Source organism: Tachypleus tridentatus, chromosome 1 (genome assembly GCF_004210375.1).
Source record: "Tachypleus tridentatus isolate NWPU-2018 chromosome 1, ASM421037v1, whole genome shotgun sequence".
Taxonomy (NCBI): Eukaryota; Metazoa; Arthropoda; class Merostomata; order Xiphosura; family Limulidae; genus Tachypleus; species Tachypleus tridentatus.
In genome coordinates this window covers 47,780,981-48,018,583 of record NC_134825.1, presented here as the reverse complement: position 1 = coordinate 48,018,583, position 237,603 = coordinate 47,780,981, and the positions used below count along the sequence as shown (strand labels likewise).

The following is a 237,603-nucleotide window of genomic DNA, read 5'->3' as shown; positions in this document are numbered from 1 at the left end:
AATAAGGTAATTTGTGTTTCACCCACACACACTGTCAGCCAGAGTGATGATGACGCAGTATACAGTATACAATGTCTGTGGTGTGCTCTTGCACGTGTGTGCCACCTCTTCCTTCTACATTCAAGTCACACAAGACAGAATTTTGTCTTCCCAGAAGGTACTCTGGACACTATAAGTGACAAGAGAAATAAACGAGATGTGAAGAAATTCTTTAAAAAAATCACTGCCTTCTTAAATAAATATATGTATGTACATGTATAGTAGGAAAAATGTAATAAAACGAGACAAGCAGGGTCTAATATTCAAAGTTATAGCTGTTGTATTTTTGAGCGTATAATGTATTACGGGGTGTGGGGAATCCGGTTCAGGTATCTAAAGAATACCTGCAGTGAGATGAATAGATTACTCTTTAAATAATTCATAAGGTGTTCTGTTAAACCTATGTCTCAAGTAAGTGAGCGTGGACTATATAAGCCAAGTACTGGCTCCAGTCACTACGAGTGCTATACCCACACAGACAGACCGCCACTACTACTGCGTGTGGTCTATTTACTAAGCTATGCCGTCGCCTGTAGGCATCAGAAGATCATCCGAGATCCTGTTGTTTTCTGCTCGAATTCTGGCAGGTCATGAATTAATAAAATATTCTATGACAGCCGATTTCTATGTAACTCAGGAGTCTATTACATACCGGAGCAAAAGTAAACTGGTTTTACGTCTCTAGTGTTTTAAGTAATTCAAAAAACTTCCTACAAAACAGAAATACAAGATGTCTATAATGTAAAAATCCATCATTAAAAACAACAACAACTGCAAACAGTGAGTATCTATGGGAATGAAATACTAGAACAAACATGGTGCTGAAACTTCCAAACAAATCTTGCCATTGAAATAAAAGATAAAGCACGTAATTGTTTTTTATATCGGAAACAGATATAACTCAAGATATCAATAAAATAAATATATATTTTAATTTAAGTTTCTGTTTAAAGTTTGTTAATTTTTATTACTGCAAGTAACAAATTCGAAATAAAACAACAAATAGTAGGATTTTTTTAAACATTCACAATTTTACATATGAAAATGTAGTGCATAGGCCTGCTATACGGATTCTAATCTCCAACCTCCGAAAGTAAGGAAGCTACATAATTATATAGCTTGCGCTTTGTTTTTTTTTTTTAATGAATTTTGCACAAACATATGCGAAGACTATTAATGCTAGCTGTTCCTAATTTAGCAATGTGAGCTAGAGGGAAGACACCTAATCATCACTACATTTATCAACGAATAGTAGATTGAACATAATATTATAACGCCCTCACAGCTGAAAGGACAAGCATCTTTGATGTGACGGGGATTCGAACTCGCGACCCTTAGATTAAGAGTCGAGCGCCCCTAACCACCTGGTTATGCCAGACAACTTGTAGAAGGTTTGATACTTTGATATTTCAATTCTAACAACACCTTATGTGATACCTGGATTGAAAAACAGGTAGGATATCCTAAGATTCAGACATAGACATCATAATTTAAAAAGAAATTATTACATATGACGCAACCAGTCAACAGTTCTCGTCCCTTACGTGGTTACTCGTAATCGAATAGCAGAATTAGCTGTTACTTTTATAACACTCAATAGCTAAAAGTGTGAAACGTGTTCAACAGTATTTTTAGTTTGAAATTTGGACCTTCTTATCTATAGCCTGTCAATAAGTCGGCCACATCCAAGCTAATCTAAAGATAAAGTTTGTCTTCTTGTTTGTTAAAAGAGAAAACAGAACATTACAAATATTTTTCTTGTTGTTTATTGATTACGAAACTTTCTGATATCGATTGTTGAAATGTAATTTCAGATGGATTTCTTGTTTTTTGTTTGTTAGCAGAACCTTACGTTGATTATAAAAATACTTTTGAATGTTGGTGTGCAGGAAGCAACTAAAGAAGTGTTTTTAGTATATTTTAAAACTATCGAATAGAGATTGTTAAGATGGAAATAGAAGGGGCGTGGTTATGAGTTTCTGTAATTCTTTCTGTGTATCCCTCCTTAGAACTTTTGATAAAGTTTTGCTTATAGAATGGTTAAAATATTGGATTGTCGATTTTTCAAGTGAAACTAAAAAAAAAACATTTATTTTCTTGTTTACAAAAAAGTGGTTTCAAATGTTAGACATTAAAGTGCAAGTGAATATGTTTCTTCCTGGCCAGGGGGTTAAGGCACTCGACTCGTAATCGGTGGGTCGCGGGTTTGAATTCCCGTCACACCAAACATGCTCGCCTTTTCAACCGTGGGGTCATTATAATGTGACGGTCAATTCCACTATTCGTTGGTAAAATAGTAGTCCAACAGTTGGCGGTGGGGTGATGACTAACTTCATTCCCTCTAATCTTACATTGCAAAATTAGGGGCGGCTAGCGCAGATACCCCTCGTGTCTCTTTGCGCGAAACTCAAAAACAAACAAACAATGTTTCTTCCTATGTTAGTCAGCAGGAAAGATAAGATATTTCTAATTTTGGTTATTCAAGACATTTAGAAGAAGTGTCTCTTTCTTTATTAGTTAGTAGAGTGCATTAACATTACGGTTTCCAATGTTAATTGTTGAAGAAAATTATTTTAAAGATGTTTTCCTTGTTTATTAATGGAATGTTTCAGACCGTCTTATTGATATACTGTCATATCCACAAAACTGATCAAAACTAAGTAAACTGACATTTAACAAAACCCCTGATAAATTACTTCACTTAAAAATTGAAATAAAGTGAAGTGGTACTTTTGAATTATAAACTATAAACGAAGATAGGGTGAATTTGGACTTCAACGTGTAGAGATACTTCTTCTGTAATACAATAGGTAAATATTATTAGGCTTTATGAATGCCGTGAAAATGATCAGGTGTTGTTAAATATATTTTCAAATTTTTACTGATTTAAATACTTATGTGAAACATGGAGGTCTGTTTGAGGCTAAATTAATTTCGATTTAAACCGTTTTACACTGACGCGAATATTTATCTGTTACAAAAGTTTAAGATATGAAGTAGAGGTTTTTCGTATTAAAATGCGTCTTTATTTGGTCTTTGAAGTATTATTTCAAGTATGACTTGTTATGTTTTTTTTTTAATCCCATTTAGTATATATCATAGCAGTAAGGAATAAGGTTACATAATGTTGGGTCAGACTTAGCCAAATAGTTATCTTTCCAGGACTGTGAGTCTTGGAGCTTATAATTTATGTCGCGATGCTGCTAAAATGCGCTCCGGTCAAATTTCACTATTAGGTTAGACAACAGTTGTCTAGTAGTTTGCGTTGGTTCTGCTGACTTTCCTTCGTATTATCATTTGAAATTTATAGACCGCTAAAAGGTAACAACAACAAAGCATTATGTCTCTATATTTGCACAACAATATATGCAATATTTTTAAACAACAAAGACACAAAATACGATACACATCATTAAACAAATAATGTTCAGAATGTTCTATACTCATTTCAATGGGCAAGGCACAGAAAAGTATTCAAATAAGCTTTATGCTACCTAACGTCAAATATGACAAAGTACAACCACTTTTATGGCAGCAAGTACAATGGAGCATTACCATAAAGTGAATACTAAAATACTGTCAGTTATACTTAGATTCTTTCTCTCACTTTTTTACTTTAAACAGGATATTACTTTACTAGCTTTGACTTTCCTGCGACTTGATGTGCTCTAAATGACTTAGATAAACAGTATACATCAATTAGGTAAACAGTATACATCAATTAGGTAAACAGTATACATTAATTAGGTAAACAGTATACATTACTTAGGTAAACAGTATATATTATTTAGGTAAACAGTATATATTTCAACTAAGGTTTTGAACGTTGTAACCAGTCTGGCTTCATGATGTTAGGATTGATTAAAAGATTTTATCAACATCACGCTAAACAGACAAAGAAAAGAACAAATTACAGTTGAATTGTCACAAAGCATTCTTAATGAAAATCATAATAGGATAGTTAAGAGTATGAAGTTTAAACATTAAAAATCATTAGACACACTAAATCGCTGGCTCTATTTAGCTATTTACTGAGAGAACTTATCTGTATGTGTCAATTCGGCAATTTTGTTCAAAAACAACAAGTTACAGGTAGTCTTGAAAAGATGAGAATTGATTGTGTTAGACATTCACGGAAAGTTTCAAAATAGCTATTCAACTTATGAACTAAAGGGAAGGCAACTAGTGACCAGCATCCACTGCCAAGTCTTGGACTACTATAATAGGAACCTGGGATTTGGTCACCGCTCCTAAAATACCCTCAAAGTACGAAGTACGTTTTAAGGCAATAGGATTCGAATTAATGGGCTGTCAGATTTACAGTTTGTTACATCAGCCACTGAATCACGCCTGGCCAAAAGTAGAGGGCAAATGCTTTTTATAACCAAAGGAAAATTTTGGACATAATATAATTGATTACATTCCATACTAAGTCTGTGATACATAACTGATGTTATTACCATTGAATCGTATGATATATTGGAAATTTGTTGTTTATTCTTAGGATCTATAATTACATGTATCTTGGGGCCCATTGACTTGGATCACCTCGTATCATGAGGGTTCCGTAAATGTTCATTGTCTGTTATCCCTTATGGATATTGTAGTTAACCAGAGAAGCTGTTGACTATATTTTTAAACCGAGTCCTTGTATCGTGAAGGCTCTATAAGCGTAAAGTCAGAATAGACTGTAATTACAGTACAATTTTCAAGTCTTATCGTAATAAGCAACAAATTGCCAATTAATAGCATAATTTTGTCTACATCAGTTTATTATTTACTTTGCCTTGCTAAACATTTCAACGTACCGCTGATTATTAATGAAAACACCAATTATTGACATAGCTCATGAAACATGTACACACACATACATATATATATATATATATATATATATATATGATGCAATAACGTAGTCAGAATAACTTGGTCACTCACACCTGGGAAGTATCAGATGTTATTTAAAGATTTACTATTGGCGAAGAAGACAAAAAATCCTGTCCAATGTACTCCAATCTCCTCTACACTTATCATCATATAAAAATACAAGTTTAAGTAAAAGCAGATAGATTTTTAAAAAGAAGAATATATAACAAATATTTATACGTTGCTAAATAGACAAAATACAGAAGTATACGTAAATGACCTTTTCTTCGACCATCAATGGTAATTTATTGGATGGTTCTTGTTATGGACTATTACTCAGTAACACTATATTTATTGTAAAAGATGTCTGCGGAATACATTGAAAAAAAACATTTTCATTCTCTTCTTTCCAAAATTCATAAACAGTACTCGGACGAACACTTTTGAGTGCTCATTTGGAAAAGCTAAAGGCACAGAGATCTATAGAAATGTCTGCAAATCGTATAAATTCCTGTGTAAATGTATGGTAGAGATCTGGTACGCTCACTTGGACTTGTGTCTGGTTGTTTTGTGTTGATGGAGCCATTACTTACTGGCATTTAATCCATAAACGCCTGGAACAAAGTTTGTGTGTGTATTGAATTGGAGGTAAAATCACGTGACAACTATAAAGGTTCAGAAATAGTTTTATCAAAATATTTAAAACAGTAGTGAGAGTTTAGACCTAATTTGACATAATGAGGATAAGAATCGATAGAAAACAGAGTAAAACACGAATGAAACTAATGTTTAAAAGTTCTAGATCAACTCACATGATGTTCTCTTTCTTTTTAACCTTAATTTAACCATTTTTATATTTATATCCAGCCACCAATTTTTATCTCTTTATAGAAATTGTTATTTTATTCTAAAAAACTATATTCAACTGGGAATTTTTAAATATATGGAAATTTACAAGAGACCAAAGTGGGCGTTGACTTTTCTGTTCCAACACCCATGCAATGGTATTTTTTCAAGATATAATGATGTCATAACGTTGTACTTGAGGATTCATGCTTCACTTTGTAATACTTCATGGCTTTCCAGATGGCTTTATGTATTGCTGTTCTTAAACTGAATCAACTGATCGGAGGGAAGACGGTCAACCAGAAATGGTTAAAATAATTAATCCTTTCTGTGATTAAAAGTAACAGCTGTTAATGGTATGCTAACAGAACTAAAAAACAAATTCTAGGTTTAAGTTTTACCAAATGAATGAGACTGAAAATCTTGGAATTATGGGTTGAATGCGTACAGTATAAAAATATGTACAAACACACAAGCCAAGTTAGGGGTGAAGACCACACAGTAACCTATCGAAAACGTGTACTGTCTACATTGCTGGAACAGATAGTAATACTAATAAAAGAAGAAAGATATAGTAATACATCTAACAAGATTACGTGTCAAATTAACCTTACACAGACTGGTGAGAAGATAACCTGTATAGAATACGCTGTAGTGAGACTGGTGAGGCGTAGTTGGGAAGTAACATACACAGAACACGCAGGCGGGACGTAGTACGAAGGTAATTTACCTCATAGTGTGTACCATCATTCTATGTCAATACCTTCGACATGCAACTTGAAACACTAAACAAATAAGTTGTACAGTCTGATGGGTTTCTCCATTTTCACTGTAGTATCAGCAAAAAGTAATAAAAAATTAACATTATTATACAAATATAATCTATGTAAGTGCAGATCTAAGCAGGTACAATCTATGTAAGTACAGATATACACAGGTATAATCTATATAAGTACAGATATACACAGGTATAATTTATATATCTAAAAACTGCTGGTATGAGTAGAGAAAGCACTATGTAGAGGAGCGAACAACGTTTCGATCTTTTTCGGTTCTCGTTGTTCGCTCCTCTACATAGTGCTTTCTCTATCCATACTAGCCGTTTTTAAATATATAATTTTCTCTACAAATGGGTTTTCTCGTCATCACAGGTACAATTTATGTAAGTACAGATATACACAGGTAAAATCTATGTAAGTGCATATGTTCAGCTTATGTAAGTGTGGGTATGCACTGTTACAATCTATGTAAGTGCAGGTATAAACGGTTAAAATCCATTTATGTGTGTGTATACACAATACATGACTGATGGTATATGCAGTTGCAACCTATATAAGCTCCGTCAGATACACACAGTTCCAACATATCTAAGTGTTGATAGATACAGTTACAATTTATGTAAGTCCGTGTCTGTTAGGTTCATCAAATCGGTATCGCAGGTCGTAAGAAACATTGAGGGCACGTCAATTAGGACTGGTTATTCACTGATTCATCTCCCGAAGATGAGAAACTATCTATTTTTAATTACTTTAAAGTCAAACATAAAGCACTAAATCATATGATTTTAAATATCACCCAAATAATTTATGTTCATATTTATCAAACTCGTCAATGTATATCTATACAAATATGACAGTGATAAGAGTTCTATAAGTTACCTGCATATGGCAATAGGTCGAATTATCTGCTATATGTTATAGAAAACCGTTGAAGATTTCTAACATGCAGCATAATGCTTTAATTATATGTAATGAAAACATAATAAATAACCCCATCATGAGATCAAAGATGATTTGAAGATAAACTGGAATATTATCAAAAATATTTCAAAAGTTTCGTACGATATAAAAGTGCTTATAGTAAAATTTTCTAAAATAACTTCCTTGCATGAATATCTTATGCAGACAATATAATGACTACGGTTATTAGAAATATGTTGTAAAAATAAGCGTCTTGCTTAAAATATTTATGTGAAAGAATTACAATCGCTAGCGTTTGATGGAACTGTTTATTTGAATTTGGCATATTTTAAGTTCCAATAGAATGCTCTATACAAATTATATTATCCGATAAACACGTTGGTTTCTCTAACTGGCCCCTTACGTATCAAATCACTGCCACTACCTTCAAATGTCGTTAGATCACTTGTTTTTACGAAAAAAAAAATGTTTTTTTTTTTCATTTAATTTCTCTCATACACTTTTGTATGAAGCAAGCGCACATATTAATAGTAGTAACCTGAAAGTAAGAACTATTAACGGGAGGAACTCACTTCATGCAGCCGCTTTGATTCAGTTACTTTTGTTTTCTCGAACAAAACAAACATCTAGTGTAAAATATAAGTTAACGAGCATCAATGTTGAGTCTGATAAAGAATTAAAAATATCAAATTCGGTAGAATAGTCCATCATAAATCTATTATAGTTAGTACTTGCTGGAAGTAAATGTAGTTTCTATGTTTGAACAGCAAAACACAAGTGGCTCAGACTCTTTACTGATGGTTAAGTACAAGCTAAATGTCACTAAACAAACGTACGAACACAAATATAGAGGTTTAAATAACTGTTACTAAACTGTAACTACGTATATAAACATTGTTTTGTAGACACAGTGAACTACGGATATCAACAAACTTTACAACTTAATAAAAATGAGACACAGGTTTACTTAACACGTCATCAGAAATATAAGGACACACAATTATCACAGATATAACTGCACCAAATCATCACAGTTATAATGACACCGGATTATTGCAGACATAGAGACATGGAATACCACAGACATTATGACAACAGATTATCACGATACAAGGACACGAAATCAATGCAGATGTAATAATACTAAATTATCTAAGGTATAATGGCAATTATTATACAGACGTGAAGACACCGGCTTATCACATCATATTATTACAGATATAACTGCATCGGATATCATAGGTGTAATAACTCCAGATTATCATAAATACAATGGCACCGGATTATCACAGTTATAATGACACGTATTATATTATAACGAAACTAATTATCACAGATATAATGACACCGTATTATAAGAGAAGTAATAAAAAGGATTTTCACAGATATATTTTCGCCAGATCATTACAGATATAAAGGCACCAAATCATCATAGATATAATGACAACGGATTACAATAGATATAATGGCACTAGATTGTAACAGGTGTAACGACAACGGATTACCACAGATATAATGACGCCAGATTAAAACATATAATAGCAACGTATTACCCCAGATATAATGACACCAGATTAAAACATATAATGGCAACGTATTACCAAAGATATAATGATATCAAGCTATCTCATATATTTTGTTTGTTTGCTTGTTTTGAATTTAAGCACAAAACTACACAATGAGATATCTATTGTGTGCCTACCAAGGTTATCGAAACTCGATTTCTAGGGTCGTAAATCCGCAGACATTTCGCCGTGCCATTGGAGGATGTCACAGATTATTATAGATATAATTAACCAGAATGTATCATGATTGTTATGGCTCAGAACAACCACAAACATAAGGACACAGAAACTTCTACAAAGATTTTACTAAAGAAAAAAGAGAAGTAATATGATAATGGATCCTATTTGTTCTAGGTACAAGTAAAAACCACTAAAACCCTGTAAACCCACAATCTGAAATATAATTCTTTTTCTATATTTCTCTTTTCCAAACGATTGGAAAATCATTTCTTTACACCGTAGTAAGTAGTTAAAATAATAAAAGATTTCATAAATAATACATTAAACAAAACAATATTTATTGAACACAATAGAATGAGTTTGTCAAGTTTTCTCTATCAATCCCTGAGCGCTTGATATTCCTGATAGAATGAAATAAAAAAAAAGATTACTTTTCTGGCTTGTACAGCATCAAAACTGTTTTTCTTCTATCTTAGTTTTAAGTTATAAATTCATATTTTGTTTATAAAACAAACTAATATTATCGCCCACTACAGGCTGGCTTACTTAAATACACCCACTTTACGCCCCATATAGAATTTCATCTTTAAGTTCATGAATATCTTCCAAACTTAAATGTCAAAGAACCTCATATATGCAAATTAGTTATAATAATCGACTTTTCCTGTTCGAAAAACTTTACTTTCACGAAAAAAGAAAGAAACACATTCCTGAGGGAAAAAGAGAAAAAAAGAACTTTTAAAAAGTGGAAATCAGATACGTCTAATTTAAAAATATATATATTTTCCTATTTTAAGAGACCAATACGAAATAGTTACTCTCAGATGCATCCCTTAAGCAAAATGTGTTATTGCAGCGATTTAAATGACGTATTAGCCGCTAAATAAAACAGAACCTGAATCAACCAATGAGAGAGAAAGATGGTATTCATTCAAACACTCAAATATAAAGCACTGCAATATTAGAATAAAAGGTAATTCGATTCAAGTTATTTTAACCTAATTAAATTTAATAGAAAGCATAACATTTGTAATCAATATTTAATGTTGAGATACTAGGACTTGGTCAAGTCCATATGCTGGACTGATAAAGAATCGTTATGCATTTTCACACATACAAATACGAGAAAAAACCAGAACTCATGCGCATATGTTCAAATATTTCCAGTTTATTCATGAACTTACATTTAATTCAAAGACATATTTAGATTTATTTATAAGTATTACTTTTATTGAAATAATGTAACTTAAGTATAGTTATAAATGTTATTACACATATCATTAGTCTGTTGCTAGATGTTTACTTTATTAATATTCATTATATTTAGTCCATTTATGGATATTTAATTTCGTCTAAAGGCATAAAACAAGTAGAGCTTCCATTCAGTGGAGGCCCGGCATGGTCAGGTTGTTAAGGCGCTCAACTTGTAATCTGAGGGTCGCGAGTTCGAATTCCCGTCACACCAAACATGCTCGCCTTTTCAACCGTGGGGTAATTACAATGTGACGGTCAATCCCACAATTCGTCAGTGAAAGAGTAGCCCAAGAGTTGGGGGTGGGTGGTGATGACTCGCTGCCTTCCCTCTAGACTTACACTGCTAAATTGGGGACGGCTAGCGCAGATAGCCCTCGTGTAGCTTTGCGCGAAATTCAAAACAAACCAAATTCCCCAGCGGTACATCTGAAGGTTTATAACACAAATAATTGAATTTCGATCCCTTCGAACTGGCCGCGATCAAAGCATAGATAGCCCATTGTGTAGCTTTGCGGTTAACAACAAACAAAGAAATACTAAGTACTGATCGAGTTTAATGTTTTCTTTCCAGTACGACAAGTCATAAATATTTATTTCAGTTCAATGGCATAACCACAGTCTATTCATCCTCTACAGTTAACTTCAACAGCAAGCTTTACTTAGGACGTAGGTGTTAAAGGTAATTTAATGTAAACAATGTTATCCAAAATGTTAAAGTTAAAGAGTAGAACGTTAGTCAATTCATAAACGCGTGGTTAATTTTGAACATTTAATTAAACAATATCTAGTCAGCTTCTTCAAAGAAAATCTCTATATATACTTCAGTTATATATTTAAAAATACATAACACTGACTGTGTAACAACGAGCCTTAACAATGTTACCCTTATCTGCAGAAACTTGACATTATACTGTGGATATTATTTCTCCAGTTTCTTTTTTTTTTTCTTTTAAGTACCCTTTACTTGAACAATACCAAATGTCACATATAACTCTTATTTAATAATTTAGATTCAAAAACATTCACTTTTCTAATGTTTTGTTATTGGTTTCATTGTCACTAATGTTTTTGATAACAATTCAAATCTTGTGATAAATGATGTATTATATAATGTTATTACCTAGCAACTTACAATTTTTAGTACGTAAAGCAACCGTTATAAAAACTGCCACAATATTCCAAGAAATATTCAGTATCATCTAATTATCATAAAACGTTTACAGCTTTAATTAAATTTCGTGTTAAAATCACTATTTATTTATTTATAGGTCTCCAAAACTTATCGTTTAACAGCTTTTAATTGTTGTCTTAATTGTGAGTATATAGCTATAAAAATTAAAAATATATATATATATATACATATATATAGGTTTCTAAAATATGGTTATTTTATAGTACAGGATATAATTATTTTATATATAAGAACATGTTTTATATCGAAATAAGGATGGACTGTCGATTCAAGGGTCCATTTTTTAATAATTTTTTAAAAGAATTAAATATATTTTATATTGATTCACAAAATTTTAGTTATTGGAAATTACATTTATCATTAGTTCCGAACATTTGAGCTCTACTCAAATAAGTGGTTGAGTCTAACAACGCAAAATGTATATTTTTTCTTTATGTTTATTGGCCTTACGATTTTGGTCAGTAGTATATTTATTATGTATATGGAACATATTTGATATGTTTTGGATAATATGATCATCCTATATTGTAATGTGTTTGTACTACTTATGTTTAACATGTTTATCTATATGTGTGTGTGTGTGTGTGTGTGAGGAGTACAGATTAATTTCTTATCATAGTTAAGTATACGCACATGCTCTACATAGATAGGGTAGTTATAAAGAAGATCTCATGGTTAAAATCACTAAAGCTTAAAAAATATTTATCCTAAAAGAATAAAATTTCACTACATATACACTGATGATCATATCCTACTCGATTTTCTCGCAAACTGATATTATTTTTATTTCAACACTACTTGATTGGTGATCTGAAGAAGGTGTGTGTCAGTATGCTTGATGCTGTAACTTTTAATGATTACTGTCCCAGAGCACGTGTAGAGATAAGTTTGGTATGATAGGTGTAATTGACTAGAATACTACTGAGCATTTCCTGTGACTGCTTTTCAAACACTCTGTACCAAGTCCAAACTCTTCTGAGTAATTTGTATTATTCTCAGCGTGGCTTGGTCTTTTCTTCTTGGAAGAAGTTTTGTGTAAAGTTCGAGCAAAGCTGCACGAGGGCTATCTGCGCTAGCTGTCCCTAATTTAGCAGTGAAAGACTAGAGGGGAAGGCAGCTAGTCATCACCACCCACCACTAATTCGTGGGCTACTCTTTTAATAACGAATAGTGGCATTGGTCAAAACATTACATTGTCCATAAGGTTGAAAGGAGGATTGTGTTTGGTGTAATGGGGATTCGAACCCGCAACCTTTAGACTGTGAGTCAAGCACTCTAAGTAGGGCCTACTTGAAGGACATAGTATTTCATTTTGACATTGGATTGTTGCCACCAGCCAAATAAAATCTTTCTCAGAAATGCTTTTAAAACAGTTTCAGCGCTGAGGCTCTGTCATTCAATGATATTCTGTATTTATTTTTTATAATACTTGATTTGTTTAATCGACTCATTTCTTTTTTATTTGTGTTCAAAACTGGAAAGTAAACTTATCGAAATACTGAACACTAGAAACTTGTGAAAATTCAGTTATGTGTTTTCTATAAATATGCAGTATACAAAGAAATGCCTAAAAGCATAACACTTTATTTCTCGTTTCATGATTACATTGTTTCTTTCACTCTAAAGTCCCCTCGAGTTTATTGTATCTACTTATCTACAAGAACTGCTTACCCATCGTGAACAGTGTACCAGTTCCTAACCTTTATTTTTTCATTACATTCTGAAAGCAAATTGAAAAACAAACAAACAAATAAATTTTCTCTAGAAAAACAGCTTTTTACATCTCATGCTATTATATCCCTTTCAAGGCAGTGCTGTTGTTTATTTCCTAACGAACTGAACAATCAGACAAATGAAAAGCAAATATGCCTTTTTAAATATCATCCATAAAAACAAGGCTAGATAGGGCTAACTTCAAGTTAGGGATGGTTACTGTTCTAACTAGCAGTAAAGATAATTTATGAGGAGGACTTTCGTGCTTACAGCTTTTAATTTGTTTCGTGTATGCTGTAGACGCGACCCTACAAATCTCTTGGGATCGGTCACGTGCTAACCATATTGCACTGACCACTGAAACTAAGGAGCAATTCGCATTAGGTTTTGCTGACTACATACAAGGAATTATATTTACAGAAACGAGAATATAAGCTGATGCTACCGATTTTCTTCTGTGATATTACAATTTATTTTTTTGATGTAAACGTTATAGGTATAAGGCACTTGATAATAAACGTACTATTTTAACTCCCTCTCGGAAGTAAAAAAAATAGCTAAAGATATTATGAAAGAGATTAGGCTTAAATATTTTGACATTATTAACTTATGTAAAAGTTTATTAAGGCTCGTCAACAAGAAAATTAAATTTCTGAAAGTGCAACAAACTTGTTCGAAATAAGAATGTTTCTTTATTTGCTCGTTTTTTTTAATCAATGTATGTATTCTGGTTTATTGTTTGTTTTGGAATTTCGCACAAAGCTACTCGAGGGCTATCTGTGCTATCCGTCCCTAATTTTGCAGTGTAAGACTAGAGGGAAGGCAGCTAGTCATCACCACCCACCGCCAACTCTTGGGCTACTCTTTTACCAACGAATAGTGGGATTGACCGTCACATTATACGCCCCCACGGCTGGGAGGGCGAGCATGTTTAGCGCGACGCGGGCGCGAACCCGCGACCCTCGGATTACGAGTCGCACGCCTTACGCGCTTGGCCATGCCGGGCCATATTCTGGTTTAAGTTAGTAACTTGGATATTCCGTAAATGGTATAGTGCCTAAAGAATCAGGCATGATATTACTATAAACTTTAAAAAAAATCGATGAGCATCATAAGAGAACATCTATCATATGACACCATTAGTCAACATTTTTCAATATCTGGAGGAAACAGCAATTAAACAGAGAACTAATACTACAGAAGTTGCGATGTATGCGTATAAAAAAGGTAGTCTAAGAATCAAAACAGTGGAAAACAAATGCTACATAATTTGCAATGTTTATATATTAATAACAGAGGTGAAAATCAAGGTATCAGAAGTTAACGATACATGTGTGTTAGAAAAAATAAACAAACAAGCACAAAAACTGAAATCACCGTAGTTGTGCAGGTATAACAGCAAATTAAACATTATGAGTGTTTTTTACACACTTCAAAAAGTAAGATGAAAGTCAGACAGATATATACAGGTATGAGGAATCTACGGATGAACATCAGAGAGATTCCAAAATGTATAACTAAACGCCAAACACATAATTAATAAGCACAAAATATGTGAAGATATGTGTGATAAGTAAGTTGAAAGATGCGTTTTTAAATCAGTATTACAGACGTTTTGGTACTTCATAAACAACAAAGTAAACCGAGGACATGGCAAAATTACCAATATGGTAGTTTGTATATCTACATAAATATAGTACTACTGTCTGTTGTATGTCCAGGATGTGGATGGATCTTCACCAGAATTGCTAAAGAGGTTCATTGTGACCTTGGAATCTACATACCAAGCTAGAGTTCTGCGTTTTGCAATTTTTTTAACGTTTTTGTGTGTTTTTACCACTACATGTCTACAGGAAGGTTTGTTGCTTCCATGCACATATACATGAAAATTTGTTTTGCAGTTTTTATGGGAAATCATGCGTGTTTTTTTTCTTACAACTACATATAACAGAATCAACTTTTCATGTTCTAAAATAACTTTTTATTAATCATAATTTTGCATAGCTTACGTCAAGAAGAAGGGTACTCCATTCAGTAAATAATAAGTTAAATACCAGAAAACTCGTTAAGACACTTATATGCACATGTGTGTAGTTAATATATGATATGAATATCAGCTAAATGTGGAAGAACTTCTAAAAATGTCCATTTAAATATGTTTGAAGATGTAAGTTGATGATCAAATAAACGTTATTCATGTGCAAGTCACCTTGCAATAAAAAAAGTAAGCTACAGAGCGCATTGATTCATGTCTAAGAAAGCTAAGCAAGGCGAAGTTCAGACAGGCACGTGTCAGTGAAACCTAAATGGAAACATACATTCTTTACAGATGTGCAAATGTAACGGGCATGCGGGCTTAGTCGTCAGGTTTGACTTTGTACTCCGTTCAAAGTAACTAATGTGGATTTTGGCTGGTTCTGTCGCAAGCAGATCACACATACCACCAACGTGAGGGGGTTTACGTGAGGAATAAGGAATTCACACAGAGACAAGTAATTAAAAATAAGATAACTTCTTAAGTTATACACTGTTAAACGGTCTACCTATATCGACACTGTCAAGGTTGTTTTGTGATAACATTATTCCTAAATCATTGAGTTATTCATTTTGAAAGTCTTTGTGTTTGTTGATAGGACTTTCTATTATGTTCAATAATATAAGTACAACATTAGTTAAGTTATCAATTCAGTTGCCACGAGAAATTATCTCTCTCATAATCTGTACAACTCTATTAACGATTGTTCTGAGATATCTTTAAGTAATTCCACTTTAGGCATTTTCCAATTTATTACTTCTTAGTACATTTAATATTCTTAACATTTCTCTCTTTATGCATTACATATTATTGAAACTTAAGTGAAACATTGTTAGAATATACCAGAAATAGAATATTTACAGGGAGTCTGTGCCCCAAACGTCTTGTAGATTCTGTATTACTGCCGTTTTTTTCTCTAGTCGGATCAGGTCCTCGGAGCAACTTGATAAGTGTGAGGAAGTCGATGAACTGAGAAAAATCGGAAATTGCCATTAAAGTGAGAAACATGGAATTATGTACATAGAAGTTTAGCAGATTTACTTTCAAAAGCAGCTCTTATAACTCGCTCGGTACAAGTGGGATCTTCCAGCAACAAGTGGACTATTCCGTCAGTTTATAACCAAAATCCATTTCGTCATTGGTCGTTACAGAACGTAATTTTGTCCTTTATCTTATTTCTTTTGCGAAATTATCCAACACATTTAACGTAGGGAATATAGAGACAAACCTTATGACAGGGATCTTTTTACTAGGAATGTTTCGCTCTTGTATTTCATCACCGTTCCATTAACTGATTTTTGTGACATTGACTTGTTTTGTCAAGCGTTTTATTTAATTACTGGAATTTTCTAAGACTACCACGTCTGCGAGCTATGAACTTTTGCCATGAGGTCATGACTGGAATACTATGACCCTCAAGCCTGCATGTTCCTCATCTGATATCTCGGTTCGCTAATTACTGCCCATGCTTTCTTATAGTATTTTTAATCTGCTGATTTATATAAGCGAAATAATGTACTTTTTGAAAATCTTCATATGTTTAATATTTCATATATACTTCAAAAATATGCTTGTGAAACGTAAGTAAAAGATCAGAAAAGTGGCCGAAAAAATATACAGAGGTGAGGTGTGTGTGTCCAAAACCTAAGCACAGCATAAGGTAAATGTTCAGGTTTGTGTCTTAAAAGGCTCTCTGCACATAGCCATCTCTAACTTTGAAATGATAAACATGAGGGAAGGCAATTAGTTAACAACACCCACGATCAACTCTTAGAATACTCTAATCCAACATTAGAGCTTGGCCATTACTTGTACAGCGAGCTCACTGTTTTGAAATATGAATTATGATTTTGCGGTAGTAGGTCACGAAACGTGAAACCTCGGATACCTATTTAGCAGACTCTAACCACTGGACTTTAGCAATCCTATTTCAAACAAAAAAAATTAAAATAAGTGTCAAGCAAAGTATTTGGGGATTTCAAGTGCTAGCAGAAGACTTGATAAACACTAAACATAAATATTCAAATGTATGTCTAAAAAAGAATGCAAACAGAACCTTAGACAAACGACTATCAGACACGCTACAGGTTTGTGCCTAAGAAGAGTAAGTTGGTTTTGGTTTGTTTTAAATTTCTCGCAAAGCTACACAAGGACTATCAGCGCTAGCCGTTCTAAATTTAGTATTGTAAGACTAGAGAGAAGGCAGCTAGTCATCACCACTCACCGCCAACACTTGAGATACTTTTTTAACAGTAACATTACAACGTCTTCACGGCTGAAAGGACCAGCATGTTTGGTGTGACGGGGATTCGAACTCGCGACCCTCGAATTACGAGTCGAGTGTCTTAACTACCTGGTCATGCTGGGCCTGAGTAAGTTGAAGACCAGACAGGAGAATAGTAAACTCTAGAGATGTTTAGACAGATACACCTAAACACCAGTTGTAAATCAGGTGTATTAGAGAACAAAGTGAAGACGGGCTAAACACCAGACAGACTCTACAGATGTTTAGATATGTTTCTAAATAAAATAAGTTAAAAATATAATGATTGTGAATATTTTGAAAGCCATGATGTTAAAAGAACAAACATGTAATAATTTAATACTTTCATCGTTGTTTTCGTTAGCAGAAGGTATTACGTTGTCACTTGATTCGAACGTGACTCACTGGTTAAAATGCCGTAACATGGACATGCGCTTTCGTTACTTATGTTTCATTGCTCCACTAAAATAAAAAACAAACAAAAACAACCTAGCTCTTCATTTGGCGTCCACATATGTTATAAATATGACGGTCAAATCCCATTATTCTGCCTCAGAAAAGTAGCCGAAGAGTTGGTGGTAAGTGCTATTGATTAGATACTTTTTTCACTTATCCTTGAGTTCAAAATTAGTAAAGCTAGCTCAGATAACTTTAAGAGTACTTTTGCCCAAATTTTTTAAAAATAAAAAACATAGTCCTTTAAGAACAGCTTCATATCACGTTGTATAATCTTTACAAATGACGTCATCTATTGTTTTCATAAACTCAGTTCTTGTATAAAAATTCTTATCCTTAAAAGGCAGCTCATTTCCTTAAGCATGTCCTTTGTACAGTTACCTTTAACCAACAATCAAGAATCGGTGGTATATTTTTTAAGGCATTAATTATCCAATTTACTTAAATTTATATATATATATACATATATAATTTTTTTCCCTCGTAAGAAATACCGTCAGAAAAAATTATACAAAGTTTGACACAATATTAAGTCTCGTTCAGTCAGATACCAGTCAATCCTAGTCTCTTGGGGTGTAAATATTTAAGAAATACAGTGGAAAGGATTTCTTTACTTGTTATATATTTCTTATAGTATAGTATTATGTACCTACATCTTTTGCACAGATAGAAAACTGCACCTTCCCTCTAGCCCGGCATGGCCAGGAGATTAAGGCACTCGACTCGTAATCCGAGGGTTGCGAGTTCAAATCTCCGTCACACCAAACATTCTCGTCCTTTCAGCCGTGGTGTGTTATAATGTGACGGTCAATCCCACTCTTCGTTGGTAAAAGAGTAGCCCAAGAGTTGACGTTGGGTGGTGATGACTAGCTACCTTTCCTCTAGTCTTACACTGCAAAATTAGGAACGGCTAGCACAGATAGTCCTCGAGTAGCTCTGCGCGAAATTCAAAATAAACCAAAACCTTTTCTCTAAAAAATAAATCAATCCAAGATTCAGACGGTCCTGAAAAGAGTTTATAAGCCAGACAAATAAAATAATTTGATTAAGAACACTTTATATGATGTTTACTTGCAATCAGAGCCCTGACTAGACTTTTTGTACATGTATTTTTCATTCCTCGAGTTCATTCTAACAACATAAAAACAGCTAATTCAACGTTGGAGGTTGAAATAAAAAACAACAACAACAAAACATTAAACAACTTTCGAACCACTGAGAGAGTTAACGATTTTTTTACATTACTTCCTGGAGAGCGCAACATGATAAACGACACTAATAACTCTTGTGACAAGGTTGGTAGAAAGGTGAAAGCAAATTGATATAAAATGGGCTAGAACAGAACAAAATGGGTGAAAACATTTACCACTGTTACGTTAGGTAGGTTTAAAAAACAAGATTGATAAAAATATCTGTGTTCAACAAGAACGTGTATTTAGAGTTTTGATTCTTCGTTTTTTATGAATTTTTCAGTTAACTGTTTCTGTTTTATATTAATTCAATCATTTTTATGTGTTAAACACTCAGTATAAAGACATTTTCAGTTTTTAGTTTGTACAGAGTAAGTCCTATTATTGTTTCGAAAATTTTATTAGCATGCATTTCTTCCGTTACCTCGGGTTTTGTACTTATATCACTCATTATTTCTTTTTTTAAATATTTTCAACGTATTTGTTTTTACTATTAATAAAAATTATTTTAACGTTAGATTACCTAATTACAGATATGGTAATTATTTCAAGATTCGAGAGAAATACAAAAACGTCTGTAAATGCAGTGGATCTATTGAACCTATACATTTATCTCCCTGCTGTGATAGTGGGGAATAAAAGAACTAGATATAATTATAGAAACAATGAATGAAATGAGTATAAAATGTAAACATTATTGGAGTGCTCCCCCCACTCTACTGTATGATAATTAATTACATCGGTTTGTACTCAGTATTGATAGTTTCCACTGTGTTTTGCTGTCATCCAACCAATCAGCGACTGTCACACCATAATGGCCCAGTATGGCCAGGTGGGTTAAGGCATTCGACTCATCTTCTGAGGGTCGCGAGTTCGAATCGCCGTCACACCAAAAATGCTCACCCTTTTAGCCGTAGTGTTATAATGTGACAGTCATTGGTAAAAGAGTAGCCCAAGATTTGGCGGTGAATGGAGATGACTAGCTGCCTTTCCTCTAGTCTTACACTGCTAAATTAGGGATAGCTAGCGCAGATAGCCCTCGTGTAGCTTTGCGTGAAATTCACAAAAACAAAAAACAAACAAACATAATAATGTTTTCAAAAGTACAGGCAGTCATACTATTCCTGGCAGTAGTGTTGTAATTACGCTTATTGTTCCTAGGACAGAAATGTTATATAGAAACAGCCTATAAAGACTAAAGTGTTTGCTGATGAAGTCTGTTTCATAAGGTGAAATTTCATGTCTGAGTAAAAATTGCATGAAAACTGTGAAGAGGGTGCGTGAAACTAGTACAGTTGATAAAATGAGCAGTCGAGTAAAAACAAAAGTCCAAACTCTTTAAAATTACTTTTAAGTAACCAAAGGTGATACACGCCATTACAGTAAAGGTATTATCAATAACCCATCTGTAAGTAAAACTGGGCAAGCTCAAATCTTATGGGTGAGTAAGGCCTCTGACAATAAAATCGATAAAGGTTTTAATATTAACTTTAATTTCTATAGAACTTACGATTTTCTACTTCCATCACGCTCTTGCTGTATACGTTTTATCTGGAAACTACTGTCATAGAAACACAGATGGTAAAATACTAAACTTAAATAGGAACCAAGCTTATATTAAGTTCAAGAAAGTATAGCTTAATGTTTTCACATTTATAAAAGTTAAATTAAAAACGGGTAAAGTTTATTTTAAGTACAAATAATTCGAAATAAGACACTGATAAGACTATTAAAGTAAACGTTTATTATCACTAGTGCAATTTTGTTAATTCAGTATTATATACATCTTTATGAATGATAATGTTGCAGGGGTTCCATCAAGAACTGCATTTTAAATTTTTTACTAAAGGCAGCAAAATATTTAAAACCAACCTTGTTTTAATGTTACTTCTGGAAGAATAAGATGCAAAGTTACCTTTTGGGAAGTGTGGCCATGCCAAAACCACTGTTTAGAAGAGATTACCAAACCGAAAGGCTGTAATTACCATCAGACTCCGAACAAAGGGATGAGCAAACCTGGATGAAATGCCCTTTACAGATGAATACTAATTCTTGGCAACAAACACTGATAAGAGAATCGTAAAAAGATGGCGGTATTCTGACTACTGATTGGTACAGGAGTATTTTTACCCATTACCTAAACCCCTTACGAACGAGACCTTTGGACAGGGTTCATCTTGAAGCAAGATAGTAATCCCAGGCGCGCATAAAATGTGTTGAAACGATATTCGGAGGGAGGGATAAAAAGTTAATGGAACATTTTCAACCGTTTACAATTGTAAAGCTATATGAGCTTATACTGAAAAATAGAAGTTTTTAAAGCAACCAAACATCTTAACCAAGCTAGTTACATTAAGAAACTTATAGTAGTATAAAAGAAAGACAAACTATTCTGTTTAAAGTAACTACAAAATACAAATGCACTGTACAACTTTCGTGGGTGTTTTTTTTTTTTTGTACTTTCTTTAACTTGTTTGTAATTAAGCACAAATCTTTATATACGTTACCTACACATACCGATAATTACTTCAAATACTTTATGTATATACTTGTGTGTAAGCATTTGTGCATTGTCATTACAAGTTTATAGAATCATGAAATAGTCCAACCGATAAGTAAAATTGCCAACATCACAAGAGTTTTCATGAAGTGGAAGCGGACAATGCTTCGGCTTCTGTGTTGTGGTTTAAATAATCATTCAATCCTATCCTTCGAGTAAAAGCAGCTCATCAAAGCTCAAACCTAGTGGAATAAATTTTACCTAAAATGTCTTTAATGTAGTAAAGTTTTCTTTAAGCAATTAACATATATATGTAATATATACATATGGGAGTACATTTTCTTTCATTTTATAACTAACAGGGCTTTCGCAATCTAATGAGATAATATAAATGTTTTAGGCCTAATGAGATCTAATCATTTATCAAATTTGTTGAATGGAGAAGAAAGACTTAAAAAAACAAAATAAACTTGTTTCAATACGTCCTTTATTTACATTATTAGGATTGTTTTAATTCTTTTCCTTATTACAGTAATGATTTTATTTTTCGTAATTCTTTCCAGCGTTTACCTTGGCTTGTTTTAAAATATTTTGTTAGTTTGTTGCTTTGAAGAATCGAGTTCGAATTTAAAAAAAATAGACCAGGGTAACTGTATTAAAATGTTCCTCAAATTCTTATTAGCTGAGTTCTCGAACTCTTTATTTTTTAATTTATTACTTGAGACACGCTAGTCTGCGTGTCACACAATTATAACATTACTGAAGAATTTGTTTATTAGTTTTTGAATTTCGCACAAAACTACACGAGGGTGCTCTGCGCTAGTCGTCCCTAAATTAGCAGAGGGTTGACAACTAGTCTTCACCACCCACCGTTACTCTTGGGCTAATCTTTGCCGTACGAATAGTAAGACGGATTGTCACTTATAACGCCCCAACGGCTGAAAGGGCGAGCATGTTTGATGTAACGGGAATTCGATTCGGCGACCCTCAGATTGTGAATCGAACGCCCCTAACCACGTGGCTATACTGGGCTGTTAATAAAGGGATGCACCTGGTCATGAGTGATATCACCGTTGCAGCGAATAGCGATTATACTTGTTTAACAGTAATTTTACCCGTGTAGTTGTAGATATTTATTCGCTACAGTAAAAAACTCACTTTTTAGTTTCTCTGCATGACCAGCAGTGAAGACGTGTTTATGTCTATACAACAAGTCGTAAAAAGTTTATATTCGGTTATTTTTAAACGATTTGTTTGTTTATTGTTAAACACAGAGCTACACAATGAGCTGTTTATAATGTGCACATCATGAGGATAAAATCACGATTTTTTAGCGTCGTAAGCTCAGAGACTTAGTGCTGAGTCACTAGAGGCCTTTGATTTATATTCAAGTACTAAGAAGGTTTGTTTTAAGTAATTTACACATGACCAGTAATTAGTAAGTTTCTTAATAGTAGATAAAATCATATTTTATTATTAATAAGCGATTACAAATAAATAAAATATTTTTTGGGTTATACACATGACCAATGGTTAAGAAAATAATTTTAGCTGCAAGTACGTGATCAGTGGAAAAATATACATTTTACTTCTTTATGGATGACCAGAGCTAAAAATCAATTTTTATCTATTAAATAACAAGTAGTACGTAATTTCATTTTAGTTACTTTAAAACACATTTCTAAAGCAGTTTGTTAATTATCTGCAAATTATTTTTTGCATAACCTAGAGACTAACGTTCAGGCGTGCTTATTAAAGGGCGCAAGGTTTGAGCCGCATTATGCCATTAAACACACTCCACAACTTCAGCTGTAATAATTAATTTATTATTCAATTAAGGGAAGTCATGTAGACGGTTGGGGTCGCCGACAAGTCGCCTTCCATTTGGTCAGACCCCCAGTGGCTCAGCGGTATGTCTGCGGATTTACAACGCTAAAATCCTGGTTTCGATACCCGTGGTGGGCAGAGTACAGATAGCCCCTTGTATAGCTTTGTGCTTAATTCAAAACAACAACAACCATTTGGTCAGCAGTTATTAATTATGGCTGACTGCCGGAACATTAGGGACTTCTGGCCTTATCGTGTCGTGATGTTCAGGTTAAACACATTTTAAGTCTTAACGTTTATGGTAACTACCATAAATATATATATATAATGTAACTACTATTAATATATATATAATGTAACTACTTTTAATATATATATAATGTAACTACTTTTAATATATATATAATGTAACTATTATTAATATATATAATGTAACTATTATTAATATATATATAATGTAACTATTATTATATATATATATAATGTAACTACTATTAATATATATATATATAATGTAACTACTATTAATATATATATATATAATGTAACTACTATTATATATATATAATGTAACTACTATTAATATATATATAATGTAACTACTATTAATATATATATAATGTAACTACTATTAATATATATATATATATAATGCAAAAACTTCGTACTGTTTCTATTGCTTTTTCTCCTCCATTTGTCATTCACTTGCCTTTCTCTCTTCTTGAACATGATAATTTTATAGGAAATTAGAGTTGGTATCATGTTGTCACATAAATACAATTAATTTGGGCAATATCTGGAACGAATACACTATTATAGTAATGATAATAGCAGGGGAAATCTTTAACTTGTAGCATGTATTAATTTAACATCAATAAAAACATTTAATGACTGATAATTGTGATGCACTGTTAAAACCCAGTCTGACCCAGATCATATTTGTTTTAATTTTTCAGGCTTTGATAACGTTTTATTTATTTTTTTTTTACTCAGAAGTTCATATTAGAAATAAACACATGAACCCTGTTAAATGAATTTACTGAAACCTTTTTAACTATCATTAGTAAAGGAATTCATTGGCAGATGATTTTACACGGTCATTGGTAAATAAATACACTTCAATTAAATATACAGGACCACTATAAAGCACCGTATTTTTAGGTGTTTATTAATAGTCAGTAATAAACATAGCTTATTTTAGCACATTTCGCATAATACTTGGTAGCAAATAACTGGTTTTCATCTTTTAGTCACTGGTGGGCTTTATTAAATACATTGACATTGGTTGTATACTGGGAGAACAGTTTCTTTGTTAATCTGCACAGTAGCATAAAATTGATCTAAGATAAACCTGATAATATCTCAGATACAAAAGTCACGTTTATAATTACGATTTAAGAAAAGATATATGTGGAACAAACACCTCGAATAATCGCAACAACAACAACAAGAAACAACAAGGACTTCGAATAAGTAAATGTTGACAATAAAAGGTTAAAGGCCACCGAATTTTGTTGACATTGAGAAGGTACGATGTAACAGGGAATACTACAATATAGTGCTATAAAACTAACCACCGCTGGAAGTAATAGAAAAAACAACAGGATATGCATAGAAAACCCATATAAACATTACTATTTTAGTAGTTTTCTTGGCACTAAAATCTTGCCAAAATTATCTCGATATATTGAACTACAGAATAACAAAATGGGTTAACAATTCTTCCCAGAATTATCAGAAATCGTGCCATGCAATGTACCTATAAATATTTTTATGAGTCTTAGGCTGGTGTTGAAGCGTCTAACTAAGGATTAGACAGTGATGGAACTCGTTTCCTCCGCTGTTGCGTTGCTGTCTGTCTTACACTACAGGCTCATTTGCGAAAGGTCACATGGCAATCGATAACTCTCAGTTTTATATACAGAATTTTTATACTCCAACGTACAAAAAATCTCAACAGACAAGCAATAAATATACAGATATATTAGTTCCGTCCCTTCCCACTGAGAACAAGCAGCTACTGACTACCAACATTGAAACGTAAGTAGGTTTTTAGATCCGTTACGGTTGGCAACTAAGAAAGACATTTCAGGCACGCAATGTTAAGATAAAGCAGGAACTTCTGGGGCGTATTAGAAATAATACTAGTGGGCGTTTTATCACTCCTTGTTGTTACGTAATGAATAATAAAGTCCATCATATTTGTGAAGTATATAAGAATCTACGAAATAAAGGTTTAAAGAAATATGTGTATAATGGAAAACGTATTAATAATACAAATAAAATAGACAAAGTTTATGGTCTAATTCTGGAGAGTTAAGTATAAAAATATATAAAAGTAACGACTACTTATAAAAATAAAAGCGCCCCAGCAGCAGAGCGAAATGTCTGCGGACTTAAAACGATATACCCGTGATAGACAAAATACAGATAACCCTTTGTGTAGCTTTGTGGTTCATTCCAAACAAACAGAGACAAAAAAGTAAAGTATAAAAATATTAAACAGGTAAAGTCTTATTGTATAAAAATATATAATATCTTAAGTCTAGTTGTTAACAATCATGCATAAGAATGACATGTAAAGTGTACTGCTTAACTTTATAGACTTCTATAAAAATGCACTACCAATAAAATTATATTTTATACAATCGTATGAAATTATAGAAGAAATAAAAGTTTACATAATTAAGGTTAAGGTGGAGTTTAATAATACACAATTAAGAATAAAATATAGAACGAGTAAAATTTAACTGCATAAACGTAAGCCTAAAAACGTAGTACGTCTAAAACCTAGTTGTACAGAATAGTGTACAAAAATATGCAATGTGTAATGTCTAATGTTAGGCATAATATATAGAACGTCAAAAGCTGAGTTGTTTATCGGTATGCATAAAACTATCGAACGTGTAAGGTCTAATCATATATATAAAACATTAGGATATGCAAAATAATGTTGTATACAACATGGGGTATTTTACGAACGCTTTAAAGGTAGCAATGTAACATAAAACGCACGCGAGAGAACTGACTATAGAGCTCTATCGTTTACCACGACATCATAACAGAAATCGGTACAAAAACTTATTTCGAAGATGTGGTAAATCCAGTTCCTTTATAAATTTTGCCTTTATAACGGATAGTCTATTGAACAAGTTAACTATCAGCATAAAGTATAACTTTATATGCTTATCTTATTTGGAATTAAGCACAAAGCTACACAGTGGGACACATGTGCTCTGCCCACCAGGAGTGTGAGTCCGCAGACATACCGCTGTGCCACTGGGAGGCATAAAGTCATCCAGAAACTCATCTGGTAGACATCAGCTCGTTTATGAAATTTGCCTTTTTAGCCGATAATCCACTGAACTTATCAGTATAAAGTTTGACATGTATATTTTTTTCATGAGGCTTAAACGATATACTTCTCGTGGTTTATTCGCTGAGGAATATTCTAATTTTTCTTGTCATTACAGAAGTAAGAATTCTTATAAGAAAAGTACAAGTAAATATCAACAGTAATTATGTACACAAACAACTAAGTGGAGCAAGTAAGGTTTGTTTTGTTTGTTTGTTTTTGAATTTCGCACAAAGCTACTCGAGGGTTATCTGTGCTAGCCGTCCATAATTTAGCAGTGTAAGACTAGAGGGAAGGCAGCTAGTCATCACCACCCATCGCCAACTGTTGGGCTACTCTTGCACCAACGAATAGTGGGATTGACCGTAACATTATAACGCCCCCACGACTGGGAGGGCGTGCATGTTTGGCGCGATGGGAATGCGAACCCGCGACCCTCAGATTACGAGTCGCACGCCTTAACACGCTTGGCCATGCCGGGCCTAGCAAGTAAGGAAGATAAATTTACTACCACAGGCGCAATGAAACTATAGAAAGAGGAGCTATGTGCTGACACTTCATTTCAGATTCCTGATAACTGGAAAATTAATAACTATAATACAATTTTTGAATTTTTTTTCTGGCTACCTCATGGAAACAGTTGTTATGTTGAATTTTAGTTTTATTTCGAGTTGTGTAATTCTTCCTGTGACAATGTCTGGTAGGAAGGCCTTATAGGCAGACGACACGAAGAATGTTATTTTCGTTACCGGGCCTTGAATTTGAATGGAGAAGAAGTATTTCTTACTCCTACAAGCAGGGTAGTGGAATGTAGTAGGCGCCCCCTGCACGTGTCCTAGTAATAGCAAATATGCTTAAGAGCTAATGTTTTGCATGTTGCGCATGCAACATTAAAAATATTAACATTAACAATTAAAAATAAATAATCTAATTATTGACTTGTACAAAGGTTAAATTATGTTATAATAATTTTAGTACCTCACCACGTTGTTAAAGACCCTGTCGCCACGTCCGATTATGCTCCATCTAATGGACTTGCATCTTGACAGTGTCCCTTTAATAAAGAAAATCCAAAAGCAGTCTTTGCATTTCAAAAATATTGTCATGAATATCATGAGTTTGTTTGTTTTTTAATTTCGCGCAAAGCTACTCGAGGGCTATCTGCGCTAGCCGTCCCTAATTTAGCAGTGAAAGACTAGAGGGAAGGCAACTAGTCATCACTATCAACTGTCAACTCTTGGGTTACTCTTTTACCAACGAATAGTGGGATTGATAGGAAACATTATAACGCCCCCACGGCTGAAAGGGCGAGCATATGTGGTGCGATGGGGATGCGAACCCGCGACTCTCAGATTATAAGCCTTAACCCACCTGGCCATGCCGGGCCCATATCATGAGTCATCAATAGCCAGGAGAAGGGTGTTGTTTGTTATGAGGACAATACAATTAACAATAACTATTGGGTTGTAACTGTTAGTGTCATCAAGAGTAAATATTTAAATATTTTAAAGAAGTTTTTATTTAAAAACACTCCATTCTTCTTTACTAAAAACCTAAATGGTTTTGAAAACCAAGTTATGGAAGAATGAGTTAATTATCTTTTTTATGTTATCGTGAACAATGAAATTAAAAAAGTTTTTAGTATTGTCATAAAAAAAGAGTCGGAAAAATCGGTATTATCGTCAAACCTGTTTCTTTAAATACGTATTGACGTATTCGTTGACGTAAGTAAAGTTAAATGTGTTGACGCACTTAATGTCAGTCATAATAACAAATAAAGTAGATTGAGAGGAAACGAGAAAAAAATTCAACTGAAGTAAAAAGTCTACAATGAGATGAAAATTTTCATTACCGAAAATATACACTTTAGAGTTATCATAGAAGTTAAACAGCGTAAGTAACGGTAACAATTGCTTATGTTTATATGCAAAAACGGCTCGTTTGGGTTGAGAAAATATTTTACATAGAAGAGCGAACAACGTTTCGACCTTCTTCGGTCATCGTCAGGTTCACAGGTTAACACACAATGAGACGGTATACGTTGTTGAGTTGCTACAGTTAGTATACTATAAACCTTGGAAGTTATTTAACTGTGATTAACGCTTATTAATTAGAAATTAATGACACTTAATGATAATTAGAAATTAAGCGTTTCGACCTTCTTCGGTCATCGTCAGGTTCACAGGTAAAATATTTTCTCAACCCAAACGAGCCGTTTTTGCATATAAATTTCTCAACAAGTGGGTTTCTCGACATCACTGAATTGCTTATGTTGCTTCTCACGATAAACGATCTAATGATGTGATTTAATACAGTAAAAAGAAAGATTTGGTGTTTTTATTTACTTTTGCGTAATGAAAGTGTCATTAACATAATGCCATTGAAGAACTTATGCTCCTACACTTATGATACTCACACAACACAAGATATAGAGAAAAACGAGCTCATGATTTGATTTTACGTCTCTTCACAGAAAGATAATTTTGCCTCAATGATACAGAAGTTACTGTGGTTCGCAAAGTAAAGAAGTTTTGACGGATGCACGATGTTATCTAATTTTTAGTCTTTGTTTTACCATGTATAACTAATTGAATTGGTTCGTTCAAAAAACGTATCTTTCATGTTAAACTAAGTGCTTAGTTCCTGGTACATGCTGAATGGGATCAGGTGGAACGTATTCACTTTTGACATCAAATAGATGCATTCGAACACACATTGTAACGATAAATTTACGGTTCTCAATATTCGATCATCGTATTTATGACTTCCAAGTTAACCTTTATTAAGTATTCGAGTTTCTTTGCAAAATTATTTTTGTTTAAGGTGAATAAGTTTATATTTTTACGTATTATAATTTATCTCGGACGAATCCCTAATTTATTATGTTATTCAGTCTGAAACTGAGTTAAATTGTAATTTCAATTCAGAAGTTAATTAATTGATGAGATTATCAAATTTACGATTTTTGCCAATAAGATTGATACATACAGTTTTCTTTCTTAGTACAAATGTATTTTAATATGCAACCAATAATACAATTTATATTAATGGTTACTACAAATAGTTATTAAAAATAATGATTTATATACACAAGTTTTACAAACAGTAATGAGTCTTCTATCTGGTCCGGAACTTCCTGGATATCCTATTAAGAGTTCACGATGAGTGAATTAATTTCGAGTTGATATCAATATAGTATCTCAACGTGTAGCTAGCCAGGTCTTCGCTGATCACACGTTAGTTTTTCACTGCTGAAGTTATATAATGTCTTCTTAAAAATACTAACGTCCGTTGTTAATCTGCTTAAATTAAACGGATTGTAATGTCAGAAATCAATAAACGTTACTAGTCAAACATCTGAAATTTCTAATTAATAAGCGTTAATCACAGTTAAATAACTTCCAAGGTTTATAGTATACTAACTGTAGCAACTCAACAACGTATACCGTCTCATGGTGTGTCACGTTGGTTTATAAGTGTTAAGCAGGATTTCAGAAATTTTAACTAAAACAATAATACTGGTGATCAATAGTATTTACATACATACACACGTAGTACATTACTAATTCTTACACTTGAAAATCTTTTGCAACTTTAGTGAATAAGCGGGAATTTTGCAGTACTTAATAATGATATGGATTTCTAAATATGTATTTAACTGAAATAAACATCGATATTCAAATAAATGTATAAAAGTTACTTTATCAAAATGTTTTTTTTTAGTTATTACGAGCTTAATTATTTCCTGTTCTTCAAATGATCATTTTGGTAATAATTAAGGGATGCTTTTGCTCAAATAAATATTTGTACATTATTTCTTAGAGCAATATTTCTTTCTTAATGGTTTTTTTTTTTTTAGAAACACTTGCGTCATTTTATAACCTTTGGATTATACATTTATCATTACAAACGTAATTTGTATGGCTTACTTCCAGTAAATCAACTTTTTAATTTATTTTATGTTAAAAATTTTAGTTGTATTTTTCGTTAATAGAGAGAGCACGACTGTAACACAGTAAAACAATAAACGCAGCTGTGATTCCTTATGGTTAGGGTGCCAGACTATGTGTTCTTTGTTGTTATTTTATTATTTTTTATTATTATGTTGTCCCTAATTTAGCAGTATAAGACTAGAGGGAATGCAACTCGTCATCACCATCCACCGCCAACTCTTGAGCTACTCTTTGACCTTCGAATAGTGTGATTGACCATGGGGGCACGGCTGAAAGGGCGAGCATGTTTGGTAAAACGTGAATTCGATCCTGCAACCCTCAGATTGTGAGTCGAGCACCCCTAACCACCTGGACCGTGGATCCAAGGTTCCGCAGTTCATGTTCCAGTATCGCCAAAACAAATAGTACTCCATACTTTGGAGCAATAGGTGCATTATAAAAGTGACAGTCAAGTCCCGCTGTTTGGTTAGAGTAGCTCAGGAACTGGCAGTGAATGTTATTGACTAGCTGCTTTCCTTGTCGTCTATCACTTCACAACTGGAGATGACAACGCAGAAAGTTCTCGAACAGCTTTGCAGGAAATCCAGAACATTAGCATCTCATAATGAAGACAACAGAACGAAAAGTTGAGAAAATAAATTTAAAAAATCAAGAATAAAAGTGTTTGTTCTGAAGATAAATCGTATACCTTACTTCTAGGATATGTGAACCTCTTCAGTATGTATTAGATTCAATCAAACCTGAAACACGATTTTGTTATATAGTGCTGTTGTTGCTGTTTTTTTCTGTTTGCTTATTCACCAACAGACTTTTCTAATGTTGTTTCCCATTTCAACGGGTTTTATTACAATGAAACTGTGATGTGCCATACAATATGTAGGAACACTTTTATAAAGTGCTATTTATTTGCATAAAGTAACATAATATCATCCCTTGTATCACATTATATTATTCATGTAAGATTTCACATCTACAAGACGCTGCTGCTGTGTCCATCATAATAGTTTTCATAAATGATCAAAAATTATGCGCTTTTATAAAATCTTGGTTTAATTAGTGGTGCTTATGTTCTTCTAAGTAACATATGTTGTTACACTAGGTGGTTCACACAAGAACACCTACATCATTTCACGGTGTCTCTGGCCTTATCTGAATCTACTCATGTGTTTATCGATCAAGGGGTGTTCAATCACACACAGTTACAATGAATTATTATCGCTTACATGTTATTTTTTTTATTTTTATTATTTAAAGAAAATAGAACTAACCCTTATATACTATAATATTATAACTGCAGATTTTAATTACTGTGATAAGTAAAGTTTGTTGACAATCTTTCAAATGCAAGCATCTCATTGAAGCAGCAAATAAAAATATTTTCTCAACAGATGTCGCTTTCTGAAAAGATTATCTTACTTTATATAAGCAAATGTATTTTAACAAGAAACAATTACGCTGGAGTAAAAGTTAGTGATTACAGACAGTCCACAAATTTTGAATGTAAATAGCCTTGTTAAGTGTGAATTCAAATTTAGAATGGTTATTAACACAATACATATAAATTTTGTCTTCATAAAATTTCTGCTTCATAATGACATCAAAAGGTATCGTGTTACTTCTCACCATAACTGATTACATAAGTTATCTTTTTGTACATCAAGTTTGTTCACTTAACGAAACATACAAAATGTTTTGGACATTCACATAATGAATTATAAATTTAACACAATTTTGCGAGCTTTCATGAAACTATAACTACTTTATTTTAATTTACCAACTTTCTGGTCTTTTTTGTTCGCGTAGCTATTTTAAATTAGGCGATTCGAATATGAACGATATTTGGTATTCGGTGATTTTAACTTTAACAACACGTTATGTGACAGATAGTCTAAACAGACAACTCAAAGACTCCAAGGTTCAGATTGTTTTCGTTTGTTTTCGAATTTCGCGCAAAGCTACACGAGGGCTATCTGCGCTAGCTGTCCATAATTTAGCAGTGTAAGACTAGAGGGAAGCAATTAGTCATCACCACCTATCACCAACTCTTAGTTACTTTTTTACCAAATAATAGTGGGATTGACCTCGGCTAAAAGGGCGAGTATGTTTGGTGTGATGGGGATTCGAACCCGAGTCTCTCAGATTGCGAGTTGAGCACCCTCACGACCTGGCCATGCAGAGCCGTGTAACAAATATTACCCCAGTTGCTTCATTCTACATACCTGTATAATGAATACCTCAGTCAGGTGAGATATGTCAACATTCTCATCAGTTCACCACTTCTTCCTATGCTGGTAGCAGATAGCCTTGATTAAACAGTGGCCTATATCCATAATGGCAAATTTAAGTCATCAATTTTCCATATGTAAGAATGAAGACGTCACTTATAGCTCGTCCAATAAATGACGTTCGATGTAACAAGACAAATTATTACTCTATCTTTACCATAAAGAGACGTTGTAATAAATATGGTGAAAGGAGAAATTATGTGAAATATCAGGAATATGGCCACAACATCTGCTTGGTCGAACAGCACGACCACTTCAAGTAATGTTATGAAAAACGACAGTAAATAATCCTGTAACAACTTACTGATATGCTTATGTGTTGACTAGCTTTTTTGCATGGTAACATTAAGTTACAGATTTACATGCTTGAATATTTCACAGTTACACTACATGTTTTTGTATGTTATTCTGCAATGTATCGCTCATGATACATTGTTGTATTCTGTTTTGTTGCCTTCATATTTCACATGTGCACCTTACAAGATAAGATTCAGGTTTTTAAATCGTGATACCACAATTATTCTCATATGGGGACATCTATATTGGTCACATATGATATATGATGAGTTATTAATCCACTTCCACTTTAATTTTCCTTTCCTTTCCTAAGGAAAGGCTCAACATGACTGTCTTCGTCGGTATTTTGAAAAGTCGATTTAGAGAAGTTCACTTTACTCAAAGTTCATCTTTGTTTTTCGCTTGTATGAAGGGAAATTTAGCTTTAAAATCTTACCCTTTAAACATTCTCGTTCGTTCTGTAGATGAAAGTTGTAATGGTTTACGACACTTTGTCTCTGAAAACTAGGGCTGACAGTGAACAAATAATAACAAGTATAAATAGGAAATAATAAGATACGTGGACCAAAGATGTAACTAAGTACTGGTTTTGTTTATTAACTGCTGAAATATAATTGTAGAAATTTCCTTGTTAAAATGACCAATGAAGAATTCAAGCAAAACAGTTGGCTTTAATTACAAGATAAATGCCTGGCTATTGATCTTTACGTACATTTATAATGAGTTACCTTTCTTGTACTACGTGAAAGGAATAGTTAAATTTACTTAGTCGATGTGAACTGTTCAATCTACATTAACATCAACTGAAAATATCAGTGTTTTATTTGAATTTGTTCTATACCTAAGTTAATTATAGTCAATACGTTTCCATGTCTATTCTAAATAATAATCAGTTTTAATTTTAACACGTAGTTGTATGTACAAGCTGTGTGCATATGTATATACAGAAACGAATACATTTCCTAAATAAAGTGATAATTTACAAATATTTATTGAATTAATAGTTTTAAGCGGTGTTAAGTACGTCGATTTTATATATTAGTCCGGTCACTAGATATATAGTAATAGGATTTAGGGCCAAACACGCTTTTAACATAACTGAAAAATTTACGTTATCTAACACAGAAGCATATATTTTGTGAACTATTATACCAAGTATCGTACTATAATTAAACTACCTTGAATTTTACTCTCTAATCATTTAAATTAAAGCCTAATAACTGTCTTAAACTTACATTTGCTGTTTATGTATTTCTATTGTTAAACCTAGACTTCTTATTTTAATTTCATCTGTTCTGTTGATCTGGCCATGTTCGAAAGCTTTCTGTAATTGTATTAGTGTTTTCTATTGTGTATTAGGGTAAGGTTAATTAAAAATTGAAAATAGGCCTGGCATGGCCAGGTGGTAATCTGAGAATCGCGGGTTCGAATCCCCATAACTCCAAACATACTCGCCCTTTCAATCGTGGGGGTTATAATGTTACGGTCAATCCCACTATTCGTTGGTAAAAGAGTACCCCAAGAGTTGGCGGTGGATGGTGATGACCAGCTGCCTTCCCTCTAGTCTTACTTACACTGCTAAATTAGGGACGGCTAGCCTAGATAGCCATCATGTAGCTTTGCGCGAAATTCAAAACAAACAAACAGAATTGAAAAGTAAAGTCTCATAAATATTCTGTTATAAATATGTCCTGGTTCTCAAACTACTTTAAATAACTACACAAACAACCCATAGAAACAATTTTCCGCGCAACGCACCCACCAACAACCCTTAGGCTATTCTTGTCTGAAAAACAATGAAATTTGACGTTATTCCAATAGCTCATCCCCGGCTTCAAAGCGTGGAGTGAGTTTTCTTTTCTCTAAAAGACCACGAATCACGAATCCTTCTGATTCATAGTCTGAGCATGCGAACCAACTAGCCACGCCCAGTTCCAAAGTAATTGGGCAGTGCGTGATTATATTTTACTCATTTACTTCAGAAAATACATGTTTGTGTGGGTATATTAAATTTTTATTTATTCAAAATTTATTAAAAAATATGCCTTTTGTTTAAAAAATTAAGGAAAAATCAATACAACAAAAAGTAAAAAGCATAGGATAAAATATATTTGAGTTTTCCAACCAAAACAAGGAGAAATACTCGATGTATTTATGCTGCCATCTAGCGATTCGAAATATATTTTTGAAGTTTGAAGATTTAAAACAAAATCAAAGTTAACGCTTGAGCCTTGAGAATAATCATACCATTTAATTATAATAAAGATAATTACAAAGTAACATTACAGAATTATATAATGAAGAACCGGCTATACCATATTTTATTCTAATACTAAAATATTGTTGACGTATTGAACCTTTTTTGATCTTTGTTCAGTTTTATATTGTTCTCTAACAGCTGACATTACATTATACTTATATTCATTTATCATGCCATAAAATATTAAAAGAAAAACCGCAACCTAAATAATACACTAACAGTAATTGCCATTAGAAGGGGCTGCAGATAAAATATGTACTATACTTGTGAAATAGAATTATTCTTCTCCCACACTGTTTTTAATTTGAGGATTTAGACTAGGTGACTGGATTGACTGCCACCATTACAACTTGTCGACAATTGACTTTGTGGATTGCATTCAGAGATAGAAAGTCTCACATTCCAAACAATTTGTTCGCATCCCGGCATGGTAACCATTAGGCCACGCATCGCCCCACTCCTTTAAGTTATCAAACGACACAGGCCCGGCATGGCCAAGTGGTTAAAGCACTAGAGTCGTAATCTGAGGGTTGCGGGTTCGAATCCCCGTCACACTAAACATTCTCGCCCTTTTAGCTGTAGGGGCATTGTAATATGACGGTCAGTCTCACTATTTGCTGGTAAAAGAGTAGCCCAAAACCTGGCGGTAGGTGGTGATTACTAGCTGCCTTCCCGCTAGTCTTACACTACTTAATTACGAATTAGGGACGGCTAGCGCAAATAACTTTCGTGTAGCTTTGTGAAAAATTTAAACCCGCGACTTTCAGATTACGAGTGGAGTACCTTATCCACCTGGCCATGCCGGGCCTTTTAGCACAAGAGAATTCCTTATCTCACAAACCTTATACCAATATATTTTGTGTATCTACATCTACTATAAAAGCAGCCTGAGATACTAAACTATCTAATTAGGGTTAGCTTTTATTTGTTTCAGTTCTCTATGATATCTTTATAACGCGTATTCGCTTTTCATCTATCACGATCCATTTTCCGTGATCAAAGCATTAAAATCTAGACACGCACACAAAATAAATTTTACAAACTTTAAAAAGGCGTGTGTTGTACTGATCTACAAAACCTTCTCCTGAAATTTATCTAAGCAAAATTACTCTATTAAGCCTACAATAGTTCGTGTTGTTGGAAGTGTTATTAAACGTGTAAAATAAATGTTCGTCTTTAAAGATACAAATACAACTTATTGATTTTTCAAGGTTTAAACGCCAAACGTAGAAAGAATATTGAGAAACCAACAAGCCTAAAAATTGTTATAACAACAAGTAAACTGAAAATATTTTTCCCAATATTCCCTCTATTTATCTATCAACATTAGACAATAAATAATTGTTTTCCTCTTGAACATTCCAGTTAATAATAATATGTTCTGATAACTACGAAAATAGATGGTAGTGAATAGGTATTAACTTCGACTAGTTGAAAATGCCGCACATACTGTGGTGAATTACCTGACGTATCATGGATATGTGAGACTGAATAAAAATTGTATCATTTCTGAACTCATGGGTTTAAAGTCTTAGATTTTTTTAATACCCAGGAATTTTATCTTTCCATAACTAATATTAAAGTTCTTTTTGTTTAGGTTTATTTAGTAGTAAGTTTTTAATAAAATGTAGGTTCTATATTTAATAATAAATCATATTATGGCTGATCGAATATCCAAGGTCATAAACATGTCATTTTACAGAAGTGGATGCTACATACTGCAACAGGTCGAATATGTGTAATTTAAGATGTTTAGAACTGTGGCTTTACTGTTAATTATCAAAATTAATTTTCCATTAAATATATAGATTACGGGCCAGGCATGGCCAGGTGAGTTGAGACGTTTGACTCGTAAACCGAGGGTGCAGGTTCAAACATGCTCGTCCTTTCAGTCGTGGGGGCGTTGTAATGTACGAGCAATCCAACTATTCGTTGGTAAAAGAGTAGCCCAAGAGTTGGCGGTGTGTCGTGATGACTAGTTGCTTTCCTTCTAGTCTTACACTGCTAAATTAGGGATGGCTAGCGCAGATAGCTCCCTAGTAGTTTTGCACGAAATTCAAAAAAACAAACAACACAATATAAATTATGTATGTATATTTGTATGGAGTTCTTGGAAGATAACCTGGACACCTGGCATGGTTTAAGATGGTGGACTTGTGTTTTTCTTTATTTTGCTGGAGTCAAGTATCTCCATAGTTAATTTTCTTGCTCTTCGTTTCGTTTCTGAATCTTTCTTTTCTTTAGTAGCCTCAAATTCAACATCCAGACGAGACTAAAAAAGTTAGATGACATAACACATATTTAACAGATAATTTTATTTTGAAAACTACTCACGTGCTTGCTTGCTTTTTTTTTTTTTACTTTTCGTGTTTAATTTATTCTTCGCTTTATGGTGCTAAATTTGCATTTCCTGAACCTTTTGGCTTTTCTGTTGGACATCAGTGTTTTTATACACGCCATCTACTGGCAAAATATTTTTAAAAAGTCACCCCTGACCGAAAATAATAGAAATATAGCAAGTAAATTCCAACTCCATGATCACTGTTTTACTATTTGTTTTGTTTTTATAAGTATGCTAGTGTTCTGTGTAATGAGAATTTACCTCCTGTATTTCTATTACCATCGCGCGCGTCCTAATCCAGTGGTTTACCAATATATATGTAGGCTTACGAGGCTAACACTTTGGTTTCAATACCCTTGATGGGCAAAGCATCGATAGTCCATTGTGTATTTTTGCGCTTGATAACAAGCAAACCAAATTTATTGTTTGCACAAGTTTTAATATTTAACTTCAAATGCTAATAGTTCTAGACTTTTATTCAACAACACTTGAACAAGTAAAACTAAAAATAAAATAGCTAACCCTAATAGGTTTATATTAATCGAAACATTAGTATTGTTTCTATAATTTTTAAGTTGTTACATTAAAATATTCTACAATTTTTTCAACAATTATCATTCTATTACCTTTAAAACAAAAAAAACCTTACTTTTACCATGAAACGAGAATCACGCCTTCTTTCAAGATTGATAATACAATCGTTCAACATTAAACAGAAAAATAATAATTACTCCTTATCAATTACATTAGTTTACAAACAATGCTAGAATATTACTCGATTGCAAAAATAAAATATGATTATCTTGTTACAAAGGTTATGGTCAATAGAACCGTTTGTTTCAGAGCATAGTTACTTAATGAGTTCTTTGTATTATATCAGCGATGAAAAATCGGGTTTAGCTTTGTAAGTTATCGAATAATAAAGCTGACGGGTTAAACCTTCCAACTATCTTAGACTTAGCAAGTAATCAAATTTAAGCTTACTAAATAACTCCAATGCTGTATCAGCAGGGTGTCTAATCACTCATGCACGAATTAAAAAGCAATGGAAGTATTCTTGTGCTGCCTCACTCTCACAATTGTTGTGAAAACTAACATACTGGCGAGTATTTATGATAACTTCTATAGGTACACTATTGTAGGGTTTCATGTTACACTTCCTAAAGTTTAAGCTTATCAAAGCACTTTAGATACCAATAGTCATATGTAACCTGTTAATTATTTGCTCTAAGCATAAAAAAGAAATAAAAATATAAAATGAAATAATGAATGTACTCAAGAGATAACGCTAGTGATATATGTTTTTCTCATTTCTAAGATAAGGTTATTTTTTGCTTAAAGTCAAGAGGTAAGTTTTATTTTACTTACTCCCAAATGGTAGTACCTTATTTTCATTTTATTTTTCATGTTTATCTTTTTCTGATTCTTATTTTAACTTGGGAGAGCAGTCATCTTCCCACAACTGTCTGCGGGCAGTGAAGGATGATTTTGATGTGGGACGTTGCGGCCTTGGGAACCCACATCTCTCTCTCTCCTAATTTCTTATGTGAAACGAGCGACTTGGAGGTTAAGACTGAGAGACGGTATGTCCCCACCGCAATGTGGGCCCTACTTAAGCAGTTACCTCCTAAACCTAAGATATATTTTATAACCCCACGTTGTAGCTTGTATCCTAGGGTTCTTTTCTAAAATATGCGTATTTTATTTCATGTTAATGTGTTTTGTTTATGGCTTGGAAATTTGTTATAATATATTTATAACACTATTAATTTTCTCACACTTTTAATTCTGTTGTGTGTTTTGTGTGTGTGTTTTTTTTACATGGCAGCGCCTGTACATTTACTTTTAACTACTTTGTTGCCAAACTGTGGTAAACATTCATTTGCGTCAGTGTCAAATAGTTTACGAGCTTGACCTTATATAGTTTAAATTCGAACTATTCAAACTCTATTCCTAATAATTTCGTGACATTCAAATTATGGACGAGCTGCATATACTCTTTTATTTTTGTTTTAAATAACTTTTTCTTGAATAAAGTTCGAGATAAGATAACATATAACTTTAACAATCAATCTTACTATTCAGTTAAGAGTGTTTGTTATGAGACAAAACGCTACACAAGGGCTGTCTATGCTATCTAAAAACTCAGTTTTCAACGTTATAAACCTTTAGGCTTATCACTGCCAGAACTAGCCACCAGGTGGCTTGCAGATGCTGCTAACTCGTTGTCTTGCACTTACTGCCCAGTTCTAAACTAAGGATAGTTTTGCCTATGGATAAATGTATACATGGCTTTTAAGGTCAGCTCATTTAGTAAACATGTTATGACAAACCATTAATTATCAGTTAAGAGAACAATTGAATCATATATGAATAAATAAGTGTAACAAAGCACATTAAAATATTATTTAAATAATCAGTTATTATCATGTTTGGTTACACGTAACAACTAGCAACCAGCGAAGTTTTTGTGCTGTTATTGTTTCCTCAGCATTTCACCACACGGCTGTTTTTAAGAGTTGACCTCACTAAAGAAAATAGTTTTGCTAAGACTACTGTTGAGTTCAATAGGACAATTTCTTTAAAACAGCTAAAGAACAAAACGCTGAATAAATAATAATATTTTAGAAAAAACTTTATTAATTACTACCTGTTTCTATTTACACCAAGTGTTTATTTTTCAATGTTCACTAAGCCACTTTAACTTCACTCGTAGACAGCTATCATAGAAGAAGACAGATTGTGTTATTAATTCTGGGCCACCCAGATCAACAATGCATAGTTTAAGTTAAACTTAATTCACAATGATAAATTCTCATAAAAACAGAGCTTATATGAATAATTTATATCTACTTATTACATCAAACTAGATTGTGTTTAACATTTTCTTTCTAAAGAGTCCCATCTCCGTACAGCATGTCAACCGAGAATACAAGCGATGAGAAGACAGAGTCGAGGGCAAAAAATAGAAAATCATAATTAAGTAGACCATGTACCGAACTGATTCTAGTAGTAGAGCCAGTAATCTGTAAGAAAGACACAAGTGTTAACAACTAATTCCAGTAGTGAAGCCAGTGGACTGTAAGGAAGGCACGAGTGTTAACAACTGATTCCTGTAGTGGAGCCAATGGACTGTAAGGAAGACACAAGTGTTAACAACTGATTCCAGTAGTGAAGCCAGTGGACTGTAAGGAAGACATAAGTGTTAACAACTGATTCCAGTAGTGAAGCCAGTGGACTGTAAGGAAGACATAAGTGTTAACAACTGATTCCAGTAGTGAAGCCAGTGGGCTGTAAGGAAAACACAAGTGTTAACAACACTCATAACATTTATAGAAAGATAAATATAAATTACCACATCTCTTCACTCATTTAATCACATCTGTTTCTTTCTCGGATTTTCGATGACGTTTTTACGTCATTCTGACAGCTTCAGAAATGACACGTGCCTCTGACTTCAGTAAAATTTTAATGCACATTTAAAAAGTTAAACCAGCAAACAATTAGAGTAGGAAACAGCACAAAACAAAAGTGTTTGTAACATTGTTTATTGTATAACATTAATTTGTTCCAAGTTAAGCACAAACATGCGCAGTGGGATATCTGAATTCTGCCAACCACGGGTATCGAAACCGTTATAAGTTCGCAGACATACCGCTGTACCAATGAGTGAGTAATAGGAAAGTGTTTGTGTATAGTTAAGCACAAAATTACACAATGGGTTGGTTATCTGTGCTCTGCCCACCACAGGTATCGAAACACGGTTTCTATAAAATTGAAATATGTTGTACTGTTCATTTCTTTAGATTGATTTGTTTACAGCCTCAAAATTAAAACTGGAAAAATTTGATTCGATATCCGCTATTGTCAGGTGTAACCTGTTTTTCTGATTTTTTTTTCAAGTAATGTTCCCGATTAAAATGAATGTGAAATATGTGTTATAAATTAATTTAATTGTACATATTCTTGTTTCCGATTTTAAGAGATGACTGTTTTTAATTCGTTTGTACTGTAAAAATAAACCATGTAAAAACGTTTTCCTACCAGTTCTAGTATTATGGGGATAAACATTATTTTCTTTTTTTTCAGTGTTACAAAATATTCTTTATTCAGATTCCTTTTGTCATTACGCCATCTTCAGTGAAAAATATGTCATTTCGATCGTTATGAAAGAAAATGTACACTTGGTGTTGTCAATATTCACAATTTTTTTTTTTATTTCAGCAAATTCAAATTTTAACAAAGCAAGCACTAGTTATACCGACATAAGAATAAAAGCCAAAAATGAAAATACATTTTATAATGAACCATTTATGTAACGTAATAAACTGCTATTTTATCTCTTAAAAATATCTAAAAACTTAAGATGAAATATGAATAATCTCGTAATATATTCTTGCAAGTTTTAGGATCATGCATTCATGGAAAGGTAATGGTAAGCAACATTCATGTCACAAAGGAAGGGCATATATTTAAATTCACCACTCAATTTACAAGAGATAAGTCCAAAAATCATAATACACTTTTTTGTTAGTTCATGTAGGTATATTATCCTTTTTTGTAAGTAGAAACGAGAATATTTTGGTATTTTTTCTTTGCTACACCCCAAAAATTTCAGAATAAATGTTTTTGATAGTTTTTGGAATTGTTTAATGATTAAGATTATATAAATCGCCATCTGTTGATTAATATGCGTACTAGGCAATATTAAACAATCTGTATCATTGCACAAATATCCTGGGCTGTAACTAACCTATTGTGGATCCCTTGTTACTCGTAAGGGAATAGTAAAATGTTTTGGCGTTAGGCTGAAAGTTCGCACATTGTGGTTTGTGTTAAACCTGACGAAGAAGAAGAAAATCGAGAATTGAACTCGTCCATAATTAGGCATCACTACCGTGCTACTTGTTAACATTGCATGCATGCTATTCATAGTTGTCAAAAAAGCCTCATCACCTAATTAAAGAGACCTAGAAGGTCTTTAATATCATACTATGGCCTTTGAATGGTTGTATATTACAATTTTTCAGTGTATAAAATTGCATAATAAAAAGTTGTTTTAGCAATTTATTCAAACTCCGTGTTTTGAAAAGTTAACTTCATATTTATAAGATAAATGTATAAAGTTGCTAAATATCGAGATATTTTACTCTTTTCACGTATTATTTAACGAATAGTCGCATCTAAAAGAAGAATATCTGAGACTAAAAATTATTACTCCCAGTTGGTCAGGTCATCCACAAATACATCTCATTAAAGAGCCTAAAAGACACTTTAGAGCTTAAGACAATACTCTCTGATAATTATAAAACCTTAGATACACATTAACAAAAGCCATACTGATTCAAAAATGAAAACAAAACCCGACTTATTAGTGTTGTAGAGGTAAATAAGCTGATGTTGTAATTAGGTTTCAAAAGGATATGTCATTGAATACAGTTCACTAATACTAATTAAACAAGCAAGAAAATGCTTTTCAAGAAAGGAAGTAAACGTAGGGATAGCTAATATCAACGTTTTATTAACAAGATAGTAGCGAAGGCACTTGCATCATCCCTATATAATAACACAGGCACATAGTGTAGTAAAATGTTAACAGACAAAAACAGAAGAAATGGTATTGAATAGTGATTAGATAGCTACACATGTTGCTATATCTTGCCGGCGCTATTATGTAGTGATTATGGGAATGTCATCCCTGCCTTTACTTCCTTTTTGAAATGTTTTTTCGCTACTTGTTTTATTTACATTTTTTAATGCAGTGTTTCAACATACATTGGAAGGTTGTATTTATAACAAAGTTCTAAATACACCGAGGTTTCAACCAGAATATTTATTGTTCATTTCGTGACGACAAGAAACCCACTTGAAGTAAAAATGTATTTTCAAGACGGTGGTTGGTATGGGTATTATCACTTCAATTACAATAAAGTACAAAACAACGTTTCGATCTTATATAATCTTCAGGCTAACAAAGAGAGTTTGCAAGTGACCGTTGCCAGGCGCGTCTCAGGGAGGAAAGTGTAAACGGGTACGGGATTGTAGGGGGCGTTGCAGTCAGATGTTAGGTTATTAATTAGCATCGGCATAAAGGTATTTATATTAGTTTTAGTTGTTGTATAAGCAGGGTTTTGATTTTTCATTTGTTTCCCCTACTTAGTATCTGGGTGTTTTCTATGGTTATACTGTGTTTATTTGATTTGCAGTGTTCAAAAACGTGTGAAGGTGTTTCTTTGAATCTGATTTCCATTTTTCTGCTTGTTTCTCCAATATAGAAGTATTGGCAGTTGTTGCATTGTATTTTATAATGTTGGTGTTGTGTTTGTCAGTGTAGTTTTTCATAATATGGACTTTAATTTTGTACCTGATTTTTGAATACATTTGGTGTTTACTGGAATGTTGTGTTACTAGTTTTTTACAAATGTTGGTTATTTTGTCGCTGATGTTGGGAACATATGGTATGCAGCACTGCAAGATTTTGTAGCTTGTTGTATCTTGGAATTTATTGTTGATCTAAATGTGTGCCTGTGGTTTTATCAACGATTTTTGGAGGAAATTTGATGTTGATGAATTGTTTTATTTTGTTGATGTTGTCGTTAGTTTTATCGGGTAAGTATAGTTTTACGGCTGTATTTATATGGTTTCTTAAAATGTTGAGTTTTTGTTTTGTTTCATGTGCCGAGTCCCATGGAATGTATAGTCCAGTATGGATGATTTTCCTCTGGATTTCTGTTTTGAATTGTGTATCGGTTTTTGTGATTCTGAGGTTGAGAAATGCTATTTGGTTAGTTTTTTTTTCCTGTTCACAGGTGAACTTAATGTTGGAATGTATAGAGTTAACGTGGTTGAAAAAAACTAAGTATGTTTAGTAGATGTGAATCCAGCAACTGTATCGTCAACGTATCTCTACCACTATAGTGGTTGGTGTAAGGCTGAATTGATCGCTTGAGATTCATTCTGTGCCATAAAAATGTTGGCTAGAATTGGTGACACAAGGTCGCCCACACTTAGGCCATTTATTTGTACGTAGCTTTGGTGGTAATGAATTATATAAGGGTTACTAGGGATGTGTGTCAATGGGGTGGGATCTTGGATATAAAGTGGTAAATACTATGTAAAAATTACACTGATAGACAACACCAATATTATTTAGAAAATATAATGCAACAACAACCATGACTTCTATATTGAAATAACACAAAAAACACCTTTACACGTTTTTGAACACTGGAAATCGAACACAACATAACTATAGAAAAATCTAGATACTAAATGGAGAAACAAATATGAACAAATGCAAAAATCAAAGGAGCCCTACTTATACAACTAAAACCACTATAAACACCTTTACACCTCTACTAACTAATAACCTAACATCTAATTCCAACGTCCCTACAATCCTGTACCCATTTACACTCTTGTCCTTAAGACATATGCCCAGCAAAGGTCAGTTGCAGACTTTTTGTTAACCTGAAGACGACCTAAGAAGGTCGAAATATTGTTCTGTACTTTATTTTAAATAAATTGCTAATACCCATGCCAGCTGTCATGAGAGTATTGTCTGGTAATTTCCATTTCACCCTGTACTTAAGTTTTTTTACAAGAACACAATATTTCCGAAAAATATTTTTTTTTCTCATTCCGAGTCTAGTAGCCTATTCAACTAGACAAGTGAACTGATTGCTGCCAAAATGTCTCCGAAGTCAACAAATTATTCGTCAAATAACCAGCTGATTCCACTGATAATTCTTAATGGATAACTGCTGGACTTCACCCCATGCCAAATCATCTTTATTGACCAGTGTAAACAAGGAGTTTTTATTAATCTGAGAAAGACAAGAATTATTTGTCGAGGAGAATCTTCCTTAGCCCTCTTCCCTGACTGACGTTACTTATCTTTATGAACTTTGAAACGCTGAATATATTATTGGAACATTAATGTCAGAAACAGTAAAGTTGCAGATGTCTCAGCTTAAACCACCAAATATTTATTCATTAATATTTTTTTTAGTATGAATGAAAAACACAAGTCATGTGTTTTAAAACAGGTACCAGAGCATGTATAACAAGTAGATCCAAACAAAAGTTACAAGGCTTTTTTTGTTTTGTAATCTTCAGACGTTAAAGAAATCAGAAAATTGTATCTTAGAAAATAAAACTATTGTTAAAACTAAGCTACAGTGTGTGTTGCATAAGGGAAATAGACTGTTAAATACCTTGTAGAGAAAGAAATTATTAATTACACTTCACACAAACTATGTTGTACTTAACACAAGTTGTGTTAACTTTGCAAATTTATTTTGCTTAACCAAACATACTTTTTATTGAATGAATGTTAACAAGCCTTTAATAACAGTTTGTTAAACTTTTTTTTAATCAGAACATCTCAACTGTAGAGTATGGTAAAAACTGCTGCAATTTTCAGTGAGTTGAAGTCATTTTTTAAAGGATGGACAAAGAATATTTTTAATTGTGAAATAAATTATATAAATTTTTAACGTGACTTTCTGCCTGTTTTTAAATACACAGATACATAAATATCTATCAAAACTCTGCCTATTGCACGTATCAAGACCTCATATATTTATCGTTAAAGTATTTAGACTTATCACTACGCTACTACAGATTGTTACAAAACTCCCTTTTTCATACTGAAAGTAAAGTCTACTTGTTTTTATACTTAAGAGGAAGATGCATGATAAATTGAGATCACAGCCCATGTAATTGGCCATCCAATTAACAAAACTTAGGAAGACAGATTATTCAAATGAAAAGAAACATTCGAATAATCTGGCTTCCTAATTTGTCTTCCTAAGTGCCAGATTCAGGTTCAACAGCCATTCATCATGACCGTGTAGGAAGCACAAACATGTATACTATCCTACGTTAATTCTGCTTGTAGGTTTGTACATACTTCCAGATATCCCAAAGTCATATAGTTCTGGAGCTAGAACAATTAAAAATAATTTCAGCAATAGGTATAGTTAATTAAATGTACTGTTCTCACTTATAATGCATTGTTGAATCAGCTGCGCACATGTGATATTGTCTACCCTACAACAGCGAAACAGAATGATCTGTACATCAAAATACCAATCACATTTTACTTATTTTCTAACTAAAAGCAATACTTCCTTCAATTATATATTAGTTATGGATAATTAGTCAAAGTACACACACAGAAAATCAGCAGTAGCAAACAAAAAATAAAAATATTAATAATAAAAGTGATCTAAACTGGAAATAATTAAAAATCAAACAAAATTATCATTCCAAATATCTGCATAGTATATAATCCTGAAAAAAAGACTGTTCACAATTATGTTTAATTTTTTTATGAAAGTCAGTTTTTGTTTCAATAAAACAGCTTTATACTTCATTTCATTCATTAAATAATGCATGGGGTTCATTAGATGGCAAAAAATTTAATAACCTGTGATTGTACATATTTATTAATATGATTTTTAAGTAGACCAGAGAACACTTTTGTTTTATACAGCTTCGTAGGTTATTATAAACAGCAAAGTAATAAGATAATTTATCAAGAAGACTTAAAAAACGAGAGTATGGTAACCAGATTTGTAATGCCAAAAATATAATTTTAATGACTGAAATAATGGGACTGGTACTAATTTAAAAATTACAACTATGATGACTGACAGTTTAAGTTAGTTGTTCATGTTTGAAAATTGTCTTAATTACAATGTACAAGTTATTTCAAAACTCCACAAAATGACATTGCATGACAGTAAACAAGTGTAAAAAAAATGAACAGAAAGTAATGCAGAAATACCTTACATTATTATCATTCAAGTTGAAACAATACTTCTTTGAAATAATACCATATGTCTGTAAATACATTTAAATAGTGTTTAGTGGTGGTGAGAAATAAAACACTTTACTCTTTATTACTCATTGGTCTTACTGTTAAAATACAATTCATATATATTACTGCAGTAAACACTGTTAGGTGTCCTGATAATAATGTGTAATATTTTTACAGGTGTTATGATACAATATAAATACTAACATTAACACTATGTGCATGAATGGACATGGAGGGTCAAAGAGCCCATGGCATGAACTTATACAGGGTGATACTTAACATGGCATTATGTATTTGATGTCAGAGTTATCAATTAATCAGTTTACTTTACATTCCTAATTTTACAACAGATCCAAGCAGAGGATAGTAAATATCAAATATAGAGATACAGAAAAACCAGATTTGCATTCCAGAAGTTGTGGCAAATGCAACGTGTGGACTGTAAGATCAACAAAATTAATTTTATTATTCACATGAACATCAACTAGCATTGTATCTGGTTAGAGTCCACGTCAGTCTAACACCAACAAATACAAATACTTTAGTACCACAGATTTATGTAACAGACTTGTACATATTAAAAAGTTGTAATGACTTTAGAATTATAGCCAACACTCCTCCACTAAAAGATCAATCCATTAGACTGATCCTGTGCACCTTTGGTTACGAAATTTCTTTCAAACTTTTTTTTTTTTTAAACAGACGTGCAAAACAAATACATAGTACTTTGTCATCTTTAAGGCAATGGTAAGTGGGAATATACAACTATAAAAGTCATGATCTATCTTTAAATACATAGGTGTATCACAAAAAATTTTTTTTTCCTTGATAGAAAATTATCTTTGGTTTTTATTTCATGAACTAATTATAGTTAAGCTTGATAAAATCATTTGAAAGATGCACAGAAGAAAACAACATATTTATTTGTTATAAAACAACTTTCATACAAACTTTATTTTACAAGCACAATGCAGGTGTATAGTGCCTAAACCACATTTATCTTTTACGTTCTTTCTTCCATAGATAGATGGGTGGAGAGTCTTTAGTGCCATCTTTCACCTTCTTGATTGGCTTATCTTTGGAATTCTGTAGTAATAAGAAAACAATTATACATTAGTACATATCATTGCTCATGTAATATCAAAGTCAAACAACTATTTGTATAATTACTTAGGCTTAAAATGAATATAATACCCCTTTAGTAATTTTAATTAGTTAGATTTATGTAATGAAAATTTGAAAATTGCTTTTATAAGGACACAGCTACTCAAAGAATGAACTTTCTGCAATGTTCCTACTGCACAATTAAAACACCAGATCTTATCATTATGAATCCTCAAACAAATGACAGATCCATCAGATTCAATTGATAAACCCTGTAACATTTTTTGACAGTGATAAAGCACAAATGATTTATTAAAGCTCTATTATGAAATTAAACTTTAATTGTCTCTACTTAGCCAATGAGCTTGTATACTTGAAATAATAAAATAAATACTAAACGTTTGACTGGCACAACTTTCTTTTGCTGGCTGCAAATGATAGCATTATTATTATTATATACACACGCCAATTTATAGCTGCTGAAAATAATTTTGCATTTCTATTAAAAATTTTATTAAGGAATAATAAATAATAAATATTTAGTTAACAAAGTAAATATTTTATCATATTGTCACTCAGCTCAGCTGAGATTCATTAAAAAAACTCTTGAAAAACTAATAGTTTCATTCCAAGTTTATTTATCGATTAAGTAGAGTTTATTACATGTTACAGCTTTCAGATTTTAGAATGAATGGTATTTCAATGTGTGCTTGAGAAAGATTATACCAATGACTGAAACAGTTTCTGTTCTAAAAAGAAATCTTTCTTAACTGTAACATGTTATAAAATATCTGAAAAATTATTCCTAATACCTAAACAAGGTGAAAAAAATAATATAATGGTAGTCCTTCCTCATCTCTGATAATTCATTTGTTATACTTACTTATTAACAATTTTGCTTTTAATTATCTCTTTAATAGTTTACTTTTCCTGACCACTTCACATTTAGATAAATAATATCATAGAATGACAAGAACAATTGCTGTTAAGATATTGTACAGTTGAGAAGTTTACTTGAAACTCAGCATTTTTGTTACTAAAATTTCAATTGTTAAATAAACAATTCTTTTTTTAAATTAGCAGATGAGTCAAACTATCTACTCCACACTTACCACAGAGCTCTATTTGGCAGAGTGTCTGGTAAGTAGCACATACTTTACCGTATACTATTACTTTGTGGCAAGACTTAGTTCTGTGGTACCTCAAAGTTAAACTTCACATATACCTCTAGAATATCAATGATTTATTACATGGGGAAACAGACAAGAAACAGTGAAGAGAAGTTAAACATTTATTGAAATAATGTATACAAAGATATGATTAAACATTAGAAGTTAGTGGAACTATAGTAAATAAGTTAAATAGTCAAACTGTAAAGAATACACAGTGAAAGAATTACAAATATAAGTTGTGAACTTCTCATACTGAAGATGGACCATCTTCCTTAAAATAATGAAACAAGTCTGATGCAAAAGTAACAAAGTAACATTCATAAGGTACACATTCTCTCTGTTACCAACCAATTAAAAAACTTAGCACTAAGATGTCAAAACATCTCTTCTCCATATTAAAGTCACTCAACAAAGAATTGAGTAAGAAACAAAGAAACTATTCTACAAAACAGCAGATAAATTCCTTGACCAGTCAAGCTACAAAAAGTAACACAGCATGATCTCAGCAAGATTATGATTACTTTATATATTGGGTTGAGGAATAATTCGTGAGCATTTTTTCAATTTAAACAAATATATTCATAAATGAAACGCTTTCGCAAAATATTTCATGTCATTTGGTAGATAATTTTTTGCTCTAATAGATGGTGTGTTTGATTTTTATATGTTTTTAATTTTTGCTTTCATTTTCAGCTCATTAAATGGACTGTCAAGTGGACAAAATCGAGCATTTTCAACACCATCTGCTTTTCACATTTAATTTCTTGTAATTTTGCTTAAAACAATGCATACTATATACCTAGGTATTACATGAAATAAAGTATCATAATAAATGTTTTGGGTGTAATGTGTTCATGCATTGAAGTATTGTATAGTCTTGCATGTAATGCTTGAATGAATTTATTTAAAAAAGCTCACGAATTATTCCTCAACCTATATATATATATACTATTGTAAAGTAAATTCTGTATTTGCATAGTACATAAATTTATTTTTATAATTTCATTGGTAGCAGTCAACTTTTCTAAACTTATGTTTTAGTACTAAGCAAGATCCATTAAGGATCTACTTGGATATACTGATTGATGTTGTTTTTAATATTTTCATCTTCTTCTTGGCTTTATAGCAAAATATCATAGTAGAACCAGCTGTAAAATATACCAGCATAAGTGTTTATACTATACCATTAATTTCTTTTTAGTCTCCATCTTTTGGGCAAGAACTGTTAACTCTCTCTCTCGCTGAATACGTTGGTCTAGTTCTTCATATTGTTTTCTCTTCACTTTAGCTATATGCTGAAAGAGGAAACAAAGTTATGTTTTGTTTAACTTGCTGTTGTTAACACAATGTGTTAATCTGTGTTGTCACCACCATAGGTATCAAAACCCAATTTTTAGCACTGTAAACCCAACGACCTTTCCCTGAGCCATTGGGGGAGGAGGAGGACAAAAACACATTAGTAACAAGAGACAAAGTTTAATTAAATTGTGAAAAATTTGAAAAGTTAAAAGTGTTACTATGAATATTTTGTAATTCCACAACAATCTATTTTGTTTTAACACCACTGTAATCAAGATTTAATATTTATATATACCAAAGTAATTATTTTTTTACAGATGTTTTATATTATATGTTAATAGATACAAGTTTACTAATTACTAAAGTTTCAATGTATGTGATATAATTAGTCTAGTGTAAGTCTTGCCTCCTTACAGTTATATTTTTTATATATTCTGTGTGGCAAACAATAAATTTTAGTTTTAAAATATTGAAGTACAAAAGAAATTGTTAATAAAAATATTTATACAGAATTGTTTTACAACAATAAGCTAACTATTCAAAAACAAGAACATCTCACAGCTAAGCTTTCTTCATCAAGTGATAAGACAGTTTTTTTTAAAGTGTCTAGCTTTGGTCGGTTGTAAGTACGATCCAAAAGGGCTGGATGAGTCTTTAGGTGACAAGCCACATCAAATGTCTTAGCTGTAAATTAAAAATAAAAATCTTATTTGTGGAAATGAAGGAAAATCACACTATTTCAATAGTATTTGGGAATGCAATATTTTAACATGAGATATTCACTAAAACTAGTGAAATTAATGTACTTCAATTGGTTTACAAAAATATTATTCATTCTATCATCCTGTTGATCAACTTGGGAAAGGAGGTAAATATTTTTATCTTTCTTCTTAAATACTGACCTCATTTTCAGGTGAAGTTTCTATGCATGCAGTACCAGTTAAAGATATATGAAAGAAGAAAAATTACAAACTTTAATCCCAAACATTTCTGTCAAGAGAACACAACAAAATAGTAATTAAATAAAGAGTTCATAAAATAAGCAAAATACAATAGTAAAAGAGGTCATGAAACCCTAAATCAAATAACATTTCAAATACAACATCTGACAAATAATTATTCCTACAATTAAAAAGAAGATATGTAAGAAATTAAAATTTATTTTACTATTATTTTATTAATTTAAAATATGTTCTTACCTTCTTGTTTGGAATCTAAAAAAAAGTGTGTTTGTTTTGTGGTCTTTCTTCAGAATCAAGCATGTGTAAGGTAGCTTTGAGTCGTTCAATTTTCTGTAAAATATTATGGATATAAATTTTGAGTTTTGTTAATGTTTACGTTTTGACTAATCTACAATGTTAGCCAACTTCTAGTAAATAAAGTCAGCCTTAAAACAAGCTACTTGATTGACTAGCTGCTTAAACTGAACAAACTGACAGTGCAGAACTGAAAATTTGGGAAAATAATTAGTAAACACTCATTCAAACACTAAAATGTTTAATTTACTATATATTTTAATGTAAACCTTAAAATGGAAAATTTTCTTATATTTCCAGTACTTCAGGGTGTGTAGAATAGAGAGAAACTAACATGGTTGCATTTCTGCCTCAATATTATTAGTTATTCAGAAATTTGAATTAGGACAAATGTCAGCTTTTAATCACAGTTGTTGGGTGGAAAGAGCTACAATAAAAGGGCCTAATTGTAACGGTTTCTTCAAGAATTTTCATAATTTCTTATAAAAGGAAAAAACATTCCCAAAAATTACTAACAAATGGCAGAATTAACAGTGAAGTTAACTCAATAACCTGTTTTTTACATCATGAAACATAACATTATTAGACTGTCCAAAAATTATGTACAAAACTAAATTCATGCAGAAATTATCATTCATGAAACAATTTTTATTTTTTAAATTGCTGCTGGATAAGTTAAAATCTTTGTTTGCTTTTGAATTTGTGCAAAGCTACAAAAGTGCTATCTGCGCTAGCCGTCCCTAATTTAACAGTATAAGACTAGAGAGAAAGCAGCTAGTTATCACTGCCTGCCACCAACTCTTGGGCTACTCTTTTACCAATGAATAGTGGGATTGTCCATCACATTATAATGATCCCACAGCATGCTTGGTGTGATGTGGATTCAACCTGCAACCTTCATATTACAAGTTAAGAACCCTAACAGCCTGGCCATGCCAGGCCTAAGTGAAAATGCCTGAACTACTCTTACAAATTTGTCAATAAATCCAGTTAAACAATGTATTCTTAAAGCTTTTATCTGGTACAAAAAATTAAACTGTGATTTGTGCACTATATTCATGTTATTTTCAATGAATGCACATCCAAGTGCAAAGATTTCCTTGTTTGAATTTAAAAATATTAGTATTTTACAACTGATTTACTAAGGGCATATCATGAAGTACCAGTCTTGATAGCAGATTAAGGTTACATTAGTTCAAGGCAACTCACCAACAATGAGTATAGGGGAAAATGCTGCAATGACTTGTTTATTAAGCATCACAATGCTTTATTTACAAAACAAGTTCCACAAACAGATAGAAAACAGACAAAAAACAACAAAATAGTAAATATGTAAGTATCACACATACTTATAAACATGGTAATGTAAAAAATAAAATTACCTACAAGAGTAGTTAATCAAACGATTCAGTTAAGTTCATCAGATTCATGATCAATGATAAAGTAATACATAATTACAATTCTTTGATTTTTTACATTTATCCCCCAAAAAATTTAGAGTGATTGTTTCTTAAAATTCAGTTCCAGAATTTATTATTTTTGATCAAATCTTGGTTTATAGTTGTTGAGATCACTTTAATAATACTGAGTCTGATATTAACTGAAATAAGATTTACAACTGTGTTATCAAATACTATAAAATGTTTTACCAACTAACCCACGCACAACTTAAGAGTTTTGTAAACCAGATATCCAGAAACTCTCAAAGCTTTTATTGTTGAATGATAATAGCCACGTTACCTTACACTCAGTGATTTTTTTACGTGTTGTTTAACATCTAATATCTTAATTAACTGAATGTATTGAAATTTATATTGAAACCCCAGTTGCAAAAAAGTGGCCCAAATATAGGGTAAAAAAAATCAGAGCTGAAAAATGGATTGAAGGCACTAGATATGTAAATGCAATCCAATAATATAATCGAAAATGACTTCTTCTGATTGAAAAAATATACTCGCAAGTAAAATCTGTAAAATACCTTAACAGGAATGTAACAATAGAAAGAAAGGAGACTGTGGTATTTGTAGTTGCTGCTTACTTTTGAATTCATGCTTGAATAAAGCAAATCATACTAACTAAATGTGAGGTAATGATGTTGAAAGTGGAGAAAGAAGAGTTATGAAAAAGTGACCTGAAAGGTCAAAATTGAATTAAGTTAGAAGCAAGGAGTATGATACTGATTCAGAAGAAGATAGAAACACAGACCTCAAACCATTACAGTTATATACAGTTGTATGTTTTTCTGTACTTTGTGGATTTAAAATAAGAAACAAAGATTCTGAATAGTAGGGTCAAGTAGTTTATTTCTACAAATAAATGTCTTCCGTGACATATTTCAAAATTTGGTATGACACTAAAAAGAGTCTTTTTCATGACCTGTGTGATGTCTGAATTTTTTTTATATTAATAATCCAATCCAAATGCCATTATGTCTAAGGCTAAAACTGACAAAAATTCCTTATGTAACACATGCTTACAACTTTAAACTGAAAATTTCAATCATTTATATTAAAGAAAATACACATCTCTAAGAAGTATTCCATTTGAACAAAATTGACATTTTACATGGTTATTAAACACATTAATGTATATTATTTTATACATTTGGGGTACTTCAATAAATTTTACCTGTTGTACTATAAGTAAAAAAAAAACTCTCCTAACTTTCACATACAATAATTTCCTACTGACATCCCAGTGAAACATTTAATAGGACATGTAAGGGGGTTTTTAATAATATAAATTTGGATTTGTGGATGTTTGGAGTAAAAGTTCCAATGCAATAATTAAGCTTCAATTCACATTTTCATATCACTTTTAACAATAAAATAAATAATGATTAAAATAAAGTAATTAACAAAGAACAACAACAAAGTATCATAACAATACTTTAGTCTCTGCACTTCTTTTAATGGTGATGTAGTTTAAATCTTGAGTCTGCATGAGCTTTAGCTGTTCTTCTGTGAATTCAATTGGCTTTTCCTTTTCATAGTGAACTCCATCCTAAATAAACCAGAAGTGTGATGAAGACTTTTTAAAGTATACATGTAAACACACAAGTATAAATACAACTGTTTGCAGAAATTAACTGTGAAGAAATAAGTAAATAAATAAAATCTTTTTTCTTTGTAGTATTTAATTGGCTCTATCAATTTTAGAATTTGAACATATGGTTGTAATCCTCTAACTATAATACAGGGTAGTCCAAAATTATCCTTCATGTTTTAAAATTTAACCCTATCACGACTGGTTATGGGTCAAAGGCCAGTCACGCTTGTTGACTTGCATTGAAAATTTTATTAACTACTATTTTATGAATTTGTCAACCAGTCTGGTGTCATGCTGTACATTAAAATTGAAATTTTAGTATCATGTATTATTTTATTTTTTAATTTAAAAGTAATGAAAAACAAGTTTAAGAACTTGTTTGTAAATAGTAGACCTATATAATGTATAATAATTGAAATGTGACTATTTTACAAAATACTAGTCCACTAAAACACAACCAAGATAGATCACTTTGTAAATGTTAGTTTTATATTTGTGGATGCAGTAACCAGTGCACATGCAAGTTCTGTAATATTAACCAGGCACATCTGGAAGGTCAATATAACAAATATATATAAATGTATAATACTACTACAAGACTTAAGTTGTTTAGACTAAATGTATAATGTTACAAAATTTAAGCTGTTTAGACTGTAAACAGTTTTATTTTTTGTTATAATAAGTAGTTATTCTAGAATGAAACAAAATATATTTCCTTATTTTTTTATGGTGGTTAGAAGGTTGGTAAAATTGACAGACCCCACATAATTAGAATAGAAAAAATAACAGAAAATACAAAGTTTTGCTAAAAAAACAAAAAAGTTTGAAACATTTTGTACGTTTGGGTGATTTACATAAATAATTTGAGATTTTTTAGATGAAAAATAATTTTTAATCATAACATGAAAAACATTTTTGCACAGACTATTTTTACAAATAAGTCTTTAGTACAAATACTTCATTAAAAAGATTTTTTTTGGTATAAAAACTTTCAACATTTAGAAAGAGTCTACCAAAGTTTGTACTGTATCAAAGCTACTGTATAAAAACTAAACTCATGTATATTATATATATATTAAGACCTTTATGAAAAGGGTTGAAAATTATCTAAGGAAACATGACCATACAATTTTCAACATCTTGTAACCAAACTCAAACTGTCAGGTCAGTAGACTTCCACATATGCACCATTAGTGGCTCTCAGAACATCTCACTGAAATTCAATTTCAGTCTACATTCACTGCAATGTGTCTACTAGTTACAGAGATGATGATGTCCATTATTCTGATCTTTAGCTCCATGATGTTTGCTATAGGTGTGTGATACACAATATCCTTAACATACCCCCACATTTCTGTCCTGTACTGGCATTTGTAATTACGCTGCACCATAGCCACCGATTTGGTTTCTGCAAGCCAAATGATGCATGAGCCTATTCTTACATGGTTGACATTTTACAGAGTAACATTACTTATTGGAGTGAAAAAGGAACATGCCAATAAAAACTGTTTAAGTTGAGCTACAAAAGGTAGAAAACTGCATGGTCACGTTTCCTTAGTCAATTATTCAATTTTAAAATATGAAAGACAATTTTGGGCTATTGTATATTTAAATTATTAGCTATTTAAAAAAAGTAGTAAGATGAAGATATTAAATATCAAAATGGTCTATAAGGCACACTTGTTTTACTCCAGCCACATCTAATATAATAAATTGAATAAATGAGTAATAGATTATATTCCAAAACAACACACCAGAAGAAATTAGACTGACTTAACCACTACAAATTATCTAATTATTGTACAATGTTTTTAAACACAAGTATTCATCTTCTCTCCACATAAGTATAGATAAGAATTTAGTAAAACTAAATAAGAAGCCATCTGTGAGATTCTTCATGAGCAATTGGACAGCAAGTTCAAAGACCAAACACTTTATTGGGAAGCTGTGGATTAAAAACTTGTTGGTATATATATATTAAGAGTAGTATCAAATAGTATATCTGTGGCTCACTTCAAGTTACAGAAGAAAAAAAAAACTGATGCATAAATAGTTTACAGTAAAATTTCAGAGATTTTACAAAATGGCAAATACACAGGAATTCATCATTTGATAGATGTGGCTATTTATGGAGCCAAAAGTATAACAGAAAACAGTGGGGTAGCTTAAAAATTAAAGAGACGAGAATAGGTCTTATACTTGTGTACTGCATTACTCAGACTCGATCTCACAAAATCACAGGTTGGAGACAAAATTCTATGTCTAGTGACATTTCAGGAAATTATTATTTCAATATCAAAATACTTTCATAATTCACTAAAGAAGATGAGAACTTTGGAAGCTATTCAGAATGTTCTCAGACAGTAAAATAATGATATAAAGATATCCAAATGTTTGTATGGGGTCTCCAAGACAGAATGGTAATCTTCCACCTTCCCTCTCCATACACTAGTAGAAAACAGTTTCATTTCCTTTGTACTTGAAAATGAATCTGCTGTAGCTCGAGGCCTTCTTAAAACAGTTATATAAATTTACATATAAAACATATTTATTGCTATCTAACCTGTTAGGAATACTTTAGAGAGAAAATCCAGAAAATACCATCCCTTCATTAAAACCTAACCTGTTAAGAATAATTTAAGAGAGAAAATCCAGAAAATACCATCCCTTCATTAAAGCATTAAGGTGCACCAATGTTCAATGTTTTCTCAATTTAAGTTATTTGTGCCTGAATATCCAGTATATAATGAAACAGTGGTATTCTGGTTTGAACCTGAAGGACAAAAATTTAAAAGTACTGCAAAAAGTAGTGCTAAAGCAGAAAGTATGCCAACAGTATCTGGTCAGTGTTCCAAACAAGCTGAAGGACAATGTTCTTGATGAAAACCAACAGATTATACTAAAATCATTTTGGTACCATTTTTAACCCCAAGAGGTATCATAAATCAATGGAGGATAACAATTTAACACTATGAGAGGTTTGAGATATCTGAATCAGAGCATTTTGCAAATTTGAAGGGTTTCAGTGAGAAAATTTTGACTTGATCAGTTTAATACACTATTAATTACTAAGTTTAGAGAGGATGCTCATCAGAATGAGAACTGGGATAAGTAAGAAATTTCACAATTTGGATTTTCTTATAAACATACAACACTGGTAAGCTTGCCTTTGCAACCCTTTTGTAATATAGCTTCTCTTTGTAATAAAGTTTTTCATTTTACTACATAAAGTGAGAAATTTTTAATTTGAATTTTGATAAAAGTAGAGTGTGCATAATAAATCAGTTAAACAATGTAACCTTTTATTAAAACATTGTTATATAGCTATGTTAAATTATATGAAAACAAATCAAAGACATGCTAAACATACACATTTCTTTTGAAACATTCGTGTATTTCTCATGACCATTCCTTGATATTGTAACAATTAACCCTTGGAGACAGTTACAAGGACACTCATTTGGTTACAGACTTACTTTTATCTTTATTTTTTTTTTATGATAACATGAAGACTACACTGCACATGAAGCTCTCTTTTGGCACTGTTCATACACTAAAAAATACTATTATAGATTAAAGTTTGTTACTTTTGTCAAACGTGTATTCACTTATATCCCACGTTTCAAGGCAGACTGAGTATCTAATACATGATGAGCTGACACACAAATATTAAAATCTGAGGCTTGAGCAAGTAGCATGGGATGAGGTACAAATATCTTTAAAGAATTATTGCATAATTTCAGGCCATGTAAATTAAGTAAAAAACAAAATTACTGATAGAGAGGAATTTGGTTGCCACACTACATTAAACATATTAAAACCATCATTCAGAACATAATATATTAAAATTCACTCTTTTACCACTTCATGTCTTACCTCTATTTGGGAATTGATCATATGAAAATAAAATTCATCAGGATTCTTATTAAGAGCTTTCTTTCTTAACACTTTTAGGGCATTTTGTTTCTTTTGGTAGTCTCTGTAAGGAAGGCAAGACGAAATAGATAAGACATCATATTAAACTGCCTACAAGATTATATACCAACTCAATAATGTTTTATAAAATTTCAAAACTATGCATTTTGAATCTAACAAGCTAGCAGGAATACTTCAATTTAGCTACTGTTCCAATGAAAGTTTCAGCACTGAAAACATTAATAACGAGAGCAGCTTTCAACAGTGCATGTATGGTAACACAATATGTTATCATTCCAAAGTTTGTTTTTTATTATTTTTTACAAAGCACGTACGAGTATGTAGGGCATCCAAGAAGCTTGGAAAGTTTTTAAAAAACATTATTTGTTGCATGTGCAAATATGTTTAAAAGTTTTTTACAGCATAAAATCACCATAGTTTAATATGAACTCCAAGAGTTACAAGCAAAATCTCCAGTTTTTGCCCAATCTCCTCACTTGTAACCATAACACAAACCATGCTTTTTATGAAACCCATAACAAGTATGTTAATGTAACGTATAGGATAAGTGGAGCCAGCTGACAGATCCATCTGTCCAATCCACTGGCTGTGGAAGGTTTCATCAAGCATGTTGCACACAATAAGGTTTCATCCAGTGTGAAGATGAATAATCCAGCACCACACTGCTGGATAGCACATTAACATCTATCAAAGCAGTAACAACCTTTAAACAGTTGTACAACTAAAATCTTTACAATAATTCATGTCACAATCTCTCTAATAAAAGTTTTTCTTCATGGAGTATATTACTGGAAATACAAAGTTACTTTAGATAAAAAATTGAAAAATTCAAATTAGGTTACAAGTTTGTTTAATACCATTATACATTGCTGTACAAAAGTGTTAGAACAAAATACAAAACAGATTTCAAGCTACTTTCAAAGAATAATGGAAAGTCACAGGTGAAACAAACTTTTATTTATCTTCATAGTTAGTATAACAGAAACTCAGTGGAAGTGCTAGAGCTCAGTAAATAGTTAATATTTTGTGCGTTTCCTTTTGCTTTAATAACTGTTGATAGTTTTTCAGGCACAAAAATAAACCCTGTTCAAAAATGTGTAAGCCCTGTGGAAAGTGCATGTATTTAATTCATGCAATAATTGTATTGTTTTATCATCATCAACTTACGATACAGTAATTTTACACATTAATAGTTTATAACCTGTCAAAATTATAGTTTTTCTATAATGAAATAATATTTCTGATAGGTAGTCACACAAATATCTGTTCTCTTTTAGTGCTGCCCTCTAAACACAAAACATGTTTTACATATGACATAATTATTTAATCTCCTAAATCATCTTCCCTGCAAATAATCATGAGACAACCCTTCACCAATAGGAGTACGATATAATCTCTTGGCATGAGACTCCCTCTATTCTATTTTATCAAACTATCACTGAGTTTTGGCAGAAAATGGAAGCACTAGTTTTCAGTGAAGAAGAGTGGGAAGTACAAGTACATTTTCAGTGTAGGGAAATAACTTTTGATATTGTACTTTATCTCCTTTCACATAAATAACAAGAATTCCACATTGAATAGGCAGAGAGGCTAGTAAGAGTGAATGAAAGAATTATCCTTTAAAAGCTTCCAAAATACACTCCCAAAAGGAAATCTTAAGAATCAAAAATCTGATTTGGAAGACCACACCACTTTCGAAACAAGTATGTTCTTTATCTGTCTTGGAAATATGTCACTAACATCCACACAGGGGTAGAATAAGGATCATACCACCATCAAGTCCAAAACCAAAGCCTCTAGAAACTGAAATCCATTTGGGAGTGGGTTAGAAGATCATACCATTGGCAAGTCAACTACACTCCAAAACCCAATCACCTGGAGGGATAGAAAAAGAGGATCATACCATCTACACCTCAAGTTCATGAGATCAGAGGGAACAAAGAACCTCCCTAATTCATGAATGGAGCACATGATAATATGAAAAATTGATAGATTGATCCAGAACACATCTGGCATGGAAACAATATCTACTTAATATAAACCATCTCCCCCAAATTTGAAATTAACAGGAACCACCCCAAGTGCATTACCATCCTCAAAACATTACACATAGAGGAATAGTGATGGGGAAGAACTGTAATAATCTGTGAAGACCTCCATCGTGACCCACAACACTGATAATGTAACATGAATATAAACAATGAATGCGATATAGACATCTGTAATATATATGTGATGACTTGTAATGATTAATTCCTCTCTAAATTCAAACCCCAGTTTTTAGGAATCAACTTCCATGTGGAAAAGGATGAGGGATCCAAATTCAAAAATGAACTACAATTGTGATGACTCACTGCTATGTTTTTGCTTCACAGCAGAGGCTATCACATTACCTACACCACTGTAACACCAATACCCTACTCTCAACTGATAGTTACATAATTTCTATATTGTGTTACTATATCATTAACCCATTCAGGCAGATGCCTCTGCAATCCACCATATATATATGAAGGGAAATGAATAATGGAAAGTACAAAGAAATGACAACACCCGAGATAGTGCAATGGGTGACAAGAAAATCCTATTATGAAAATTAGACCATTCCAATTTATTCAACAGAAGGTATACCAGAGATGGGTAGCTATCCTCTTCTGCTTTATTCATGTAGTCCACAGGTGAATATGGTTCAGGACAAGCAATCTTATGAAGTAAGTCTATTGCAAGGATAAACTTAAGTAATTTTGTGGAACAACCCATCTCTGAAGTGTGCACTATGTGGCCACAAAATGATAATATGTGCATTGACATGGTAAACAGTGCTGATTTGAAAGGTTAAAGAATACCTAGTCAGGCATTACTAGCCACAGAGCAGGATCCAGAAAGAAAAAAGAGACAATCAGCTAAAAAAATTGGTTGGTTGGTTGGTTGATTTAGTGTTTTATGGCACAAAGCAGCTAGGCTACCTGAGTCAAACATCCGGTAGAAAAGGTAAAATTAAAGTCAATGTAGTAAAATTCATAAAAAAAATGAAGGTAAAACAACAGTTAAGAAAAACACAACAAAACATAAATAGCATAAAACCAATGTTTCCATCTAGTCAACAACGTTGAGAAAAACTACAGTAAGAGAAGTTGTAAAGGACTTTCTGTAGCATAATGGCAATTATCATAACCCTTCAGAAAGACTAACAGGTAAGTACAAAAACCATCGTCAGTCACCTCAAGTTGGCCTTTCCAGTCCTGGTTCTGAGTTATGTGACATTATGGCCATTTTCAAAAAGTCAAGTAATAAAAGTTTTAAAAGACATCTAGCAAAATTTTAATAATAACTTGCCAGGATGACTAACAGGCAGTTTAAACAGCATCATTAGTCACCTGAAGATGGCCTTTCCAGTCCTGGTGTCGAGTTATTTAATTTTATGGCCATTTTCTAATTTCAAATCAAACTAGAAATTTGATTCTTAAAAGGGAACCATATCAAAAAAGGTTTAATGTATAAATTAAAAGACAAAAATGGCATTAAAAAGAATAATGGCCTTTAAAAAACTAAAAACTTTAACAAGGTGGACAGTATCACCATCACCAATAACACTGTAATGCTATGGACAAACCTTGAGACAGAACATGTTTAAAATGGTGCAGTCATTGAGAATCGTAACGACGGCAAGAAAGTAAAAGGTGGCTCATTGTGATCTGTGTGTTACACAGACTACACACTGGTGCATCAGTTCCAGATAAAAGAAAACAAGTTAAAAAACTGACCAATGCATAGTCTTGTTAAAACAACTTCCTCTTTCCAATCCTTATGGAACCAAGAAGGCTATAGTCCAATATAGGGTTTTATTTGGTAAAGCTTGTTGTCACATTGCTCATTCCAAGTCGATTGCCAACTGGCACAGAGCCAAGCCTTGAATGCAGGACCATAGTCCATGTATGGAACAGGCACAGCGGTGATAGTGCCAGAGCAAATAGATTTAGCTGCTGTGTCTGCGAGCTCGTTCCTGGGAATACCAACATGGCCCAATACCCAGAAAAACTGGATAGAAGTATTTGTTAAAGAGAAATGGGCCAGTCGGTTCTGAATATCGGTGAGAACAGGGTGTGAACCAATGAAGCGATTCTAGGGTCACTAGAGAATGAAGCAAGTCGGTATAAATTGTGCAGTTTGAGTACTGCTTAGCTTCTATGTGATACAGAGCAAGAGAAATGGCATGCAGTTCAGCAGTGAACACAGAAGCTGTAGAGGGGGATTCTGCATGCAACCACCAAACCACAACAAACCATGGCAGAGCCCACACAGTCACCTGATTTCAAACCACCTGTATAAATAGGAATGGAAGGATGGTTCAAAAGATGTTCAGCAAATAGCAGACAGTATTTCCAGTCAGGAGTGTCTGCTTTTCTCAGATGACTTAAAGATAAGTCACAGTTGGGGATTGTAAGAAGCCATGGTGGGATGGGTTGGCCAGTGGTTACAGCAATGTTATCCAAGGATAGACCCAATTCATCCTACTTTTATATGCAAAAAACGGCTCGTTTGGGTTGCGAAAATATTTTCCATAGAATAGCGAACAACGTTTCGACCTTCTTCGGTCATCGTCAGGTTCACGATGAACCTGAACATCCTCCGTGTTTTCTCTACCACCACTTGGGTAGCAGATTGACATTCTGTGCTAAAGATATATTGTGTTCTTATTCGATCAAAACTCGACTATGGATCACTGGTCTATGGTGAACCTGACGATGACCGAAGAAGGTTGAAACGTTGTTCGCTCTTCTATATAAAATATTTTCTCAACCCAAACGAGCCGTTTTTGCATATAAATTTCTCAACAAGTGGGTTTCTTGACATCACTGATTATTAATTCATCCTACTGCTCTTGGATACAAAGGCCAAAAGGAGCAATGACAGATTGTCTATTCTGAAAAGTATGGCCCACCGAGGAAGGTAAACACAATCCCAAGTGGGATGCTTTGGTAAGGAATAAAGTTTCGAAGCATATAGTAAACACAGTTGCAAATGGCGTAGGTGCAAAGAAGGTTTATAAGACTATGGGAAGTGTGGAAATCCCCAGTGCAAAGTCCTTGATGATGAAAAGGGTCTAGCATCTTCAAGGCCAATGGCCTGGCAGAGCCATAGACCAGTGATCCATAGTCGAGTTTTGATCGAATAACAACACAATATATCTTTAGCACAGAATGTCAATCTGCTACCCAAGTGGTGGTAGAGAAAACACGGAGGATGTTCAGAGCTCTTGTACATTTGACTCGTAGCTGCTAAATGTGTGGTATAAAGATCTCAATGTCAAAGAACATTGATACAAGATGTTGTTGTTTGAGAAAGGCTTCTCTGATTGACGTTTTAAGTCGAATCAGGTAGTCCATTGTGAAGCGCTGTCGTCGGAACCCACACTGGGTGGGTGAGAGGAAGTTGATTTGAGGAACTAAACAAGACGATCATTAACCATCCTCTCTAAGGTCTTACAGAAACAGACTGTCAAAGCAATTGGATGGTAGTTAGAAGGAATCTTAGGATCTCTTCCCAGGCTAAGAGAAAGGTAGGACAATAGCCTGGTGCCAAGCATCAGGAAAAACATTCTCTTGCCAGATCCAGTTAAAAACAATTAGAAGAATAGCAAGAGAAGCAGGAGGTAGATGGTGCAGCATGTCACAGTGTATATCATCTGGTCCAACTGATGAAGGGCCAGTTTCACCAGTGTAAAGGGATGATTATAGTTATAGAGACAATCAGCTCAAAAGGAAAGAGGTGATCACTCTGCCCAAGTCTTGATGGCTAAGAAGGTGCAGGAAGAAGCAGAAATGCTAGATACCCGGCAAAAGCTTTCACCTAAAATATCAGCTATGCTCCGAATATCAGCCATCAGAGAGTAAGATCGAGAGGGGGACAGAACTGTATTGCCCACTGATCTTTCTTATCTTGTCTCCTTTGACTTTAGAACTGGTAGTAGAAGATATGCTGGTTGTGAACTTAATCCAATATTCATTCTGGCTTTGACATCTTACCCAATGAGCATGTGCACAGGCCAGCCAGAAAGTGATACAGTTTGAGAGTGTGGGATATCATGGAAAGTATCCCAGGCTCGTTTTTGAGCCTTCCGTGCCATGTGGCAGGCAGGATTCCATCACAAACAAGGATATAGTGGAAAATGTGTTGAGGTTTTAGGAATACATTGAGCATCTGCTTGTATAATACAGTCAGTTACTGCTGCCACACAGTTGTCTATTGATGGCAGGATCAAGTTCTGCGACAGTAGTGAAAGTGAGCCAGTCTGCCTGATCCAGTTTCCATTGGGGTATGTGGGTTGGGTTACATTGACCATGGCCTGTCTCTCTCAAAATTATAGGAAAATGATCACTGCCTCATGGAATATTGTCAACTCTCCATGAAAAATGGGAGAATAATGAAGGGGAGCAAACTGAGAGATCAATAGCAGTAAAGGACTGACTAGGTGCGTGAAAATAAGTAGAAGAACCAGTATTGAAAAGAAAAAGGTTGTGATCATAGAGCATATGCTCTACAGAATGACTCCTCCTATCAATAACAGCACTTCCCCTTAGGGGATGATGTCCATTAAAGTCCCCCAGTATTAAAAAGGGAGATGGCAACTGTTCAATGAGAGCTTCAAGGTCTGATTGATGCTATGTCTCTCCAGGTGACAGACAGAGAGAACAAACAGTGATGGTATGACCCAATGAAAAATTGGATGGCTACAGCCTCCAAGGGTGTGTTGAGTGACACCCCTCCATGCACTCGTCCATCACATAGCCTGTCGTTTCTATGGAAAAAAAACTGCCAAAGGTGACTGTATTGGCAGGTTTCTGAAATGTTTCCTGTAAGGAAAGACATACAGGATGATAGGAAGCAATCAGTGTTTTGATGTCATTCAGATTAGGACATAAACCAACAGTTCCATTGTATCAAGGTGGCCATTTTTAATGATGTGTAGGCAAATTGGGTGGAGAACCCTTCTGTTTACGACCATGTCTTTTTTCCTTACTGTCATTATTCGAGGGAGGTCTATCGACCTCCATGGATCCAACCCTGGGTTAATTGGGCAGGTCTTTGTTGTTAGAAGGGGATTCCAGTGACTGAGAACATAAATGAATGATAGTTTTACATCTTGGGGTGGGAAAAGAAGATGTTGTATCCGAGGAAATGCCTGTACCTGGAACCAAAGGATGTGGATCTTGGGGTTTGTTGGAATGTATGTAAGGGACTGAGATGGATGTAGAAGTTGATTCATCAACTTTTTTAACCATGGTAGTCAAAAAGCTTTTCATTTGTTTTGAGAACAATTCTCTTGGAAGCACAGAGAAATCTGTCTGCACTCCCACTGTAGTTGTGGAACAAAGTGCAGCAGCATACATCCGAGATGAAGCAGTGGACAGCAATTTTTGAGCCTCAGAATAAGTAATGTTATGAATCGTTTTCAAATGCTACACCTCTTTTTCTTCCAACCATTTAGGGCAAGAACAAAAGTAGAACAGGTGAGAGCCATTGGAATTGACACAATGTGGGTCCATTTCACACTCATAGACATCATGGTCCTTGCCACCACAACGAGCACATCAGGGAACCATGACATGACTTCTTTGAGTGACCAAACCTCTTACACTGGAAACATCGGAGAGGGTTTGGAATGTACGACTGTATCTTGCAATTAAGATAACCTGCCTTGATGGTGGCAGGTGCAACTCCATCTTTGCAAGCGGAGATATGCCTCACTGCAGAAACTCTTGGAGTGGAGAAACCAGCAAGAATCTTTGACTCAAGGATGTTCTTCAAACCCCTCTCAACAATAACTCCTCATGGTGAATTCATATTAGCATGAGGTGTAATCTCAATAGGTATATCCCCAATTGCCTTTGAATTCAAAAGGAGTTCACTGTGTTGAGTTGTGGATGTTTCCACCAATATGTCAAAAGATCGAAGTTTCTTTACTGACTTTGGAGAGCCAGCAAGTCCCTTCCGTCCCTTCTGAATAAAAAAGGGGGACATTTGCCCCTAAAGGTTTCTCTGAAAGAGAATGTAGAATAAGAAAATGAGGTACAACAGGTGGTACAGATGTTGAAGGTTGCTGCTCAGAAACTTTAAACTGTGGTCGTTTGCCTATGGACTGTTTCTTCACTACTTTATTTAAATTTTTATTTGGAAGATCCATAAGAAAAAAGGAAATTTCAGTGCCCACTGACCCCACCTACCATGAAGTCCTATGAGGGGATGCATTACAATGTCAAGCAAGGACACTGCAGCAATGCCAGGGATTCGTGAGCACTATAACCAAACACCAGCATCAGACACAATGCCCACAACATCTGTTGAGAACTTCCAACACTGGTACTTGGTTGACCCTAGCCCAAGTGGACCAGCCGATTAACCCAAAGCCACCTGTCTACAGAAATTCAAGGCCAAAGTGGTGTGTTAGGGTTGGACCCCTCAACCACCAGGATCCTGTCCTCCCCTTCACGGGTTGCCACGCATGGCAAACACATGGGTGGATGTTTAGATCCTAGAGGAGGTAAACTGAAAGAACAGAACCTTCCTTGGGCAGTCCCCTCACCACTATAGGAATCCACACCGAGGGGCTAAAAAGGAAGTATATATACTTATAGGTAAATAACCTAGTCACAGTCTCATGAAGGAATAAAGGATGACAACAGAAAAATAGGAAACAGCTACCCAAAGCATAGAATGGGAGATGAACATACAAGATATATACCCAGTGTTCAACATACAAAGGACCTCCAATGGACAGCAGAGGAAAAATGCAAGAAAAAAGGAAAGTGCATGATTAGAGTGAATACCCCAAGAAGTAATGATGGGAATGAGGAGACAAAGAATAAAAGGCCAATCAAATCATAATCTAAACTGAATGGGTAAAGGAAGAAAAACAACACATGAAGAAGCAAAGTAAGGAAAGGAAATGTGAAAAATGAGTTTAACTCTCTCTATACAAGCTAGGTCAAGTTGACCGACTATGCGATCTTTTTGTACTAATTTTTGATATGCTGCCTATATCCTTAAGAAATCTGGCAGCCTTTCACATATAGAAAATCTTATTTTTTAATGAGGTTTTTTAAATAAACTAAAAAAAAAAACTTGCTCTTTAATAGAGTAATTATTTTGAATAATCTATGTGCAAAGTGATTTTTATATTAAAAGTAATTTTTTTCATGTCAGTGAAACTATTATTTTCTCTACCTTAACTCATTACAAGATTGGTCAATCAATTTGAGTAACCTTGTAACTAAAAAAAAAAACAAAAAAACCTAAATTACCCTCCTTTTCTTTCAAGAATGGCTTCCAATATGGTGTAAAACTACATTTATCCTAAGTAGCTTTAAACCCACAAGTGTATAGATCTATTTATAATTAAATGTTATTGTTTTATTGCTCTTTTGATAGCCCTTTGAAACATTTCTAAATACTACTTGCATCATAAGTTGTAAATCACTTGAAGAACATGCAGCTCATGAAATACTCTTGAATTACCTTATCCACAAGCTACTATAAACTGCTCATACACATGCCTTGTGAAACATTTTTACTCTATTATTATATTACTTAATCTAACCTTAAATAATCTAAAGAGGTCTCTATTACTATCTTTTAAATACTTTTATAATAATAAATATAGAATAAATATGAAAAACAAGAAGTAAAGCACTTACATGAGCACTTTTTCTTTTGCTATTGACTATTGCTGACATTTATCATACTTTTTACACTAATGGTGGTGTAAAAATACACAATCTCTAACTAAATAACACACCAAAGAATATAGACTAATAACATGTAAAGAACAAAAAATCTTCTTCAACTCTCAAAAGTTTTCTGGCTTTCAAATTCATCCAAACTACTCGTTAACTTTCTCACACGTATGAAAATTGTATACTGGAAATGTGGAAGATTTTAAGAAATGAAAACATCAAAAGAAATATTCCACATGAGACACTTAAATGTAGGATAATAAAATCAATCCAGAACAAAAAGAAACAAAATGAGCCAAAACAGTGCTGATTGATATTTCAATTGAAGGCTATTGTTTCGAAGCCTTCTATTAATAGAACCACACCTCCTGCCTTTGTAGATGAACATCACAGAAGAGAAACAATCCAGAAGTGGGGGAAGGAAGTGGTAAATCCAACATCATGGAGGATATATTGAACTACCAACCCATACAGATAAAGTGAAGTACAAAAATTAAAATGAAAACCCAAAGTAAAGGCTCAGATAACAGAAAACATTTTTGAGTGCATGTAAAGAAGAGGATCAATGATCCTGGTGAAGGGAGCATTTAAAAATGTACAGCCCAAAGAAATTAGAGTGCAAGGCATGTAACAGGAAGAACTTGTCCAACCACCTGAGCTAACTATGGAAGGAGTACAAGAATATGTTTAACAAGAGCTAACCTAAACTAGACATCCATATATGGAAGTCAGGTAAAATGCAAACCACTACACAAAAGATATAGAATCAAAACAAACCAAAGGTCAAGATATGAAACTGGTACCTGATCACATGGTGAAAAAACTGAAGATAAAAACATGTACAGTGGGTATTCTCAGTCCTGTAAAAACAGCCTACCCAAATGTGATTAAAGAGGGCATATTAAAACAGGGGTGATCCAAGAAGTGAGGTGGGACCAATTATTCTGCAGCCCCCAACCAGCATCAAACAAACAAGACAATAGAAGAAAACCCAGAGATCAGGGATAGAAAAACCAGGTGTTGAATATTTAAAATAAATAAAGATAACAGTATCTGAGAATGAAACAAAAAAGTAACTGAATAACTTAAATATGGCATTACAAACACCTTACAGGACTAAGTGTGCAGGAGCTACCACAAAAAAAGTGGATCAGTGGAGAAAAAGAACTGACCAGAAGACTCTTTAGTAGTGAATGGGGAACAAACAGTATTGTCTCTTCCTTGAATATCCAAAAAGTAAAGCCACACATGAAGAGAACAAACTGAAGATGACAAGTGCCACAACATAGAGGGAAAAAGGAGATAACCATAAAGTCTAAATACAAGCAAAACACCAAGGAAAAGAGATGAAATTTAAATATGAAATGTGCAAGTGTTGATAGGGCAAAACAAAGCTAAAGAAAAACAAACAGAAGCAGGTAATCTAAAAATGGGTTCAGCCATTATAGGAGGAAAGTTGACACTACTGGGAGCAGGTAGGGTGGACCCTAGCTCTAAGGTGCCCTTACAAATGAAATTACCCCTTTCACAACAATCGTGGTTTAAAGGCCATGCCATCATGTTTGTTGACTTGCATTCAAAATTTTACTGAAATAGTTTTTATGAATTTATGTCAGCAAGTTTGGAATCAAATTGTAGATTATAATTCAAACTTCAATATTATATGAGTTAATTGCACAATAAAAAAAAAGTTAAATAAGATAATAAAATATTTCTCAGCAAGAGTTGCATGAGATGCTCATTAATTAAATTATTCAAGTAACTTGTACTACATGTCTATCACATAAATCACCAGAAATATCCAAAAAAACTTAATAAGCAATTTCCTTACCAAACCAAAAGCAGGTCTGTTGAAAAACTTTCCAGATGAATATAATGTAAATACAAAATATTAGACAAAAAGAAGCCTATAAAACAAAATTTGACATCAACATAAAGACTTAAAACTTCTTAGGAACAGTGAAGATACTGTCATTCAAAAAGGTGACAAAGGAACTTCGATTGTGAGTTTCACCAACCAGTGTGATTCCTTAATAACAGATATACTGAACGATATGTCCAAGTTTATTCAGTCAAATATTGACCTTAATACAACATACAATAAGAAATTAAGCAGACTACTAAAACTATTACCAAATCAAAAACTAATACTTTTACACTTTATAATTTGTTTGCATTAAACCCAACCAAAAATACCAAAGCTCACTAAAAAAACCAATAACTTTACACCAAAATATTCTTTCTTATAACTCTTTTAAACTTAAATCTTGGTAAATACTTCATCTTGGATGTTGGAACTTTGTTTCCAAAATAAGCCTCAAATTAAAAAAAACAAACTTCACATCTTCTGCAACACTTGCAGAGTTTAGACATTAGCATAATTTTGTCTAGCTTCGATGTTGTAAACCTATTCCCTCAAACCCCTTGTCATAAGGCAATACAAGATACTGGAGAAATTATTTCCCAAGACCCCCAAAAAGAGAATCAACATAAAATAGGAACACCTAATAGAACTGTTACAAAAACCCTCATTTATTTGCTTTCAATACTGATTCCTATCTTCTTCAACTAAATTGACTTACCATGGGAATTTCATTATGCTACTTTGGCCACTCTTTTCCTACATTATAGTCTCTTTCATATATAAGCTAAGATTTTGACTGTTTTGTGGTTTTACACCAAGACGGAAAAATGAAATTTCTTCAATAAATAAACAGCCTGCATAAAGACAAGCAATTCACAGTGGAAAGCAAAAAAAAACTACACACTTTTTTTTTTTTAAATGTTAACATCCTCCTAACCTTCTATGGCTTTACCACTAAAATTCATAAAAATAATGATACAGCAGAAATTACATAAACTACATTTTTAATCACTTAATTCACTAGAAGCTAAGTGGTCTAAAGCCTACTAAACTTATCACACACTTTTATACATTAAACATACACAGAAAACATTGATGAAATTGTTCACTTAACTCAATGATTTACAAATGTACAGCACTTCCCTACTTAAATAGTTACAGAAACTATTAACAAATTTAAACATGGGACATTTAAGAAACTAACTCAAAATAACATTCCACAAAACAAAGGAAACCTAATCACTTGCACTATCCCATATATAAAAAATATTAGCATATCTATCAGAAATTTCAAAAAGACTAGCACATAAATATAACCTTATTGTTTAGATTTGTTTTCACATCTGGTATGAAAATTAATTATCTTAAGAAAATACTATAACAAGCCCATCCTACTAGCAAACATTTAGAAATATAGTATAACATTTTTTCACCCTTGCATGTAAGTGAAACAGAGGATAAATTGAAAATCAGGTTAAAATGAACACTAAACATCCTCTTCCTAACTTTAAACACAGTTTTTCTCAACAGGATATCACAGTGATAGGATGTGAACCTGATGCTAACAAAAAAAAATCAGGTATGCTTTATTAATAAATCAAACTATCCCACAATTAACCACTACCCAGGTATATCTCTATGTATTTGATTGTTATCACATTATTTTATGCAAATTGAAATTCACATAGTTAAATAACAACTATCAATTCTAAAATTTAAATACACAGTTAAATTACTGAATGTTCATTTAAAAACTAACACCTTCTTTACCATTAAAACTTGTGTATTTGAGAATGATTACACTGATTACCAAAATACCATACCTGTTTAAAAAACAAATGTTCCTTACTGTAAGATGTAATAAAATAATACTTAAGTAAACTCAAAACAAAACTACTAATGTAAAATTTAATATTCAATTAAATAACTGCAAATATACACATACTGTATATCAGTTTTATTTTGATACAAGAATTTTAAACTGTAAAATATATTTACCTTGCTCTGGCTTTGTAGTCCTTCTTTTTCTCCAAGATTCCAAGGTGATTACGACTTGTTGGCTGATGAAAGTAAACAAAAAAGATATACTCAAGTGATTATTTCACTAACACATGATACAAGTTTTATTCAGAGTTATATTACACGACTTTATTAAAATCACAGAATTTCCTCATAACCTAAAGCATTTTAATATAATGCCAACAAAACTGTGTGTAACTGATAAAAATATTCATATAATACACAAACAAAGGCACTTTTGGAAATGTTGGTATGCTTTTCACATTAACATAAAAATTAGTAATATGACATTTTATGTTAAACAATTAACAAGAGTACAAACCACTTGCCTGATATACACAGAAGCTACACAGTGATACACGCATGAATATGTAACAAACATTTTTAGTTCATTTTTTCTTTCAGTCATTAAGTAACAATTTATAAAAAAGAAAAACAAATAAAGCATGAGGTAATCTCATCACTTAACTAATAAGTATTATTTGTCATATTATATATATATAAGGTTGAATTACAGAGTTCTTAACATTCTTTAATGCAAATTGTACTTTATTACAACACACTTTTATTCAAATAAATGAAAGAACTACATGTATCTCCAGAATTTTATTTTAGTAGCCCAATATTTTACTTTTACAGCTTCTTCAGGAGCTAATGATATCTTACAAATTGGACTAGATTCAACTAGATTAATGAGCGTGTGGGATATCATTAACTACTGAAAAAGCTGTAAAGGTGAAATATTGAGCTACTAAAGATAAGTTATGGAGATATAGTATTGTTAGGCCAACAATATTATTTGTGTTGACAAGTAATGTATATGTTAATTTGTAGTTTATTTTCACTTTCTCTGTATTTTAATAACTTCAGTGACAAAACAAACATTTTAAGTGAGAAACTTCTTCATAAGTTAATGCTGGAAAGTTTTCAATCAATCAAACAACTACATTATTATTCCAGACAAATGTGGCAATTTAATTACAGATACAGGAGAACGAAAGGAAAAAGATGTTCCCTAATATTCGTCCAAATTATTATTGGTTCTGTAAAAAAAGCAATTTTTGCACCACGAAATGATCTGTTCATGACATAAATGTTCAGTTATTGCAAAAGATTTGCATACAGAAATTCACCTGCAGTTCAACTGTCAGTGTTCCAATTACAGTTGCTGATGTAAATTACCCAACTGAATTCCTAAATACTCTTGAACCACCAGAGATGTCAAGTCACATATTCTGATATTAAAGGTTGGTTCACCAATGTCATTGAGAAATCTTGATCCTCCAAAATTATGTAATGTCACAAGTTCAGTTGTTAAGACTTTACTGTCACATGTTATTGAAGCAACTAATCACACCAAAGATGAAGATGTCTTGATTCCAAAATGTCCTTTGCTACTAAGTGATTATTCTTAATTTAGAAGGTTCCTATTCCCAGTGACAATTTATCTTTCAATGCCAATTAATAAGGCCCAAGGTCAGAGTTTAAAGGTTGCTAGATTATTCCTAAAGCAGTCTTGCTTTCACATTGGCAAGTCACATTATGTTCAAGGGTTGGATATAATCAAAGCTTGTTTAGACTGTTATAAGAAGAAACAATGGTACATGAAAAAGTTGTAGTTTAGATTGTAAAATTTGTATTTTGGAAACCAAAGGTTTAGATAAAAGTTATAATGTTATGAAAATTGAATATTTTGAATAAATGTTCTTAAAAGTAGTTTCACTGTGTTTTTAAATGCCTATTTCATAAAAGTTGGACAATTGTCCAGGGAACATGTAATTCAGCTGGTATTAATATATATATACACACACACACATACAAGTTCTACTCTGTACTATATTATAGTAACAGTACTAAATACTGCTAGTACTACTGACACTGAATGATACAACAGACCACGTACCGTACAGTCAGTAAAGGCAAACTCTTAGTCTTACGTACGTCTATATAATATTCAAAATGGATTCGTACACACGTTATTCAATTCCGTTAAATTACAATGTTGAAGGCTTAATATTAAATTTTCAAATAACATGATAATCTCAAAAAAAAAAATCAGTACCTGGTGCCTTTCCCTGTGCAACTTTTGTCTCGATTTTGCAGCATTTCTAAGACTCGACATCGTAAATTTTCCGTTCTTATTCTTCGCAAATTAAAAGCAGTACCTACAATAGAGTTTAACACCCCCTAGTAACTATTAACGTAAGTTACAAACGTTTTTCTTAAGATATTGATTTTGATTTAAATTCGACATTTTTCCGTGATTATAACTCTAAATATGCTCGGTGATTTTTTTAAAAAATATTACATTGTAGTTTATTCTTTCATAAATTTATCTACTGAAAATTTCCTTTCGTAACATGATTTATTTATTCCTGTATCTCAGAACGTTGATGCACAAACCGGTCCACGGAAAACGTAAAGAATAACATTTTATGTGTTTAGTCAACTAACTTGCTTATTTTATTGTTACGGCATATTTGTTTTCTGTATTTTAAAACGAACAAAACTTACTTTCGAATTTAATAAGTAAACTTTATATTTCTGGTCTCATTCATAATTACAGAAACTCACTATACTTATGTTAAAAATCAGTTTCTAACTTTAACAGAAAAATGATCAGTATTAACAGTCTCCCTATGCGACGTCGATAAGCCTACGGATTTAAAACGTTAAAATTAGGAGTTCAATTCCTGAAGGTAAACACAGTAACTACCCCGATGTGACTTTGCTGTTATAAACCAGCCAAACAACAACAAAATGTTAATAATGGTAATTTTGTGATTACTAATATACGTTAATGACAGGTGATTAACATTTTATTGAACGTATTGTCTTTCTTATTCGTAGTTCTGTTTCATTGAGTACTGAAAATAAAATAAAAGTTAATGTTAAAGCTGAAAGTATCCATTTATTGAAAACTTTTAACTTGAATGTTTGTTTAATGATACTGATATTTAAATCCCGACATTGCGTTTTATTTTTGATAACGAACTTTTTTAGAGTGAGTTCCTGTGGATGAATTTGTTCGGTTATGTCTAGGAACGTTAGCAATTAGGTATAAGTATGTCTTCAACAGAGGCGTTGCTAGGCATTGCCACGTTGGACAGTACCCTGCTTCTATTTGACAGTGACCCAAACCCTCAGTTGGTATCTTGAAAAATCAGACTAGAAGAACTATGATCAATATCACACTGAAACGCCAAAAATTCCCGCGCCTATGGGTCCGAGCTACAAATTTTTAAAATGCCTGGCGACATTTATGATTATCAATTTATCTAGAAACACGATAGTTGTGAAAAGCTTTACTATAGTCTTTCTTACTGAGATTTGGACGTATGAAGATTCCAGTTCGAATAAATATAAATCTGCAACTTTATGGCTAAAATTATGATGCCGTTGTTTTGCACAAAGAACTTAACTTTGTTTGTTGTTGTTGTTTTTTGCTGTCATAGAATTTATTAACGTTTGTTTGTGGAATATTGTTCCAAACGTATGTCGTATATAAAAGATTGTTTAGTATAGAATAGATATTATTAATCAGTTCATTTTTTGAATGAATACTTTACGATTGTTTGGTTTTCATTGCAAGAGAGTTAAAAGCAAGCGATTAATAGAAGTTGTGTTTGTGATTCATTCATACAAAAAATATAATGAGCAAACGATTTAGTAATAAACATATAAATAGTTTGAGATGAGCGATAAAAGCAGATAGAAAGGCAAAGACAATAGCAGAAGAGAGTAAAGTCATGGCCAAGGAAAAATTCGGCTCGAAGTTAACTGCTGTAGAAATGATAAGCTTAATCAATATGTTACAGTTGTAGTAACAGTAGAGAAGTAGATAAGAATAATAATTTATCCTGTCGAACTAACTGAATTAGCTTTAGAGCACTTTGATAAAAGGAACAAAGGATATTTTGGAGAAAAAAGACCAAACGATTAGTGGAAGAGAAGTGTACGACTGCGATAAGTCGGGTCAGATTGCAAGTGAATTATACACAGAATACTAGTGTGATAGAAAGGAAAGAGTTGTTTTGCCTATAAAATAAAATTATAAAGTAATTAAATGGGCGTAAGTGGAATTTTTACAAAAAGAGAAGAACCATATAGTGTTTATGATATCCTTAAGATCACATACGTTAAACTAGTTTCAAATTATATACATATTATTTTGAAAACAAATGAACTTTCGAGAACTTCGCCTTAAAGTTTATAAATTAAACCGTGGAGAGATAGTTTAACATATTATTGGGTTGCTAGAGTCAGTATACTATAAGCCACTGAAGCCATAATTGTAACAAACGCTTAGTAGTATGAAAACTACAGATATTTAACCATAAACATTTTATATTTTGAACATTACAAACCGTTAACCTTCAGTGAATTAACTTCGGACGTTATTATTTCTATGAGGGCATTAGCTATTGTCGTCAGTGAAAACTTACGTGCGCTTCAAGTTAGCTATTCTTTAAGAGAAGTGTAAATGTACCAACTTGGAGTTAATTCGCTCGTCGTGAACTTGGATCGTTGATAAAACATTCAGTTCCAGACCAAAATATTATTGTAAATTTGTAAGATTTTTGTATATAAATTATTATCTGTAATAACCGTTACTATAAATTGTATTGTTTTTGTATATTATATATATTTCTCTTAAGAAAGAAAACTATGTATTAATCTGGATGGAAAATGTCATAAATTTAATAAATATCGACATTTAATTAGCTTCTAAATTAAAATTAAAAATTCCGTCTATTTGAGATTGCAATACGTAATGTACCTAAAATAAACCGGATACTCGTCCGGGATAAATTATAATACGTAACAGATTGAATAGCTTCTTATCAGCAAATTTCGACCAGCTACGTGTTCATCATAAGTTGATTTATAGGAATGGTGCTGGCAAGATATATCACTGACTGTCATCTATTTTGTAAAAAGAAGATATCCTGAAATACTTAACATTACTGTTAGAAAGGTTTTGATTTTCTATCCCAACATCCTCTATAGTTAACAACGCCAGTTTCATGTACCCTTTTCAGAATCTTACATGTAATACATACCGATACATGGAGTCTTGCCGCAATTTTTCGCATTAAGTGTTCTTACCCAGCCAAAACTTCGATTTTTACACTTAGTTCATGTGACATTTCAGTCCTAGGAGTTACAACTGGGATCATTCTCCTAATATCTTTATAGGCCCAATACTAGTGTGATGACACTTCATGATTGGTTGTAGAACAACTAATTACAATACAAAATATCAATATGTAGCTGTACTATCCTGCAGCTCTTATTCACAAAATTAAAACAAACAAACAAACAAAGGGTAATTTTCTTAGTATTTAACCTTCATGCCCATTTTCTCACTATTTATATAATTATTCACAGTATTAGTACATTAATTATATTTTATACTTTAGGTATATCTCTTTGTAATAATGCAGTAGTATACTGGATTATTGTAAACACTCAACGATAAAAAGGGGCACGTGGTTAAGGCGCTCGACTCGTAATCTGAGGGTTGCGAGTTCGAATCCCTGTCACACCAAGCATGCTTGCCCTTTCAGCCGTGGGGGCGTTATAATATGACGGTCAATGCCAATTCATTCGAACGCCTTAACACACCTGGCCATGCCGGGCCAATAATGTGATGTTGAATCCCACTATTCGTTGGTAAAAGAGTAGTCCAAGAGTTGGCGGTGGGTGGTGATGACTAGCTGCGTTCCCTTTAGTTTTACACTGCTGAATTAGGGACGGCTAGTACAGATAGCCCTCGTGTAGCTTTGCGAGAAATTTAAACCAAAATAATTGTTATTTATCTGCTTAAAATAAAAATTACTAAAACACTAGTTTATTATTTTTTTCTAGGTTACACAATAGGCTATCTCTGACATGGCCACCAGGAGTATATAAACCCGGCTTTTAGCAGTGTGAGTCCAGCTAAGCTCTTGGAGGATAGAGATCTTACTCACAGTGACAAAAGTAGGTGGCTTACAGTAAATTGTAGTCTGTATTTTTTATTTGCACTCTTATAAGAAGAGTAGACCCTTGTTGAAGATGTTTATGCTCAGATTAATGAAATATATATACATATATATTTATTAGGAAATAATATTTGTTGACATTTCAATAACTATCATGAATATACATTAAGTTTAGAAGTTTTGATAACTATTTTAGTACGCTTCACAGGAATTGCAGTGGCGCCATTGGCAGAAGAAAGCTAGTTAAAAAAGTGTAGGCTTCATAAGTCATTTCGGCTTGTGGTGTGTGGAGGCAACTCTTAAGGAATGAGAAAATAGCAAATTATACATAATTACTCTCCATGTCGGATTATGTTTTAAATAATTCCTACCTCATTACTAACTTACAAAGGAAAACTAGAACCCACGAACATGACTTCTCATGTATTACGCCAGCAAACGTGGTTTTTGGATGACCGACACAAAACAGGTCGAGCAGAAAGCATGGAACATCTTTACTTGTTAAAGTCGGATTTGTCTTTGTAAAAACACTTGTGAACAAGTAGTTATATTCGATCTTTCCCTTTTTTTTTTTTTTTGGTTCATAAATTCTTTGTTTCAACCGATTAGGCTTAGTGACAACAAAATTAAAGTTTTTCCTTTAGCTTACAAATTTTAAATAAAGAACGTATATTATGAACATTCTTTTAAGGTAAATGTTAATACTTACATCTAAAAGTGGCTCTGTTTGTTTTTTTAATTGTTTGTTTGTTTTGTTTTTAGAATCTCGCACAAAGCTACTCGAGGGCTATCTGTGCTAGCCGTCCCTAATTTAGCAGTGTAAGACTAGAGGGAAGGCAGCTAGTCATCACCACCCACCGCCAACTCTTGGGCTACGCTTTTATCAACGAATAGTGGGATTGACCGTTACATTATAACGCTCCCACGGCTGAAAGGGCGAACATATTTGGCGCGACGGGGTTGCAAACCCACGACCCCCAGATTACGAGTCGAACGCTTTAACCCACCTGGCCATGCCGGGCCAAATGGCTTTATCGACGACAACTCAGACAGCATATATTATTCAGTTATAATCATTAAATAATACAGTTTACTTCCTGAAACAATTGAGTAATGAGTATCTAATGATAACGGAGAAGATTTAAAGTGAAATATACGTTAGACTTTAAAAGTCGTTTAAATGTTTTTTATAATAATATACAAACACATTTTACATTTAAATTTTTCTATAGTTATAGGTCACCTTAATCAAAGGTTGACTCTGATGATGTCATTTTCTTATTTATTACAAGAAAATACACATAAAATATGTTTTATAATTATCATCACTGTTTTTTCTAAGTAGCTGCTTTCTCGTTTTCTGCTATCTCCTGAGGGGGATAGCGGTAAGTCTTCAGATTTACAAGGGTAAAATCAAGAGGTTCGATTCCCTTCGATAATAGATAGCCTGATGTGGTTTTCCTATAATAAACAACAACCATTTTTATTTTTACACAAGTATCCAAAAGCTCTACTAACTCCTAGCTGTCCGTAATTTTGAACTGATATTTTTTATTTATTTGTTTGCAGTTAAGCACAAAGCTTACATAATGGTCCATCTGTCATGTGCTCACCTCAGTATCGAAATCCAGTTCTCAATGATGTGAGCACCTTAGACTTACCACAGAACCACTGGTCGCTTATAAGCTGATAAACTTAAGAGGGTTCTAAAATAATCTCTGGTTATACCTACCAATTTACAGTACTTACCATTAGTATGCAATCGCAAATGCCCTATGGTGTAGGGCTCACACCATAAAACATTTCGAATCCTGACTAAGGTCCTCATCTAATGATTTTAGAGATTTAAATACAAACTATTTCATTCTGTTATTATCACGTGTTCTAAGTTCTGTTAATTAAAATCCTTTGTTCTTTTTCTATGAGTGTAAGAAAGAAGAAAAATCTTAATTCCTAAGTAAGTTGTTAAGCAATTTTGAAAACTGCTGCTTCTTGTAACAAAAATATGTTATCGATGTTTTATGTTTTGCGTCTAAACCGTATAAGTGGTTTCAATGATTTGGAGTTGAACGTGATTAATCATAGGTACGGTAATATTTATAGCAGGATTTTGTTTGTTTGTTTTGAATTTCGACCAAAGCTACATGACGGCTATCTGCACCAGCCGTCCTTAATTTAGCAGTGTAAGACTGGAAAGAAGCTAACTCTTTGGTTACTATTTTACTAACGAATAGTGGGATTGACTGTTTCATTATACTGCCCTTACGGCTGAAAGGGTTAGCATGTTTGGTGTGACAGGGATTCAAGCCCGCGACCCTCAAATTATGAGTCGAGCGCCCTAAACACCTGGCTGTGCCGGGTCCTTATAGTAGGAATAGATAGGATTCACATTACATGCAATATTTACTATTTATTCCTATACACTTTTAACAACCAAGTAGTAAACCTTTAAAAATATTTGAGAGACATCCGTAAGTGATCAACAAACCTCATACAAAATTACAAGTCTCAGAATCAGAGAAAGGAAAAAAAATTAGAAATTTCTGCTACTTCACGCCAATACTACACGTAGTCCCTTTGCTGTTGTTTTAGTTGATGCATTATAACTACGATAAGCCTGTTTGTCACACGGTCGGAAGTAGTTAATTAAATTAATTAAGTAATTTATCATTCCTTAGTATGTGCACACAATCACAACTCACACTACTTTATGCAAATGACACTGCACACAATAGTGTGCATGCCATCACATATTCAGCACACATGCACACTTACAAGCAGAGCCGAAGGAATTGGTAAAGCCAGTCAGGCCACTGACTACTTTTTCATGACATGTGTAGCTACATTTAATGTATTAAAACTTGCTTCTCTAATTCAATACGTTACGTTGTGTGTATGCAGTATTTATTTTTAATATATCTCATAGCATTAATTTTCCAAAACTTTTTTTGGGAAACGTGCCTCTGAACCTCTCCCAGAAATGGCATATCTTGCATGCCATTAATGTGTTTTGCACACATCGTGTGTCATATTGTTTGTCTGTAGTAATAATCCGACCACTCAAAAATTGCTTCCTACGATAATGATACCTAAAGATAATGCACATTACATATACCATTATTTGCACATACCATAATAGTATGGTGCAAACCCACAGTGATGGTTTATCAACAGGATATCGACAGAAGTGAATGAATGATGCATAAGATTATGTCACTTTATATGAACAAAATCCATGAACAAATGTAAATATTTTTTAAAAAAATGCAATTATAGGGATGGGTGCACCAAAAAGCGAGGAAATAAGGTGGAAATGGGCGTAATGTAATAACATTTCGTCTGTACAACCTCACAAGGGGGCGTGCCTAACGGCCGGTCTACACCTACTTCGTTTTTCCGTGTTCCTGATATTGTACAACGTATTGGTATACACAAACGTATGTCTGTGCTCGTTCTAGTTTTATATAGATAGTAACGAATCCATGACGCTAATACATATAAATGTCTCAGGAATTTGTATTTTAATCCACCTATATATATATATATATATATACACACACATACATTTTACACTTGTTTGTATCAGGGCAATATCGTAAAGTAATGCCATCTAGTGATAGTATATTAAGATACATGTAGCTTTCATTGGTCGTTGATAGGAATGGATCACATACAAGATTAATCATACTTAATAGGAACTATTTGCATTTAACAGCACACCTGCGTGTCGTCGCAAATGCAAACCGTGGGTTGTACCAGTATATTTTATTCAGGACGAAACTGCGACTATTGTAACGATTTTTATCATTGGACCAGTTTTTTGTGTTTTTTTTATAAAAGTCATGCAAAATTTATCCCACAATATGGAATGGAAGTATTTTATTACTTCAACCATATTGCACAAGTTCTACTAGTTAGTTTGCTGGCTGGTCTAACCCAAATAACATTAAATATCATTTACTTGTCGAATTTTCTTTCGTATCCACGGAACAAGTTTGTTTCGAATTTTCGCATAAAGATACGCGAGGGCTATTTGCACTAGTCGTCTCTAATTTAGTAGTAGTCTCTAATTAAAGAAATGGCAGCTAATAACCCCCACCCACCGACAACTCTTGAGTTACTTTTTGCCAACGAACAGTGGGATTGATCGTAACATTATAACGCCCCACGGCTGAAAGGGCGAGCATGTTTGGTATAATGGAGATTCAAACCCTCAATCCTCAGATTAGAAGTCGAGCGCCATAACCACCCGTTCATGCTGGTTTTTCCAACAAAACAAAGTCAAATACATAAAGCACGGTCCTGAATTACTGACTGACTAACTAACTCATTTATGTTTTAATATTACAATATCTGTTTTTCTCTAAGTCTAAATAAAATTCAAGACGTCTCATTTAAACCTAGGTACTCGGAAAATTTCTGTGTGTGGCATTTCGTCACTACACCAGGTCGAAAATTCTAGCAGTCAGTACAAAACATTTAAATTAAAACGTAGATGGGGAAGTTCATTGAACAACTCCCATACACAAATAAAACAATAAAATTTTAATCTTAAATTTACATAATTATTAATAATGAGCCATTGTTTACAATTTAGAAAAATAATATTCATAAACAAAATATATCACAATTACTAAAGCATAAATTAATTGCATTATAAATTACAACAAACTTTTTTACAATAACAAAACAAAACAACTTTCCTTTACCCATTCACCTTAGATGGTGTTTCTTTACTGTGGGTTATGGTGCGAAAATGTGAAGAACTCTTGTCCTTCATAATAACTTACTGTCTTGTAACTTAGATATTTCATGTTGATGATGAAGGAAATCAACCTATAGCTGAATATTTAGTAGGCCCGGCATGGCCTAATGAACAATGTACAGATAGTCTACTGTGTAACTTTATACTAAAAATAAATAAACAAACAAAATTTAGAAGTAGTGCAGCACTTACAACTACTATGAGTAATATATAATGTTTTGTATCTTTAAACATATAATTTAATGTGACAAGATGGATATATATTCAGGACACAAGTCTGGAACTACCTTTGACTTATGTGAAACATAGAATAAAAAGCTGTTAGAACAAAGATCGTCTATTTTACTGAATAGCTTAAAATATAAATGTATATCAATTCAGTTTGTGTAAATGGATGTAATGTGTAAAGTTTCCCGTCACGTTGCGTGTTTCAACTTGAAAGTTTTCTCTTTACCTTATTCCGCGAATTGGTTTTTGCATCACTCACAGATGTCCTTTAAAGGTAGCATGGTGGGCGCGAATGATTAAATTCATATTACGACCTGCGATTTGAAATGCGAATTTCTAGGAAGTGCTTCTGACTGAACTCTTCAATTTAATTCTTTTCTCAGCTGCCACGTTTTGCATTGTAAAAGGACTTCGTTATTGCCTTCACGTGATCCATTTATTCCTCGTGCATCTTCTCCACGTGAAGCTCGCGAAGTAACTGTGCACTTGCGGCAGAGTCTACATTTTTTCGGACAAAGTTTGCTGGTGCATAATAAACACTCCGACGTGCTCTCATGCGTTATTACAGTTCGATTGGTACTCTCGACTTCACAAGTGACGGCTGTGGTTGTCAGATAGAAGTGATGTTACCGCTTGCTCACGTTTACAGCGTCTTCTTCTACCGTTGTGGTCACAATAGAAGAATCACCAGCTGCCAGTGCCGTTATTAACAGAGAACGAAAATAAATATTCCGAAGACGAATACATGAAATCCAACAAAATGTGCTCTTACTCCTTTCTCTCTTTCATTTCTATATAATGTTTAAGGAACAAAGAGCAACACAGACAAGTGATAAGTGATTGACATTGACGACAATTTCTAATGTACAATCATTTGTGAGAATGTTTCAGTTACGTTGGTCACCGATAAATAATAAATTTTGGAAAAGTTATTACGTTTAAGATAAGGGGAAAAACAGTTTTGATGCAGTTAAAAGAAATGATTTTTCCTGAAATATTCGTTGTTTTAAAACATCGATTTTTACTTCACATGTCAATCTGTTTAATGATAATTTAAAACCAGACATCTTTTACATTTAAAATAAGGACTGATAAGTTGCTTTGCTAAAAAAAAACAATTAAAACCAGACATCTTTTACATCTAAAATAAGGACTGATAAGTTGGTTTCGCTTTTTGGTTTTGAATTTCGAGCAAAGCTAAATGAAGGCTATCTGGGCTAGCCGTCCCTAATTTAACAGTGTAAGACTAGAGGGAAGGCAGCTAGCCATCACCACCCACCGCCAACTATTTGGCTACTCTTTTACCAACGAATAGTGAGGTTGACAGTCACATCATAACGCACCCACTGCTGAAAGGGCAAGCATGTTTGGTGTGATAAGGAATCAAACACGCGGCCCTCAGATTACAAGTCGAGTGCCTTAACCACCTGGCCATGCCGTGCCCTGATTAGTTGAAAACTTATTACAGTAACACACTTCAAAAAGTACATATAAATATATATATACTTCAATACAAACACATAATTAAAGAAACAACTTTCTTGAGAGTCCTTTACTACTGTCCCCAGTCGCACAGTGGTATGTCTGTGGACTTACACCGTTAGAAACCGGGTTTCGTTACCCCAAGTAGATAGAGCAGTGTGCTTAACTTCAAACAAACGAACACCATTACAGCTTTAACCTCGAGTCGACTTGAAAACGTATAACATGTCGTACTTCAAAATGTTTAAACCTACTTCAATAAAAACACGTAATTTAGTTAACAAAAAACCAAAACCTTTCTGGCAAATCCCTTATTGCTTTAACTTGAGTCTACTTAAAACATATGACATGTCATGACTCGGACTATAGGACACGTTTAAGTACATGCATGACCAGACAGAATCAGCAGTGCCGTTTGGTGCACTTAGGGAAACACACCATCAGCTGTCTTCGTCTAACGTATAAAAGCTCCCTTTCAAAGAGCTGACTTTGGATTTTGTTAGCCCTCTCGGAAGTTGTTTATCATCTACGTGATGGGAAGTTTTGACATAATCGTCCTGGGTCGAGGAACTTCTGGGAAGTGTGTGATTACTTCCGTGATAAGAGGTTCGCTTGCTTTAGAGCATTAATAACTAGAGACATACATATTCAATAGGAAGTACGAACAGAGTCAAGTTTTATTGAACTGTTCGGTCGCGAGCAAAAGAGGAAGTGAAGCTCTTGAAACCGGAATCCACCATTTGAGATAAACGTCTCTTTCATTGTGGCACGTGCTTTCAACTAAATTTGGTATTCATTATTTTATATTCTTATCGTTATGATAATTTGTTTATCCATACGAAAATAACAAACCTGACTTAGTTATGCATCCTATTTTTACTTAAAAACTAAGAATTCTGATAATAACAACTACTAAAAAGATTGTTTATTGTTTTGAATTTCGCGCAAAGCTACTCGAGGGCTATCTGCGCTAGCCGTCCCTAAATTAGCGGTGCAATACTAGAGGGAAGGCAGCTAGTCATCACCACCCACCGCCAACTCTTGGGCTACGCTTTTACTAACGAATAGTAGGATTGACCGTCACATTATAACACCCCCACGGCTGAAAGGGCGAGCATGTTTGGTGCGACCGGGATTCGAACCCGCGACCCTCGGATTACGAGTCGAACGCCTTAACACGCCTGGCTATGCCGGGCTACTGAAAAGATATTAGCTGAGAAAAAATTTATTTTAGGGCATAGCGAAATATATTATCAAATTTATTTTTTGTTGTTGTCAAATAACAAAACTGTTTTAGCTAACTCTTTTGACCTAATTATTCAAATCCACGTGGTAGAAGCAGACTCTTTATTTGAGTATGCGATAAGTAATATTATTAATTTAAGTATTTCTTTTCACAGATTTCAATTAAAGTGATTTTGTACTTAAGGGGATTTCAATTTTTAGATGTTTTATGGTGTACATAATTTACTCTTGAATGTATTTTACTGGTGTTGTGTGTTTGTTTCTCTTGGAGCAAAGAGACAGTGTTTTAGCGGCTGTGTCCACCGTGTGGAACCGAATCCTGAATTCTCGTATTGAAAGGTCACAGACTCACTGCTGTTTCACCGTAGGACTATTTTATTTGATTTAAAGATGCTGTTGTTTTCATTGTAACTGACGAAGTTGATAAAAAATCTTGGAATGATTAACAAAGTTAAGTTTAAGAATTAAAATACTTTAATCGTTCTGCTAACGAACAATTGGGGTTTGTAATTAAAACAATAATAATTGTATTTAGTCTTAATATACTTAATAATACGTAAAGATACTTTGATTCGTCTTTATTCTGTAGTCCATTACACATGATATAAGGTAGTAAAAATAATCGAGAAACAGCTCGTGCGTTCCAAAGGTGCCATGTCACCAACAAGAATGAACAGTTCGGCCTACTCCACTAACCACAAGCATGAGACCGGAAATCGGTTCTCTCGCGCCATCAGTAGCATGAGCTCGTGGGTAATCAGTCGTCTGATAGCCTTGTAGCCGACAGCTCTGCGACATTTGAAATTCTATTCTTACGCATCTGAATTTAATATGGCAGCGAGACGGTGCCAAAGCCTGATGATCATTATTATATTATTTATCTTGCTATCAATCACAGATTCTATGGAAGCCGTTACGTTCGGCTCTGCTGAATTGGAAATGAGGATGGAAGCTGTTCGCTCCATCAAGTTTGAGAAGCTTTCTCTTTCTTATCCGAATTTTTTTTTTTTATACTGCTGAGCTCTGATAGGAACTTGTCGTCATGGCAACAGTATAATATACGAATACCGATACTCGTCGTTTGTGACCATAATTTTCTCCCCTGGACAATAATTTACGGACGAGCTGACCACTCAGTTCTTTGAATGGTCAGTAAAGTTGTCTAAATTAGTAGGAATGAAGCATACCACCTTGCTCAGTTCTTTTGATGTTAACATTTCTATTGCACGTATTTTTCTCTTGCACGCCTTTACCTATCTTTAACTAGGCAGTGAAATAAAGAAGAACTGATTTTGTTTGAAAATAATAAGAAAAACATAAAACTTTTATTGTTGTTTGTAATTAAGCACAAGTCTGTAAGAGAGCTATCTGTGCTCTGCCCACCACGGGTGTCGAAAGCCGGTTTATAGTGTTGGAAGCCCGCAGACATACCACTGTGCTACTGGGGGGGAGCAAAAACTTTTAAAAACAAACAAACTTTACTATGACTCTAACATTTTAGGAGGTTCTATGATAAAAATTGTTTAAATAACACTGAATTCAACCCTGGTGTCTACAAAACTACTGTTGCTTTATATTTCATTTTGTATTCTTTACTGGATATTTTTGTCTAAAATCTAACGAAAAATATACCAGACTGCGCTTCGACCAGTAAAATAAAAATAAAAGTATTTTGAACTAATAAGGTTCAAAACAGTACTTCTTTAAGCCATAAAATTGATAATTAAAAAAAAGATATTTGTTGAATTTTGCGCAGAGCTACTCAAGGGATCTGCAGTAGCTGTTCCTAATATTGAAGTAATAAACCAGAAGGAAAACAATTAGTCACCATTAACCTCCGCAAATTATTGGGCTATCCTTTACTAAGAATATTGGGATTGGTCGAAACACTATAACGCTCTCACGGCTGAAAGGGTGAGCTTATTCGATGGAGAAATTTAATCCCGAAAATCGCAGATTGTGAGTCGATCGTCCAAACCTGCAGGCCATACTAGACCTAATTTAAAATGAAATTTTGCTTTTGATTTAAACAGAGAGGTTGATTTAAGAAAATAAGCTGTGTTGATCAACATTAATAAAAGGTTTTATTTTATAACAAGAAACTGCTTGCAGAAAGACATGTACATAATACTCTTGTGTTGTGTAAATAAAATAGATCATTCAAAAACAATAGTAGAGTTCTGAAACAAAAGGTAGCTCATGCGGATCGATATATTACATTTCGTTTCGATACAGTTGGTAATTCAAGAGAAAATATTGGGATTTATAATCAAAAGCTGAATATTAAATCTTACATGAAAATATAGAGTATAATTAAAGATACAGATTGTTTTAAACTAACAAACGGACAGTTAAAAGTTTTATACAGTGTTGTCCATTAACACATGGTTAATTAAAAACATATCGCATTTTGATTTAAAAAGGTTGATAAAAGCTTTACGTTTTGGCTTATCAAACTGGTGGTTGTAAGTGATAAAGTTATGTATTTTGTCCTAAAGATTGATAATTAAACACAAAATAATGTGTTTTACATTAATAAATGTATAATTCAAGTTTATTGATAACATAAAGAGCGTGTAGAAATTTTAATTTTGAATTATTATTGGAACTAAACTTGATAAAGTAAAGTAAGGAATGAATTTATAGAAACAGGCAAATATATATATATATATATAAATCGGTTAAAAAGTTTGAGTGAATAACTTTAAAAACCGTTTTACTAATATACACCAGTCAAGTTAATTTTAAACATGAAGAATTAAAAAATTATATGAAAATTAAGTGCTTAAAAACCTGACAAACATTTCCACTGAGGAAGACATTGAAGTGTGACGACACACTTAAAGTTCTTTCGTTGTTCAATCATTTGGTTTTCAAGTTACCTTTGTTTTGTGTGTCACTAAACAGATTTAAAAAAACACTTCAGCAATAGCATTATTTTTTTCAGAGTTATTAAAAAGCTTTGGTGTCATTCTGTTAACGTTTCGAAGCCTGCATAGTTTAATATTGTGAAGATTGACATTAACAGAATAAGGGAGAGAAAGATAAGAAAAGTGACCTCTAAAGGACTGGTGTCTAGACTGATTAACTCTGAAGGGATGTACTATATCTACACTAATATGTATATATAATGCATATACCGTAGGTAAATTCATAATTAATATATACAGCGAGATGTAGAGCATTAAAAACAAGTTGAGAAAAGAAAAATAACTGAACAAACTCACAAGTGTACGTAAAGCTTTGAAAGAAAAACATGAACAAACAAATACAATAAACAACAAAGGACAACCAGGTAAGTAAATAAACATAGAGAGAAAGATGAAGATAAATAAACTAATAAGTAACTCTGTCTTTTATGTTTACCTAATTACTCATTCTCTCTCTTTTTTGCACGTTCTTATCCATCTGTCTATCTCTATTTATATTTGATTATATGGAAGAACATATATATATATATATAAAGAGAGATACATTTAAAATAGATTAACATTATGATGGGATACCCAAATAGGTATTGAGAGAGATAATCGGTTAGCTAGTAGGACACATAAACAAATTAATATGTAGCTGTATAAATTAACCTGGTATTCAGAAAATAAGAGAATATTGTATTTTCAATGTAAACAGCACTTTGTGTGACATATAATCTAAATATCCAGATCAGAGACCCCAAGACTGAGACTTAAACACCGGGTAACAAATGCTACAGCTCTTAACTGTTACTATTATAGAGATGCCAACTATTTCAAATGACTGAGCGTAATGATTGTAGACAGAGCCCTTTATCATTTGCGGTTACTAGGCCTGACCAATGTCTCTAAGCTGTAGTTTTGGTTCTAGCACAGTCATATTCTTTTCGCTATATCAGAGTCTGGGAACATTTTTCTGAATAGATGTCTTGCATGATCGGTTACAGCTAAGGGTAAATTATGAGCAATGACGAATTGCGTGAACATCACTTCTGCATTTATGGTTTCATATTCTAAATTCTTACTCATAAATGTCGTTATCTGCATCGTTTTTGTCTTCGCCTCAGCCTTTTGTTGGTGAGATGCCGATTTTGTATGTCTGGAACAATCGTTTATCCCGCCGTGCGCCACAGAAAAATCGATGTGACAAACTGTACAAAACGCATGACTGTCACTGACTTTTGATGCAATAACCGAATATTTTGCACTATACTCTTTCCTAAATTTTTGATTCACAGTTTTAGTCCTTTTAGATTTGCCAGAAACAAGACAATCTGGTGAACGAGGCCTCTTTTTTTCCAACTTGTGAACGATCGCATTGGTGTTTCTAAGCCGCTTAGAAAACGAGAAATAACCATCTACGCGAGCGCTGATTGGCTGACAAGCACTGATGACGTAACTATGGATTCCCCCATGTACTCAGAATGGAGAAGCACTGCACTCAAACTATTGGTAGACGTCGGAAACACATATATTTTTTATTATTTCAAGCACAAACCATTTGTACTATGTCTTTTATTTATTATCAAAATTTATTTGTATCTCCCCAAAATCTTTCTTTTCACCCCTTTCAAGCCCTGGGGGAACAATTTATCACTTTATTGTATAGGCCTATATAATATATAATAATTTGGGAGTTGCAACAAGTCGTAATATTTATGTGTATGAGGGTATAGTCGTAATGTATACACCAAAATCGTAATGGTTGGCATCTCTGCTATTATAGCTATAACGGCCCCGCAGATAGTAGTGGATTATGTTCGAATATCGTAATTGTAGACGTTAAGATTCAAGGACTGACACAAAGAAACTTTGTCACACCCTAGAGAGATAATTTAATTTTCAATGATGTTAAACACAGCAACATTGCAGGGTTTGAATCTGTAATTTTAACATTATAGGCCCTATAAAACAATAGTGATAGATAGGTGCACTTAAGATAGGCAAACCTTTTTACGGAGAAACTGTTTGTTTAAACTGACAAATTAATTAATTGCTTTCACGACCATGTTTATTCCTGTTTCACATAGCCCACAGGGATATCGCTAATTAAACAGTGAGGTACTTTATTTATGTTGTAAGTGGGAAAAAGGAATATTGTTTATCACTTGACCATATTACTAGTATCTCATCAGCAAGCGCTTCTTTACACGTGATCCGTGACGTTTTCTTCACCCTTGTCAGCACAACTTCCTAAACTGAGAGAGTGAACAACAAGTTTGTTGACTAACGTAAGAATAATTAAAATCTTGTCGTTTCTTAATTTTGTAAAAATTACATATGCGGATATTGTGTTAGGTATTTAATACTAAGATAAATTTGTTTGTGCATAAGCGCAAAACTATACTATGGGCCATCTGCACTTTGCCCACCACGAACATCCAATTCAGCTTTTATCGTCCTCAAGCTTAGTGTTGAGACATTGGAGAGAACATTGAAAATGAGCCATGAATAAAATCCATTAATTTTTTAAATCAATTTTATAATTTGAATTCATAAATATATTTCTACCTTTTCTAAATATAAGATTTTTTTTACAAATTACTGTATTTCTACGCAAACGTAATATTTGATAGGTAGGAGATCGTTTTGTCGAATTTTCTTTCACATCTGCGTGTATGATTACCGACTTGTTTCGACACTAGGTGGTGCATAAGTAGTTGTTTTTTTTTAGGGTGGGAGGAATTAGACCTACTCCATTTAGAAGTTCTCAGATATCAGTAGTAAAGTTGTACTTATTAAGAAATCATACACATAATCACAAATGACATTTTTCTTTTATTATGTATGAATAGTTTGATATTTTGACTACTTTTCGAATCAAATACAGATTATAGCTGTTAAGCTTATATATATATGTTTTTCAGCATTCCTTACATTTATGCGTAGCTTAAATAAATATTTCTCCCTTGTTTGGTCAACAGTAAGTGGACATATTTACAACATTAACATTCAACTCGATTCCCCATGCTGGCCAGGCCGCAGGTAACGCATGTCGTAGTTTAGGGCTAAAAATCCTGAAAAAGAAAAACGATTATTTTAATTGTGGAGTTTTTATTCAATTAATCTGTTTTATTTTTTTCAGTAAGGTTCTACTAATTTAGAAAATGTTAAGATAATTAAAAACAAATCTCAAACAAGTTGTTATTATATCTCTTTTATCTCTTTAATAACACATAATTCTGCTTTCATTGAAAACGAGGAAATGAATATTTCTACACTGTTGAAGTTATAAGATAAAAAAAATGAGAGAAAATTGAAGAAAATGATCAATTATATTCATACACGTGTTTTTGTTGTCGTTGGTGTTTTATTAATGCAAAGCTAAACAATTGTCTACCTGCACTCTGTCCACAGTGATTATTCGATAAGTAAGCCATAAGTTTGCGAATTTCAACGCTAAAACTCCAGGTTTGGTTTCAGATTGTGAAAAGAGAAAAACACACACAGATATCCCATTGTGTAATTTTGTGATAAAACAAACAAACCGTTCACCGTGGGGAATTGTCCTGTAATTGCTTGTATTATTAAGTCTGTAGGCTTACCGATGATCCACCGGTTAACGAAGGACTCGTATGTATTCCAACATTTTGGACTGTTACATATTCAAGTTCATTTTGGACATGTATTTTAACGAATGGTTATCTGTTTTATTGACGACAACAACAGTTTAGAATATTATGTATTTTTAAATGTTGATAAGTTCGGTTTTCATAGACAGTAGTCACACTTTAGATAATTGTAACTCTTGAGTTTGAAACTATCTGTTTTACGGATAATTACTGATATATGTTCGATGTGTTGTGGAACGGACGTGGGATTTGTTTGTTTGTTCTGAAATTCTCGAACATCTAATGTAGTACTATGTGTTCCAGTCGTCCCTCTTTTTGAAGTGATAGACTGAGGGAAGGGAGTTAGTCAACACCACCAACTGCCAATTCTTAAAATACATTTTACAAATAATAGTGCGATTTTCACATTATAGCTCTGGGGTTATGTATGCATTATAAAAGTGACAGCCAAATCCCTTTATTGGGCTAAAACAACCTAACAGTTGGTACTGAGTGATGCTAAGTAACTGATTTTTCTCTAGTCTATCAGTTCAAAATTATGAAAGACCAACGTAAACGTCCTACATGTATGTATACGCGAATATCTGAAACAAAGACAATAGATATGACAGATGTAAAGTTTGTTTGTCTGTTGCTTAACCTAAAGCTAAAGTATGCAAAGAACTATCTAGACTTTGTGTACTGCAAGTATCGAAATCCGGTTTTTTTATAAGTTTTCAAGCTAACAAAAGAACTAGTGTAAGGCAGATGTGAAGAAGTACTTGAGAATGTTAAGTACTTTTAGGTTTAAAAATATTATTTGTTTTTATAAATGGTAAAGAATTGTAATTTTTACATAATATCATATTTTATTGAATATAACAATAGTTTTTGATTAAAATATTTACTGCATGAGACTCGCAAAACATACGTGCCGATAAAAATTGAGACTTATTGACGGCCGGGCATGGCCAGGTGGGCTAAGGCGTTCTACTCGTAATCTGAGGGTCACGGGTTCGAATTCCAGTCGCACCAAACATGTAGCCCATTCAGTCATGGGGCGTTATTATGTCACGGTCAATCCCACTGTTCGTTGGTAAAAGAGTAACCCAAGAGCTGGTGGTGAGTGGTGATGAATAGCTGCCTTCCTCCTAGTCTTACACTGTTAAATTAAGGACTGCTAGCGTAGATAGTCCTCGTGTAGCTTTGAGCGAAATTAAAAAAAACAAACTCATTGAGTTGTTTTGGAAAGATAATTTTTTGTAAAATTAACTATCTTAACTGAGAAAATTTTGATTAAATTAATAAACTGCTGTTAGTAGATATATCTTCTGAAAAATCTCATTATTTTGACTTTTTACAAACAAAATAAAGTAAAATGGATTTGTTCCATTATATATTAAATTTATTTCTACTAGATGGCGCGAGTAATAAAGAAACTGGTAAAACTGACGGACTTGCACACCTCTGAAACAAATTTCGTAGCTTGGTGCACGGCTACAAAGTTCAATAACTTAAATAAAATGGTAATTGTGCATATTAATCCTTAGGTTCTGTTACTTGATAATAATGTACATACAATTATCCTTAATTTAATGTTGTTTACTCTGTATTTATTGAGGATTATAGATATTTTATTCATATAAAATAATTTATACAGTATCATGAAAACATAGTTTTTGTTTGTTTGTTTGTTTGTTTTGAGCGCAACGCTACAAAATGAGCTATCTGCGTGGAAGCCCTTAAGCCTACCATGGGGAGGAGGGGAAGGCAATAAATGAAAGGTGACCTGAACATTATTAGTTACTTCATTATTTGACATAATATTTTTGGGATAGCTTTAGTTTCACAATATTTATTTGTTGTCAGAATAATTATAATCAATGCTAACTAACTGTGTTGATATCTATCATTCCTTTTTTATTATTATTTATTAATAAGTATTCTTAAATTCTTTAAAATTATGACATATAATACTTAACTTAGAAAACTCCTATTTCCTTCTTTCTTTTTTGATATTAATATAAAAAGCCCTGATGGCAATGACGAACATCAAGTGCAGTTCGAACAATATTATACAATCATCTCACTGAAAACCCGTAATGGGCCAGTTAAACATAATATTATTTAAAACGTTGTCAGTGTTATTGAATTATTTAAATGTTTCTTTTCCTAAGATTCCAAAATAAATTTAACTTTCCGTTCGTTTTTTATTTTTAATATACCAGTGGGACATTTGAGTAATTAGCATTACAATTGGCCCAGCATGGCTAGGTGATTAGAACTTGCAATCTGAGGGTCGCAGGTTCAAATCCCGTCATACTAAACATGCTCGCCCTTTCAGCCGTGGGAACGTTATAAAGTGACGGTCAATTCAACTATTCACTGGTAAAAGAATAGCTCAAGAGTTGGCGGTGGGTGGTGACAACTAGCTAGCTGCCTTCCTTCCAGTCTTACACTACTAAATTAAGAACGGCTAGCGCAGATAGCCCTCATGTAACTTTGCGCGAAATTCAAAATAAACAAACAAACACTACAAGTATTGTTATTTATTAATTTCACAACAATATTTTAGGGTGAGATTTTAATTATAATTATTCTAAACACTAAAGGAATAAATCCAGTTCTGTGCACTTTTGTAAAAAACAGTGTAATGGCGAACTAACCCCCCATCAAACACAGAACGAACGAACAGACGAATATATTTTTATAGCTCTAAATTCTTGTTGTAACTGAGGTGGTTTTTAAACATGAGAGTGGAAAATATTGTATTTATATCTTAAAAACATCTTTTATCTGGGGGGAGGTGGTCAACGAAAAGTTTACGAAGTTACTAAGCTGATATCTGTAAAATAGAAAACAAGGGTTAATGCAGTATACATACATATGAATTACAACTGTAGTTTTACAACATTTAACATTATTGAATTACATGCCACAGGAACGATACACCCATAAACGTATTTCTACACACATGATTAGATTTGTAAATAATAAGCTTTAAACCAGTAAAAATATATAAACTGTTAGGTAATGCTGAGACATTAATGCATGACTACGTTCACACAACAGGATTAAATGTTGTAACCTATACTTCATTCAATTTTCTCACACATGAATCTGAGGTTATATAATGTAAACAAAATCAAAACCTTTACACTATCGGTAATTTTTCTCAATATAATTCAAAACAGTACAGAAAGCTTTCCAAGACATCAGCTATAATTCTCGTGGAGATACTTTGAATGAGTTGATTCTAGATACACAACTATAGTTTCTACGTTGATTATCAGTTGAGTGAATTGATCTTAGATATCAACCATAGTTTCTTATGTAAGTCATCAGTTGAATGAGTTGATCCTATCTTCCTCCGCTGTTATAGCGTTGATTCAAGAAATTTCACTTAAACATGCACCTATGACATTTTGAACATAAACTGGTGACAACTCCTCGAGGTATTTCTCATCCATTGATTAAGTACTAATGTTGTAAGCCTTTCAGTGATACCAGTTGAAACTTCGTTGATCTCATTCAAGAGTGATACGACTATGCTACTGTTTTCTTTCTATAAAAAGAGGAGAGAACAAAGGGAATTATCAAATATTCAGCTTCAGTAGTGTATGTTACTAAAATGTCTACAGATAGAGCCTTCACAACAGACTATAAGTTGTGATGACCCAAGTTAAAATAAACCTTTATATAAAACTAACGATCTCAACCGCAAATGAGATAATTATATCTATGCGATTAGCTGGTTTTGGCGTGGACACATTAATTCTTTTTTACTTTTCCCCGGCTCTGTGAGTTCTATACTCCCACGTAATCTGTACCTCCTGTACTGAAAACATGCTAATAAGCATTTTATGGAGGGAGAGGTTGGTGTGGGGAAAATTATACTCTTTATTTGAGCTGTTGTTCAAGCTAAGATAGGGTCATTCATTCTTCTGGCCTCTCATTATTTCTGTATAATGAGGTTTTTAACTTTGCAGAGGTTCACGGGTGGAAGAAGTTACGAGTAGATAATGCAGTTTTACTTTCTATAATTATCTAAGCATATATAGACTGACAGATGTTGTACGTGATTTAATTTCTTTACACCGGTAGAAGATTTCACCTAAGGTGAGAGGAAACAGAAAGAAAAAAGATCGGATGTGGTGTTTTACGTGTGATTCCTTATAAATAGTTATTCACGAAAAGTTTTCAAAACGTACAGTATTACTAATTTAACGACAAAGCTGGAAGCACGCAGAAAATATTAACCACAAGTTAATATTAGACTGCTTATTAACAAATACTATTTTTATACTAGTCTTAAAAACGTTTTTTATACTTTCATACCATCTACATTTTCATGTAGTAAGCCAAGTTAACAGAGTTTTTACATTGAGAGCTACATTATGATGTACTATCCATTATATATTTGACTGAATTTCCATAGCTGCTATTTTTCTCCTTGCTTTTGATTATAGTTTCTGTGGAAGTATCAGATATATGTGCATAATTTCAATGAAATTGTTGTTTATACTTATTACAATGTTCGATATTGTTAAATATATGTATGGCGTAAATGCATTTAATATAAACCAACTACTGAAATTTATTTTTCTATTGCTTCCTGCGTTTATATCTTGCCTAAAAAGGAGTTAGAGAAAAAATCTGATAATATATAATTTTCTGGCAGACAGATATGATAGCTTGTTTAAAGCTACATGGTAGGCAGTCACACACTTCTGTGCTTCAGGATTGTGTTCTGGAAATAGATGCGACAACGCATGTACATTCTTAACAAGCATGTGTTTGTCAGCAAACACAATGACTCAGAATTCAATGAGTACAGAAGGTGAAATCTGCAGATGTTACATTTTGAGAAAATCAAACGATTTTCGTGGGTATGATGCCATTTGGGCACGTGAAAATAACACTGGGCGTGTCTTCTGCCATAAAACAAATGCTAATGGATTAGATACGGTTTGAAAGTTGTGGTACATGCGTGGCAGATCTAGCTACGTTTTGTTAAGAATTAAACTGCGGTTACTTGTAGTCCGTTTATCAAGAGTATCACAACCTATAATTAACCAAACACTTTGGAATCTTGAAGTTATATAATTCCCTGTATAATTAAAACATTGCGTGCCGCTTTCTCTTAATAGTTTGAACGTCATCGATCACCAATGAGAAATTAACACTTTTTAAATCCAGTGCTATTGCCACGCGATTGGAAAACACGTGGTCATGTGTAATAACTAAGATAAACATCGTGCTTTACAGAAACATGTATCACAGAGACGATGCAGTAGAAGCTCTAAGATCATTCCAATTGCCTGTAATTAAAAATTTTAAGATAGCTGATGCATGGGTGTCTTTTAAACATCTGACTTGTTATGGCCTTTGGTTTAGTGTTAACACACGCGGTTATATCTCAAGTCACTTTAATTCAGTAGATATTTGTTTCTGGCTTCAACAATTGTGTTTTCGAATCACCACCTGTTAGTGTAACTTATTGTTCCTACGTTAAGAATACTGTTTTAATTACACGTCCGTATAAAAGAGCTTTAATAATAATTTATGCAGTATTAAATATTAATGCATAATAATGTGTTTTTTTTGTAGTTTAATGTTAACGTTTGTGGTATTACGTGAGAGTATAAGTGAGAACTGTTAATATATTGTACAACAATAACTTAAATTATAACATGCCATCTTAGACATGATATTTTAAATCATCAATAATGCTTCATTCTATCATTTGTTACTATGCCGTCGTTGTTTCTCACCGTTAACAGTAATATTATGAAAAGTCAAAAGTAACTATAGCTATTATATTTATTTAAATAATAATATTGCTTGACGGTACTATGCAGCATATAAATTAATATTTCTATACGTAATTATGTTGCTGTTTTTATCTAGTAATAAATGTCGCTGTCTCTACATGTTTAGTTTAAAAATGATATTTAATAGTATTACATTGAGATAGATGTCGAGACAAAAGGTATATATATATTTAAGGTTTATACCTGATGCAGATTTTCCTGTCATACACGCAAAGCGGCAAACGGTAGGTATAATCCAATTTGACTGCTGAGTATTTAGATTTTTACTACATTATAAAGATGGCGTGACAAGTAATAACTCGTGTCTTCTATAAATAGCTGGAAAAATTAAATTTTCTTTTCCATCAGTTAAGTGGTGTAATGAGAGATAAATTTTTATTCAACTTCTCAAGAAGCTCAACTTTTCGTCATTTTTTCCTTCACATAACGTTACTTTATTTTGTAACCTATCTTTTTCTCACTCGTGACGACTTTTGCACCTCTAATAATCTTCAGGGCTTTCTTGAAAAACGAACATATATTTTTCTATAAAAGCTGAAATTATGTAAATACATTCGTATTGTCTATTGTCCACGTAACTGCTTCACAAAGTGTAGATGGATCTTCATCAAAAATTGGCATGGAGTTTAATTTGGTCCATGTTGGGTTGCACACAAATTTTAAGTTTTGTGTTTTGTGTTTTTTTTTTTTTGACGTTTTGTACTCCTAATTCACCTCCTTTTGATGGATGTTTACTAAATTTGGCAAGAAGCTATGTTGGGTTTATTGAGAAATATGTACAAAATTTCAGATTTATATTTTGCGTCTTTCGGTTTTTATGAACGTTTTTGCATATATATATATATATATATATATACACATATATATACTACATATAAGGTTTTGTTTGTTTGTTTGTTTTTTTAATTTCGCGCAAAACTACAAGAAAACTATTTGAGTTAGCTGTTCCTAACTTAGCAGTGTAAGACTAAGGAGAAGGCAGCTAGTCATCAACACCCACCACCACCAGTAGCCACTCTTGGGCTACTCTTTTACCAACGAATTGTGGGATTGACCGTCACATTATAATGCCCCCACGGCTGAAAGGGCTAGCATGTATGGTGTGATGGGGATTCGACCTGTGACCCTCAGATGACAAGTCGAGCGCCTTAACCACCTGGCCATGCCGGGCCTATTTGTAAGGGAAGCAGCTTTTCATGTCCTAAGATAATATTTCATTAATTATGAATTTACGTAACTTTCATCCAGGGGACAAGTACTGCAGTTAGTATTCAATAAAAAAACTTACACTGTACAAGTTAAGTTTCTGATGAAACATCTGTTGTGTTTGAAGGTTTGGAAATTTGATTTATTTGATGTTTTGGTTGTCAAAAAAAGTGTGAAAATGTTTACTGATTTAAAAACTAAATTTCATTTGTTTGTTCACTTTAGAGCAAACCCGCATCAGGCTGTCTGTTGTGTCCCTCGCAGGGAATCGAACACCATGTTTTAGCGTTGTAAGTCCGTAAATTCAGCGTTGTCCTATCGAATTAAACTTGACAAATTTACCGAATTATAACTGTCCAACGAATATATACGCTATTTCTTTTGTAGCTTAAAACAAAAACACTCAAATTTTCTGCACATCTTAATAAACATCAAATATTTTAAAGGGAGAGCTCGATAGGGTACTTAAAAGCTGGCATTAACTTTGATTCTGTAAAAAGTAAGCAGGTTAAACATGCATATTCAAATTTGAAATTTCAACTTTTTTATCTGCATTTTTGAGAGTTAGAGAACATTAAGAACGCGACTGACACGTGTTAATGCTGATTTATTTTTCTGGCGCATTATCATTGAAATAGCTTTAAATACACGTTAGTTTTAATTCGCTGTCGTGTACTTTTTTCAAATTAGATTCAGTCGTAAATTATGTGACAACCAATTTACGAGTTAAGCAGTCTTGAAGCATGTTTGTCAGTTAAAGCCTCGGGTGGTTCGTTGGTAGGATTGATGACTTATAATGCTGAATATCGGGTTTCGATACCCATAATGGGCAATTCAAAAATAGCTCAACGTGTAGATTTACTCTTAAATATAATAATAAAAATAACTGTTTGTTATATATATATATATATGGGGTTGGAGCAACGTTTCAATGGAATAAAAATAAAGCGTCAAATGAAATGAAGCCAGTTTTATCTATAGATATAAGTTTCTAAAACTTCTATAGATAATGCATTATCTAGTATAGCTTGTAAACGATAATAATAGTAAAAAAAAAGTAAAAAACATAGGCTGCTATTCTATGAAACAAGTATTTCTAAACTACTCGTCTCCCCAGTTGCTCAGCGGTAAGTTTGAGGGTTTATAGTGCTAAGTAAAGTGTAGTTTACTGTTTAACAACAACCACCAACAGGGTAAATATCAACAACAGTCTAAACAAACTAACTGAAACAGCACAATACTTCATAAGTATTGTAGAAATAATTGTACAGAAATAACAGACGACAACCAGAACAAAGTGCTTAATAAATTAGTAATAGATAAAGTTTCGTATTCAAGTAGTCTTATAAATCATCTGCTTGTTATTTACATGATAGTTTTACGTTCATATCAGCTTGTTACAAAAAAAAATAACGCATTTTATAAAACCGACTTGTAAACAATTGTTTATGAAAGCATGCTGAGAGAAACAATTATTTAATGATTTGGTGCTAACCCTATTTATAGACTTTGAGTTAAAGACTTGGCACTATTTTTTAAATATATAACCACGATGTTTAATACTCAGCTCTTTATTTTTTGTATTGGAGCACACATTCTCGGGAATTCGTTTATAAACGACAGTAGCGCCCTCTTAAGCCGAAGAGCTTTCAATGAACCCACAAGATAATATTTGTATCAGAAGCTTTAGCACTATTTTCTAGACCTCAAATAAAGTTGCTCGTTAGCGTCTATGTGGGGAAAGTGTAGTTTTGACACTGTTGTTCTCGCTACAAACTGGGGAACTCTAAATACTATCACTTTACATGTTTGATATTATAGTACCTTTAAACATTTATTACTACACTACCTCATAGATATCACTTTAGTATATTATATATAGTGCTTAGGCGAAAAAACAAATAATGTTAACCTAACCCATAATGTAATGCTAGCCAAGCCAACAATGACCTATTAGTCAAATTGACTAACAACACACTGATAGCCTTCCCTTAAAAGTATTTTTAACTTAGTCGACAATGTAACCGCTTACCAACAATATAATAATAAAACAGATGAATAATATTAGAAGATTAGATGTTTTACGAACAGAATTTTTTACCTGTTGTTCCTTTGGAAATAAAAGATATATTAAATAGGTTTAGTTTACCTTCAAGAGTGTACGAAAATAAAAGAGTTGCACTGAGTTTCCAAACAGGTAAGATGTGGATTAATGGCATCAAGATAAAAAAAAAACTCCGTAACTTCCATCTGGTGTACCTATAGTATACATAAGAAATTGGTAATAGTTTTAATCGAATTAAATGAAGAAATAAAAACTTGAACTTTTATATTTGTTATAAGAACCTGTGTAGGAGGTTTTTGAGTGTAGTCAGTGTTTTGTCTTCATGTGTGATGACTGTACTCATACGTAAGGTATGCACTTTTTTCTTAAATGTAGCCCTCATGTAATGTGAATACAATGTTTTAGATATTATAATTTATTTCGGACGAGATTCCGAATTATTATATTACTTATGTTAACGTATTACTATATCAAATAACCGGAAATTTGAATTTAGAACTTAATTAAATGCTAATATGTATTAAATCTAAATTATATTTGCCAACAAGATTACTAAAACAATTTTTAACACAAATATATGTTAATATACAAACAAATAAAAAACTAATAACATTTATAATAACGGTTATTATTAATAGTTATCGCAAGCGATGGTTTATAAATAACAGTTTTACAAACTTTCAAACTATACCGAATCTTATATCCGGTCTAGAACTGAATATTTTATCGACGTTCACAGAAAACAAATTAATTCTTTGTTGATACACCGATACACTTCCTTTGACGTCTGGTTAAGCTTCAAGCACCTGTTAGTTTTGTCCCGCCTGCAAAATCTAATGTCCTCGTAGAAATACTAACGTCCCAAGTAATTCACTGAGTTAAATGATTTGTAATATTGAAAGTCTATAAACGTTCCTCGTCAAATTATATACTTTTTTCCACTAATAAGCCCTAATCACAATTATAGCGTCCGAGGCTTACAACACACTGACCGTAGCTGGCCACTAACAAGCTCCTTCTATCTCTCGGTTAACAGCTGTTTATACGAATCACGCGAGACTTTAGAACGTTCACAAAAGTTCGAAGATGGCGTATTTGTGAAACAAATATTATTGGTTTTTACTCAGAAGAATCTTCTACAAATTTCGAGAACAGGCAAGGCTTGCTCAATACACGTCCAACAATGTACGTCACAGGCAAAAAAGAAAACTATACTGAAACAAGCGTATGTATTAAAATAAACGTATAAAGGTAAATCCATTACAGATGAATTAAGGACCACGTTGTCCTGTGTTTGTTTTGAATATCGCGCAAAGCTACACGAGGGCTATCTGCGCTAACCGTTCCTAATCTAAACGAGAAGGAATGCAGCTAGTCATCGCCACCCACCACTAACTCTTTTATCAGAGAATAGAGGGGATTGATAGTCACATTGCAATGCCCCTACAGATGAAAGGGCGAGCATGTTTGGTGGGTTGAGAATTCGAACCTGCGCCTCAGAGATTACTAGTAGAGCGTTCTTATTACCTGACCATGCCAGACCTTCTTGAGTCTATACTGTTTTAACAGTCCAATATGTAGCGATGCTTAATCGTTTCTTTGTTTTAAGTGTTTCCATAAGTCACGAGAATGCTGCTCTGTTTCACATTTTTTAAACTCCAGTGTTAGCTAACTAGTGTAGTTACTTGTTTTATTAATTTCTACTTCGACATATCAAATGAACTTTAATGTGCAATTTACTACAGCGTTTGTTTAAATTTTGTTCAAGTTTTGGGTGTGTTTCTTTTTTCATTTAACCAGAGTTAATTTTGTTAATACTTACTAGAATTACAAATATTCGTATGATGCAAGGGAATTCAGTTTAAGTGTGAATATGTTCATAGCCAGGGATATTATAACCAGGATCCTATGCAATAAGTGGAGAACTTACCTATTAAATATATTTTTACAGTTTGTTTATTTGGTTTGTTTTGAATTTCGTGCAAAGCTACTCAAGAGCTATCTGCGCTAGCCGTCCCTAATTTAGCAGTGTAAGACTAAAGAGAAGGCAGCTAGTCATCACCACCTACTGCCAATTCTTGAGCTACTCTTTTACCAGCGAATAGTGGGATTGATCGTACATTACAACACTCCCACGGCTGAAAGGGCAACCATGTCTGGTGTGACAGGGATTCGAACCCGCGACCATCAGATTAAGAATCGAGTGCCTTAACCACCTGGCCATGCCGGGCCATATTTTCATGGCTAACCTCATTATCTTATTAGAATAGACATGTAAAGACATATTTGTGTACTCTCAGATACGTCAGCATCTGTTCCGGGATTCTTGCTTCAACTTCCAGTTGAGATTACAGAGTTTAGGACAGTTTCTATGACCGAGATACTCTAGTCATACCCACACGGATAATTGTGAAGTAGACGCTACCAGTGAAAGTGTAACACTTGACACCTTCAGGTCGGGATGTGCTGAAACGACGCGGTGATTCTGTTTCGTGCACTCTGACTTTTAACGTCCAGTTTGAAGACATCCTCAGTCGTGATGTGAGATGTAAGGTATACAAGCAGAAAGGAAGAAGATAATTTAAAGGATTTTAAAATTTCTTGAAAGATACAAAAGATGAAGGCGTATTGGATGAACTGAAATTGGCAACTTACATCCTCTCTTGTCAGGCACTTGTCAATTGAATATGATTCACATTATCTTAATAACTGAAAGAAACAGACTCGTGATGGACAAAAAAGTGAAATCCTATTTTTATCTATCGACTACTGATTTGAAATCCATAATGAGGTGTGTGAGCTAAAGCATTTCCAGTGTAGAAGGATTTCTAGGGTTAATGTAAGGTCAAAATACTTCTGATGCTCTACCAGATATTTTTTACTCAGCAATATATCACTTCTAATGTTAATTTATTGGAAATGCACGTGGATTATTTTGCAAGAGAGTAAATTTCTCTCCATATACATGACACTCTAACGTAGGGCATAAAATTACTGTAAAAGTTTAACTCACTCGAACTAAATTCTCCTCAGAATTCTTTAACAGATACATCAGCACTACTTCTAACTGATAAGTTACCAGAAAAATACACATCATATCTTAGAACTCCAAAGAAATATAAATGATTAGGAAGTGAGCTTTAATAGTTCACTTTTTGCTGAGTAGTGTCACATAGGTGTTGTGAGGACGTATTCTTTATTCTAATGTTCTCAGCGTGAGCTTCGAAGTTATGACTGAATTAGTAATGCAGGACTGAAAGTGTCGATTTCCTTACCTTTTATTGATTTTGTGTATAGAACAACTAAATAGCAGTTTAATAAATGCTGCCAAAACTAGTTAACTTCATCCAGAAAAGTTCACTTCTTGAGTATTTAATGTGTATTTTCCCTTACTGACTGCATACATTCCTGAATGTTCACAGAAATGTAGAAGCGGTTATGAACCTCTAATGCACATTTATTTGTACAAAAAACAAAACGAGAGAAAACTCTCTTACAATAAGGTTATGAAAAAATAAATAATGATTTGTTTCACGTGGAAACTTGGATTGACTTGTTATATGCCAGCATCGTAATAGCCTTTCCTATCTGGTTGGTTTTTATTAAAGCTAATGCTTTGGCTGCTCGATCCATCAAAATGCAAGCTTCATTGATCACATGACAAATGGGTACATGTAAAGAGAATGCATACAAAATGCAGCTGAAACCCTTTAATGAACTCTCGCGGACTGGCCGGAAGAAAAACTTTGTAAAAAAGTGGACAAATATGTAATATTTTTTGGAAGGGCTACCCATGAGGTACAGAGACATGTGGTTACTTCTGGAGGGTAATCAGAATTTTAAATGAAGATTATAAAGTGTTAGAAACTCACTCTCTTCACTAAAATGGATTACATGTTCAAATTAACATTTAATTGGTTTATTCAATATGAAAATTAGACGTAAAATGATTGGAAATTACTCCAGTTTGAAAGAGTGCTGTCGCATAACGTAATTTGTAGAGTATTACTACTGTAATATAAAAGTACATGTTAATCTAATGTTATAACTTCTGAGTTTAAGGAATATAATATTATTCAACATGTTCAGGTTGTTTTGAAATTTGACTTGAAATGCTATTTTTTTATTCTCTGAAGCACAAATTAGCGTTATTAAAATAAACAATACTGATTCTATATTGAGTAGGCCTGGCATAGTTTAATAATTAACATGCCCAGACTTTTGAATTGATTAGTTTCATGGTTTTCATCCATTGGTCATAGAAACATATTCCACATTTTAATGTTATGTTGGCTTTCATTGTCAACTCCAACTATTTCGTCAGATAAGCCAAACAGGTGGTGATGGGTAACAACTAACTCCAAGTTAAGGGTGGTTGTAGAAATATAGCTTTCATGTAAGTTTGCAAGGAAATTCTATGTATAAAAATCAACACAAAAACCATATTGGGTGTTACTGCAAATTCATCGATACATTTAAAATTAAAAAACCTCATTATAGTTTTATTAAAACCAGTACCCGAGCAGAAGGTTTTACAGCAATTCTTTATTTCCACATATTTTTTGTTGTTCTCTTATGTAAGGTATTCAGCTTTCTTGGAAGCAGCGCTTCACGCAATGAAAATAAACAAGCAGTTGAATCCATAGAGTTCGGTGTCTAAATGTCTTCACTGTGTCTCTTTCAATGTATCGTAGGTATGGTAGTTTCTTTGTTATAAGTGTTTACAGTAAGAAACTTTGAACATTGTAAGAAATTTCTCTGGCATAATTTTTTTCAAATATTAGCCACCTCGTGTGTATTTCTTGTTTCATCAATTTCTTCTTCTTCACGTCAACTCCAGTTTAATTTATTTTTTACATGTGCTCTTTCATTTATTTTTACTTGTTATATTAATATGCTGTCTTCGTATTTAAATTTTAATATAAATTGCGTGTTTAATTTCGTCCAAGATTGACGTTTGTTCTTTCAAGTAAATAAAGTTCTGTGTATACTTGTCATGTTCCGAATATTCGATTACTGAAGATTTAGTTGACATATTAAGATATTCAATACTATAAATAAAACAATGTCAAATTCAACTGTGTTGAACAAGTTCACTGTATACTGTGTTCACCTTTATTTCAGCATTAGGAATATTCATTAAATGACAAAGACTACAAAAAACTATGCCTCCTCAAATATGAAGATTTTAATAAATCAGCACATGAAATATTTCTATCTGAATAATTTTCTAAGACTATAAATTATGATATTGTTAAATACACTTACCCAGTTTATTAATTGGAAGAATATAGAATGGTATACAAGTATTTTATTATACGGGGCGCTTTTGAATACTACCCCCCTCCTCAGTGATAAGTCTGTAACACTAAAAACCTGGTTTTGATATCCGTGGTGGGCACAACACAAATAGTCCATTTTGTAGCTTTGGGCTTAGCAACAAACATTCGTAAATTATATAGAAATATTTTTTTATATGAGACGCTATTACTTTGTGAATGCATTTATTTTTGTAAGACGAATATTGTAAGTTCTTATGGATATGCATTCTTTGATCATGTGACACGGAATATTATTAAAATTGCATTAACTTTAGAACATGTTGAACCATTTATGTTAAACATTATCATACAAACAAACCGTTGGTTCAGTTTGGTAAGACACGAGCTAATCCTACTAAGTTTTGTAAAAGCAAGTATTTTGATATACGAGATAACGAATATTTATTTTGTGAATTGTAATTCGTATGCTTCACGCTTGACTCAAACTTTCACTAGAAATTAGTAAAATCTATCAGTACGCGGGGAAGCTGACGCTGCTTAGAATTACAGTTGACAACCAGTTGGGCTTGCTGTGGTGCCAAGCATTTGCTTTCATCCCAATTCCGTAAAGTGTCTATTCGCAGCTTGGAAAGTCACGAACGCCCCAATTGTAAATGACAGTCAAAGGAAGATTTAATGCGCTTCCGTTGATGCGAATAAGGGAAATAGAATGTCTGAAAACTCGCAGTTCAAACACTAAATAACAAAGAACTCTCCTCCCAGCTCGTCTTCGATTCTAAACTTTTCGCTATTTCTCTTTCCCGGATCAAAACAAATTTTATTCAATGCTACCGAAGCCCTAACGTTACATATCCCAGATGTAGAAGAGAGAAAAGAAACGCACTGTTCTGTAAAAGACAACACGAGCTCAGTCACTTAGTCAATGTGTCGAAGAGAACTGACCTTAAAAGAAACGTACGAGCGCATGTGTTTGAGTAAGGAAATTGAGTGTACCTCTAAGCGCGCTTTTTTCGCGCCCTCTTGTCACGCTTCGGTCGTGCGCGCCGCACAAGAAGAATAGTGAACTGTACCTTAATTTGCATGTAATCACAAAGATCCATTCGTTTAATCAACAACTGTCTATCCTCTGGCCTTCACAATGATGCATCAACTAGGTTTCTAGGTAGGAACGTTCCATCACAAGCAGCTCGACATGCGAAATAAACACAAAGGTTTTCAAAGGAATAGAAACTAGATAAACAGTAATCTTCCATGGCGTAAAAGGAGTTCAAAAGTTACATAAAAACGTACACAAATAAAACAAAGTTTAAAACTTTCGAAAGAATTAGAAAGAATAGTGTAAAAATACGAACTCAGAACGAAGATGAGCAGGAAATTCGTTAATGGTGGAAGTACACATAAGCCTGTGTTAATTCATCTATACATTTCTATAAGATTATGTAGAAATACGTTTGTTCATTTACAGTTAGTCTATCTAACCACACATATTCCAGTTTTGAGGTAACAAATCCGAAACACAGTAATAGATAATGGCTGCTTTTGTTGTTTTTTACGCCAAACAGAAGTTGGCAGCTCGCAAACTTAATAATACAATAAACTAAAACTGAGAAAATTTAAGTGCTAAAACTTAGTCTAAACTATTATCAACTTGTTGTTACAAATTATTAAAAAGTAATAGATTATCATCATGACATACTGTTAGAATTAAGCTTTTATAAAACATTTGTAAAATATAATTTTTTCATTTAAGTTTATGATATTCAAGGCTATAGTTTACCGATTTCTTTAAAATTTCATTTTGAGATTGGACGGATTAGCCAAAGTTTTTAATAAATATTAGAGATATTTCTAAGTCGGATTTTTCTCTATACATGGAACGAAACTCCTGAAACGCGCGTGTAGATAACTATTTTTATCCTACTTATTTTTTCACATTAACGAATAATTCCGACAACCATTTAGATACTGATTAGAATTGAATTATAGATGATATAATTCGGCTAAAGGAAACCCTAGATTTAAAAAACAAAACAAAACAAAACACTATTAATATTCAACCCAATTATAATGAAATATAAAACTATGAATTAGCATTTTTGTACTATACAGAGATTTAATACGTTATAGCAAAAATAGTTTGACTTTTAATCTAGTCTTTAAAATAGAAATACATGTGTGAACATATTCAGTGTGACAGCTGCATATCTCGACAGTAGCCTCCAAGCGTAGTTTCCATTGCAAATGACTCCATTGTAAGGGATTTCATGTCAAAAGCACATCAGTACTTCCTGCAGGCTTTCCATACTCCGTATAGTATAGATGACAACAATTTTATCAACTGTTTCAACCGTTCCATAGTACAAAATTATAGACGTTACGTCTCGCGACGTGACCGACCTGTTTTTGTATGGAACAGCACGAATACTCGTTTCATTCTGTAGCTGCTGGAAATACGTGAAGGTTGAACGGATATGTTATGAAAGCAACTTGTGGGCAGATGACTTGTGCGCTTAGAGTACATAGATTGGTTTTTGCTACTAATCTCTGTAACAGGTGAGATCTCACCTGTTACAAAACTCCATACTTTCCTTACCATGAAAGCAGAAACAACTTGTTGCAGGTCTCTTTCTGGAAAACTCTGATATCACAAGTTAATGCACGTTATTTTCTTTTCTAATGCTATTAAGGAAAAAGGATAACCCTGATTTGGAAATCCTCGATCTAAATACATCTTTATGAATACTGTGAATATAAAAAAAGAAATACCTATGCAAAAAGCGATCAATTCTTAATGATATCAAACTGCCTACGTAGCGCTAAAAGAATGTCAAAATGTAGTTGTGATGCATTCTGTTCCATTGCGACTTTATATCAGTTGAGGTTGGCATCTGACTTGCTGATGACAAGTATTCAAAATAGTTTAAACGTAGGATGAGGAAAACACTTGACACCATATGGTTGGTACAGTTAGTACAATTGTTATTATACGGTTGAAAATGTTACGAAAAATAATCGACACCAGTTTATTTATTATCTGCTCAGAATACGATGTCAGAATTAAAAAACAAAAGTATGGTTACTTTTCTCTTACCCTGTATCTAGATGTATGAATCAGAGATAAGCCAGCTACTTTTTGCAACAGAGATCAACATAAGTGAGCCTTTTATTTGTGAAAAAAATGATATATCGTGTCACAAACGCTGTTGTTTGTTGTTACGTGTGTATTTGGGGCATACCTTATGTGTTGTACTTCTATAGATGTATGTACATTTACGTTTATTCATAACTTACTTGTTACTTATATGTTTACGTTTCTTTATGTTTATACATATTTTAATTTACGGTTTCCTTCATTGATTTCACAATATTATATAAATATCTACGTTAATGTAGCCTATTTGATTGCTTCTTGTATATGTTTACATATCATAGATATTAAACACTTCCTTATTACTGCATGCTAGTATTAGTTCAAACACACACGATTTAAAAAATTATAAAATGACACTTGCGTAGCGGTATGCAACTTCTAACATTCAAAAGGTCAAGTAAAACTTTCATTAGCATGTTTCACCATACAACCTTCCAGTCCTGTTTTTCTTATTTAATATACCAGCCACTAGGTGGTTTGAACGGCTTATAACGTTAAAATCTAAGTTTCGATATCTGGGGCGGGAAGAGCATAGATAGCCAGTTGTCTAGTTTTGTACTTAATTACAAAAACAAACTTGTATTCTAAAACAACCAAAAGATCTTCTGACATTTGTGCTGCATCTTCCAATATCATAAATTTAATATTTCAAGTCTGATAAGACATTGGGCCAGTTTTTCCACATTCTTAATGAATATTACTTGCCATAATTAACTTATACCTACAATGGGGGGTCTAATTAGATTTTCATGGGTAAGTAGCTTCTGATGTGATTTATTCAGCGTGTTTTCTAGCTGTCCAAGAATTCTATTAACCGAGGGGGAGTTACACGGTTTGTTGGAAAATCTAATTTTCTTCCTGACAAAAATATTAGGTTTCACATATATTTTCATTAATTTTTATCTTGTGGATTTCGTAGTTTAATATCTTTCCCCATTATACTACATATTTACACCCACACTCCAGTAAGAAAACTATCAACTTTTGGGATGTTTACAAAGTAATATTGTAACCTGACTGAAACTGTTGGATATATATTTACCTGAAATATAGCGTCGACATAAAGGTATGAAACCTCTTTCACTTTTTGTAGCATATTTTATATAACATAAATAACTACTGTAACACATTTTATTGAGAGAAAAATGAAATTTATGTTATATACAATAGGAATGTTAAACATGATTTTAATTAATTATACTTGTCATAGACATTAGTGTTATGTATGTTAAATGTTTTAAATATTGCATGCATTATTTAGTTTCTTAAAGTTTGTTTTCAAGAAGAGAAAGAAAATATAATACTTTAACGATCACTCCATGATCCATTACCGATAACGAGCTTTGCTCAATCCAGGGACCATCAAGCCATCTGGTGTACAGTAAATATACTAATGTTTATCTTGATGCCTTACTTTTGAAAGGCGTTTAATACTGAGAAGCAGGAAGTGAAAAATTAATAAACACACACAACAAACAAAAACAAATTATATGGGTGATCCCTAGTGATATATCTTTGGCAACTCAAATAAATACCACACTTCGGTTGTCAAGAGACTTGTACAGTTTGTGAACCTGTTTCTCTGTTTGTTGTTGTTTTTTTTAGTTTGGTAATGTCAAATTTTTCCTTTACCTGGCAGACCGCACAACTTTCAGTAATTTATCACAATGGTCATTACGTATAGCCCCCCAGTGGCTCAGCGGTATGTCTGCGGACTTACAACGCTACAAACCGGCTTTCGATACCCGTGGTGGGCAGAGCACAGATAGCCCATTGTGTAGCTTTGTCCTTAATTCAAAACACCACCAACAACAACATCGTTACGTATATCTGTAAGAATTACACAACAAATGTATTTTATTAATTATATTTACAGATAATCCAGGATGCAATTATTCCATCTAGGAAGATCTTCGTACCTAGAAAATAAAATAACATTTATACAGCGAGGAAGATCTGTAAGTAAAGTTTATTTGTCATTATATACAGTAGCGTAGACAAACCTTTTAAGCTACCCGGGCGCCATGAGGGCATGCTCACGGTGTACATAGTAATACGGTCTGATCCCTCTGTATATATGAAAAATCCGTCTGCGTTCTGTGGCCAAAGAAATGTATAGCATTCTGGCCTTTCATTGCATGAAGTTACATCAAAATGGCTTTATCTTATAAACAACTAACCACGTTTTTCGTTCAAGCACAGGGAACGTCTAATATTATAAACCATAAGATAAATTTAATTACGCACTAACGCGTGATTCTGTCAGTTCGTTGATTGTGTATCGACCCTCCCTCTTCACACTTCGCACCACTCTTTCTCAAACAAATCAGTTTTATGTTTGTTTCGCTACAGTTCCCTTATAATAGATAAACTGTGATCACTTACTCAGGCAATGAACGCACAGATTTCCTGCCTTCGCTACGTTACTAAATACATATATAAATATGTATTCCATCAATGTTATTGCTGCAGTTTTTATTCTCAGTAGATTTCTTAATAAATTGGTCATTCTATGGTCATGACCAGGAACACCATCAATAAAGACATCTAACCAACAGAGTAACAGCTATTAAACCTAACTGGGTCTTAGACCAAAGTAAGCTAAACTTCGTCATTACCACTGATACTGACACACTGGCTAACACCTATGAGTGTGACAAATGGTATTTGGATGAGTTCCGGGTTTCTGTATCTACGATTTATTGTTCTTTCACCGAACCTCGATCGCTTGGAAATCAAATCACGCTTCGGCCGACTAGTTCAGTGACAGCTGGACCAAACGCGTTTGCGAATCAAAGCTCTCGGAGTCCGTCTAAGAGAAGTCACACGGGTGTGTTACAAACCCCTCAAAAACTTCCTACAAATATTTTTGTCTCTCTTAACGGCTGACCAGGTTTGATGTATTGGTCAACCCCACCTGCTGACGTGTCCTCTAGTATCAAGATCTTATTCTGATACAGGCCTATGTCATTAATGACCTGGAACCAACATCGGACAACAAGTCACAATTGTCTATGTATATCGAATGCAGTATAAATTAGGTTATTGCATGAAGCACATTGGTTCGATTTGTATTAATTAAGATTGTGGTTAAAGTTTCATTTTTAGAAGCACTAAGTTTGAGGAACTTTATCTAAATGTTCAACTACTTTATCTAAATGTTCAACTACTTTATCTAAATATTCAACTACTTTATTTAAATATTTGCTACTTTATTTTCTTGTGCTCGGAGGAGGAGCACGTGAAAACATCGCGTGGACTCTGTGAGGCAGAAAATAAATTCCGCCCTTGGAGCGTGCGCACAACTCCGCCTTCCCGCAGCGTGGCGTCGAACATGTTATACTTTCTCCATAGGGTGTCTCTTTATGATATGGCTAAATTTTACGGACAACGGTCGTATTGTCAGCATACAAGTTTCTAATCAAGACATTTTAGTAGCTTTTTTGTGTGCGACACATTTTATTTCACTTCTGTATACAATACTACCGAATTAACTTGCTAGAAAACAAAATCAGGCATTCAGTAGAGCATTTTAGAAATAATTATCTTTGGTAATAAAATTTACTGTAGTTTTCGAGTTTTTGTGCAACAAGTAAATATTGAAAGAGTAGTAATGGTTTGTGTAGTAACCATCTTCCAGCTTATACGCGCATTTAACTTTTATGCTAATATGTTCGTCTGTTACACTCAAATAGACATACATATATATATAAAGAAATCCACTTACATAACTCAGCGCCGCCATTAATTTAGGTGAAAAATAGCGGTGATTTTATAACTTGTCGTACAATAGATACGATAGCAAAAAGAAGAAGAGAAAAAGAGATACTTTTAAAGAAATATACAAAATGTCGTCTGTTTCTCCATAAACTGAAGATCCAATATTTACATTTCAATAACAGCACGATAGAATTGTTAACGAAGTTTATTTTAGCCTTTCAAATAGTATTCACTCCTTTCGATCCCCCAATGAGTTAAAAACCCCTAACATATTTATTCTTAGTAATTACCTAGAACCTCTGATATATGTAATTTACATGACAGAAGATTTGACACACGTTCAAGCTAGATTTGGATGGATATTGTATTGCAAAGGATGTTGATGTTTTGGTGGTTTAAGTTTTATTTTGTCTTCTATAGCGTGGTATTTGGAAAAGTAGGAATATGAAATGAATAACAATATATTTAAATATTTCTTTCGTTTTCTATAGCACGCTAGGCCTTGTGCAGCAGAAGTTAGCGCGCTAAATCCGCGTTAGTACGCCTGAGTGATTTTGTAAACCTGCTCATCGCCACTGTGTTACACAGCTTCAAATTAATTTTCCCATGTGGGACTCGCATCACCCATACTTAGGTAGTGCCATAATTGCTTCAGAAAGCCTCGAACCCAAAGAGTGCAGCTGCCGCAACATGCATAGGAAAATAGACCAATTTGTATAGATTAGACATACCACAGTTTATTTAACTTGAGAATTTTTTGTGTCAATTACCACAAGCTTGTTACAACGTAGTGCATTCCAAAGATTTCTGTGGCTGGAAAAAAAGTATTCAGAAATAATCGTTTTTCCTTTCATTTACTAGCTTTATTGAGATGAAAAGTAAAACCTCTGCTCTGAGACTAGAGTAATCCCTTCTTGCTCCTGTCAGATAAGAAACTATGAGACAGATCACAGAAATCTGTGCACAAAGAATGTATTAATACACTTCTGAAGGACAAGGTAGCAGATATCAGAAAATCTGTATTGGTTTTGAACTTTTGTTGCCTTGTCACTTAGTGAAAGGTTCCTACATGAGTAAGGCTTAACTGGGACTACTGGTTTTGTGGTAGGATTATAGCCCTACACATAAGTATTACCCTGTCCGAGCTTAACTCACAGAAATATAGATACACATGCACTTCACTCCTTTAAAGTAACCATACCCACCACGAGTGATGAAGCTTTGATTTGAAGATATTTCGAACGAACATGCAAACACTAAGGAAGGAAATAATAATAAGAAAAGAAGAAACTACAAAACTAGGATGGTTGGAAAGACAAGAAACTATAATATAGATAGAGAAATGTTAAGAAAGTAAGAGGAAAACTTGACCTAGAAGTAAAGAAAATTATAAATAGCAATTTAAAAAGAATTAGTGAGACAGAAAAATGTAGCCAAAAGAAACAAACGAATTGTAAAAGAAACACGAAAACAGGATAAAAATAGTTATTACAAAGTTAGGGGAAAGAAAGACGGACATAAGAGATAAAATCTCATTTTTTATACAAACAAAACACAATTATGTAATTATACAAGTGGAGAAATATTCTTTTGCTTGTGTTTTATTGTATTTGAAGATTGTCGTATGCGATTGTTAAAGTGACTTTACAGTTGATAATATTTTCGCTTGTGAGCTACACATTAATTTCATCAGCATATTAGTACGTTACGCGTATTTTAGGTTTCAAACATTTTAGGTTTGTCTGAATGGTATTGTTGTGAAGGCGTTTCGTGGTGTTCTTTGACTATCGGAGCAGTTTGGGATGTCATCAGTTTACTCAGACGGAAAAGGTTTGGCAACAATTTGGGTTTCAATTTAGTCTAAAATAAAACAGAAAACCAAACGATAAGAAAACAGCCGCTCTGTAACGTGGCTGTCATAACTGAAGAATTACACTTCTCGTCTCAAGAGAAGCAGTGAACACCGCTCAAGTTGCATTGGTAATGAATCCAGCCATGGGAGGAGCTTGCTGAATTCGTAATGAGTTCCGATTCGCTGGTGGATCGATATGAGATCTGATGTAGCGTCGCAAACTGATGACTGACACAAATATTCTGTATCGTAGAATGGTTTCTAGTTTTAAACATCTAGTTCAGCAAAACAGTGTGTGTATAATCATTTTCATTCAATGAATGAGTTAAAAATATTAATAAACGTTTCAAAATGGAAAACTACAACACAGAAACATGCCAGCTTTCATAAACATGAATTTTTTTAATCGACACCATATGATGGGTGGTGGTAAATCTTAAAATGGAAAGGAAGTTTCTCTTCCTTGTAAAAGTTGTTTAATTGATAAATATATCATTAAACATAATGTTGAAATCTAAATTAGATTTAACATTCTTAGATTTTTGCCTCCAGAAATAGACACCTGGTTGAAGGCCATGTGACCACTCTTTCAGAAGATAAATACATACAGCAATAATGTTAAATGATAAAAGTCAAAGGACATAACATTTGTTTTAGTAAAAGAAAATTTTCAATTTTTTATATGCAAAATAAGAAAAAATGTCTTACATTAAAACGTTTAAGACAGAAACAGGTTTCAAAACAATATCTCAAACTATAGTGGGGCAACACCCTCATCTCCAAGGATAAGGCTGTGTTTACGATAGAGAACCTTCTAGCTCAAAAAAGCTCTTGCAATGAAGCTGGGGGTATATTCTGGTATCATTAATGGGATAAAAAACAAAGATTTGGAAACGGCGAGTTTCAAAAGCCTAAAATACACAAAAGGCACAGTTGCACTTTGAATTAAACATGTATTAACGGGAAAGTAGGCCAAAGAATTTGGAATCAGGGCAATCCTATTCGCAAATACCTGTTAAGCTTATCAATGCAGCCTCAGTGGTCATTTGTTTTACTTTAATATGGTCTTGGACGACTATGCATAGTAAAGAGATTGTCAATGTTTTAATATGGTCTTGGACGACTATGCATAGTAAAGAGGTTGTCAATGTTTTAATATGGTCTTGGATGGCTATGCATAGTAAAGAGGTTGTCAATGTGTGGATCTAGGGTTAACTTCATTCACCTTTACAGAAGTTTTTACAATAGGAATTACGATATCAGACAATAATGCTTAATACTGGTCATGGACTGTGTTTAACCAAGAACCTTCGATGCAGTTTGAAGGGCAACAAGTGGCGTAAAATATGATTCTTATAAAGTGCATTTAGCTCCAGGTAATTATAAGAAAAGCTTTCCGCTTTTACGTGTAAAATCTGGTTAACTATTCTTATAATTAAAATATGTTTGGAAACTAGTTTAGAAATAAAATTACTGTTAAAAATATAGAGTTGTAAATGAAAACACTGTGAACTGTCAGCTACTACACTGTTATTTAGGGTTTACAGACACTGAATAGTTAATATATTGAGTTAAAATATCCAAAATATAGTTCACCCAGTTTCTGAAAAGGTTATTAGATTGTTGTTTAACTACTTGAAAATATTATTAACTTTTAACTTAAGCTTTTATCATAGCAGTGTTTTTTATAAATCAAACATTTTAGTAATTTTTACTTGAATAGCTGAAGATAATAAGGTAAAATTAACTTATATGTTACTTAATATCAGTTAGTGATTCTACTGGATAACTAAGTTCAGTTCTTAAACTGAATTAAATGGCTTTAAAAAGAAATATTTTCGCTGACATTTTTCATATTTAAATAAGGTATAATGAAGTTTCTTCATCGTAATATTTAAGGATTAAATATCTTAAAGGTTAGTGTTTGATCAAGACGCTTGACAACTATGTTTAATTCCAAAATTAGATTAAACAGTTTAATAATAAACTTTTTATTGAATTTATTTTTCTTGTTTTAATTAGACATAATTGATTTCCTTAATCGTAATATTTAAGGATCAAATACCTTAATGGTTAATTTATGGTCAGGATGCTCGACTCTTAATCTGTGGGTCGCGGGATCGAATCATATCACTGAACATGCTCGCTCTTTCAGTAATGGAGGCGTTGTATGTAACAGTCAATCTTTCTTTTCGTTGGTAGTCTGACAGTTTACGGTGTGTGACATTAACTAACTAACTACCTTTCTCATAATATATCACTTTCCAATTAGAGATGGCTAGCACACATAGCTCTGCAGTAGCTTTGTGCAAATATTCAGCAAACAAACAAGCCCAGTTTAATATTCTTTAGGATGAAAAACTCCCATTCATAAGAATAGTATGGAATTTAAGGTAATACAGGTAATTTTTATTAAAGGAAGATCTTTTTTTAAAGAAAGTTAATTAGATGTTTTCCTTAACTTAACAGGATGTTTATTTCATTTTAACAAAGCCACATCAGACTGTAAATCTGAAGACCTACCGTTGGGTCCAGCATGGCCAGGTGATTAAGTCGTTCAACTCGTAATCCGAGGGTCGCGAGTTCGAATCTCCGTCACACCAAACATACTCGTCCTTTCAGCCGTGGATGCATTATAACGTGACAGTCAATCCAACTATTCGTTGATAAAAGAGTAGCCCAAGAGTTGGCGGTGGGTGGTGATGACTAGCTGCCTTCCCTCTAGTCTTACACTGCTAAATTAGTAACGGTTAGCGCAGATAGTTCTCGTGTAGCTTTGCGCGAAATAAAAAAAACAACAACCCAAAAACCTTCCGTTGTCCCACCAGGGGACGAGACCGCCAGGAATTAAACGGTGATGAAACGGACACAACCAATTGTCTAACAAAAGAAGATAACTCATTGAGACTGTCATAGTCTCAATTATTAAAAAAACAAACTGTTAATAATTATACAATGGAAATCCATTCAGCATTGAAGCTGGTAATGATAAATCAATTAACATTTTGTACACACAAATTAAAATATTTGATTTACCAATTCTTAGAAAATACAAACTTATTTACAGGCGAGACATCAACATTCAGTTCTGGGCTGACAATATCAATGCATAATCATGGAGTGTTATTATTAATGAAGAATAGATTTTATATAACCTACGTGGTGCCCTAAACTTGTGTTTATTTTTATTGTTATTTATATTATCGAAACGTGTCTTTGCACGAACATCTTGTTTATTTCATTTAACTTTTGTCATGATTTTAAAATGGAAACGTAAAACTTTACATATACACTTGTTTTACTAATAAAACGCTATTGTCTACCTTAAGCTGAAATTACACAGAGCACAGTATTTCAGTATACGTAAAGTGTTTGGGTTTTGTGTTATTAGTACGCACGTGAGCCTTACTTACATATGGTGTTGTGTGAAAGCTGCTACTTAACATCGTTAATGTGCTTCATTACCGCTAGGCATCTGTAAACATTTTTTTTTTTTTAAATTAAACATGCACGTTCACTTAAATAACTTCTAAATCTGTACTGTTATTGTATGTTATTTGTAAGTCATTTGTCTATCTATTTACCAGTTTGCGAGATTCTAAATAGCACTTATAAGTTATGTTTTATTGAATTAATATTAAAAAATAGGACTGGTTGTAGATCTTCTCTCAGTCCTTTTAATTGCTATTCAAATAAATATATTTTGACTTCTCCTATACATCTAGTGTGTATTTTAAAACTCTATCCTTTTGTGTGTGATTCCTATTTTAGAGTATCTTTCTAATAAAGAAATCCCCCGCTAATACAGCGGTAAGTCTACGGATTTACAACTCTAAAATTAGGGGTTCGATTTCCCTTGGTGGGCTCAGCAGATAGCACGACGTGGCTTTGCTAAAAGAAAGCACAAACACACACTGATAAAGAAAAGGATAAAACATCTGATACTGGTGGAGATATTCAAATATATTTTTATTTGTTTATTTCCAACATATAACTCCTACGTATCCGCTTTTAAATCTTTTTCAGACACCAGTATCTGAGCTTACTTAATTTTCAAACTAAAACAAATATGCTATTTCTGTGTAAAAGGATAAAACAAGCTCGTTCGGTTGTTGTATTAGACAATATCATTATAAAAATAAAATATCATATATAATATCGGTTTAACGAGTGTTTCATCTGTTTCAATAAGTATTGAGATGTTACATGTCCACCTGAACAGCTAGAGCAAAGCTAACATATGCTCTATCCTAACCAAGTATTCTATTTAACTTCTATTATATGAAACCTATTTTCCCTGTTCTATTTCTTAATCTAAGAATATATTCTCCTCGTTTGTCTCTTAGGTTATGTAAATGATTTTGTATAGTTTATTAACGAGTTTCAAATGACGCTATTCTGCTCATTTCCTTCGTTTTATGCACGCAATTCTAATTTATATATTCCTTATTTTGAAAAAAGTAATTTTATCCTAATAGTTCATCGTCTCTTCTATTCCTCAAAGTTACTAAATTTTCTTTTAATAAGATAACCTGATTGTAATGACACAGTGATAAACTGTGATATACATATAGGTAATTATTCGGTATAACACTTTATTTCTATTCAAGTTTTCTATTATTTAGTGTCTCCCTTTCTTTCGGACCCAAGCGTTATTACCGCTGATTTAATCCCTAAATGGATGGTGTCTACTATCCACCCTATTGGTGGTGTAAAATAAAGGGAGAGAAAAGAACGTGCTTGGAATACTTGGTTTGCCGCGTGTGTCACCTCTGCACACCGAAATCACGAGGAATCGATCATAACGAGTGGTATACTGGCTTATTTTAAGTTCTGTGAGATCCACCGGTGTGTATGATTTATACACACGCTTTGTTATGGATGAACTCACTATACGGAGAGTTTATTGAATTCTATAAAATTACCATTTCGTCCAAAGACACAAATAAAACGTGTTTTACTTGAATATGATGAACGTTTTCTTGTGTAATGGAGATTAAATTATGCAAATAAAGGGTTTGCAGTTTTAAGTATTAAAACTCAATATAAATACTTATAATAATGAATCAGTATTGAAGGAAAAAGTGATGCTGTTTTACAGTCACTGATAGACACTTACATGACTCGGTCACTGGTTGTCATGAGAAACAAACTTAATTCATTCACTGATAGTCATGAGACATAGGAACTTGATCCAGTCACTGGTAGTCACGAGAAATAGAAACTTGACTCAGTCAATGGTAATCACGAGAGACATTTACATGACTCAGTCACTGTTAGACACGAGAGAGAGAAAATTGATTCAATACTAGTAGTCATGAGAGACATTAATGTCACTTATTTTTAACCTACAGAGTAAGAATAACTTTGAAGAATGTGTTCAGTTCAATAACAAGAAGACGCAATAGAATGAAAATAATATAATATAAGATAATTCATTTTTTCGTAGTTAAAACAATACTTGCCATTTCATCAAAATATTATGCTTATTTTTCTGCTATTGAAACTTTTGTTTGTTTTCGAATTTCGAGCAAAGCTACATGAGGGCTATCTGCCTAATTTAGCAGTGTAAGACTAGAGGGAAGGCAGCTAGTCATCACCAACCACCGACAACTCTTGGGCTACTCTTTTACCAACAAATAGTGGGATTAACTGTCACATTATAACGTCACCTAGGCTGAAAAGGCATGAAGGTTTGGCGTGACAAGAATTCAAATCCGCGACCCTCGCATTACTAGTTGAATGCCCTAACCACCTGGTCATGCCGGGCCAGAAACTTTTGTAATCTTTGTTTTTGGACATCATTTTCCTCTAGACTGGTCGCTAATCACAACATTGTGATAAATATATTTAGTGTGTTTTTCGTATCAAAACAAGCATGTATCTGTAAGCTTTCAGGTAATGGTATTAAAACCTGATTTGTTTTCTAAAATCAGGTGTATGTTCCCGAAACTATTTTTCTTTACATATATAAAAGGAAATTAAAAAAACACTAACTATAAACTCATATTTTCTCTTTTAAACACATCTTATATTAAACCATTGTCTGAGCTAACTTTGAAACAGGTATGCGTTTGTGTTTGTTTGTTTTTCTCGAAAGTAATACAATGAGTGAAGCTTTGAGCTGTAATCTTTGGTTTAACAACCAAAAGACAAATGTATTAAAACCATTTAATTAAAACTTCAGGAACCCATTCTCAGCTGATAAGTTGAGAATGTAAACGGACCTCATTCCCCGCAATGCTTCACCAGGTTAATCATAGTATCTTTAACCAACATTATATATGTGCTCATTGTTTTCAACTGACTTCATCATTACCCTCTGGAAAGTTTTGTATACAAATTTCCGTTCGTACAACCATTAAGAAGAAAGTTGGAAACTCCCAATAAAGATAATCTTTGTTGAACAAAATTACTAACACATGCAAAACGCTACGAACATTTACTCTTATTTGATGTACAGACGTGAGTTAACAGGTGAAATTAAAACCCGAAGCGTTACACATACGGATACAGACTGAGCTAAAATTAATATATTTTAGAAAACTTTATTTAGAGATACTTGTTTACATATTTAGAATTTATTTACGTAGTATTTATTGCTAATGTATTTGATGAAATTATTGAAAATGCATTTCCCAATTAATTAATCTCTGAACCTACGTAACAATGTTAATTATCCTAATTTTTGAAGGTATTGAAAGTTACTACTAACATAAATATTTACTGAACAACTGTTGAAATGATGCATGAAAAGCAATCTAACCAACTTATTGTTCATGTTATGGGAGATACACTTACTGTACTCAGCTAACTTGTTGAAGTTATGAAAAATACGTTTCCACCTATGCACGATGTCTATGGAAAGCATAGACTTGTCATAATTTTAACAGTTAAGAAAATAAATGTCATAATACAGTTCCTATATATATGCTGTAATTATGAAGATATGTTTCTCACGTTAATGTCAAAGTTACGGAAGATATAGTTGTATTTCTCAAGTGAACATTTGGATACATAAAACTATTTAAGTCCTAAGTAATTCTTAAAATCGAAATGCAGAAGATCTAATAAATCACAATTAAACGTGTTTTTTTTTTTAGTTTTAGCGGAAAGCTGCACAATGGGCGATATGTGTTTTACCAGCTGCTTGGATCGAGCCTTAAGTTCTAGCGTTCTAAGCCTTAAAGCTTACCGAAGAGCCAGCAGGAACAAACATGGTTCCCCAGAAATATTCTAGTTTATTTAATGTGAAACTTAGGGGTAGAGGTACTTTTTCTCTCATTTTAACTTTATTTATGAAAGATTCACTTAATAAATAATTTATTAAAGTTAAATATACGAAGATGTTGGAACAATATATTCTTACCCGTATACTTTGAAACATAAATTACATAGATAATTATTTACACATTTATTGTGTTTTGTGCCAAAGTATGGCTCGATAGTGAGATTGTTAACTAGTGTATTCATATGAGAGGTGGTAAATTCGGGCTAAAAGTCAGTTGTTATAGTTCGACAGGCTAGAGCTTAGACTACGACAAGATGTATGTGTGTTATGAACAGATAGCTCGTTCAGGGTAGGGGTGGGGAAAGCAAGGGGATAGATATCACATCTCCAGAACCTCATACATATGTATTATATGGTAATAAGGAACCTGCGAATATAGCACGAGCCATGACAATCGCAGGAGGCGGCAGCACGTCCAACAGCAAACGGCACGCCTGCACGCTTCAAGCGAAGCCACACTGATGAACCTATATGCTAGATGTCGAAGAAATCTGGTTTCCTCTTCCCATAACGTGTTAAAATGGTCTTACACGATAAAACAGCAACATAACTATAATTTATGGTTGTCATGACAACAGCAAGAAAACTTGCGAATTAAAGCAGCCTTTTTCACTAACCTTATCCAGCTAACATTGTACAAGAATCGCCTAGTTACAGTTTCCATAGTTTTTGTCAGTGACTTCCAAAACGTCTATCCAGAAATAATGATTAGTAGAGTTAATAAAGCACTGAAGAAGTTTTGAAATCATTCATAATTGCAGTTGCTTGATTTTACGTTAGCAAAAAAGGATCAGAACTTGTGGTTTAATCACTGACTTGACATCAGTTCAATCAGTTGAGCTAATTAACATTTTTTAAAAAAAAGTATATGCCATATAGAAATAACAAGGCGTTTACCTTATTAAAACAACATTTTTGTGTTAAATCAAGACTGTGTATATGTATTCCTCTGTGTTTCGGCACGTTCCTTTACACGACTATAAGCATAATGATAAAATAATTCTTGAAGAAAAGCGAAAGATATACAGATAAATTTATAATTTCGTATTTAGCATTAATTTATTGATTTATATAATTAATACCTTATCTAAAAGATTCCAGTAAATTACATCTTACAGGACACTTAATATATTAGTTTACTTTTTTTACTTATTGAATTACGTTTGCTTATTTTGAATTTCGCGCAAAGCTACACGAGGGCTATCTGCGCTAGCCGTCCCTAATTTAGCAGTGTAAGACTAGAGGGAAGGCAACTAGTCATCATCACTCACCGCTAACTTTTGGATTACTGTTTTACCAACTAATAGTGGGATTGACCATCACATTATAATTCCTTTACGGCTGATAGGGCGAGCATTTTTAGTGCAACGGGGAGTCGAACCCGCGATCCTCAGATTACAACTCGAGCGCCCTAACCACCTGATCATGCCGGGCACTTGAATTACGTCCAAACTTACTTGAGTGATTTCTATGCTAGCTGAACCTAATTTTGAAGCGATAGACTAGAATAAAGGCAGTTAGAGACTTCCATCCACCGCCAACTCTTGGGCTACTCTTTACCAACGGAGACTGACTGTTACTTCATAACGCCTCGCTGTTATAAGGGCGAGTTATTTTATTGAAGGAGCTCGATCCTGAGACCCAGGAAGTGTGACTCGAGCTCTTTAACTACCAAACCTGAACGTTTGAGTAAACAATTATTTTAAAAAACGAAGACCCACTTTATCACTTGAATATTCCTTTTAAGTGCATTTATTTATTATATAAGAAAAACATTTAGATCGGTTATTAACTTTAGATCCCGCAAAGCTAAGATTATATTAACTGAGGATTCCCTTTAAAACTGAACTTTTATTCTTTAAAGATTATTTTAAGTCTAAGCTTCTGCTTAATGACAAAACCTTTAAAACAAACATTAATTGATTTATAAATATTGAATTAATACAATGGTTTCCAATGTAATGTTTTACTAAAGAATTATTTCAAAACTAATACGTAAATTGTAACAGTAAATGAAAACTATCTTAAAAACAAATATTTTATTAATTGATTCTGTTATAATAAAGTTTATATCAACTACTCTTTTTTTTTAAATGAACTCTTATTAATAGAAAATAACAGAATATTTCTTTAACACTGAATTATGTCAAGTGCACATGTAACTTTAATTGAAAATGTCTTAAATTAAGTTTTTATAATTATATATTTTTTGAAATTAAGCTTTAATTGAAGTCGTTATAAACTAAGCTCTAATAATTAGACATTTATTAAAACTGAGTTTTGAGTGTGAGTTAATTTTACACTTTGAACTTATAGTTAAGTATTTCTTTAAAACTAGGCTTTTAATAACGTCATTTTAAAATAAACTCTTACATATAGATATTTCTTTAAAACTAGGCTTTTAATGATGTCGTTTTAAAATAAACTTTTACAGCTAGATATTTCTTTAAAACTAAACTGTGTGTTTGCTTTTGCTCAACTAGTTCCACTTTAGCCGTCTTTGAGGTAGGTTTAAATAATCGTATAGTCTTTAAAACTGTAGTTAATTCTAATACAGTAGGACTATTCAAAATAAATTAGTGTTCTTTATAACTGTATTTAAGTAGACAAACAAGTACAGAATGCACTCAATCAAATGAAACCCTTTAACAATTACACGCAGTTAAAGAAAACGCACTATAGCCGTACTTTGAAATAAATAAAGTTGTGAAATTATATTTAATCAAATGAAAGCCCTCTATGAAAAAAATAAATACTATTTCACTTTACTAAAAACAATAACTGTATTTAGTAAACCACGCTCAAATTTGTAAGAATCATATTGAAAGAAATGAAGTTAGATATAAACAACATCAAATTAAATTAATCTGCGTATGAAGTCATTTCGAAGTACCGTTTACGAAAATGCCGTGAATTAGATTATTTTCCTTAATAAATAATAAGTGAATAATAATAAGTGAATCATTTAACATAATTGCATTTTATAGGATAAATCTCAACTAAAACTGCATTTTACATACAGATTGATCGTAAATTAAAATAAACAACATACACACAGATAAGAAATTAAGCTTTAAATCACACATAATTATCTAGTAACTATAGCTATTAACACCTATTTTTAAAATACTATATTTTATCACAAATAGTTCTAATTGTTTCGGAAATGTTAGGTTTTTACTCATAAAAATTATATGCTTATTAAATGCCTAATATAACATATGCGAAGGTTTTGTACAAAGCTACGGAATATATGCTCAGCCAACCACGGGCATTGAAACCTGAATTTTAGCACCATAAACCTGAAAACATACTGCTGACCAACTGAGAGATTATGTGAGAGCGAGATAGGTATTTGGATAGTTCCGAAGAACCAAATTTTATACAATCTATTGGTAAGCAGGAGAAACATTTCTTCAGTTTCGTGCGAAATCTAATCAGAGTGCGTAGCGCATGAGAAACATTTTACTGGACTGCTATCGTCTTAGTACTGAGATATGCATCGTTACCCACTCAACACTGACCCCGTCATACCAAACTTGCTCGCCCTTTCAGCCGTGGGGGTGTTATAATGTGACGGTCAATCCCACTATTCGTTGGTAAAAGAGTAGCCCAAGAGTTGGCTATGGGTGGTGATGATTAGCTGCCTTCCCTCTAGTCTTACACTGCTAAATTAGGGACGACTAGCGAAGATAGCCCTTGAGTAGCTTTGAGCGAAATTCTAAACAAACAAACTCAACACTGGAACTGCATCTCCAACTTCTGAAGTGAATACCACGATGTTAACCACTGTAACTTTTATAAGATATCAGCATACGAATTGATGTGATCATTGTCCAGTGTTTAAAATATCACAGAGTTTGTTGGAGTATTAGTGAAGTCAATACGAAAACATTATCATATTAGCCGTTGTAACTATAACAGATATCACGGTATTAATCATTTATGTATCGTCAAACTAGTTATATAAGAAAGCGTGACGTTATACATGTAACTGTTGACAAATTCGTTAAGAAACCACAGCCACTTTGATAATGTACAGTTCTGTACGATATCACACATTTTGTTTTTAGTTAATATTGCTTAGAATTGTGATATTGAGAATTTTTCAAGCAAATCATTTAGTGAGACATATTTATAATTCATAATAATGCTTAAAACTTACTTTTAATGGAAGTCATTGTTTCTTCTTTATGATCATTATACTTATAAAAGTACATAAGTATATATTTAAAGATCTTCAGGAAGACCGCGTTAAGGTATCGTGTATAAAGACGTGATAATTAAGGACATTCACTACGCTTGAGGTCAGGTTACACTTAATCATGAACAGCGAGAGCTGAAGATTTTTAGGTAGTTTTAATTCAGGTGATTACATATGAGTATTAGAGCAATGATAGCTGGAAATCATCAGGGCACCTGAGCTAAGGTGTTACATATAAACATTAAGATAAAACAAATATGTTAGTTTAACCTCAAAAACGATATTGATCTGGCATATTGTGGTGATTAAGAAAGTAGTCTGCGGGTTCGAATCATATTCCCGAACATGCTCGATCTTTCAGTAGTGGGATGTTATAATATTACAGTTAATCCCAATGTTCGTTGAGAAAGTGTAACCCAAGAGTTGGCGGTGGTTGGTGTTGAGAAGCTGCCTTCTATCTAGTCTATCGCTTCCAAATTAGGGACGGCTAGCGCAGATAACCATTGAGTACCTTTGTGCGAAACTCAACAAACAAATAAAGACGAGACAAGCACAAACATAACAAACATAATAAACATAACAACTGAAGATTTTCACCATGTACGTGCTCAGATTATACTTGAATTAAAAAAGAAGACCCTGTAACTGAAAGTTTTGAAGTACTGTGTAAGCGTAGAAGTAAAAATTAAGTTTTACCAGGATAATATGTTCAGATATGGTAAAGCAGACAAGACTGTAATCACCCTCATGATGACTTCACTTGAACTATGAAGACACACGTTTCAAAACTAAGAATCTTCAAGACTCTGTGCTCAGCTTTTGTATGACTATAAATATTAAATATGAAGATTTCTTATACCCATTTTCTCATTATTACGTATTTTGAACAAACGTCTGAAAATGAAGGATCGTTACGACTATGTTCAGATAACATATACATGAACATACGTAAAAATTAAAACCCTTCATGAGACTGTATTTAGAGAGTAAATACACGAACATAAGCAATCATGATTATTGTACGTTTTCAGAACATATGGTTTAAACTTTGCTTCTAAACAGTTATCTATTTTGCTTAAAAAATAAACAACCTCTGGAATTACTAAGTTTCATATATTAAGATTTTTCTGCTGTCTTTGATTCTTCCTGTAAAGGTGGCCCCAGAAACGATTTTTATGAAATCGACTTTTCTGCCATTTTAACATTTATAGTATTCGTGTAGGTTGAAAAGGAATTAATAACTAGAGAAACTGACAGGGAAGACCGGACTAACACGTTTTTAACCAGGTGTGCAATATATTTATATCACGACGTAACAGTATTTATACTAGATAGACGAACAAACAGAGAAACAGATAAGTTGACATTTTTGTTTCCGTATTCAATATTGAGCAATATTTGATACTTTAGTCAAGAAAACTTTAAAAAAGAAGACAAGGTTGTCACTTTACAAATAGTATCGTATAGACAATCGACAGGACTGATTAGAAGTATACTGTTCCTGAATAATAATAAATGTTTCCATTAAATAGATACTACTCAAAAGATAGCAGATTAGAAAATGATTAGCAGACTATCTCCGATTTTTGTTACCTGGTATTTCAAACGATTGTTTTAATTAATATTCTATTACATCATACAACACGTCAAATTAGAATGCAATGCAAAATAAAAATAGTTACGTTTCAATGAACATTAATTTTTTTAATTATTTGTTTCCAATATTCAGTACTCACCAAAATACTGATATACTTGCGCATATTTTATTGTGTGTCACTTTCAATTAAAATAAAATTAATGTTTCTTGTTCGTACCTACAAGGTATTTACTGAGCTAAGGAGTTAGGTGGGTAAAAGCGATCATATAATAAGCTGGTGATTTTTATCACAAGAGTTAATGCTAATGAAATGGGTAAATAAACGATATTATGAATGTGATTGTTACTTTCATAAGAGTTTTTATACAAAAAGAAACTCCCAGTGTGTGTATATCTATACGTAAATACACACAGACATACAGATAGATTTTCACCTATATACGTATATATACATTTAGCAACTCCGCGCATTCTTACATATGCAGGAATTGGAAAATAATGTGTATATCTTCCATCTGAATAACTCAGAAGATGGAAGTTATTCAAGCATAAAAGCTGTTTGCGATGGATCTCGTGTTTATGTTATTGTAAATACGTTAAAGCATGTGTGTATGTGTTTTTATATGCTTCCACGCAAATTCTAAGTCCCTGAAGTTCTGTGAACTAGATAGACAGGGATATACAGCTTGAAGGTTTGATAAAATAATCGGATGGCTAGGAGTACAACACTAAAACAAATGGCTAAGGAGATTATTGAGAAGACATAATGCCTGAGAATATTGGGACGAACGAGAAAATAGGCCAACTGCTGGAGGTCGTTTACATAAAGTTCTTTGTTTGGGGATTGGGTCTGCTCCAAGGCTCATTTCCATAAAATCTACAATGCTGATACGGAGAAGGTTTTTGTGTAGGTTTATTAGCTGAGAAAAAGGCAGGTCGTAGTCCTGGTTTTACTTTCAAAGATGAGCAGAAGTTTCTCATTGCCTCAGGGGGAAAAGGATTTTTTTTTTTTAGGTATCAAAACAATCGATTAGGTACAAGAGTTAAAATACGTAAAAGAATAACTATACAATTTTAAGGCGACCAGTAGTGTGTTGAAAGATTCAAGAAACGTTATGACAAACAAACAGAAAAAATAACAACAACATTTGTTAAGTAATAATTATTGTTTTAAGAAATTATGTCATAATTCAATCATAAAAGCTCCTATATAAATAAAACAAAGGACTTGACGGTCATAGCTATGGTGGGCAAAGAATACTGCTATACTTTTTAACCCTAACATAAGTGTCACGTGTTTTAAACCACCAGTATTCTACTGTGATATTTTGTGAATCATTAACATCAGAAGCTATATAGTTTTTTTGTGTTTTTTTGCATTCTAAACGTTACACAATGTAAATATCGAAACAGTTTTATAAAATTATAAGAAACCAATTTTTATTAAGCGGAACTCATATAAAAGGTTAATTTAATATAAGTAAAAAGATGATTAGGAAATGTTTTTTCCTTCCTTAAATGTAAGTATAAATGACAAACCTTAATAGGTTTTATGTTTTCAAAGAATCCTAAAGTATTCTTCGACGAAGTGTCTTTACAGTAAATCAGTTGAGTTGTTTAATAAGAATGAAAACTTTATATTTTTAAAGAAACACTAATAGAAAAATTAAATTTGTTTAAATTTACCTTTTGGCTTTTCTTGAAGAATAAATTATTTTCAGAGAACTAATTACTGCAAGTACACGTTTTTTTTCTAAACTTTCTATATAATACTCGGGATCCGCAAGTAAAAAACAGTAATCAATTTGTTTAGAAAACAATTTATTCTTAAACTTCATTAGTGCCACGTAGTTCACAAGCCCTAAGGCGTTTAAAAACAGTTTTAATTGTCTTTATTCACAGGTTTTCTCTAGGGAAGTAGAAGCAACGTATTCTAAGCAAATCTGTATAAAAATCTTTGACATTTCAAAGTGATAGCCACAAGGGATAAGAAACAAAATGTACTGACTTAATAATATATCTCAACAAAATTAAAATATTTCTTGTAGAATTTTGCCCAATATTTGGGATGGAGAACTTAAGAATTAGGATCTAAAACTAATTTTCAGATACATATGCAATGTCTAAATTTTTCAGGCCTAGCATGACCAAGTGGGTAGGGTACTCGACTATCAATCTCTGGAGGGCGAGTTAGAATCCCCACCATACCAAATATGCTCGCTCTTTCACCCATGGGGTTGTTGCAATATTTTAATAATTGCTTCTAAAACTAGAATCATACCCGTATATTGAAGACTATTTGACCCTTTTTATAGATTTACCAAGGTTCTACATGAATTTTCTTGAGACCATACTAGGCTAGTTTCAAATCACGACCCATTTCATCATTAACCGATCTTTCAGTTCTTAAACACTTTTTAGGCTCACACATTATATTCTTTTGATTTCTATTCTTATCATACAACGTACTTAAACCTTTTTTTTTTAATCAATATGACTTTTAATCTAATATTCTTGATTCTACTAGTGTGAACACAGGTGAAGGCATAAGATATACATTTTAGTAATGTCTAAACAGAACTTTTTGCAAAAAGCTAACAAAGGCTATCTATACGCAGCCTTCTCCAATTTTAATCTAATAGACTGGATGAAAGGCAGCTAGTCAACATACCCTTCTGACGATTCTTGGGCTGACCTTATCTGACAGAATACTAGGATATGATTCTCATGACGTAAAAGTGCAAAGACTATTTTAACTTCGTGGGATGCGAAATATATATTCTTAGGTTCACGATCCGGGCACTCTAACCAGCTATACCCGAATTTTACATTTAGTGTAAGAATACTTTTTAAAGATAAAATACTATCTTCTGATAAACTTTCTTCTAAATAATTAACGCAAACATTTTAAACTATAAGGTATACAGAAATAAAGTACTGAAACAAAATTAAAGTGGCATGTTCAAATGACATATTGGGTTGAGGAATAATTCGTGAGCGTTTTTTCAAGTTAAAAAAATATATGCATAAATGAAACGCTTTTGCAAAATATTTCATGTCATTTGGTAGATAATTTTTTGCTCTAATAGATGGTGTGTTTGATTTTCATATGTATTTAATTTTTGCTTTCATTTTCAGCTCATTAAATGGAATGTCAAGTGGACAAAATCGAGCATTGTCGACACCATCTGCTTTTCGCATTTAATTTCTTGCAATTCCGTTTAAAACAATGCATACAATATACCTAGGTATTACATGAAATAAAGTATCATAATAAATGTTTTGGGTGTAATGTGTTCATGCATTGAAGTATTGTATAGTCTTGCATGTAATGCTTGAATGAAATTATTTAAAAACGCTCACAAATTATTCCTCAACCTAATATTTTAGAGAGAAATTCTCATACCATTTTGTACATTTGTCATCCATTCAGAAGGGTTTATCCCACAGACTGAATGAGAATTTATATCCTTTGCTAATTACATGTGTCGTTTTTGTGGAAATCTAAGCTTTCCTATGAAAAATAGTAAGAATATCTTCATGAAAAAATAATTGAAGTTGTGCTTGGTGAGCATTTGGAAATGAGAGACATTCTGACTCTCATGGAAACTGTTTTGATGGTAGTTGGATTCAAGATGGTAATAAAACTTAAAATCCATCTGATTCCACACGTTGAGTAACTAAGAATAAATCTAAAGCACTTCAGGTGCATTTATTACTAGATGTTAGAGTCAGGATGTTTCTATCCAAACTTTACATCCTTGCTGACTTACTCATTAACATTTACTGAAGCATCTTCTATCACTGCAATAACTCTTCGTATCGAAAACATATCTGTTCATATGTCAATACCTTTCCAGAATAAGATATAGCACACTATTTTACCTTAGCATCCAGTATGAAGGTGAGTGAAAAGTAATGAGTGACGTAAGTTTAGTGACTGACCTAGGACGATGCAGTGATCTGTATGTGTCAGAAATAGTGTTGGTCTGGTCAGAATAAGCTGACTTGAGTGGAATTTGTTACATGCCTGTGATCATATACAGTGATCATAGTATGCTAGGACTGCAAGGACTCTGCCAGTTTGTTGTATTTCAATCACTCATAGCAAGTTTTCTGCTAAAACCAGTAAACAGTTAATAGATATAAGGTAGGAGTGAAAAGAAAGGTTTGATTTCATATTACCGTTGATAACATCTCGTAGAAGATAAATGTTATAGCAGATCTTTACTTAAACACAGGCATTTTAGGGATGGAGTTACTAAAAAAGTTATATACTGGTGTTGCTTGAGGAATAAGTGAACTATTCCTCTGTGGATAATCACTAAGTATGATCTAGATAGAGTCACAAAACAGTAAACTGCACTTAAATATCAAGTAAACAATATCATAATTCTTTCAAATGCTCAACCAGTATTTCATGAAAAATTATAAACGCAGATCTGCACGTTACAAAAAAAAACTGTTTGCTTTATAGAAGCTGAGCAGCATCAGCTTGGACTGTAATATTTTCAAGGGAAAATAGCTATGAAGATAACAGTGGAATTATGTTTCACACAGTTAGTGAAGGGTAAGAAGATGAAATGATCTATATATCTAGTGTTACTTAGCTCATACCATGACCATAGTCGTATACAAATACATGCGACTTTCATACAATCTGTGTTCACTGATTAAACATTACAGCAAAAATACTGATGCAAGTTAAACAGACAATGGATATACTAGCGTGTTTGTAGGAGAAGTGGCCATCAAGGAAGAACAAATTCTAACTTATTATTCATTATACAGGAACTGATGACATAAAAGATATACACATAGAGACAGAACAGAAATGTTCTTTTTGTGTGTGTTTGTGCGTCCACTTTCACGGGTGTATATTTTGTCCGATGTCAACCAAACCTAACTAATATCCTTACTATCAACAAGGGAGTTGCATAGGGTGGTCGATGTCCGGACCTGACCTCTCTTCTCAGTTTTGACCAGTTTTAATCAAACTTGGCGTTTACCCTCAAGATCCCTTCCCCTCGGGGTGTGACATGGGTAAGCTGATGTTTATATTTCTTATATGTGAATGATACATTTGCGTTTGATATGTAATTCAGACAACTTCTGAACCCTGAAAAAGTAATAGAGCATATATGGGAATATTATTGGATTGGGACTTAAGCCTGGGAAGTATGCACTTATGCATACCCGAGTAGAAGTTTTTGGGCATACAATTGGTACAGGAGGCGCGTCTACTAATGCTGTTGAGATCGAAGTGGTGAAAGTACAGTCCTAACTAATAAGTAAGATAAAAGTGTATTGACTTTGTTTCGTATTGTTCCATGTTTTATTACCAGCTTTCTTAAGACAGGCACACTGCTCCTTGCTCTCACTAAAGTTTGTATACAGTTACTTTTGTTGATGCAGTTGTGTTGATTTATATCAAGTCAGATTTTCCATTTAGATAACTTTAAGGAATGACTGTACGTTGATTTATAATACTGCAATGATACAACTTCACTACAGAAAACATTCAGAAGAACAGTATAGAAATACAAATGGACTTTCCTGTAATCAGTAAAACTATACCAATTTGTATAATAATACCTTTATTTGGAACAAAATAATTCTAAGTTGCCGAACTGACATATAAACGTAATAAAAATGAAGTACTGATTAGTTCAACTACGAGTCTGGAATTTAGCCAGTTTTAGTTTGATCTAGCCAGGCGTATCCTAGTAACTGGCATGTTGGGCTACGGATCGAGAGATACAGGATTCGAGACACGTCGTTACCAAGCTCTCTTCATGTTCAGCTGTGGATGTTTTATGAAAAAATAACATTGAATCTAATTATTCTTTATGTAGTCAAGAGTTCAAAACCGGTTGGTGGTAGCTATATTAAACCGTAGGCATCTCTGACCAGATCATTTAGCCTACTTGCATATAAGGTTACATTCAAGTTGAAAATTCCAATTATTGTCATGATAATTTATCAGTAAATATACCAACATATGAGAGAAAGCAAAACAGAGTATATTATAATATGCTAATTACACTACATCCGTCATATATAGCGCTGACAAAGCCTTTCAGCTAATACTAAGGCTCATCAGGACAGATGGTACACGAGATATAGCAGTGGTCTAGGCACTATGTGTATACCATCATCAGCTTTAATAATTAATGTCTGTTAAGATGTGAAACAAGTGAATGTAGTTATGAAATCTATTTAAGTCACTTAAAAACCAAACTTTATGGTAAAAATTAATAACACAACATTCTTTATTTTATTTCAATTTTAACATCAATAATTTATTTATTTAGTGCTGTTACTGTTAAAAGTCATTTCTTCAGAATCTTCGTTTGAATGCCTGTTAATCAGTGTTCACTATAACCAATGCATTTGTATCCATTTAAGTTCAATTGTTTTTGGATTCTCGTTTAGGAAACTTCTTTTAAATTCTGTTAATGTATGTTGTATTTTTTCTAGTATATTAAGAATATAATAAATATTTTATGTGTTTCTTTATGTCTTACGTTTGTTTCTACACCTTTTTAAAGTTCCTTTTATGAAGACATTTGCTCGTGTGTCCCGGCATGGCCAGGTGGTTAGGGGGTTTGACTCGTCATCTGAAGATCACGGGTTCGGGTCCCCGTCACACCAAAGGTGTTCGCCTTTCCAGCCGTAGGAGCGTTATTACGTGACGTTCAATCCCACTATTCGTTGGTAAAAGAGTAGCCTCGAGAAGCTTTGTGCGAAATTCAAAAATAAACAAATAAACAAAAACTTTTGAATTTAATAAGTATTGTTAATTTACTGCTTTAGCTGTGTTAGTAGGGTTACAAATTGCACAAAACAACGATTAACAAGGTATTTTATGCCACAATTAAAATAAGATTTACTTATTTTATCACTTGGTCCAACAATATACCCACATTGTTTCAGAGAACGTTATTACTCTTCTCTCTCTTGTAATTGTATATGGTTTATAACCACCCACTACTCAACAAACAAACCAAACTGAATTCACGCCTATGCAACATGTCAAGATTTCTCTTTTAGAATTTTATTACAGTTTATAGAATTCAATATAAATTCTTAAAGCCATTTATATATTTCAGCTGTTTTTTGAAAGTGTGTTTTACCATGTGAATAAATATATGTTTTCATTCATTCAATCACCTCTCGATTCCATTAAGGAACATAGGGCCGCAATCGCTTGCGGATTCTTCAACAAATATTTAAATGAGTAGGTTGTTAGCCCACTGTACCGAGCCGTCCCTAATTTAGCAGTGTAAGACTAGAGGGAAGGCAGCTAGTCATCACCACCCACCGCCAACTCTTGGGCTACTCTTTTACCACCGAACAGTGGGATTGACCGTCACATTATAACGCCTCCACGGCTAAAAGGGCGAGCATGTTTGGCGCGACGGGGATTCGAACCCGCGACCCTCAGATTACGAGTCGCACGCCTTAACCTACCTGGCCATGCCGGGCCGAAACTCAAAAGTACCACAGAATTTCTCATTTTACTACTTTTCAAATATTTTTAATAAATTACAATAACCTTTTTACAGAACGTTAAAACGATCTAATGTTCTAAGAAAAAAGAAAGCCGGTTAAAAATTGAGATATTTTTTATATCTGTTTGTAAGAACTTTGATTTCTTCAAAGTTTTATATTATTCTCTTTATTTGGGATTTTTTTGTATTTTTTAGATTGCTTGTCTTCCAATCTTAAAGTCTTTATTTTTTTGTACATATTAAAAGGTCAGTTTATTCGTAAATCCGGTGCATATTAAAATACTGCTAAAATCAATGTTTTCAACTTAGCTAATTTATGGATTTTGTTTTCTGTGTTTCTTGTGTTAAAGGTTTTTTTTTGTAAGTCGAATACATATGCAGTACTAAACTGAGCAATTAGAAAAAATATGAAAGAAATAAGATGCAATGAAGCTGTTGCCACAGTATGAAACTTCAACATGTTAAAAACACGTTACCAAAAAAACAGATTAATTAATGGTATTTTTTCGTATATAAATACGTGGTTGGATTGTTATTTTAACAACAAATGTACATATTACTCATAATATGTCTAGAGCTATGCTAATGATGCTAAAACTATGATTTCCTATATTTTCCAACAAACCCAACATTAGTTTCCTTCTTTGTAATTAGTCTTCCTGTCAACGGGCGATTTTTTTCCATTAATATGTTCAAATTAATTGTTATTTTATACAGTGATTCTAGGAACAAGACCCCTGTGTATATATACACACTTTCTTATGAATACACTCGCACTAAAAAGCCTCATCTAGTACGTCTATAAACGGATCATGGTACAGTAAAATGCGGCCAACGATAGACTTACGGCTAGATAGACATTCTACAGCCCTTTCTCAAGAAGATCACTCGTGTAGCAGACTAGAACAACGTAAAACTAATGGGCATAAAATGGGAAGGAAGAGATTCGTCAGTGGTCTCTGTGGAGGAGGAAAAACTCGTCTAACAGAGTGTTTATGACACCAAAACCACAGCTCAATCCAGTTAGCACCTACTTACTCACTTGCAAAATGAGGACAATGGTTAGAAAAGACACCCAAAAAACAATTACGTTGAATCTGGATCCGACATAACCAAGTGGTTTGGGCGCTCGATTCGTAATCTGAGGGTCACGGGTTCGAATCCCCATTGCATCAAACATGCTCACCCTTTCAGCCGTGGGGGTACTGTAATGTTACGGACAATTCCACCATTCGTTGGTAAAAGAGTAGACCAAAAATTGTTGGTAGCTAGTGATGATTAGCTGCCTTCTCTTTAGTCTCATTCTGCTAAATTAGGGACGGATAGCGCGGATAACACTCGTGTAGCTTTCCGCAAAATTCAAAACAAACAAACAGTGGATCTGGATCGTAAAGATAAACATATGACGTTCAGAAATATTCACAAGCTCCCATTGCAGCTCCATATCAATAGTTGCTTTCATGAAAAGGGTGGCTAATGAAATTGAAATCGTAGTAATTCCTGTGCAATGCTGCTCCAATGAGATTTAGTTTCCTTGGTATGCTGAAAGACGGGCTTGGAACTCAGCGCCTACGTACAGTAAAAAGTCTTTGGAAACTTAGTCCATGTACGTGATTGAAGACTGATGTCACTGTTTTTCGTTACAACTTTGCAATAAAAATTTTCGTGTAAGGTAATAGTTGGTAAACATGACTGTCATTCACGAAAGAGTCAACGATGGGAGAAGCAGTTTTAAAAAAGTACGAGATCTGAAACATCGTTCTTATAAGATGCAAATAATTTTGGAAATTCTGCTAAAATGTCGTGTCTAAAAGTTGAATTTCAAAAACATGAATGACAAGAATAATAAACCATAATGAGAACTGTGCTTTTTAATCACACTAAGGTTTGTTTTTGATAGTTCGCACAATGCTACACGATGACTATTTCCGCTAGTCGTCCCTAATTTAGCAGTGTAAGGCTAAAGGAAAGGCAGCTAGTACTCCCCACCCACAGTCAATTCTTGGGATATCCTTTTACTAACGAATAGTGGATTGACCGTAACTTTATAACGCCCCCACGGCTGAAAGGACGAACATGTTTGTTATGACGGGAATTTAAATGAATGAAGACACTTCCAAAGTCATCAGTTACTAAACCAAAGGAAAAACAACAACAAGAATTGGATGAAAATCAGTAATAAGAATTAAAATAAAGATATAAGAATTAGAAGTACAGTTTGAGGAAGGAAAATATAAATTCAAAGCCTGCAAAAGAAGATGGAAGATTTTGAGAATAGTGACAAAGAAAGTAACATTATCATGAAAGGTTTAAAAGAAAATGGAATTTTAGAGATAACTAAAACCAAATTAGAACATTTTGTTTAAGTACATATGTGAGTGAAAGTAATAAAGATAGAATAAACACAAATATTGGGAATACAGTACAAGAAAATACTAGAACAATAAGAGTGGAATTTATTTAAACATAGTGGAAAGTTTAAAACATCATTTATTTACTTTGATTAAGATCACACAGAGAAAACTCACCATACTATGTTAGCCTACGAAGAAGTAGTTGATTATTTATTATAAAATAACCTTTCAACATCCTTAAAACAAATATATTTTAACAAAATATATCGTTTAAATGTTCATGGATCTGTAGTTTTTAGTTATTTAAATTTTCCGCTACATATCATAATTGCTTCTCATAAAATTTTATTCATCATATACTGAAATATAGTTTTAATATCTTTTATCCAATGGAATTTAAATATTGTATGTTGGTTTGAAGAAAGCTGCGTTTCATGAATATTGTATTCAACCACCTGTATAAGGTTAGTAAGAGATAAAAATTGTACTAATAAAGCCCAGACAATAGGAAGGAAATTTCACACAAGAAACGAAACTCAGTAGATGCTAGTTTTTTTAGCAAATGTAATCCTAGACTATGTTTTGGAATGGAAAGGAAAATACGACAACGTATATTGTTGTTTACAAGCAAGACTCTACAGAACTGCACAAAACTGTAAGTTTGAACATTATTTTGTTTTATTTGCAAATCAGACAAATGATATCAAATGTAGAAATATGAATTATAAAATATGTTTCAATAAAACTTTGTTAGGCAGGTTTGGACTCGACACTTCAAAACTTCTCATTGACTCTGAAAATATTGACTTGTTTTATAGATCCGCCATACTTAACTAACTGTGCAATCAGGTACCCGAGATCATCAGATGTGTTACCATGTTCTCGATAGGCTGTGCACATTTGAGGCAAGCCTTCTTCTTCCCTACTAAATGTGGAGATGTGTACATCATAACAGATACTGGATTTTTAGGAAATGTCTTCAGCAAAATGATGCACTATTCGTAATTGCGAGTCACTTCAATAACGCAACACATGCATCATCATCACATTCAGTTTTGCCTTTAACCCTCAGATTGCGAATCGAGCGCCCCCTAACCACGAGCCCATGCTGGGCCATAAGACTAAGGATAAGGAAATCTGAAACCTGTTTTTTTTCTATACGTTTAATTTCAAAATATTTATTTATGACAAAGTTTTAGAGTTTAAAAGTTATTTTTATGGGAATAAACCAGATTATCTTAACCATTGTTTCTAATTTAGTAGTATTGTTCAAGGAATTTAAACAAAAACATAGCTATAATGCTCTGCAGTGTAACGGACAAAGCGACACGTCTCTCAGGTGGTCTTTAAAATACTTTACACCAGGTTAAGGTTTCTTAGCACGAACAAGTCAAATCCGTGTGTGGTTGTCTGGGTCACATCTGAACACACAAAGAAAAGGGAGAGCAAAACTATTCAAGAAGAAATGGCTTTAGCGTGGAACTCTTCTGAACTTCGCTATTTGCATAATAAGACCAACTATGAGATACTTCGGTCTAAAGATATCTTGAAAAAGCTTTAAAAAAAACTGAGATGTTTGGAAACTTGCTACTAGAACACTTGGATATGCCCTTCATACCATGTAAGAGCTCAACAAAACACTGAGTGGCTCCTAGAAGGTCTTATTTTTACCAGTTGTTAGGGGTGGTAGGATATCAGGTAGCTTTCGTCGTCACGACAACAAAGTAACTGTTGTTGCCACGACAACTAATAATATTGCTACACAGAAAATCTGTCACTCTACTACCCTGATGAATACAGATCAGATTTCAGAAGGATTAGGGTCTTTGTGAAGTCCTCTTCAAACCCAAGCCGTAAGACTGTTCATAAGGCCTATAGTTACCACTGACAGCTATTCTGACACAATAACAAGGTACACAAGAACCGAAAACATTTCAATGAAATTCTTCTGAACAATGGTTTCTTGGTTCTATTCATTTCTTATACCAACGAACTTTTCGTTTTTGATCACATTTTTCTCTTTAATAAAGTTTTAGCTATTGCTGAAGATTATATTTATTATTTTTAGTCTTTTCTGTACAACAATTACCATTATATGTTTTTTATTTATCTTAACAAAGTATTTCTCGACTTGAAGCATTTGTTATACTATTCACACATTATTTGCATTGCATCGTTAAATAAAACAATCTCATTGGTTGATTTCAAATTTTTCTCGCGTTTAGGATAAAAAGTTTTTTTTTTGTAATGCTGATTTCTATAGAAAAATAATTTGTAAAGAAGATAACTAACCGCAACGAGCAAATCTTGTGAAAACATTTCGGTTTACAAAGAATAATGGGAACTTAATTTTCCAGTTCTTTGGTAATAAGCTTTCGTTACACGTACACGTTAAATAATTCGTATTGCAGGAAAAAGGGAATTTTATGTTTCTGTAAAGTTTAATCGATACTAATTTTGCTACGCTATCACATTCTAAATTATCTTTGATTCTAAACTTGACACGATTATTGACTTTAAGTAATTTTATTAGAATACAAACATGAAATTTGTTAATGGTCCAGCAGTTAAACTGCAGCCACTCCCTCTATGGTAAAGCGAAAACGAGACAATCAGGGAAAAATAGTCATAGAAACACACAAAAGAGGGATTTGTTTCATTAGTTCATTGAAATTTTATACAAATATTGTGTTCAATCCCTTCAATAAAAAGAATCATCACTGTTATTAATTTTACTGCGTTAATGACCCTGACTAGAAACTCAAATGTTACTGTATTGTTCACCCTGGTTAGAAAATCAAGTCGGTTACATCAGGTCAAACGTTAGATAAAATTTTGTCATTTCATTTTCTCTGACATTAGTCTAGGTTATTTTACTTTCCCTCTACTTTGGAAGCAATACCTCACACATTAGCATATTAACTAAATTATCTCTAAACAGTAACTTGTATATAAGCAATGAACCAATTCATTTTTGTTATAGAACTAGTATAAAGGCCCGCTAAAAATGATGTGAAACTATTGCTGAATGATAAACGAAAATTGTAGGATTTAATTAATACGAATTTATTTGAACTTCCAAAATATATCTACTGTTCATTTACTTCTTAAGTCTTGAACTGTAGGAATAACTTATGCTTGCATAAGAAAACTATATACCAGAGACAAACATATTTTCTTGTATCAAACTCACATCATACAGAATAAATTCCGCTTGTATAGAACGAAACGAAACATACTCTCTTGTATGTCAGACTAATATCACCCATAATACGTTTTACTTGTATAGAACGAAACCAAATATACTCTCTTGTATGTCTGACTAATATCACCCAGAACAAGTTCTACCCATATAAAAGTGTACTTAAATACAAATGTTTTCTTCTTTGCATGCACTTAGAACTAATCAAGATTAAGAAAATACGTTATCATAAATACGATACAAAATTATTAATAAATTTTAAATTTTATAATTTTGATTTTCTTGTTGTTGTCATAAAAATCATTTTCAGTGTGGCTGATGAAACGTTAATTCTACGACATTAAGGGTTAGTAACATAAAGTAAGACAGTTGCAACAATATGAAGACTTTATGTCAATTCCGGACTTACGCTCTAGCCAATAAGACTTTTCAGGTTCTTTTCAAACACTTTTAGGATTAATCATGAGTGTGTTAAATGTATATTTGGCCAGACTGACTGACTTTCATATAGAAGCTGAAATTATATAACTGTTTTGCTTCCTATATTCAATGGCAATGAAGGAAAATCTAACGCACAAGTAAAAAACAACAACTGTGCACTGAAATGATTAACAAAATTTTATTCTGTATTTAGATGTGTTATTTAACGTTAACCACGTCAAGTGAACACCTCTTGCTTTTCTCCATTTCTGTCTTTGAATAAGTATCCTAATATAATATCTTGGTATGTATATATAATGATGTAATATACAGGCGACTAACAGATAAAAAGAAATTAAGAAAGAAACAAGATAAATGTTGTAAACTTACATTTTTTTCTTATTTCAAAGTTTATTTAACCTTCCGAGAGTAAGTTTGTAGAGCCGTGTATTGAAAAGGGTAGTTGTACGCTTGCGCATAACTTTTGACTTTCAACGACTCACTAATAGCCAGAGAGGAGATAGAAACTCTGTTTGATCTCGTTAATATTACTGCGATAAGCTCCACGACTGCCGCCGTCCATCTATCAGGCTTATAAGTCCTATACTGACCGTTAAATTGTCCTTCTAAGATAAACAGCCACTGGTCTTATCTTCCTTTCACTCTGAAATGAGGTAAAGGTCTGGAGCCTTCTATAATATTTTCTTCCCGCGCATAGCGTTCCTTACGTATGGTTTCGAAAGAGAAACACACACAAATCAAGCTTATAAGAAGTATCTACTCAACTCACAGAATGTTTGAAGTCAACGTTCTTGAAAGTCAAGAAAGTCAATGTGAAATATATTAAAGACATTAGCGATGTGAGAGCAAACTTGCAGTTAAATATATATGTAAAAACGGCTCGTTTACGATGACCGAAGAAGGTTGAAACGTTGTTCGCTCCTCTACGTAAAAAAAGTTCTCAACCCAAACGAGCCGTTTTTACATATATATTTTTTTCTCTACAAGTGGGTTTTCTCGACATCACTGATTATTGTTTCAAAACTTGCAGTTATGTGTAATGCATATGTTTTTAGTATTATACAATTGCACGTACACATTTTAACTCAAGTATCCACGCAAACGATGTTCAGCTACTCTTTATATTTAAAGAAATTACAGTAGGAGAAATATATTACAAATTACAATTGATTGATTGATTGAAATTAATCCCAAAGCTACACACATGGGCTATCTGTGCTCTGCCCATCACGGGTATCAAAACCCGGTTTCTAATGGTGTGAGTCCGCAGACATGCCTCTGTGCCACTGGTGGGATACAAATTACCATATTACCCGTTTAACAGATAATATGTTTGTACCAAAATAAATTTATCTATCTTCATAGCAACTTGCAGCTTCCTGTATATAACCATGTACTACTTTTCATTTAAGTGAACATCGAATTTCGAACACAAATTACATGTTTTCATTATCATATAAGTTGATACATCTACGAAGGGTTAACTGTTATGCATCTATTTCTTTTTATAAGTAGATTAAAATGTCACAACTTTTTCCAGCTAGTGGTTTTAAGAAAGGAAAAATATTGATTACAGTATAAAAAAGTAAGCGTCACTTCCAGTTATTAACTACTGAATAGCTAATGATGCTCCTAGAGAAGGTTATAATGAATGAAACAAAAATCAATGCGCTGATGATGGAATAAGTGATCTGAATGTAGGAAATCATTTATAAATTTAAAAGACTAATAACCTCTGGTCGTTTGTCATGTTAAGTCATTAAGTAGACATTTATTATCGTGTTTATAATGGCAAAATATGTAATAGCAAAGAAAAAGGATTTTAAATAGGAGGAACAGTATTTAATAGGTGTAAAAATATAGTAGGTAGACATAAGTAAAGAAGATCCCATTAAGCATGGACAAAACTCTGAGAACAAAACGGTAGCGAAAGAAGTAATTCATGTTTTACATTTAAAAACAATGATACAGTAAGATTACTTAGGAAATGATATCCTAAAGTAGAAACTTTATTGCTTAGATAAAGAAAGTTCTTTCATTTCAAGTAGATCCGCTTCCTGCCTTCTCAACTCCTGTAAGCCATGTACCCTATATATATATGTATATATAAAAATTAGATGATGGTTCTTAGATTCTACTCATATGCAACTTCAAATGTTTTTTTTTTCTCCCTCTCTTTCATATGGTCTTAGAGAAGGAGTTTGCACGACATCTGGAGAACAACCAACAACCAAGGAGGTTATAATCGTTGGTCACTAGAGGTTGATTAACAGTTTCCACCGTATAGACTTTAAAAAGGTATAAAAAGTAGAAATTTATTTTAACTTTATTGAATGTTTAATAGTTAGAATTTTACACCGAAGAAATGAAAGGGGGTTGTGCCTAGCAGTGACATTCTACTGATGTGAAGGCCTTCTAATGCTTAGTTAGCTAAAGTAGCTGAAATTCAGTTAAAAATTATTTACAAGTTATACTTTTGTTTCATATTTTTGTGTTTCCCTTTTTAATTTCATTCCTTCATTAATGGGGGGTTTCAAACACCTGAAATATCAAAAATGAGAAGACACCAAGGAAGGTCAGCAATATTTGTGTTTAAAACTTGTTGTCTCGTGCACTACCGATCCGAAGAAACAATAAAATTTGATAACCAGAAGGTTTATTAGATCTGTTGAACAGTAGTTGTTTATTGGTTTAAGTAAAATATTCTTATAACTGTAAATGAGCCACTAACTCTGTAACTGACTCGAAATATCTATCTTAAAATTATTTAGATGAAGCTTATTGTATTGATATTTAAAATATTTAATTTTATTATAAAAACATAAGGCCTTCTTTATCAACAAGATAAACCAAAAGAAGAATGGCCAATGACATGACCAGTACATGAGAAAAACCTGGTGCGAATGATTTACTTCTATCTAGATGGAGTTTATTATACTGGTCTTCATTGTGAAGACCACGAGCCTTTCTCATTAAACATAATAAACCCAAATTGTAGCTCTTGATCCATTTGTACAAATAAAAATAGGACAACAAACAACAACGAACGTATGGGGTAGATAATTACATTATTACCTTTGTTTATCAAATTGGCAAGATATTTTGTGAATATCCACATTTAAAGTAATTAGTTAAATAATAGTTGTTCATAACGTAATTACTACTAGCAAAGTGGAACATTTGTACATGCAAAACTATTTTGGTTTTGTTCGTTTGTTTGTTTGAAATTAAGCACAAAGCTACACAATGGGCTATTTGTGCTCTTCCCACCACGGGTATGGAAACTCGGTTATTAGCGTTGTAAGTCCACAAACACACCAATTGTGCAAATGGGAGGGAACAGTTTGAAATGACCAAATATTATATACATAATTTCAAATAAGCAGATAAATACGTTATGATTGTAAAGAGCAAATTTGAAAAAAAAATTTTTGAAAGCGTTTCATGAACATGGTGTGATAATATACACACTTTTTACAAGTTCTATCAGTGTTTCAAATATGTCCAGATTCACTTGTGGCTGGTTTTATTGGTTTGTATAGTATTGAGCACAATGAGCTATCTTTGCTTTGTCTACGATGGGTATCGAAACCCGAATTTTAGCGGCACAGGTTGAAATATTTATCGTTGAGTAACTGGAGAGGGGATTGTGGTTAATAAAATAATATTGTCATTCAACTCACAGATGAAAAGATATATAATTTTTAACAGATTTGTCACAACACTTCTAATGTTTTTCAATACGTAGCTAAACTAATTTCTTATGTTGCCGTACTACGTTTATGTACCGTTAACGACAGTCACCGATACAATATTTGAGTTTAAATAGACTTTCTAAACTGTTTATGGGTCCACGATTTTATTGTTATTGTATTCCTAATAACTTATGAGTCAAAGAAAAGTATCGTCAATAATGTAATTAATTCTTTATTACAACTATAAAAAATAATTTAATCTAATTTCTTGAGTAATTTTAGACTTATGATTTTTACAACACTCTGTAGAAATATATATATATATAACGTAAAGATTTTTTTAAAAATCGGGAATAGAAAAAAAAATCTTACTTAGATCAACTTATCATTTCGTTTATCAAAATGAACATGTTCTCATTATTATGTTTGAGTTCTAGAACGATCGATAAGACGCTTACGTCGCAATTGGTCTAGAGAAATCTATAGCCAGTGGTTGTTAACATTTTAACCATAACAAAATGTGACCTTATTTCAATGAAAATGAGTCATTTGTGTAAAAGTACATATAACGTTTTGTTAAAAATCTGTACGTAATGGAGAAATGTGTGAAAATCTCATATCAACCATCGCAAGCACGTGAAGACGAGCGCTTAAGCAGAATGACAAAAGTACTAATTGACCAAAGAGAAAACGAAAGAGTTTAAAAACCGGTTTTAGTCGCTCTTACGAGTAATAGTTTTTGAATTAAGGTACTTTAAAATACTTTACGATAATTTTTAAGTATACGTGTAAATATATAATTGGTTTCTTTATTTTCTACTTCAAAACGTAGAACTTAACAACTTCTGAAATATGGTAAACTACTTAAGCCTAATTAGCTTAATTTTACAGCTAATAAAAATATTCTATTGTTTTTACACTAAGCAGTTACGTAACTTGAAATATAGGATGTGTCAAAATCAGGAACCATTGGGTAACGTTTTGTGTTTATTCTGCTCAGATCTGAATAAAATACTGTTTAAAGCAGCAGTTAGTGTCGGAAAATGCAAACGCTTATAGCTGTATTTAGTATTTTATAACTTACTCAAAAATAAACATCCCAGTGAGTTCCACCTTTCACACACCCAAGGGTGGAGCATGACTAAATTTATAAAAGTTAGTTTCTGCCTATGTAAAAGAAAGATAGACAGTGAAGAAAGTGTATCAGGGTTAAATTGTATTTGTTTATTTCTATAATTTCAAAAGAAAATAATTATTTAGACCACACTAATTAGAATAAGCAGAGAGCTATGGAAATAAAACTCGGTGAACCATACAATGCCCTAAGTTTAGGTCAAGATATCCACTTTAGTTTTCGTGTTGCTTTATGCATATAACGGAAGTACCATCAAAGAATTTCAGTAGATCTTCTCTAACCAAACAATAAAACATGTGTATAAAGATAATTCATACATGAGTGGTGTTTCAGAAAGCGTAAACTCTGATTTGTGTTACTAATACATGGAATACTGTTATATAAATGGAAACTCGGAGTTGGTTAATGTAAAAAAATATTGTGAGGATTAAAAAGTATTGTCAGTTCACCTTTACAGAAAAAATTGTTAGAAATGTTATCAAGGCTGTTTCTTTCATGTCAGCGGTATAAATGATGACAAATGGCATTTTGATGAATTCGCTTCGAACCTTTAAAAATCGCCGGCATAATCTCGAGGGACGATAGATCATGGCTTGGTTAGGAACATACTCTGAGTGTGCGACAAAACTTTGCTAAAATGTTTCAAACTACGAAATACAAGTTTCTTCTTTACCGCGCACTTTTTAGAAATCAGAGGAGAAACCAAGTTTGATATGTACATAATTTAGAACACTAAAGCGTGGTAGATATAGTGTGTCAATTCATGATGGATTGCTTCATTTATACGTTAAGAGAAGTAAAAAAAAAGGTCTTATCCAAGTTGCACTTTAGTTTCATGTGTATCCATCCACTCTCTCACTTTTTCTGTATTAAAATTTTTCCCACCATTCAAAAATACAAGCTTACTTACGTATATATATATATATATATCTTTTAAGAATGTTAATTGTTTAACAGCAGTTAGAAATCTCAAAGTCATTCTCCAGCAAGAGGAGTTTAACAAATAGGAATTATTCTGTGCCAGTAGTAGAACCCATTTTTTTCAGAATATCTATTGACAAATGAGGGGACTCTAATTGCGGTTCCTTGGAGTACAAATTTGTCTTAGGGAGAGGCTTTTAATAAAAGCTGTACACTCATCCTAAGTGTGGTCCAGAGGGGTTAGAATATAATGGACTGAGGTCTCCACGTTGCATATTAAAGTAGTGGCAGCCAGCCCTTATCAGCCCTCCTATCTGGAGCCAGGACCTATCTTATCTATCAGCTTGTCGATGAGTGTGCGTTTCCAGACAATGCATGTCGGCATGGGTCCTATGAGACTTATTCTATTTCATTGTTCTAATAGAACAGCTTCAGTTATCTGTATAAACTGTAACTTAGAGATGTTTCATTGTAAGATTCAAACAGTACAATCTTGAAATTTCGGATTCATGATTTTGGGAATATGCTTACTTTTCGATAACGAAAAAAGTATATAAATTTTATTTAAACAAAATCCAATGTTTTGGTAGCTGGCCTGTTTATTTGTGGTACGTATTCGTAAAACATTCCCAGTTAAAGTAAAGAAGTGTGTATAATAATTTACCTCAACAACAGTATATCTGATATATCCAGTGGTGATTAAGCCTTTCAGTCTCCATAAGGGTCCTTCAGGCCAGCTGGAATATGCCAAACGTAGTAATAAGTAAGAGAGACTCATACCAACAAACTGTGTGATAACAATTCGGCGTGAATTGGATTGAAATTTGTAATTATTTCAGATTAAATACAAACATATTAATTATTCAGTTGTAGAGAGCAATCAATTACTGTTTAATGGTTGAAGTTTTGCTTGAGATTTAGAAAGTTACTAAAAACATAACTGTTTTTACGATTTATTATGTGATTTAGTATTAAAAACAATCAGCATCTAGATACACTTAACATGCAACAAGTATTCTGATGGCTATTATGTCTTTAAGGTTAAAATCAACTATAATTTAAAATACTGATAACGGAAATAATTTTTCAAACGATATCAATGTCCTATTAGTTGAGGACTAAAAGTAGTAAAAAAATATGAAGTATATATCGTAGTGGTTGATTAAGATAAGGACTTTATATTAAGGGTTGAAAACACCTGGTTTCTGGAGACAAAATAGATAACAATTAGTATTGGGATGTCTCCCTCTGAGAGTCAAACGTCATAATATTATAAACACTTAATAATAAACAATGTTCTGGCAGATGGTATAACCACTTTAAGTTACAGAATAAAGATAAACAATACTGTATTGAGATAAGGTACAACAATTAATCTTCTGAAAATCATTATTGCCGTTTATACAAAATATAAACAACAGGGAGACACGTTTTCTGACTGTCATAATAACCTATGGTGTAAATAAGTCAATTTACAGAGAGTCAAAATAGGTAATAAATTTGTATGACAATTGCTGATAGAACCATTTAGGTTTAAATATTAAAAGTAATCAGTTAGTCCTCACCACGTTATTAACGTTCTGATTGTTATCAAGACCATTTCAGATTAAAGATTAGAATAATAATTAGCTGCTAAGTGTTCTAATCGTTATTTAGGCCATTTCAAATTAAGGGTTAAAATCATAGTTTCTAGAAACATGAATGAGAATAAGTGTTGTGTTGAATGTCATAACATTTTTACAGTACGTGCTAAGAGTAATAAGTCTTCAAGCGTATAATAATTATATAATGGAGACCTGCTTCAACAAATGTTATTACCTCTTAAACTGAAGGTAAAAGAGTTACAGAACAACTTTCTGGTAGCTGAGATAATAATATGAAATTATTCTCAGTGGCTCAGTGGTAAGTCTGAAGGTTTATAACACTAAAAACTGGGTTTCGGTACCCGTGATGGGAGCAACCTACAGAGTTCATGTTATAGGTTTCTGCTTGAAAACAACCAATTCATTTGAAATTAAATGCTGAAATAATAGGTAGTAATTAGGTGGCTTTATCTGTCCACTATAACTTATGATATAATTACTATTTTAAAGTTGTAATATAAATACTTCACTCGTGGTTGAAGATGATTTATGAATAGGAGTGTTTAATGTTAGCATGTTATTGAGTTTATAGTCCTTCAAGAGAATATTGTTTTTCTTGATGTGGTTGAGTCAGCAACAGCCTCACGAGAGATTAGCTATGATACTTTTATAGTTAATTATGGGACGATAGTTTCCATCAATGAAAATTACAAAGCCCTATAAAAGATTATAATTATGAAGAATGAAACTCGGACTATAAAAATTATAGTTTCATTTATTGAATAAGCCATTATTTCTGCCTTAATTGTTTTAATTTGACAACTAATACCATTCTAGTACCCATTTCTTTGCGAAAGTACTCTAAACATTTTCAAAAGCATATGTAAAAAATGTCATGTCACTTGAACTGAAACGATTTCACTATAGACACGTGCTTAGCCAATATCAGAATCTGTATCAAAATCAAAGTAAAATTTAGTTGTTCAGAATATTTAAAATATCTCATGCGTTTGCAAAATGTACCGCCTGTGATTTATCTTACAAATCCAATGAAATTAAAAAAATCATAGAAACGTTGATTATTTCTGTTCATCTGACATTCTTGAACTGAGACTCGCATACAACCAGTATTTTCATTAATGTTGAACTTCATAATGAAATCGATATTTTGCGTTTAACCATCCTCGATATATTACATAAACAATATAATTAATTTAATGGAATATTCAACGAGATATTGACTTAGCTCAATTACATTTCAAATTTATCAACTTTTAGGGTTAACACCAAAACAACATTCTACATTTACGTGTTCTTAAATGGTGATCAGAGGAAGAGTTCGCGAACACGATGTAACAACCAATTTGCTGTAGGGAAAACTGCGTAAAGTCACTCACAGGAACATTTTCCCATCATTTAACTTGCTTCCTTTATCTTATCTCGACTCAACCGGTTTAACAAAACGTGTAAGTTAGTTGATGTTAAACATTGCTACGAAATTTCTGGAAGAAACTGAAGGATTAAGTATTCTGATTGCTGATATTCTCTGATCTGACTAACGTAACGAACGTATTTGATTTTATGTACAGTAAAATCACAGAACTAAAGCAAGAGCGTTAGCTGTGTCCCTGATGTTAAGGATTTAGTAGAGGGACACAAATATGCAAATGCTCCTTATGATGTCTCTGTCTTGTAGGAAAGGTTGCTCTTAAGAACATCATTGATACATTAATCCAGTAATGTTCGCGTGTTTCCACTTCTCCGTAAAACAAGTTAGTGTATCTCGACAATATAGCTTCGATGACATACATACCATAAAGTATAATTGCACTGGGTAACAAATTGCAGCGACAGGATTACAAGAAAACCTTTAACATCGTGTGCTTGTAAAACGTTATAGAATTGTTTAAATACATATATTTTATTTCTCTGATCGTCTATTGTGATATATATTTTAAAAGAACACCAGTGCTGGTATTTAACAACGTTTTCACCATTTTGGATATAAATTTAAAAGAAAACGATGACTGTGTTTAAAGTAAAATAGTTTTTCCATGAAATATAAAAAGGAAGGATATAAAGACGGAACATTGGATTACAAATCTTACTGGAACAGATTATTATAAACAGAAGAGATTGATTTGTTTTTGAATTTTGCGCAAAGCTACACGAGGGCCATATAGGCCAGCCGTCTGTAATTTAGCAGTGTAAGACTAGAGGGAAGGCAGCTAGTCATCACCATCCACCGCCAACTTTTGGGCTACTCTTTTACCAACGAATAGTGGGATTGACCGTCACATTATAACGCACCCAAAGCTGAATGGGCGAGCATGTTTAGTGAGACGGGGATTCGAACCTGCGACCCTTGAGTAACGAGTCGAACGCCTTAACCACCTGACTATGCCAGGCCACAGAAGAGATTAAAGATGTTCTGTCGGAGACATAATGTGATATATATATATTTATATGACATTTTCGATTGTGATGTGTGATTGATATCTATATACACTGACATCTAATACCTGATTATTTACTTTAAAAAAGGCTTGGGAAAATAGCCTCAATCAGAATTAACAAAATACAACATACGTGAAACATTTAATGACCGATATGTTTTAACAATACCTGAAAATAATGCCATGCTTTGTTTAACTTCAAGAAGGTTGACTGTCTTATAGCTAGGCATTTGCTTTCAAAAAGAGAAATCTTTATTTTTTTTGGTATATCTGTAAAACTATTAATGTAGCAATGATTGGACTGTGGAAGAAATTAACAAATTACATTAAAACTGTACGTTGTTTATCCTATAATTTCCTACTTCTAAACAAAAGGTTGTAATCCGAGGGTCGCAGGTTCGAATCCCCGTCTCACTAAACATGCTCGCCCTCCCAGCCGTGGGGGCGTTATATGTTACGGTGAATCCCACTATTCGTTGGTAAAAGAGTAGCCCAAGAGTTGGCGGTGGGTGGTGATGACTGGCTGCCTTCCCTCCAGTCTTACACTGGTAAATTAGAGACGGATCGGTGCAGTGGGCTAACAACCTACTCACTTAAATACTTGTTGAAGAATCCGCAAGCGATTGCGGCCCTATGTTCATAGTTGGAATCTAATGGTGATAACTAACTAACTAAACAAAAGGTATTATTAATAGCAGCGAAGAGACTTTCATTAATGCTTTTATTATACCCTGATGAATAATGAACATTCTCCTTAGTAAAAAAGTAAAGTCATCAAGGATGTTAGTTATTATCTAAAGTCTCAACAACAGTAACTTCGACATCACAGCAACCATAAAGAAGACGTCACATGAAAAGAACAAAGCGTAAACAAACATATACAACACATTCCGAAATTAAAGCAAACAGTTTTAATAACTACTTTAGATATTTATGTTTATTAATTTTAGTGTTTTAAAGCGCATTTAATTTGTTTTCTAATATATATCTATATTTAAGTTGTAGTACTTGTATTCGGTGTTACGGTTCATTTATTTGGTTTTTGAAGATCGTGCAATGTTACACGAGGTATATCTCCGCTAGCCGTCCCTAATTTAGCAGTGTAAGACAAGAGAGAGAGAAGGCAGCTGGTTATCACCACCTACCACCAACTCTTGGGATACTCTTTTACCGACGAATAGTTGGAATGACCGTAACATTTTAATACCCCCACCGCTGAAGGTGCGAGCCTATTTGGTATCACAAGGATTCGAAAACTCGATTCTCAGATTACGAGTCGAGCGCCCCTAACCACTTGGCCACGCCAGGACTCTACGGTTTATATTTACTATTTTCAGTCTGCGTATTTACTTTAATAATTGTATTAGAACGTATTTTCTACAGTTTTAATAGTTTTGTTTCAGCGTTTTTATAGTTTTATCAATTTTTTACTCATCTCTAATGCTTATAATTATTATTTTTAGTATGAAATATTCATAACTAGTTTTAACTTATAGTGTTTTCAATGTTTCATGGGTTTTAATACATGTAGTTACTGTTAAATCTTTTAATTCTAACGTTCTCCCTATTTTATTTAGTGGTCAGTTTTATAGTTTTTACTCACTGAGTGTTCTTTATACTTGTTTTAGTGTGTGTTTTATAGCAAAGCTACATCGAGCTCTCTGCTGAGCTCACCGAGGGGAATCGAACCGCTGATTTTGGAGTTGTAAATCCGTAGACTTACCGCTGTACTAGCGGGAGAATGTTTCAGTGTTAAATCTATTTGTTCTGTCTGAAGTATAAAGCTTCATAATTATCGCTCTGTCCACCATGGTGGATCAAACCCTGATTTGAACATTGTATGTCAATAACCTTACCGTTTATCTATCGAAAGACTACAATATGCTCTGTGATTATCGCAGAAATCGTACCGTAAATTTTAGCCTTATAAGCCTTTCAGCTCACCGTTGAATCAGTAGGGGTAAAAACCATCTGTGCTATTATCTTATATCAGATGTTTCATATAAACAGTTTTTGATCAATGTTTTGAATAGTTAGTATTTTAATACGCTATGCTACTAATGTTGTCAATACTAATTATCGTGTTTTTAATATTTGTCACTAGTGTTCTCAATACTAATTATCGTGTTTTTAATACTTGTTGCTAATGTTCTCAATACTAATTATCGTGTTTTTAATACTTGTTGCGAATGTTCTCAATACTAATCATCGTGTTTTTAATACTTGTTGCTAATGTTCTCAATACTAATTATCGTGTTTTTAATACTTGTTGCTAATGTTCTCAATACTAATTATCGTGTTTTTAATACTCGAGTTCCATGCTTTTAATTCTTATTTATCTTTTCCGTATAATTAGTTTAAAACTTATAACTGTTCAATGTTGAGTCAGATACTGTATTGATAATTTTGACATAAATTTCTAAATAGTTATTGTTATGTTTGAATGTGATTTCTGTTTTTATTTCGGGGATCTTTTGTAATAATAAAAATGAAATGGTTAATAAATATATAATATTTATTTTATTACAAATTAAGATTCTATAAAATGAAATGTTTCTAGAAGTTTTTTTATTTCAAGAGAAATAAAAATATTTTTGATGTTCCTATTATAGTTCCTTATTTTACGATAATACATAATATATGGGACTTCTAATTATCTCAACACAATACAGTCTTCTAAAACATCATTGTATTGAATTATTTAATGGTGGAAATATTCCTTTTACATATTGTTACAGACAATCTATAGGAACCCAAAGTTCCATGTGTTTTTGTTCATCGCCTTGGGACGCATTTAGTAAGACTGCGATGTGTCGCTACAAATTTGACAATAACAAAACTCGTCCCATCGAGCCATGCTGCACGGTGACAATAACAAGCCACTGCTTTGTTGGACGGGTGATACTCGGGTTGCAAGCGGATCACTAGAGAGACGGGTGAACTGAGACTTTAGGCCTAGCGTTTGTGGGGTGTCGACACTATAATAGGTGCTGATGTAACACCCAATATCAACACATGTCGCTTTTCGCGCATCGCAAGTCTTGTGCGATGGGGTTTGACATCTGGGTAACGCCTGGCTTTTGTTGTTTACCCTACTCACCGCTTTTGAAGCCATGCTACGTTTGTCGCTCGCCATTGTCCACCCCACCTGGTGGAAAATTTGATAGTGCGCCAATGTAATCCGTCTTTTCAGAAAGTGCAACTTTTCTTTGGTCTCTATCGGAACTGTTTATCGGGCTTCTATCCACACACATGTAGCAATGTGAATACAGCTAGAGGAGGTCTTCTCGCGCTACAACAAATGTTCAATTTTATATATAGAGAGTACAGTACAGCGATACTGCTCATAGATGGCTGAGCCTTTCTTAACAGATTTTTAGCCTCCTGAATATTCCGTTTTGTCAATATGGAAAGAAAACCGAATCGTCTGCACAGTTTACCAGCATTTTGAATCGAAAAAGAAACAAGTTCTAACCTAATAACTTGTGGTGAGTAGAAGACAGCCATTTTTACAATGAAAACATGAACAGGAAATTACTTTTTCATCGTACGTTGTATCCTCGCTATTTTAATAAAGTAACAAGGCTTTAGTAAATCACATGTAAAAATAAAAACTTGCTAAACTTGGATGGCTTGATGCGTTCTGCTGTGTAAAGATTATTATTCAAGTAAGGCTGTGCGTGGCCAAATGGTAAGCGTTCTTGGGCAGTGATTCCGAGAGTTCATGGTTCGCTTACTGTTGTTAAAAAGCTTTTTCATAAAAAGCTCACAAACAAGTACACTAAAAAGCATGTTTTCTTTTATCTCTCTGTCTTCGATTAATATATCTCTGCTTGTATTATAGTAAACAAATACTTCCATTCCCTTCCTAATGTGACTTCTCTTTTTATGTTTTATTTAATCATATTGGCTTCTTTTTTATTTTCAGTTTGTTTGTTTTGAATTTAGCAGTGTGAGACTAGAAGGAGATCAGCTTGTTTTCACCACCCACCTCCAGCTCTTGAGCTACTCTTTTACCAGCTAATAGTGGAATTGACCGTCACATTGTAACGCCCCTACGGCTAAAAAGACAATCATATTTGGTATGACGGGTACTCGAACTCACAACTCTTAGATAACGAGTCGAGCGCCCTACCCCCTAGCCATGCCTGGTCCCCTCATTACGTTACTTCCATGTTCTTCCTTTCTTCAAATATTATTCTTCTATTATTGTTTTAGCAACCGTACTTCAACATGAATTGTAATTTCCCATCCTTATCTTTGGCCAACGCACAGGTAAGATAACAACATTTTTAATCAGTGTACGATTGTAGAGATAACGTGACTTGATTTTGTATAAAGTAGATCGTGCATGTAAAGCCATGTATCAGGCGAATAATCTGATACACACGTTTTAAAGTGTTCTCACCAATTATACCAAACAATTTCTATGAACAAGTGTACGAAAATATTTCATTTTATTTTCAATAATTATGTTATTGTTAAACCGATTCGTAAAAAGGTTCGTGTATAAGACAAAAGAAGGCGCTTGTCGTTTCGAGTTGTTTTATTATAATACAATACTCGTCTGTTGTTATGAAAGTGGTAAATCGTTTTCAGAATAAAGGAAAAATACTCGTATATGTGATAAAAGAAAAACAAAACAAAACGCAAAGAGCTTCATATACTCAAACGTAATATGAGATATATGCCTAGATGTTAAAACACAATATACCAGTTGAAACTTTTAAATATATTATATTTTTTTCTGAGAAGCGAAAGTGGTAAAGAACACAAAAACTTACAAGTTAAACAAGATCCAACTAAATAACCTAGCTTCGAATAATTCAGTTTTCCGTTCATTAATTATTAAAGAGAAAATATGACAAAAATCGAGCTATGTTTATTTACTTTAAAAGATCAGAAACGTAAATGACATTTGTTTTTGATAAAAATTCTAATTGGAGAGGTTTTAACTAAAGAAACTCTTTTTAAACACGATACACCATTATGTGAAGCTAGAAAATTTCTGAAGAAGTGAAACTTATTATATTAGCGAGGATTTGAACTCGCGACTCTGTATGTTGGGATAGATACTTCAGTTAATCGTACTATAAACTATTTGATGCTTTAAACAATCACACTTTATATCATTTCTCGATCTGATATGTTTAACTTGTCGCAACATTTACTGATATGGACGATCTTCAGTTAGCTGGTTTATAAAGCTTGGCTATAATTTCTTAACTCCATATTCTATTAATACCGTTTTTAATTGGAAGTGATTTAAATAATTTAAGTGATTATTCAACTAAAAATATTAGAAAGTTAAAACTGTATGAACCTTTTTGAACACATTGTAGCAGATTAGATCTTAAAATACTCCATTTCACATAAATAGTGCTTATAACACTTTTGGGTACATAAGTAGTGCGTAGAATACTCTATTAGAAAAGTCAGCAGTACGTGTATGTTTAGAATACTTTGAGATATATAATTTGTTCTCAGACTATTGTTTTGTATATTAATAATATCTGAAATAACCTTAAAGTTATACATGAACACTTCTCAGAAAACTTTCTCATAGAAACTTACTTTAATTGTTACATTACTTGGCAATAAATACTTACTCATAAAATTCTATGCACATGAACTACTGGGATAACAATTGTTGTGTTTGAATATAATATCATCGGCAATGGATACGAAGAACACAGTTTGGTTGAAATATTATTATAGACTCGTCTTATTCTTGAAATACCCTAAAGGATCAAATAAAAATGTAGTGTTAAAGATAATATGTAGTGTCAAAAGTCTGATACTGTTATTGCATGACAAAGTGTAATTGACGATAACTATTTGAATGGTCCAATATGGCAGTATGAGGGTCACGGGATCAAAATTCTGTCCCAACAAACATGCTCGTCCTTTCAGAAGTGGGGGCGTTATAATCTGACGGTTATTCCCTTTATTCATTGATAAAAGAGTAGTCTAAGAATTGGCAGTAGGTGATGATGACTAGCTGTCCTCCTTCTAGTCTCTACTCTGATAAATTAGGGACGACTATCGCAGATATCGTGACATTAAAAGAAACAAACAAACAAACTATTAGAATAATCTGTACTTCAATAAATATTCAAAAAAATGCTTTATAATACAGGGGAAGTACTCATAAAGCTCTACGGTTTCTGAACTGTCGTTATGGTATTCTGTCGTATGTGAAAGTACTGACTAACACATGATAGGGCCCGGCATGGCCAGGTGGTTGAGACACTCTACTCGTAATCTGAGGGTCGCAGTTTCAAATTCCTATCACACCAAACATGCTCGCCCTTTCAGCCGTGAGGGCGTTATAATGTAACAGCCAATCTCACTATTCGTTGGTAAAAGAGTAGTCCAAGGGTTGGCAGTGGGTGGTGATGACTAGTTGCCTTCCCTCTACTCTTATACTGCTAAATAGCCTTCGTGTAGCTTTGCGCGAAACTTAAGAAACAAACAAAAAATAAATACGTTCTGCAATTTAACTCAGTAATTCAGCTGTATAACTGAATAACGTAACGTTAAAATATCAGTATTCTCATGTACAAATCTCAAGCTATGGAATCCAATAAGCTGAGTAACAAAAAGCCTGGACTAACCTGAGAGAGACTGCCAGTGTATATACTTAACCATCTCATGGTCGTATCTCGGGAACTTCTGTTCATCTAATTTCTTATTTAATATATTTTTCACTCATCCATTAGTTTAATTTCACTATCAGGTAATTGATTTTCCACTTTGTAACTTGGCTGTTGAGTTTTGGTTCTGTACATTTTTCGGGTTGTTCTCCACAGGGTGAGTTAGTGTCCACTTTACTCTGTGTTCTTCAATTCTCACATCAGATAAACTTTCTTCTTGCTGTGGTATATCAGGTGACCTGTCTTCATGTTCACCATGTCACCAGTTCTTTGTGTTGGCCCTCTTCACGTGACTTATCTCCAACTTATTCTGTATCGTGTTATTTATTTTGTATTCCTTTACTTAATCTCAGTTGAATTTCTCTACATTTTTTCTGTGTTAACTGGACATTGTCTTTGTTATTTCACATCAACTGAGGATAAATTTTTATATCCTGTTCATTATCAAATGCGACTTCTCTATATAGTTAATTATTCAGAAGTGTGTGTTTCCAATTAAAGAGAACATAATATTTCAACGAAACGCTTTATACAACCAAAACATTATTATTCCCAGTCACAAACTACACTTTTTTATTATATTATTTTTAAATATCAACCTAGTAGATAAAAAAAATTAACAAAATTCACTATACCGTAAATAGAATATTCTTTGATTGGTGAACTAATTCTGTTTGTGTTTTTTTTTAATTAATTGGGTGTGGTTTTCTTTCACGATGGAGAGAACATCCTCAAAAATATCCCCCAAAACCCGATAATTATACTGGTTCTTTTTATCTCTTATTGGTTGGAGACAAACCTCGCGATTGTTTATATGCACCACAGACAGATCTACGTTAGTAGAGGTTAATTACGTATCCTCTTAAACGACAGCTTTTTTCTTGGACTTCCGTTTCAGTTACATCTAAGTTTAAAGTTATGGTCCTGGAAATGACTTACCGTTGCTACGAGATACCCCGCAAGCGACGACGCTTGATTGCGAGTCTCTTCGGAAACTTCCGGCGACCCGCCGGTGGAAAAGTCATACCGATCATACGAAGGCGCTGTTTCCTCGTGCCTTACTGGCTCTAGCTCACTCGGCAGCTAACCGGGCAATGATGGTGAAAGACGCGCACGACGTTTCTTGTATTCGTTTGTAATTATATGCAAGTATCGGTTCATCTGCATTGCAATAGGGCCATTGCTGGCAGATAATTATCAAGTTTATATGGAGCAGCAGCAAAGGCGTGGAAGGAGTTAGTTAAGTGAATGAATTAAAGCAGCAGAGGTCCGTTAATGCTCACAATACTGACAGCAGGGAAAACTTGGACATCATAATAAGACCAGGCTCTAGCTCTGGTCCCGTATCGTAGTTGGCTTCTGAATAGCGAATAGTTCGGATTGTGAGCTAAGACCTGATTCCATCTCATGTAATTCCATCAAATGTTCATACATTTTAAAAAGGTCTCTTTGTTTTGATAAACATACTCTAGAAGGGAGCAAGGAGATAAAAAAAAATGAGAGAGAGGGTTTGGATTACGGTTCAGACTGATGCATTCTTAAATACTGTTGCGGAACGAATGTGAAAATAAATCTTACTATTAAAGATTGAAGAGGGAAAGAGAACGCAAAGTGAAAACATTGAGTGACTGAATGAAACAGTGAATTTGTATAATATTTGACCATGTATGTCTGTATATTATTTGTTTGAATGTATTAGCATAGAAAGTGCTTACGTCTATCGAGTATTTGCATAAATAGAGCACGAGAGAATAATAAAATTGGAATTCTTTAGATTCGGTAGTATGTTAAACGCATTAAAGTGTGTTATATGCAAAAGCATAGAAATTCCAAATGTCAAAAAAGTAAAATATATAAGGAAGAAATTATCAGAAAACGATTCAGGCCTATTAGTTTTATTAGGTGAAAGAATGACAATGAAGCTACATATAAAAGACGGGTATGTTTTAAATGGTGCGATGCTAACCAAGTTGGAAAATGTCTAGTGTTATACTTCCAAATTATTCACGGTTAAATGTAGCATAACAAAAATACATTTTCACGTAAATAAAAATTGTTTACATCCGAATAAAAAAACAGACTAAATACAACAAACAATACTAAAACGAAGTTCTTTACCACTTCTAATAAGTGATTTAAATCATTTACGCATATTTACTCTCCCAGTTTACGTTTTTGTTCTAAACACAGCAAAATTAGCACGAACATACAGTAAAAAAAATTACGAAAAAAAAACTTGGACACGAACCTTCTGCTTACATAGTATGGCGTATAAAAATGCAGGAGTATATACGACATACAAAATACGACAAGAACATTAATATATATTTTTTTACCATTTTACATAAGTAATTTAAATTATTTGCACATATTTTCTCTCCCAGTTTTTCTTTTTGTTCTAAACACAACAAAATTCGTACAAACATACCAAAAAATAATAATAACAAACATGTAAAAAGCTGCTGGACGCAAACCTTATGCCTCGGAAGTATGATGTCCACAGGTCCAGGAGTAGGAACTTAACAGCATTTTTCTGCTTACATATCAACCCAAATTAACTAAACAGAACGTTAAAAATAGATTAAGTATAGGTGCTTTTAGATACACTAAGGCCCTAGCCTTAACAAATTCCTACTGTCCGTTTGTAATATTATTGTATCAGACCAGACGAGCTCCACGCGAAATAAAGAGCAGGGTCGAAAACATTAATGGGATATTCATCACTTAAACACTCAAAAGTTTAATAAACTACCTTTACGAAATTTAAGTACACCATGCAATAAATCTGATAAAAAGTAGCAATGTTTTCAATTTTTAAAATATCCACCTTTCGTTTATTAGACAATCTGTCCACTCTATGAATCTAATGAAGATTTCAACTCATTACATTTGATTTTTTAAAGAAAAATAATAGTGACGTCATACAGAAAACTTACTACGTACCTTATGGTACGTAATGTAAGGCATCATACTTGATTGTGACAGAAAATCATACATTGTAAAATTATGTATATGGATAGATACGTAGGTGGTTGCATTTATACGTGTGTTTGTTTGTTTATATGTTGGCACCTGTTTCAACGTGAGATACTTTTGTTTTTATTCTTGTTATTTTCACTGTTCTACCTTGTGTTGTTATAACACTTGGGCTATATTTTGATAATAATAGTAAAATTTTCTGCATATCTTCATCTTTGATTACACAGAAGCGTGTTTAAGTCGTGAGACGAAATCAGATGAAAATAAATCATTTCTTAAAATAATTTCCTTCTATACTTTCCTCAGTCTTGTAACGGTGTTTTTTTTTCTCCTTAATAATAGTGATAAAAATCGGGTTTCGATACCTGCCGGATGTGGCAACTTCTACTTTCAATTTCTGCTTTTCAAAAGCTAGTGGAGTAGAATCTAAGAGTTAAGGTATTCAACACGAGGTATCTTTATTGCTTAAAGAACCTGCTTGGTATAAGGACAGTTGCCGGTCTGTTTTTTTTCAGGTTACAAAATATAGTTTAAAATAAATTGGACAAAGCCCAGTAGTTAATGTGCCAGAATATGAGGTTCATGGTTCACGTTCTGTTACTGTAAATTTGTATTCCGCACTTTGAAGCTGTATGTGTATCATAAGGGTGACAGACAAATCCCAGTTTTCGATTAGAATAGACTAAGAGCTGATGGTAGGTGCTGTTGTGTAGGTAACTTCCCTGTAATGCATCAGTTCAAAATTATAAATAGATAGCACAGATAACCCCTGAGAAGTTAGTTCTTCTCGCATATCCGGAAGTGCATGAAAATTCTAACTTTGCTTGACATTTTTGAAATTTATATAGACAAGGTATACACTCACTCAACATTAGAAACAGTCATTTCTAGTCATTTCAGTTAGTGGGTCTTTTTTACCTTTCTTGGTATAATGATTCAGGGTAATCCAATGATAAGGATATGTTTAGATATTTTATGTGTTTGTTAATCTAGACCTTGAATTACGTATAATCAGTCAAAAGTTCACAAATCCTGATTTTGTGATACTCAGTAATGGACAATCGAATTAGATTCATTTTGTAATTTCTGAATTATAAAATGATTAATTAATTTATCTAAATACAAGCCCAAGCTTAGATTACTTATCTCAGACTGTGTATATATATATATCATATCTGAATCCTTTATAAAACCTGTGCATTTGCAACTGTTTAAGGTGATCCTCGCCTCTAAATAGTCTAATTTCTATAACTTTATCTTTAATGCTTTTATAAATTAATATGTAATGATATCACCCAGAAGTATAAGTCAGTTAAACAAAACATTCATAATTGATAAATAGAAGATACGACGGTCGATAATATCATAAAAACTTGTTACCGTGATTTGCGAAAAAAATAACCAACATTTTATACAATTAAATAAAAATAAATAAATGTGTTTATCACTCTTATTTTGCCGTGATCCAGATCATAAACCACTCAAAATATGCTCATTAGATAATAACCCGAAATAATGAATTTTCTAGCATAGTATCTTTTACATTCAAAGACGTTATTTTAACTCGAACGCTATGCGCATGTCATGAACTTATTTTAGGGTAACTTTCAGGGTAAGAAGGGACAAATAAGTTAAATGCTGAAGAAATTATGTTATAAATTACGACGTGTATAAATTATTACTAAGAGAACTGTTTTGCTCCAGCAAAGTCATGGCATATAATTAGTTTTAAAACTAAACCATATAACTTTCAATCCTAGCGTATTCTTCAGTCAAAAGGACTGTTTGTTTCTACTCTGTCCTATTAAAGAGGAATTTAATTTAAAAACATGGTTATTTTTTTCTTTACCTTTAATAATATTATTTCGACCATGTTAAAAAGTTGATTAATTGGTTTGTTTGTTTGAATTTCATGCAAAGCCACCAGAGGGTTATCTCTGCTAGCTGTCCCTAATTTATAAATGCAGACTAAAGGGAAGATAGCTGGTCAGCACCAGGAACCTCGAACCATTGGGCTACTCTTCATCAACGAAAAGTTGAAAGGGAGAATAAGTTTGGTGACAAAATTCGAACCCGTGACTCCAGATAGGGAATCGAATGTTTTAATCGCTAGGGCATCCATGTTAAAAAGATAAAATAGTTTTGTATAATATTAATATACTTTAAAGTAATATGAACAAAAATATTACTAAACATTTTTTCCTCCACAAATTTAACCCTTTCTACAGATTATGTATGTCATACGAATATCAAACAAATCTCTGAATACGTATATATTTCGATTAATGGAACGTTTTTGGACTAAGGAAAATTATTCATTGTAACTATTTAAATAATGGTTTTTTAAAGGTTGGAAATAATTTAATCTAACAATTTTAATCATTGTATACACAATGAAACTGATGTTGATTTCATAATGAGTCACCTAATTTTGACGGGAAACCATAAAGCACGTCAAGCTTTAAGTATCTAACAGTTTAAGTTTAAAGTCGTACACTAAAGATATGATACGAAATTCATTGTGAAACTAATAAATTCCGAATCACTTGTTTGCACGATTTAGACGAATGTAATTGGCTCTTGCAAAAGACTCTTCGCCCAATTGCACATCATTCGCAAATTTGTATAAATATTCGCAAAATACTTAAAGGAACAGGTTGGTCTTTTGATCAAGTATCAAGCAAAATGTTAATTTTAAAATTTTTATATATTTTTTCTAAAGATAAATATGCTGATGACAAATTGTTATATGCTACCTCAATATGTTCTTTATGGTCATATAACTTTGGTCTCATATTTTACTCAGAAAATGTTATTTTAACTGTGTATCTAGATCGTTCAAACAAAGGGCATTATTATTTGATGATGTTGAAAAATAGCACTGTGGTTCTTTTGTTTTCACATCCATTCATATAAAGCTGGTTGCTTCGAGACCACGGAAACTTTTTTGTGAAACATGTCTTTGTAAATAAGGATATATTTTTAACATAATTTTCCGGAAATATATTTTTGAAACAACTTGTCCAGTTGTCCAGTTTGGAGTAATAATCTTTCGTCTTTATTATTTTACGTGCTAGAGATGAGGAATTATAATATTCATGTTTTTGTCGCACCCACATGTTTTTATAAATTAATTAGGTTGCACGTGGAGATATTACCAACAAATTACAGTTCAGAGACATTGTGGAGTTTAACTTTAGGCTGTCAGTGTCTCCAGAAGCTTTGAAATTCTGCTGGGTTTAGAAGGTATAGTGACAGTCGAGAAGAACACTACATTTTATGATGCCACTCACACCAAGGTATGTTTGGCCGTCGGAAACTATTTTGGATGTCTAAGAGCTTTTCTCTGGGATTTGAAAGTAATCAATTTCAACGATAATTGATGAAGTGTTAATGTAATTGTGTTGAGTTTATCAAGTTAATTAAAGACGAATCCCACATACATTTCTTTGTTTGATACGTACTAGTAAAAAGCATTGTTTTCTAAAGTGTTTCCTCTATAATTAAAATAATGAAATCCCATTCTCTCATCTCCTCCCCCCACATAAAACGAGCTTTGAAACAAAGTTTTAAAATATAAATAATTTCGTAAGAACATTGTGAAATCATTTCTAAACTTTAGTTTTCAAATACATGTTTCGGAAGAAAGTTTCTGTAGTTTGGGTTGGTTTGTTTTGAATTTTGCGCAAAGCTACATGAGGGATATCTGCGCTAGCCGTCCCTAATTTAGCAGTGTAAGACCAGAGGAAAGGCAGCTAGTTATCCCCACCCACCGCCAACTCTTGGGCTAGTCTTTTACCAACGAATAGGGGAGTTGACCATCACATTATAATGCCCCAAAGGCTGAAAGGGTAAGCATGTTTGGTGTGACGAGGATTCGAACCCGCGACCCTCGAATTTCTGTAGTTTTCACGTGCACGTCTTGTTTGTGTAGTTTGGACGCACACGTGTTGGTGAAAATATGGAAAAACAAACCAATAAACGAAGCAATTTTAATAGGAATTTCCTGACAAACGTAATAAGTTATAACCTTATACCAGATAGGTTTAAAATATTTAAAAAGAAGTTACTGTTGGAATTATTTTAAATAACAACAACACCAACGTGTAACTATAGATTGGTCAGAAGAATAACTTTTCTTGTAAATTACGTGTAATTACAATCAGAAATGTTATTTTAACTACATATAACTGCCGTGTACTTGGACTTGTAGAATCAAATCAAGTAAAAAAGTTTCATATACAGAAAGAGATAAATATGTTAAGAGAAAGATTAGAGGATTCTTCCGTAAAGTTTAATGCACTTATATACAGGGCTGGCACAAAACAAGTCTGCACATACTCTAGTTTCACCGTTCTGTCGGTACAGATGTATAAAAACGAACATGAAAGACACTACTGAAGAAGGTGATCTTGAAACACTACTATTCTTTCCATTATAGAAATACAACAGTATTAATACATCAAATGTTCTTTATACCTTTTGACCAAAGAGGCCAAAAATAGGACTTAATATACAGTTGAACGGAGCACAATTTGAGTGACGTACAACGAGTAATAATATTACTTTTTACTAAAGTCACATTGTAAAGTTGTAACAAACCTACTAATCAACCTGTATAAATGATTTTTGACATCAAATTCACACTTTTAATTACGATTCTTAATCACGATAAACACATGTATTATCTCTGCACTTCCCGCATAGCAGTTTCTCTAAATAGATTATATGATCCTAAATCCTCACATATTAAAAACATCTGTTTATCGATGTGATCATTAAAATGTTTAGCGATTTCACTCCTTTAATACTTCATTATTATGTTAAATGGAAATTCTAAAAGTATATACTGTACGTTTACGTATAGTAATTCAAAGAGTAATCGTTCTGTCAAAAAAGCAAATGGTAATATAACAAAATCATCAGTTAGTTATACCTAACTTAACTGTCTCATAGTGTATTTAGTGTAAAATGACAGCAGTTTTTACGCGCACTATACTCAGCGGTCCTATCAAGTTATGATATATGAGTGAGACATATACACTACTATACAATGTTGTTGAATGAAATGTATGGCATGGATACATTTTACTTACAAATGGATATTTAATAGATAGGATTTAACATAATAGGGTTAATCTGATTCCAACTTCTGAACATAAAGAGTTCTATTTCGGGAGCAAGTAAACAAACCAAAACTACTTTTATCACTATTAGCCTAATTCTGGTTGTTATATTTATTTCCAAACACAATGAACAATCCAAGCCCTCATTTAGTGACGTCAATCTTACATGTTTTTCGTATACATTGACCAAAAACACCAAAATGGAATAATTTTAGTATATGACAAAGACAATTTAGATCACCGGTTTGGTGACATTAACATGAGCGTTATGTTAATACGTAGATAGCCAGATAGAACACAAAATGGTTTACTTATATTGAGCTGTAATAGATCTAAGTGACTACGATTATTACTTTATTCTTCTGTAATCATTTACAAGTAAAAGTTTTATACAAAACTTGAAGAGCTCATGTATTATTCAAACTGGTTTTCATTTCACAAGTAGCCTAACCTTGTTTTAAATATCTAAACAAACTTGTTAATAAAATTAAACATGTACCGTACATAGATCAGTCATGCTTCAAATTCAAATTATTTTTTTTCAAAGTTACACATGACATGTTTCTTTTGCTGCAGTATAAGTAATTCTGATGATTAAATATTACGTCACAAGACAAATTATGTTGAATTTATAAGGCGTTTTCATCAGCTATGTTGTATACGTAGTTGTTTTCATAGAATGACGTCAAAGTCTTACTGTTGTGTTGAGTGTGCAAAATCTGTATTTTATAAAATATATTCAATATGCATTTGATATAGCTGAGAGGTTTAATGCCAGTAGAAAGCTCCTCTTTGAAAGTTCAAATGATTATATTAACATTCTAGCGTGTTGCAAAAAAAAACAAAACAAACTAAACTGCGCTGAAAAGACACTGATATATATCGTATCAAACTAAACCTTGGAAAAAATTATTCATTCAGCCGTAGCACATTGTGGGTTAGGGACCGTAGACGCAAAATCAAACAGATTAGACAGGAAGCGAACAAACCGGAAGTAAGACATACACACGTGCAGAATACGCGGATTGACTCCTGTTACAGTGGCAAATGCCTTTATAAAACGTTTCCTAAATGTGACGGGGAGTTATAAAAGCATAAACAAGGATTTTCAGTAAAACTATGGCCATTAATCAAAAGCGAAAAAACATAAAAAATATCAAGGCTGTTTAGGGGTTTAGTATCAATTCCTCTAATGCGTAGCAGTTTGTGTCATCTACCCTACGAATATGATTGATTGAACACGCTTCACCCTAAAATTCTAAGTCTCTCTAATAGATGGTTGGTGGTTTTATATATGCAGATCTTGTGGAAACTGAGGTCTTGGTTGTCCCCAGTGAGGCGACGGCTGCTAACATAGCATTTCTAAAACAATTTATAACAAGTGTGACGACAAGGATCCGTAACACAAGGAACGGTACTAGCGTTGTCGAGTTGTCACATGAGTGCCTTAAATCAAACTCGAGTTAGCGTTGCAAATGAAATTTAAAATCTCCTCTTGTCGTCCACATAATTCTTATGGCGTATAGGGGTGCTCACGAGCGATTACACTCGGATGGCATGGAAGACCTCTGGATGGAATGGTATCTTACATAAAATGTGGAACTTTGGAACATCGTCTAATTTTAAGAGTAAATAATGAGCTATCTCATCTTCTAATACGCACTCTATATAAACTGTGTTAATAAATCTTGAAAGTAGATTCAGAGACTAAACAGTGTTAGAGCTGAAGTGACTTGGACCACTGGTCTAAAGTGTCTTGGATGTTGCACTTCTAACAACAAAGAACTAACCTTTGAGTTACATGTGAGGTCAAATTTGTTTTTCTTTATTAACTGCAAAAGATAGTTAAAAATAGAATGGAGTAAGATAATGATATTTTGGGATCATATTTTCTCCTGGAAATAATTGTCCTGAATCTTTAAAGTGCTGCTAGAACTGAAATAATTAAAAGAGGACAAAGAGATAAAAGTTCAAGTCTGGAATGAAGGCCCAAAGATTTTGTTTGGAAGTCTTACGTTGTCTTTTCTGTCTGTGTCAATACAATTGTTAATTTGTACAAATAACTTTACAGACGAAATGATATGAGCAAAATAAGACGAACAAAATTTATATTGACCCGGCTTATGAAGTCATTATAAAGTTCTGTTATTCCCACTATCGTTGGTAAAAGACTAGCCCAATAGTTGGCGGTGGGTGTTGATAACTAGCTCCCTTTTCTCTAGTCTGAATCTGCTAAATTAGGAACGGCTAGTGTACATAGTCATCGTGTAGCTTTGCGCGAAATTTGAAAAAGAAACTTTAAAGATACCAATACACAGTTAAAATACATCTGCTCTTGGATTGCATGAATTAAGCTATGACCAAGGCTGAATCAAACTGTAATGGTTAATAAAGAACAATACTGAACTTCCGAGATTGGATACTTTATGTGAAAACGATATTGAAGTCTCTACACGTAATTACAGTCCTTTTCACCTTGTCCAGGCGTACTTTGTCTGACTACACTAAATTTGACAATAGCCCTGTAATATGGTTTTCATTGAAAACGTCTCCGATGTAAGGCTGTCAAGTACAAATGCACCACTACACCCTGGTTGTTTTCTATAATACATCTAGTATACGAGGAAAACGGTTCCTGAGACACGTTTCAAAAGTCAAGTCTCATAGAAAGTCATAGGTTCAGCGTCTGAAGACTTGATCCAATACTTTCTATGCAAAAGTATAAATATCCATTTTATTCTCCAAAATGACCAGGAGCTATTGAAGGGCTGATTTCTAAGTACACATCAACCACAGAGAACACTGAAACAGTGTAAAATTACCGGAAACTACAAAGGTGTGACATTCCTAATGTTCTTTTGTTTTTTTTTTTTTTTAAATTTCGCGAAAAGCTACTCGAGAGCTATCTGCGCTAGACGTCCCTAATTTAGCAATGTAATGTTCTGGTGTGAAATGGTTAACAGTGGAATTCTAACAAGCAAGAACAAATTTTGTACATATATGTATTTTGATGCTTTTAATATTAAAGTTTTAGAAGAGACAGTGTAATACTATAAATATTACTATAAAGTTTCTAATAGAGAAATTAATTACATAACAACCAAATAAAAGTGAAGTTAATGTAAATTACTGCAAAAGAAAGAGTAAAAATATTAAGAAAAAGAAAATAAACTAAGTTTTTTTTTTTTGTTTTAGGCGCAAAGCTACATAATGGGATATCTGTGCCCATCAGGAACATCGAAACTCGAATTTTGATGTTATTAGTCTTCAGACTTACCGCTGAGCCACCAGAGGGCAAATAAAGAATAAAAGAGAGAGAAAAATATATAAAAACTGCAAATAACTTGTAGATGCTACAAAGTCAAAATAATCGTTCAGTTTATATTTTACGTAAAAATGTAAGATATGTCTTAACCGAGAAAATATTATTTTTACTGTCTTTTAAATATCTACTGAAATATTTGTTATTTCAAGTTCAGGAAGAAAAAAAAAGAGTGAACACCAAGGAAAAGTGACGTTGTTTGTTTTTATTGATATGAACACACACACACATACATATATATATACAAGTAATGAAAGTGTGAGTTGTACATCCTGGAACCTAAAACCGATTCTATAAGCTGAAACAGCATGCTAATGATATAATGGAAGCTAAAGATTCAATAAATGGAAGAAGTAAGTAGGAATCACTCTGACCATTTTTGAAGTGAACATAGCCAACAATAAATAGAAAAAAAAAAAAAGACATCAAATGTTACTGTACAGAGCTTTAGGAAACCACCTAGGTGTTTCTTTTTACCAGTCTCTTAACTCAGCGATTCGTTTCTTCATAATTTTTATCTTGATGAAAAGAGATAAAAAATGAAAGACAGACGACAGAAAACCTTTGAAAAGGTTTGCTCTTGACAGGCGTAGATTAACAAAATTTACTCGGCGTCTCTGTATGCTGGTGGGGCAGAAGGACAGGGACCAGGCCTAACGTATTGATTGAAGCTAACGTCAGCCGAAATACGTTTCAACTATCTGTCTGTCTGTCAGTGACGCGCCAGCTCAGCATTTCTAACTCAAAGAGAAAAGTGAAAGAAATCGTAGAGGTTGGCAGGTTGTATAAAATGGGAAAAAGACCGGACGGGCAGGAAGGTCTGAAAAACAACTATAAAAATATGTAGGACTAAAAAAACAAACTATGGGATTACCTGTCATTAACAGACTGATGAATCGAATGCCATATGAAATGCCGTGGGATAATACGAACATGTATATATATATAACTTTTATGTTTTTGGTATTATCTACGTGTATTTAACTTTGATTTGAAAATATTGTTTTGAATTTTTATTTTTGATTCTAGAAACATTAGCTTATGTTCTTTAATTTAACTGAAACTACTTATTCACATAGAACCATAGATCAGTGAAGAGTAGTGCAGTGCGTTGGATTTTAGTCATAAGTGAAGAATCAGTGGTTTGGTTTGGTTTGAGTTTCGCTCAAAGCGACGCGAGGGCTATCTGCGCAAGAATCAGTGTATTCAAAAGCTGAAAAGTTGGTTATAAAGGTATAAATATCACTGTCGTTTATTTTTCTCATCATGTTGGATTAAGGAACTATCTAAATGTCTTTTCCTTAGTATGATAGTCATTAATAATTTACATGAAGGCATTTTTAATTAATTAATTCATATAAAATTTATATGAGCCTGACTGTCCAAAGTGTATCAGCTTTTATACTTATGTTACAGCTGACAATAACAGATTTGATTTTAACACAAAACTTAAGTAATTAATGGTAATCTTACACCCAGAAGCGTTAAGTAATCTTTAGAAAAGCATATTTCTCGACCTTACATTTTCCAAAATCAATGTTTGACAAGTAACTTTATGAGTAAGCAAAGTCAAACACTCTCAAGTCATCACGTTTATTGAGATTACATTTCCAGTAAGTCTAGAAAGTCAATAAAATTAGCAGACACGACTAGAGTTCGAACCTTCGGATTTCCATTGGTTTTAAAAGTCTTTCATATGAGCTTATGATTGGTAAGTCTACTGTGATAATGCCTTTTTTTGGACGTACTTTACTCTGTCCGGTAGTGACCATACATAAGACATTGACACAGATATTATTATGCTTGGCATGCAGCTTCGTGAACAGAGATCGCGCCTGTCTACAGATGACCTGAGGGCGACTCAGAGAGGCACGTTCACCCATGATATCAGGCTAGAATTCCTTTAGGTTTCCATGTAAATTGGGTTTGTGGTGGGAAATAATCCAATTTAGTTTGCTTATTCAACTCACAGATGTGGCCATCTCGGCTCCTTTAAAGTCCAGAACCTTCCCTGAAGCCGTGCCGGTATATCTGGCACAATTTAAGCTTAATCCCAACCACGTGCTTATAGAGACAATTGCACGAATCTATGGAGCAGTGAAATGGACAGTGGAGTATTTGGAGCAACTGAGCGAAGTTCGTAGCTTGAAGCAAGAGACGTGCCTTCGTTGTTTCCGATAAAACAAACAACCGGCTCGAATAAACCCTTTCTGACATAGAGGATAGGGTTTCGTTATCTATCTCCAACGTATCATCATGTTCACTATACTGCACACTTTGTAATAAAAACTGTAAGAATGCGTATTCCTAATGAATCCCGTGTCTAAACCTTACACTTTGCTCCCGCCTCGTGTTGTTAAGTCGAAAAGCGTGGCGGCTGTTAGAATTATAGGCCCATAATTTCGAAAGGTTTATGGTGTGTGCAGTAGACAAGATTGAAGATGTCTGGAAAAGAATCTGGCAAATTGGGAGCATTTATTACGGTGAGTTTGAACTGGAGGAGCTTCACCCGCTAAAGTTCGTTAGGAGTTGTATGTCAAACAAATTAAAATTATATACAAATTCGGAGACCCGTAAACCTGTAGACTACGTAAAAATAACAGTTAAGGCTTGTAGAAGTTCCGGATAAAGATGTCTGATTTGTTGTTTTTTCTAGAAACATACAATTTCTATACTGTTTTTTCTGTAGCAATAAGCATAAAAATTGTCAAGTTATTAGTACAGCTGAGAGCAGTAATAACATAAATTTAGCTTAAAAATAGTGATGTGTACAAAAAGAAAAAGACAAAAAAAACCAATAAGCCTTTCCTTAAAATTATTCACCTAAAAAATCCGCATATAACGAGTGTGTTTTTCTTATAGCAAAACCACATCGGGCTATCTGCTCAGCCCACCGAGGGGAATCAAACCCCTGATTTTAGCGTTGTAAATCCGGAGACATACCGCTGTACTAGCGGGGGGCCGCATATAACGAAAAGCTTACAGTAGTCTAATACAAACACCTTAGACTACTAGTCAGTTGAATGATTTATCTTCTTAGAGAGACATATCTAGTAAAAATAGCAATATATATATATATACAACTGAAATTATCTTGCAACAGTAAAAGTTGCAAAGCATGCCACATGCCTAAGGATGCAGAAGTAAATATAGGCTGTTTCCAAACTATTTGAGTGTAAAAACGTTTTTCTTTATTATCTGTTACTAAATCAGTTGATTGAAGTTACCAAAACGTTTGTTTTCTTTAAAGCAATTGTAGTTAATATTCACTATTGAAATTACCTTGAATTTCAATGGAAATGTCAACACAAAAGTGAAAGGAGCAAAACGTTTAATATTTTGTTTATGAATTGAAAACATAACAGCAATTGGAACATCTAACTTAAACAGCACCTTATACCCATGGAGTAAAAACCACGTCACATACAGTCCAGTAGGTTACAATACTAACCAGTCCTCTCCATTTTCAGGTAGAGACCAGATAGAAAACGACCAGCCAATAGTGTTAGTTTTCACAAGTAATTTTTGGACTGTTTTTTTTCACCGAATAACAGGATTGACTACATTTTATAAAGTCTCTATAGCATGAAGTGCGGAGCACGTTTAGAGGTAACATGTCTCGAACTCGGGATCCCATCTCACCTAACTACCAACCACTCTAGACTTGAATTCATAATAATTTATAACTTTATGATCTCTACTGTTCATGAAAAAGAAAAACAAGCACAGATTTAACAAAGCATAATTTTTGTATATAATTTCTAGGTAATGTCTTTGTTAGTAACGGTTTGAAATATATATATATAAATACTTTTTGTCAGTTAATTTTTAAATTAACAGCAGGTAAGGTGACATCTTAGAGATGAATGGAATTTTTGTCATTTGAAGTGAATGTCGTGAAAAACAAAATGTTTTGTGGCCGTTTTGAAGTTAAGCACAAAAATACACATCGTGCTCTGTCCATCACGGATATCGAAACAGTCCTCCGCCAACTCTTGGATCATATATTTTATTAACAAATAATGGAATAAATTGTAACTTAATAACAACGCTCCTGCAGCTGAAAGAACGAACATGTTCAGGAAATCGAGTACCCTGAGCACTAGGCTATACGAGTTCCCCTCGTTGTTTGAAATAAAAAGTGAAATATGTATTTTGAAACCACAATAAAAATTCTAAAATAAAAATTCTGTGGAAAAATAAAATAAAAAAGTTGCACTCTGATCACTCACATTCGTCTGCCGTCCACGAGTGTGTTGATGCACAGGGTCATGTAAACGACAGTTACATATATTTCACTCTGATGCATATGTCATTACTAACATCTACATTGCGTTCGTTATTTTACCCCAAATAAGACTGTCTCACCTCACTCGCTACTTTGAAAGCTAATTATATGACTCTGTATCTTGGATCTCGTGCAAAGCCGAACGAGAGTTTTCATACGCCAGTCTTTCTTAATTATGGAGCGATAGTGTGTGTATGTGTCTTTTCTTATAGCAAAGGGCCCGGCATCGCCAGGTGGGTTAAGGCGTTCGGTTCGTAATCTGAGGGTCGCGAGTTCGAATCCCGGTCGCACCAAAAATGCTCGCACTTTCAGTCATGGGGGCGTTATAATGTGACGGTCAATCCCACTATTCGTTGGTAAAGAGTAGACTAAGAGCGGGCGGTGATGACGAGCTGCCTTCCCTCTAGTCTCACACTGCTAAATTAGGGACGGCTAGCGCAGATAGCCCTCGAATAGCTTTGTGCGAAATTCAAAAAACAAACAAACTTGCAGTAAAGCCACATCGGGCTATCTGCTAAGTCCACCGAAGGGAGTCGAAAGCCTGATCTTAGCGTTGCAAATCCGTATACTTACCACTGTACCAGTAAAAAAACCACAATTAAACTCAATACCATATAACGCTTATTTTAATATCTGCCTTAACAAAACAATTAAATACTAAAAAAATAAAATTAAAATATTCTTCTTTTCATGTATTATTAAAATAAGATTAGAATATGCAAATATTTTATTAAAAATTATAGTCTCTTTTTTTCTTCTTCGTTGCTAAGCGCAATACTACACAATGGGTTATTTGTGTTGTTGCCGCTCAGGGGCATCAAACCCGGATTTTTAGCATTGTAAGTATTCAACATAATCTCCAAATCTCTTGGGCGAAGGGGGGTCATAACTTATTTGAAGAACAGTTAATAATAAATTCTTGGAGGCACTTAATAAAGTAATATTTACCGCCTTTATGAAAGAATTATCTTAACGTACGATCCATGAGTGCAGAATGCGAACAGAACTGGACTAATAGATTTATTTTTTATATACATTAGAGACATAATCAAGCATCTTTATGTTTTTAATCTGTTACACGTCTTAAGTTCATTCAATTTTAAATTTCAATTTTACATGGTTTCATTTTCTTTTTATCTTGTTTTGTTTTTGTTTTATTACGTAATAAATCTATTGACATCTTCATGAATTTAGTCAGAGATAACTGATTACAGTGTTTTAAAATTCTTATGATTCGATATATTCAAATAATATTATTTTTAATTCAATTTTCAATATTTAATATTTACAGATTAAAGGGTATATAGCGAAACCTACGAAACCGGTTCTCTGACGAATATGAACTTTTAAAGAATTTTAGAAAATGAATGGGAGAATAAAACGAGTTGTGCAGAAATTTGAAAGTTACTCTTTGAACTAACACACCTATATGTATATTATATTTATTAGATATATTTGTGTAACTAAGCAGGAGGCCTGTATATCCGATTCTATTTTAGTACTCATCACGATCTCTGGCTGCCTACTCTCGAACTGAAGTTCTTTAGACAGAATTAGAATAAACTAAACCATGAACCTTGGGCGTGATCAATTGCATCAAATGAAAGGGTTTGAATCTCTTGAATCCAAAACTGTTATTGGATTTCAAATCTGTCAAGATATGTCGTTTGTACTTGAAGTACTTAGTTATTCTATGAGCCTCTACAATGTAAATGAAGTAACTTGTCTCCGCTGAGACAGCAGTAAACCTTCGGATTTAAACGTTAAAATAATTGGTTCGATTCCCTCTCGGTGAACACAGCAGATTGCTGGCTGTGGTTTGTTACAAGAAAAATACCCACACACACACTTCCTGCCTTGTATCAGTCAAGTACGCAAAATTGTCAAGAATTATTTACAATTACTCTAGTGGTTATAGAAGCAACACACACAATGAGCAGACGTTTAGGAATAAATAAGTTTCGTTATCAGCCGTAAAATTAAAAGCATTAAAATATTTTCATGCTTACCATATATAAAGTATTGTTATTTATAACCATGCAAATTACAGTTAAACATCGTTCATCCTTTACGTGGTCCTAAATGATTAGATATGTAAATTAAAATGATTTTGTTTATATGAATCAGCACGCCACAACCACAGCGGCGGAACTGAATGTATCAGCACTACATTTTGACATTGTGTGGCTTAACTATGCAGTGTCATGTCACCAAAAAATGATCCTTTTCTGGAAGAGTATGTCAAAGACATTTCCAACACAAAATGTTCGTACACTTAGCTTAAAATTTGTATTCAGGCTGATGATTAAGAAATTCAAAGACTGGGATATCCTTTCTACTTAATGGAATTGAAAATCAAAAGAATATGGATCAATATACGGAACCAGGATCATCCAGAAAGAGACATGCCGTGACAAGCAAAGTAAGACATCTTATAAAAAGTGAGAATCTACGAATACAAACGTCAATGACAAAAGTTGTCCACGTTCCTCAGCCAATGGTATGTAATATTGTCAAGAACTGCTTCTGGAAACGAGACTTACAGGGGATAGTATGGGTTTGCCAAGATAAGACTTCCTATCATACCATTTTGTCCAACTGTCGCATATCTTAAGCTAATGAAGAATGAAATGGGCATCCATGCTACTCCTTCCATGTGAAGACATAACAATAAAGCCGCAAGATGCAGCGCTGATAGATTTCTGTGCAACAAGATTAATTTACCAGGGGCTGGGAAACAGTCGCCCTAGCACAAGATAAATTATGTAAAAAACAACAGGGAGGATTGATGTTTTCATCAAAAATCTCAAAACTTTTAAAATGTTGTTTTAAAAAGCTGAACAGAAATTACTTAAAATTCATCTGCAGACATTTTTATTGTTACTTTTTCTTAAATGTGGTTTTTCATTCATTCGTTTCAAACAAAAACAGCTTACGTTTCAAGTAGAGGGATCGGTATGGCCAAGTGTGTTAAGGCGTTTGACTCGTAATCCGAGGGTCGCGGGTTCGAATCCCGTTCGCAACAAACATGCTCGCCCTTTCAGCCGTGGGGGCGTTATAATGTTACTGTCAATTCGTTGGTTAAAGAGTAGCCCAAGAGTTGGCGGTGGGTGGTGATGACTAGCTGCCTTCCCTCTAGTCTTACACTGCTCTATTGGGGACGGCTAGTACAGATAGCCCTCGTGTAGCTTTGCGCGAAATTCAAACAAACAAACGTTTCAAGTAGAAATGTCTCGAGCAAACTGTTACACCAAGCTTTAAAATTATGCATTACTTTGTCACACTGAGGATTTGACAAAGTAGGGATAAGTTGTTGTCATATCTACACCTTTATTGCAAAGTGACATGTGTATAGTGCCCTCTGCTATCTCTTTGTAATATATCGGAAGACATTCAATTATTCAGACATTAAAACACGTATATTTTGTTGTTCTTTTGTATATTTAGATTTATATAAACTGCAAATCTATGACATACTGAGGTGAAAAATGTTATAGTCCAAACACAGTTAAAGCATTAAGAGCAACGAGCACACACAGATTAAAATACTTTATATTGTCATGGGTACAGTGATAACACAGAAGTCGAATGTTGGTTTCAGGCAGTTTGATCCTACGCGAAGGGAATAAATGCTGGAGGGTCAATAAACAAACCGGCAACTTATTTCATTGAATATTCTAGCCATGCGACTTATCTGTCAGGCTTAATATATCAACTTATTTGTTATACGTGTTTAAGTACCATTAAATATATAAATGTATCAAATAATTTTAAATTATCCATGTTTTAATATTTAGTTAAATATTCAGCTAAAGTAATCAACACCTCCTTCTTTTTTGTATTCTTATTAGCTCTAACGGCCCCGGCATTGTCAAGAGGGTTAAGGCGTGCGACCAAACATGCTTGCCTTTTCAGCTTTGGGGACGTTATAATGTGACGGTCAGTCCCACTATTCGTTGGTAAAAGAGTAGCCCAAGAGTTTGCGGTAGGTGGTGATAACTAGCTGCCTTCCCTCTAGTCTTACACTGCTAAATTAGGGACGGCTAGCGCAGATAGACCTCGAATAACTTTGCGCGAAAGTCAAAAAGCAAACATAGCTCTAACGACATGTTTAAATAAGAAAATAAGAGAACATCTGTGTTCTGAGATTATAGTTGTGTTTAACGTTCTTTTTTAAACAAATTAGTGTAATATCTCCTTTGTTCTGATGTTTAGGTAAATCTAATGATCTAGTTAATTTAAACAATATGGCACTTCCTATGTTTTGACGTTTTATTTAAATTTATTAATTTAAACACTGGGGTGTCTCCCTTTTCTTAACGTTGTAGTGACACTTGACACCTTGAGGTAACTGTTGTTTCATTAAGTACTAACACTAAACAAACCTATATTTTTTGTTACGTTATTTCATTAGGTGTAACAATTTGTTAAACCGAATTTCCATTTCTTCTATTCTGTTTTTTCGTTAGACGTAACAGCTATCAATTAATTTTTTACATTTTGTTTTATCATTGGATGCAACTGTTTAATTAAATTAAACAATATGCTCTCTCAGTTTTGTTTGTTTGTAAGTTTGAAATTAAGCGCAAATCTACGAAATGATCTATTTGTGCTTTGCTCCCACGGGTAGCAAAAACACGGATGGCAAGCGTTATAATTCTCCAAATATTCCTCTGCCCCAGTGGAGGAGAACTCTTAGTTTTGTCTAAATATATTGGCTAATAAGTGCTTTCGTATATACTTTACTTACTGATGCTGTTTCACACAATAATTCACTGATTCAAATTTAACCTAAGTCGTTAATGGTCTGAGCCATGAAATAAATGGATAACATATAACAAAAAATCCCGTTTCTCATCGTAACTGATAGAGCTCTTTAACGTAGAAACTCTATCGCCACAGTTATGTGATTAACTACGTGACCGACACATTAAGTAAACAGTGAAGTCCATTAGAGAGCAGAAAAACTGTGAAGTACTGTACTGTTCGTGATTCATGCGCATAAGATCTGATTTCTCTAGAATTTTCGAACCTAGTTGACAAAACACATGAACTTTGACAAATATTTTCTTTATGCTCTTTAACCACGAGTAATTCAGTTAACTCTTAGACGAACGTTCAATTGAACACGTACCTAGACAACGTGGTTTTTCATCCGAGTCATTAAGTCAAAATAATATAAAATGATGTCTTATTTTTAAAGAAAATATCACATTCGAAAGTAAATATTTACACAATATGAAATAAAAAAATCAAGTTGAAATTATTTTGGCTTATTTCATTAAACTTTCACACTTTGTATGAAATATACAGATTATACATATAAAGTTCTAGTCAATAAAGTTAAATACATCTATTTTGTTTTTATTGAAACTAAAACTTTATATTTGAGAAGTAAACACTTATATTAAAAACTGTAATTTATTATTAAGTTACATAACTTGCATATAATATAAAACGTTTAGAGTTTTAAATGAAAGAAAATTCACGAAACTTTAAACATATCTTTATTATTTTCTTATACCATTTAAAATTCTAGTTCTTAGCATTTAGTTTTAATAAAACTAGTATTATCTATATATACTGTAATATTTTATGAAAAATTTAAAGCTCTTTGTATCTTTATTTATATATTTTTGCTTATTTCATAGTTTCTTTGTTGGTCTTAGAAATCAGTAATTTTCATTTAAAATCTCCACATGTTTATAATGCTTACAAATGGCATTAAGCTGGGGGAAAAAGTACAACGCAAAAAATCATCAAAACAATGTCTCTACTAACCATAATTTAGTTAAACTGAAAGTAATAATTCACTAAATTATAATTCTTGTGACAAAATTGTTGGTGGTGGTTTTATTTGAAAAGTTTTCGCCGATATATTTACTAGAAGAAAAACACTTTAATAAAATTGTATATCATGCAGAAATTTTAATTTTACAATTACAACAAGCTAATTATTTAATTTTTAAAAATAAAATACTAACCATTGATATTTATTTAGTAAGAGATGCAGGAGATGTATTGAAACACACGTTATCAGTTATATCATTATCACATCATTGTTCATAGCTAGAAATCTTAATTTCTATCTCATAATTTTGAGTCACTTGCAAAGTGGTCGGACGACAAGAAAAAAATCCTTGAAATAGACGACACCAACAAAGTTGAATGACCTTTACCTGTCTTGTAGAGAGATCACGTGATCATAAAAGGAACAAGAAGTGGGCACCAGTAGTAAAAAAAAATCCAGTAGGTAGGGTTGACCTGATATTAACCTTTGATAAAATTGATTGATTATTACCACACGAAACCAGCAGTGACAGCGATGTCTGTTCTAGAAACATAGCCAGATAGTAGTGTGTGGAAGCTAAACAGTCTGGTTCTGTACGAACAAAAAATAAGGTTAAAAATAAAGTAATGAATTCGTAGTTCTCCACATGTTTATAATGTTGAAAAAATTAATAGTTTATAAAAAAAAAACATACAATATTGTTACTTAAACTTTGTGTGTAAGGTTAAAAGATAAAAGGAAGCTACACTTAATGCCAAGGAGTGTATAGTCTAGCAAACTTGGTCTGTTACTTGGGAAAACTTCACTTTTATCAAGAGACTATCAAATTATGACTGAACATTCTCTACTAAAATATTTTAAGTACCACCTAACGACAGTTAAGGTACATTTTAACTATCGGCGCTGAATACGTTTGAGAAATGCTGCTATATTAAATGACAAGATACAGTTTGTTTAAATTCCGCGCAAAGCAACACGATGGCTGTTCGCACTAGCCGTCCCTAATTTAGCAGTGTAAAACTAGAGGGAAGACAGCTAGTCATCACCAGCTACCGCTAACTCTTGAGCTACGCTTTTACCAACGAATAGTGGGATTGACTGTCACGTTATAATATCCCCACGACTGAAAGGGCGAACATATTTGGTGTAACTGGAAATTGAACACGTGATTTTCAGCTTATAAGTCAAACGCACTAACCACATGGCCATATCAGGCAGACTAGGTATAGAGTTTGTAAGGACAGAACTTCTTTAGTCAATGTTTACAAGTTGTTGGATATGGTACAACTGAACAGTTAATTTATAAAGAACAAAGAAAAAGAATGGAAAATTGAAAATTAAAGCGAATACACTATTACAATAAGAATAGCATGAGATAAGCCATTTTAATTCATATAAAGCAGACATAACATACGTTTGGACCGAAACTTATAAGATATCGAAGAACCATGTAACATTTTCTTTTCTCTCGTAAATGTACTTTTCATGTATTTTTATACGTCTGCACCAACCAAGGAAGCAAGAAGTTGTACGGTTCTACCACCATCGATAAGTTTACATCCAAAGCTAGTTCATGCCAGCCCTGTGTATTACATGGATATCATGACTTAAGGGAAGACTGTTATACCATTTTCAAGTCTATGGTTAGCCTGACTTCAGAGTCCCTATGACTCAAAAAAGCGTTATCACTTCTGTTAGCTGATCCATTCACAGTCAGGAAACGACATCCAGTCACACTAGTATATTTCACCTTTGAAGTCTAAGTTTAACCTAACCTCAAATCCCATTTAACTGAACAAGCATTATCACTTCTGCTAACTGATCCCTTCAAAATCAAAAATACCCATCCAGTCACAGTAGTGTCGTTCCACATGGTCGTTTGATCAGCAACTTTACACTGAAAAGTTGGTGGTTACCCAAGTCAAACAGATCAATTGGAAGACAAATACAACCTTGATTAGCAACAGTTAAAGAGGTTTGGCTTAATAGAAGTTTATCTACAGATGAACATTATGGGATCTATTGAATAAAATCTAAGCCAGAAAAATACACAATTGTGTGAAAATTTAAGCATATATATACAGAGAGAGAGAGAGATGAGAGTATATTTTATAATATAAGTTAGCAATATAAGAATTGATAATTAAGACTTGACTGAATACAGTCTGTTGAAGTTCCAGCACTGGAGAATGACGACTCTATTATTATGTAGCGTTTACACAATCATCGCATAACAAACTACAATATTCTCACTATAAATGTACTCAGTGAGCTACAAACCCAAAACTATCCGTAGTAAACCCACTGGAGAACCAAATATTATTTAAATTCTTGTAGTAAAGAGCTCCAATGTCTGTTCATCAGTCCTCCAGACAGAATCTAGTATTCAGTAAGAATTTAGTTTAAAATTGGCTCCATTACTGAAGGTATGATTTGGTAGGCTAGGTAACTAACCGATAACCCATAACGAAAGATCACTTGTGTTTAAGTCACAATTTACTATTATGTTGTTATCTCATTTAAAAATACTTAAATGACATGCGCTCCTTAACCCACGACTTAGTATTCTGTATTAAATGCTGCGAAGAACGACAGTTTTTAAAACATACTCAAGTTAATCCATTTGTAAAGAACCAAAATAGAGCAGTATAGTATTCTGTCTTAAGGTAATTGAAAAAGGTCAGCACATCTGATCAATATACAAAAGATAGTAATACAATACTAGTTAACCAAAACCAGTGTGATTTGTTATTAAACACTTCCCGATTATGAATTATTTTGATTTTAACGTCAGTAATTCAAATTAACAGGTGTTAATGTTGTTTTCTCCTAGTTTTAATTAAACAGTTGCAGAAAGAAATGGAACTCTATATCGTTTTTTTTTTACCTTCTCATAAACCTTCTCAAACATTACTCTGAAGTGTATTGCTTTGAAATGAGCCTATTTATAACGAAGGGAAATCTTTTATAATTATTTAATTTCTTCAAACAGCCATACTCGGTTTCATTGACAATCTATGACAGTTAGATAAGCCCGAATCAAGCTGGTTAAAATATCTAACTTTGTGACAGCGGCTAGACGACATTGCTATGTTTGGCCTCTAGCACAGATGATTCCAGAGAGATGGTATGATAAAACAAGCAACGTAACTTCTGAGTTCTAGAACAGCATAGTAATTCGCAGTGACAGGATATAGGCCTGTTCACCAGAATTGGGCTTGCAAAACTATATGCTGATGATGAACGTCAGGAGTGAATGCCATCAGAGACCCTTGAGTTTCAATAACATGTGTCGACATTATGGATTACGTTCACATTGATTTCAGAGGTAAGGGTAAATCAAACTTCTGTGATTAATACATATATGGTAAAATAAGAAGGTGAACAGTTTGGGACAACCGTGATGTAATAGACAGCGGAGAGAAATTATTTTTCCCACATATAGACAAAGGATGCATCTCCCGGTTGAACTTAAAAAAATATTTGTGAGAAAACTGGAAAATGTTCTTATCTATATAAATTGACCTCAAGTTTCTGATGTAGTGAATGTATATAAGTTTTTGTCTTTTTTATGAACTGTTATCCCTGAAGTAACGAAAAAAGGAACATATATGAGATACTGACAGGAGGAATGCAATACACTCATCAGGCAGTACTGCTAAACGCTAACGTAAAGAGTTTGATGTCTAGATACCAGTAGAGAAGTCCCTCGCTGGTACAACAGTAAGTCTACGGATTTACAACTCTAAAATAAGGGATTTGATACCCTTCTATGGACTCAGAAGATATCCCGAGTGGAAGAAAATCAAAATATTGCTAATTATTAGTTACCAAATAAGTATTGTAACAGCTCTGGAACAAGAAGGTATTTTAGATCCTGTTGGTAAAGATGATTAACCAAAACTTTAAGAACAAGTCTATTGTCGGTAAAGGTGGTTAACCAAAACGTTAAGAACAAGTCTGTTGTCGGTAAAGGTGGTTAACCAAAACGTTAAGAATAATTCTGTTGTTGGTAAAGGTGGTTAACCAAAACGTTAAGAATAAGTCTGTTGTTAGAAAAGGTGGTTAACCCAAACGTTACGAATAAGTCTGTTGTTGGTAAAGGTGGTTAACCAAAACGTTAAGAAAAAGTCTGTTCCTGCCACCATCTAACTGTTAGAGAATAGTTTCTAGAGCACGAAGCATAATGTTTTCAAAGTATAAATTGATATGTCGGTTGTTTCGGGAATTTATACGCTAAGCTGAATTTAATTTCGAGAGAGTTTGTGTAAATCTGCTTACTTCTCAGTAGCTAAGTTAATTTGTGTTTATTCTGCTCTTATGCTTGACTATCAACATCATGAGAGCATAAATGAGAGCTACCTACGATGTGTCCCCTGAATATTCTGTTTTCCTCGTTATATATCAGCTCTTAAACACGTGGTACGGGTTTCCTTCGAAGCTCAGAAAAGTCAGTCTAGCCTGTGATTAGCTGTGTTAATCGAGTGAATTTCTTCGGTTAGTGTATCCCACAGCGCTACCTAAAACGGATTACCAGATTCGGTAACGGGCAATTCTTTACTAACGTGGTTGTTACACCTAACAAATTCGGTGATTTGAAACGTAATGGCTAGGTATAGTTACGATGGATAGCCTATAGTAGAAAAGTCGCTATCATACAGTCAATATATATCAAATCACTTATTGTGGTGAAGCAACATACCAAAGCGAATAGAAATTCTCCGTTAAAAATTGCCACTTGGATTAACAAGGGTTGCTCGCTTCAACATTCATTGCGTTATGTAGTTCAAGATGGAAGGGGAATTCCTGGAACAGTTTGTTAGTTCATTCAATTTTATATAATTCATTCGAAGTAAGTAAACAAGTTTAATGAACACGGTTGCTATGAGACGTTTCATATACTGTTGATTATTTCCTTAGGCTGTTTTCGCAACGCACAGTCAGCTAAACGTATGTAGTTTCATTAGAAAACTGACATACATTTTCTAACTAAAAGATAGCGTTCGAAGCTTATGCAGCAAATTACAACAACATTTGAATATTGAAAGATACTTTTAAACCACCATAGAGAGAAACCAAGAGAATTATATATTTTTTTTCAATAATACATCAGTTACATTCTTTTGCTTGTAAACTGTAAATGAAATCAAACAAGTGTAACTAAATATATTTAAGGATTAAACAACAACGATTTGTTTGTTTTGTTTTTGAATTTCGCACAAAGCTACTCGAGGGCTATCTGTGCTAGCCCTCCCTAATTTAGCAGTGTAAGACTAGAGGGAAGGCAGCTAGTCACCACCACCCACCACCAACTCTTGGGCTACTCTTTTACTAACAAATAGTGGGATTGACCGTAACATTATAACGCCCCCACGGCTGAAAGGGCGAGCATATTTGACGCGACCGGGATGCGAACCCGCGACCATCATATTATGAGTCGGACGCCTTAACACGCTTGGCCATGCCGGGCCTTGCAACAACGAATTAGAACGCACCCTACACAGAATTATTGTAAATTGTAGCTTCTCTTACATAATAAGTTCCCCTTTAATCTACTGCAAATAATTTGATATATTTGTTTGTGTTTAAGCGCAATACGACATATTGAACTACTTGGATGGTGCCAACTGAGGGTATTAAGCCCTGAATTTCAACATTATAAGGCAACAAGCTTACCACTGATACACTGAAGAGCAAAATCATTGATTAATCAGAATATCATTATGAGTCTAAAATCTCAGCCAATACCAATGAAATAATAGTTACTAGCAATTTAATATAATTGAATTTGTAAGTTTAATACGAAGTAATTCTTTTAATATTCAGTTACTTCTTAAAACGAACTACGGAGGTCTTTCACTTAAAACCAAAATAAATGTTTTAACGTTTTAAAAAGTTTAGTATTTTGTAATAAGCACAGTAAAAAGAACTCCAAGGTATTATTGTTTATTAGAAAACTACATGCAAAAACAACAGAATTAGAATCTCCTTTTGCTTTATTTCATTTTAAGTCATAAATAAATAAATGAAGTTATAACCTAAATATCATGGAATAGGTCTTGAAGAGAAATAAATGCTAACTAGTTCTATTGTATTTTAATATCAGCAGATATTGGGTTCTGTGAATTTTGAATAGCAACAGTTGAAGTATATTGTCGAATATTTTTTGAGTAAACAGAATGTATTCAAAGAGAAGTAAGTGCTCAGAAGTCGTTCGATGTATATATATATATTTATTGTTTACATTAATAACTACCGATTTATTATAACATTATATACATTCGGTGGGTTGAGAACAGCTTGTGAGTTCATTTTAAACTTTTAAATGGTCTGGAACATAAATAGGATGCTAAAAACACATTTCAAGGTACAAATATTTTATGTTATCGTATAATATCATTCCATATATTTCTTCTTGCGATCCTATTGGAAATGTTTCGTATCTGTCATTCCGATCTGCAAACGGAAGCAACAACCGAAGTATAACAACATATAATGTGAAAATAAAAACCCCAAAAAACCAACAACATACAAACAAACTTAGTTTTGAAAATAACTGATGACAAAACCTGTCTGACTGGAAGTCACTATCAAGGGATTTGTTCTGATTACTTCATTTCTTTCACTGCTTGCACACAGAAATGACAAATTTTCACACATCATGGTCATTCAAGCCAGACTGTCGGAAGATGATCATATAACCTAATTGTCCCCAGTGACCAAAGCTAGATATGTTCGCCAGTTATTCCAAAACAATAGTTTGATCCTACGAAAGGTGATTCCGACAAAGCAGTAGTTCGTATTCATGGTAGTTTATCTTCGGCACTGAGCATGATGGAGTTTCCGCTCCGATGGACCAGAGAGGAAAACACGTGGTTGAGTAAGACGTAACTTTTGAAGTGAAGAAACTGAAGGAGGTTATCAAATAGGAAGAACATAGAATTTTCAAATATTTAAATCCTCGTTTATCACTTGCTAAAGAAAGCAAATATTGTTGACAAAATGTATGAACAATTAATTGTAAAGGGTTGTTAGAAATAGTGTTCAGTCCACAAAGGACTAAAATTTGGTTTAAACGTTAACAATAGTTGATTTGATTGATATAAAAACTTGTATTTCTTACTAAATGGGGTTATTCTCAGAAGGTCCAATTTTTTTTTATCTCTCTCTATCCTTCCATCACTCAGGTATAATACACTTTCTGTAATTCCCTTTCAAATTCCAGTATTTTAACATTTTTCATCAGTGGCACAAAGTTTTATTCATTTTACTCCTGTATTAATAGAGGTTTTACAACTTTCCACTCTTTTACTTAAACGACCTTTATTTTTCCCTCGTCTCTTCACACAAGTTTTCACTCTTTTAATTAAACGACCTTTATTCTTCCCTCGTCTCTTCACACAAGTTTTTACTCTTTTACTTAAACGACCTTCAGTCTTCCCCGTCTCTTCATACAACTCTTCTATTTTAATAAAACAGGCAAATCTTATTTTACTGTTTTCAATATTTCTCTCTTTTATTCACAGTTTTACTTATCTATTCTTGCCTTTTACTCATATGAGTTAAGCTTTTCTTCCTCACTCTTATATATTCACTTTGCAATTGTTTTCTCACGAAAGATCTCACTCTTACCTTCTAACTTATACAGTTATTTCTCGTCTACTTACTTCTAGGCCTGGCATGGCCAAGCGTGTTAAGGCGTGCGACTCATAATATGAGGGTCGCGGGTTCGCATCCCCGTCGCGCCAAACATGCTCGCCCTTTCAGCCGTGGGAGCGTTAAACAGTGACGGTCAATCCCACTATTCGTTGGTAAAAGAGTAGCCCAAGAGATAGGGGTGGGTGGTGATGACAAGCTGCCTTCCTTCTAGTCTTACACTGCTAAATTAGGGACGGCTAGCGCAGATAGCCCTCGAGTAGCTTTGTGCGAAATTCAAAAACAAGCAAACTTACTTCTAGTAACTTTCATAATTTGACATGCTTGACTTCTTGTCATTGGTTTCAAAATGATGGTTTAATTTGATTTCAATCACATAATCCAAGTCAAAATTTGCAAAACGTATTCTTTATGAGGCTCTTTAATGTAATATTACAGTACGTTTACTTGGTAGAGATTGTCTTCCTGACTTTTCACATAATATAATTAATACTGAAGAAAAAACTTAGTTACCGAGCTAGAAGTGCGTGTGGTAAATCCTGGAAATCAAACGAATATTCTCTTTAAATTATAGCTTCCAGAAACTACACGGTGCAATGTAGACAAATGAAATAGTTCTCAAATAAACCAAATAGAATGTTTCTCATGTTATCACAACATGATATCTTCCACACATACAAAACAGAATGTATCTCATAGAAACACCGCATATTATCTCCACCATTCACAAACTAATATTTATCTCTAAAACACGTCAAAATATATACCATTTAAATCCAACAAAAATCCCATTCAAAAGAAAAGATATCTTAAAGTAGAATAATCCAGTATGTGCACAACAAGATAATTCCTACGTTGACATCGCAGGACATTTTTAATGTTGACAGAAAGATTAAGACCGTATGGTATAAGAATGTACATGCAATATGACAGATTTTGTTCGCATGTTTTAAGTGTAAAGTGAAATACTCTGTACTAAGTTTAACGAGATTTATCTTACAGACGTATTTAAATGTAACATGAAGCACCTTGAAGATGTGAGATATTCAAGTACATGTGTTTTAAGTATCGTGTGGAATGTCTCGTACACGTTCTTAATTGTAACGTGCGACATGTTTAACATCATGGGCACGAAAAACCGACCCCTCTAGGCGTAGCGCCAAATATCATGTCCCAGAAGGCGTTCTGATTGGTAAAAACAAAATACTTAACTCTACTATTCAGAATGTTTTTAGAGGTTTCAGCGTTTCCATCTTCTCCAGAATCAATATCATACACCTTGCTTCTAACCTGATTCAACTTTGACCTTTCAGGTCACTTGTCCTTCTCATTACTCTTTTTTCTCCACTTTCAACATCATTTCTTCGCTTCCAGTTAATATGATACATGAATCCAAAGGTAATGGGAACCAACAAACGTGGCATCTCCTTTCTTGTCTTTTTTTTTTAATTTCGCACAAAGCTACACGAGGGCTATTTGTGCTAGCCGTCCCTAATTTAGCAGTGTAAGACTAGAGGGAAGGCAGCTAGTCATCACCACCCACCGCCAACTCTTGGGCTACTCTTTTACCAATGAATAATGGGATTGACCGTCACATTATAACGCCCCCACAGCTGAAAGGGCGAGCATGTTTGACGAGACGGGGATGCGAACCCGCGACCCTTAGATTACGAGTCGCACGCCTTAACACGCTTGGCCATGCCGGGCCCTTTCTTGTCTATGTTTATGTTCCTTTTAAGACATTTGTAGACGTATTTCCACAACGTTTACTTGTTTGTAGTTAAGCACAAAGCTACACAATGAGTTATCTGTGTTCTGCACACCCCGGATATTAAAACCCAATTTTGTGCGCATACATTTTGTTACAGGGTGGATGGGGGTCGAGAGTAATTTCACGTTGTTATGAAATATTTAACACATTATGTTTATGGATTTTAAAGGTTTAGTACAGTGGCTTTTCCTGTACAAATATTTGTAAGATCAAACGTCCATATACGTCTAGAACAAAAGTGTAATCTGTAAGTAAACTTAAAATGACTATTAAGTATTTACTTTATGTATATAAACCAACGTCTTAAATGTGGTTGTTGAAGATTGTTTGTTTGTTTTTATAATTTCGCGCAAAGCTACTCGAGGGATATCTGCGCTAGCCGTCCCTAATTTAGCAGTGTAAGACTATAGGGAAGGCATTACCATCCACCGTCAACTCTTGAGCTACTCTTTTACCAACGAATAATGGGATTGACAGTCACATTATAATGTCCCTACGGCTGAGACGACGAACATGTTTGGTGCGACGGGGATTCGAACCCGCGACACTCAGATTACGAGTCGAGCGCCTTAACCTTGGTCCTGCCAAGCCAGATTGTTTAAGGAACAAATGAAAGTGTACATGTACTTGTTTCAGTTTTATATGCACGTGCTTCACTTAATGAGCCTTTCTTTATTCACTCTAACACAATAATTTGCATATGTCTCTGTTACAAACACAGTTTTTGTTAATTATTAAACTGCTATTATAAAGACTAATTACATTGTTAGTTTATAATTTGTATTTAGAACTAACTTAAAATATCTTAAATTGTCCTTACATCGTGAGATGTTATTAGGTTTATGGTCGAAAATTTCGTTAATAGAAAGAGTGCCCAGCTGACGAAACAATACATTTTAATATATATAAGAAGATACAAAAAAGTATAATTAATTAGTTACACTTATGGCCAGGTTAAGTTTTAGTTTCTTTGTTAGCACGTAGTTTACTATGTTCTTGTTTCATAAAATGCACATTTTACCAAAACTATCGGAATAAAGTTCACTTGAGATATATATACACAAAGAAATTTCTAGATTTATATGTTGCTTAAGTTGTCATTATCAGTTGTTAAGTTCAATTTAAAAATTCTAGTAGTCTGTTTTTCAAGTAGAAAAAACAATTTCGCTGGAACTTTCTGCTTATCTTTGAAAACATTTTCTTCTGCTCGTGATTCAAAGAAGGGCAAACAAACCGTATATACACTAATGACACAAAAAGTCTTAGAACTTTTTAAACTTACATTTATATGTTCAGTTAACGTAAACTTACAAAATAAGTCGATCATTTTTACATTTCATTGTGAATATGTCCTTTGGGTTAAGTGTTCTGAACGAGTCAACTTTTTATTTCGATTAAAGGAAGTTTAATTTTTCACTCAGTCTGATTTTAAAGATAACATGACATTAAAGGATAACAAAGGACCATTGAGTTTATCTAAGCTCTCCTATAAACTAATTAAACTAAACACAAAAAATATTTATCATTCAAATATTTATCAATCTTTTCGTTAAGTTCCCTTAAATTAACTGCGACTACTACATTTTAAAGTAACCCGTTACAAAACCCTACCACCCTGTTAGAAAATTAAAGCTGTCTAGCTAGTATGACTTTTGTTCTCTTCTTTTACTATTCTAACCAATAAATACGGAAAAAGATTATGCAACAACACTACGAGTTACCTTGACATTTTTAAACATCTTAGTCAGATTCCCAAGATTGTAAACTGGGTCAGCTGAGTAAAGAAGTTAATTTAAATGATGTTTTTCTGACAGAGGGTAAGGTAATTAAGATGACCGTATACACATTTATTATATTAGCCACTACTGCTGACGGAACATGATTTCTACTTAACATGAAACTACTGTAAAAGATTTGTTTAATCGTATAATATTAGCAACCTGTCGTGTTTACAAGTTGAAATTTTACATCAAAGAAGTACTTTATTCAAATGGTGACGTCAACATTTCTGTCTGGTCCCAAGATTAGAGGGATTACTCGCTCGTGGAAATAGCACCAGTTGCTGTTCTCACGCAGTCCTTACTTTAACGCTATGTACCTTGTAACAAATGGGTAGACAACGGTCATAAATAACGTTTGTTAAAATATAGCCAGGTGTCCGTCTGTTCAGTGAGCCTGCTAACTCAGTACTACCTCTAAGTGATTGCAAGAATAGCCACTAGAGGACAGTATCTTCTGCTTTCTTCTCTAAACGGTAGACTATCATGTTTACGTTTAGAGTTTGAATCCGAGTGTTGAACAGCATTCATGTTTTAGTTTCTGTAGAGCGATGTCACATGCTTGAGAGAAAAGAGTATTAAATTCGAGTGCTGTAAAAGCAAAAATAATTTCGCGTAAAAAAACAACAACCTTTGTTTATGTGCCTTTGTTTTCACTGGAGGGCTTACCAAAAACACAAACACACACACATATATATGAATGCAAAACAAGGTCGACCAATAACGAGGTCTCACAGTATGCCATCTAGTTTTAGTTCATAAATTGTTAAAGTTTTCTAAAAGTCTCAGATTCTGAATTTTATACTGTAAGTATTAGATAAATACGATACTTAATCTAAGAAACAGCTTTTAATGAACAAAACTTCAGAGGTGAAAATAGTAGTAATATACTTAACTTTAAGTTAGAGTATTTCTAGTAAAATTGAATAAAAAAACACTTAAAATAAAGTAGACTTTGTTTTGGCATCTGGTTACTGTTGATCACAAAGTTACACGATGGACTACCCGTGTTCTGACCCACCATGAGTACCAAAACTCAAATTTTAGCGTTAGTTTGTTTCTTTCTTTCTGAATTTCGCGCAAAGCTACACGAGGGCTATCTGCGTTTGCCTTCCCTCTAGTCTAACACTGGGTGCGTTATAATGTGACAGTCAATCCCACTGTTCGTTGGTAAAAGAGTACCCCAATAGCGAGCATGTTTGGTGTGACGGGTATTCGAACCCGTCAGATTACGAGTCGAGCGCCTTAACCCACCTGACCATGCCGGGTCTATTTAGCGTGAGCCAGCAGATTTATCGCTGAACCATTGGAGAAAATCAAATTAGAACTATGAATTGTAAAGTAGTCAAAAACGTATTTGAATAAGTTCTGTATATACAATTTATTGAAACTTTGATAATTAACTCATTGTATGAAATAAAGCGCTAGTCTTCTTTAAGTTCAGTGTATAAGAAGGTTTGAAGGTGAGTGAAAACATACTTAGATGTAACTAAAATTAAATAAAAGTTTCTTATAGTAAAGAGAAGAAACTAAACTCTATGGTGCATGTGGTGGCAGTGAACCATCATGGTGTGGGAAGTCAATGAGCAAAGGTTTCAAATACTAACTCGACACAGATATAAACTTAAAATGGAATTTAAAGTGAGTAAGGTGGTGATGACATGAGAAGCAGAATGAGAAGTGAACATTTATGAGATTTGAAGTGTGGAAATGAGAGCTCCTGAGGAAATAGAATGATAAAACAAGGGTTATTCATAAAGATTTAGAAGAGATAAGGAGAACACTGGGCAGACAAAGTGTGATTCTTCGTAAGTAGCAGTTCGTTTCAAAGGCTTTAGTCAAACATGACAAAGAATCGTAAACTCTGTGGTAGGAGTCCGTCAAGTCATCCAATTGTTGTGAGTACGGCGACACAGTGCATAAAGCCAATCTTCGAAATCCCTGGAGTGGTGTAAACTACAACGCTTCCCTGAGCTAGATGTGTGCTGAAACTTTGAACAGAATTTCATGCCATGGAAGTAGAATTTTATCTAAAAACATATAATCAATTTCTATCTGTCTATCTTGTCTTACAAACACCACATGACGACAGTATGAATAAGTGCATTACAAGTATAAGTCAAATCAAAGCTTAACTATAAGGGTATTAAGAAGTGTTAAGAGCTTACGTTAATTTAATTGTGCAATACGACTATATAGTAGAGGTTGTATGAAGTGCACTTATATATTATATTAACTTAAGCGCGGGATAATTGCACTTTAAGACGGACTTACCTTAATTTAAATATTAGATTTAGTGGCACTGAGAAGTATATTGTAGGAGCTAATTTGTATACCATTAATTCATTTCATAAATGTTGGAAAATGCACTACAAACTAACCTTGATGTGTTTTACAATAGTGTGATAGTTGGTTTGCTTTGAGCTAAACTAAAGGGAATTAAATCTACAGTACAGAGATGTTAAAAACTGAGAATATAACACTTTCAAGGCTTAAACATATGACTTATTTTTTCGATTTCTGATGTGTGGATTGATTATTTTAAATATTTTGTATACATTCGTATTGATGTTGGATACTGTGTTTATTTGTTTCCAGTTTTCATGGATGTTACATTTATCTACTTTTGACTTTCAATCCTGTAAATTTGTTGAAGTTTCAATTTTTACTGAAAACTTCCTGTCGCGTTGACGAAGCTATCTTCGAAAAATTCGATTTTGACTTCAAATCAGCAAAATTGTCTCCAGTTAACCAAGCACGTGACTTCTTACAAGGTGGGAAAATCTAATATTGTTTTCTTTGTCACGAGTCACGAGTGCACACCAGCTTTCTGCTAGGAAGATCCCGAGGGATGCGCTCGTGCTTTTCTTCCTTTTCTGTTTTTACTGTTCTTTTAAGCAGGGTTTTATGCCCATGTATCACACATCAGAATACTTCGTCGGGAAGAAGTGGAGTTTATATTGATCTTTCCTTCCCGTGAGTGAAATTTTAGCTTCGGACGCTAGAGTTGTCTTTTTAATTTTCATTCAGTTGACATTTTGAAATAATTATTAATAATGTTTGATTTTTGTTATGATCATGAACTTCGTTTAACCGCAGATTCGACTCAGCTGACGTATTCTTAATTTATGTTAGTGTATTCATACAGTTTTAATATAGTAAAGCTATAACTCATTCAGTTATTACGTTAGATATAGATAAATGAAAAGTTTATAGAAACGTATCTAAGTTTTTTTTTTTACTCTTTTTATATTTATTGGAAATATACCTAGAATGAGAGAGAAAGATACAATAAAATAAGACAATAATGCCTGAAAATAAAACTGGCCCGGCATGTCCAGGAAGTTAAGGCACTCGACGCATAATCCGAGAGTCACGAGTTCGAATCCTCGTCACACCAAACATGCTCGTCCTTTCAGACATGGGAACGTTATAATATGACGGTCAATCCCACTATTCGTTGGTAGAAGAGTAGCCCAAGAGCTGGCGGTGGGTGGTGATGATTAGCTACCTTCTCTCTAATCTAACACTGCTAAATTAGGGACGGTTAGAGTAAATAGCCCTCGTGCAGCTTTGCGCGAAATTCAAAAAACAAACATACAATTCTCTTCAGTCAGTATATGCATGTATATAAGCAATTCATGCAAAATCTATCTTTGTTTCATTTCCACGTACGACGTAACATCAGATTTGGATAACTGTACCCAACCTCTTTCATTTGCAGTCTCCCGTTACACACAATCAATGGTTGAATGGTTGAAAACATATCCCCGCAGGTGAGTTAATATGTGTGTACGAAGAAGGAAGGGAGTTAACAATCACTTAACACCTCTCTATGATATGATTCAAACGGGTTACGATTCAACTCAATGTTAGCTTCTACCATAAACTATGCTCTACCTTAATTTACGCTAGAAAAAGTTACTTGCTGGCTTTTAAGAATTTTGTGTTTAAAGTATGTTTTTGATTTCTATCCTAAGTAACTCAGTATTATTTACCAGTAAAAGATGCCACTATTGTGTTTTATGAAGATCAAAATGCTTTGTTTCAATTTATCTGTTTCATCGTCCCTCAAGTCTCTCTTAATATTTTAATATTACCCTGAACCGTTTTATAATATGCGTTTCCAATCGACTTACTTCTTTCTGAAAAAAAATTGACGGGTTGTCTTAAGTCAGAAAAGATGGAAACAGTTTTAACTTAAGTTCATATGTGCTAATTCTTAGCCGTAGTTAAAGGAAAACATAAATAAAACATAGCTGACAAACCAAGTATAAAAAACAGATGAATGAATATGTATACGGTAAATAAACTACTCAAATTTACCTTATTTTGTCTAGGAAACAAAAATTTTGTTTGTTTTTAGAGAAAAGTCACACTGGGCTATCTGTTGTGTCTACCGCAAAGAATCAATATTCGGATAGTGGGCTCGGCATGGCCAGGTGTGTTAAGGCACTCAACTCGTAATCTGAGGGTCGCAGGTTCAAATCCCCGTCACACAAAATATGCTCGCCCTTTCAACCGTGGGGGGTTATAATGTGACGGTTAATCCCACTATTCGTTGGTAAAAGAGTAGCCCAAGAGTTGGCAGTGGATGGTGATGACTAGCTGCCTTCCCTCTAGTCTAACACCGCTAAATTAGGTACGGCTAGCGCAGATAGCCCTCGTGTTGCTTTACGAGAAATTCAAAAAACAAACAATCGGATAGTGGTGTTGTAAGTTCCAACTTATTGCTGCCTCACTGAAGAACCAGGATAGAAGAAATTGTTTCTTACTGCAGCAACGTACGGATCAAAATGAAACAGAACGAGGATATTCACCAATCTTTAACGCTTAAATGAATAAATACTTTCGAGTGTAACGAGGTATTTCAGATCTAAGGCTGATGTTAATCAGTATGATTAGCATAAAAAGACCTATGGAAACAGATATGAGTTTCACCAAACTTTCTGCATATAAAATGCCTGAATAAACGAAACCATAATCTGCTTTATTAAGCAGTGAGTAAAGTTGTTTATTATCCCTTAGAAACATTTAAAACAACAACTATAATTCGTTTACCAGGTGATTTACAGCATCGTGATTTATCTTTCAACACAGTGAAGTATGGATATAGGTATATAGAATATGCTCGTGTTAAAAAGGTTGTTGTACTTTAAGTTGTGTTTCTGTCTATGAAATTTGAAAACAAGTTATTATCGTGGTTTGAAAAGGTCATTACAAGTCATAGTTTATACCAGTGTTAAAGAGGCTCGGCATCGCCAGGTGAGTTAAGGTGTTCGACTCGTGATCTGAGGATCGCGGGTTCGAATCCCGGTCGCACCCTTTCAGCTGTTGGGGCGTTATAATGTGACGGTCAATTCCACTATTCGTTGGTAAAAGAATAGCCCAAGAGTTGGCGGTGGGTGATGATGATTAGCGGCCTTCCCTCTAGTCTTACACTGCAAAATTAGGGACGGCTAGCACAGATAGCCCTCGAGTAGCTTTGTGCGAAATTCAAAAACAAACAAACAGTGTAAAAGTATTAAGTAAACATATGGTATCAGAACAATCGTGTTCTATCTGATTTGGAAGTTAACTTTCTATAAAACATAAGCTTCTTTCAACACTATTGGATCCCTTTACCTCGACAATAATACAGATTAGAATTGTCAGTTTTTGCAGGTTTTATAAACATAAAGAGAATAATGTATGTATGGAAAGCTAGTTACACATTTGGAAACTGTGATTAAATTCAAATAACTAGTGCTAAGACCGCATTTTATCTTTTATCGCCCTCTTGTTGTTTTCCCTGTTTCTTCACAACGTCATATCCCCTCCTCTTCTTGCGCGGTTCCCCTAAACCAGCACTAGTGTCTTCGTAGGTATCAACACACCAAATTTCATTAAAACTGCATATCGTATATATATATATGGTCTAAACCTTATTCTGTAGTTTTGTTTTATTCATGTATTTTTCTGATACTTTCACTTTGCATATGAGGTTTTAGTTTTCATTGGCTACAGGCGTGGTTTCCGAGCCCATTGCTTTTATAATCACCTTATTTCACGAGATGTTCCACTTCCATGTAAAACAATAACGATTATCTTTATTTTACAAGTTCAACAGTCTTGCTGTATAAACATTTATCTTTGAAAACAGGGGTCACATACTGCTCCATCCACTTAATAAGTTTTATGAGCAGCGAATAAGTCGGGTCAAAGCGGTTTGTTTTATTATGCGAGAAAGAACGGTCCTCGCATTCGCAGAAAAATAACATGTAATTTACATGCGTTTCCGAGATCTCTAAATTATTTTCTGTAAATAAAAATTAAAACAAACGTAAAATTAATTTCAGAACATTCGGTATTAAAAAAATATTAATGAAATATGTAATCCAGTGTTTTGATAATTCAGGCCCGGCATAACCAAGCGTGTTAAGGCGCTCGACTAGTAATCCGAGTCACATTCTATAATTCAGACATCGTCAATTTTAATATAGCATAATAGATGATGTAAGAGCTTGTGATATTGAAGCCAAAACTATCACATACTAATGATTGAAGGTATGACAGACAGGTGCGTATAATAGAACGTAATGATGTAGTTTTCTAATTAGAAGCCAAACGTCCATTTTAACAATTTTTTTTTTACGTGGAATCTGCTTGTTTTAAATTTCGCGCAAAGCTACTCGAGGGCTATTTGCGCTAGCCATTCCTAATTCAGCTGTCTAAGACTAGAGGGTAAGCAGCTAGTCATCACCACCCATCGCCAACTCTTGGGCTACTCTTTTACCAACGAATAGTAAGATTGACCGTCACATTATAACGCCCCGACAGCTGAAAGAGCGAGCATGTTTTGTGCGACCGGGATTCGAACCCGCAACCCTCAGATTAAGAGTCGAGTGCCTTAACCACCTGGCCATGCCGTGCCCAGGTGAAGATACTTGAAATTAATAATTTCTCGGGGATCCTGAAACTCCGTGTGTCTCTTTACAGCTTTTGCAACTAAGTCATTTAAATATAATTTTCTCTTATTTTGTGTCCTGAAAATTAAATGTGATTATATTAATAGAGTATTGAAATTAAAACTGTTTATTATTAAATTAATTTTGTATTCAACAAACAAGAACTTTTTAAAAGTTATATAAGTAATCTACAGAATGTAGAAGTTTTTGTAAAAGTAATAAAAATTGGTATATTTTGAATTTCGCTCAAAGCTACACGAGGGCTATCAGCGCTAGCCATCTCTTTTTTAGCAGTGCAAGACTAGAGGGAAGGTCACAGCTAGTCATCACCACTCACTGCCAGCTGTTGGGCTACTCTTTTACCAACGAATAGTAGGATTGGCCGTAACATTATAACGCCCCCACAGCTGAAAGGGCGAGTATGTTTGGTGTGATGGGGATCCGAACCCGAGACCTTCGGATTACGAATCGAGTGCCTTAACCACCTGGCCATGCCGGTAATAAAAAGCAGAAATATGTAGAGAGTTTAACATGAGAATTGCTCAAATCGGTCTTCATGCAGCAGTGTACAAAATTAAAATCCAGTAACATCTTAATAATATTTTAAATCCTACCAAGTCTTTACATCTTACTTCAAATTATCCTGGGGTCTTCATTCTTTCTTCTGAGCCCCCCGCTAGTACAGCGGTATGTCTCCGGATTTACAACGCTAAAATCAGCGGTTCGATTCCCCTCGGTGGGCTGATCAGATAGCCTTTGTGGCTTTGTTAAAAGAAAAACACACTTTCTTCTGAATAGAATAGATATTGTACTTAAAATGCAGTAGTCTGCAACACCTGGAAACCTGTCTTACTATTAAAAAAAGTATTTTGTTTTTAAACCAACATTTAGTGTTGAATTAAAAAATAAAGAAAGAAACTGTGTGTGTGTTTAAAAATGTTTTCCTGAATACACTGAGAGGTAAGTATAATTTAATTAAAAGAAGAATATTGAATGTACTAATTGTGACTTTATCCGGTTTAAAGTTTCAAAAATATTGAAGAACAAACCAAGATTTAAAAAGTAGTGTAAGTAGCAACTTATCTAACATAAAACATTCAAAACTTCTCACTTTGTTTCTACGCTACTTATACATAAGGGCCCAGCATGGCCTAATGTGCTAAGGCGTTCGACTCGTAATTTGAGGGTCGCGGGTTCGAATGCAGGTCGCACCAAACATTCTTACCCTTTCAGCCGTGGGGGCGTTAAACAGTGACGGTCAATCCCACTATTCGTTGGTAAAATTGTAGCCCAAGAGTCGGCGGTGGATGGTGATGACTAGCTGCCTTCCCTCTAGTCTTACACTGCTAAATTAGGGACGGCTAGCGCAGATAGCCCTCGAGTAGCTTTGCGCAAAATAAAAAAAAAAAAAAAACTTATATATATATCAAATAAGGATTGTAGGACTTTCTTCTTTCAATTTATAACAGCACATTTACAAAGTAAACGAAGTGCGAATGTTTGAGAGCTTCAGTTTTGGGTTGTCACATGGTTTTCTACACAGGAATTACAGCTGAACTTTACAGTTAAGTCACTGACCTGATAAATATGATTCGTCACGGCTGATAATTGCTTAGTCAGCACAAAGAACAGAACTCTTAAATAACAGGAGCGTACACGTACTTATTTAGATATTCCAAAAGACTTAAACCAATCTTTCTAAAAAAGTAAATATTTCTGTTCCCTTATTATAAAAGGAACTGTAGTTATAATATTTGTACTACGAAGGAACTTGGCGAGAAATGTACATAAATGTAACTATTACACGAGATTTAGGCTTCACAGATTCGGACTCGCGTAAAATGGGGATTTGAAATTATTATTGGAGAAATGACTCAAGTCTATGATAAAGGAAGGTAAAGTTTAGAAGATTAAAATACCAGGACAATAAGGTATTCAGAGACTTAGTTTATCAATATATACCTAGTCAAAACAATTAGATTTAAATTACTTTTTTCTCTGCATGGAAACGTATGCAGTATAATAAAAGTGAAATTTTGTCATTTCTATTTGATGTAAAACAACGAATGATTTACAAGTCAAGCAGATGTTATTACGTATTTTTAAACTCGCAACGTATGCGAACATTGACCCGTTCCTCTGCGAAGTAATTTATTTTTAGAAGGTTTGTGGAAGTGGTGACAATCTGAGACTAAATAGTTTTGAATTATTAGACGTTTTCGATGAAAAACAAACCATTCAAAACACTTCTCACGTCACGACTGCGTTAATGTAACTAGTAAATAACCATAAGTTTTGTATTAAAGTATAAATAGTATTAATACAAGTAAGTAGTGAGTAAAATACATGACACAGTCATGGAATAACCTGGAATGTATATGTACATAGCACACATTGTATTATGTAACCTGGAAAATTTGGGTATATGATACAACATGATAATACTTACATATTTGCTACAATATGGTAACACGTAACATGATAACTTACGTATGTGGTACAGCATGGCAATACATAACCTGGAATATGTACGTGCATAGCACACACGGTAATACATAACCTGAAATGTTTACGTGTATGATAGAGCATGATAATACGTGACCTACAATATTTATTTATCTACTACAATATGGTAACACGTAATCTGATAATTTATGTGTATAGTACATGGTAATATGTTACCTGGAATATGTACGTATATGGTACAAATAGTAATACGTAACCTAGAAAATTTACGTATTGTAACCTGGTAATACGTTACCTACAGTATGTACGCAGATTGCAACGTGGTAACAAATAGCTTGAAACATTCAAGTAAACGAAGTAGCACGAAAAACGTCAAGCCATGGTAGAGCATGATAATACATGACCTAGAATATTAAAATATAACCATTAACCCGTAAGTACATGGTACAACATAAAGATACATGTGAAGGATAATTTATTTTAATCATGTGATGTAAAATAAGGCACGGCAATATATATAGCCTGGAATGCGTAAGGATATAGGTGATATAACATATATATTTATACAATGTGTTTGTCTAGAACACGGACTTTTAGAAGCATACACTTTCTCGTTGGAAAAATAATATAACGCATATTAATCACACATAAATGAGCGCAGAGAGCAATAGTATTAAAATAACTATGTGGAAAATACCCAAGTTAAAATATGTTGTCATTGTTTGTTTATGTTCATGTTCTTAAAAGTTCCGAAAACGTGAACAACATTAAAACATTATTTTATTAATTAACTTCTTGGGCTGCTTGTAAAAAACTTCCCATAAATGCTTAAAACTGACATTCGCAAACCTTGCAACTTGAACAACAGAAAAAAGCTCTAACTACTGAAGACATATGAGAAAAGGAAACGAATCAATATAGCGACGTTTAGCGGTAATCACTTTTACATAAAGTAAGGCAGTACACTTACGGTTGCGAATCAAATAACCACAAAAAACAACAACTTGATACCTTTCGGTTTCCTGCTAAAACCAAAATAACATTCCAATCCGGAAAGTTATATTAGCAGACCGGAAGTAGTAAAAAACAAAGTTCTATAAGAGCACCTAGATAATCATTACGGGGTTAAATTTGACAGCCAAGTTAAAAGCCACCTTTGTTTTGACAGGTAGTTTTTTTATTTCTTTCAATCGCTAAAGCATAGAGAATGAGAAAATTTCGATTTCATTACAACAAGTAAATTCCTGAAACTTGGAGCATGACCACTAAATCATTTAGCTTCTTGTTTACAACAGGGTTCTTAAACTGACACACAGGAAGTGCTGCTTTAATGATCAGGGCAAACCTAGTCTGAGAAATGAAAGTCAAGCTATTTGAAAAGCATAGAAGCGGAAAAAGAAATTCAACAACAAACGCAAAACAACAAATGTTTGTATTAATAATACGTAATTGCATGATGAATTTAAATTTGAATAGTTTAGGTATTTATAACGACCAGCAAGTAGCAAACTAAGAGTAAAGACGATGGCCTGAAAGCAGGTAACCGCTAGTGATAACGTTGGCCTGTGAGCAGGCCATAACTGCTAGTGATAAAGTTGGCCTGAAAGCAGGCCATAACTACTAGTGATAACGTTCGCCTGAGAGCTGGCCATAACTACTAGTGATAAAGTTGGCCTGAAAGCAGGCCATAACTGCTAGTGACAACGTTAGCCTGAAAACAGGCCATAACTACTAGTTATAACCTATACCTTGAAGCTGAACATAACTGTTAGTGTGTTTGAATTTCGCGTAAAGTTACACGAGGACTAACTATGCTAATCATCCCTAATTAAGCAGTGTAAGACTAGAGGTAAAGCTTCTAGTTATCACCACCCACCGCCAACTCTTGCGCTACTCTTTTACCAACGAACATTTGGATTGATCGTCCATTATAATGCCTCACGGCTGAAAGAGCGAGAATGTTTGGTGCGACGGGGATGCAAACCCGCGATCTCAGACTGCGAGTTGAGAGTCCTGTCTACCTGATCATGTGAGGTCCTAACTGCTAGTGAAGAATATCTAAAAATATAATATTATTGCTCTCAAAAATATAACGATCAGAGTAGATACTATGTTGATAAAATGTCATTTAGTTTATCAAAATGACTTATTGGTCTACTGCAAAACGTAAGATCAATAACCTATATCTATATCTTAGAAAACAAAGGAGAATCCTCAATATCTGCGACACTTGACGTTCGTTTACGAAGAATTACAGTAAATTAATCTATGAAACCTTTGTTCCTCTCTCTTATTTATATTTTGTACGCCAGCAATATCTAACATGTGGGGAGCGTATACTCGTTTCGGTTTTATTACTGATTAGGATATCTAACAGCCTACCTTCAAACTAAAATTCTTTCAGGCACGATTAAAGTAAATTACTATGTGAAACCATGGACGTAATCAATGGTTTGACCTCGATCGAAAGGGTTTAGCCTCCTGAGTCCAAAACTGTAATTAGATCTCAAATCGGCAAAGAGATGATGGAGCTATGAGGTAAAAGTTTGTACTTGAAAACAACAACTAAAACTTAGAATCGATCTACAAGCCGCTTTGCCGCGGCTAAAAAGAAACTTAAGAAATATTCCTTAACGATCTATCAATATTCAAATACAGTTACTTAAACACTTCAATTGAGCATTAGTACTCGCACTACTAAGTTTACAGTGTCAAGAATAGCTGTTGGACTTTAAAGCTCATTTTTATAATTTAAGGAACTTTACTGTCTAAATATACGTAAAAATTATGTAGTGTTATGAATGCTGACGATAGTTACGGTAAATGTTTCCTTTTAATAAAGTAAATAGCAGGAAGTAAAATAGTAAACCAAACTCACAAAATATAAACAGCTTTGATTGATTTTCTTAAGAAAGTTCTCATGATATAAACACCATGTTATTCAACGCTTATACTAAACAAAGGTTACATGATTTAAACAGCACTGACTGAGTTGAGCTACCAAATAAACGTAAGTGCTTTACTAAAGGCTGACTGACGTATGATAGACAACATGCATAAGGTGTTACCATTCTAAAATTACAAAATAATCACAACGATTTCTAGGTGTTTGGGATATTATGTCAAGTCATGCACTTCAAACAATAATATTTCGCGTTGTTGTTGTTCATGTGAGGTCGTGTTTGGTTGGCAGAAGTCAGCTATATTTTATGATTTTCTTTATAGCGCTTTCGACGACAACTGGGTCATGTTCAACGAATTGTTATAGGAAAAAGGCAACTCTTCATTCATGTAGCTCAATAAACACAGGAGACCCCTACTAGTTTCTTTCATTGCTTTTTAAATGTGCCGTGGTAAAGGCGAACCAACAAGTAGGCCTCCTTCACTAGTACAGCGGTAAGTCTACGGGTTTACACCGCTAAAATCAGGGGTTCGATTCCCCTCGATGAGCTCAGCAGATAACCCAATGTGGCTTTGCTGTAAGAAAACAGATGCACACACACACCAACAAGTGCAAAGATTGTAAGCTGGTTATATTTGTTACAGACTTGTTGAAATGTAGCTGTTAAGACTCTTTTTGTTCGTTACAAGTCTTACTAACTTACTCACTTTTCTCACTAACTATACTTTACGTATATTTAATATTACACTTAATAACATTGTTAACGCTGGTTGAGAAAGAAAATCATTCTACACCACATTTACAAAAGTATGACCGCTACTAGCTGACTGTTCGTAGTTTTCAAAGAAAGGAAAATAAAACTGTTTTAATAGAAATATTTACATTATTAACGAAACACGCGAAATTTGAAAGTTTTACGTTAAATTTAGAAACGTAGTAGCAACACTTATTCTCTTATTTTAGCATTATTAAAAACTTTACAATGAATGTATTAATTTATTTTTAACATAAACTTATTTTGCCAGCCAGTTAGGGAAAAGAATTATTATGACTTCAGTGAAACAGACTTGCTCTTAGTCATATTATATTTTCATTTGGACCCTTGATATGACTATTGATTTTTAATTTAGGTCAACATGTCTGATATGGAAGGAACTAATGTACGATACAATATTTACTACACCCACAGATTTTTAAATGTATATTAACAACACACGCACACTAAATTAAACTACTGGTAACAAATAGTGTGTCTATCTGTTCACACACGTGTCAAACACAGTAGTGGCGTGGTTTCTGTCGTTGCCACCTGACTCACTAGACTTTATTATTGTTATACTACCATAACTGCAAGACTGCCTAGTCATACCAGTGACAGGTAAAACATTTATTATTGTTATACTACCATAACTGCAAGACTGCCTAGTCATACCAGTGACAGGTAAAACATTTATTATTGTTATACTACCATAACTGCAAGACTGCCTAGTCATACCAGTGACAGGTAAAACATTTATTATTGTTATACTACCATAACTACAAGACTGCCTAGTCATACCAGTGACAGGTAAAACATTTATTATTGTTATACTGCCATAACTGCAAGACTGCCTAGTCATACCAGTGACAGGTAAAACATTTATTATTGTTATACTGCCATAACTGCAAGACTGCCTAGTCATACCAGTGACAGGTAAAACATTTATTATTGTTATACTGCCATAACTGCAAGACTGCCTAGTCATACCAGTGACAGGTAAAACAAATGAACCCAATTTGCTTCGTTGTGAATGCTTAAGAGGTCTTGCTCGGATCCCTTCGTATCCTGAGAGCAGTTATTAACTTTGTTATAAATCTGTCTACTAACATGTGTGATACTGAAAACAAAAACGTGCGGTCACCCACCACGTGCGGCTCACCTTGGTTCCACGTTGTTCCTTACATCCTGCTGTTGAAAGTAGACTCCAGTAACCAACGAACAAACGAACCACAGTGTCGAGACGATCATTTCGTTTTGATATCTACATCTTTCTAATTAGAAATGTACTCTAATCCCAGAAGCTGGGTAAAAAAACACACTGGGGACTAGTCGACAGAAGACGCGCGCGTAATACCGACAAACACCTATCGAACTGAGGTGGCCGCGAGCGCGTTCGATGTGGCTCTATAAGAATACAGAGGACAGCGAGTTGTGTATACAAAACCAGCCGGAAAGAGAACGCATTCATAGCACCAGGACATTAGCAATGATAATGATAAGAAGAAGGGGAAGTAATAAGGAATAAGCAAGCCGTTACTATAACAACAATTGCAGAGTACACAAAAGCGGCGATTAAAATTTTTATGGGACTGCCGTCTTCCTGGCTGCAGAATTCTGACAATATTGAAAAAGGCAAATGAACAATCCAATTTTTTTTTCTTTTTTGACAAGTAAAATCAGTTATTGTCGCAACTCATCCAACGAGGAGCAACAGCAGAAGGACAAGCTGTTTCGAGGACACCCGTGATTGAGAATGGTTGACTGGTCCTCCAAAACTAAATCACAAGCAAAAATTCTAAAGATAATCTTGAACGTGAAAGACTACCTTTTCAGAAGTAAAACTCGAATCCTTTAAAGTGACTGAACTTCGGAACGTCGATATTTAGAAACAATAAAATATTTACTTAATTTACTAAGCCCAACCCCAGTAGCTAAGTGATAAGCCTAAAAACCGATAATGCTAAACACTAGGTTCCTATATTCAGTCAGGAATATATTAAGTAACTTAATTGATAATTTTGTATAATAAATAATTGGCTTCTATCGTTTCATGTGTCAATCTTCTACTTGCGACTTGACCTTTCTACCGCGACCCCGAGAGGAAGTTTGAAGGAGGCTGAAATGTATTGTTATTGTGTCACTCCTATTCACTAGAGAAAAGAAATCACAGAATATCAAGAGTTTATTTGGATATTCTGTGTAGTTCAAATGAAGTAGATTATGTAACACGATCCGAAAATTATATTGAGTGATTAGACAGAACAAAAGTTATATATATGTATGAACAATACTAAACAATTATATCAGTGAACTATGTATAAATAAACGAACAGAAAGTATTGTCAGTTATTATAACACAAGGACTTGAAAGACTGTATAAAAATTAAAACAACACATAAGTCGTCATTTACTCCAATATGGACTTAATAAACAACACATATAAATTAAGAAATCCAAACAGCCATGCATGACTTTGTTTATTATATAAATTTATATATATAAACATTGAAGCAATGTACGGTAATACTAGTTACTCAAGCAAGGACTTCGTGCGCTACGTGTACTTCGAATTGATAACGCCTGTTGTAAATTACTTTAAAGGGGCTTAGTGGAGTATACATGAAAATTAAAATGGTAAAGTGTATCACCTACCACTCACTCAAATACTTGCTGTATTATGCATTAATTCATGACATAAATATAGTCAGTCAAGAAGGTGGTTCGTTTTATACAGATATAAAAACATTAAGAAATACATATTCAAAAATTTGGTGAGCTATAATTTCTTGGACAACAACAAATAAACGATATATTGTTTATGACTGTAAAATCTCTATGGACAGTAATATAACTTAAAAAAACATATTGTGTTTCACTTACGTAATGTTATAGAAGGATGTCATTGAAACAAATAATGCTTTATTGTTAGTGTCGCAGACACCACATATATAACAACTCCATACATTACACACTTATGTGCATAATAGTAAAACACATTGTATTGTCTATCACTTATGTGAAGGCATGGTGACATTTTTTTTTAATCTACAGCTTTTATAAACTGGTTAATGAAGTAAACCATGCTTTGTTGTTGGTACTGTAAACATTAAGTATACAAAGACTTTTACATTACACATGTATATCAATATGAAAAGTACATTATGTTATTTATCACTTATAGAAGAGATTGGTGATAAATACAAAGACTTTTACATTACACATGTATATCAATGTGAAAAGTACATTATGTTATTTATCACTTATAGAAGAGATTGGTGATAGAATGTATGCTAATTCAAACATCTTATATTGTCTATAATTTATACAAATGACTGGACAAACTATATATAAATATCCAATCAAAACGTATGTTGCCAATTACCTATACAATTTTATCTGTTTGGACATTAACACAGACATTGCGACGTATTTTTATTGCCTGTAAAAGAAGGTAGTAGACCGTATGCAGTTTAATAGAACTTAGTGACACGTTAGAGTGTTGCAAAGCCACACAATGGGCTATCTGTGCTCTGCCCATCTCGGGTATTATAACTCGATTTTCAGCATTATACACTCAATGGTTTACCGCTGAATCAACGTGTAATATAAATATATGTATATAATAATTACTTATACAAAGGTTTGATTAGAATAATGAATTACAACAACATAACGTACTTTCAGCTACTGACATGCGCACTTGATAGATTAGATATAAGTTCAGTGGAGAGCATTACAAAAGACTTCAATGAAATATACAATACACTCAGGGTAATGTTTATAAAGTTAACAAACACTTAACGGCTACGTGTAAATCTAAACGAAATACCACAGCTACTTTTCTTTATAAAACATTTTAAAGCATTATATAGAACTTAGAATAATATTGTGTAATATATAGCACGTGCTCTAAGAGTGGATATATTAAATGCAAGGAAAAACCATAATACCCTTTTTTTAAAAAGATTCAGAAGGAATCAGAAGTCTGTATATAAATCTATGTTACACTGTATTTAGACATAGTACAATAATCATAATCGGTACACAGATAATCTTCAAAATGTTTTATTACAAAGAAAATGAGATAAAAATAAACTAAGTTGCCAAGTCTTTAACTCCCTTTTGAAGTTAAAATCCACTGGAAGTTCCTTAAAGTTATTTACATAGGTCCTTTAAGCAAATTGATATAAAACTTAGATAGCACGAAAATAATTGAAAACTGGATTAAATTATGTCATAGAGGTTATAGAAAATATAAGCAATGAAAGAACTTTAATAACAAATTACAAGTTTTTTTTTTTTGGGGAATCGTTTACTATTTTATCTGATATCGTTAAACTAGCTTGTTTATCTCGCTGATACAGAGAAAACTGAGAGAACGATTCGTTAATCACTCAATAAATGTGTTATTAGTAAAAGCAGTCATTTCTTATTCTCTCCTATACTCAAATATATCAGTTTTATAAAAGCATTCTTCTTGGTAGGTGGGTATTCTTACGTAATAAGTTAGCTTTGTAAATATTTTTTTAGACCAATCATTTGTCACGTCTAACAAAACACCATCAGCTGGGCGGACAGTTACGTTTATTCTGTATCGTTTATCTTCTGTCGAATTTTTACCGTCTACCTTAGAAAATTCTAGTTGTATACTGCCATGTTTAACGTTTATTTGTAAACTCCAAATTGTTCGAGAGGAAGTATGATGGCTTTTAACGCTAAAAATAGGGTTTCGATACTTGCGATGGATATATAACAGATAGGTTTTTGTGTAGGTTTGTGTTTAATTACAACTATAAACATACTTATTAGTAAACAAAATAAACAATTAGCTGTTGTAACGTCTTATGTTTATTTTATAATTGTTACAGAAAGGCGCGAATGTATAACGTTTCATTTATTATTTGCATTTTTAAAACGAAAATGTTTTATGCATTGTAATTTTTCTTTGTTAACTGAAATATATTACGAACGTACAATACAGATGAACATTTTGTTTGTTATTATCTCAGCTATAAATTATAGATGGTAAAAATTATTTTTCTCAGTAATAACTTAATTATTAAATGAGAACAGCATATAAACTATAATTTTCTTCGGTAACAAAATGTTAAACTAATTTATATTTGTAATGTTTTTTACTAGCTAAAATATTTTATTACTGTAACTTTTTATTACTGTATTATGAAGTGAACTGCAAATTATAGATTTCTTTACTGTCGCAATAATGCAAAATTCGAAATTGTGCTTTGTTTCTTGACTAAATAAATGTTTTTGTTTTGAATTTCGCGCGAAGCTACACGAGAGCTATCTGCTTTAGCCGTCCCTAACTTAGCAGTATAAGACTAGAAAGAATGCAGCTAGTCATCACCACCCACCGCCAACGCTTAGGCTGCTCTTCTACCAACAAACAGTGGGATTGACTGTAACATTATAACTCCTCCACGGCTGAAAGGGCGAGCATGTTTGGTGTGACGGGGATTCGAACTCGCGACTCTCGGACTATGCGTCGACTGCCTTAACCACCTGGCCATACTGGGCCAACTAAATAAATGTTAACAAAAATAGAAAATGTAGAATGATTACTTGAAAAAATTGAAATACTTGTAATTTACTTTTAAGCTGTCGACTGAAAATGTAATAAATATACCTAATCATATGACAAGAAGATTGATTTGTACCTATTTACTTAATAAAAAGTATTCAGAGGTTTTATTGCCTTAATCTTCTCTATTAATATCATTTTCAACATATCGTTCTAGCATATAATTAGGCCTATATAGTTGTCTCAAACCAAATGGCGTGTGAAGTGCAACTTACCATAAAAAAAAACAACATAGCATGCATGTGCAAACAGCAAAGAAACGGGGGAGGACAATAATGGCTATTATGAAGAAATACACGGAAAGAAAAAAAAATACACTACGAAACGCTAAACCAATTACTTCTATTGCATGTAACACAAGTGAAACAATCTAGGTTGCGTGATTGTTGACTGCAGTTTTGTTTACGCCGCGTAGTCACGAAGAAGCAGATACAAAATTTTTAGCACTTGTTGCTGACTTTCAAGATGTACTTTGTGGCACAGATAGCTTCTTTGGCTAATAAAATGTACCGTGAATTGTTTAGTTTACATGGTTAACAAAGAAAAATATTAAAAAGGAAATAAAACAAACACGGAGTAAAAATACAATAAATAATCCAAAGATTACCTTAGAAATGGCCCGGCATGGTCAGGTAGGTTAAGGCGTTTGACTACTAATCTGAGGGTCGCGGGTTCGAATCCCCGTCGCACCAAACCTGCAAGCTCTTTCAGTCGTGGGGGCGTTATAATGTGACGGTCAATCCCACTATTCGTTGGCAAAAGAGTGGCGCAAGAGTTGGCGGTGATGACTAGCTGCTTTTCATCTAGTCTTACACTGCTAAATTAGGGACGGCTAGCGCAGATAGCCCTCGTGTAGCTTTGCGCGAAATTCCAAAACAAACAAATCTAAGAAATTCTCCAAAATAATTTAATGTTCAATCTACTGTTTTATCTATATCATCTAACAACAACAACTAAAAGGTAGTGTAAATAAAGGATATAGTGAAATCATAAGATGATAAAGTATCAAAGGGTGTATAAAATGTTGGGACAATCACATCTTTAAATGTAACTGTATATATACAAAGAAATATAACATGACTACAGTATCAACAGAATGCCAACATGTTACCTGTAAAATGAGCACAGTTCAAACTATACATAAAAGTACTCTTGCCATGACTGTTATTTTCAACAGGATGTTAAGATCTCTTATGGAGGCCCGGCATGGCCAAGCGTGTTAAGGCGTGCGACTCGCAATCCGAGGGTCGCGGATTCGAATCTCTGTCACACCAAACATGCTCGCCCTTTCAGCCGTGGAGGCGTTATAAAGTGACGGTGAATCCCACTATTTGTTGGTAAAAGAGTAGCCCAAGAGTTAACGGTGGGTGGTGATGACTAGCTGCCTTCCCTCTAGTCTTACACTGCTAAATTAGGGACGGCTAGCACAGATAGCCCTCGTGTTGCTTTGTGCGAAATTCAGAAAACACACACACACTCTTATGGAAAAAATGATTTAAAGCTGACATGCAGGTGATGGTCTCACCATCTGCCAAATGCCAGCATGTCTCTTAAGGGAAAGTAAAAAAATTTATGAAGAGATAAGACTATTACAGTAACACCTGTGATAGTTTGTTAACACGATTTCTATAGAGAGAGTGTGAAAGTTTTTGTTATAATTTATGCATTAACTACAACTAGGATGTCTTGTGGGGTGGATTCAAGTTTGTCATATTGTGTAAATACATCAGTTTTAAGAATAAACATTCATCATTCATCTCTTCACCGGACTCCTTGTAGTTAATTAAATATTCACTTCGTAACGTCTAGTCTAAAATGCAAATTCATCTTTAAACGTATAGCAATTCGTGCAACACATACATATTACACACTTTATATGATATTTTTATTTTTGTATTTCGTCGAGATAACTGAAACTGTGGCCGAAGATAGATCAAGGGTGTTAATGTGGTACATGTATAGTTAAAGAATCTCCTTCCACAAACAGCGCGTCATTTCAAGACTAAAACAAAAGACGAAATGAACATCTTTGTTGCAACTACATAAAGGATATTATTGAAACATTTCACTAATTTGTCTTCTTGAATTAGGTATCCCAAATAACCTTACTAATTCGGTTGCATCTACGCATCTTGGTTATTATAAGTTTTATTACATATTATAATTTATATAATTGTACATTGTCATTTCCAATTTACGTTTATTTTATTATATAACATGCTTTTACATTACATTATTGTTAGTCCTTAGTACTTTAAATTTGTGTTAACGTTTTTGTGAAATGTTGTTTTAGATATTGCCATTGCGTTAAATTAAATACATTAAAAAGAGCACGTTAATATTTAACAGTGTGTATCAACAACTGGAGTTATGAATAACCTCGGACATATTTCTTATGACCTTTTTTTAAAAGAAAAATAAACAATTTTTTGAAATATGAAAACAAGGAAATATTCGTTTGTTTGTTTTGAATTTCGCGCAAAGCTACTCGAGGGCTATCTGTTCTAGCCCTTCCCAATTGAGTAGTGTAAGACTAGAGGGAAGGCAGCTAGTCATCACCACCCACCGTCAACTCTTGGGCTACTCTTTCACCAACGAATAATGGGATTGACCATAACATTATAACGCCCCCACGGCTGAAAGGGCGAGCACGTTTGGTGCGACAGGGATGCGAACCCGCGACCCTCAAATTATGAGACGCACGCCTTAACACGCGTGACCATGCCGGACCACAAGGAAATAAATCCACCAATGACATTCATCAGTGCTGAACAGAAAAAAAAAAAATGATTGTGATATTCGTGTGATGTCAACTTAATTCTCTCATATTATCAATAATTCTCTCTAAACATTTAAAATACATTTTTTTTTGCAAAAGTGGCGGTTTATTTTGCATGTTTTCTGTTTTGTAGTGGCGTGTTTTACCTTTGAAAAAAAGTTTACGATAACATAAATTTCATGTTTACAATAAACCCCGATCCAAACATTTTTTGCGAGGTAAGAATTATTATTTTTCTAACTATTAGCTTTTGTTGTTTTTGAAAACTTCTCTTGGAAATCTTCATCTAACAGAAAATAAACGTTTGTTTAAATACTTGATTAATCCTTCATTACGATGTTGTGTTAGTTAAACTACGGTCTCTAAAAGAGTTTTAAGGCTCGCACGTTGTCTCACGGACTACTTACTGCCTTCCCTCACAAACCAGCCAATGAAGTGATTACTTGGTACACTGGCATCTTGTGGTAATATAGCTCATTTGTCACGTGAGACAGCAACAAAACTCATCTCCTCAGGGAGAGAGTCAGTAAACAGGAAGGTGCTAGTTCATGACTCTGTCGTTAGGTGCTGTCGAACACGACACCCTCATTCTCTTTATAAGATATATAAATGTTATTTCATCTTATATCCTGAGAACTGACATTAAGTCACTTTACTAAACACATATCGCTGTAAACTGTCTTTCAGAAAATTTCTATTGATATATTACAACATCTCAGTTGACACTTTACGTAATACGTCTTTCGATTTCCAACATTAAACAGATGCACACTTAGAAATTGTTTTCCAGAATGTAAAATTGTATAAAATTAATTTGGAAAATTGACTTACTTTATTTAATTGAAATTTTCAGAAGTATTATAAGTAGCGTTTCAATACAGTACAACATATCATATAGGGCCCGAAACATTTTTCTAGTTTGTACTCTTTTACCTGAGTATGAAAAATAAATTAATTCTTTCCTCTTAGACAAATTGTTTGTTTATCAAATTCAAAAACACACGTGGCAATATTCAAGAGGTTATCGTATATTTGGTTTGGTTTGTTTTGAATTTCGCACAAAGCTACTCGAGGGCTGTCTGTGCTAGCCGTCCCTAATTTAGCAGTGTAAGACTAGAGGGAAGGCCGCTAATCATCACCACCCACCGCCAACTCTTGGGCTACTCTTTTACCAAAGAATAGTGGGATAATAAAAAAATATTTTTTTTTTTCCAAAGCAAAAGTTTTGTTTTTAAAGTAAGGGGTAAGTGTATTTTCTTATAGTAAAGCCACATTGGGCTATCTACTGAGTCCATCGAGGGGAATCGAACCGCTGATTATAGTATGGTAAATCCGTGGACTTACCACTATACCAGCAGGACATTTGAAGCAATGAAAAAAAGCTTTATGTAATCTCTTGTGAACAGTGACAGTAAACTTTTCTTTTAATTTGAACTGTAATGACAAAATATTTTTATTTGAAATACGATAGAAATATTATTCTAAGTGTATTTTCATTGCTAATATTATTATCTTTAATTTATTTAAATTATTAGGATAATAAACACAAAGGTCTAACGACACGTTTAAATTTGCACTGATTGGCGTATGACATATGTCTTACACACAACCGGTAATAAAAGAACAAACAACGACATCATTCTGTCTATAAAGTATATTTATAAAGTGAATAAAGTACATTTGCTTTATTCGAACCTTCGATTATTTGTGTCTAAAATATTATATTGTTTGTTTTATTATTTAGTTCTTCAAAAAAATTCAAAATATGAAAGTATATAATGTTTTAGCTGAACAACTTTATTCAACATAAAATCGTTCACTTAATAGAATAAACCGGTGTTTAGTAAATGGGTTAATTTTGGAACACAGAATAAAAACATCCACACATGATTCAAATAAAGACCAATAAACTATTGAATTTTTAACGTATGATATTAATTCATTATAAAACTGTTGATTTAATAATGTTGGGAAATAGCTTCACAAATTACTATTTGCGCAGACACACGGTAGATAATTAATATCACCCTCCAACGTTTGAGATACTTTTGTGTCAACAAATTGTTGATTCCACAGTCCATCTTACTACATACCCATTTGTGAGCCATAAATCTTCGGACTTATAGTCCGAGTATGTTAACCACCAAGGGTTTGCTTCATATTTAAATGTCATACAACGGTACTGTAAAAAAATACAAACCCATCATGAAACAATGTTATACAAAATTAGTAAATCTAATTAGATGTAGCAAATGACTGAGAAAAAAACACCCGATAATAAATCAATTCAATGAAAAAATAAGCTACACTTTCTCCTTGGCCCTTTCTATAAATTGTACTCCTGAGAAGATTTTTTAGAGATAGGTTATCAAAGAAAACACGTTTGTCTTAACCCTTACTTTAGCCTAAATGTACTACTTTATATTCAAGGTTTTGATTGTCGTTTACTGTATGGTAAGTAACATCTCGTAACTAACTCACAATTTTAAAGAAAAACACAGGTGATAACTTGAAATGTTATCGAAAATCTACATCTTTAACATGAGGCAGTCTGACGATTTTATTAATAATACAAGCAAAATTATTCAGAAAATAATGGATAACATTTGAAAGTTTCATAAGAAAAACACATCTTAGGAGTTGATAAATTAGAACAATTTATCTAATTATGTTCAACTTCATCAATCATAGCTTGGATTTTTAAAGTAACAACAACTTACTTAAAATGACAATAATATCAAAACTCTTGAAGTATTAGCACTGAGTTTACAGAACTGTAAGGCACATATATCAATTGTATGGAAATATGATGGTGTATATATATATACACACCAATAGTACGGAAATAGGATAATGTATATGATGAAACATAATTTTAAGCAGATCTGAACTGACCCAGAATAATGTATAAAATTATGAAAGCTACACTGGTTGCAGACTACAGACTACAAGACTTATCAGGCCTCTGGGGTAATACACACAAACCTAAATTGTCACCGATGACCTGCTATAAATTATACTTCAATTTACATGCCAGCAACAATATGAAAGTAGGTTTCTCGAATGATGAGATCCCATGTTTTTAAGTATGAAAAATTTAAAACTTTTACTGAACGTATACGAGATGTTTCTACAACTACAACTTTGACCACATTTTCTACTACAGTTCAATGCCAGTCAAATACGTTTCTAATATAAAACTCTTCTAAGTATGTGTAAGTTTAAACAGAACGTGTTTAATCAGTGAGTAGCTATAGTAACACAATAATTTTCTTGTTCGAAGATATCTTCTACTTGTTTCAAACCACTTGCCCCCTCATTGTCACTTATCATCAGTACACAAACACGGAAAAACGAAGGCTATCTAATAGGCTTCATTGTTTCTATCTGGGTTTATTATAAAGTAGAAACTATAATAGTGCGTGATTGTTCAAGCAGCTAAGAATTACATACATTTAGCAGTACTTCTACGATATGGAATAAAACGAACGCTACAGAAGTGTAGAGCACATCATCAGCTCCTCGTGTAATTCGGACTGTTTTTGTTACCAATGGCATCTTTCATTGTAGCTGTGTGCATTTTGCTGAATTATTCACTGTGCTCCTGTATTGTGTGTTATTAGTACTTGGTGACACTCGGTGCATAATAAGCAACAACAAGGTTTATAAATCGTATTTTGAAACTAAAATCATTCAGTACGAATTTGAAGAAAAAAACAACAACAAAGAAATATAACTGTGACACGCGTGTTTACAGTAAATGTTATAAGAAATACGAGATAGTTTCATGGGAAGACCTTGTCGAGATAAAGTAGTTCATAATCAGCGATGCAGAACAAGCCCGAGGATTTATGTTGATATCACGGTGCCGTTATGATCGGAAATTAACCGGTACGCCCATGGTAGATTGTCCCGTAACTTGAGCTGTACGCTTGTTCTTTTACGCTCATTCAACCGTGACCATGGTAACGGGAGCGCGAGAAGTTAGGCAGCAGCGAAAGAGGAAATGAAGGGCGTGAGTTCGAGTCTCAGCATGTCATATACAAACAAGGTAACAATTATCAACGTACCTTGTAGAAACCTCGCCATAGTTACAAAAATACCTCAGAAAGTTTCTATCATCAACACTCTCCGAATAAGTTGATTAGAATAATCTTTCAAGTTAACTGCCTTTATATTTCTAATAACTAAAGAATGAAGTCAAAGTATGATTTATAATAACTTCTTAACTATATCTCATTTCCTATAATCAATATCGACGAGGTCTTGTGCTCAATACGAGAATTCCCCCCTTCACCTCCCCTGGTGGGTAATACTTATATAGTCAACTTTCACGAATGTCAACTGTTATGGTGTTAACTAAATTAAATAAGTGGCTTGTAACTGTTATCAATCTGATTTAGGCGATTTACAAATACGATTTTAGAGTAAGAATTAATAACAGAATTTTATTCATTTATATTGTTATATTTTACATCGATTACGTTTTTCATTATTATTTTATTTGAAACTACTATACAAGCCAGTCAAAAAGTGACGATTAACCATTATTGAATGATTAACGAAATATATAAAACTTTCGTTTTACATGAAAACATCTGAATTAAGCTACGTTATTGTTTATAACAGAATTATTAAAAAAATCATTGATAAGAAAATGACGTGTGTGTGTGATCGCCATAGTTTAAACAGGAAATAACCTAGAAACCTATAATTTTGCATCTATACAAAGTAAACCATGAGGGTGTGCACTTGGGTATTATTACTTATCTCAGCCACGTGTGTGCGCATCTTCTTATTGAGGCAAAGCAGAAATAAACTACATAGAAAAGAGGTAGTTCTTTATATCACAGACAGACAAACATACACGCTCTTTTATTACAGACGTATAGCTCATCAAGTATGACGAGGGAAGTATTACCGTCCCATAGTTTATCTTGTAGTAAATCAATTAGATTAATAGTTTCTAATATATAGAAAAGCCAGTGCGTTTCGGTGACAATGAGTTTTATGTTATGTTGCTTGGCAGCAAAAATAAAACCTAACACATGAAATGCATGATGTTAAAATATGTTTATAATACATACACTGACATAATCATCTAGAATATATCAACCTAATAATCCGAGCGAAGCTGGATACTCTCTATAATAAATTTATAAAAAAACAAACCTTTCTAACAAATCAACATGTGAATTGAGCATTCGACATGACATGTTAGTTGGCTTAAGAATAATCAGGTGATAGTTTTTTTTTGCTAAGCGACGACTTAAATTTTTTAGCATTACCAAAAACGGAAAGTGAAAGCATTCTCGACAGAATGACTATCCTTGTAGTTCACTTGTTTGAGGGGATGAATTCATTATGTGTTTACAGCAGATAAACAAAACGTTATAATAAGTAATAAATAATCTTACTCTTCCGAATATTATTTAATTTTAAAGCCTAAGTTCAGAGAAAGTCTACTTAAATCTACAATTTTTGAAATAAAACGATTTTAAATAACACAAAATGTTATTGATATTACTCATCTGTGTGCTCCCCAAAAATGTGGCCATGGTAATGGTCAACAAACTCATAGTGACCCTGATAGTGTGTTGAATAAAGTATATAATACACTTTTTATCAGGACTATTATATAGTATAATCATCCCACTTTATTCCTTCAGCACTGAAAAACCAAAGTAGGTAAAAGTACTTTTTTTTATTATAAAGGCAAAAGAAAAGATGAACAAGTACCAGTTGACATTCTGGTTAATAATCTCGTCTCTTACATCTGTGTTTTTACATGGCTAAAAAACACGTAAATAGTAATATTTTACCTATCCAAGTATGCGATGACATATTGGTTACTAATCACGTCTCTTGCATCTGCGTTTTTTTAGTTCAACGTCCCACTACCTTTCTTATATAATACCTGAAATCGCTTTTATTTTTAGTGTTACTGTCTGTCTCTGTCTGCCCTCTAATACCTGCTGTCATTTTATGTTTAGTTCCTCTCTGGGCCAACGGTAAGCCTAGAGATTTAAAACGCTAAAATCAAAGGTTCGATTCCCCTCGATGGACAAAAGAGATAACCTCGCGTGGCTTTACTATAAGGAAAACCACAAACACACACATTTTATATTTAGTTTAATCTAATACACGTTACTATTTACGTTTTTAATTTCTTTCTAGTTGTGTATGTATTATAATTTTACATTATGTTGTCACAATATTTTTCATCATATACTATCTGTTCATATGGTATCAGGTTATTTAAAATCTCTTGTTATTGGACTTTAAAGTTTATTTTATTTTGATAAGTTGCTTCTTAAAAAGCGATATAGTTTAAAGCAGTAGAGCGATCAAGATTCTTTTATTGGCGAAACTATGGTGACAATATATGAAATAGTTGTGAAACGTACAGTTGTCCTTTTTTTCTTGAATTCAATAATATCGCTAGCTGCATGTTTATACATCACTCACAGAACGTGCGAGTGAGTTTCGACTGGACACGACCTCTAGAACAGCTTAATGTGTTGTGTAATAATAATTTACTCTAAATTTGCTGTAATTTGAAAACTAGCGAAAGTTTGTTAAATTATATAAAATTTGTTTCATTCTAAGATACAATTAATATTGTAACTTTGAATTGGGGCTCACTTTGTAAAGTAATTACCCATAAATGTTATGAATTTGCTAATTATTCCTGAGTTCTTCACAATACATCAACTGTATTCTCGGATCACAATTACATTTAATGTGCTTAATCTATTTTAATGAAAGAAAGAAAAACAGCTCGTTTCTACTCTCTTTGTTCATCTTCAGATAAAAAAATAACTAAAGACTATATAGGATATTTTACTGGTGGACCAATTGTTTCAGATTAAAAGGTAAACAACAAATCGATTTCTCTGTTTATTACTGGTGTTAAAACTATTTCTAATTTTCACTTCTTTGCTTAAGAATACTTGGGAGTTAAAGATTCTTGGTAAGGAATAATTTGGTTCGAAATATGGTAGAATGAAGTTAGTGCCATGTGCCCTTGAAGTGAAACGAAATAAAATATAGATTAATTAGACAGTTAATATCTATATCCTTCCTTAATCTATTGATCATATCATTACAAGTCAACTAATAATTAGGAAGCAAATTATGGATATACCAACCAATCTTTATCTCTTGACATACCTCCAGGTTTCTGTTACATATGTAGATGTAGGAAATGATTTTTTTTAATAAGGAGACGAAAACTTAATATAATGCATGTTAAACACTTATATACCTGGAGTTTTTACTCACACGTAGTGGACCTACATTTATACATGCTTTGAAGATATGTAGCATTGACTGTATCACATCATAACAGTCGTTGTTTATAAATATTGACGATATATATATATAGTGTTTAGACCTCTATATGTCTATCTCATCCCAGCCGGCCGGATGAGCTCTAGTATTGAGCAAAAGATCTCATTAGCACTGGCAAATGTAGTCTGCTTGACATATTATAATAAATTATACCAAAACTAATATAACTCATTAGCAAGTGGCGAGTCGAACAAAATTTTGAGTTCCTATCTCTTCTGTTTGTCTGATGAATAATTCAGAAGAATAAGCTTGTGGCATCAGTCTTACATATTCTTTAAATCCTATATAAAGAGAGGTTCACTGTGGTGCGTCAAACAGAACTAAACACACCATACATATAATATATAGACCACCACTATAAGGACTTTAGTTTTGTTTTATTTCTGACACGATCCCTGGGTCATCCTCAACAAAAACTTCTTCCTCCAACTAAATATATTCTCAATATGGATGATAGTCTTCCAGAAGGTGTTATTGGCCACGGGCACATAGTTATCACTATGAAAAAGTTCTCACCGTGTGTTTACTCAACCTGAAGATTGTTGTTTTTTTCTCTCGTGTTTCATATATATTTATCACATGATCAAATAAAGTTTTAAAAATTTAATTAACATAGTTTCTTATCATTCAGTTTCCTTTTGTAAATATTTTAGAGCAAAGTAACATTTGCCTACTTATCCATTATTCATATCAAATATATTCTAAAGTTCTGCCTTACGATAAAAAAAGAGCGCCAAACCTCCCCCCTAAAAAAAAATCAACTATTGATTTGCTGTTATTCAAGACCAGTGGTGAGGTGTGCAAGTTCCTGAAATCGATATAACTCATTGCTAAATATAATAATATAGATTCGTTTAGATCTTTGCAGTAAATTTGTTAAGAGTATGTTATATATTAATAACAGTTTCGAATGACATGATCTTGAAACCGACCTTGAGTAACCTTAATAATATTGTCACAAAGTAGGCGCACAACACCTCATTTCATCTGGCCCCCCGCTAGTACAGCGGTATGTCTCCGGATTTACAACGCTAAAATCAGGGGTTCGATTCCCCTCGGTGGGCTGAGCAGATAGCCCTTTGTGGCTTTGCTATATGAAAAACACACACACATTTCATGTGATTATTTTCCTATTCCTTTCCTTTATGAACTACTTGCTTCTTAATATCTTGCTCAATCACCCGATGTAAATGTTACCTAAAATTGATATCTGCATTTTTCCACATTAAATATAGATATATACGTCTTCAAAATTACATTCAAGGAGTAAACATTTTTAAAGTATCATTAAGCAGAACACATACAGCATTTATACACGTTAAGTTTCTAGAAAGGCTATACTCTCATCAGACCAGATGTTTTGGATGCTTTTTTGTTCCAGATACGATTTCTTAGGTATTTGAAAGAAAAAAAAACAACCAACCTACCAACCCAATACATACTTATGTATATATTTTTGAATTTTGATAATTATTAACCTGCATATGCTCGAAAAATCTAAAAACATTTAATATTTTATTTAACAGAAAATTAATTGGTATCTGTGGTTAAGTTTTTTTAAGATTTGTCGCGTACATTTATGTTTTCCTTTCTTGTTTTACAGACACAAATCATATCCAAAGAAGAATGGATATGGCATGTGACTTCTGGTGACTCAACGGTTAGTCCGAGGCCTTAAAAAGCTAAAATCGGGTTTCGATAACCACGGTGGGCAAGGCATGAGTAGTTTGCTAATTGTGAAGCTATGTCTTAAACAATAAACAAACGTATGACTTGGAACTATTTCAGATATTTATTGCAACTTCCAACCTTTGTGGCTCTTTATGTACTGATGGACTAAATGATCATGTCAAGGACACTGCTCAGGTATGCCTGTACTGTATTTTGAGCTACGGACCAGAGGTAAAGAAGCCAATTAGCAGCATCTATCTCTACGAAAGCTGTTTTCTCCGACTTTTTGAACGAAATAACGAAATTGACTGTTACTTTTATAACGTACCTACAGCTGAATGTGTACAGCGTGTTGAACGGCACTACGACGCGAACTTTGGAACTTCATTTCTTAAACCTAGCAATTCCTTGAATGGGCCACTCCCTGTCCTGTATTTATGAGATGAGGGACTACAATTTTCTTTCTTTGTTAATTTGTTTTTTCAAGAAAATAATTGTCGTTAATTAGTTATTTATCTCATGAATTTTAGTTCTTCATACTCAGAAATATCAAATGACCTGGGCCATTATGCGGATAAGAGTTTTCTTTTCGTATATCCAAACTTAAATTTGCATAGATGGCACTTAAATAGATATATACAAGCTTTATTCTATTAATATTATATAGTTTTATATTTTAATATATAAATATATGTTAAAGCTGTGTGTGCTCACTCACATTTCAGGCCCGGCATGGCCAGTTGGTTAAGGCACTCGACTCGTAATCCGAGGGTCGCGGGTTCGAATTCCCGTCACACCAAAACATGCTCGCCCTTTCAGCTGTGGGAGCGTTATAATGTGACAATCAATCCCACTATTCGTTGGTAAAAGAGTAGTCCAAGAGTTGGCGGTGGGTGGTGATGACTAGCTATCTTCCTTCTAGTCTTACACTGCTAAATTAGGAACGGTTAGCGCAGATAGCCCTCATGTAGCTTTGCGTGAAATTCAAAAAACTAAACAAACGCTCACATTTACAAATCTGTAGAAACTACTGATATAGAGTATGTAAACTGTCCTATAGATACAGGGTTTCATTTTTTTTATTAACAGGTGAAGGTATCTTCAGATTAAATCCAAGTCTTAGATAAAAACGACAACGAAAACATGTATCTGGCTGGTCTTGAGCGTAACTTTATAGTTAGGCTTAGCATGTGGCTTTTTCAAAGCCTGTAATCAGTCTAACCACACAACGCTAAGTACAAAGGAATAGCTTCTAATTGTGTTTATTATTGTTAATTCAATTTAACATGGAGGTGAAAAGAATCTTAAAAAGTCTAAGCAGCAAGAACTATAATTAATTGACAGAAGTATGAATATGAGCAACATATAAATTTAAATGTAAGTTAAAAAAAAAATCTTGTATAAAACGCAAAAGTTCATAATACACTACGTAACAAAATTTTTTACTTTTTCTTTTTCCTGGCCAGAAAGTGTTATTTCTCAATTGCTTATGCCTAAAGAAAGTGGAAAAGACCTATTTTTTTCTCTTCCAACTTTGCTTTTATGACCTGGAAAATGAAATTTTCAAATTTACCCATATTCTACAACATTTCAGGAAGATTCAGTGCTGAGTAGCTGATAGAGAATTTTCTCGAACTTTCTAGAATGTTATAGAACTTACAAGAATTTTCTAGAATGTTGTAAAACTTACGAGAAATGTCAAGAACCTTTCAGAATTTTCTAGAACTTTCCATAGTAATATATATACAGGGGCTCACCACTCACCACTTCAGTTTAGTTCTAGCTGCCTAAGTGAACACATAAACCTATCTGATTTTATCAGAGATGGCATCAAGAAGCTGCAAGCATTCTCCAGACGCATTCTGCTATGTATATAGCCAATTTATCAAGACAAGAGCGAAAAAGTATCCTGTGACAGCATCTGCTAAAATGTGTGAAGCCTACAAGGCATATTTCGTCATGCCTGTCAGGGATAAAGACAAACCCTGGGCACCTCGTTTTACCTGCGAGCACTGCAAAAAAACTCTAGAAGATAAGATGGACAATTTTTGCTTGCTTGAATAGTAAGATTTTTATATCATACAAATTTTATACCTTTTAAAATTTAAATATCTTTTAATTCATTTTTTTTTAATTTCCAATATTTTACATGAACCTCTTACACATTAGTTGTGGATGAAATAAATTTATTCTTCATAACAATAATTTTATTTTGCTCTTTTACAGGAAGGTACAGAGGGGAAGAGAGAGCCATGAAGTTTGCTATTTCAAGAATTTGGCGTGATCCCACTGACCACTCAAGCAATTGCTACTTCTGCACGGTGGACTCTTCCAAATATCAGGCTAGCAAGAATGCATCTGCTATCATGTATCCAAACCTTCCATAATCCATCGCCCCAGTGCCACACTGTCCTGAGCTCCCTGTACTCACTCCGCCAGAGAGAAGGCAGCCATCCTCAGAAGAGAGCAGAAAATCAGAAGAGGAGGTAATGTTGAAGATGCAGGTTACAATTTCAGAGGTGCATCCGGTGAGAGAAACCCATACTACCCCAGCCAAAGAGATCTCAATGACTTGATCAAAGATCTTGGTCTAACAAAGTCGAATGCCGAGGGGGCCTGGCATGGCCAAGCGCGTAAGGCGTGCGACTCGTAATCCGAGGGCCGCGGGTTCGCGCCCGCATCGCGCTAAACATGCTCGCTCTCTCAGCCGTGGGGGTGTATAATGTGATGGTCAATCCCACTATTCGTTGGTAAAAGAGTAGCCCAAAAGTTGGCGGTGGGTGGTGATGACTAGCTGCCTTCCCTCTAGTCTTACACTGCTAAATTAGGGACGGCTAGCACAGATAGCCCTCGAGTAGCTTTGTGCGAAATTCCAAAACAAACAATCGAATGCCGAGACTATATTTTGGGGCTGATACCTGAAAGTGATTTACATTATAGTCGTAAATCTCGAGAAACTACTCGCTTCTAAACATTTTGTTCATTTTTGTACAACTTTAGTATAAATACATATAAATCTTGATTGATATGTTGTTTTATTCAAACCTTATGTAAATGAAAATGTGCAAATTTGCCCGTTTTTATATATGGAAAAAAAGTTAATTTCTAAATTTCATTATCCAGGTCACAAAAGCAAAGTTTGAAGGGAATAATGGTCATTTTCTGTACTTTTATAACATAAGCTATTAAGAAATAACACATACTATGTTAAAGATAACATAGATTCAAAGTTTTAGTTACTAAATCTTTCATCTGGGAGAATATTTTAACAGAAAAAAATCTTCCATACACCCTTGTATAGAGTTATACCTAAAATATTTACCATTCGAGATGTTAAGTATGGTCAAGAAGTTTAATACACGTAAAGTTATTGCTTTTTAACTTTGTTTAACCTGTGAACTTAGCCCTAAAAAGAAAACAGCTGTTAAAGCTTTCGAGGGTGCCACCGTTTAAACAAAACTTTTTTCTGGAAATGATAAACGTTCTATCAGTTTCAATAAATAATATGGGACGTTGATTGACTGCTTATATCTGAGATTGGATGAAATGAGTTCTTATTCAGGTTAGCCAGAACAAAAGTGTTCGAGTGTTTGTGTTTTAAATGTGTTTCTATCTGTTGTTGAAAAGATTTACTGTTTTTGTTTAGAAGTAAGCACAATGCTACACAATGGACTATCTGTGCTCTGCCAACCACAAGTATGGAAACTCGGTTTTTAGCAATGTGTGAGCACGCAGACATGCTGCTGTGCCACTCGAGGGCTGCAGGAACTTTAGTAAGAAACAAGTTCAATATAAAATGCTTCTGATTTTGTTTTTGGTTATAAAATAACCCAGATTATGATTTAGCGGCGGAATTCACGGGATGTTATGAATGGCTTGTATGCAGTTGAGTAAAAAGCTACACAATGAGTTGTCTCTATTTTGCTCACCACAGGTATCAAAACCCGGATTTTAGCTTTGTAAGTCCACAGACACATCGCTGTGCCATTGGAAAGGGTGGCGATCCGAATGGAACTTAGCTTTAAATAATGAATTGCATGGTGAATTAGGCTTTACGTTTCTTCCTCACCGAAATTTAGAACTTTTGTTACAAGTCATAAGAAATATTATAAACGGCTTATATGCTTTATATAAACCAGAGTACAGCGGTATGTCTCCGATTTTACAACGCTAAAATCAGGGGTTCGATTCCCGTCGGTGGGCTCAGCAGATAGCTCGATGTGGCTTTGCTATAAGAAAAAAAACACACACATATAAACCAGAAAAATAAGTTAGTAATGCTAATGTTACGAACTCTTCATCTGCCTATAAAAGTACAAGTTTATTATAGCACGTAAAATACAAGTTAAACACATGGAAATATCAGTAGATTTGACTTATGTGAAAATATTCTCTAATTAATAGAATCAAGGTAGTCAATGAAAGGCTTAACAGCAGCTGTTGTCAAGAATCAATTATGAGTCAGTTAAAATGTCACGAAATTATTTTTCTGCGATTCTTTGACTTGCTTTTCAGATTCTTCTCTTCATTTGTATGACTGAGATGTATTTTAATTATTTTAGGTGTTTTCACGATTTACGTTTGATGAACCGCGCCTTTTGGCGGTCACAGACGAAAAATATCCTCACACCTAGTGCTTTTTGGGTATTTTCCTATGAGGACGAGTAACATAGACAGCGCACCCTTTACCACTCCTTTGTAAGTATAGTATTTCGAATATAAATTATAACTCAAAAGATAGGATTTTTTTTTTTTTTCTGGGAGGGACAATGACAAAGTAGCGAGGAGTTAAAACTGTGTTATTTTCATGACAACTGTGTCTCTTTATGCGCTTGAGCTAATTGTTGAATAAAAAAATCCCAACTACAGTTCTGTACAATAAATCTATTGTGTCAGGTCAAAAGCACAGCAGTTTTTGTTGAGATGTTACGGGTAGCTTTAGTCTAAAGTCTTTCCGCCCAGTTTGTAATTACTTGACAACTCTAACGGTGAATTCTATCTGATACCTTGGCATTTAAGCTTTTAAAGTCTATCGTAACAACCCAACAAATGCTATCATTAACAGAGAGCAGAGGCAAAAGGTTGCCATTACGAATGTAGTCTCACTAAATGCCACGTATTAATCTTGGCGTGTGACTTGGTAAGAATTCAGTAAATGTGAAGTGAGTTTCAAGGGCGGGACAGAAAACTGCATATCTTCTATAAGATTACAGCCTTGTTCCCTTTGTAATTGTCCGGTAAACACTTTTTGATTTGAGTTTACTATTGTAAACTATATAACGACGTAGCTGTGCTTAGCCTTAATTTTGGAGTACTTTTGAAATTCTTAGTTGAAGAGAATTTTCTTCTACCTTATTTACCACAATTATCAAAAAAGGCTTACGTAATTGTTAGATACTTCATAATTATCCAAACTAATGGCAAAGACAGAAATCCGTTGTGTATTAATCAGAAACAACTTCCTTTAAAGTACACTTCCGCTTTCTCTTCGTACCACGGCTAGGCCTTGATGACTTTTAATTGCGCAGTTATTCTTCCTTAATCAAAATCGAACCTCTGAATATATTTTATTTTCACAGTTCTTTATTTTACTTTAATTGAATGTAAGGAACTGTTTAAATATGATTCCTAGTTAGGAAGTGTTTCAGTTAAAACTCTTATTCCTGCTTTATTAGCAAGTGTTATAACCCATACCAGCTGACCGTACTTCAAGTCTGAAGCTCACTTGTTTCGTAGACTCTACGCATAATGTAGGTGTAAACATAAAGATGACCAAAGAAGGTTGAAACGTTGTTCTCTGCTTGATTAGTAAACGTGTTAATACCCATATCAGTCGTCCTGAGACACATTTTTACTTCAAGTGGGTTTCTCGTCATCATGAAGTACGGTCAGTTTTGATTTCTTTGCTTTTTTTTTTAAGCTTAAAACTACACAACGTACTATTGCAGCTTTGCCCACAACGGATATCAAACCTACAGAGTTAATTTTATAAGACATTAAGCTTTACCACTGAGATGACATCACTTCCGTGTGTTTCTACAATGCTGTGAGATTTTTAACGAGAATGTTCATTTCTCTTTTCTTAAGCTCAGCCAAAAAATAATGCAGTTCGACGAACATACCATAGAGACAACTGTATTTTTGATTGAGGTTGAGGTAACAATTCAGGTAAATAATAACGGTTTACTTCCTGTACTATTTGTCAAACCTTCTCTGCTTCTTAATGGGAGCACCTCAGTGGCACAGCAGCATATTTCCAAACGTGCAACGCTAGAAACCGGGTTTCTATACCCGCTACGAGCAGAGCACAGACAGCCCATTGTGCAGCTTCATGCTTAACCTTAAGCAAAGAAAATCGTAACAGGAGTTTGGTTGATAATTAATAAAACTATTAAATAAACTAAACTTATATTGCATTCAGTATAATATCAACTTACTAAAATAAATGAGACGGTATTTCTTACTTGTAAGTGATGTATTTATTTATTATGCAAACAGTAAAATATTTTTAATTTTTACTTAGTTTAAAATCTTTAATTAGAAGAATACATCTCTCTTTCTCATGGCCAGATGGGTTAAGGCGTTCGACTCGTAATCTGAGGGTCGCGGGTTCGAATCGCGGTCACACCAAACACGCTTACCTTTTCGGATGAGGGGACGTTATAATGTGACTATTCATTGATAAAAGAGTACCTAAGACTTGGCGGTGGGTGGTGATGACTAGCTCCCTACCCTCTAGTCTTACGCTGCTAAATTGGGGACGGCTAGCGCAGACAGCTCTCCTGTAGGTTTGCGCGAAATTCAAAAGAAACAATCTCTCTCTCATACCGTGCATTCCATTTTGCTTATTATTTATACAGATACAACATACACTGATACACTTTTTCAGAGTATGAATAATCGATATTTTTTTTCTCATATGTTTGTTTTACTGGATTACAAAAATATATCAATGTTGTTTACGAATGTATCAATATAAAAAAACAACAACTAGCTCCCTGCTCCGCGGCGTGATAGAGATTAATCTACGGAGTAGTTTAGCTACAATACGGGGTTTGATGAACACAGCTGATAACCCGATGTAACTTTGCTATAAAACAACAAAGGCAAACAACCATTAACTTTTTCTCAACTATTAAAGAGAAAAGCAAAACCCAACAGCAATCAAATTGTCATTATTTAAAAAAAAAATGTTTCGTGATCAGACGACATTTATATTACGCTTTTCAGTGAATTTTATATTCGTTATTCTTTTATTCATTCAGTAATTTAGTCTGATTGAAACGCGATACGTGAAGCATTTTTCTTATCATCTAAACAAAACTTGATATATGGGTTTAGTCACCAACTCTTTGTTTCGTGACATAACACCTTCGTCACGACACGAATATTTCTTTTGAATCATAATTTCCCTGTCAGCCGTACAAATTAGCCCTATAATTTGCTTTAAATGTTTAACCTGTGAGAGATTTGTGCCAGCAGTGATAAAGAAAACTTCGCGTTAGGCCTAAAAGATGTTTGGTTCTTGTTTTTTTTACATTTTGGTACACAAATGTTGTGTAACAACATTAATTAATCAAATATTATATTATCAAAATCCCTATCTATTGGTGAATAGTGACATCACTTTAATTAATAAAATATTAGTTGCATCGTATGTTTTTCATCAGTGAATAGCGACATCTCTTTATTTAATTAATTTTAATATCAGAATCTGTATCTGTCAGAGAATAATGACACTAACTGGTAAAGTATCAGAGTTTATTTGTTTATCAGTTAATAGTGATACGTTTTTAATGAATAAAGTACCAGTATCAGAGTTTATTTGTTTATCAGTTAATAGTGATACGTTTTTAATTAACAAAATATCAGTATCAGAGTTTAGGTTTATCAGTAAAGAAAAAAAAAGCTCTTTATTGCTTTGATTCAAATTCACAGCACGTACGTCTGAAGAGAATAAGAATAATAGTCAGTGAAAATATCTTCCAGATATGAGGAAATTCAAAAAATGCTAAGTGTTTGTTTCTTAAATGTATGAGAAAAGTTAGGATTAAACAGTGCCAGTGTGTTAATGATATATAGGAATTTTAATAATTGTACATGCGAGTATGTTAAAGGAATAGTGAACACTCACATAATAGGGAATTTATAGGATTTGAGGAAATAGTGAGTCAGAGTATATTAAAGGTGCATGAGAATTTAAATAACAAGTGTTTGTATTTTTAAAAGTCTATGAAAACTAAAGGAAGAGTTTTGTTTTTTGTCTGTCATTAAGCAAAGAGTTAGCTGTGCTTTGCCCATCACGGGTATCGAAATCCGGTTTCTAGCGGTATAAATCCGCAGACATATGATTGTGCCACTGGGGGCAGTGTTTAAGGAGTAGTGGTTGTGAGTATAGTAAAAGTTTATGGAAACTTAAGAACTTGTAAGTGTAAGTATGTTAAAGGTATATAGTGACTTAAGGCACAAGATAAATTTAAAAATTAGGAATTTAAACACTGCAAACAGGGATCGTAAAAAACAAACCAAACAAGGCTGGAGATACTGTGGATATTATTTACTCAAACTACAAACTCCTATAACAAGGCTGGAGATACTGTGGATATTATTTACTCAAACTACAAACTCCTATTTTAGCTCTTTGCAGTTACCTAGAATTACATTTGGTGGAATCATAATAGGGACTTGTAGGTTGAGTAAACAATGTTTATAAGGTCTCCAGTTTTGTTTCCTTACTTTTTAAGTAAGTTTTCTTTGCTAACTTTTTGTACTTAATTATAGGTAAATGATTATTTGATGTGGTAGCTAATTCTGTACATTGTAATAATAATAAATATAGCTTGTAGCTAGCTGATACTTTTCATGACGATTTACTATAGCTATCGAGTATTTGATCGCATTATTTCGAGATGTTAAATGTTAAACTTCATTTGGAGATTGTCAAGGAGATTTGTTTAAGAATATAGTGAGAATTTATAGTTTCTTGTAACTAAATTCTTTATATACAATGCATAGCAATAAGCATTATATACCTAGACTAAGACACAACCCCAAATAAGCATGTGCAAAATTTTAGCAGTAGAAAAGCAACCTTTTCAAATAAAACATATACGCTTAAAGCATCGCTTTAAATAAACCTTCGTGTGCTGTAAAGTAATTATTCATACGAATGTGTGCAATAAAATTTAACATTATATGTATTGATTTTTTATTCCTTCAGTTTATACGTAATATTGGGGTTGGCTCCTTAAAGACATAGATTGTATAGTGTACAAAGCATTGAGTATCCATCTACACGTTGCAGTGATCTAATGATCATCTATTATTGGCTGGTAATTTCTGTTTCATCCTGTACTAACGCTTTTTAAAGATACACCATATGTTCGTAATAAAGCTAACATCAACATAACATCATTTACACTATAATTCTGATGTTTTATGGTTTATGCAAAGTACAGAAGAAACAAATTAATTTTTCAATACTTTCACGACCTTCATAGTATAATAATTTATATTCTACAAAAGGTTCGGGTGCAATATACCAAGTTGTTGTTGTAGGCTTGCAAGAGAATAATGATAATAAGATGAAGCAAAATAAAAAATGGGCCGTTTTGAGCATATTTTATTTTTCGTGTAAGTGTGGCATGCTTGCCTTTTGTATATTTTTACATGTGTACAACCTTAGCAATCAGTAATAAAGATTTTAAAGTGTTGTTTGAACTGAATATTTACCGTTTAAGGTGTCTTTTTGACCGAATTTTCTATTAAGATTTTGTGCAATTCTTTGCAATCCTTATTATGAACCACTATTGTGGTTCATGATAACAAATGAGAGTATGGTAAAGGTATAAAAAATTGTGAATGTGACTACGTTAAGGTATATAGGGATCTATCTAAAGGATCGTGAGCAGGGATATATTAATGGTATGTGGGAAATCAAGACTGGTGAATGTGCATTTGTGGAAGGTGTGCGGAACTTTTAGGAACAGTGAGATCGGTTACGTTAAAGGTCAGAGAAGCACGTCAACTGGGAAAATAAACACCAGGAGTTGTAGGTATGTTAAAGATAAGAAATAACGAGTTTAGGTATATTTGAGGAGGAATATGTTCAGAAAGTGTGCAGGGATATTAAATATGTTAATTAATGCGTGCATAGTAAAGTTAAATAACACGTTAAAAATAATAATACCACTGTGAGACTTTATGTCTTTGAGAAAAATACTGATAATGTGATATCTTTTGGTTACTTTCTTTCTTTTTCGTAATTTTTAGAAAATATTCTTCAACTAAAATACTCTTAATACAACCTTTTCTTGAAAGGAGTTGCATCTTAGAAGCACTTCACATGATATTATTTTTCTTCTTAACTCCCATATCTTGATCGTTTCCTTTATAAAGTTACCTCTTACCCTCTGGGTTATTAACAGTTACCACGTTAGATAGGCTTGGCAGAAAGACCTATCGTCAGAAGGTGCCTATTAACCCTAGCACTATCTGGCGAGGAAACCCCTAAAAAAAAGCCATTTTAAATTATCAACAAGGGAAACATAAGCCTCTAAGTGGGAACGGAACCCTCCCCTGAGCAACTAGTTACCTTGAGTTCCGAGCTTAATACCACACTCTGATCAAGGTACTTCTTCACTTCTTAAAGATTAAGAATCAAAAATATTATCGTTAGCCTTCAGTCTTCTCTGATATAAGTTTGAAGAGCGTTGCAGAATAAAGTATCACACTAATGATTCTATTACTTAACACGTTTTTCTAAACTCAACATTAGTTTTAAATCGTATTTTTTGTGACATAGCAACAGTTTTGGCTTTCTTGTTGTGCTAAATAAAACGTCGTCAAATATGAATTGCAGAAAACATGAAGCTTAATGTACGATCTCAAACTTGAAAACAAATAGTAGCGACAGAAATAAAGATATTTCTGTGGAAGCGTAATAATAAAGTTTCAAAATAAAAGACACTGTTCACAAAATTGTTAAAACATTGACAACGCCTGCAATTTTATCTTTATGTGAACAATTTCGTTAATACGTTAATACGCTCAATAATTTTATCCTCACATCACAGATTGAGTCAGCAACAAGGTTAAACATTGACGCACTTGGCAGTTTTAGTCTCATGTTAACAATCGTCAAACTTTTCAACAAAAAACATGTTACGTCTCTTTAGTTTATTAAACTAAAAAAAAAACTTACGTAAATTGAAACGTAAAAATTAAATACGCGGTAAATAGTACATGTTATACCAAACTCAAGTTGAACAAAAATAACAGTAAAACAAATGTATGATGAATACAACTTAATCCAAAAACCAGAGGAAAGTGTCGCTATATCGTTAAGTTTGCTTATCATAATTTAACAAGTAAGAGTAAAGAAGCAAAAGTAATTCCAGCTAAAATAAAAGAGTGTTTTCCTTGATATGAAAAGCTTATAACTATTAATTCGCTTCGAGAAATGATATCTCATCAATATAGCCACTGAGTTAATGTAATTACATTTTTATAGCATTCTTTAATATAATCATGTATATATATATATATATATTGATATATATATATCAATTTTGTTAAGTGGGAAGTGAGACCTCTCGAACCCAATTTCACTTCCTCAAAAAATGTTACCACCACGTATTACATAAATATTTATATTCTACGACCCACTGAGTAGATATTTATATATATATATATATTGATGTACACCACATCAACTCTACATATAAATATGTATTTACATACAAATAATCTCAGCCTATGAACTCACGTTCAACCCACGGTGGTTTATAAGTCATTAAAAAAATCGATAATAGCCGGTTCACCTGCTGACAATAATAATCCCAAAATTTCAATATATCTTATAGAAGCGTAAAACTTCGTGACCTCATTTGGTATGCTTCATTCAGAAATTACCAGTTGAAGAATACTAAATGAGGTCACGTAGTTTTACGCTTCTATAATATTCATGGTTTCTAGTTGGAGCGTAAAATTAAATTATCCAGGTTTGATATTCTCCAACACATGATTCTAGTTACAGCATGAAAGTTCGTAACCAGGTTTTATATACTTCGGCTCATGACTTTAGCCAATGCATAAAATATTACGTAATCGGGTTTTATATTTGTCAACTCATGGTTTCTAGTTGCGGCGTAAAATCAAGTAACCAGTCTTAGTATTTGTCAACTCATGGTTCCTAGTTTCAGTGTAAAATTAAGTAACCATGTTTGATATTCTGAACTTGACAGTTTATAACTGAGACGTCAAACAGAGTAACGGGTTTTTATATTTCCCTACTCGTGACTCTTTACTGCATCATAAAAGTAACAAACCTAGTTTTAGACTTTACGGCTGATGGTTCCAAGCTGAAGCCAGCGTTAAACCTAACTCAGTATTCTGTTATTAAGAACAAATATCTAAGTTACCTAAACAGACTGCATCTACTTTATTTGAGGACTCTAGGTCTGTAAAAAATTCAATAAGTACAGCCATATACAGTATACCTTAATTTGCCTATACAAAAATCCTACCCAAATGAGCCCCCTGCTTGTGCATAAATATTCGTGTTCGATTATTTTACCCGAAGTGCTAGCTTGGAAATCGTTTCATGTTGGGAGAGCTTACTGTTATTGGCACCCCTCTCACGTTTCCCAGGCAAATCTCATTCTGCCACCCAAGCTTGGCCGAACGGTAGAAAAATACGAACTTTCCATACGGTGATGTGTATGAGGCTTATCCGTCAGACAGGCAAAAGGTTGGGTGAGAAATGAGGGCCATTTTCTACGTCCCAGCAGAATGCAGAGTGGAAGGTTATAGTTAAGCCTATGACAGCAACCTGGTTATGTGTACAGACTGAAACGTGTGAAATCTTTACAGTCACAAAGAAAAAAATTAACCCCAGACAATATGATGTTGTTTAAGTTTCACAAAGAGTGACTCAAAACTAAAATGTAGTGAGGAATGATAGTAAAATACACAGAACTAATTTTATTGTTTCAGTTAGGAAATAAAAAAACATCAGTAAAGACATTTTGTGTGTAAACTAACTGGTTAAAGTTCTTCCTGCTTTGTCTCTCTTTATAACGGATAATTTTCTGCACTTGCAAGAGCGATTGTAGTTGCCATAAGAAATATTATAACGATTTGTTAGATGTACATAAAGTGGTTGGGTACTTAATATTAAATCATTTGTTTGTAGTTAAACGTATACAATGAACTGTCTGTGTTATGCATGCCAGCGATATCGTAGTACGGATTTTAACGTTTTAAGTGTTCAGACTTACCGCTTAGCTACTGGGGAATAATATGAAAACGATTTTGGAGCCTCACTACGTCAATGCAGTCAACGTCGCCACGTCTGTTTATGCTCTAGTTGAAAACTATATATCTCGTTTATAGCTTGCAGCTTACTTTTCATGGCAAAAGGTTTCATTATAAAACTGTCATGTCTAAAGCACAACATTATACTCTGCACACGTTCAACTACTGTTCGAGGACGCCGTTTTTCTGCAACCGTTTCAATCTGTGATCACTCAGAAATTCATAAACGTTGCGTTCGATGACTTTGCGGTTTCATTCTCCAGCTGCTAAAAGTAGACGAAAGTTGAACAAACATCTCGAGATAGCAGCTTTTGTAGATTTAACTTGTATCATATTTCCAGAAAGAAACCAGATAGTTCTTCATACTATTGCGTTCTGTTGTCTGTAGCACGTGGACGGAGTGTTTCACTGAACTTAGTGATAACAGATCTTACAAGATACTGTGCCCTTTATTTTTGTTAATGTTGGTTTATTACGGGTTCTTGGAAAAATTCTTTCGGATGATCTTGGTGTTCTTAGTTAATCCATATTCCTATATTTTCCAATGCCATTAAGTACAATGGATATTCTGGCCTTGTTTATTCCAAATTCGCGATACAAGCATGTCTGTATAAATATTTTGCATTGAAAAGGGCTGATACACACTCTTACAAATGTGATGAATGACTTTGCGATGTAATCGCAGTTACTAAATAGCATCAGACAATGTCGAATATATAAATCTGATACATCCTGTTTCCCACAAAAACTTTATATCGGTCGTGATTGTCACGTGGTTTGCTTATTAACATATTGAAAATCGTTTTAATATAACGTACTCAATTCTGTAGTACTTGCTGTTTTTTTTTGTGTGTGTGTGTGCGTGTTTTATTATTTTGGTACCTAGTAATCATTAGAGCTCAGTTTCATTTTCTTCTGAAATTCTAATGGAGTACCACATGTGTTTTTGAAAACCGGTATCGAGTTCAGTTATTTTTGGTACTTCGGTTTGAATAGCACATGAATAAGTATTACAGTATTGCAGAACACTTTATACATAATAAGGACAGATCATGAATTGGTGAGTCACGTGTACTTCTCTAAGGAGAATCTCTACGCATGGTTGATACATGACGATTAGTTGTCGCTACAATTGATATACTGACTTGCTAACGCCTGATGTGATATCTGTTATGGCTAGGGGTGATGTAATTCCTTATTTATATTTGATACAACATTTGTAATTATTAGAGTTGATGTAATTGCTTGTTACAAGCTGATATGATGTTTATAATTACTATAATTTATTTAATGGTTTGTTATGACCGCACTTGATAAGATGTTTATTAATG

The 237,603-nt window shown here is 33.4% G+C and overlaps 1 protein-coding gene and 1 long non-coding RNA gene across 8 annotated transcripts; both read right to left on the bottom strand.

Annotated features, from left to right (window-relative positions):
* Nucleotides 1-48,847: 48,847 nt before the first annotated feature.
* Nucleotides 48,848-75,591, bottom strand: LOC143247767 (putative U3 small nucleolar RNA-associated protein 11). The gene is given in 9 exon segments (XM_076496224.1): nt 48,848-49,029; nt 51,404-51,514; nt 52,078-52,202; nt 52,718-52,735; nt 52,738-52,810; nt 55,664-55,777; nt 59,699-59,801; nt 73,355-73,416; nt 75,438-75,591. Coding segments are annotated over 9 exon segments (756 nt in total). The 5' UTR covers nt 75,498-75,591; the 3' UTR covers nt 48,848-48,939.
* A 17,244-nt stretch (nt 75,592-92,835) lies between these two features.
* LOC143247749 (uncharacterized) lies at nt 92,836-207,252 on the bottom strand. Of its 7 annotated transcripts, none has more exons than XR_013026699.1 (4): nt 206,710-207,252; nt 102,795-102,904; nt 96,758-97,170; nt 92,836-93,071 (listed from the first exon to the last, which is right to left on the bottom strand). It is a non-coding gene; the product is annotated as an uncharacterized LOC143247749 (long non-coding RNA). The 7 variants fall into 7 exon arrangements; XR_013026698.1 differs by having other exon boundaries at nt 96,764-97,170; XR_013026704.1 differs by lacking the exons at nt 92,836-93,071; nt 206,710-207,252 and adding exons at nt 158,718-158,849; nt 160,704-161,130 and having other exon boundaries at nt 93,750-97,170.
* Nucleotides 207,253-237,603: the final 30,351 nt, after the last annotated feature.